At 40.8% G+C, this 254,029-nt stretch overlaps 7 protein-coding genes and 3 long non-coding RNA genes across 12 annotated transcripts; 6 read left to right on the plus strand and 4 right to left on the minus strand.

Moving 5' to 3' along the window:
• The first annotated feature begins 10,670 nt into the window (after positions 1–10,670).
• Positions 10,671–13,711, plus strand: LOC124285604. The gene is made up of 3 exons (XR_006900848.1): positions 10,671–10,741; positions 11,162–11,215; positions 13,534–13,711. It is a non-coding gene; the product is annotated as an uncharacterized LOC124285604 (long non-coding RNA).
• A 3,425-nt stretch (positions 13,712–17,136) lies between these two features.
• LOC124285616 (60S acidic ribosomal protein P1-like) lies at positions 17,137–22,629 on the minus strand. The gene is given in 5 exon segments (XM_046721879.1): positions 17,137–17,249; positions 17,917–18,003; positions 18,006–18,041; positions 22,150–22,210; positions 22,424–22,629. Coding segments are annotated over 5 exon segments (327 nt in total). The 5' UTR covers positions 22,496–22,629; the 3' UTR covers positions 17,137–17,178.
• Positions 22,630–22,809: 180 nt separating this feature from the next.
• Positions 22,810–33,937, plus strand: LOC124285601 (thioredoxin domain-containing protein 5-like). Its single transcript, XM_046721863.1, has 9 exons — positions 22,810–22,977; positions 23,667–23,760; positions 25,851–26,009; positions 27,647–27,850; positions 29,147–29,233; positions 29,765–29,899; positions 30,105–30,187; positions 31,658–31,784; positions 32,675–33,937. The coding sequence occupies exons 1-9, from the start codon at positions 22,817–22,819 to the stop codon at positions 32,801–32,803; spliced, it is 1,179 nt and encodes a 392-aa protein (XP_046577819.1). The 5' UTR covers positions 22,810–22,816; the 3' UTR covers positions 32,804–33,937.
• A 9,434-nt stretch (positions 33,938–43,371) lies between these two features.
• LOC124285598 (WD repeat-containing protein 35-like) lies at positions 43,372–91,475 on the minus strand. 2 transcript variants are annotated; one of them, XM_046721853.1, is made up of 33 exons: positions 91,358–91,475; positions 90,729–90,846; positions 89,669–89,743; positions 88,640–88,732; positions 83,229–83,330; positions 82,422–82,501; positions 81,523–81,603; positions 80,585–80,750; positions 79,841–79,986; positions 79,042–79,167; positions 78,176–78,268; positions 71,431–71,523; positions 70,972–71,168; positions 69,568–69,640; positions 68,748–68,768; positions 65,165–65,218; positions 63,062–63,171; positions 62,022–62,163; positions 60,840–60,908; positions 59,811–59,939; positions 59,298–59,386; positions 58,568–58,685; positions 57,917–58,002; positions 53,916–54,059; positions 52,992–53,124; positions 52,162–52,224; positions 51,258–51,470; positions 50,328–50,477; positions 49,702–49,834; positions 45,783–45,869; positions 45,291–45,420; positions 44,995–45,063; positions 43,372–44,411 (listed from the first exon to the last, which is right to left on the minus strand). In XM_046721853.1, exons 1-33 carry the CDS (start codon positions 91,379–91,381, stop codon positions 44,246–44,248), a joined length of 3,573 nt encoding a protein of 1,190 aa, XP_046577809.1. In that variant the 5' UTR covers positions 91,382–91,475; the 3' UTR covers positions 43,372–44,245. The 2 variants fall into 2 exon arrangements, with proteins under 2 accessions (XP_046577809.1, XP_046577811.1); XM_046721855.1 differs by lacking the exon at positions 68,748–68,768.
• Positions 91,462–94,058, plus strand: LOC124285599 (60S ribosomal protein L30-like). The gene is made up of 5 exons (XM_046721856.1): positions 91,462–91,554; positions 91,682–91,735; positions 92,414–92,559; positions 93,514–93,644; positions 93,969–94,058. Exons 2-5 carry the CDS (start codon positions 91,715–91,717, stop codon positions 94,019–94,021), a joined length of 351 nt encoding a protein of 116 aa, XP_046577812.1. The 5' UTR covers positions 91,462–91,554; positions 91,682–91,714; the 3' UTR covers positions 94,022–94,058.
• A 4,148-nt stretch (positions 94,059–98,206) lies between these two features.
• LOC124285628 (lysine-specific histone demethylase 1B-like) lies at positions 98,207–123,805 on the minus strand. 2 transcript variants are annotated; one of them, XM_046721889.1, is made up of 18 exons: positions 123,729–123,805; positions 119,732–119,853; positions 118,552–118,704; positions 117,391–117,480; positions 116,115–116,340; positions 115,029–115,070; positions 111,946–112,119; positions 110,909–110,980; positions 110,199–110,333; positions 107,684–107,855; positions 107,450–107,508; positions 106,249–106,449; positions 105,489–105,563; positions 104,800–104,916; positions 103,928–104,056; positions 103,487–103,618; positions 102,279–102,431; positions 98,207–101,722 (listed from the first exon to the last, which is right to left on the minus strand). In XM_046721889.1, the coding sequence occupies exons 2-18, from the start codon at positions 119,800–119,802 to the stop codon at positions 101,630–101,632; spliced, it is 2,094 nt and encodes a 697-aa protein (XP_046577845.1). In that variant the 5' UTR covers positions 119,803–119,853; positions 123,729–123,805; the 3' UTR covers positions 98,207–101,629. The 2 variants fall into 2 exon arrangements, with proteins under 2 accessions (XP_046577845.1, XP_046577844.1); XM_046721888.1 differs by lacking the exons at positions 115,029–115,070; positions 116,115–116,340; positions 117,391–117,480; ... (1 more) ...; positions 119,732–119,853; positions 123,729–123,805 and adding exons at positions 112,918–113,107; positions 113,950–114,072.
• Positions 120,860–137,931, plus strand: LOC124285629. Its single transcript, XR_006900854.1, has 3 exons — positions 120,860–120,870; positions 124,602–124,606; positions 137,792–137,931. It is a non-coding gene; the product is annotated as an uncharacterized LOC124285629 (long non-coding RNA).
• Positions 131,791–183,950, minus strand: LOC124285627 (cullin-associated NEDD8-dissociated protein 1-like). The gene is made up of 32 exons (XM_046721887.1): positions 183,781–183,950; positions 182,424–182,593; positions 181,146–181,258; positions 180,067–180,167; positions 179,570–179,636; positions 178,334–178,432; positions 177,476–177,602; positions 173,699–173,861; positions 172,903–173,006; positions 167,969–168,123; positions 166,959–167,067; positions 166,467–166,652; positions 165,779–165,890; positions 162,771–162,864; positions 162,285–162,402; positions 161,360–161,491; positions 161,114–161,147; positions 160,500–160,599; positions 159,042–159,127; positions 148,917–149,117; positions 148,563–148,625; positions 148,055–148,150; positions 147,622–147,689; positions 146,655–146,749; positions 145,795–145,898; positions 144,994–145,061; positions 143,459–143,648; positions 140,137–140,325; positions 139,840–139,911; positions 139,003–139,174; positions 138,408–138,554; positions 131,791–133,531 (listed from the first exon to the last, which is right to left on the minus strand). Exons 1-32 carry the CDS (start codon positions 183,820–183,822, stop codon positions 133,404–133,406), a joined length of 3,705 nt encoding a protein of 1,234 aa, XP_046577843.1. The 5' UTR covers positions 183,823–183,950; the 3' UTR covers positions 131,791–133,403.
• Positions 183,951–197,729: 13,779 nt separating this feature from the next.
• Positions 197,730–200,177, plus strand: LOC124285622 (ankyrin-1-like). Its single transcript, XM_046721884.1, has one exon. It carries the CDS (start codon positions 197,730–197,732, stop codon positions 200,175–200,177), a length of 2,448 nt encoding a protein of 815 aa, XP_046577840.1.
• A 38,157-nt stretch (positions 200,178–238,334) lies between these two features.
• Positions 238,335–250,591, plus strand: LOC124285609. Its single transcript, XR_006900849.1, has 3 exons — positions 238,335–238,434; positions 243,546–243,553; positions 250,578–250,591. It is a non-coding gene; the product is annotated as an uncharacterized LOC124285609 (long non-coding RNA).
• Positions 250,592–254,029: the final 3,438 nt, after the last annotated feature.

The raw sequence follows: 254,029 nt of genomic DNA on the forward strand, positions 1-254,029 counted from the left end.
GTAAAATACCTTTAGGACTTTGCCTTGGGAAGCTATGATTGGTGTTGTGAACTGTCTGAATAAACATGTTGGAATTTAAAGCATCTTGAATGATATACTTGATATCATGAAAATGTCACCCAAAACTGAAAGCTACAAACTCTGAACAAATGTTTACCAAACTGACAATGCATTCATTTGGACTTGAGGTACTCGTAAACCCCAGTCTGAAAGGTACTACCTGGGGTTTGACTTCATCTCAGAAAGGGCGGTGGGGTAGCCTAGTGGTTAAAACGAAGACGGGTTGACATGGGGAATATGGTGTCCCCGCCGTGATATTGCTAATTGCTAAAAGCGGCGTAAAATACTCAGTCATTCAGAAAAAAACGAACTCACGGGCATATGACATAATTTATTTATTTTTTACGTTTTATTTAATTAAATAGCAGAATTCATTTTTATAACCAATATTGCATGCACGTGATCCCTTCCCTGCCATCCCATATAGAGAGCTCTGCACTTTCCGTCGTTGTGAGGAGTTTGCCACCATCGTCATCAAATGTGTCGTTACTACTATGACGTCACAGACAGCGTCACGTGACGCTTTAACAATCATTTGCCTCCTTGAATGCCGTGAAGATGGGCTGGCTTAGTGCTTTACAGAATGCGTGTGCGTTGCCGCTGCAGTGTGTGCGTGGTGGAGATGTCGCTGTTGAAAGAACACTACAAGAAGCAGGGTAAACTACAGTAAAGATGTATAGATGATGCAGATATATTTTAGATTTGTATAAAAATGTGGGGAAACAGTCGCGCTTCTATGAATAACTTATTTGAAAGGCATTTAGAAGTTGGAGCAGTAAGGAAGGATATCAATATATATGGATGAACAACTTCTTTATTACATTCTTTATATATTCCACATATTGGTATCCTCCCTTGCGCTTGTATGAAGTATTACAGAAAGCATTTTAAAAATCGTACAGTTCTTTGTTCATGGCGCAGTTATGCTTCGGTTTATCTTTCCCATTATTGATATCTTTAGAGTCACTGTGCGTGCATGTGTGTGTGTGTGTGTGCGTGCGTGCGTGAATAACATTCACATTTTGAAATACATATGTATAGATAAGTTTCAAGTTTAAAATGTATGTTTCCAGGTCCATACTTTCTACCTTGCCCCACTCTGTGGTTCAAAACGCCGAAGTCGATCTCAGTAAGTTATCTACTCATATCTACATTTGAGTAAATGTCGTCTGTTAAGAGCTGGCATAACTTTCGGGTCTGGTCTAGCGGGGTGTTCTATCACAATAAAGCTTCAAAAATTTAGGCATAATGATACATTTGTGTTTAATCTCTTTAAATGTTCGCGGAAACCATATAACCGAGACTGATGTGCCCGGAAAATTAGCTGAATAGAAGATGTATGTAATTGACATTTGTTTACAACAGTGCAGTGTTTATAACCTCTTATGTGTTTTCTGCAGAACTGAACTCTGGATTTGCCAAAGGTTTCTTCACTGGTGGGGCTACGTTCTTGTGTAAGTAATGTGTCCTGACAAAATGCTTTTGATAATTTCCACCAAATATTCGAATCTATACCTTAGTACCTTGGGTATTACAATATAACGTTAGACGAGTTAGGTTGGAACTTTGAACAGTTTAACAGTTACACCACGACGTATTATGGAGGAAACGTCGAAGTGATGCAGATCTTTGACGTTTACAGTCAGTAGGCCATCATTTGGGTCATACATTCACAGAACATGTCTGACATACATTATGTCATTGTTTGGAGACGTGAAACCGCCTTATATTAGTTGGTTGGTTCAATGTTTAACGCCGGACACAGCAGTATTCCAGCTATATGGCTGTGGTCTGTAAATAATCTACACCAGACAATTCAGTGATGAACAGCATGAGCATCGATCAACGCAATTAAGACACGGTGACATGCGTCAACCAAGTCAGCGAGCCTGACCACCCGATCCTGTTCTCGCCTTTTACGACAAGCTGAAGACCAATTCTAACCCAGATCTTCACGGGTCCGCCTAAAATTAACCCCAGTTACTGTGCCTTGTCGAAGGTCACAAAAATACTATGTAATAACAATGAAGAAAACAAAAAATATTGCATTACAAAATTAGTATTTTTAGTTAAGTCAATGAAAAATTTTCGATATATGACCAACCCTGTTGCGCACTTGTGTTTTTAATGGAAGATAATTGTGAAAACCCAGGCGTCAGTATGATGGCTGGTAGACTCAAAGACAACAAGTGTTTGCCACTAATATTGCAATGTCCCCCGCCGCTAAAGAATGAAATATTCATAACATTATTTACTACTTTATATTTTTAGCTCACATACAAGATGCCTGAAATGGTCTACTCCCATTTGTGAGAACTCCCAGTTGTGAGACTCCCAGGTATGAGACAGTGGAGTAGGTAATTAACAACGAAAACACACCATACTCCCCTGTCTGATATAATGGATTCACCCTAGCTAATTACTGATTTGCTATGTAACTGAATCTTGTGGAGGTAACTTAATGAAACTTTATAAGATAAATTGATTAACATACTCAGGTAAATGTCTTTAATAGTTAAACACTTTGTGTAGGTAACTTCGTGATCAAAAAGAAATTAATTTACCTACTCAGATTTACTCCGTCTCCGAAACTACAAGCTATAGTTTAAGAAATAACTCTGAAATAACTCTGAAATTTACAGTCGAAATGCCCCTTATGCCAAACCCTTTCTACCTGACACAATAAATTTATGGAATGCCCTACCAAATTCCAAAGAGTCATGCAGTCTCAAAGAATTTTAAAACCTAATTACAAAAACCGAAAACAAGATTTATATTGATCTTAATGATGGCTCTTGTTATTATCGTTTATTGCTGCCTCAGGCTCGGATCTAGAGACCTAAACGCCGATAAGTATAACAGACATTTAATAGACAGTGCATGTTGCTCTTGTGGATATTTTTTTGAACGGAAACAAAGAATTTACTCCTTGTGTAAACCAGAAAATAATTGAATCCGTCCACGATTATATCATCAAGACACAACCTTCAAATTTTCACAGGGAAATACTGTGAAATTAACTCAACAACCTTCTCGTGATTGATTTATATTCCTACAATAGCTTGTTAGACACACACAACTGTAACTCTCTAATTATGACTACTTAGAGAATAGTTGTATTTGATGTAATCTGTATATATTTTATATGTACTTAAAATATATTTATGCAATAGTTAATATCGATGACGTCACATCCTCCATTTCATTTTATACTTTATGTTGCATGGGAGCGGTGTTAACATAAGCAGTAATACTTCACCAATCCCAATTCATTTTCATGAATAATAATAAAATATGTTTAAACCAAAATGACTTTCAAACTTCATAATAGTCAATAAAAATGTGTTATCATAATTACATATTCTTCTGAATAAATAAAATATTCAATGAACTATTTCTTCTGTGTAAATATAATCTTTGATAATCTATTTCATTAATCAACTCATCAATGAACTATGCCTCCTGTGGGTACTGGGCTGGGCTGATCCCACTTTCATTGTAGGGATGTGGAAACACCACCTATGTGCACTGAACCATTACTTAATGTGTCTCACAACTGGGAGTTCTCACAAATGGGAGGACACCCCTGAAATCACTGGTGTCTGCATAATCACCCAGCGTAGGCTGTTGACATAATTGAAGACATTGGGTGCAATGTTTTATGAGATATCGCGTTAACATAAGTTTGAAAAGTGGTCGAATCTATACCTTTGTACCTTGGGTATTACAATATAACATTAGATGAGTTAGGTTGGACACTTTGAACAGTTTAACAGTTACGCCACGACGAGTACCCGTGAAGGTCCGGGTTAGAATGAACCTTCAGTAACCCATGCTTGTCGTAAGAGGCGACTAACGGGATCGGGTGGTCAGGCTCACTGACTTGGTTGACACATGTCATCGGTTCCCATTTGCGCAGATCGATGCTCATGCATAACGTGTCATCGTATCCCAACTGCGTAAATCAATGCTCGTGCTGTTGATCACTGGATTGCCTGGTCCAGACTCGATTATTTACAGACCGCCGCCATATAGCTTGAATATCGTTGAGTGTGGCGTAAAACTCAACTTACTCACTCACCACGACGTGTTGTTGAGGAAACGTCGAAGTGATGCAGATCTTACGTTTACAGTCAGTTGGCCATCATTTCGGGTCATGCATTCACAAAACATGTCCTACATGCATTTTGTCATTGTTTGGAGACGTGAAACTGCCTGATATTAGTTTGTTGTTAAACGCCGGACTCTACGCTATATGGCCACGGTCTGTAAATAAACGAGTCCAGACCAGACAATTAAGTGATCAACAACATGAGCAACGATCTACGCAATTAAGACACGATGACATGCATGATCCTGTTAATCGCCTTTTGCGACAAGCATGGATTGCTGAAGACCAATTCTAACCTGGATCTTCACGGGTCCGCCTGAAATTAACCCCAGTTACTGTGCGTTGTCGAAGGTCACAAAGATACTATGTGATAACAATGAAGAAAATAAAATGCATTACAAAATTAGTATTTTTAGTTAAGTCAATGAAAAAGTTTCGATAAATGACTAACACTGTCGCGCACTTGTGTGTTTAATGGAACATAATTGTGAAAACCCTGGAGTCAGTATGATGACTGACGGATTGTACAACAGTAAAGCAAGTCATGGCCAAGGGTGCGGGTTGTGTTTAAGTTGGAGTCAAGGCCAACAATGGGCCTTAAACGCGTGTAACACAGTGGATGCTGTAACAGATAAGGGACACAACTCCTCAGTCGTGTAGCTTACGCATTATAACTCTTGTTTCAGGCGTTGCTGGAATAACATACCATCTCTTGAACGCATTTGGAGGGTCGTCTGTCAGACGGAGATATTTCCGTGGGAAATTGAAATCCAAGGACACACGCCCAGGAGATGTCAAACATGAAGCTCAGGAACCCAAGCTGAGCACTCAGGAGCTTCATCCTGACGCCCAGGATCTGCACCCCACCCCTCTGTACGACCCTGAGTGGTGTCTTCCCCTGGGAGCCTGTGGTGCGAGGTGACAGGGGATGCCTGGTCCCAGAGGGAGGGGGTGCAATATAACCCACTGTACGGGCTACCCCCATGGATGGAAGGAGAAGATGAGAGTGAGATCGATAGCCTCAGCTGGGAGGATGCCTTCAATGTACCAGCAGGTGCCCTGTGGGCCGACATTAGTCCTGTTGGGGATCTGGTACTGGAGGCACCCTACCAGCTGGAGGAGGAGGAATAGTCTGGCAGGGCGTACAGGAGGGGGTGGTCGGTAGAGGGCCAGAAGCTGAGGAAGCCAAGCTGAGCTTCCAGGAGCTTCCCCAAGACGTAGGAGGAAGTGTGAGAGGCACAGGAGGGAGGGCGTGGGAGGAGTGAAGAGGATGTGGTAGAACTAGCCCAATGAACTGGAACTTTACCTTGAAGAAAAACCTTGTTGTTGTTGCTATGTTGCAACCATCTTTATGAACATTTACATGAAACTCATATACCAAAAATATTAGCTATTCTTTGCATTTCGTTGGTGAACATCAACAAAGTTTACAGAAATTTATGAAAAATATGTATTTTGTTTTGTTATTCTTCCAGTGGTGCACACAAAGTTTATACAAATCCATGAAAAAAATATTATTTTGTCTGGTTGCTCTTGCATTATTTTTGTACTGTGTTTAATTGTTCAAAGAATGCCCAAAACATATGTTGTTATGTTAGTATTAGTCAATAAAATATCTTCAATCACGTTTCTGGTGTCTTGATTGTTCCTTGTGGTAGTGCAGATCACTTGTCGCGTTCAGTTAGTTTCATATCATCCAGAGCTATTTATTAACCAATTCAGATTCCGGGAAAGTAATTGAAAAGGTTAAGGGACATCTGGATAGCATACAAACTATAATTCAGCATAACCTGTGTGTTTTGCCTGGAAACACTGACATCAGCAAAGGCTGTATGCTTGGTTCTCCTTTTATCAGAGAATCTATAGAACCTGGGGAGACTCCTTGTCGGTCCGTCAGTGTTTGTCCTGAACAGAATCTTGTCGCACCACATACTACCGTAGATCGTACAAGATTTGTCACCTGGACCAGAACTATCCATTTGGAAATAACCTGGAGTGTCAACTACAATGGGATTCGTTGAAATCTAATAATAACAATAATAACAAATATACCATTTGTCAATAATGGCAAATGTGAATACCATTTGTCAGGAACATTTCCATTTAGATATTCCACTTAAAGTTCGGATCAAGTTTCGGCTTGTTTCGCTACCTTCATTGCTATGGGCAAACAGTGGGTTAGTCATGTTGTTGATGCGCCGGGGGGCGCGATGGGAGAGCTGGCTAAGGCGCCAGGCTAGTGGTTCAGCGAGGCTCAAATGCCGGGATCGAGCCCACCTGTGACCGGGTGTAAAAACCTTGGAGTCAGCTTTGTGTGCAGACGCTTTCTGTGTTGTCACAACCCCTAGTGTACAGTACACAACCCTGTGCACTTAAAGGAACCCACGAATCCGTTGGTATATGACCAGATGGTGGCCACATGAATACGTGCAAACACCTAGTTGCGGGTACATCAACGTGCAGTGAACTTGGACAAAATACTGTGACTATGTGTCCCAGTCCACCCAGCTGTGAATGGGTACCTCGTAAGGGTGGGAAAGCCATAATAGCTCGGTGCGCCTAGTGGCAGCAAGAGTTGTGTACTCCCCAGGAAGTTGAGATTGATAATAAGATGTGCCGTTGAGATTGACATCCAATGATCGAGGGAAAAAATACCAGCGCCTTGAGCATGCACCATTTCTGGTGTCCCCCGCCGTGATGTTGCTGGAATATTGCTAAAAGCGGCGTAAAACCAAATTCAGTCAGTCAGTCAGTTGAGCATGCACCAGTTGTGTGGATATGTGCGCTATATAAATATACTATAATAATGATAAATAATTCCATACTTGCTGATGGCGATGTAGTGCTGGACGGTACAGCAATGGGAGTAAAGCTGCCAGGTGAAGTTATTCACCAAGTCTGTTCAGAGTCGGTCATTTGTGGAGAAGCTTTGTGAGAAACCATTGCATTGTGTGTACATGAAGTGTGTGGAACAGAATAGCAATCCAACCGACCCCTTCACCTGGATGAAGTCGGCTGGTCTTAAATGTGAAACTGAGGGCTTCCTTTTTGCTGCTCAGGACCAGTTACTTCCCATTCGCAATCGCCTAAATGTGATTCTTAAAGAAAATATCAATATGAAATGTCGACTTTGCAATGAATTCACGGAGACTGTCCAACACCTTGTCAGTGGATGCCCTTCCTTGGCACAAACAGCATATCTTAAACGACATGATGGCATGGCTCGTTGCTTTTACTACCGTCTCCGACATGCCTGTGGCTTTGACTCCGAGGTCCATCCATGGTACGACCCTGAACATGTCCAGGGCGTCATGGAAAATGATGCTTTCAAACTTCTCTGGAATAGGCCCATATACAGCCTCAGAAGAATTCCAGCCAACAAACCTGATCTTGTCCTTTTTGATAAAGCCAATGAATTTATTTACATCATTGAATTTTCTGTCCCTTTTGACACCAATGTGATTGGCAAGATTCAGGAAAAGCATGATAAATATGCTGACCTCGCCTTTGAAACGTCTCGCTTGCATCCCAAGTACACTGTCGCCAGGCTCCCCATTGTTCTCGGTGCCCTTGGTTTGGTACCTCCTGATCTCTTGGCGCAGATCAGGAGAGTGCCCGGGTTCTCCACCGGGAGTACAGCCCTTCTAACACTCTGGGTAATGCAGAAGGCTGAAGTGTTGGGGAGCCTTCATATTCTCCAGAAAGTTCTTGGTGGGTTCGACTAGGCAGCGTTTCCTGGGAGAAGTCCCATTCGCTGTCTGGGCTCCTTGTAGAGGGGGGCAAGGGCCCTGAGCTGATGATGAGCCTTACCAGCCTGACTGTGCCAGGATCACCCGAACCCTTTCTGCTGCATACTATCTTTAATCTGTAAAACATAATAATAATAATAATAGTGCATATCTATAACGCGCACATATCCACGCTCGTAAGCATACTCAGAGGGCTTAATAAAAATATATACATAATATATACAGATTTAAGAACTACAATGAATAGATGCATAATGCATAAACAATTTAGGCTATTGATGATAATATTGAGCAAAGAGGTAAGGTTTTTGACATTTTATTTAAAAGAATCCAGAGATTCAGAGTGTTTGAGGTCAAAGGGGAGAGAGCTCCGCATGACAGGGGAAGAGTAGGAGAAAGTTCTGTAGCCAAAGGTTTTAGGTTTGTAGTTAGACACTGTGAGAAAGTTTTGTGCTGTGAGCGAAGTACGCGGGCTGGACTGTAGGGGTTGGTCAGGTCTGCAATGCAAGGTGGAGTCTGGCCATGAAGGGACTTGTATGTGAGGCACAGCGTCTTGAATTGGACCCTGGCTCTCACGGGTAACCAGTGGAGCTGCTTTAGAACTGGAGTAATGCGGCTGTGTTTAGAAGTGCGGCTGACGATGCGGGAGGCTGTATTTTGGACTTTTTGTAGTCTGTCAAGTAGGATGTCAGAGAGGCCAATATAGAGACTGTTGCAGTAATCTAGCCTGCTGAGAATGAGTGCTCGGACAAGGGAATGAGCAGATAGATTATGTGTTGATAAGAGGACGGAAACTGCCAATCACTCTAAGATTAGAGTAGCATGTTCTGCACAGGTTATTTACCTGGGCTTCCATAGACAGGCTGGTGTCTAAGGGTATTCCCAGATCCTTCACTGAGTGTGATAGTGTAATTTCTGAGTTTGAAACAGCAATAGATTCAACATCTGACTTTCTGTGTTGCTGTTTAGTTCCAACTAAGAGAGCCTCTGTTTTATCATCATTAAGTTTTAGTCTATTTGCAGTCATACAAGACTTCAGAACGCCTGTACAGTCTGAGAGTTTGACTAGCGCTTGACCAGAACTCTCCGGATGAAAAGAGGTGTATCATCTGCATAAGAATTTATGCTGTAGACAGTGTTTGGAAATGATGTTAGATATACTGCCAGTGTAGAGGACAAACAGCACAGGACCAAGTACAGACCCATGAGACACTCCATGCTCAAGTGTAATGTTACTTGATCTGGCATCGCCTATCAGTATGAACAGTGTTCTGTCTTGGAGGTACGAGGAGACCCAATGTAAGACCGAGTCCTTGATACCATAGTGATATCGAAATCCCATCAGCAGGAGACCATGGTCTATGGTGTCGAAAGCAGATGAGAGGTCAAGTAACAGCAAAGCTGCTGCATCACCTTCGTCTACCGCACATTGAAGATCGTCTACAACTCTCAAAAGTGTAGTTTCTGTGCTGTGGAACTGGCGATACGCGGACTGAAATGCCCCGAGATGGTTATATGAAAGAAGTGCCTTCAGCCAGATATTGACAGCTTTCTCAATCACTTTAGATAAAAGGAGAGATTTGATACGGGTGGAAAGTTCTTAAAATTATCTGAGTCCATGTTGTCCTCCTTCAAGAGAGGCTTAACCACTGCAGTTCGGAAGATTGTGGGAAATCTTCCAGATTCAAGGCTCTTGTTTACTAAACTTAGTTGATAGTTGGGAGGAGAATATCCACATGATCCAAAACAAGCTGTGTTGGTGCAGGGTCTAAAGCACATGTAGTCGAAGTTATTGTAAATGAAGATATTTTGTTGGCAGGTAAGTTTTGGTCAAGTCTGGCAAGTTTTACATTTAACCAGCCCTGTGGTTTGGCTGAAACTTTTGGGGAGTTTCATACCCCGGCTACAGCAGTGCAGATAAGCACAGTTTCCTAACGCGGTTCTAACGAGAGAACTTTGTGCTTGGGGAACTATGATTGGTGTCGTGAACTGTCTAAATAAACATGTTGGAATTTAAAGCGTCTTGAAAGATATACTTGATATCATGAAAATTTCACAAAAACCTGAAAGTTACAAACTCACACTGAACAATTGTTTACCAAACTGACAATGCATTCATTTGGACTTGAGTTACCCGTAAACCCAGGTCTGAAAGAAACTAGCTGGGGTTTGACTTCATCTTGGAAAGAAACGAACCGACAGGCATATGACATAATTTTAAGATATTGTTTACGTTTTTATCTAAACTAAATAGTAGAATTCATTTTTATCACCACTATTCCATGCACGAAACCCCTTTCCTGATATCCCACATACAGAGAGCTCCGCACTTTCCGTCGTTGTGAGGAGTTTGCCACCATCGTCATCAAATGTGTCGTTGCTACTATGACGTCACAGACAGCGTCACGTGACGCTTTAACAATCATTTGCCTCATTGAATGCCGTGAAGATGGGCTGGCTTAGTGCTTTACAGAATGCGTGTGCGTTGCCGCTGCAGTGTGTGCGTGGTGGAGATGTCGCTGTTGACAGAACACTACAAGAAGCAGGGTAAAATACTGTAAAGATGTATCAGATGATGCAGATATAATTTTAGATTTGTATAAAAATGTGGGGAAACAGTCGCGCTTCTATGAATAACTTATGTATTTATATATATCTCCATTATTTAGTGTGCGTGTGCGTGCGTGCGTGAATAACATTTACGTTTTGAAAAACATATGTACATAAGTATAGATAAGTTTCAAGTTTCAGTTGTATGTTTCCAGGTCCATACTTTCTACCCTGCCCCACTCTGTGGTTCAAAACGCCGAAGTCGATCTCAGTAAGTTATCTACTCATATCTACATTTGAGTGAATGTTGTCTATTAAGAGCTGACATCTGTTTCGGGTCAGGTCTAGCGGGGAGTTTTAGAAATAATAGAACGGCCCTCGTGTGCAGGGAAAGACGATCTACTTCTTCACATGGCAAAAGCCGGTCTCCTACATTGACCTGATTGAAGAGTAGTGAATTAGAATCCTGGCTTGACAGAGGGAATACTACATCCCGGAGAACAGCTCTATCACAATAAAGCTTCAAAACTTTAGACATAATGATACATTCGTGTTTAATCTCTTTAAATGTTCGCGGAAACCATATAACCGAGACTTATGTGCCCGGAAAATTAGCTGAATAGAAGATGTATGTAATTGACATTTGTTTACAACAGTGCAGTGTTTATAAGCTCTTGTGTGTTTTCTGCAGAACTGAACTCTGGATTTGCCAAAGGTTTCTTCACTGGTGGGGCTACGTTCTTGTGTAAGTAATGCGTCCTGTCAAAATGCTTATGATCATCACAGCACAATTTGGAATCTATACCTTAGTACCTTGGGTATTACAATATACCGTTAGACGAGTTAGGTTGGAACTTTAAACAGTTTAACAGTTACACCACGACGTATTATGGAGGAAACGTCGAAGTGATGCAGATCTTTGACGTTTACAGTCAGTAGGCCATCATTTGGGTCATACATTCACAGAACATGTCTGACATACATTATGTCATTGTTTGGAGACGTGAAACCGCCTTATATTAGTTGCTTGGTTTAATGTTTAACGCCGGACACAGCAGTATTCCAGCTATATGGCTGTGGTCTGTAAATAATCTACACCAGACAATTCAGTGATGAACAGCATGAGCATCGATCAACGCAATTAAGACACGGTGTCATGCGTCAACCAAGTCAGCGAGTCTGACTACCCGATCCTGTTCTCGCCTTTTGACGACAAGCTGAAGACCAATTCTAATCCAGATCTTCACGGGTCCGCCTAAAATTAACCCCAGTTACTGTGCCTTGTCAAAGGTCACAAAAATACTATGTAATAACAATGAAGAAAATAAAAAATAATGCATTACAAAATTGGTATTTTTAGTTAAATCAATGAACATTTTTCCATAAATGACCAACCCAGTCGCGCACTTGTGTGTTTAATGGAACATAATTGTGAAAACCCTGGAGTCAGTATGATGGCTGACGGATTATACAACAGTAAAGCAAGTTATGGCCAAGGGTGCGGGTTGTGTTTAAGTTGGAGTCAAAGGCAACAATGGGCCTTAAACGTGTGTAACAGTTAAGTCAATGAAAATTTCTCGATAAATGACCAACCCTGTTGCGCACTTGTGTTTTTAATGGAACATAATTGTGAAAACCCAGGAGTCAGTATGATGGCTGATAGACTCAAAGACAAATGTTTGCCACTAATATGGCAATGTCCCCCGCCGCTAAAGAATGAAATATTCATAACATTATTTACTACTTTTTATTTTTAGCTCACATACAAGATGCCTGAAATCACTGGTGTCTGCATAATCACCCAGTGTAGGCTGTTGACATAATTGAAGACATTGGGTGCAATGTGTTATGAGATATCGCGTTTACATAAGTTTGAAAAGTGGTCAACGTGTCGTGTAATTGTAAGTAAGTAGTGTGTCCATTTACTTATGATCATCACTCCAAAATTTCGAATCTATACCTTTGTACCTTGGGTATTACAATATAACATTAGATGAGTTAGGTTAGACACTTTGAACAGTTTAACAGTTACACCACGACGTGTACCCGTGAAAGTCCGGGTTAGAATGAACCTTCAGTAACCCATGCTTGTCGTAAGAGGCGACTAATGGGATCGGGTGGTCAGGCTCACTGACTTGGTTGACACATTGCGCAGATCGATGCTCATGCATAACGTGTCATCGTATCCCAACTGCGTAAATCAATGCTCGTGCTGTTAATCACTGGATTGCCTGGTCCAGACTCGATTATTTACAGACCGCCGCCATATAGCTGGAATATTGTTGAGTGTGGCGTAAAACTCAACTTACTAACTCACCACGACGTGTTGTTGAGGAAACGTCGAAGTGATGCAGATCTTACGTTTACAGTCAGTTGGCCATCATTTTGGGTCATGCATTCACAAAACATGTCCGACATGCATTTTGTCATTGTTTGGAGACGTGAAACTGCCTGATATTAGTTGGTTGTTTAACGCAGGACTCTACGCTATATGGCCACGGTCTGTAAATAAACGAGTCTAGAACAGACAATTCAGTGATCAACAGCATGAGCAACGATCTACGCAATTAAGACACGATGACATGCGTCAAGCAAGTCAGCGAGCCTGACTACCTGATCCTGTTAATCGCCTTTTGCGACAAGCATAGATTGCTGAAGACCAATTCAAACCTGGATCTTCACGGGTCCGCCTGAAATTAACCCCAGTTACTGTGACTTGTCAAAGGTCACAAAAATACTATGTCATAACAATGAAGACAATATAAACAATGCATTACAAAATTGGTATTTTCAGTTAAATCATAAAACAATTTCCATAAATGACCAACCCAGTCGCGCACTTGTGTGTTTAATAGAACATAATTGTGAAAACCCTGGAGTCGGTATGATGGCTGACGGATTATACAACAGTAAAGCAAGTTATGGCCAAGGGTGCGGGTTGTGTTTAAGTTGGAGTCAAGGCCAACAATGGGCCTTAAACGTGTGTAACACAGTGGATGCTGTAACAGATAAGGGACACAACTCCTCAGTCGTGTAGCTTACGCATTATAACTCTTGTTTCAGGTGTTGCTGGAATAACATACCATCTCTTGAAAGCATTTGGAGGGTCATCTGTCAGACGGAGATATTTCCGTGGGAAATCAAAATCCAAGGACACACGCCCGGGAGATGTCAAACATGAAGCTCAGGAACCCAAGCTGAGCACTCAGAGCCTCGTCCTGACGCCCAAGATCTGCACCCCACCCTTCTGTACGACCCTGAGTGGTGTCTCCCTCCTGGGAGCCTGTGGTGCGAGGCGACAGGAGATGCCTGGTCCCAGGGGGGGGGGTGCAATATAACCCACTGTACGGGCTACCCCCATGGATGGAAGGAGAAGATGAGAGTGAGATTGATAGCCTCAGCTGGGAGGATGCCTTCAATGTACCAGCAGGTGCCCTGTGGGCCGACATTAGTCCTGTTGGGGATCTGGTACTGGAGGCACCCTACCAGCTGGAGGAGGAGGAATAGTCTGGCAGGGCGTACAGGAGGGGGTGGTCGGTAAAGGGCCAGGCTGAGGAAGCCAAGCTGACCACCCAGGAGCCTCCCCCAGACAGGAGGGGGTGGTCGGTAGAGGGCCGGTAAAAAGCTGAGCTTCCAGGAGCTTCCCCAAGACGCAGGAGGAAGTGTGAGAGGCACAGGAGGGAGGGCGTGGGAGGAGTGAAGAGGATGTGGTTGAACTAGCCCAATGAACTGGAACTTTACCTTGAAGAAAAACCTTGTTGTTGTTGCTATGTTGTAACCATCTTTATGAACATTTGCATGAAACTCATATACCATATAATATTAGCTATTCTTTGCATTTCGTTGGTGAACATGCAACAAAGTTTTATCCAGAAAAAATTTATGCATTATTTTTGTAAAATTGTTATGTATTTATGTTAGTTTGTTATTCTTCCAGTCAGTTAGCGCAATTCACGGGAAAGTTTAGGTTAAGGGACACAAATGAACATTTACATGAAAAATATTTATTTTGAACACAAATTCTTGTTGTTCTTGTACTATTTTTTGTACTGTGTTTAATTGTTCAAAGAATGCAAAAACATATGTTATGTCAGTATTAGTCAACAAAATATCTTAAATCATATTTCAGGTGTCCTGGTTGTTCCTTATGATAGTGCAGATCACTTCTCGCGAGCAGTATCATATCATCCAAAGTTAGAGCTATTTATTAACTAAGTCAAATTCGAGGAAAGTCGTTGAAAGGGTTTAAGGACATCTGGATAAGCATACAAACTTGAATTCAGCATCACCTGTGTGGTGTGCTTGGAAACACTGACATCAGCGAAGGCTGTCTGTTATCCGTTTGTCATAGAATCTATAGTACCTGGCTCCTGGGGAGAGAGTCCTGAGTTTCCTTGTCGGTCTGTCAGTGCTTGTCCTTAACAGAATCTTGTCACACCACATACTACCGTAAATCGTACAATACAAGATTTGTCTCCCGGGACCAGAACTATCCATTTGGAAAATATCCATTTATATAAGTAGACTGGGTATGATTCATCCAATCTGGACAGTGAATTGGTGATCAAGTCAACACTTGGTGTTTCCACCCCTCACACAGATAACATCTGCCAGTCTCCTCCTCAAACTGCCAATCAAGCGTCGAATTCTCAGCATTGGAATCCTTTATCATTCCTCATAGAATGGCAGCATGCGTCAAATCCTGCAGAATTTTAACAGGAGGATCTCTAACTCAAACCTGGCGCCCCAGACAGTCCCCAAAATGTTTGATGGGGTTCATGTCGGGGCTCCTTGCGGGCCATCGTAATGTTTGATGGGGTTCATGTCGGGGCTCCTTGCGGGCCATCGTAATGTTTGATGGGGTTCATGTCGGGGCTCCTTGCGGGCCACGGCAATGTTTCAATGGCGGTGATGTTTCAGATATGTTCTAAGACGCATCCAAATCCGATTCACTGTCCAGATTGGAAGAATCATACCCCGTCTACTCCATTTTGTGATTGGGAATTACCTGTGACAATGCGTGGATTTTCCGTTACATCACAAAGACCAAGGACGTATATGTCTTTGCAAAGACCATCCATGGAAATTGATATGTACGCTTTTTTTCGCTGATAAAAGAGCACATACATTATGATGAAGGGTGATTAACACTAATCAGAACTCATTGCATTATTTCAGGGGCGTAGCTAACATCATAAAAAATAGCCTGGGCTTACACAAGTTTTTTTTTCTTAAAAGGTTGGGCAAGCCCTCAATACTATCTAAATATATAGCTTTGCAACCTATTGGGCTTACACGACTGACTGAGTTTGGTTTTACGCCGCTTTTAGCAATATTCCAGCAACATCACGGCAGGGAACACCAGAAATGAGCTTCACACATTGTACCGATGTGGGGATTCGAACCCGGGTCTTCGGCATGACGAGCCAACGCTTTAACCACTAGGCTACCCCACCGCCCCGGGCTTACACCAAAAAAATTGGCTTGTTATGCGCCTGTTATTTCAACACTTCTTTATGGGGTCATTTATCACAATATACAGACTATTTATCAAAAAAGATTAATTTCGTGACAATGGTTTTACATGATTATCGGTCGCCATATGAACATCATATTTACTGGTTACTGATGGAAACCAAATGTAAGTAAATGTGAATTCAACTCTTGTTACATTCATTTTGTATGCATACAGGCCATTTACTGTACCTTACCCTTCCCTTGCTGATGCTAAAATCACAAAGACTGACATATCGCAAAGTTCCCGCCACAAAATTCACACAGACGCCACTCTCACTGTGACCAAGTTCCCTACCAGTGCTTTTACTAACAGGGATGCTACTTTACTCAAAATTGTCAAACTATGGGAACCAGGTCACCTCATGAAGCAGCGGAGTAGTCAGGCTAGGGACTTGGTTGATGGCATGGCCACACTTGTAGATAGCTTTTCACAAAAATCAACAAAAGGCTTATCTGGTCTAGATTCCATAATTTAAAGGCTTTGTCAGAGATTTAATTTTGTTGAATGCAGTGTTAAAACAAGTGTTTGCCACTGATATGCAATGTCCCCCGCCGCTAAAGAATGGAATATCTATATTTACTTTTTATTTTTTGGTCACATATAAGATGCCTGAAATGACTGGTGTCTGCATATTCAGCAAATGTAGGCTGTCAACATAATTGAAAACATTGGGTGCAATGTTTTATGAGATATCGCGTTTAAATAAGTTTGAAAAGCTGTCAAAATGTCGTAGTGACCTTGAAGATAAGGTCAAGGTCACCCAAATAAACTGGTGTCTGCGTAATCCCCCAATGTAGGCTGTCGCCAAATTTGAAGAAATGGGGTACAACAGTTCATGAGATTTAACGTTAACAAGAATTGGGACGTACGGACGCCGCTGAATACAGCCCCCCGTTCCGAAAAAAACACCACAAAGTAAGCAGTATCTCAAGGCAACTTCAATCCTCATACGTTTAAGACAGACCTACAAAGAGTTGTCCAAAGACCATTCCGTGATTGAACCATTAACTATTAATGCAACATCAGATCTGGCCCTTCCACTCTTAACTACCAAACTGCAAAAGTGCCACTTGGAAGACCACAGTGCCTCTCAGTTTGTAACTCATCCAGGCATGTAAATGTTTATAATAAACAAGATGACAAAATTATGTTGTTTAAGACATGGACTTTATTTACAGCACTTGGTGGTTTTAGTCAAAGAGACCAAAGCCCATGTCTTCATCCTCTGACTCGGACTCCTCCTTCTTTGCTTCTTTCTTGTCTGCAACAACAATGGAAATATATCACAAACTTAGAAAAAGACATTTAATTGAATCTTCATTTGATCTGAGTAATAACACGTCGACCTCAGATTAAAACAGCATCCCAAATAAACATTTTACATTACTACTGAATGATTCCTCCTAGGTTAATTTTAATATCAAGACCTAACAACAACAAAAATGATGTGGTTTCGATTACCCACCCGACCCTTGAATTCTGGTGCCAACCCTATTATTTTTAAGCGGTATGAATAACGTAAGCTTTCAGATAACATTGTTTCTCGCTGACAAAGATGGACATTGGTCATTCTGACAGAGAAAGTTGACATAATGGCCAACAGCTTGGTTGAATGTTTATACTTTTCTTTGATTTTTGGGGTTATTTTTCTTTTTAAAAATCCCACCTACCTAGCCTTAATTTTACAGAGGTGTAATAGGAACCACAACCACTTGGCCTAAATTAAAAACGAGTCAGAAAGTTGCTGACGGCACTTCTTCCCCCAACTAAAAAAGTTGGGACCCTTCCACCAATTTACCAAGTCTGAAAGCGAAATCAAGTCCAGTTTAGCTGCTCTCATGACAAGCAATGGACCTTAGCCTAACCCATATCTCCACCCCTCCCCATCCCGTACACACACACAAGACTACATTATCTGTCCCCCTTACCAGCAGCAGCAGGGGCGTCGGCAGCCTCAGGGGCAGCACCTCCAGCAGGGGCAGCACCAGCTGAGCTACCAATGTTGGTGATGAGTTCTTCACATTGACACCATCCAAGGCCTTGGAAAATAGACCTGGAACCAAGCAGAAACATTGAGAGAATATATGGAATTTAGCAGCATGTATGCCAATCAAACTAAAGAGGTGAGGTGAAATTGGGTTTGTCGTGCTTGAGAATATTTCGCTCATATGACGACGTGCATGCATGTGTATGTGCGGCTGCTTGTACTAGCCCAGACTTAAGCTGGTTTTATAGTGCTAGCCCACTGAGATACCATGCCACAATGAAGCATGAATACCCCACTCAGACACATTATACTGACTCCAAGCCGACTAGTCCTTCTCGTACCCATTAATGTGCCAGACCAGTTTTAATGTCGTGAATGTCGAGTCTGGACCAGACAATCCAGTGACCAACAACATGACATCGAAATTTTATGACATGTGTCAACCTTTAGGTTAGCACTCTTCACGACAAGATAATTAAGGTTTTATGGCAAGCACATGGGGATCTGAAGACCATATTCTACCCACGACCTCCATGAACAGGGACCAACAAGTACCAAATTTTCTTTAGGTATGGCGGACGCTCTAACCACTACACCACGGAGGCGGTCTCAAATTAAACAATTAATCCCAAATAAATAACAAAATACATAAGAGTGTGGTTAGATTCTTCACTAATACTAATTAATCCAACATGGTGTAAGTTGTTAGTGCCTAGATTACCTAGGATTAACATGCCAACAGGATATTTTAAGATCTTTCAGCTATGACAATCTAAGTGACCCAACAATTTAGTTACAAGTTAGTTGTATTTTCAAGGCCACTTAGAAAAGTATTCCAAACATATCTGAGCATGTCAGCCTAATCTGTGAGGAAATACAAAACAAGTTATTGTAAATCACTGTATTACTATCCATCTGTATTGAGGCGATTAAAACTGTAATTAGACTAATACTCAGTCTGTGGCCTTCTCTAGTACAGAATACACTACAATAGTGTCACTGTTATCCGATGAGAAAGCAGTAATCTTTGCTCATGGCAAAGCCAGTAACACATTAGTGTTCCGGGAATCGATGAGCAATTGTCAGAGAAGCCAATTAATTAATTGTTCCAAACATTAACCTTCAGGACCATTTTTTAAATATTTACCTACATTTTCATCACCATCACGTTCATGTGGGAGTTTAGGTCATCTATAAATTACATTCATTGTCCAGGTTCAATATGACAATCTTGGTGAACCCACAATTTAGTTACGAGCGAGTTGGGTTCAAAGCCAGTTTGAACAGTATTCCAAATATATCCGAGCATGTCAGCTTCATCTGTGAGGAAATATTAAAATGCTGCATGTCGCAAACAAGAAAATCGGGCAGACATTTATCATTCAGGTGTAACCCATGGGCAATCAATGGGGGGTTAGATGCTCACAAACCCATAAAAAAACTACATCAAATTGTATGGACACAGTTTATTCTTCAATACTTAGTTAATCAATCTAAAATATTTTATCAATTGTTTCTAACTGTTATTGTAATATATATTTTAGTCCTTATGAGCCTCAGCATAATTTTAATGTCGCCACCTTATATTTAAATGTTAAATATGTTATTTATTCATCATTTATCTTACCTCATATATTGGGCATTGTTGCCAGCTTTTTTTAGTGATATTTAACATGTTATGGTGTTTTTGTGGTCTTGTGTATGTGTATCTTTTGTTGTATTGTATGTGTTTTCAATGTTAATGTATAACTGTGCACAGCAAATTTCCGTTGGGATAAGAAAGCATTATCTTATCAATCTTAAGGACTGTCTCAAACAAGTTAATGTAAAATCTCTGCATTATTATCCATCTGTATCGTGGGTAATCAAAAACTTTATTGACCAACGGTTAGCCTGTAGCCTCCTCTAGTACAGATTACACAACAATAGTGTCACTGTTATCCGATGAGAAAGCAGTAATCTTTGCTCATGGCAAAGCCAGTAACACATTAGTGTTCCGGGAATCGATGAGCAATAGTCAGAGAAGTCAATTACATATTGGCAATCGCACACTACACTAGGCAAAGATCCGTGCCAACTGGACCAGGTACCCCACTTTAAAGATATCAAGTGCCTCTTCAAGTCTCTATGGTTAGATCAGTAGGTAAAGGGTTACCATAATTTCTCAGCCCTGGAATGCCCCTTTCTGATCAAACATCCCTTCAAAGTGATTACTGCAGCATTCCTTTACCATCACTAGGATAGGGCATTTATTTATAATCCTCCGGGATTTTCAAGTTCAAAGTTAATGAATTGCAAATTAATCAGAAGTAATTTGAAGCAATTCTGGGCAATTTCTATCAACTTTAGGGGAAAAACAGCCCCCACTTTTTACGTAAAGGTGAACACAAGTGTGACGATCACTCGTGTAAACAAACTAAATAATTGTGGTTTGTTTAATGTGAATGTGTTGGCTTATTGGATTAACTTGATTGCCTAAAGGCAATGCAAGTTCAATCCTTGAAAGGGGTCTGGTAAAAAATTCAAAAACACTAATGCAAGACTGGTGAAAATCCTGACAACTAATTGTTTTCTAACACAATCTCAATATTTTGCTTAAACTATATGTCAGAACTGAACTTTCAACTTGCTGGTTACAACCTGTGGTGCCTATCCATGTTGTGCTACGTTACATGTATTATATACGATTTTTTCAAACACTGGTGGATCCAGGTTGGAACTATCTTCACCGACACATTATTGTCATAAGAATTGAGCACCAGGATCGGATGGTCAGGATCACTGACTTGGCTGAAAAAAGTTATTGGGTCTGAGTTGCGAAGATAGATGCTCATGTTAACCATTAGTGAAGAATCGAGTGAGTGAGTGAGTTTAGTTTCATGCCACACTCAGCAATATTCCAGCTATATGGCAGCGTCTGTAAATAATCGAGTCTGGACCAGACAATCCAGTGATCAAAGGCATGAGCATCGATCTGCGCAATTGGGAACCGATGACATGTGTCAACCAAATCAACGAGGCTGACCACCCAATCCCGTTAGCCAGCCTCTTACAAGGCATGGGTTACTGAAGAGCAATATTCTAACACAGATCTTCACGGGTAATGAAGAATCGAACATTTACTGATCTGTCATATTACTGGTAAATACCGCGTGTCACATTAAACAACGAAGTAAAACACTGATTAGGTCATTATCAGGTCGGGGAGAACCGCAAAACGACCTATAATAGTTAGATGGAGCTATAGTACTTCAAACGAGCTATATGCCTATAGGTCGATCGAGCTATAATAGCACATAAATGGAAGAGGCCCTTTAAGAACAACTTTCCGCACTGCGGTCATGGCATTGCTACACACGACTGGAATCGTCTTACCCATATTTGAAGCGACTTGCACCACAAACCCGAGCGTTTGTGATATATGAGCTGCTAAACTACCTAACCCTATGGACAGTTACACTTGGGAGACAATATAACACACCTGAAAACTGAAAATATACCCAAAACTTGGAGTCCCACTTGCGAACAGCTGAACTTGACGATTGCATGACTTCGGTTTGGAAATAGTACTTTCGTTACACGTGTATTTTTTGTTTTCCACTACCGTTAGGCGAATAAACAAAAACTATGCAAGCCCAGTGTGGGACACATTTATCCGTCGCTCGAATTCTGAATCTGTTGCGTATTGATCAATAAATAAGGTCTATCCTTGTTTTGTATCGCATCTGGATGTGTTGTCGTGAAATTGTTTGTGTATTTAGTCGTATGGTCATTGCAACTCTTCGGAAGTACTTTTGGTCACATTCACTCATTCCATGCAATATGTTATCACCATAATGTGTAATGCACTGACATACGGGTCAATTCTTGCATTTTACCCATTCCCAAGGAGGTAGTGTTCAACAAATTGAGTGCAGATAGTACTTATTGAAAGAATAGACATTCAATTTATTTATGAACATGTTGTGAATGTGTTCTGCAATATAAGTACTATCTGAACTCAATTTGTTGAACACTATTGCCATGGCTTCTAATTCCATTGTGAATGGGTAAATTGCACGAATTTAGCCTTCTGTAAGTGCATTACACATTATGGTGATAACATATTGCATGGAATGAGTGAATGTGACCAAATGACAAGTAATTCGATGATTATGATCAATTATACATTTACCTGGCCAGTAAGGTTCAACAGAAACACTTGCAGACTTCAGGATAGTGGTAATCTTGTCTGCCTGAAAACAAGAAAAGACCTCGGTATAAGACTATTCCTGTTCACGTTATTAACACGCTGTAATTTCATCAGTTACCAAAACGTTTGACAGTTTCCAACCACCATAAGTTCGTTATCAGACTTGTCTTCCTCAGTGGTGGCTTGTTTATCGTGTTAATCCGACGGTTATTTCACGAACCAGCAGAAATTTTCACGTGTCGATATCCGTACTTACAGTGATCGCTACTTGGTCGTCGGCGAGGATAAGGGCGGCATAAACACAGGCAAGTTCATCTTTAGAAGCCATTGTGATTTATATTCGTGTTTTTAGCAATGGATGCTTATTGCGAAGAGTGCAAGTCGCCGGATTGGCCTTAGCTCGTAGAGAACCGTGCACTTTCACAATGTGATGGCGCTGGAAAGGAAGTTGCTCATATCTGGTGCAATAACTTCCGCCTTTACGACATTAATCTTCGTTACAGAATAGAGTTATCATTATAAAACTGTATACACATTTGGAAAATATGATCATTCACAATAAATGTTTTTTGTGTGAAAATTCTGTAGAAACGTTGTCGGAAAAAAATCGAAGTCGTATTTGGTCTTCAGACCACTGTACGACATCAACATGGCGACTTGCATCGTGTACGTGGTGCTATCCTTTTGTGCTGTTTTCCCTGCTGTTGTAGCCGATGCAGAACATGGTGAAGCAGCTCACAGTTACTCGGCAGAGTCATTTAATGACAATGTCATTAAAAACAAACATTTTGTGATGTTTTATGCACCTTGGTAAGTTATCTTTTTGGTTCGAAGTTGACGCCGATCAATGGACCCAGTTGGTTAGGTAAACAAATTGAGATGTGTGTGGCTTGTCATCCTTTCTCCGTATGTAACGTTTATTTTTACAGAAATCATGCCGAGCTTCTTGTTATGATCACTGTGTGTGTATCCTGTGTCAAGTATTCTGTTGTCAGTGTGATGTTTCACACACCGACATCCGGAATGGACGCGTTTGCTATAAAGGGGCGTTACTTTTTAGGACAGGTTCTGTACACACCGAAGTGGGTAAACTCCTCTCTATAGTAGGGGGACGTAATCACCAAGGCAACTGCAATTATTCTCTACAAAATCAAAATTATGTTACTAAGGGATTGTTCATAATTTTTAGAGGTGGGGGTGTGTGTGTGTTAGAGTGGTGGTGTGGATGTGATGGTGACTTTTATGGAGAAGCATGTACAATGGAATTTCAAGCCCAGCAAATCATGACCTATATGTGAAATGTATTCACTTTCGGTCTGAGGGCTAGCAGATGTCATCAGAAATATCTCAAATGTTCATCAATCCATGTTTTATCACAGATGACCCCACCAGGTGGCAATTGATTAATTCGTCTCATGAATATCAATTCACTGAAATGATACAAGATACCACCTGTTTTATCACAAATGTTTACAAAAATCAATATTTGTTATGCACAGGTGTGGCCACTGCAAGAGGCTCGCTCCAACATGGGATGAACTTGCCAAAATCTATAATGTGGACTCAACAGAAAGGCCAGTTGTTGTTGCTAAGGTGAGTTCAAATTGTACAACTTCTACCTGCAGAAACTGAGGAAGAACTGATCCCCAGGAGTCTGGAGTTTACTTCATAGATCAAGCTCAGTGCCATGGTTGATTGTGTGTCATGGTATCAATACAGCATGGAGCATTGCTCACAATATCAATCACTGGTCCAGGGTCCCGAGCCACAAAATGTTCGTAGCCCTACTACATTCGCTAGACTATGATAAATTATAGAGTCACAACAAGACATAACGTTACGAACGCTTTGTGGATCAGAACCCATGCTTTCTTATTTACATACAGCTATCATTATGCTGGAATATTACAGAGTATGGCATTTAAACAACAAACAAATGAATATTCTACAAATGTTTTGAAGAACTGATTTAGGACCAGACCAATGTATTTTCGGGTAGTACAGATCCATGTGTGACTTTGTATTTAACGATAATAAATTCAAAATAACAGAAAGAATACTACAGACAGGCCGCGTTAATCTGAACGCTTCCGTTTTTCATAAAAAACGTTCGGATAGTGAAATGTACGGACTACTGAAACGAACCATTATGTACACCACAACAGTAGAGTTACTTCCCTTTGACATACCAAGACAAGAACGTACGCACGTACATGCATGAAATGACTTTATTACAGTTTGTATAACAATCAAAACTCAGAAACTCACTCGGGTTTATAGAAATCGCCAATGACAGTGGTGTTAGGAGGCACATTGGTCAATTTGACATTGGCACACTTGTGACTGGCGGCCTTGTCACAAAGTAAGATCACGTGTCAACCACGTGATCACATCTGTCTGTCAAAAGATCTCAGCCAATCACCAAACATATCTGATGTCATCGACACTTTGTAGTTGAACCGATAGCGAACATACGTTTCTGCGTTAAAGTCTCTTCCAAAACATCTGGGACGTCTGGATTTGGCGATGACAAACTGCTCAAATTTGTTGGTGCCAGTTGCCTTTGCACAAGTGAGACCTATTAATTGATTAAAATCACAAACTAACGACATGTTCAACTCAGAAATGTCACCTCACTTATCAATTACCATTGAAGTTTACCAATGAAGTTCAGAGCTAATCAATGGTGCTCACGAGGTAAGGGGATTATCCGAACCTTCTTGATGTACCACCGGTGTAATTAGCTAATCCGTTACCGCTAATTAACATCCTGATGCGGAGAGTGAAGCGGCGGATTAATGAATCAACAGTTAATGAGTTTACATAGTAAACAAGATTGGTTACAGCAAGCTACCATTTGGATATCGCGGGAATCGGATTATCGAGGTCCGGACTAATGTGGCCTGACTGTATTCCAAGTAGCAAATGGCCTCGATATATCTCAAGGGTTCTCATTTTGGAAGCCTACACTAACTACTGTATCCATTCTCCTGGCTCTCGCAATCTCAAATTTCCTTCCCTTGCTTTTGTGTATTTGCCAATTTCATTACTATGCTTCTCAGCCAGAGGAACTAATAAAAATTTGATTTACAAATCAATGTCATTGTTGAGTTGGTGATATAAACAACGTAAATAGAGTTGGCAATAATTTCAGCATTGAAAAACTGTATGTCATGTCTGTATGTCACTAAAACACTGGCAGTGTCAAGTCCTCCCTTACCCATTTCGCTTGTCGTAAAAGGCGACTTACGGGATCGGGTGGTCAGGCTCGCTGGCTTGGTTGACACATGTCATCAGTTCCCAATTGCGCAGATCGATGCTCATGCAGTTGATCACTGGATTGTCTGGTCCAGACTCGATTATTTACAGATCGTCGCCATATAGCTGGAATATTGCTGAGTGCGACGTAAAACTAAACTCCCTCACTCACCTTACTCATTTCTCTTTTTGTCTTTATGTCAACCCTTGTTTTGTCGGTAAAGTGTTATGTAAATGATGCACACATAATGTGAGATTCGCAAGAATCATGGATTATTTGATAGCTAAGGTTATGCATCACAAATACTTTGGATATTCACCGTACATAGTTGTGAGTGATGGAGCAGTAGTGTATACAAGTCTCTGAAGGAGTGGCATTGACTGTAGCTCACATTATACGCTGGTGATATGTTGTCTGTGTGCAGGTGGACTGCACTGAGGAGACAGCAGTGTGTGCTGCACAGGGAATTACTGGATATCCAACACTCAAGTTCTTTTATGAGTCTTCCACAGACTTTTCACGCTACAAGGGTCCAAGGGACTTAGACTCTCTCAAAGCTTTTGTTGAGGAACAGTTCAGTCAGGTAAGTTATGTTTGTGTTTTGTAATTGTATCACTTCTCAGAGCTCCAGATAAGCTTTTTGACATGTGGGTATGATACCCATACTTTTGAAACTAAGTGGGTATTTCTAATTTCAAGTGGGTATCTATACTTTTAGATACCCACCATCTTTTTAATATCCGGGTATTCATTTCAAATACAAATAACAGGTGTGACATGTTTTTATTCAATAATAAAATAAGACAAAATCCTCCCAACAATGCTAAATTATAGCTAATTTATAGCTAGACAGCTTTATCCACTTGTGCTGTAAGAAATAATATGTGCCTTAGTTTACATCCGTTTTGGTGTAAAACAAGATATCAAGATGGCTATTAGACGATAATAACAGCCATGTCTTTCTAAACCTTGTCCCCATCATGTTGTTTCACTTCCACGCCGTGAATAGCTAATGTTACAAGTTCATTTAAAATATTACCGGCAATTGATTCTGATTGTGAAACACAGGACTTGCCTATTAATTCATATAGCAGTCCTCTAATGAAGTTGTTTTCGGTTTGTAAAGCGTTAAAAAATAGATATTTTACTTTAAGCATGTGGAAGCTTTCGACAACACTTGCTCACCATTTCGCTTTGTTTACAGAAAGAAAACAGCTATTTGATTGGTTGCTATTTATAGATGGAGCAATCAGTGATGGGTTAACAAACTGCGATTGGTAGTCAATCTCAGTTGCACATTTTAATTGCGTTTAGATCATTATTCAAGACTTTCTTAATCGCGAATATTTAATGATTGAAAAACTTTAAGTTCGATTGGCTTGAATGATACGATGCGCAACATGATTTTGATGTATTGGGTAAATATGCATTGTTATTTTGACATAGCGTAAACGTAAATATTTAGTGTTTTTTCATACGCTGGCAATTATATTTCTTGCGTATTTCAACTTTTCTATAGCATATGTAAACATATTTTACGCAAATACGTAGCTTATCTGGAGCTCTGTCTTCTAGTACAGTCAAGTGCTGTTGTGTCAAAGCAGTGATGACCTATCGAAAGATACTGTAATAGCATGATAAATCTATCCATGTGCTCTTTTTCAGTTTTCAAATAGCATTATTTCGAGTTTGAATTTGTTCAAAAGCGTTACCACTTCCTCTATTGTGGAACCCAACCAGATCAGTTCAAATTCATGCAGATGTGTAAACAGCAATAAGCATACTCAATAAGTTTTTCAACAATCAATATCTGTTAGACTAAACAACTCATCCCTTCATATCTAATATCAATATTACCCTGATAGACTGACTAACTGACTGAGTTTGGTTTTACGCCGCTTTTAGCAATATTCCAGCAACATCACGGCAGGGGACACCAGAAATGGGCTTCACACATTGTACCCATATGGGGATTCGAACCCGGGTCTTCGGCGTGACAAGCCAACGCTTTAACCACTAGGCTACCCCACCGCCCTTACCCTGATAGAGGCGGCTTTTAGTGGTGAAAGTGTTCTCCTCACACTGAAGACCAAAGTTCAGTTTCCCACTTGGATACAATGAGTGAAGCCCATATCTGGTGTCCCCAGCTGTGATATTGCTGGAATATTGCTAAAAGTTGCATAATACTAAACTCACTCACTCACCCACAAATTCACTCAGGGAGAGGAGAGTGACCCACAGCCTCCTGAGCCTCTCCAGAAACTGGTCGAGCTGAAAGAAGATACATTCCAAGACCACATTAAACATGGCCAGCATTTCATCAAGTTCTACGCACCCTGGTGTGGTCACTGTCAGCGTCTCGCACCCACGTGGGAGGACCTGGCCAAAAGCTTCCAGTACAATGAAGATGTCAGCATAGCAAAGGTAGGTGCTGGGTTCATTCTGGCTGTACCACAACGGCACTGTAAATAGTAGCTGCGTGGCTGGTTCATGTTAACTCACGATGACAAGATATCAGAGTATTGTTGCTAAATTGCATCAGCTTGTAAATAATGAATAAGGTCAGTGGTTAATATTGTTAGCATTCTTTGAGCTGTTGTGATTCTGGGTCAGACAAACCAGTGATTAATGTTGTAATCAATGTCCCAGGTGTTGGGATTCTGGGTCAGACAGTGGTTGATATTATGATCAATGTCCCAAGCCATTTGGAATTTGGGTCGGACAAACCAGAGGTTAATATTGTGAGCAATGTCCCAGCCAGTGTGATATTTTTGGGTCAGACAAACCAGTGATTAATGTTGTAAGCAATGTCCCATCCTGGCCATCATATTACATAACAATTGCAAGCTATCACAAAATGTGGCAACTAACTTGCAACAGCTTGTTAAAAACCCATTCTGGTTCAGTCAAACCAGTGGTTAATATAGGGAGAAACATCCTGGCCATTGTGTTACAGCACAAGCTAACTTAACTATGTCAGATTCGACCTGACTGCAGTCCTGCCAGTTCCGTGAGGTGTCAAATACCAATCGTGTCACTTTCTGCTCTCCAGAATGATGACACGCTTTAATGTAAATGCAGTTGAACTCTTTGTTACAGTGAACATATATCATGGTTTCAATACTTTAAACATCAAATAGACTCCCTCCGTGGTGTAGTGGTAAGAGCGTCAGCCCGGAGAGCAGAAGGTCGCGGGTTCGATCCCCGACTGCGTCATACCAAAAGACGTTAAAATATGGTACTTGTTGGTCCCCTGCCTGGCGCTCGGCATTAATGGGTACAACAAGGACTGGTCGGCTCGGAGTCAGTATAATGTGTCTGAGTGGGGTATTCATGCTTCACTGCGGCATAGCACTATAAAACCAGCTTCAGTCTGGGCTAGTACAAGCAGCCGCACATACACATACACACGCATGCACGTCGTCATATGAGCGAAATATTCTCCAGCGCGACGTTAAACCCAATTTCTCCTCACCTCACCTTAAACATCAAATTATTTTGTTGTTCAACAAGTATTGTAATGGCTCTGGCTACAATAGATATGATCAGGAATTCAAACGAGCTTATGTCTTGGCCTCATTGACTTCAAAATAGCAGGCATGTTGTGAAAGACATTTTTGACTATTCAAAACATTTGGCTATATATCAAGGTGACCTACAGTGGCTGATTGTAAACTGCAAAACAGACTAACCTATAAAGATTTCTGGATTCTGTTACAGATAGACTGCACAGCTACTGGTTCAATCTGTGACTTGTATTCTGTGCGAGGCTACCCCACATTGTTGTGGATGAAGGATGGGCAAAAGGTAGAGTCTCCATTAATATAAGATAGAGTACCGGTAACTCAAGGAAAATGTCCGAACTCCTAAACTATTTTGCTACTGTTAAGTTGAAAACTCCAACTTTTATAAATCTGTTCATTGTTAATTAGGGGGCTTAATGCTGACTTTGAATTAGGCCTCAATAAATTAATGATTATGTTCAAGTCTCTGGAAGACACCCCACCTCACATTGTTTTATTGTCCCTATGTATGTTGGGATGAAGATGCTGAATGTGTTGAAGACCCTGGTGTCATGGGTACAATGGTGAAGCGTGATGTTGCTGGAATATTGCTAAAAGCGAAGTAAAACCAAACTCAGTCAGTCAGTCACATGCATTTGATATAACATCCTGTATGGAACAAATATTGTTTGACAATTTAGCATGTTTAGTGACGTAACAGATTTGAGCACATTTCACACTGTGTCACTGTGTTAAGGTGGCTAAATTAATTAGCTCTGAACCCCTTTTTTCTGTTCAGCTTCATGTGGTCAGTTTTGCCTATTATGTTGACCAGGTTGACCAGTACCAGGGAGCCCGCAACTTGGATGACCTGAAACAGTACGTGTCGAGGATGCTTGACCAGGATCAGTCTGAACAACACAGGACAGATGAGAAGATTGTGGAGGGTAGCCTGGATGATGAACCAGAGGTCAGAGGGCAAATGTCAAGGCCTTGTATAACAGAATTATTAAACTGGAAATGGTTCCTTTTTAATTATCTTATGTAAAGAAATAGAAATAAAAGTTGGTAACTCCGTATTAAAAGTGTGTACATGGATGCACAAGTGTAATTAATATTTGTTGGAGGATTGACACAAGTTAGTAAGTATATTTAGATGTGTTTGTGATTTGCAGCCCGAAGTGCTAGACTTAACAGCTGATGACTTTGATGACGTCTTGGCCGAGGGAATGGTATTTGTCAAGTTCTTTGCACCATGGTTAGTAGCTATCTTTAATGTCATCTTAAAACAATGCCTTGTGTCAGTCGTACCCATTCATGGAATTGATATTCGATATATTTACCTCAGATTACATGAGTTTATGTCATGGATATATCTGCGTGATCTGTCATAAGCATCTGCTCCTCATAAACCACTTTACTAATGAAGCTGAAACTTCAACAGTGATGAAATCCTTATTTGATCAAGAAGTTTGAATCTGATTTTCAATATGGTCATCATGACAGCCATATTGAAAAAGGTATGTGTTGCCATTGATGTTACTCAGACATTTTCTTTAAAATGTGATGAAATTTGGGATATTTATAAGTAGTGGACCTAAACATGTGACCAAGTTAATTCCCACTAACTGTGCACTTCACTGTGTAAACTTCAGCTGTGAAAATAAGTTTAATCTTAAGTATTTATGCAGAAAATATTTGAATGTACATACAGAGAGTAACATTTGATAAACTGTTGGTGAGTCCAGACTCAATTACTTACAGACCGCTGCCATATAGCTGGAATATTGCTGAGTGAGGCGCAAAACTAAACTCACTCACTCACTCACTCATGCTTAGGTGAGCTTCAGACGCAGATTTTTGACAGACTTAAGCAATGCCCAATTAAATATAGCCCCTTCATAATGGAAGGTTAGTCCATGAATCCAGGATAAAACATAGCTTAGATGATCAGTTAGAACATTATACTGTGTAAACTGCCTAAGAGATGTCAGAATAATTCACTAACATACAATGCTGTTTTATCCTTTTGAGAGTAGGGACATACCCAGGGTAAATGTTGCAGGGGATATGCACCCCTAGATGTCTTGCTTATAAAAATGCCCTATTATTGTTCACATAAGCAGGGTGGAGTGTGCAAATCCTTATTTTCTAAATCCAGCTTTGCCACTGTTTATGTGAGTCGCTGAAGGTAGCTACTCTTTCCCCACCATTACCCACCTGCTTGTTGTCAACATGGGTATAATGTGTGAAATCCATATCTGGTGTCCCCTGCCGTGATATTCCTGGGATATTGTTTAAAAGCAGCGTAAAACCACTCACTCACTCACTCACTCACTCACTCACTCACTCACTCACTCACTCACTCACTCACTCACTCACTCACTCACTCACTCACTCACTCACTCACTCACTCACTCACTCACTCACTCACTCACTCACTCACTCACTCACTCACTCACTCACTCACTCACTCACTCACTCACTCACTCACTCACTCACTCACTCACCTCACTCACTCACTCACTCACTCACTCACTCACTCACTCACCACCACTCACTCACTCACTCACTCTCACTCACTCACTCACTCACTCACTCACTCACTCACTCACTCACTCACTCACTCACTCACTCACTCACTCACTCACTCACTCACTCACTCACTCACTCACTCACTCACTCACTCACTCACTCACTCACTCACTCACTCACTCTTGTTCTACAGGTGTGGACACTGTAAACGGCTTGCACCAGTATGGGAAGAACTGTCCAAGAAGTTTTTTGATGTTGGAGATGTCAATATTGCTAAGGTTGATTGCACCGTACAAGGGGCACTGTGCAAGAAACATGAGGTATTGTCAGATTGTATTGAGGTGTTATGCTTTCATGTTAACATTTATTTGTTTGTTGTGTTACGTGACTTTCAGGGTGTTTAGTATGTTTAGCTGTACCACTTTGGCCTCTTATCAAATCTGGGCCGCACAAACCAGTGGTCGATATTATGTGCACCATCAGGGTACATTTTGTTGAGAATTAATGGTGAAGCAACTGTTGACACTTGAATTTATTATATTATAGGGGCAGTGGGGTAGCCTAGTGGTTAAAGCATTTGCTTGTCACGGGATGACCCAGGTTCAATTCCCCACATGGGTACAATGTGTGAAGCCCATTTCCACCGTGATATTGCTGGACTATTGCTAAAAGCGGTGTAAAACTAAACTCACTATTACATTGATACCTGTCCAAGTTCATAATTTATTTTTGATGTTTTTACGTTATTAGATTTACCCTAACTTTAGTGACCATAAGTATCATGTCACATGACCCTCGTTATTCCAGGCTAAGCCCTCCACAATCTATACTGGTTGTCAGTTGAAACTAAATAAATCGTGTGGTCAGTTTGGCGAACATGGTTGTTAGTTTGTCCCTTACCCTGATAGTGTGAACTGGCGTTCATAATATCGATCACTGGATTGTGTTCTCCAGCTAAGTTACATGGCACCATCAGCTTGAATAGTACTGGGTGGGACATGAAACTACAAATAAACAAACTAATCTAATCTGTAAACAATCTGTTCAGCAACAATCTGTACCTCAACATGATCAATATACTTGAAAACTTGACTTGCCAGAGATGACATTTTGTCCAGCTTTTAAAGATGGCATTGGATCTTTTCATTGCGATGTTTGCCCAAATGTTCACTGATAGTTACTTATTCTGATCTTTTTTATTTGTTTCTAGGTTCGAGGCTATCCGACACTGATCTTATTCAACAATGGTGTGAAGATCAGTGAATATAATGGTGCTAGAGATATGGAGTCACTCTTCTCATTTGTTGAACAAAATAAAATAAAGAGGGATGAGTTGTAGACTCACCTAAATCTTTGTACAACTTTTAAGTTATTATCCTTACAATGTGTCAGGTAATATCTATGTGAGAGATGCTACTTCAAGTAATGTAATGGGATAGAAAATATTAATTATAAAGTAAATATGTTGAGCATGAGGGACTGTTCATAATATATGGCTAGGGCTGTGGTGATGATTTTCATGGAGAAGCATGAACAATGTGAATGACACTCCCCAAAGATTTTTGTACAAAGTAAGTGACACCCCTCCCACCCCCACCCACCCCTGGCATGTCATGTACAAAATCGATGCCCCGTCCCCCTATCCCATAATGTTTAGGCATAAATTTTAAAATATATTGATGTACATAATTGCTGACCCCCCTAGTACCTTTTTCATTGGTGACTCCTCCACCTCCCCAGAACAAAATGGGTGACCCCCCTTAAAGTCATCATCACCCACCCTAGCCATAAATTATGAATAGTCCCTAAATCTTGACCTTTTAACGATGACTGATGTCAGTGTATGTAGTTGTACGATCAGGGTCATAATGAGGCATCTTTGATGACCCAGTGCTCCACAACTGACACAGATTATGGCTTAACAAGTAAAAGAAAATGCAATGGTAACCTGTCACTTTGGATCTCATGAATCCACTACTTCATATTTACAAAGGAAGATCACCCTTTGTCAGTGTTTCATTATATGGGGAACTGTTAATCCAGATCACTGAGATGGTGCCGTCCATGTGAATGACCTTTCATTGTATCTACCATCAAGTAAAGTACATGTATTTCCTTTCAAAAGTCACGTTGTGGGTCCAGTGAATATTGAAAATACCACTGGTCCTCATGAAATTATGAAATGTATGCTCATCATGCCTGGATCTAGGGTCCGATGAGTTGACCCATTCCCTCAATGTGGTAGTGCTGAAATATTGCTGAAATGTGCTGAAATATTGCAAAAAGGACTGTAAAAACTTTTTCACTGTGACATACAACTGATGTTACACTGACTCGGTGCCACTGACTCAGATCAAATTGATCTGAACATGAGTGTTTGTCAGTTTGGAAAATCTATTTTCTAAATATTTTGTGTAATGTAATGTAATCTCATCATATCATGTTTGCAAATTAATAAAAACAATGAACGAAATTAATATTTTCATATTTTGGCCCAAGATTTGATATTTTTTACTAAATTTCTGTCGGTATTGATGCATCGACAATTTTCCTTGTGCTATGGATGCATCAGCACCCTTCCTTGTTGGTACGAATACTTCAAAACCAATGTTGGTGTGGATACATTAACGTCCCTCTTGTTGGTATGGATGAATCAAAACTAATGATGTTAGTATGAATGCATCATCTTAATGGTATGAATTTATCAACAACCTTCTTGTTTGTATGAATGCATCAACACCCTCTCCTTTTGGTATGGATGCATCATCACCACTCCTGTTGGTATGGATGCATCATCACCACTCCGGTTGGTATGAATGCATCATTACCACTCTCGGTTGGTGTGGATGCATCATCACCGCTCCAGTTGGTATGAATGCATCATTACCACTCCTGTTGGTATGGATGCATCATCACCACTCCTGTTGGTATGGATGCATCATCACCACTCCTGTTGGTATGGATGCATCATCACCACTCCTGTTGGTATGAATGCATCATTACCACTCCTGTTGGTATGGATGCATCATCACCACTCCTGTTGGTATGGATGCATCATCACCACTCCTGTTGGTATAGATGCATCATCACCACTCCTGTTGGTATAGATGCATCATCACCACTCCTGTTGGTATAGATGCATCATCACCACTCCTGTTGGTATGGATATATCAGTACCATTCCTGTTGGTATGAATGGATCTATGTCTCTCTGTTGGTATTGATCACGAGGCTTACAATTCCACAAGCTATGTAAGTTTTTTGGTGGTGAAGAGGAGTCAACTAGAACTGGTTTGGGGTTGAAAGGACTGTGCAGGTATAAAGCATATCATATGATAATTTAATCTTTTGGGTTTGTTTATCACTTGAATTACGGACTGCTTAATCTATATTTTACTTCTGTGCAATGAAAATAAGGGTTGAAGAGCAGTCCTTTGTTTTCGTCAATGTAATATGTCAATAGTAGTACAATGAGTGAACAGAAACATTCTTTTATTTTCGTTTACATGTTGAAGTATTTGATGAAGAAGGTCATCACACATATTTAGTCAAGTATTATGTAGTAAATAGAACAAAGTGGCCTATGGGATGTGAGGCTGCAGCGTAAACTACCAAAAGCCCCAGTGATTGTTAGTTTAGTTTTGACAAATGTATTTCAATTGTGGTATTAACAGTGCTAATACAGGATACAGATACAAGTATATGTACAGTGCCATTGTAGATGCTTCCCAGGAGCAGACCCTGTATTGTGTCAGTGGTCTCTTGTATGTACGCCGACTCCTACATGTACCCAGATACTGCCCATTAACCTGCTCGCATATGTACTGTATACTGAGAGAAACAAATAGAGGAACACAGGAAAATTCAAGTGCTCCTTTAATATTGTCCAGTTTTCATCACCAGCTTTGAATAGCGCTGCGGGAGGGAGTCTGAGAAAAAATAAAGGAACACTGCTATGAAGTGCTGTTCCCTTATTTGTTTCCCTCAGTATATTTATGAATTTAAGATTGATAGTATAGATCTACTGAATGCTTTGTGTTGTCACAGTGTCAGTTCTTGACAGTATTTAGTCAAGACAGAATTAAGTGTCTAGTCTAGGCAGTGTTAACTTGAGACCATGTCGGCAGTGTCAAGAGAGTGTCAAGTACTGACAGAGGCAGAGGCTTATCTCGGCAGTGACAATTGTACACAATGTCCGCCGGATGTTCAATAATAGGATTATGTTAAATCTTAACATGTAGTTACATCATACAGTAGAGTGTATAGCATACATTTGTTACTGTGAAATCCACTTTCACAATTTTCTGTTTCTAATATGATGGCTGGCATGAAATTGATGAACAAAGTTTCACAGCCATCATGTCTGTGTCTTTGGATAACCACATGTGCTGACATCTTTCCATTGACTTTCAGCAGTCGAAATATGACTGTGTCACTGAGTGACCTAACACTCAGAGAATGTGTTTTCTTCTCTATGCAAATATGAAATGTGTTTGTCACAGGACATCATTTTTGGTGTTGGTTGAGCTATAGAGCCTCAACTGAGGTATGCCAATGTTGGGTCTGTGGTCTGTGGTCTGAGGTCTCTGGTCTGAGGTACACCATATTGCTCGTCCAACTATTGCCAGGTTCATCTACTTGTACTCGGATTCCCGGATTCACAGTGGGTATGATCTTTGTCAACACTGTATCAGTGTCAAGGATTCTAAAGTGGTAGGGGCAATGGGGTAGCCTAGTGGTTAAACTGTTCACACGTCACACCGAAAACACGGGTTCGGATTCCCCACATGGGTACAATGTGTGAAGCCCATTTCTGGTGTCCCCAACTGTGATATTGCTGGAATATTGCTAAAAGCAGCGTAAAACTAAACTCACTCACTCAGTCAGTGGGGTCTGGAATTGAAACATTAGGTTTCCTTTACAATAATAAACAGTGAAATCTGATGGCTGCAGACCCATAAAACCATTTCAGCTGAAATTGTATGAAAACTTACCATCCAACCTTACCCAGTTCGAACAAGGTGGTGCCCATTGGGTCTATTTACTTTAAAATAATATCTTGAAATCAGATATTTTATTTGATATATCTTGTTCCTGCTTCAGTTGTTGGTCGTTCCATGTGTGGTCAAACTACATCTTAAATCATTACACATACTGAACTGTATGAGGGCAGAGGTTTTTGGAAAGGTTGACCCAAGTTCCCAGCTTCATCTTGACTGCAGTATTTTCATTTGTTGGGAGTTTTTTGGTTTGGTTTGTTTTACATTTCATTTGAAATTGAATACTTTGAGATTTGTCCGTTAATGAGCCTTGCCTTGTTGTTATGCTACATTGTAGCTAGGAATTGTATCTCGTTACGTTCTATAATGGACACTGGAGGACAATTTATGCCTCATTTCAACTGCGATGTCTATCATCACAGTATTCATAAAGATGTTTTGGCCACGAATATTATTATTTAAAACACATTGGAAACTGAAGCAAAATTAAAAACTAAGACATGTTTGAATATGAGTAACCATGGAAAGTGTAGGACTGGGACACAGCAACCTGTATTAAGGATCTTGTAGTTGAGCCAATGAACAAATTGAGATATTGAGGTGATAGATTCCTCACAACTACTTACATATTAAATATTTTTTTATAGTTTTATTTGATTGTTTTTTTTAGTTTTTTGTAGTCTTTAATAGGATCACACCATTTTTTCTGGATTTAAACATTTGTCACACAATGTTTCTTTGAACCATTTCATTCAGATAGAAAAACTTATCCTTCTCTTCTCTGGAATGGGAACATCCTGAAATGTATTGCATTCAGGGAAGCTTCATATTTAATCAATAAGTGTAAATTACCTGTGTAATAATAATATATTATACATATATACTGTAATATGTAAATCTCCCAACTCATTCAGTATTTATTGCCTGGTTAAATAAGCATAATATGTAAATTGAAATGTGATAGTTCACACTCCTGATTAACTTAGGTTCAGGGTGGCCAGGAATTAAACATGCTGCAGTTCAGAACATTGGTAACATGCTGAGCTGCTGTTTGTGGGTTCAAAGCTGTAGATTCACCACAGTTACATTTAGTTGGTCAGCACCATACCGGTGATGTCATGTGATTTTGCTTCTATTACACTTATCATGTACCCGAGTTACACTTTAAAGCTGGATAGGGTGGCCTATTGTCTGAGGCATTGGATTGTTGTGCAGAGTTGCCTCCCTTAAGTGTGCCAGAATGTTATGATGATTTGTTGGAAATGTCAGTTTGTTGTCACAGGAATGAAATTGGTGTTTGGCATTCCACAAAAAAAAAACATATTTTATAGGAACCAACAAAGTATTTTTTTAAATGTTCAGGTCAAATGGTTAGTCGCCAGTGACCAACGACTTGTTGCACAAAGACGTCTTTGTATTCGACGTTTGACATATAGTGTCTTTTGGTGATGATGAAACTATTAGCTTTATCATATTCCATGCTGGTCACTAGATAGGATGTCGTAAACATTTTCTCTAGCCTCATCACAAATTGTCAATCATTCTGGAGCAGGTATAGTGTTGTAAACTCTGGTAGGGACATCGTGATGCTGGTGTGTGGATAGGCTTTGTCCAGTTTAACACTCCGTAAATCATGTTCATGTGTTGAATGTAGAAATCATTATACACGACTGTCTAACATCATTTGAATGTGTTTCACATTGTGAGAGGTTTGTATGCTTGCATGTTGACTTTGATGGAATAATGAAGGCTGCTTTGATTGTTCATAACAAATTGTATCTGTAACTGTAATGATATACATATAGACAGTATTATGTTAATATGACATTCAATACTGTTGTAAGTTGAACTATAGTCCGTTTGGCTCAAAAGCGAACCGATGAATTGCAATCTAACTCGAAAACTAATAAACATAAAATACTCAATGAAACGCTGATCATAATCGAAACATCATACCAACTCTGTGATTAAAATGCAGAATTTTTGTCCCCAAAATAAAAAAGTTGTTTAACAAACTATCATTAAAATATTGACACAGTTCACTGTTTGTTACGAGGGAGGAGTGCAGAGAAAGGGACAGCCAGGTGTTCGAGAAGCACGTTCACAGACAAAGTTATTTATTCATTAACCTGTGCTGTGCCGTCTCCATCCGTTCTCGAACACCTGGCTGTCCCTTTCTCTGCACTCCTCCCTCAGTAACAAATAGTGAACTGTGTCAATATTTTAATGATAGATTGTTAAACAACTTTTTATTTTAGGACAAAATTCTGCAAAAACCTCACAGAGTTGGTGTGATGTTTTGATTATGATCAGCGTTCATTGAGTATTTTATGTTTATTAGTTTTCGAATTAGATTGCAATTCATCGGTCCGATTTTGAGCCAAACGGACTATAGAGAGGATTAAAGAGTAACAACTCCTTCTGGTCCACAACCACTGCATTATCAAATAACAAAAACTTTTGTCTGGAAGAGTCCTGGAGGTTATTAGAGGTGTCTATATGAATCTAAATTAGACTTTGTTCATGTCAAAGTGTATGTGTTCTTATACCATCAAATGATCAGTTGAGGTAAATGTGATGAATGAAGTAAGTTTAGAGACCTTCAGGAAGTGTTTTCTGATATTTCACCAAGAGCAAGTCTTTGAAAGAAGCAGAACCATGAACTGTAAATACAGCCTTTTTTCTGACATTTCCCATAGTTGATATTGTCTCAAATTTGAAAACATAAAAAGAAAACAGATTGTATTTGCCATATGAACATGTCCATTAACATTCAAAAAATTGTATACCTTTCAATTTTCATCTCCAGTTTGCCAAAAAGAATACTAATTGTAATTCTTGACCTTCCTCAATGTGTCCAGATGGTCAGACAGAGTGTTCACTGTGTGTTTTTCGGCTGTGCATGGACCATCAGGACTTTCCCTGTCTTTAGTGATAGTTTCGAAGTAGCCTGTTTTATCCAGGGTTGTTGTGGTCTCTGTCAACTTGTTTAATGTTACATTGTTTTGAACTCCAACCACATATGATGCGGGTAATTCAATGTGAGAGGAATGATTCACGATTAGTGCTAGTGTGTGCATCGCCATTACTGTGATGATTGATGTGATTCATCAGATTTCTGGACAGTCATATATAAAGGAATAAATATATTTAAAAAGGTCTCCATCAGTATTTGTTTTGTATACTTTAGCTATGTCCAAATGAGACAATGAAAGTGGATCAGATATGAGTGAAGCTTAAAAAGACCATGCCATTTGTTTTTATTTATTTGTTTTTATCAAAGATTACAACATCCCTCATACTTGTGAAGGATGACATTTGTACAACCCCAATATGTAAAATCAAGACAATATGTAAAAACTAACGCAATATGTAAAAACTTAACGCAAAACGTAAAATATAACTCAATATGTAAAAAATGTCTTTAACGCAAAATGTAAACACCTAACGCAAAATGTATAAACAATTTTTAACGCAATTTGTAAAAGATTAACGGAATCTGTAAAATACAGCTTTATTGTTGTTTATTGTGTTGGCGACTGAAATTGATTTTTTTAGAAACTTTACTTTATTGTTTTTCAAAATACCTAAGCTATTGCAATATTTCTGACAAAATTAACCTCATTTCTGACTTAATTGATATCTGATATTTTGGGTCGTTTAACACCAAAGTAAAGCCGATAATTGTGTAATATACATGTATAGCGATACTTGATATCATAATCTATATTCGACAGTATCCAAGGAAATCATTTTATTCTTCATAGTAATTTGTACATAAATGGTCATATGGGTTGTATTGATTATGTCCTAGGAGGTTTTTTACCTTTTGGCCTTTTTTTTATCCCACAACACGCATGTAGCGCAAAGTTGGGGACATAAAATTAGCCTCCGCATTTGGTACGGTAACCAAGGTTCAACTTGGAATTCTGCAGATATAAGTTTATTGTATTGTTTTCTTTTTCTTTTCATTGTTTTTGCTGAGAGACCAGTTTTGTGTTCAAATTTATCCTATTAGTGGTGAATTAATAGCAAAACATTTTCCTTTATGGAATTAATGTATTAGTTATTTCCTGGCAGTGTTTTTTATAATCTCACCTCAAAATACACAAATGAAATGCAACAAATCCTGATAAAAAGTTTGAGCCATCCCATAGAAATTACGAGAGACTTGGGAATTTGTTTCAGAAACACTTTGAATGAATTTTAGAGAAAATATCATATTTATGATGATGTATTTACAAATATTATATTACTCCAAAATGTGAAAATTACTTTAAGTATAAATGTGTCGCTGGACACAAATATCTTTGATTTAGACATGGTAAATCCATCTTGCAGTTTTGGTATAATGGACATGCAAGATGCATCGCAGTGATTCGGGTATTTGCATTCCAATCACATCTGATTTCCTTCAATCAAGTCACAGGTAATATTGCTGCCAATGAAATCGAGTAATACCAGAGACATTTGAGATTGGATCCCGATGTTGATCGCTCAAATTTAATGAAATAAAGTTATTGTATTTGATGCAATTTAAGTAATATGGAATATTGATGTAAATGGGTAACATGAGAGAGAGGGAGAGAGAATAGCTTCTTTCATATTCTCAGTTGGTTTACTTGAAGCTATGGCGGTTCAAGATGCACGTATCTAGGAACTATTCCAGTATTCCCTTTAATCGCCCATCGCTGTTTCATGTACACAGTCAAATCATAACTATTGGCGCTCTCTCCTAGATCAGTTGCTTGGCCGAAGTCCAATGGTCAGAGCTACCATCTCGATGCCAAGTACCTATTGCAATTAATTCGAACCCCCATACACAATGAATTAAAATTGAAAACATTGCTACAACATGCATGTTATTTCAAACCAAATTAAGAAGGATCAATAAGTGGTTTTCTTTAAAAGCCCAGTTCGGTAATCACAGATTATCAACAACGGAATGGACAGTTTGAAGGAAAGGTCAAACCTTCTTGAATGAGACATAATGAATATAACCTAAAATACCATTTATGAAAACACGTTTGAAGAATAAAATTATTCCTTTAAAACTTTCGAAAATAGACTATAAGATCGATTAAAATATATCTATATACAAGGAAATTATATGTTTATCAACTCTGCTTTCATGTATACTGAACGTGGTAGAATTTTGTAAAAAATTGTAATATGAAGTTTATTTTGTAAGAAACACTGCGATATCTTAGTTTTTGTAAATAAAGTCAATTTTTGCCAAATTTGTGACAAAAATGGATTTCAATCGCCACCCCTAATATTCAAACCTAAAAGTGGATTTTACATATTGCGTTAATTTTTTTACATATTACGTTAAAAAAGGGTTTTACATTTTGCGTTAGGTGTTGTACTTTTTGCGTTAAAGACGTCTTTTACATATTGCGTTAATATTTTACATATTGCGTTAATTTTTACGTTTTGCGTTAAGTTGTTACATATTGCGTTAGTTTTTACATATTGTCTTGATTTTACATATTGGGGTTGTACAACATTTCCAAATGCCTGCAGCCACATCACAATCTGTTTATTTCACTTGTTTGTCTCATAAATTCTTAATTCCAATGCTTCTTGTGTTAAAATGTTACATGCACTTTAGAACCTGTGAAGATCCGGGTTAGAATGGATCTTCAGTAACCCCTGCTCGTCGTAAGTGGCGACTAATGGGATCGGGTTCTCAGGTTTGCTGACTTGGTTGTCACATGTCATTGTATCCCAATTGCATAGGGGGCGGTGGGGCAGCCTAAAACATTCGATTGTCACGCTGAAGACCTGGGGTCAATTCCCCACATGGGTACAATGTGTGAAGCCCATTTCTGGTGTCCTCCGCCGTGATACTGCTGGAATATTGCTAAATGTGGCGTTCAACCAAAGTCACTCACTAACCAATTGCGTAGATCAATGCTCATGATTTTGATCATTTGATTGTCTGGTCCAGATTCGATTATTTACAGACTGCCGTCATATAGCTTGATTATTGCTGAGTTCGGCCTAAAACTAAACTCACTCACTCACATGCACTTTAGGACTAATGCTTGCACCATTGAAATATTTGTGTGAAGGATAACCTTGGCCTTTGATCTTACCTAAACATTTCCAAAGAAGGGTGACAACAGAGAAGACATAAAGCTAAGGATACTAAAGTGTCAATTCCTCTTGGAGAAAAAACTCATAAATGTCTCGAGCTGACAATCTGGAAATAAATTACATACTGTTCAAATCAGTATTAAACCATACTTGCCCTCAGTGTTTGTGTTGTCAAATTCGATGAAACCTATGACATGCCAGTTCAAAGCAGGAGTAGCACTACAAGTTCTAGTAACATTACCTTCCATCTGGAGAGCTTAGCTAAGCCAATATATTATGTTTATACTGTTCATCATACACATGAGTATAGGCAGTCACACGTGTTTGGCACTGACTATTATTGCAATCCAAATACACATAGGGTGCGTTGCAAGCCGGGAATCGCTTAGAGTAAGCAAATGAATCACTTAACCCGGGCGTGCAACAGCTAGAAGCGTTTCACACGTTTGCTGGCCTGGCCCTAATGAAGAACGTGTTAGAAGAGTCTCGATGACGAGTGATACATTTATTATTGTTGATGACTACATTGAAGATGTGGTACAAACTGAGGATGCTTGGATGTAAGCTGTCTTTGCCAATTTCCCAGCTGATTAAGTCAAACAATTCTTGTTCAGCCGTCGAATTCAAATTTCCCTAAGCCGCCATTTTGGTTTGAGAACGAAGCAACCTCATCCAGCGATTTGTGCGATTGCAAGCGGCTGAAAGTTAGCACTCCGTTGTCAGGCCAATCGCTGTACATTGCTTGCAAGCAATTAGTATGGGTGCGTTGAAAACAACCGACTATAAAAGATTTTAACAAACAGCAGTGATATGAATGATATTTATTCATTAACTAGATATTTAGGTTGGAATGTTTCATGTATATTGATACATTGCATGAGAGGTTATTTCTACATGATTTTCATACTGGACGGAGAAAGAAGCAATAAGACAAACAACAAGCATAACACTGTACAATTCACTGCATAGATAGCATGTGCCAATAAACCTGAACATGTCCATGGGTATCTGCAGCTTTCACTCAACTCAAACATCTAGACATACACATTTTGGTTTGTAGTTTTGATTTCCATGACAACTTATCCCTTAAATAACTAATATTTCTTATTAAGATTAAATCAGTTTGGTCTGTCCATTGATAAAGAACTATTTCAAAGGACAGTTATCTGAAAGATCTGGTGCTCCTACCAACAAATGTGTGATCTCTTGCACAAAGTAAAACAAGGAATAGTCAACAGTTTTAGAGCAGAATTATCCGAAACCAGCTGTAAAGTACTGAAGTAAGTTTATGTATGGGCCATGACCAAGGGATTCTTATGCTGGGCATCTTAACACATTCCATAAGCAGAGGTACGGACATGGGAGCAACAAGGATGACGCATGTGTTACACAATGATTGTGATTCAAAATTTATCACAGTTGGTACACAGCATGGGGCATTCATATAAGACTTATGTTGTAGAACATTCTGCAGAAATCTATACTTCCACACTTCATAAGAAGATACTACACTCGCAGTATATCGTTTGAATTAAGTAACACCAATTGTTGGGGCATCATTTTCAGCTGTCATAGAGTCTGGACTCTGCATCTTATATATCACACATAGCAGTATGGCATGTCAGTTAATCTGTACATATTAGGAACTATACATGTTACAGCTTCAACCTTGACCTTGACCTAGACCTTGACATGACAGAGAGGGCACGTGGACTTCTGGCTGATCTCCGTCTGTATAGCTCTGTGCTTGCAGCTGCTACACAGCCAGTACTCGTACTCCATGATAGGTCGACCTGTCACTATACAGGTGGGGAACTTGGTGTCACAGCTTGGACAGGAGGTCGACCTGACAAAATATATATATATCTCCAAATGTATGTTCTTTTTGTGTTTCAGATTATTCAACATACTATCCAAGAAAATTGGATTCGTTTCACAGAAAACACTTCATCCAAAGTATCTGTGAAGTGTCTGTGCAAAATGTCGTTCATTAGAAGATTGGCATATTTCTAGAGATTGAGAAATTTCAAATGTTTTTAGAACCTAATCAGGTAATAATGGAAACTGACAAAACTAACACTAGCAATGCATATTATTTTACTTCTTCAAGTATTGGACTGTACAAAACATTTTTATAGATAGCTTACATAATATTTGGGTTGTAGATTCTATCACAGACATTTCATTAAAAAAATGTCACTTTCTCAAAAGCTTGAAAAAAAAATAAACCCAGACTTTTTCGTTTATGTCAGCTATAATTCTGAGTTTTGTTGGACACTGAGGATTTCAGTTAAATAAAGTCAGCTGAGTATCACCAATAGGATTCCCCAACTTAATAATTAAGGGGCCAAAGAGACCCTCGCCACACCTTGAAGCACATTACAGTAGCAAGATAACTATGACCTCAAAAACAGAAGGTCCCAACTTACCAGTCCGGGATCTGTGAGGCACAACTGTTACACTCTATGCGATTCACTCGATTGTCTTTTGGAGAATGTCTGGAATATAATGGAAACAATGGGATAGCTGTCATCAACACAAAAAAAATACATTTGGAGGTCTAGTTTAATCTCCAGATCAAAACATGCATCCCATATTTTTGTCTTCTTTTTTTGGGTACTGATCAGTATTTCTGCATAGGTATTATAGAGCTTGTCAGACAAAACACTGCAAGCATGCACTATGGTTGATAAATCCATGAAGATTTGTGTACAGTCCAACTTACTTTGTGAATATCTCCAGAGCGAGCTCCTCATATGGTTGTCGTTGTTCTGGTGTGAGGACATCGATGGACTCCAGCTTGATAAAAGCTTTAGAGCATGTCCCAAATGCCTTGTTAGCACATGCACACAGAGCTGGAAAACAAAGGGAATGTTTCAAACTGACCGATAAGGTAATATTTATAATGCATATCATATAATGATTCTTGCTAATCCATGTTCTCATGTTGACATCAGTATTTCTATCTTGCACCTCTGATCCTGAATGATTGGGACCACAGAGAAAACTGCAGAATTCATGTCAGCAGAATTGTGTTTGTTTGCAGAACAACTGCATGCCTGTGATATGTCATCTCTATGTAATCAGTAAAATACACACTCGTTTTTGTGTAATAATCTTCACCATATTTACCTGTATGTATGATAGAAATATTGGTGATTTCTAGAGATTCACTGATTATCTAAGAGAATCTTACTGTCTTGACAGTAAGACTCACCCAACAAAGAGTAGATGTCAACAGGACTGATGATGTCCTCGTACTCTCTCAGATGTAGGGCTGTCCTCATAGCAGCATCCACATAGCCTGCAATAAACAATCATGGCATTACTCATCTACATAGCCTACAATAAACAATCATGGCATTACTCATCAACATAGCCTACAATAAACAATCATGGCATTACTCATCTACATAGCCTACAATAAACAATCATGGCATTACTCATCAACATAGCCTACAATAAACAATCATGGCATTACTCATCTACATAGCCTACAATAAACAATCATGGCATTACTCATCAACATAGCCTACAATAAACAATCATGGCATTACTCATCTACATAGCCTACAATAAACAATCATGGCATTACTCATCCACATAGCCTGCAATAAACAATCATGGCATTACTCATCTACATAGCCTACAATAAACAATCATGGCATTACTCATCAACATAGCCTACAATAAACAATCATGGCATTACTCATCTACATAGCCTCCAATAAACAATCATGGCATTACTCATCCACATAGCCTGCAATAAACAATCATGGCATTACTCATCTACATAGCCTACAATAAACAATCATGGCATTACTCATCTACATAGCCTACAATAAACAATCATGGCATTACTCATCTACATAGCCTACAATAAACAATCATGGCATTACTCATCCACATAGCCTGCAATAAACAATCATGGCATTACTCATCCACATAGCCTGCAATAAACAATCATGGCATTACTCATCCACATAGCCTGCAATAAACAATCATGGCATTACTCATCCACATAGCCTACAATAAACAATCATGGCATTACTCATCAACATAGCCTACAATAAACAATCATGGCATTACTCATCTACATAGCCTACAATAAACAATCATGGCATTACTCATCCACATAGCCTACAATAAACAATCATGGCATTACTCATCCACATAGCCTGCAATAAACAATCATGGCATTACTCATCTACATAGCCTACAATAAACAATCATGGCATTACTCATCAACATAGCCTACAATAAACAATCATGGCATTACTCATCTACATAGCCTACAATAAACAATCATGGCATTACTCATCCACATAGCCTGCAATAAACAATCATGGCATTACTCATCTACATAGCCTGCAATAAACAATCATGGCATTACTCATCCACATAGCCTGCAATAAACAATCATGGCATTACTCATCTACATAGCCTACAATAAACAATCATGGCATTACTCATCCACATAGCCTGCAATAAACAATCATGGCATTACTCATCCACATAGCCTGCAATAAACAATCATGGCATTACTCATCCACATAGCCTGCAATAAACAATCATGGCATTACTCATCCACATAGCCTGCAATAAACAATCATGGCATTACTCATCCACATAGCCTGCAATAAACAATCATGGCATTACTCATCTACATAGCCTGCAATAAACAATCATGGCATTACTCATCCACATAGCCTACAATAAACAATCATGGCATTACTCATCCACATAGCCTACAATAAACAATCATGGCATTACTCATCCACATAGCCTGCAATAAACAATCATGGCATTACTCATCCACATAGCCTGCAATAAACAATCATGGCATTACTCATCCACATAGCCTGCAATAAACAATCATGGCATTACTCATCTACATAGCCTCCAATAAACAATCATGGCATTACTCATCTACATAGCCTCCAATAAACAATCATGGCATTACTCATCTACATAGCCTCCAATAAACAATCATGGCATTACTCATCTACATAGCCTCCAATAAACAATCATGGCATTACTCATCCACATAGCCTACAATAAACAATCATGGCATTACTCATCCACATAGCCTACACCATACACAATAGTAGAATTACTTCTCAACACAGCCAACAGCATACACAATTGTAGAATTACTTCTCAACACAGCCAACAGCATACACAATTGTAGAATTACTTCTCAACACAGCCAACAGCATACACAATTGTAGAATTACTTCTCAACACAGCCAACAGCATACACAATTGTACAATTACTTCTCAACACAGCCAACAGCATACACAATTGTAGAATTACTTCTCAACACAGCCAACAGCATACACAATTGTACAATTACTTCTCAACACAGCCAACAGCATACACAATCGTAGAATTACTTCTCAACACAGCCAACAGCATACACAATTGTACAATTACTTCTCAACACAGCCAACAGCATACACAATTGTAGAATTACTTCTCAACACAGCCAACAGCATACACAATTGTAGAATTACTTCTCAACACAGCCAACAGCATACACAATGTGTACAGCATACACAATTACTTCTCAACACAGCCAACAGCATACACAATTGTAGAATTACTTCTCAACACAGCCAACAGCATACACAATTGTAGAATTACTTCTCAACACAGCCAACAGCATACACAATTGTAGAACTTCTTATTGTGAATTACTTCTCAACACAGCCAACAGCATACACAATTGTAGAATTACTTCTCAACACAGCCAACAGCATACACAATTGTAGAATTACTTCTCAACACAGCCAACAGCATACACAATTGTACAATTACTTCTCAACACAGCCAACAGCATACACAATTGTACAATTACTTCTCAACACAGCCAACAGCATACACAATCGTAGAATTACTTCTCAACACAGCCAACAACATACACAATTGTAGAATTACTCATCAACACAGCCAACAACATCAGAGATGCCAACACTATTTTGGGCCTAAGTGTAATACTAGAGGTCAAAAAGTGTAATTTGGACCTAAAAAGTGTAATACTTGTCTGCCGATCGCTTCAACATGGTACATGTTTTAACGAAAGGACGATTCTAGACAGAAACACATGTGACCAATCCTTATGAAGCTCCATACATTGAAAATTGTTGGTCATGTTATTCAAAATACTTTAATTCCTTGCAAGTTTATTGGAATGAGTGCGATGCTAAGAGTAAGCGATTCCTATCGATGCAAGGCCATTTCTGCACCCCTGCACCTGTGCGTTACGAAACACTTTCCTGTGAAATTTTACCAACTTTATTGATTTTCGTAAAACGAGTAGAAAAGTGTAATTTTCGCAGATTAAGTGTAATGCCGTCATTTACTGGTCAAAATCGTAATAATTACGCCTAAAGCGTAAGGGTTGGCATCTCTGCAGCATACACAATCGTAGAATTACTCATCCATATATCCTACAGCATACACAATTGTAGAATTACTCATCCACATAGCCTACACCATACACAATTGTAGAATTACTCATCAACACCGCCAACAGCATACACAATCGTAGAATTACTCATCCACACAGCCAACAGCATACACAATCGTAGAATTACTCATCCACACAGCCAACAGCATACACAATCATAGAATTATTCATCCACATAGCCAACAGCATACACTATCAGAGAATTATTCCTCAACACAGCCTACAGCATACACAATCGTAGAATTACTCATCCATATAGCCTACACCATACACAATCGTAGAACTACTCATCAACACAGCCTACAGCATACACAATTTATACAAACCTGTAGAGGTTATGAATTCTTTGAAGAAAGTCCTCCTTGGGGTACATATAAGCATTTAAATGTCCATTTTAAATCCTACGACAGTTGTAACTATATTTTTTGATAAAATATTTACAAAACAAAAACTCGTTTTTGTCTTGTGAGACCACCCCTACAGGGCCCCACCGACCCCCTACAGCCAAGAGCAGGTAACTCTCGCCGTCTATCCTACAGCATACACAATCATAGAATTACTCATCCACACAGCCAACAGAATGCACAATCATGGCATTACACATTGACATAACCTACATTATTTACATAGGTGTGTCTCTAGTTCCTCAGTTTCCCACCCTACCTTCATGCAACTGCCTCTGAGCCATGATGTAGAAGTGGTAGGCCTCGGCTCCCCGCCAGGCACTGTCTATCAGCTTTGTGTCGGACATAGCTGCTGAGTCCTCTTCCAGGAATCCAGCGAGAGCTGAGGTAGCCTGACATGTATTCACACAGAGGGGCTTTACTATGAGATTCAGAAATTCATGTTTCATAGTGGGAGCAGAGTTCATAATAGGAAATGGCTGGGGCTCCTAAAGATTTGCTGATACAGTATCCTTACCCCCTACATCTTAACTGGTTTTGTTATTTCATTGGGAGGGAGGGTGGGGGTGGGGCAATTTGCAGTCAGATATCTTCCAGCTATATTACATTAGCAGTAAATAATGTAACTGGTTATTTCAGTTAATTATTTACAGGCCACCAAGACATATTATGTTTCTGTGCTGACTGCATTTTAATGTGGATTTCTGTGCAATCAGTGCAATTCCTAACAAACTACAGACAATACTTTAATGTAGCTATGTCCATAAAAGGCGTGCATCTTTTCAACGCATAACATAAGTTTTCACAAATGAAGCACTATTTACATCTCACTACTCATCTTAATAGTTTAGGGATAAATTGTCTTGCACATCTCATAATATTCACCTCTACAGCTTTCTTGCCGGCATTCTTGCCTTTATTCCTGGATGTGAGTTTCATCATCTCATGGTACTGCTCGATGAGCAGGCCTCCCAGGACATACAGCTTCTTCAGATACAGAGGCTTGCTCCCCTGCTTCATCTGCTCGTCTGCTATCTGAGTGATAATGACAACATATTTGTGCATGCTGCACGGCACACCCAGAGATGCCAACCCCACATTAAGGCAATTAGAAACATTTAGGAAATAGTTTATTCATCACCATCAGCATCATTGTCTGTATTGCATCTACTGATCAGCATTTCATTGACAGACAATTCAGAAAGCGTTTATCATCCTCATTATATGCTAGGAAAAGTGAGTATCAATTGGCTGCATGCATGTGACAATGCCCGCAGCAAAGTCAATAATTGTTCGAAATTTCTGCTGTTATTCTTTTCACAAAATATGCAATGTGTTTAAATGCATAATAATAGTGAGTGAGTGAGCATGGTTTTACAAGGTTTTTAGCAATATTCCAGCACTATCACGACGGGGAACACCAGAAATGGGCTTCACATATTGTACCCATGTGGGGAATCGAACCTGGGTCTTCAGCGTGAAGAGCCGACGCTTTAACCACTAGGCTACCCCACCACCCAATGTATAATAATAACATTTGAATTTGGTTAAAAATATAATAATGATTCCACCTAAACTGTAATGGTTGACATCTCTGGAGGCTGAAAACCATATGCTGCGTGGTAGCAAAATTCAAATACAAACATGATTTTTTTAAAATCTGAATAACTATGACAAATGTCTGTTACATCTGAATGCCACCAACAAATGTCTTTTACTCCCAAAGAATTGAAACATTATCTGTGATCTGAACTCTATCACTGTCCCCAAATCAGGGATTTAAACTTTCACAGACCATGCACACTGACCACTCACCTTAAAGAGAAGTTTAGCAGCATCGAAGTAGTGTCCAGCTTTGCGGTACAACTCAATAGCATTGATGATCTTGTTCTTCTCTAATAGATGGCTAGCGTACTTAGCCAGGAGAGAGTCGATCTCTCGTACGTTGTGACTCTTGGCTAAGTCTATAGCTGTGTTCCACTGGTTCAAATGGACACAGCTGTCAATGGCGGCCTTCACTCGGTTACACTGTAATCAGGATGAATACCTGTACTAGCTTACCTATGTATCATGATGAGACACATAAAACACTGAATTTGTCATCAGTTTCAGAAAGGCCTATGATGTCTTCATATATCAAATGGGTGTGAGAGGTTTTGTCATTGACAGATTACAAGAATTGAAAATTAAAACAACAATGTCTTAATTGTTTTAACTAGCACCAGACAAGAACAACTAGTCAATCTTCATTGACTAGAGATTCCCATAAGGAAAGGGAGGTAACTCATAATCTACCACAGACAATTGTTATGAAGCATGTTTATACACAATCATAGATTAATCAAGATAAATTCAACTGGTAATCTGGATAATTTCTTTGGGAGCATTGTACAGTTAGGTTAGCCTAGGCTTGGAAACTGCTCAGACTAGATGGAACTTATCATTAAACATATTATTGCCATATGTTTTTAAATAGCAAACTCTTAACACTAGGGAAACATGTTCTAATACATATTTTCCAAAACAGTAATTTGTTCAATCAAATAATACAATGCGGTTTTACCTACACATGGAAAACAATGTGTACAAATAATCTTGTGTGATCTGTCAAATTTAGAAATTGAGCAGTTCTGGACCATAGGATTAAAATTAGAGTTTAACAAAAGTAAGCCTGTCTTCCATAACAATGCGTATCAGTGATTAAATACTACTATCTTACCCTTATATAGGCTTCCACAGCTTGCTTGCACATGCCCACACTGACAAACATCCCGGCAATATCCTGGCAACACAACAAACACGATACAGGCATACAGTCGTATAAATATGTCTTCTTGAAGCAAAATAAATAACCTAAACAGTGGGATAAGACGTAGGTGCTTACATGCCATATTTAGCAGTACTCTTGTTGTATTGTGGCAGCCATTAAAACAATGAAATTGTTGAAAGCATGGTAATTGTAACAAGCCACTTTACCATCCAGGTCAAAACATGGTGACCACCAAGTCCTCATAATTGAGGTCTATCATAACAAGCATAGGTTCTTGGGTTCTATTCCATCCAAACAACCATGTGGGGAGCAGAGCCACTGAAATGTTTTTTAGACTTGGCGGAAAACATAATTCCTGTGGTATTCTACGATAGTTGTGAGGTGAGGTGAAATTGGGTTTAACGTTGCGCTGGAGAATATTTCACTCATATGATGACGTGCATGCATGTGTATGTGTATGTGTATGTGCAGCAGTTTGTACTAGCCCAGACTTAAGCTGGTTTTATAGTGCTAGCCCACTGAGATACCATGCCGCAGAGAAGCATGAATACCCCACTCAGACACATTATACTGACTCCGAGCCGGCCAGTCCTTGTACCCATTAATGCCGAGAGCCAGGCAGGGACCAACAAGTACCATATTTTAACGTCTTTTGGTATGATGCGGTCGGGGATCAAACCCGCGACCTTCCGCTCTCCGGGCGGACGCTCTAACCACTACACCACGGAGGCGATGTACTATAGTTATGAACTGAAGAAGACATGTGTGTGACCACATACCGGTAACAGCTTGTGGTTCTCTGGCAGAGCCTGCACCATCTTCTCCAGCCCTGAGTAGTCCTCCAGCATGTAGTAACACTCCGACAGACGCTCCTGGTTGCGTCCCTGCACATAGTACGTTACTGCCTGCTGCCTGGAATCACACACCAATCTACTGTCACTATCTACAGATATGTAACCAACTTTCCACAATCAGCTGGGTAAACACTGACTGGAAATCTTGTATGAAGCATCAAATGATTTGGACCCATCACTTTCCAATAAGAAACTGAAGTTAACCATACACTTTTCTGTATTCCAGTTTCAAGCCAGTTCCTTTCCTGTTTTACAGGTGTGAACATATACATAATAATACAGAGGTAAAAGAAAATACATCAAAATGCAATCTTTGATTATCATAAATATTTATTGAAATAAATAACCTCAACCACAAAGCAGCAATTTTCCTATTTTGTCTCCAACTTTTGGCATTTAAGCCAAGAATTCTTTTCAACAAAAAACATAATAAATCATGGCCAACCAAAAGATAAAACAAGGGCCAGTAACGTGTAGACTGTTCTCATGTTTACATCTGTTTTAAAGGCAATATTGTATGCAAAACTTCATCCTCATATCCATGGTGCTTTTAAATTTTTTTTGGTCTCATTTGGATATAAAGTGCACCATTATCAAATACTTAAGGCAAGGGCCATAACTGTCCCTTAGATCAAATACCAATTCTTAATACTGGTTTTTACATTTTGTCTAATTATGATCCTTATGATATACACTATTTATCACTGCATTCAAAGTGTTTACCAAGAAAATCTGTCCCCATTGAGATCTGACAAAACATTATCAGATGCACCTGGGCTAAAAGCTGTTTTAAAATATTGAGCAGGGAAATCCCTATAACACAGTAACTGAACGTGTGATTCAACCTACCATTTCTGCCTGTCAGCGTAGTAGTCCCCTATAGCGTTCCAGGCCTCCTCCAGCTGTAGATCATCCCCTCCAGACCCGGTCTTCAGCAGCTGTACCACCCGGAACCAGTCACCCAGCTTCTTCCGCAGGTTCACTGCCAGGTCTCTGTCCAACACCAGTCACAACTCTCATCAACACCTCCAACAACATGCTATAGCAAACCAGTCACCCAGCTTCTTACGCAGGTTCACTGCCAGGTCTCTGTCCAACACCAGTCACAACTCTCATCAACACCTCCAACAACATATGCTACAGCAAACCAGTCACCCAGCTTCTTCCGCAGGTTCACTGCCAGGTCTCTGTCCAACACCAGTCACAACTCTCATCAACACCTCCAACAACATGCTATAGCATACCAGTCACCTAGCTTCTTACGCAGGTTCACTGTCAGGTCTCTGTCCAACACCAGTCACAACTCTCATCAACACCTCCAACAACATGCTATAGCATACCAGTCACCCAGCTTCTAACGCAGGTTCACTGCCAGGTCTCTGTCCAACACCAGTCACAACTCTCATCAACACCTCCAACAATACGTCTACAGCAAACCAGTCACCCAGCTTCTTACGCGGGTTCACTGCCAGGTCTCTGTCCAACACCAGTCACAACTCTCATCATCAACACCTCCAACAACATGCTATAGCATACCAGTCAGCAAACCAGTCACCCAGCTTCTTACACAGGTTCACTGCCAGGTCTCTGTCCAACACCAGTCACAACTCTCATCAACACCTCCAACAACATGCTATAGCAAACCAGTCACCCAGCTTCTTACACAGGTTCACTGCCAGGTCTCTGTCCAACACCAGTCACAACTCTCATCAACACCTCCAATAACATGCTATAGCATACCAGTCACCCAGCTTCTTACGCAGGTTCACTGCCAGGTCTCTGTCCAACACCAGTCACAACTCTCATCAACACCTCCAATAACATGCTATAGCATACCAGTCACCAGCTTTTACGCAGGTTCACTGCCAGGTCTCTGTCCAACACCAGTCACAACTCTCATCAACACCTCCAACAACATGCTATAGCATACCAGTCACCTAGCTTCTTACGCAGGTTCACTGCCAGGTCTCTGTCCAACACCAGTCACAACTCTCATCAACACCTCCAACAACATGCTATAGCATACCAGTCACCTAGCTTCTTACACAGGTTCACTGCCAGGTCTCTGTCCAACACCAGTCACAACTCTCATCAACACCTCCAACAACATGCTATAGCATACCAGTCACCTAGCTTCTTACGCAGGTTCACTGCCAGGTCTCTGTCCAACACCAGTCACAACTCTCATCAACACCTCCAACAACATGCTATAGCAAACCAGTCACCCAGCTTCTTACACAGGTTCACTGCCAGGTCTCTGTCCAACACCAGTCACAACTCTCATCAACACCTCCAACAACATGCTATAGCATACCAGTCACCTAGCTTCTTACGCAGGTTCACTGTCAGGTCTCTGTCCAACACCAGTCACAACTCTCATCAACACCTCCAACAACATGCTATAGCATACCAGTCACCTAGCTTCTTACGCAGGTTCACTGCCAGGTCTCTGTCCAACACCAGTCACAACTCTCATCAACACCTCCAACAACATGCTATAGCAAACCAGCCACATGGTATTTTCAATGAAATGTAGTAATGTCCTAATGACATGTTCTAGTCCTCAGCATCAGGCACAGGAACTGGATGCTGAGTGAACTATTTAGCATCCAGCTACAACAAGTGTTTGCCACTAACATGGTAATGTCCCCCTCCGCTAAAGAAGAATGAAATATAAAATATTAACTAGTTTTTATCTTTTGGTCACATAGAAGATTACGTTTAGTGTAATGTAGTTTTAAATCATGGTCACTTCTCAGAATCTTCTGCTAACTCTGAAGATATTTCAGGAATATAGTAGATTTGAATGTATAGATGCAGATGCACATATCCACTGTCAGTATCAGTGTGTGTTACGGCTGGGACGGGTCCAAATTTTCTACCTGGGTACCCCATTACCCTACCCTACCCTGATACCATTTATGTTAATTCCTGACATCAAATTTGTAAGAAATGACAATATATTCTTCAGCTCAGAGGATAAAATTGGGTGCAATGTTTTATGAGTTATCGCGTTTACATAAGTTTGAAAAATCGTCAAAGTGTCACGGTGACATTGAAGATAAGGTCAAGGTCACCCAAATCGACTGGTGTCTGCATAATCCCCAAATGTAAGCTGTCACCAAATTTGAAGACATTGGGTACAACAGTGCATGAGATATCGAGTTCACAAGAAACAGGATGTACGTACAGACATACGGACACTGCTGAATACATAGTCCCCCAGTCCATGTGGCATCAGGGAACAATAAGCAAACATGTCTAAACTATAGTGGGGTTTACTCAAGGCTGACTCTCTCAAGCTGATGAATGCTTGAAAAATCTGGGTATAAAATTGACATGCACTGGTTAATTCAAGACCCGTAAGATTCGTCTTAACTATTGACAATGAGGACTATTACTGTAAATATTAACCAGAAGGTAATCTGATATTGTGGACTAGTATAAACAAATAATTATTCCCATGACAATTACCAACTGTTTTGAATTACATATAAAGGTGAGGTGAAATTGGGTTTAACGTCGTACTTGAGAATATTTCACTCATATGACGACGTGCATGTGTGTGTATGTGTATGTGCGGCTGCTTGTACTAGCCCAGACTTAAGCTGGTTTTATAGTGCGAGCCCACTGAGATACCACGCCGCAGTGAAGCATGAACACCCCACTCAGACAAATTATGCGGACTCCGAGCCGACCAGTCCTTGTTGTAACCATTAATGCCGAGCGCCAGGCAGAGACTAACAAGTACCATATTTTAACGACCTTTGGTACGTAACGGCCGGGGATAGAACCCACGACCTTCCGCTCTCCGGGCGGACGCTCTAACCACTACACCACGGAGGCGGTTTACATATAAAGGAGGTAACACACCACAACAATAGTGAGCTCAGGTCTGTGACCGACATTGAGAAAAACAAAGGGAAATGAAACCCTAATGGATAGCAACCACTTTATAGTCTGTATAGTGAATTGTGTATCACTGTGAGGTGTGAGTCAGTGATGCTTCTGACAATATTTCAGCTACCATAAAAGCAACATCAGGTGAATGTGTAAGGAAATCTGACAAAGATACAGGTCTTACATGCATGACTATCCTGAAACCCACAAGGAAGGTATGGTACAATCTCCTACCCAGAGTTCCATGCGGCAAGCCAGCATAGTACCTCTGCCACAGGCCAGAAAGATGTGACGATTCGTCACATCTTGCACCGTCCATTCAACATAATCGACATATTTCTTAACTCTTTTATTTCTTACGAGTCTTCACATCTAATTAAACATCTTTGATAGAATGATTTAGTTTCACTGAGAAAATATCCTAGAACATGTAACACTATTTCGATTTGCGTAGCGATCCTTTGTTTACATATGTTGTACGGTTCCACGTGCTGTCATCGAAGCCAACAGAGAGCAAACGATGAATCCAGTTTGATATCTAAATATGTACTGTCATAAATGTTACTGTCGCAGTTTCGGAAGAATATATAGGTAACAATGTAAAACATTGTGAAGAGCGCACCCAAAAGATTGCCTAAGACCAGTCTCTTCTTATTATGAAAATGCACGCTTGTTAAACAAACAAGAGAAAAGTCCTGTCACGTGATATGCAAATTAGCCTGTGGCAGTGATGTTATGCTAAGTCATCACTGCTCCGGAGTGTGGGTATGGTACTGACAAACCAATGTTGATAATCTGTGGAGACAGACATCTAGAACAAACAACCAGTCACACCCTATATACTAAGACACAGCTCCTTAGATCACTAAGCCACCCATGCCCTCATATCATAACAATAAAGATATGATCAATTTTGTTAATTGCTTGATAGTAAATGACTTTCACACTACCTTCTGTCCATCTCGACATATATTTTCTCAGCTTCCTCAAAGCGTCGGAAATAGGCTGCTACCTCAGCCTGCTTCATTGTTTCGTTCTGAAAGGAAAATGTATGCTGGTCAATTCTCTGGTCTTCAACTTTAGCTCCATGTCCAAACCTCATGTCTACTAACTGACTGACTGACTGAGTTTGGTTTTACGCCGCTTTAGCAATATTCCAGCAACATCATGCATGGGGACACCAGAAATGGGCTTCACACATGGTACCCATGTGGGGATTCGAACCCAGGTCTTGGCGTGGCGAGCCAACGCTTTAACCACTAGGCTACCCCACCCCCACATGTCTACTAAACGTTATAGTGGTTAAACAGGACGAACATATAAGAGTAGGTTCAGACAAACATTTACTGAAACTGACTCTGCTGGACATAGGCAGGCAGATGTAAGTGTTTTTGACCTACTACAAATCATGACATTGGCAGCATTTGTAGAGACTTGAAGTATGCTGTGACAATAAAATCAAGTCTGAGCCAGGTTAAACAGTGTTCGATAATCTGTCATTTAATAAAACGCAAATACATTGTAGTACTGTCATAACATATTTATGTCCTCGACAGAACAGTTTTTGAATTCGGAAGATATATAGGACTGAAAGAAGCTACCTGTAGGTTTCCCAGTCGCTTGACAAACTCGATACCCTGGAAGTCCTTACACTTGACAAATGCTGTCTCCGCCACCTTCAGGTTGAGCTGCTCCAGAGAACTCTCTGCCAACAGCCGCCTGGGAAAAGAATTTTTGGAATATTCCTCATATCAGTATTTCTCACATTAACTTCTTTGAGAGGCATTTAGAAGTTGGAGTAGTAAGGAAGGATAACAATATATGGATGAACAACTTGTTTATTACAGTAGGTCCTAACATCATTATGAAGAAAGTGATGTCATATTGTTTGCTTCATGCTGATTGGCTAGTTTATGCCAAATGTTCAACTGTCTGGAAATAGTCCATTGCAACAGGTTGTCACATCAATTGTTCGTAAAACCTAAAATGGTCTTCTGTGACGTCATTCCAAAATCAAACTGGCTAAATGTGCAACAAATTGTTATTGGGAAGACCAAGATTTTGTAAATTTTATCAGAAAAAAAACCCAATGAATAATATAGAGTATAATCATTTCATTAAATAATAATACGCCCATCATTAACAGCAAAAAGATATCAAAATTCAAAAACCTGATTAAAGGAAAGCTGTTGGATTAATGAATGAAACTAGGACAAGATTTTGTACAGATCCTGCCACCCATTGCAAATGAAGAGTCATAAGGGACATAACTCTGCACACTTGCACCTAGTACAAACATGTCCCTACAGATGGGCATTAGCTGCTACCTACCACAGCCTGGGATGAGGATTGTCTTCTATAAACTGCTGTGCATCAGCTATGCCCACTTTGTCCAGCAAGTCACGGGTGTCTCGGAGTGACTGCAAACAACATCATTCATACATACTGGCTCACTTTCACTTACAGAATCTTTCAGAAATATCAACCATGTGATTCAAAATGACTGAAAATTTTGTTACAAGTATTTTGAAAGGCAGTGAGAATGGCACCAGAGTCAATGAGTGTTCGGGTTAACATTGCTGTGATCAATATGTATAGTGGTTTCAGTCACAGATTTACGGCTAGCCAAACGATTCCAACCCTACAACAGTGAATTGTGGTATAAGATGCAGATAAGTGTTGAAAATCCTGCAGTGAAAACATCTCTAACAGATCGATCTGTAGACCCAGAAGTGAAATGGGAAACAGATGGAGGAAATACATTAGCCACAACTAACTATCAGCAGTGCTACCCAACTGAGTGTAAATTAGCATCTTCAGCACGTCCACAAGCTGTCTTCCTACCTTGATCTCCATCTCAACAATTTCCTCCTTGGTGGGGTTCTCAGGGTCCTTCATGATCTCATCGAGCAGCACTGATTTGATCTGGAGGTCATTGAACTGGCAAATGTAGCCACTGCACAAGATGGGCTCCTGGAATCAATATCAACGCAGTCACAAAAATGGCAATGTGTTAAGTTGTATTTCCTAGTGGTATGCACTTTGAATGACTACTGAGTTATCTCCTTTTCTTAAAGTTGATGTTTCACAAAGATTGTCATTCGTAACTACTCGTCCCTTTCCGTAACCTGAAAGAAGACTCGTTCCCCTCTCATAGCCATGTCCGAGAGAAATATTCCCCCAGCCAATCAGAATGTGTGTATGTAGAGAAGAAATTGGGTCAAAATAGTTAGTTGAAATAATTTTCATTTCGGCTTGCATAAATTTTCCCAGACACTTCAAGTACATTTTAATTATTGCATAGTCCTCCTGGGTTTCCTGAATTTTTATAACCAGGATATAATAACATTATGGCGTAGGAAAGTATTTAAGCATGTTAAACATACCCTTTTAGGTAATTTCCTTGGCGTGGGTGCCATGTTTGTTTTCCAAGTAAACTAGAGTTACATGCCCTTGAAAATTGTTCGGCAACTAGACTATTTCTTTCTCTCTGCGCTTTTGCGCACAGGCAGAGTCAAGTACAGTAAAATGGCTACAAGAGGGGTACGAGTCTTCTTTCAGGTTACAGGAAGGGATGAGTAGTTACGAATGAAAGATTGTATTTCTGTTTTCTTGCTCAGATTCAGTGGGATCCCTACACTCATGATTGTGCACGTTTTTACATTTCACTGAATCTTGATGTCATTGTGTGACAATGGGTTGTTATAAAGAGTGTCTAGTACATTACAAGGCACATTAAGCCCTTCCTTTTTCAACTGGAAAGTTTGATATAACCAACAAGATGTAAAGACTCTGTAAAGAGACCTTTGGACATCCTAACAACAACAATATTTAAACTTTCTAACTCTTGGTATCCAACAGTAGGGTACTCACTTCTGGGTCCAGGTTCCTGAAGATGTACATCCTTGTCTTCTCCATCATAGAAAACAGCTCGGAGTTGTCCTGGACATGACAAGATGATGATCAGTATATCTTACATAATGATGATCAGTATATCTTACATAATGATGATCAGTGTATCTTACATAATGATGATCAGTATATCTTACATAATGATGATCAGTGTATCTTACATAATGATGATCAGTATATCTAACATAATGATGATCAGTGATCAGTATATCTTACATAATGATGATCAGTATATCTTATAATAATTGATCATATATGATGATCATGATCAGTATATCTTACATAATGATGATCAGTATATCTTACATAATGATGATCAGTATATCTTACATAATGATGATCAGTATATCTTACATAATGATGATCAGTATATCTTACATAATGATATCTTACATAATGATGATCAGTATATCTTACATAATGATGATCAGTATATCTTACATAATGATGAACAGTATATCTTACATAATGATGATCAGTGTATCTTACATAATGGTGATCAGTGTATCTTACATAATGATGATCAGTATATCTTACATAATGATGATCAGTATATCTTACATAATGATGATCAGTATATCTTACATAATGATGATCAGTGATCAGTATATCTTACATAATGATGATCAGTATATCTTACATAATGATGATCAGTATATCTTACATAATGATGATCAGTATATCTTACATAATGATGATCAGTATATCTTACATAATGATGATCAGTATATCTTACATAATGATGATCAGTATATCTTACATAATGATGATCAGTATATCTTACATAATGATGATCAGTATATCTTACATAATGATGATCAGTATATCTTACATAAAACACAGTTGTTTGTTTAACAGATGACATAAATGGAAACAACTGAGCACCTGTTTATGTTATCAAAAGTAACTTAACTCCTAAACACAAAACGGAAAGACATGGTGTTCTCAAACCCACATCATCTCATCATCCTTCCTCAAAATCAAATGGTTACTCCCTCTAAGTATAACTCTGAAAAATGATTGAAACAATATACCCATGAAATGATTGATGTTTTTTCAAAGTGTCCTTTGAAATGGAATGATTAGACATATTTAAGATACTATTAATACAGATGCTATGGAACACTCCAGTAAAGACATCACCTCTGCCCATCTCATGTCCCAAACATCCTTCCTCTCAAACTTGAGATGTTCTCCAACAACTTCCCGCCCATCTTCATCCGTCACCCGTGTGTCTGGGTCAAAGAAGGTCAGCACACCAGCAATGTCGATGATGGCAAGCCGACTGCAGGAGCAACAAGGAATAACTCTCAGCGTGACACATAGTCAGGATATAGGAAGTAGTTCTGAAGGTGTTATTTTTAGTATTTAGGGTATCTTGATTATCCAGGGTAATATACATGTATCTCCCTTTTGTTAAGATAAATACCCACAATGTTATTGCCAACAATAATAGAGGCCAACAATAATAATAACAATAGCTTCTTTTGATGCAAGAAATATGAGACTATATAGAGAATACTAAACGATGTCCCGTGTAATACCATATGTATGAAACGAGTGAATGGTTTGGTATCTAACGAGCGAAAGCGGGTTAGATACCAATACCATTCACAAGTTTCATACATATGGTATTACATGGGACATAGTTTAGTATTTTATTTATTACTCACCCAACATTAGCAAAATAATATCGAGCAAAGTAATTCTTTCCTAAGAATTCAACAAGTGTGATGACTCTGAGCTTTCCACAAGTCAAGCAAGGTCTAATACTATTGTGACAGAGGTATTAGCATTGTGACGTCATAACTGTAAACCAGTTTTACGTCATACGTACGGCACCATGATGTTATTACACAATGTGTAATAACATTGTAAAATTTTAAACAGTGTAATAACATTGTAAAATTATTAAACAGTGATATCTTCAATGGGTGAGTAATAAATCTAGCTATCTATTCTAGCTATATGACGGTGGCCTGCAAATCATCTAATCCTGATCAGATAAACCAGTGATTGATATTATGAGCAATCATCCACAATGTTAGTACTTCATCAAGCAAGTCACTGGGTCTTCCTCTCTGATCCATAAAGTCGACCGGTAATACAAAAAAGTATATACAGCTATACTGATGATATATTCCAAACCAGAATTCCCCCGGGGATGACATGAACCTACTAACCTGGAGGTGCAGTTGAGGGCCAGCTGGTGGGGTCGGCAGTTCAAGGCGTACTTGTGTGTGAGTGCCAGCATCGGCATGGAGTAGCGGTTCAGCGTCCCAGATTCCCTCCCCTGGCAACACAAAGTTCAAGATGACAAACCTGCTGACACATCTCAAACATTCAGTATCAAAGTTGTAACACAGTTACAGGTGTATTTCTTGCATCTGATAAGTAAAGTTAAATATTTTCTTAGTTACATGCCTCAGAGGCTGGGCCTTCTACAAGTCATATGACAGAATAACAACTGTCTCAGTCACACTTGGAGTCATATTATTATAACAGAAAACTTCTCTTAAACATTACACTATTAGAAACAACCATTATATCAATCATGCTTACTACATTGGAATCTTGCTAATTGTAACCCAAAAGTCACTGTTCTTTAATTTGATTGGTTGAAATACATGAGCGAATGGTATTCGATTCCCTGAAATTGCAAGACTATATTACGTATTAATACGTACAAATATCGCACACAATTGTATTTTCTCGTATTCAGCGGTGGTGACATCATTTAAATGAATGACTAACACCGTTGGTTCCAAATGAATTCCTGTCTTTAAAAACTCAATAATACCTGGCAATTGGCCAACACATAATGTATATCTCCTAATTCATACTTGGTTCACTGCTTTCCACTCACAATAACTCTCCCTCCTCTTTTCAAGTCTGTTAAATTTGGATCCTTGATCATATTCCAAGACATAACTAGTATTAAGAGTGTGGTGTGAAGGTCCCAGGTTGGAAGGAGGCAAGAGATGAAGACTGTCTGAGATTGACTGGGAGAGTGCTCCCCATTGCCACACTGAAAGCAAAGGAACGTTGTCCATAGTTCACAGATTTGACAGTTGGAACTGCAACAGGAGTTTGTTTTCTGGTGATCGTTTTGTACTCTGTGATCAAATCACACAGATATTGTGGAGCATCTTCAGACAGGCATCGATACACATGACACAAGATCTTATAGCTGATTTCTGTCGGATGGGCAGCCAGTTAAGTCATGTAACATGGGGTGATATGGTCGCATTACTTCCTGCAGCTGGAGACTATCCGAGCAGCTGTATTCTGATGTGCTGTAGTTTGTTGGTAACAGACAATAACTCTCTCCTCTTTCAACATAACTAGTGTGTGGTGTGAACCCAGACCCATACTCAAGAGCCCCATTCCACACAGTAAATGATAAAGTATAGGAGTTACAACTGTCTAAACACGAGGATCACTTTGCATAACAATGCCTGGGCCCGGAATCATCACCACCTGGGATGAGTGAGTGAGTGAGTTTACCTGGGATGAAATATATATTACCGTAGATAAACCGATCTTATAGATAAGCCAATCCCCTAACTCAACCCTTAAAATCGGTATCAAAATGGTATGTTTTGTACATAAGCCAAACCCCGCAGATGGGGTCCTAATCGCAGTATTTCACAATCACAAAAGTATCTTTCCTCATATGTATCTCAGACACAGTCCTGTTACATTATAAGTTGTTCACTGGTCACGAGGGGGGGCATGGGTTGATGTATCCTTGATGTTTGTTTATGTTTCCTGAGCCCGAAGGGCGAGGGGAACATAAACAAACATCGAGGGTACATCAACCCATGGGCCCCGAGGGACCAGTGAACAACGTATTTATCTTACCGAACACCTTAATGTTAATTTTGAATTGTTTGAAGCACTGGTACAATTTTTTGGTAGCCATCGCTAGATTTTGCTAACCAGTAAAACAGATTTAGAGTTATCTCCCTTTCATCAATTAGCATTCGCAAAACATCGGTAATTTCCAAACATCATACGTGATTCAATGCTATTAGAGATAAAGAATTACTACCACAAAGTACCAAATGAGTTGCCATTGACAGCGGCGTACATTGAAATGTTAATCGCTTGTAAGCGGGGTACATTGAAAATAATAGAAGAGCGCTCAGCCAATCAGAAAGCGACATTTATGTGTGAGGTAAGATAAATGTATAGAAATAACCCAACAACTATTTACGGTCATATTTTTTCAAATCCTTAATTACTGATAAATATTGGAAAGTATTATCATGGTTAGTACTCACAACAAACAGGGTTTTGTCCGAGGCACATATACAGCAGACTGGATCCTCCGTACCCTGGAATATAAACACCATGTCACATTACTTCATACAAGACTGGACCTCTTCATACTTACCTACATCAATCAAAGAAGGTATTGCTCTTATAAAAGCATCAAATATATTATCTTACTGTTTAGACATGTTAAAAATAAAGAGAATTTATTGAGTAAGTGATTTAAAATTTTACGCCACATCAGCAATATTTCAGTCACATCGTGATGGCAGAAATTCATAAATTAAGACTGACTGACTGAGTTTAGTTTTACACCACTTTTAGCAATATTCCAGCAACATCACGGCAGGGGACACCAGAAATGGGCTTCACACAATGTACCCATGTGGGGATTCGAACCCGGGTCTTCGGCGTGATGAGCCAACGCTTTAACCACTAGGCTACCCCACCGCCCCTCATAAATTAAGAATAAATCTGAGAATACTTATCTGTTGAGAATCAAAGCTGTTGAGAAATTATTAGTGGTGATGTTCCTGATTACCATTTTGTGGATAAAAATCAGTATGCATTACTAGTATATGTAAGTTTAATAAAGATTTGAAAAATACAAATTTGTTGTAAAAAGTGTTCCCAAACCCTGATTTATTGCTCCAAGGTATAACTTAGGTCTTAACTATTACTAGTAATTAAAACCAGCAGAATTTGAAACATCTGTCTCATTCCATCAATGTCATGCAGGCAACCAGCAATCAGTGCTCCAGTCATATCTTGTACATGCATATGAGATTCACATGCTGTGGTAAACTGCCTGATCGCCAGGCCTCATTCATGACTCTACAACTTTCGTATCTTCAATCCTTGAGTGGGTGGGTGTTTTATGCTGCTGTTAACAGTATTCCAGATATGTCACAGTGTGTCAGCTTAATGTGGGAGGAAAACCCAAAGTAATGCTGGTTTCAGATGTTGAAACATTTGTTGAAACACAAGGCATGGTGCTGAGAAAACTAGAAACAGAATCACTGGGGATCTGGATTCAAACTCAAAATCATCGGCTTCTGATAAGGGAGGCAACTCTGCACAATGATTTGTTGTGCTTCATACGACTGGGCCACCAATCCTTGTATTTGTGATTAAAGACTTTGGTTACTCATAGTGAGTCATTTTACAGGTGATTTTTTCAGTTATCCCAACAGTCAACCAGGAATATATTGTAAATAATATCACTGTTATCATTATTACATTATTATTATATGGGTATTTATATAGCGCTATAGTCCGTCCCATTTACATGCATGCTCAAAGCGCTTTGTTTCCCTCAATCATTGGACGTCAATCTCACGGCACATCAGATTTTCAATCTCAACTCCCTGGGGAGCATACAACTGTTCAGAGACAATACTTCATTTTATTGTTTGTTTGTTTTGTTTGTTTGTTATTGCACTCAGCAATATTCCAGCTATATGGTGGCGGTCTGTAAAATAATCGAGTCTGGACCAGACAATCCAGTGATTAACAGCATAAGCATCGATCTATGCAATTGGGATACGATGACATGTGTTCATTGTATTGAATTCAAAACACTGATTGTTGCTTTTCAATGGTTCCAAACAGATGTGATTTACAGGAAAACACCACTAGAATATTACTAATTACCTTTATTGATAACTGTGTAAGAATGCTATTGTATATTACTATTCTCATTGTAAATTGATTGTTAACCTTTTTCTAACCAATGACGATTCCAACCAAAACCCAACACTAGCTATCATCAGCGTTCGAAATACCTCCCTGCCCGACCGCCCAGGACAGGTTATTTTCAACACGGACTGCGAGAATCTCAAATTCACCTGCCCAACGGTCGGGTTAAAATGTAGACATGTATTCCAACACGAGCTGAAGTCGACATTCTGCTGTTTTCGATGATTGCGTTGCTGGCGCTATATCGGGGGAGTACGTGCGCGATCGGTGAGCACAAGCAATTTCATCGGCAGGGCGGATGCCCAGTCACTGTCGTGAGAAGTTGTATTGACAATTGAAAACCGGAAGTTAAGTTGTTTAAAAAAGCAAACAAGCATCAATATTATTTACCCGAGATCGTTAATACCACTTCAGATGCAAAATCAATTGCCTTTATAACAAAAAATAGCAAGCGAAAATTCAGTAAGATCATTCGTCTGCTGGTGACAGGCAATATTTAAATAGAAAGACACGTTATCACAACACTCCCTCGCAGTGCGGAGCGAAAAGTATGGCTCGTCGTCGAAAACCCATACAAAATCCATGGATGTGGCGAATGGCAACAGTTTCCCCGATACGATGTCATCAACCTTATTTTTGTAGGAAACACTTAATATTTTTGTGTGAAATAGATGAATATATCCTTTATCACCCAAGGTTAGTAAAATTAAACATCAACTGATATTACAGATAAAAATTACGGTTTTGTCTTACATCGTCGAAAACCCCTGATACCGGGATATATTAAGATATTCATCATATTTCAGGATAATAGATCATTATTAATTCACTTGTAAAAATAAATGATGAATTGCTAAACTACGTTGCTTGTCAAACCTAAATTATTTGCGGGCAGGTAAGTTTTGGTTACGGCTGGCAAGTTTTACATCTAACCAGCTCTGTGGTCTGGCTGAAATTTTTGGGAGTTTCATACCCTGCTATCATGCTAGTTGGTTTGGTGAAAATATGCGACATTTCCATGAGACCAAAGAGACTTGTCCAACTTAATTTGTGTCCCGACTGATCCTTAGAACCAGATGATTTTTCAACCATAAAGGGTGAATCAACTTGTCTTAAAGTCTACAGAAATACTTACAGTGAGTGAGTTTTGTTTTACGCCTCACTCAGCAATATTACAGCTATATGGTGGCGGTCTGTAAATAATTGAGCCTGGACAAAACAATCCTGTGATCAACAGCATGAGCATCGATCTGCACAATTGGAATAGGATGACATGTGTCAACCAAGTCAGCGGCCTGACCACCCGATCACATTTGTCACCCAAAACATACAGGGTCAAAAACTTTCAGTAAAAGACACTGACTCATCCTAGCTGAACATAGGAAGAACTGGTATACTGCATAAACAATAATCTATGTATAATGTTAAATAACAACCATTATACAACATTGAAGGATTCTATTTAAATATTATCAATAACAGTGTAACACTATTTCACTGACACTCTTTCTATTTTATTATTGCAAATATCTGATTCATATTAACATATGGATGTCAACACCAAATAAAAGCAACTAAGAATATAGCTACATTTGCATAATCTATTTGCTAAAAGGCTTAAAGCTAATTGTTTCTTCATGATAAACTGATCTGTAGAGATGATTTTAAACATGTTACATGCTTGATAACTTATGCATATTACAAATGAAAGCATACTTATAAAATGAAAATGTGATAAAAAATCTGAAAGTGTTAAGAGCATGCACGCTTTCTTGCTCCACCACATTAGCTGAAAATAAATTATTCTGTGTGATGTGAAACTACTCTACCCAACAAGACAAAAACCACTAAGTCCACAAAAATATAACAAAACAAAAAGTATTAAGAGTATACCTGGAGTTTTCCTTTCAGCATCTTCAGTGCAAATAAAAGACATGCGGATTTTTAATGAAGACTAAGAAAACTATCGTATGACTAAAAATTCAGAAACATCACTGTGATGGCAAACAAAGTACCTTAAAAAAGTGGAGTGAATGAATGTTGTTTTATACCATGGTCAGCATGATTCTAGTAAATTTCATGGTGACATGTAAACCCTGATTTAATAGAATAGAATCTCTGCTGAACATGTTAGATTTTAGTAGACTGTTTTAGATTTAGTGTTGTAGTGAGCCATTTTTAGCAATATTCCAGCAAAATCATGTCTAGGGACTAAGAAATGTGTGAACCAAATTATACTCAAAGGTGGAATTGAACCTGTGTCTTCAGCACGCTAAGTGAACACATTATCCACTTTGCTACCCTACTGGCCCTGTTACTAAAAAGACATTTGAGATAATTTATCAAATAACCATGGTTAAAAATGAATCTGAGTTAACACATGTGAGTTGGCTGTAATGCCTCTTTGAACAATATCTCATATTACAGTATAGCAGCTTGGGTTTGGAAGAAATCCACAAGAGCTACAAGTCGTATGTCATTCCCACTTTGGTGAAATTATCATAACTCACGATAAACTGCAGCACGTTAGACAAGATAGCTACCTGTGTCACCTGAGATGTCTAAGAAGACATCGTTTTACTACAGGACTCATATAATCAGTGTAATCAAGCCTGATCAGTTGCCAAAAATATAGTATAATTCATCAAGTTGTGATAAATGTTCCAATGAAATGACAGAATCAGACAGATCAACACATGGTCATGACACTCACAGTGAAAGCCTTGCTGAAATCCACATCTTCTTGTGGAGCTGTTCCTGATGGCATATCATCAATGTGGTACAATCTGAAATTGATAGGATGTGTGAAGAACAAAGATTCACAATACATTTAAAACTAAAAAAATATTTGTCAAAAAGAAAATTGGCAGTTTCTGTTTTATTGTGGATTTTCTCGGTGATCAGTTGACAACTGATAAACACATGATGAATGCTTAACAAGGTGCATGGAAACAATAAAAGAACAATGGTTTATTTCCCTACATATGTAACCATGGTAACAACATAAAGTGTGATGTGTCCTATATGAAATAATCTGGCATGAGAGAAAAGAGCTGGGTGCCGTTCCACTAACTGATCTTATATCTATGCCAATCATGTTCCCTAAAATCCCAATTTTAGCGTGACGCTACGATCGGCATACTGTTACACTAACCAATCTTTCCCAAGTCAATCGTAAAGTTAAGATCTAAAGTTAAGTCTACGTTGCTCATGACCAACTTAGGATTGCTAAAATCAAAATAGAGAAACCAAAATGGCGGCTTTCATGATTCTATGTGAAGAAGAAGAGCGAGCACTACACTGTGAGCGTGTTTTTTGAGACTGCTCACAAATTATCAGAAACATTATCAGATGGTGGAGGTGCAGGATGCTTCGGCACGCGTTGTTTATGCTGATTAACAAGGTTCAACCACGTATTATGCCAGATACCCAGCATTCAATTGTCCCCTGAAACTAAGGTGCTCACTACCTTAAGCTTTCGCTCAAGGTATCTTGGTTCCAAAACTACTTCCCTCGTCTGCTAGACTATACAAAGGGAGATAACCTGTGCCTCACATTTTTCTATCTCTATCTCTCGTAAGAAAGAGTCTTGATTTTAGCTAGTATCAGATCGTAATAGATCGGGACCGGCTACTATCAACCTAAGATCGGTTTGTGGAACAGGCGTAACCTTTAGCTAAAACAATTGTAAAATTGGCGTAACTTGCTAAGACTGATCTTAGATAAGATCGGTTAGTGGAACGGCACCCAGGTCTTTGACATTGAAATTCACAAGCATGGACAAACCAATATTCATAATCCAGATGAAATTTGGATTGACACAAGGTGAAAAGATTCAGGCAAGAAGTGATGCATCTCTGCATTAGTAGCTCCTCAGAGGGGTTACCCACCTGTGCCCTTCAAATGCTCTCAAAGCAACTACTGATTATACTGGTACCAATAATACCTGTATGGAATATCAGGGCACATAATGATTCATGATATTTGTCAACATAGTTTTAATTACATTCCAATCCATGCAAGTGCCACATATTTGGTGTAAAGAGCAATCATCTTCATAATTTGTATCTCTGCAAGCAGCCTTCTACGTTATTGTTATTCTGAGGACCTTCCTCACCTCTCCGAGCCAGCCTTCCTCTTGGTTGCCATCTCCAGGGTGGCCAGTTTCTTGGGGTTCTTGAACTGCCAGGTATAGAAGGCCTCCTTTGATGCTGTGATAATGTGAGTCTTGGTCATTGTCAGGTACATGGGGTCCATCTCGATGTACTTGGAGTCAAGTGGGGTGCCGATAGAGTTGCACAGAACCAACACATACTGAGGGTAGAAGAGAGCTGACAGTTCATCTACTACTTAATAAGTCAATATACTGCACATGTCTTTTCATGTAAGACAGAGATCTGTTATGAAACAAATAATACATTCTTTGTCAAGGGGAGATAAGTAAAGATTACCGGTATGTCATTTTATGTTGCATGTCGGATTTTGAATGAGCATAAAACATATTTTTTAGTATCAGAAATTATATCAAACAATAAAACATTCTTTATTTGTAATAAGTTAATAACAGTCTACATACCTGGCCTGCTATCTCGTCAGCTTTAGTTGCCAGGCAACAATAATCTCCATAAGCTGTGACAGCGATGAGATTTTTAACATACTTCACATATTTCTGAAAACACAGGTCACAATAAAACCAAATACTCCATCATTATTCAGGCAAATAGGTAATTAAGTAAGTTAAGTATTTGTAAGGGGAGTCTAGTTATTTTTAAGGTCAACATACCAAGAGGAGAGTGAGTGAGTGAGTGAGTGAGTTTAGTTTTTCGTCGCACTCAGCAATATTCCTGTTATATGGCAGCATCTATAAATAATCGAGTCTGGACCAGACAATCCTGTGATCAACAGCACCAAGAGGAGAGACACAAAATGTAATTTTTAGAGTAAAATTGATATTTTATACTTATCCTGACTCATGCTCTTTTTGCTTGTCTTCTTCTTCTTGAGAACATAGTGGAACACTTGTATCTCCCTAATTGAAGCTCCCTTCAATGTAAAATCACTAATTAGTACTCAGCACGAGTTACCTCCCTTCCACAAGCGCGGGAACGAGGGCGCCACCTCCACCCATGTGCCTCACTCTCTCCTCATATACTGAGCCCAACATTTGAATTTACAGGGAAATCCAAAGTGTTATGTGGGGAGGATGGGAGGGCTTACCTCATGAGTCAGGATAAGTATAAAATATCAATTTTACTCTAAAAATTACATATTTTTCCTTATCCTGACTCATGCTCTTTTGCTTGTAGACTCCGGACGGAAAGGGAGGTGGGAAATATATAATAATTTTGGATTTTAATAATTAGTGATTTGAACTGTGATGATTGTAATAACCCTATGGGAACTTCATAAAGGTACTGAACTGATGAATTCCTGCTGCTAACTTATCAGCTGCCATATAAAGGTTATTACAAAGTACTTATTATGATAAAGTATATATAACATTAATACAATGCTTAAGACTAATAGACTTAAGCTTGTTAATATCTTAGTATAAACTCCTTAGAGTTTGTTAGCTAAAAATACTTTAAGATATAAACATAGTACTAAGCTTAAGATATGATTAAACTTAAGCTAATTATATAATAGCAAAACTCTTTAGAGTTTGTTAGTTAATATACTTATATGATATAGATATAATGCTGAGCTTTAGATATGAATAAGCTTTTAGCTACATATATAATAGCAAAACTCTGTAGAGTTTGTTAGCTAATATATTTTTACAATATGAGTATAGTACTGTGCTTAAGATATAATTAACTTAAGCTACATATATAATAGCCAAAACTCTGTAGAGTTTATTAGCTTATAGATTAATAATGTAACCATAGTACCAAGCTTAAGATAAGATTAGACTTAAGCTAAATGTATATAGCAAAAAACTCCTTAGAGTTTATTAACTAATATACTTTTATGTTATAACCATAGTACTGAGCTTTTAGCTAATACATTTTATAATGTAACCATACTGCTTAAGATATGATGAAACTTAAGCTAATTGTATAATAGCAAAAAACCCTTTAGAGTTTGTTAGCTAAAATACTTATATGATATAAACCTAGTATTGAGTTTATGAAGGAAACCTTAAGCTACATATATAATAGCAAAAACTCCGTAGAGTTTGTTAGCTAATATACTTATATGATATAAACATAGTATTGAGCTTTGAAGGAAACTTTAAGCTACATATATAATAGCAAAACTCCGTAGAGTTTGTTAGCTAATATACTTATATGATATAAACATAGTATTGAGCTTAAGATTTGAAGGAAACTTAAGCTACATATATAATAGCAAAACTCCGTGAGAGTTTGTTAGCTAATACAAATTATAATGTAACCATAAAGCTTAAATTATGATGAAACTTAAGCCAAATATATAATAGCAAAAACTCTTTTAGAGTTTTGATAGCTAAAATACCTATATGATATAAACATAGTACTGCTTAAGATATGAATAAGCTTTTAAGTTACATATAGCAAAACTCCGTGAGAGTTTGTTAGCTAATACATGTTATAATGTAACCATATTGCTTAAGATATGATGAGACTTAAGCCAAATAGCAAAAACTCTTTAGAGTTTGTTAGCTAATATACTTATATGATATAAACATAGTACTGAGCTTAAGATATGAATAAGCTTAAGCTACCTATATAATAGCCCAAACTCTGTAGAGTTTGTTAGCTTATATATATTTTACAATCTGAGTATAGTACTATGCTTAAGATATAATTAAGTTAAGGTAAATATATAATAACCAACTCTGTAGAGTTGTTAAGTTATATATTGTATGATGTAATAATCATAGTACTGTGATGATAAAAGAACTTAAGCAAATTACATATAGCATGTAGCTATTTAGTACTGTTATAAGATAAGTAGAAATCTGTAAGATTGACTTATCTTCTCCGAGAACTGTCAACTGTTGTCAGCGAGGACCATGGGATCGAATTGGTGGATACCTGAGACGCCCCTCGGTGATGATATCTCTCAGATAATGGTTGGCAATCACCATATCGGATCTCCAGAAAATAAACCCTCCATTATTACAAATAACATTGTGTAGATCAATGCAGAAGTTAAGCTCTAATATCATGAGTATTAAAAGCTCATGGAGGGTCGGATTGGGTCCATCCGTCTTGTATGCACGTAGTATGACAGTTCTGATCCAAACGGAGATATAGCACGTGAGATTTCATTCTGCGTGAAGTTGATGATAGAGGAAATAATCTGTTGTATTATTCCCTTCTGTTTGGTTCGGTGGAGATAAATTTACAGTGCTCTTGCTGGCCATCGTGATAGAATCATCGTATCATGAAGTCCAAATATGTCATCCAGGCGTGTTCATAAACCTCACTTGTGAGGTGTTGGAGCACTATATTCAGATCCCAAGTTGGAGGGTGAAACTTCCGCTTTAATTCTCCAATCAGAAAGTTTAAGTAGGTTTACTAACCATCTAGTTGTGTTAGTAGCTTGATTATGAAATTCAGCTGTAGTCTGAGACGCTGTGGATTTAGATCCACTTGTATCCCGTCGTCTAGGTTATTCGCTCTGAAGTCCTTGACGATGTAGGTGCACAACCAGGTGTGTCTGTCCTCGTTGAAGTTTATGTAAAATTGCCTGACTGCCGTGCCCTCGTCCTAACTTGACAGGGGAGGTCTATAACCCTGAAGAAAGCAGCCCAATCATGAAGGTTCAGATTAACTGGACTGTAAGGAGGCTTGCTCGTTCACTGATATATAGTTGTCACTTGTAACGTAAGTGTTGACCCTGTGAACTAAGATCGACCTCGTGCGAGGTCGCTGTCCAACGCGGTCCAATCAGAACAAGGCATTTTGATTCTGTAGAATACCAGCTGTGATGTCACCGTGTAGCAGGAAAAAACCTTGTATAAAAATCTTGTCGCCGTTGATATTAGCATAATCGCCGGTCTTCACCGTAGCTTCGAAGTTACCCGAAAGTGACCACGTGTTTGAGGGTTAAAGGTAAAGCTTAGCGAAACCTCCGGGCGCCAAATACCTCGCTGTGTAATATTAATGCTGGGTAGGTTATTTTTCCTGGCTGTCGTGAAAGTAAGTTCAGTTTTGAATATAATTCTGACTTTCTTATATAAAGGTACAATAAACTTGCAAGTTGTCAGCTTGTAGACTGTATACATGAATGTATTGTCATAATTGTAGAATTAAAGCTGAACTTGTTGTACATATTTCTTCTCAGAAACTTTGACGATTATGAGTTATACTGCGCTGTAACAAGGCTGCTGTTCAATTTCGATATTGAATTGTCTGCAGATCTCGCGTAATGGTCACGCATGTAGATAATCGTGATCATCGTAGTCGGGATTGCATATTCTAGCAATCTATACGGAAAGGTTGATTTCTGTGAAGATCTATGCAACGCCGTTGATTAATTAATATAGCGACGTTCTGTGTTGTAAATAGCCTGTGCAATTGTCTTCGCGTAGGCTTATAGGCGGCATATGGCATACAGTTGATAGACAACTTATGCGATGTCTTGAATGGACTGACGAAAGTAGCTATATATGACGAAAGTGGCTAATATATGGAGACCTTGGAGGAGAATTCCTCGGTGGGCCGCCGGAGATTTCGCTAAGCTCTCAAGTATCCAATCTAGATTTCCTGTGTGAGGTAGACTTGGAGCCACTTAGCCTTAGCGACCTTCGCGAAGGTATTGAGTCAGAGCCCGATCAGTATATATATTATATATGGCTTGCTTCGCTGAACGACCTCTGTGTTCAACAGGAGTGAGTGAGTGAGTGTATTGTTTTCGCCGCGACTCAGCAATATGTGGGTCGGTGAAGCGCTACTCCTCCGTGACGTCCCTTGTAACTGGTGAGGCTGTAGCTCCTTGGCGGAGGTGGCCTGGGACTTCCTTAGCGAAGTGTCTAGAAACCGATCAATATATGAGCCGTTAGCTTCATACAGGGTGTGGTTCTTGCTGGTTCTGCATAAGTAGAGCCGCAGTAGATCATCCTATCATCTTCAGAAGTCGGTGTCACGAAATCTGGTGATAAGAATCTCATTGATCGTTCTAGATCTATTAATGCCAATAACATACGCCTCTGGCGTTTGAACTGTTATGGCTTTATGGTAGGCTGTGTCTACATACTGTGGCACCGCAGCAATCGAAGTCGATTGGAGGTAAGGTGATGGCGCCTGCCTCGTCTTCCTTTATCAGGTATGTCTGCGCCGAAGTTGCCACTCTTGGGAGGTGAAGAGATCTAGGTTGTTTACCATCCAATATCGTGATCTCAGCGTCTGAGAAAATGATGCCTCCATCATTTTCTATCCCAGCATCACTGATGAGAGGTTGATGCTCTTCTGATGGTGGACTGTGTATTTCTATCTCTATGTCGGGTGGCTTCGGGGAGACCTGACTGTAGACTTGTGTGCAGACTTGTGTGGTGATGTACGAGGAGATCGGGCGCGGTAACGGGCGCCGGAGATCGTGTTGGTGAACTGGCGCGTCTATGGGTTGACCTTCGGAGACCTGTGAGGAGAATGTTGATAGCCCGCCGAAGCTCGTGTAGTCAGGTGTCCTTCGAAGGCCTTCGCGAAGGCCTTCGCCAGCTTTCTGCGTCCGGTCCTGGGGAACGGCGATTTGACCTTCGCGAAGGCTTTCGTGAGGTCTGACGGTCTGAGTCCGCATCTAGGATGAAGCCGAGGAAGGTGATGATCTATCCCGCCGCGAAGGCCTTCGCCGAAGGCTGTACATCTGGGTCCTTAGTGGAGGTGGTCTGCGACTTCCTTCGCGAAGGTGGCCGTCGTGGCTGCTACGCTGATGGGGGTGCCTCTGGGGTGTCGTCTGCGTTGGAACCTTCGCAAGGCTCGGGCCTTAGGCTGGCTGCTTCCCAGTCTGTGGTGGCCCTCCATCATGATCATGATTTGCCGCAACAGTTCATCTGGGATGGTCTGCGGCAATTAGTCGGTGCCCTCTCTGCGATGTTAGCGGCGGACCCTCAGGGAAGTCGTCTGACGTCAGTGTAGAGACATCAGGCTGCATGGCGATCTCTGCTGATGTCACTGTAGATGTCTCCCGGTCGCTTCTGTGGCGACGCCGGGGATGATGATCAGCTGATCATCGTAGAGGCCCAGTTCAGCGGCTGGAACAATCTCGGTTGAGAAAGTCCTAGTAGACTTCGTTGATTTCCCCTCAGAGGTCGACGCTGCCCTGGGGTGTGAAGTCTGCGTTGAGTGTTGGTAGCGCACGGACCCTCAGGAAGATCATAGAATATCATCGTTGGTACATCAGGCTGCATGTTGATCTGCGCTGACATCACTGTTGCCGACATCGGTCATTCTTTTGATGTACATCAGGTATGATGATCGGCTGATCATCATACAGGCCCAAAATCTCGCGACGGGAACAATCTCGGCTGAGAAAGTTCAAGTAGACTTCGTTGATTTCCTCAGAGGTGGCGTTGAGATGCAGTAGAAAAACTCTAGTCTTCGGCTGCGACGATGGGATGTCTGGGGAAGCAGGACGCTTCTTGGAGGCGGACGGATCACGCCCCCTCTCCAGCACTCTAGCGGAACACCAGACGGGGGCGGGGCTTCGACCAACAGCAGTAGACTGGCGAGGGTTCAGGTGTATCAGTCATGGCTAGACTCTGCATCTCGCGACCTATCTGCTGCGGCGTCTCAAAGCGCAAAGTAATTATTTATTAAAGGCAGAAATGGATAAATTAGTACCTTAACTGCAAGCGTGAATAAAATGAACATGGCGCAGTACAACTAGGGCATATTAAATGCAGATCAGCAGCAGAATAAAAACGTAATCTGCAACAGAACAGAATTTTATCAACGTAATCCACTGAAACAAACACACGGCGGCCCCGTGAATAAACAGTAGAAACACGACTAAATATCAATATATAATTGTTGAAGGATACTAGCTAAACCTCTATAGATGTCTATACGAGGTAACTAACTAAATATAATCAAAGGATATAGTGTGTCGGGAGACACAGGTGCTCTCACGTCCAGCTCACTGGGCGAAGAAGGAGAGAGTGAGGCACATGGGTGGAGGTGGCGCCCTCGTTCCCGAGCTTGTGGAAGGGAGGTAACTCGTGCTGAGTACTAATTAGTGATTTTACATTGAAGGGAGCTTCAATTAGGGAGATACAAGTGTTCCACTATGTTCGCAAGAAGAAGAAGACAAGCAAAAAGAGCATGAGTCAGGATAAGGAAAAATATACATTGTACTGTACATAGCAAAAAAAGAGTTGCAGCTATAGGTTTTACCTCATTGTTCTTTGTGTCCCAGAAGATGACGCAGTGCTCGGGTCTGTCGGGCTTGGTGAAGGAGTACACCACGGTGCTGGAGCAGTACCCCCACTGTAACATATATATACACTCAGTAATACACCTCCATCATCCATAACACAAGTCACATGATGGGATGAAGAATGTTAATAAACACAGCATATATGTGTATAACACTCATAACCCAATTGTGAGTCATTTGCATGTAAATATGTCTGGTAAATACAAATAAACAATAAGATGATAACACAGTGAGTAATTACACAATGTAACCTTACAGTTTGGGCATATGTTTTTCAGATCTTTATTCACTGGTTGAATGCAGGCATCTACACTGAATAATGCACAAAAGCCAGTGCAAATTAGACAATTATACCTAACACTGACTGAGTTTGGTTTTACGCCGCTTTTAGCAATATTCCAGCAACATCACGGGGGGGACACCAGAAATGGGCTTCACACATTGTACCCATGTGGGGATTCGAACCCGGTCTTTGGCTTGACGAGACAACGCTTTAACCATTAGGCAACCCCACCGCCCCTTATACCTGAGAGTGCAAATTAGACAATTATACCTAATGATACAATCATGTATAGCTTCCTCATTATTTACTTTGTACATCTAAAGATAAGGATGATTTTCTAAATTGTTTTCATTGGCCATTGTAAATTGGTGACTGCCCTTCCACCCTTCAGTTTAGACAGTAAGTAGGTAGTAGAAAATCTTGTTCTCAGAATGTCAACTGTTTCAACATATGTGAATTTTGGTGCAACTTATCAAAAGTATAATTAACATAACATATTAAAATCAGGTTCCAGATGGGGAAAAGAGCAGATTGAGTGACCTTGTAGTCGGGTCTGATGTTGGCGAAGTAGATAAAGGAGTCGACAGCCAGTGCTATCCTCAAACTGCCTCCCTCCCAGGAACAGGCGTACATTTGCTTGCCCGGAACCTTCAGTGTCCGCAGGTGCTGCAAATATCCATTAACGGCATATCATTTTCTTTGTGATTACAAGTAAAACACATGTGAATGAGGGAGTGAGTATGGTTTTATGCCGCTTTTAGCCATATACCAGCAATATCACGGGGAGGGACACCAGAAATGGGCTTTAGAAATGATATGATAGTGAGTGAGTGAGTTTAGTTTTACGCCACTTTTAGCAATATTCCAGCAATACCATGACAGGGGACACCAGAAATTGGCTTCACACATTGTACGTATATGGGGAATCAAACCTGGATCTTTGGTGTGACAAGCAAACACTTTAACCACTACGTCACCCCACCGCCCAAACGCCTGAAGTAAAGCAGCTGAGAATCAAAGCAACAGAAGCAGCCCAAATGTGGGATTCACACATAAGATCAGGGGTATCTGTGACATTCTAGGGTCTCAATTCTGCAAAATGAGTAGCGGCTACTTGGACATATCTCCCCTGGATGTCTGTTGGCAGTGACTTCACAATTCGACACAAAAACACAAATGTGAAATTTGTATGAAAAAAGCAACTGCATCAAAGTTAAAAAAACATGCTCAAAATGTTACAACAGAAACAGAATAAATGTGAATAAGTACAATGTCAGTCCCAGTGTTAATGAATATGTACTTCTATCGACACAGTGGATTGTAATGACATGTTATCTACCTCTCCAAATGGTGTGTAGAACTGGACAACATTGACTTCCTTATCCTGTCCCATTGCATGCTGGGAGCCAGCCACAGCCAGCACATTCCCCGAGTGGTTCCAGCCTATCTGGGCTACGTGCATACCAGTGTCGATCAGGATGGGATCTGCAGCACAGAAACATTATCAGCTATCCTTGGCACAGGTGAGACCACAGGCACAGGCTGACATCCTGAATTATATGACACAAAAATGGATGTCCACTGGAATACTAATGTGTAAGTAACTATAATGAAGACTGCGACATCACTTCCCAAATGAAGCTTTAGTAACAAATGTGTCCAGGAAATCTATCTCAATAGCATGATGACATAACTGGATGGAAGAGCGTATGCTTAAGAAGAAATTGATGGATGAATTTGGATGTCATAATCAATACCCTTATTCCAGTTCAACAGAATGAAATGGCTGAATTTGTCCACAGATTTACAGAACATGGAGTATACAGGGTCATGCTTAAAATATTTTCTTCGCAGTAGAAACAATTACAAGATATCCAAGATTCATGGTAACTACCCCTGACTCCTGAATCTTACATGAAGACAACATGGCAACTCCATATTGAAAAACACAAGCAAATCCAACAATTTCAACTTGCAGCAACAAACATCATTCGGTCTATCTTCTTTCTTCAGTATCCATAATGTAGTCATTATTACTATTCAATATTTTAGACTTTACTGTGAGTGACAGATTTGTACTTACTTTCATCTACCTCATGTCTCATTATCTGACAACGGCCATTGTCAAAACAGAGTGCAAAACAAGGGCAGTTTGCCTCCACATATCCATTGAGTCCATTATACCACTGCAGCCCAGCGATGTGGATAGCGCCAGTCACATTTGACAGACAATGTACCTGGAGCTTGGTCTGAAACATTGACAGGGGGTGATGTACGACAGTTCATGGATGCATTTACAACCAATTACTGCAGTATGGGCATGATCTTCTGATTCATAAAACATTTCTCTAGCTTTGTTTCCAGGCTATCAATAGCATCTGAAATGAGTTTCCCTTTAGAGATGCCAATGTTGTCAGTATTGCTGTCAGTTACAATCATGAGACCGACTTACTGAGTGAGTGAATTGTATTTTTTTACACTGTTCATAACAGTATTTCAGTTATATCACAACATTTCAGCTTGATTTGTGAGGAGAGCCCAAAGCTATGCAGGTTCTGCATATTTACCATTTTGGTGAAACAAGAGCAAAGGTTGGTGCTGACAAACCATAATCCGAGTGAACTGGGACTCAAACCCATGATCATAAGTTTCTGCAGTGCTTTAGACAACTAGGCCATCATTACTGTGAGTGAGTTTAGTTTTACACCGCACTCAGCAATATTTCAGCTATATGGCAATGGTCTGTAATTAATCGAATCTGGACCAGACAATCCAGTGATCAACAGCATGAGCATTGATCTACGCAATTGGGATAACATGTGTCAACCAAGTCAGCAAGCCTGACCACCCGATCCTGTTATCGCCTCTTGCGGCATGCATGCTATACTGAAGATCGGATCTTCACGGGTCTCATCATTACAGAAATGCTACCACAGTTCCTGCTTTGACATAATACATTGCAAGAGAAATTATTCTTTTTACAATGGTTGATAGTTCTCCTTTCTCAGACTATAGACTCACAATGAAGTTGCCAGTGTTGTCAAATATATGAACTTCTCCATTCAACATTCCAAATAAGATCTTCTTGCCATCAGGGGACCACTGAAACAAGATTACATGTGAATTTCAATACAAAGCATTACCATATGATAAATATTGTAATCAGTGCTATATGCCAATCTGAAACTTGGCACCACGATCCATATGGAAATATAGTCACCAAGCAGGAACTACCATTAAGCTCCATACATGGATGCAATGCCAATATGGTCAAAAAGGGCCCATGTGCATGTTTCTGTCAACATGTTGCAACACTTCATAATGAAACTGGCATTGTACTCCTACACAAGTACATTACAAAATGAAACCATATCAAACTTTGATAGATGTATGAATGACATATGGTATGAAAATTATTACCCTTGTGTGTTTCAAGATGATTAAAAATACATATACTGGAATAACAAATGTTAACACTCAGCAAGGGCTTGCATGAGAGGCATGATAATGTAATTTTCTGATTAAAACTGATATTTTATACTTATCCTGAGGTTTAGTTTATTCACCCAATGGTACTTTGTAATTTAGCAATGATTGTGTTAAAACTTTTTATTACATATACCGTAATTGTAATGTTCTTAACCAGTTGTAAAAGAGTCAAGATCTGAGGTACATTTGTTTGATAGTGCTGTTTCTGCTGTATTATTATCAGTGTTTAGTTGAGTGTTTGAATGGACTGATTTTTCCTTATCCTGATTCATGCTAATTATGCTTGTCTCCTTCCTCTTGCAAATGATAGTGGAACACTTGAAATCCCTTGCAGTTCCCTTTAAAAAATTACAAAAAACTGACAACAGATCAACCCCAGCACTTGGACTGATATGTCTCCAAGGTGACCTGTAGCACAATGACCATCTCACCTCAACACAAGCCAGCTGCAGACCTCTCAGTTCTTTCCCCCAGATGCGGTTACCATCCACAGACCCAACAATCACAGCACCTGAAACAGACCACTGTCTTGACACCACACTTTCTCACGTGTATTCACAGAGTATAATTAAACTTTGCAATTAAAGTACTGGACCAATTTTCTAGCAGTCACTTGGACCAATTCATCATAGAGTTTGGGGTAAAATATAGCAATTGTAGGGTCAATTTTATAGCTTGTCAGCTTCACTGCAATGCTGTATATGACTTCCTTTTAACATGTTTTAAGAACTTGTTGTATTTCACAAAACAATAAAAAGCTTTGGCTGAATTCAACAAACAATGCAATGAAATGGATTGGAGTCCTGGGCCCTTATTCTCCAAACGTTCATAGCCCTAAGAATTCTTAACTTTGATCGTAGCCAATGTTTTAAGAATGGGCTTAAGAAGTCCATAAGGCTATGAACGTTTCGAGAATAGCTAGCCTGGGTAGGTAAAGATTACTATTATAGCACTTGCATCTGGGGACACCTTAAATATTTAACTTTAAACATGAGATAAATGACAAGGACTGAAGCTTCAGTTTCATGCTTAATTCCAAGCCTTCCTTAAACTAGGTCAAGACATCTAATGTTTAAGGACTTATCATCATCATCATCATGTTTCAATGTTGTCATCAACAACAACAATAAACTTACCATCTTCATAAACAATGCAGATCTTTTGTCCATCATCATTCCATCATCATCATCATCATCATCATGTTTCAATGTTGTCATCAACAACAACAATAAACTTACCATCTTCATAAACAATGCAGATCTTTTGTCCATCAGCATTCCACTTCATTCCCCTGACCACAGACTTGTTCCTGTTGTTAATCATCTCCTCGTACCAGGAACCTGCCAACATCAGTGTCAAACCAGATGTTCACATACCATTGTGACTACCACCACCACAAGTCTGCCTATTGGTAAAGCTGTACTCATGCTAATAGGATTTCAGGTGTTCAGGGAATGTTCTTCTATTACCACATATACGAAATCTGTGAATACACAATGCCATTTAGAAAGTGGTCAGATGTAAAATATGGTATATTTGGGATTACACTTTCTCCGTAAAGTACAGATTCTAGTACTTTCGTTGGGTTGAATCCCATCCAGGATTCGAACTCACACCATCAGAGTCAGGCATCTAATCACCAATGTTATACGAAATCTGCTTCTGATGTTGTGATACAGTGGTGCGTTGTGACAGTGTCAGAGAGAGATAACTATCTAGACATCAGATCATTTACTGTCATGGGAGACAAAATCAAGGGAACTTTCCAATCAGCCAAACAATTTGGCAGATTCTAAATTCTCCATGTACCAATAAGCTGATCACAACATCAGGGATTGGGATAGAGAACTTTGACAATGGGCCATTTTCAGGATTATTAGCCATTTTCTGAATTTTGAATGGGCCACTGCCCTTGTATCAACAATAAACTTCAAATTTTAATGGGCCATTTTTTTATTCTAATGTGCAAAATGACCCATGGCCCCTGCCTTTCCCAATCCCTGCAGCATAAATCAGAATTCTGTATCTCAAAAAAACAAATGCCAATAGGAGTTCGTACTGGGGAATAAATAAGCATGTGAGTGCTATTTTAGATACCCTGCCATTCACAATCACCATGGCATCATACAAGGTGAGGTGAAATTGGGTTTAACGTCGTGCTTGAGAATATTTCGCTCATATGACAATGTGCATGCGTGTGTATGTGTATGTGCGGCAGCTTGTACTAGCCCAGACTTAAAGATCACATATACCCTACGGGGTACAAATACATAAATCACTAACTGGCATCGTTATAAATGAAACCCCGTCATTAAAACTACTCATTTCGACCTTTAATTGACTTAAATCGACCTTTTTGACAACAGTGCACAATTCTCACCCGCGAACGAAATTTCAACCAATCAGAGCGGCGCGTCTCTGTGACGTCATATGAGGAATAGCTTTGAGGGCCGATGCAGAATTCATCTACATTTTAGGGGGTAAATTATCTTGTTTACAGGCTTTTATAAACCTGAAATCGTGACAATTGTTGTGGAAAATGAAAGCTATATGTTCTCACAATCTACTGTCATTTAATTTTGTCTCCTGCTTTGCCTAGTTTCCGAGTTACAACTTGTTTTCATAGACGATTCTGTCAAAATCGATTGGTGTCGTTAGGCCCTATTTGTATAATGACTGATCCAAATTGATCCCATTTCTGTGTTTTTTTACCTCGATATTTAATCATGTCATGTAAAGATCTGTTTGTATTCTCAAAACAGTGTCGGCCCATAAGTTTTCACATGCAATACAACAATTAATACTCCCTTGTTGTAACCCGTGTTAGGTGTTATAAACCTACACGTGTTATTTGTCATCATTCACTTGATGGTCAGTAAATGAATTTATAACATGTATAATTAGTGGTAACATTTTTTGTTCCTGTAAATAGTCAACAGTGTCGTGATATCTACCTCCAGCATGCATCGGGGTGCAACGGCTGGCATGTATGACAGCCTCAGCTTCCGTCCAATATAGATGGTAGACGTTGCACCCCCTTTTTGCCATATTAATAAATTCTATTGCCTAACTTCTCTTAGTTGTTTTTGCGGACATAAAATGTTATTTGTTTGTTTATGAACAAATTTGGTTTATGTGGCAAAACAACGAGCGCACTACTTTGCTCAGGCTCGGGTTTCACACTGCAGGGTACTCACTTTAAAGCATGTGCGTAGTAATACCTATCCTTTGTTTTAAAGTGCACTATTTGGCATTGCACGAGTCAGCAGCATACCCTCTGGCAGGTTTCACAAGTCATACCCACCACCACCCCTTTCACCTCCAAAACTTTTTCCACCGGGTAAGCTAAATCATATTAGCTTGCCACCCACAAACGTTTTTGTATGTAGGTGGTATATTACATTATATATATATATATGTTTTTCATGTGTACCAAAATGCGGTACCATTGGTGTACTTAAGTTCTCTATTTTATATGTAGGCTTTCATGTATAGCGAAATGCTGTTACGGGTTATTTTCATATAGGTATACCTAGCACGTTTTACTATGCTCCGTCCGACAATGCAACAGTAGGGGTAACACCTACCTGGTCTACTCTACTGGCTGCATGCAATAGGGCTTCGCCCATAAGTACTTACTTATTCTCATGTTATTGGAAGGGCCAGTAATGGGCAGTCAAAATCAGCCTGGCTTACTGCGCTCTCTCCAGTTTGAGTATGTTTTTAGCATGTATCACAGCTAGTGTCTACTAGCTGTAGTGGTAGCCTTAATATAATAAGTAACTGGGGCATCGCCCCTGGCTTGCTTATTATGGGGATAGTGGATGGGCCAGTAATGGGCGAGTTACTCTGCCTGTCTTACTGTGCCCACTCCATCTGTAGTACGCAGTATTCATGTATCTACTTCTTTTTGTTCCTGTAAATAGTCAACAGTGTCGTGATATCTACCTCCAGCATGCATCGGGGTGCAACGGCTGGCATGTATGACAGCCTCAGCTTCCGTCCAGTATAGATGGTAGACGTTGCACCCCCTTTTTGCCATATTAATAAATTCTATTGCCTAACTACTCTTAGTTGTTTTTGCGGACATAAAAACAGGTATAATTAGTGGTAACACACTTAGATTACCCGACAAAGGTTCCCATTTGGCATTTCTTGTGTCTGGAGTAAACATTCAACATTATAAACATCGATCAAAGGATTAACCGATAACACGCTGATTGATTAATTACTTTTATCTTACACAGCGGAATTGTCAAAAGGTAGTGTTTATGTATGTAGATTTACTAATCTATACTGAATACACTCTGCCGTGTCGGTGTCTGCGTAAAAACAACGTCCTTCTTTCAAAGGATTAACCGGCAATACATTGATTGATTGCCCATTATTGGCTAACTAAATTACTGTTTTTAAAGAAAGGCGGACATTATGCAATTAGTTGCCAGGTGTGCTATCTTGGGTGACCAATGAGACTATACACCAATACCTGAAAAGATTTATCACTTTTTCGTATATTAAACTTTTAAAAGACACATCATTTGGAACAGTTTTGTGGATATTAATGGATACATTCCTAGAACAAGGTAATGGCCTGATATTGTTCCTATAACTTTAATCTGTTTTAATTTTAATATTTGCATTTTGTTTTTTATTCATTTGTCGTAGCATTCAACAGAATCATTGTTTTCGCCGTGAAGTGTAATGAGACAGACAACATACACTAGGGTGTGTGTGCGAATTATGATTCACATTGGCAAACTATAAAATGTCTAGATATTACAGTTCTGTTATAAATTCACAATAAGTAGCAGCAGATCGTCTGCTTTGTATTTAGTTTCAAAATGCATACAAGTATGATAATAAACTAATTATGATTATAAGCCAAATATAAAGACGCTCATTGACTAGTATCTACATACTGGTGAGTGGACATTAACCATGTGAATGTAGTAAGAAATTTATCGCGCAGTATTGTGACTTGAACCCACCTCACTTCCGTGGAAGAAATCGTTATGTTATAAGTTGTGTCATGCAAAATCCCTTTGGTTATGATTCCAATACATATTTAACTACGAGTAGAAAGTAGTTTTGATTTTCTAACTTGATGAAAACAAACTATAATCTCATTAATTCTAACAGACTTTACGATTTTCAAAATGATGGCGCTCTGTCGGGAACATCCGCCAGTCTGAGGATAAATGCTATTTAGGTTTGTTTTCACCGAAAGTTATAAAATCAAAACTACTTTCTACTGGTAGTAAAATATGTATTTTATTGATGGCCAATAGGATTTTGCATGACATAGCGTATAACATAACAATTTCTCTCGTGGCAGCGAGGTGGGTGTCAATATAATACTACTTACAATATTATTGTTACTTCGACCACAACCTCACTTCCGAGGAAGAAATCGCGTTATGTTACAAGTTGTGTCATGGAAAATCTTTATGGTCATCAATCATATACATATTTTACTACAACTAGTAAGTAGTTTTGATTCTTTAACTTCCGTGAAGCGATCTGAACACAAGTAAGATATCGCGTTTCAGGCTTCCACAACGCCGCCGCATTCACAAACATAACCCATTTAGCACGAACTGCGGGTCCTGTGGAAATCTGTGCATGGTGACACCATCGCCCGACCCTAGGAGCAATTGACGACAAAGCAACGATTCGGCATGTCGTCGTTGATGTCGAGAAATCATCAAAATCATGAGCGTGCTACACACTTTCTATACAACTAACTGAAAATCGTTCCTCATATGACGTCACTGCAGTGCTCTGGCGACAGAGTTACGTAACCTGTCTGTGGTTTCGTTGGCGGGTGAGAGGGAAGCAGGCGACTTTTTGGCCACTTTTAATCGCTCGGTATTAATTAACCACAAGTTTTTAAAGAATAAATTTGGTGTTCCGCATAAGACTAACCACAAATCTTTCATATGTAATGGTTAAAAGAGTAACAAAAAACAAAGTTTATTGGTTCTTTAAGCTGGTTTTATAGTGCTAGCCACTGAGATACCATGCCGCAGTGAAGCATGAATACCCCACTCAGACACAGTATACTGACTCCGAGCCGACCAGTCCTTATTGTACCCATTAATGCCGAGAGCCAGGCAGGGACCAACAAGTACCACATTTTAACGTCTTTTGGTATGGCACGGTCGGGATCGAACCCAGGACATTCCGCTCTCGGGGACGCTCTAACCACTACACCACGGAGGCGGTCTGGCATCATACAACAAGAAGTCTACACAATCAAGAGTATGTCTGTGTTCAGAGTGCATTTTCCTCTAGTTCCGATAAAAAATTGAAATAAAAGTTGTAATAAAAGGAAGCCAAATTGTTTTAGAATGTTGACATCTGACTGGCTCAAGATCCGATGAATCCTTCATTTTGACAGGACAGTCAAAGTCATCTTTATGTACTTTAATCACTATCATCATTGGGGAGATTATCAGACTTTGACTAACAGATATCTAATCAGAGTAATGATTAGATTTCAATTAGATAAGCCAAATGACCATATCTCACTTGTTACGGTAGTCTATGCTAGTTGTTGCCATTGTATAAAAGAAATGCATTTATCTAAATATGATGATAATGTTACACAGATTGCTGATAAAGAGGGAGGAGCAGAAAGTTAACTTACCCTTGTAGAGCATCCATACAATGATGAGGCCATACTGGTCACTTGTGGTCAGCTTCTGGTAATGTTCATTCCATGTCACACACTGAACAGCACCTGTCATAAAAATGCAAATGCTGGGCTTCAGACTGCCATCCCAAAGTACCTGTACAATAGTTTTCAAATGTTGTTATGTCACAAAGTCAGTGTGTGCATAGGCTGAGTTCAATGTATCTTTCACAGTATTCAAGTTATGCAATGGTGTTTCAACTTGATCATGTGAGAGAAAAGCCTTAACTGTTGCAGGTCTTGGATGTTTACCATTTTGGTGAAACCCACGGACATGAGTATCTTGTTGAAAAGCCTAGAAACATAATCAGGACAAAACAGGACTCTGGTCCACAATCAAAAGGTCTTGACATCCTCAAGGGAAGCAACTCTGCACAGTATATTGTGGCCCCAAAGAAGAATGATCTCAAAAGATGAAAAATATGTCATCAAGTAATACGTTTCTAGAAAATCACAGAAGGTGTGTCAGTTACCTAGAATAATAATATATATTAAATATATAACAATAATAGAGATCAACAATTCCTTGTAGCAATGTGAAATCATTGTGCGTGTGTGCGTAGCGTGCGTGCGTGCGAGTGTGTTTGTGTGTCAATGAATTCTTTAATTAATTCTTTTATAAGATGGGCAAGAGAATCATAGTTTAAGGTGACTTGATTAAAAAGGTTTATTTTGTTTTGTGTTTTTAAATGCAAATCTCTTGAATTTTTGGGTCTGTTTAATTTGCACTTGCAAAGAAATCAAAATCTGTGACGTACAACATGTAGTTCAAACTGTATCTTTCTTTCAAAATGTTAACAGTATTTATTATGTGAAAACGTCAAGACTGTTAGCTAAACATTTAAGAGGAACATACTTCTACATTAAAAAAAACATTCAATAAGCAATCATACCACAAAATAACCAATAAATAATGAATGCTTGTTTTCAGTTTTATGCAACGAGTCTGCCTAAGTTTATGCAACACCAATGATTTCTACATACCACTGTGTCCCTCAAGTGACTGGTTCATTGACAAATTGCTTGGAGCTGCCAGGCCTTTCACTTTCATGTCCTTCCCTAGATAAGAGAAAATAGTGATAACCATAAAATCTGAAACTGATGCTTGGTGTTAGTTCCAAGGAAAATTACATCCACAAAGTGTTATTTACAATTATGTGAATAAATACAAACTATAATATTATGCATAAATATGATAATACAATAAAAACAGAATTACACTTACTATTACTACATTATTCTCCTTACAACTAATTACTATAACAAATTCATGGGTTTCAGGAGCCTGTAAAGATCTTGGCTATGGTAAACAAGCAGTTACTATAATGAACTACAGTGGGTAATATTTGTAAATAACATCAAATATTATGATACATATAATGTGGAATAAGAAGAACAATTTTTCAATGATTAGTTTGACTTCTAATCTGAACAAATACAGAACCGGAACCTAAATTCGTGGATAACCTTGATTCGTGGATTGCGGAAATTATTATGCTAGCTCATAAATTAAGTCTCGACTGACGTTTCGAAGCGGTACTTTTAAAGTACATACAATGCCATGCCTTGCTGACAAAAAAGTTCCGAATCTCTGCATTACATCATGCAAGTACACTAAATGCAATTGTCCAGCATTGAGATAAATAGCCCCAGATCACTAATACCACCATTGCCAAATTTTATTTTTACAAAATGTCAAGTAATAAAGGTACCGTTAGCTCCAACCTTCTCACTTCTCGTTGTCTGCTTTCCTTGGTGTCAATACTTACTGCAGTGGGATGTGGTATAAAGTAACCGACTACATAATCCACAAAACAAGGTGACGTCACATTTTGTGGGCACATGAATGGGTGATGATTGCAAATGGCTTCCGTAAACAAACATTTCATTCACTAGTGGAATATTAGGCATTTTCAATTTGCTGAATCAATGAATAAAATAATCAGTGCATATACAAAATGAAATCATGCATTTAAAATATGAATTCCGCCGCACTTCCCTTATATCCACTAATCAAGGTTACGCGAGTGTTTACATTATTTACCTGTCTGAGTTTCCAATTTGAGCACTTTGAGGAGACCATCTTCTCCTCCGCAAGCAATGTAGCCATGCTCCTTGTTCCATGAGACACACCGCAGTCGGGTGTTGTTAGGTATAGCTATCTGTAATCATGGTAGTATAATACATAAAAGACATTTAATCATAGGTCATTAGGTGTGAGTCAATGAGACAATAAACAGCAGAAAACAGATGTGATGTTACAGATAAGCGACAAAGCAAAAACTTACTCAACTCAAAAATACACCAGTGAATAATGATATCCATTATTGATTTGAAACAATGTGCTCATGGTACGTTATAGCATAAAAAGAGATATGTAAGAGATTCATTTCAATATGTGATTTGTTGTTTAAATATGAAAACCTGCTGCTGCATTCGATCTTTCTTTAATTGTTCATGCAACCCATTGTAAACGTATTCCCATGTTCTAATAATTTGTAACTGAATAACTTGCAGTTCAAACACTGTAAAACAAGAAAGTAGGCAATAGTAATGTCAGTTGCCAAGAGAATCATGTTAGCTTCATTGGCAACGGATTCTGGACTCAAACAGAAATGTCAATGACAATAAACATTTATTGACATTACTTACTCTGCTATATATAAAACTTACCTTTTTGCTGAGATAAACAAACATATTGCTGATAGTCAAGTCTTATTTCTCCAAAGGCACAGAATGAATCAAACAGACTACACAGAAATGTTGCAGGACGCCGCCATACTTCTCAGGAATGTATAGGCGATCTCGCGAGAGTTGCGCAGTGCATGCTGGGTAATCTTCCTTTTTGCGCAAGGTGCTCGTCGAGGAAGGTAGTGATTATCACTGGCTGTACTTTTGAATAAATTTAGAGAGCTCGGTGCTCCTATTTGAAACAGAATCCAGATAAAACATGTACTCTTAAGCAAGTTGGCTTATATTCGTTGTCATATTTTGCAGGGTTAGCCGCCAAACAGAAGAAAATCCGCGAAAATGGTTGCCCAAAAGAAATCGGTAAGCATGATGACCACGTGGTGTGTTTCACAACGCCATGTGTGAAAACACCCGAACTGTAGATGGGTCAGTTAGTTAATTTTAGACAAATAACCTTTTGATTAGTTCATTTTGGTTGCTTGACACTTGTAATAAACCTTTGGAAAATAAATTGACGTCTTTGAGTCAGTGTTCGAAATAGTTTCCATATTTTCTATGCCTCAAAGTTAAAGCCCACAAAATAATTCACTAGCCCGAAATTTGATTGTAAAAACTAAGCAAAAAATTGCAAAAATAGATGAGAATAAGATGTTGTCCGCATGACAAGAGTTTCATTATTAAGCTGCTAATATGATAAACATTTTTATCAGGCCATTATCTTGAATTATTTAAAAGTGTCTTATAACTTAACAAGTCGGAGAGAGTGATATATTTACAAAATAACCCAATGAAAATTCACTAGCCAGTCGGGCCAGCGACTCTGGAGATTTACTGTCCAGAGCGAATTTTTACTAGCCATGGGCGAGCGGGCCAGTGGGTCTTTAGCACACTGCTTTGAGTAATAGATTACGTTTGTATCTGGGGTGCGTTGACATTGACAGTTGGCTATAGTCGTGGCGGGATCCGAATGTTGCGGGGGGAGGGTCGAAGGCAAACATCTTTCAGTAGTAATCATGAATTTTATTCCATCAATGACAGAAAAAGAGTGCGGAGAATATCAATGCCCGTCTGGCCCTGGTGATGAAAAGTGGGAAGTATGTGTTGGGCTACAAGCAGACTTTGAAAACCTTGAGAGGTGGCAAGGCCAAGCTGGTTATCATTGCCAACAACACTCCTCCTCTCAGGTAAGTGAACAAGGGCTGGATATACATTTGATAGAACTCGTGTGGTTCAATTCATATCTTCTAAACTGTAAGATCATCTAAACATTGAACACAATTTAAGAACTCTTACATGGTGATAGATGCTAAGGCGAAAAAGCTTTGTTTGAAAGAATGTTCCAGTATGGAGGTAGAATTTAAATACCAAATTTAATGTTAATGTAGGTTTTGTATTTGACTTCGGAGCCTGCTCTGGTGAAGATGGAGTCGCACCATATTAACACTTGTCTTCTTTCTATCTGAAGTTTGCTCCAGTGTGTTGGGTAAACAGGTTTGTAAGACACGAGACTAAACATGTCCAGGTGCATTTCACAGTTGATTCTGCATTGGGCAACCTTTGGTGTAAGTGGAACTTGTATTGTTGAAATGGATATTTCAATTTCCATAGAGAAACCAGGGTTCTTTTCAGATTGATTTGGAGGGATAGATTCTTGGCCCTGTATCAGAGGAACCATTACTTGTTAGAAACTGCAAAATGGATTGTGTTGTCATGCATGGGTTATTGCACCCACGATCAGAAGGTGTGGTGGGTTAAAGCAGGTGAAGTCACTTACGAAATAGCAAAACAGTTTGACTAAACAGTATATTTAGTACCTCTATTTTGCTGGTAGTTATACAGTGTATGAAATAAGGCCCGTCCGACAGGCTAGATTTCTGACGGATGGTCTAAATTTACAGCTAGCCAGCCCGATGGTCTGGTAAAAGTTTTAGATGTTCCACACATCTGGGTAAATTCACCATATCTTGGTGTCTCACTGTCTGGTTAAAACCATTTTGGGCTGGTAACATTTTGAAGTTACCAGCTTTGATGTCTGGCTGGGTTTTGGGTTTATTTCATACACTAGTTATTACATTCTCATGTATCTGATCTGCAGGGTCACTGTTAATTATATTAATAGCAACATGTTTCCTTTGTAGGAAAAGTGAGATTGAGTACTATGCCATGTTGGCAAAGACAGGCGTTCACCACTACTCTGGCAACAACATTGAGCTCGGAACTGCCTGTGGAAAGTACTTCAGAGTCTGCACCCTCAGTATCACAGATCCAGGTAGGATCATTTGACAACTGGTGGACTGACATGTTCTTTTTCAGGAAAGATCTGCCTGTAACCCCCATTTTGTTTTTATCATTCTATGCCTAAGAATAGATCTTTTTGTGTACAAAGCCTAACACTAAACCCTCGAAATAATCCTAATAAATAAAATACATTTCAAGTGGGGGTTACGGGTGGAACTCTTACCATTTTTCATAGCTAAAATACTGCTGAAAGCAATTTGACTTTACTTTTCGACATGTCCATGTCTGAACTGAAAATGTCTTGCTCATCATTACTTCACTTCGATTACTTGACAAAATGTGTTTTCTATTTCAGGTGATTCTGACATCATTAGAAGCATGCCAACAGAGCAGCAACAGGCTTCATAAATATGTAAGATCGTAATAAAGAGTGAAGCAAATCAAAGTGTTTTTTGTTATGATTGGTTGAATTAGTGCTTCCATATTTGCGAAACTTGTTTCGCTTCTGTTAAGACGTCAAGTGAGACTGAATGTGAGGGCATATAACTGCCTGCAGATTCTACTTTCTTCTCTACGAGAACCCAGGTTAGACTTGGTCTTCAGCACCCCATGCTTCTTGTAAAAGGCAATGGACAGGATCTGGTTTCGCTAAATTGGTTGAGACTAGATGCGAAGTCAAGAGTCTGAATGGACTGCAAACGTTCATGTAATGTCTTAGAATTGTGTCGAGATATTCATTGATGTCAGGATATTGTACACAAAAAATGTTTTTTTGATCTGCTTATGACCACACCTGATTATTCATGACCACACCTGCCAAAATGACCACAAAAGAAACTTTATTCTAAGCTAGTTATGAGGCTGTTGCATGCTAAAGGGATCCGGTGGTTGCCCTCGCTGACTTGATTGATGGATGTCCTTTGTATCTCAGTTGCCCAGATCAATACTCATGATGTCAGTCTCTGGATTGTCTTGTCGAGAAATTATGCCATGAATAATGCTGAGCAGCGATAAACATACACAATCTTCACTATCTACATGAAAACTAGACATTGGTTCGGGGTGGCTCTCTTTGGAACGGGCCGTTAACATAGAACTCGCAGACACCTAGGTTACTTTATGTGAAGGTCCGGGTTAGAATGAACCTTCAGTAACCCATGCTTGTAAGATCGTGTGGTCAGGCTCACTGGCTTGGTTGACACATGTCATTGGTTCCCAATTGCGCAGATCGATGCTCATGCTGTTAATCGCTGGATTGTCTGGTCCAGACTCGATTATTTACAGACCGTCGCCATATAGCTGGAATATTGCTGAGTGTGGCGTAACACTAAACTCACTCACTACTTAATGTGATGATGAGAATATGGTGTGAGACTTATAATCCAATTCAGGGGATTTCTTTTTAGGAGTCACAACCCTCAAACCAGTGGTCAGTGTTGTGAGCACCTACTTATATTGGTACTTATCAGGTTTGGGGTGGTCGGGTAGCCTAGTGGTTAAAGCATTGGCTCGTCACGCCGAAGACCCGGGTTCGATTCCCCACATGGGTGCAATGTGTTAAGCCCATTCCTGGTGTCCCCCGCCGCCGAGATATTGCTGGAATATTGCTAAAAGCGGCGTAAAACTAAACACACTCACTTATGAGGTTTACGATAATGCTCACTCTGACCACTAAATCTCGATTATTTTTGGCTCTGCAAGGTTAGAAATCACACAAAGCCTGTTCAGACAATCATCTGAAATAACATGTATTTTGAAGACACATGAAGGACCAGAGAATACAAACACAATGCTTCAGTTATTTATTCACAGTGGATTTAAAAGAAAATCTACTGATATTTGCATATAGAAAATATGGTAAATGAATTTACAATGAAGTAATAAATGATAACAAAATATTGCAGCTTTGTTCTTTGAAGAACACGGGCCAGAAAAGATTTAATTCCAAAAGTTGTTAATTGTATTGGTATTTCATCTTAAATGAATTTGAACAATTTTATATCGTACATTAAGGAAATGTCAGATCAGCTAGTTTTCAGTATGATGAAATGCTAGGATGTTATTATGACTTTATGTACATAAGTGAGAATGAATAAAAAAGCTCATTACAACCTCCAAGTTCTAGTAAATCTTGAAATCGTACATCATTGTAAAGATGATGTGGGATATTTTATATTACCACTGATACAAGTTCACCAAACCTGTACATCATTTCATAAAAAATGAAACTTCATTAGATGATTGCTGAACAAAAGCTGAAACCAGACATCTATTACTCTTTGCACAGAACACATCAGGACATGGTTGAAGGAATACAGGGAGAAACACAAATAGAATCCATTTAGCCATTATTTCATTTCAAATACTTGTCAAATGTAATGACCAGAAGAATACATAGGTGTGAGAGAGTTTTAACCCTGCTTTGAACAGAATACCAGTCATAGCATGGTGAGGCAGCTTAAGGTGGAGGAACACCAGAAGGACCAGATGTCATCCATGAACAACTTCAGCATGACAATACATAGTGAGTGAGTGAGAGTTGGGTTTTACGCCGCTTTTAGCAATATCACAGCGGGGACACTAGAAATTTTCACAACAATACATAGGAATTAGCACTGAAATAAGGCCTGTTTTATTCTAGCTCCTCTAACCACTGGCAAAGCCATTAATTTCAGGATGATGCAGGATTTTGAAGTGTTGCTCAAGTCAAACCTGGATGGGTGACCACAGCACACTATCCATTGCCATTTTGTAGTCATGGAGACGGGGGAGATATGGAAGTGACTTCTCTCACTTTGTTTCTGGAGTTGTGTCAACCAATTATTAAAACATTTCATAATGAATTTAGGTACTAAGGGACCGTTCATAATTTATGGTGGGACCACATGCCCTCGTGTCTTTGCGAAGATAGAAGATTAAACAAACTATTGTTTAAGATGACCCCCGATCCGAAAAGCTTCACAGTACAAAACATTCGGACAAGGTCATAGTGTATTGTACTGTGAAGCTTTTCGAGTTGGGGGTCAACTCAAATGATATATGTTTTTTTAACATCTTTAATCCTCGCAAAGACACGAAGGCCTGTGTTGGGGGTTGGGGTGTTTTTGGGAGAAGCATATGAATGACCCCCACTCCCAAATTTATGTACAAAATAAGTGTCTCTCACCCCACCAAAATCATCATGTACAAAATCACCCACCCACCCCTTCCCCATAATTTCTAAGCATAATTTTATGTACAAAATGTACATGTTTATGTACAAAATTGGTGACACCCCTAACCGTGTGTAAAAATTGGTGACACCCCCTTAAAATTACCAAATAATAAATTATGAACGGTCCCTAATACACTGGCTCAGAAAAATATAATGCAATACATATCGGATGGAAAGTGTTTTGCAATATACCTGTACACCATGAAATTTGCAGTCCTACTGATCACAGGCAAATTGTAGCGCAAAATGGGGCTGCACAACAAAGAGAACATGACCAGTCTTCCTACATGCGAGCGAAGCGAGGAAGACTGGTCATTTTCTCTTTGTTGCACAAAGAAGACTGGTCATTTTCTTTGTTGTTGCGCAAACCATAGCTCGCTTCGATCGCATGTATGAAGACTGGTCATTTTCTCTTTGTTGCACAACCCATAGCTCGCTTCGATCGCATGTATGAAGACTGGTCATTTTCTCTTTGTTGCGCAACCATAGCTCGCTTTGATCGCATGTATGAAGACTGGTCATTTTCTCTTTGTTGCACAACCATAGCTCGCTTCGATCGCATGTATGAAGACTGGTCATTTTCTCTTTGTTGCGCAACCATAGCTCCCTTCGATCGCATGTATGAAGACTGGTCATTTTCTCTTTGTTGCGCAACCATAGCTCGCTTCGATCGCATGTATGAAGACTGGTCATTTTCTCTTTGTTGCGCAACCATAGCTCGCCTTCGATCGCATGTATGAAGACTGGTCATTTTCTCTTTGTTGCACAACCATAGCTCCCTTCGATCACATGTATGAAGACTGGTCATTTTCTCTTTGTTGCGCAACCATAGCTCCCTTCGACCGCATGTATGAAGACTGGTCATTTTCTCTTTGTTGCACAACCCTAGCTAGCTTCGATCGCATGTATGAAGACTGGTCATTTTCTCTTTGTTGCGCAACCATAGCTCCCTTCGATCGCATGTATGAAGACTGGTCATTTTCTCTTTGTTGCACAACCATAGCTCGCTTTGATCGCATGTATGAAGACTGGTCATTTTCTCTTTGTTGCACAACCATAGCTCGCCTTCGTCATTTTTCTCTTTGTTGCACAACCCTAGCTCGCTCGATCGCATGTATGAAGACTGGTCATTTTCTCTTTGTTGCACAACCCTACTAGCGCTACAATTTGCCTGTGTACTGATACAGTGCCCCTCACCACATAACCTATGTGTTGCTGTGCAAATGTATACACATGGATTCATACATTGACATCATATGGACTAAAAGGAAGTCTTAAGAGAACAGTTGAGACGGACGTTTGAACAAGCCTAACATGACAGAAACGATTCAGCATGTCACATGACATTTAGGAATGTCCAGAAAAAAAACATCCTTTGGTGAAAGCTAGACATATTTTATCATGTGCCACACTAATTGATTCCTGACACTGTACAGCTAAGGCATAAAGACTGATGCCTTGACGGGTCTGAAGACAAATATAATCCTTTGATGGACACTTCAGGAAGTTCATTACTATCAACACACAATAGGGAGAACCAAACTTTACAATCATTTCTTTTCCGCTTTTCAAAACACAAACCTCTGGCATTTTGTTCTGAATAACAAACTGGCTAGCTATTCTCGAAACGTTCGTAACACTACAAACTTCTTAAGCCCATTCTTAACACACTGGCTACGATAAAAGTTAAGAATTCTTAGGGCTACGAACGTTTCGAGAATAAGGGTTCTGATTTCATTTTTCATATGATGAAATAAACAAAATTCTATAATAAATGGTAATGTAACGGACATAGCACATTATTGCTTATCATATTGCTTTTGCAACTCTTTCAGTTAAAATACTCTCACCATTATATTTTTGTGCAAGAACAAAATGTATACAATGTAAATGCAGCAAATGTTGGATACAATCCACAATGTAGACAAAATGTCACCCACTTGGTGCCAACTTGGACAAAACAGTAAACTGAATTGATTCAGTTACAATATACAATCCTTTGAAGTTTAAAATGAATATATTTTGAGACTCAAAATGCATGTTCTTTCCACTGAAATCATTTCAACTTTCAAGGATACTGACATACATATCCTTCTGTTTGAGTTTTAGAAAGATTAACACTTTAAAATGAAACAGTTCAAAGCCCCAGTCCTTGATCAGACATGACAGCAACAATCTTGTTCAGATTTCTTGATACTACAAGAAATTAAAGAGATTTTGTTCTAATAATGGGAGATACTAAACAACATCAGCTACTGTTCTACTGACTCTAATCAAATGTCAACAGCATCTAATGCCATTTAATCTCAATGATTTACACTAATATATTCTAACTATGCATACTAGAGGTAAAATGGAGTACGACTCTTTATCAATAGGGATAATAAAAGAAGGCCTATGTACACTAGTGATGTTCATAAAACCTCAAAACATGTTCAAAAAGTGGCAAAGTCAAAATATTGAAACTAAATCCAGCTTAGTTCAGCTACAACAATTAGTCTTCGCTATATTAAAACTAAGAAAGTTATGCTTAAATGTTAGTTCAAGGTGGACTTTGGGTTGACTTGTCAACTAAGGGAGGCTACTCTGCATGTTATTTGTTTAAATTAATACACATCACCTTCGTATTGTAGTTTGTACATGTGAAGAGGGTTTCAAGTAGCACTCAATGACTAGTGACTAGTCACTGACAAACAAAATATATACCACACACTCTAACTGATATGATTATGATGCTGTTACAAGTTCTAATGAAATATATCGAGGTTAAAACTAGTAGCAGCAGTTTAAAGGAAAATGAATTTAATGCTGGTCCTTTGACCTAAGGAAGGCAGACAAAAGCTAAGCACCTGCTGGTGGTTAAATGCAAGGCCCTAGAGGGTGAATCAATACCTACATCACACAATGATAGGTCTGGTATGTAGTGAGATGTATTTTTAATGGGCCATTCTTTTCACCATTAGCTGGTTCAATAAAAATAATAATTTTAATGAAATATATCACTGGACAACAAACATAATTTTCTAACATGATGGTACAGTCAACTGGGTTTGATTTCCAAAATCCACCTTGTCAAATTTCAGCAGTCATCACACTGTTTCTCAACTCTGAAAGGTGTTGACAACTTCTAAGAACCAGCAGCCAAAATACTTCCCAAGAGTGCCCATTAAAGGTACCCTCATACGTATGTCAGGGTGAGTTGGTATAACACTGTTCGCATATAGGAAGGTTTTTCAGCTTGACGTGATGTCCAAAGTGACACGATTTGGACAATCACTTCAATGAAACCCATGAATATGGTGCTGAGTATCTACAAGCAAGTCTTTAAGGCAAATCTGTGATTTAAAGCTGTGATTATAGGTTTCTGGCAAACTAAAGGGACACAACTCTACATGCTAAACTGAAGCACTTTGGTCAAGTGCTGTGTCCGCCATACTTTCTGGTGAATACACCATAGTAACCAATATTCCAGCCATATCATGGAAGAAGCAAATTTTAACGGTACATTCAACAGTTTGACAGGGCCATGAGATTAAGACTGATTAAGCAAGCATGAAGAGCCACAGACAAAAGATATCCTACATATTGCACTGAAATGTTTTAAAGATCAGCCATGCTGAAATTATCCTGAGGGGATCATACAAAGAAAAATGTACGGTAATTAAATTCAGTAGACAAGAAATATGATACATGGATAAAAATCTGGATTACCCATAGAATGATAATAAATAGGACTGGGCTCTGGAAACTTCATCAATAGGGACTTGAAACACTGACTCACTTGGCAAAATCTTCCATCCAGTTTCACAAAGGAATTGTAGCACAATTGTTATGAAACAGTTTTGTGATAGTAGGCGTACCATTATCACTTGTTGCTAAAGGGCCCCATTGTCAGTGTGCGAAGGTGATAGCAATAACTGCCATACATTATCCTAGACTTACCTGTTGTATCGCTACGATTCCTTTGTGCATCAGGCCCTGGACCTAAGTGTAACCACTTTATTGGTTATAATTTATTCCTGTTGTTTTCATAATGATATGTTCAAAACCTATTGCCTGTTAGTAGGTATCACTTCACATTCTGCAACAAATGATTCATATTCGATTTGTCTTCTGTTGCACAGCGTCACAAGATATTTCTGTACATGTATTTGTACACAGTACAAATATAGCCATACTCCCAGTAGACATTCAGGTTGTTGGCATCTTCTATTATTCTTCCTGTCCATGTCTCGAACAATGGAATTGTGTTGTCCAACACTCTGATTTCCATGTGCATTGTATCAATCTACATTACACGCATTTAGAACTAAAGAATATTGACCCATTCACGTATTGGATCGCTGACTGTGATCAGCAATTCTGTTGAGTCAGCTGTTTCTCCAAACAATGGTCTTTTTCGGCACTAAGTTAAGTCCATCTGCCACCTATGCAGCTCACAACATTTCACTTTAGCACTTCATTCAGATCTACCACTTCACATCAACTCTGCATTACAAAAATAAACTGACTGGTATATGGATACATCTGTATACAATGTCCATCTTGCAGGCAATACCCTAGCATGTTGTGACCAGCGAACAAATATCCACACTAGATATGTACCAATTGCTATACTGATGTTCCTACTAAACTAAATATACATCATCCTCAGCAACACATCTGACTGGTCATCCAGATCAGCTGATCATCAAGTTCTGATCTGTGATTGGTTAATGGAGATCATGACATACACTTGAAAATCGGATTGGATGATAAAGTCACATGACCAACATATTCATCATAACTGGTCACTATTGATGTCATGAGATCATCTGCATGAGAACTTTTTCTGCTTCCCTGATTCCACTCAAATAGGCTCCTGTCACGGTTTGTGGGAACTGGCGGTTTGTTGCCTGAAAAATAACAGTTCAGTTCTCAGATTCTGATTCGATCATACCTATGAAAGGAAACAACTTCACTACCTAATGATCAACAGCATGAACTTCAATATAAACAGACTCAATACAATTTAAACAATGATTTTGGGGGTGATGCTTGGTGTTATAATTCTTCACTCTATATTAAGAAATGTCTTAATGTCTTGTGTTCACTATCAGATTGCAATCTTTCACAGAAAGAAAGAGCACAATCATTAAAAGAAACACTCCCAGAAAGACAATATAGTGAAGGGGTGGTGGGGTAGCCTCATGGTTAAAGCGTTCGCTTGTCACGCCAATGACCTGGGTTTGATTCCCCACATGGGTACAATGTGTGAAGCCCATTTTCTTGTGTCCCCCTGACATTGCTGGGATATTGCTAAAAGCAGCGCAAAACTAAACTCACCCAATATAGTGAAACAACAGAGGCTTATTTCATAAACCCACCTATTTTCCACCATATACTTTCTATGAAAAAATGTCCAAAGTCACTCCTTTATTAACCACTGTTAATATGTACAAAGAAGCATACCTCCCCACAGAAGAATATCTTCTTCTCCACATCCTCTGCAAGAGCATCATAGACAGCGCCTTCTCTTCCAACAGGCAGATAACTATACACCATGCCTGTGTTGGACGGGTCCCTCCAGTGTGTCACAAACCACTGGCTCGGCTCTGGGACATTCTAGAATGGTTTATACAAGGTCAGCCTTGGAGCATGATTATCTACTGGAGCACTATCGTGCAAGCATGAGCCACACAGCAACACAAAAATGAGGATCGGAAGCATGGCAACTTGTTCTTCACTCCTTACAAGAAGCTTACTACATAGACACGGCATTTCTCAATCATTAAGTCACATTTCTCAGTCCTACAACTAAATAACATACCTCCACGCCTCTTCACAAACTTACAACTTAAGCACATACTTAAAATTAAAACACATCATTTCTTACCTCATTACATACATGCACTCATCCACAACTTAAGCATATAATTTCTCACCTCATTACATACCTGTACTCATCCACAACTTAAGCACACCATTTCTCACCTCATTACATACCTGCACTCATCCACAACTTAAGCATATCATTTCTCACCTCATTACATACCTGCACTCATCCACAACTTAAGAATATCATTTCTCACCTCATTACATATGTGCACTCATCCACAACTTAAGCATATCATTTCTCACCTCATTACATATGTGCACTCATCCACAACTTAAGCATATCATTTCTCACCTCATTACATACATGCACTCATCCACAACTTAAGCACACCATTTCTCACCTCATTACATACATGCACTCATCCACAACTTAAGCATATCATTTCTCACCTCATTACATATGTGCACTCATCCACAACTTAAGCATATCATTTCTCACCTCATTACATACATGCACTCATCCACAACTTAAGCATATCATTTCTCACCTGATTACATATGTGCACTCATCCACAATTCAAGCACACCATTTCTCACCTCATTACATACATGCACTCATCCACAACTTAAGCATATCATTTCTCACCTCATTACATGCCTGCACTCATCCACAACTTAAGCATATCATTTCTCACCTCATTACATACATGCACTCATCCACAACTTAAGCATATCATTTCTCACCTCACTACATACCTGCACTCATCCACAACTTAAGCATATCATTTCTCACCTCATTACATACCTACACTCATCCACAACTTAGGCATATCATTTCTCACCTCTTCAGGAAAGAGTTTCCTCAGCACTGCTACACACATTGTGACAATTTCGGCATCTGTTTTCCCCTCTATCAACGTGAGAGCATCCCCTGTGATGTGTGTCACCAGGATGTTAGTTTTACAATCTGGGGTCTGCAACCGAGGGGGAATCACAATGATCAGAAGTCAGTTATATCGCCCAGTACCAAACAGTATGAATGCATTTGTCTGCAGTAATCCACAATGTTCACAAGCATTTGTGTACTTTGCATACAAATCGTAAATATGAATTTGTGAGTAGCTAGGGTGTAATTCAAGGTCTTTTCAAGGCAAATCAATAAGTCTAAAATTCAAAACGTTTTGAAACCCTTGTGCGCCCTTTGTTTGAATACACGGTAGTGCCAGCTGACAACGTGATAACATCAGTTATCTCCTTAACAGGTCTGTATTATTCAGGCTCACCTTTGAGGTAGACAGGTCGTAGAAGGTGCTGAACAGTCCTCGCTTTGACTCATGGGGAGGAACATGGCCAAAGAAATCTTCACCTTTGGTTTTCTTGATCCAGAATTTCTTGTCAAATTTCAACGCAACCTAGTAATCAGTTAAAGAAAACTGCTATCACAAAGAAATCTTAGGGATTTTTATCTTTCCATCACAAATATATATTACCTCCATTGTCCTATGCCCCTGCTTATAATATGGTCTTGTTGGAACCCAGTTGACGGAAACATCTTTGGACCTTTGGTCAGTTGTCATAATATCAGCTTAGTCCATGAAAATATTTGAGAAAAGGAGAGGAAACAAAATGCAAAATCATCATTACACAAATGCAGATTGTCAGTCTGTCATGGGGACTACCTTTCGTTTGATTACCGCAGCTCATGTTTTATCAAGACATTGACTTGTCTCGTTATGTCATTAGAACTAGTTATTTTCCAATTTTAAAAGATTTTGGCACAATTACTTCAAACAATTCAGGTGTACCTAAGCAGTTTGTATAGGCAATTTTACATCAATCTGTTATGAAACAAATCTTATTAAATGTTTACCAGGGTGTCTTTTTAGGCTACTGATGAATTTTGACTGTGTATTGTTAAACTTGAGATCAGTACTGGAATTTCTTAGCAAAACATGTGAAGGTTTGTCATGTTGTAAGAGGGTCCTGAATGTGTGTATAGTTGGACTTAAAATACACCATGTTACCCAGGCAAAGCCTTTTTAAAAGGTTTTGTGGGCAGGGGATCATTTTTGCATAGAAAAATGTTCACTACCCATATGTCATTTTTAAGTTTCTGTCCCAAAGTAAATTATTGTTGTTTTCATTATGACCGTACCTTCTCTACTAGCCCAGCTCCCAGGGCAATGACAGCCTTCAGCTTACGCTCGGGCAGGTGTGGCTGGAACTGTATCTTATGATTCTTCAGAGTAGACAGGGGGACTGACATTATCACCTGCAGACAAATACAAATGGGAAACTAACTTCAAGAACATCAACAATGCTCTGTGTCAAAGAGCCCTCTCTGGCCCCATAAATTATCAAAGCCACCAGTTTATTACATAAAACTGGACTGAAAAACTTTATAACACATACCTTTTACAAACATTCTCTTTCTTCAAACATACTGAAATGTTCCTCAAATGATAAATACAAGAAAGAGTTTGAAAACAAGAAAATGAGGAAATTGAAATTTCAAGGAAACTTCTCCTCCGAATCACAACCCTCTCCTTCATCTTGTTTCAACTTTGACAAGTTCCCATGTTCAGATTAAAACTAGAAAATGAAAGCCTGCCATTGATATTTTGGCCTTTGCACTCATAGATATGCTTGGGGCACAACTACATTCTCTACTCTACATGAAATCCCTATTACCAAAAACACTTTTTGACATACAAGACAAACATAATTACTTCCATTTCTTGAACATCTATGACTGGAAGACCTGAGAAAGAAGACCTATTGTTTGAAGTGAAAACCTTGCTACAGACCTGACACTCCAGTCAATACGAGACATGAGGTACTCACTGCTTTAGACTGGAAGACCTGACCTGAGGTAGTGGTCACAACAACTGGATCGGAACTGAAGTCAATCTTAGATACCTGAAAAAGTCATCATAGATTTCAAAAATTCAAGTAAGGTGAGTGAATTTAGTTTTACGCCACACTCAGCAATACTCAGCAATATTCCAGCTACATGGTGGTGGTCTGTAAATAATCGAGTCGTGATCAGACAATCCAGTGATCAACAGCATGAGCATCAATCCATGAAATTGGGATACGATGACATGTGTCAACCAAGTCAGCGAGTCTGACCTCCCGATCCTGTTAGTCACCTATTACAACAAGCATGGGTTACTGAAGATCAATTCTAACAAGGATCTTCACATAAGCAGATAAGCAGAGTAACCAATAACATCATATCATTAATGCATCACAAATGTTCATAAAATAATCGCAGTATATCAATAGTTGTTGTTTAACACATCACTAAGCAATATTCCAGCAATATAGCGGCAGTCTGTAAATAATCAAGTCTGGGCCAGACAATCTAGTGATCAACATCAGGAGCATCTATCTAATCAGTTGAGATATGTCAACCAAATCAGTGAGTCATCCAATCGTGTTAGTCGCCTCTTACGAAGAGCATGGGTTGCTGAAGACCAATTCTAACCCAGATTTTCACGGTTTTGTTAAAATATCAACGGCTGACACTAATGACAACTCACATTTCATGAAATATATGAACAGTTAATCAACATTTAGACTACTTTCTGTTTGTACTCACATGATGGTTTAACCGGACATCAAGCCCTTCTGCCATCTTATTCAGCACTTGAGAGTAACCTCCCTTGACAAAGACATGAGATCCAGCAAACTGGGGCAGAGCCTCATTCTGATCCCAGGAGAGAGCAGATACATTCTTAAGAGAACCACCACAGGCATACTCCAGGTTACTGATGTGGAACTGAAGAACCTGCTCTTCTTGCTGAGGAGGGAAGTTAATCAACATTCATGATATGTTATCTATAAAAGACACGCGGACAAGATATAATGACAGACACAGTCAGTGGGTGAAAGGGATTCATATACCTGCCCTCATTGTTCATAGAACTTATATAACTAACATGACTATACATGTCACTTTCAAGAAGTCAGAGGTATTTAAAAAATGTGTTCTGAGAATGCAATCAATGCAATAAGGACAATCTAAGCATTAAAGCTTCTTCATTGTACGCTCCTGTGATCAGTGAAATACAGATCACCTCCATAAACTACAGGGCTTGTAAGTCTCATGAGGCACTACTTCCGGTACTGAGCAGGTTCCCGGCACTGTTTGCGAGTGCCAACTTGAGATATGCGAGACAGGGCCCAGCTTTCTTCCGTTATCATACTTCCGATGACGAGCCAATATTCACGAACCACTTCATGGCGACCGCCAAATACGACTTTACGAGACCGGACAAAGTGTACAACCATGCTTGACTGTCACAACTGTTGACAGTCATAATAGTTGGCTAATTTGGGGATGGTTAGATCGTAAATTTGTTATTCCTGCAAGGCTAATCGGTTCCTTACTGTCAACTGACAACCATGAGACCATTCGAAAAGGCATGAAACGTTGTTTGTGACCGGAATGAAATAAGGTGTGACGAAGTGTCATGACCTACTTACGGACCCTATGACCATATAAACCATGAATGGAAAATATTTCATTCTAATTTGGGACTCGGCACTGACTTTTGCTGCAGACACTGGGAGAAAAACATCCTGATGAACGCCCGAGTGAATGTACCTGTGTCTGGTCTTTTCACTGTGTGTCAACTGACACTGATATATCTAAATAGACTTTAATTCATTAAAACCTTATGGTAATGTAAGAATATCTTAAAACCTTTGCTTCAGAGCCCTTGAGAAAACATGTCATCAGTTGCAACATTACACAACAGAATGGCATTTGTTGTGGAATCTCCTATGTCGATACTCACCTTTGTGAACATAATCTGGGACTCATCCACAAATTGTTGATGCATCTCATAGAATTTTTCTGAAAGCATGAAGTTGTGTGTGATGACATGGTATCATATGGCAGCACTGGAAGACATAGTATCAACACCTTTACTTGCAACTCAATGCATGGTATCTAAAATATTAGAATATTATATCTTATACATTTGTGGTGAATGTTTATTTGACGATGTACTCCTCGTCAACAAACTCACCGAACAGGCTGACATCAGCTGTGATGTCTTTGTTCTTTCTCCACTCAGCAATGATATCCAGCATTGCATTGAAGTGGAAGTCAATTCTGCGATCAACATCCTCTGTAACAACATGCCCCTCCTCTGTGATGAGAGGACAGTGTTCCCTTACCGGAGTCAGCTCCAGTCCAGCCTGTGAGTGAGACAAAGTAAACGTCAGCAACAGAAAATATATGTCAGCAACAGACAGTACACGTCAGCAACAGACAGTACATGTCAGCAACAGACAGTACACGTCAGCAACAGACAGTACATGTCAGCAACAGACAGTACACATCATCAACAGACAGTACATGTCAGCAACAGACAGTACACATCAGCAACAGACAGTACATGTCAGCAACAGACTGTACATGTCAGCAACAGACAGGTACATGTCAGCAACAGACAGTACACATCAGCAACAGACAGTACACGTCAGCAACAGACAGTACATGTCAGCAACAGACAGTACATGTCAGCAACAGACAGTACACATCAGCAACAGACAGTACACATCAGCAACAGACAGTACATGTCAGCAACAGACAGTACACATCAGCAACAGACAGTACACGTCAGCAACAGACAGTACATGTCAGCAACAGACAGTACATGTCAGCAACAGACAGTACACATCAGCAACAGACAGTACATATCAGCAACAGACAGTATCAGCAACAGACAGTACATGTCAGCAACAGACAGTACACGTCAGCAACAGACAGTACACATCAGCAACAGACAGTACACATCAGCAACAGACAGTACACATCAGCAACAGACAGTACACATCAGCAACAGACAGTACATGTCAGCAACAGACAGTACACGTCAGCAACAGACAGTACACATCAGCAACAGACAGTACATGTCAGCAACAGACAGTACATGTCAGCAACAGACAGTACATGTCAGCAACAGACAGTACGTCAGCAACAGACAGTACATGTCAGCAACAGACAGTACATGTCAGCAACAGACAGACAGTCAGCAACAGACAGTACATGTCAGCAACAGACAGTACATGTCAGCAACAGACAGCAACAGACAGTACGTCAGCAACAGACAGTACATGTCAGCAACAGACAGTACACATCATCAACAGACAGTACATGTCAGCAACAGACAGTACATCAGCAACAGACAGTACATGTCAGCAACAGACAGTACATGTCAGCAACAGACAGTACATGTCAGCAACAGACAGTACATGTCAGCAACAGACAGTACATGTCAGCAACAGACAGTACATGTCAGCAACAGACAGTACATCAGCAACAGACAGTACATGTCAGCAACAGACAGTACACATCAGCAACAGACAGTACACATCAGCAACAGACAGTACACATCAGCAACAGACAGTACACATCAGCAACAGACAGTACACGTCAGCAACAGACAGTACACATCAGCAACAGACAGTACATGTCAGCAACAGACAGTACACATCAGCAACAGACAGTACACATCAGCAACATACATCAGCAACAGACAGTACACATCAGCAACAGACAGTACATGTCAGCAACAGAGAGCACATATCAGCAACAGACAGTACACATCAGCAACAGACAGGACATATCAGCAACAGACAGGACATATCAGCAACAGACAGGACATATCAGCAACAGACAGGACATATCAGCAACAGACAGTAGATGTCAGCAACAGAGAGCACATATCAGCAACAGACAGTACACATCAGCACCAGACAGTACAAGTAAGCTACATAGAGTACAAGTCAGCATGGCAAGGATATCTCCTAGTCATGGTTAGCAGCATAAGCTACTGATAGATCAGCAAAAGTCATGGATAGTAATAGTCAGCAACAGTCATGCACAGTCTGGCCTCCATGTTATATAAGAGTCAAAGGTCCTGTAATGGCTAATGTACACATATTGAGACAAACTTGAACATGGGATGCTTCTCATGTAACGCTACACTGGACAATATTCCAGCTATATGGTGGCTTGAACAATATGCAGTTGTTTTCTGGGGAACACAGGTGGTGAGGTGAAATGGGGTTTAACATTGTGATTGAGAATATTTCGCTCATATGACGATGTGCATGCATGTGTGTGTATGTGCTGCAGCTTGTATAGCAGATGTCGCGGCAGCTTGTACTAGCCCAGACTTAAGCTGGTTTTATAGTGCTAGCCCACTGAGATACCATGCCGCAGTGAAGCATGAATACCCCACTCAGACACAATATACTGACTCCGAGCCGACCAGTCCTTGTTGTACCCATTAATGCTGGGCGCCAGGCAGGGACCAACAAGTACCATATTTTAACGTCTTTTGGTATGACGCGGTCGGGGATCGAACCCGCGACCTTCCGCTCTCCGGGCGGACGCTCTAACCACTACACCACGGAGGAGGTCGGGGAACACAAAGTACATGGTGCCATCAAATATATGCCTCAGGTCTGTCAAGTACAATAGTTCCCAATTCTTTTTATTGAACTTTTCACTTGATGGATAATTTCACTTACCTGACTGCACATTATGGCAACAGGGTTGTTATAGCATCCTGCCAAGAGTTGTGCCCCTTGACCGACCACTGCTCCGAAACTCGTGTCATCATGGACCCTCCCTCCAAGCCGGTTCTGCGATTCCAACACCACCGCCTACAACAACAGTATAACAGGTTACTGGATTCCCCTAAATGATGAAATTTCCTAATCTACCTAACTGGTGGTTGTGACATTTGCTGCATGGAGAAAGATTAATTCCACTGTGATGTATTATGGTCATGTGACACTTTAGGTCTTCAAGCCTTTGGGTAGAGTTTGATTGTTTCCTCTAATGGAGTGAACAGTGAAACATCACGAAACTTCATGTGACATCAGGGTTTTGAATCGCAAACATGGGGGCTCCAGGCATCCCCAATTACTAGTTCTAGGAGTCCTTGCAGGCAATATGAGGGTCCTGTGAAGTGACGGTGTAGAGAACTGTATGTTTTGATAATTTCTTTAGAGCATGGAATGAATCATTGATCATATGCACTGCTGGATGAAATGCTGCACATAACTGCTCTGAAAGAAATAACCAAACACTCAGCAAAGTCATGGATGTGTTGTGAATGAATAATATTGTGCGTCAGTCAGGACGCAGTGAATATTTTTTCTGCGTCCATCCTCCACATTACTGGACCACATTTGCCTGTCGCATAAAACCCTGGCCATGTATTTGTCCTACTGACCTTACAACCATAGTTCTTGAGAGCTCTTGCTGCTGAGAGGCCACTCATCCCACCTCCAATGATTAACACCTCCTGATGAAGGAATCATTACAATGTCAGGAATTCAACAAAAACAAATTCTTAATTCAGTTTGCATGATTAGAAGCAGTTTTTGGACTGCACTGTCAAAAGCTTCATTCATAAACAGTTCCAAAGCATCCTCAGACTAAAGGCCAGTTATAATGGCCTTAGCTCAATAGAAATGTCAAATCTGAAGCAAAAGCAAACAACTGTTCCGGAAATCCCCTGGATCTAATAAAAGACATCTAGCATTGGTTTTAAAAATCCAGAATGTTAAATTCACATGATATCCAGTGGTACAACAAGAGCGGAGAAAACATTCAGTCTGAGATGTTTGGAGAGTGCATTTTCAATTCTTTCTCACAATTCCTGTTTGCATACAAAGACCACCACTTCAACAAATATTTCATATTTAAATTTTAATAATGTTTCAACCAGAAAACGTCTTGTTAGGCAAAACCACATGTCCTACCACATGTCCTACCACATCTTTTTCCTACTTTATCAAGTCTATGTACAGCTTTAGGTTATTACTTTAGCAAAGAATTTCCTGTGTAAGTCTTGAACTGGTCATGTACAATTTTTGTATAAACTCCACTATTCTTTTTCAAAAGAGATCATCCTTTGGGTACTTATAAGCATTAAAATGTCCATTTTAAAATCCTACGACAGTTATAACTATATTTTTCAATATAATATTTACAAAACAAAAATTCATTTTTGTCTTGTTCAGCCACCCCTACAGGGCCCCTGGGGGGCCCCAACAGCCAAGAGCAGGTAACTCTAAGCATAAACAACGCACCTCCCTTTTCATGCTGTCATTCTTGCTGGCAAGACATGTACATATGTTCAGTGGATTTAATTTCCTTCTGTGCGACTATGAGTGACTTGATGCTTTAGGGTTATCACTTTATCAAAGAAGTTCCTGCATAAGTCTTGAACCAGTCATGTACAATTTTTGTATCAACTCCACTAACCTTCTGCAGCTTGGTCTGTGGTCTGAGGTCTGTTGGAGGTGACAGAAGACCAGTGTTAATGTAACCTTTCCGTGTTAGAAACCAGATGATACGATCCAGATCCTCCACACACCGGATACGCGTAATGCCACGACAAATAAGGTCAGGAACAATTTTATCCACTGTCAGCCATTCCTGCAAATCAAACATCATAGCAACCAATCAAACGCCTGTTATTACATCTCAATAATTGCTGACAAGATTCAATGACAGTGTTATACTGTAATTCCAGTAATGTGATGACTGCAAACGTATTCTTGAAATAGAAAGTAAATTTGTAAATAATTGGCAGATGAGTTACTGACACGATATGATCACAGGCCCTTCGTGTCTTGGCGAGGATTAAAGATTTTAAAAACATTTTAAAAATTGAGATGACCCCCGACTTGAAATGCTTCACAGTACCATACATTATGACAAGGCCGGACACTTGGGTATACCCTACGCTTGCTTTGCTGATCGCTACGCTACCAACGCATGCAATCGATTAAAGCTTAATGTGAACATAATCATGGATAATTGGCCTATCGATCACCTATCATGACATCTACCAATTCTTTATTGTTATTTCTGCAAGTCGATTGAAACCCGATTTTGACTCTCAACTAAACGATCTTGACACAAATAGATGACGATATCTCTGCACAAAACAGTGGTGTGGTCGAAGCAAGCCCTCTGATTGGTCAACGCTTGCAAATCTGCAAGTCTTTATAACTTCGCGGGATGTTTTTCTTTCATCGACTGCTTAATGTAAGAATATTTTTCGAGCAATGGCTTCTCAAAAGAAAGCATCAGTTGTAAATGTCTCCTAAACAAGGATCAACCAATCAGAGGGTTTGTTTTATTTTTTTAACATCTTTAATCCCCGCAAAGACACAAGGGCCTGTGGATATGATGGGATGCTTGTTATCAGAAGCATCTTGGACAGTTTACCTTGGTGTTGCGGGCCCACTGACCCATGACAAAGTTTCTGAGAGCCAGGTAGAGGATGGAGTGTTCGTTTGCCATAACCGGGAATTCATCAATCTCATCATTCTCCATAATACTGGCATGGAAACTCAGGGCATGCTGAGGTTCCTCTGGGTGAGAGAATGGTCTTGCATACTCGAACATTCAGCAAAATCTGGAAACAGAAACAAACACCACACATGGGATATCTCTTAGTGAACTGCACTGTGTTATTTCTGTGAGGATACATTGGAGTGTTTTCTGCCAGCTCATACAACATGGACATGATTATTCATCATATAACAAACTGTAGCAGAACAGATTTGAACTTGAATGAGAGAGTGAGTTTGGTTTAATGTCGCTTTGAACAGTATATTTCAATCACATAAATGGCCTGTGGAAGGAACGCCAGAAGTGATTTCCACTTTGATAAGACCCCAGATGTAAAGGTTTGGTGCTGATATAACCATGAAGACTATGGTATGCATAACCTGCAAACATTCAGACAACCTAGGGGATGCAACTCTGCACAGCAAATTTTAGGGCCATAGAGGTCAAGGCTATGACCCAACACAGCTCTCAGGGTAGAACTGCTCTATGCTAAGCTTCCTAACACTACACATCCATCATGAGGTGAATGTAACAGTTCTTGTTCTGCTTAGACTTTGTTCAGAAGTGCCTCTGCTCATCCGGAAGAATGACTACACAAATGTCGACCCTCAACTTGGCCTCAAGAGTCTAAAAGGAAGTCTTGGTTGTATAACCCCAACTGTGTTGACAATGAAATGAGTGAATGAGTCTAGTTTTATGCCACTTCTAGCAATATTCCAGGTGAGGGACACCTGAAATGGGCTTCACACACGCACCCACTTGGGGAATCGAACCCAGGTCTTCGGCTTGACAAGCCTACGCCTTAACCACTTGGCTACCCCAACACCCCTTGACAATGAAAACTGATCAACTGAGTTCACACTGATCCTCCTACTGGGGTAATAATGTAGCACAACAACCACTTACCGACTGGTTTGGCCTTGAGTTGTTTGATGACAGGGTCTGTACAGCTGAGCCCCACACTGTCGGGGAACATGTCTGCCAGGAGCCCCACCCCTGGGTAGCTGTGCAGGTACACCTGGTAGGTCAGCTGGCAGTACCATGACTGGTTCCCGCAATAACTGCACCCGCTACAACACACAGGGAACCAAACTAGAGTTATTCCAAACACAACATATACTGAGGGAACGACAAAAGGGAACACCACTTTATGGCAGTGTTCCTTTATTTTTTCTCAGATTTCCCCCCATAATGCTGTTCAAAGCTGGTAATGAAAAGTGGAAAATATGAAAGCAACACTTGAATTTTCGTGTGTTCCTCTATTTGTTTCTCTCAGTATATTACATCTTGACACTCACTTCCTAACAGGCGCTTCGTATTCATAACACTACTAGACAAAGGAAAAACATTATGAATAAATGTATCAATGTGAATGATTCAATACTATTTATTCTACTACAATTAAGATTCTTTAAATTGTAATGGTCAATCAATATCGTTTGACAAGAAACCCCATTTCAGTGCTGACTTAACAATTGGAGTCTGCTTGCAAAAGTTTAACATGTATTGAGTGGAATATTTGAGAGATCACAACATAAGTATTGACCTGTCACATGATTAATGTTGATTTTGTGTGCTATAAAGCAACAGGGTGTTTGTGAGTTGCAGACATGGTTTGACCATCTTTCTGAAGGAGATCTTGAAAATGTTTGACACGTGTGATGACAAATGCAAAATCAAGCAATTTTCAGTACAACAGTTAATTACTGTTAGCCAAATCACATCATGACAAGTTCAAAACGAATGGTGCTTAATTCTTCATCCAGTAAATAAGTGCGCTGATAAGAGCAAGACCTATCAAGTGTAAATCTAAAACAGTGTATGTCACTTTTAGCTACACCACCTTCCTGCAATATTAAACTGAATCACCAAGGATCACATCTGCATACACCACTAGAGGGAGTTTTACCTCTCAACTACACACTGACCCAGCCCCTTTCATAAAGCACCACAAGAAAATGCTGATAGATAAAATGTTGTCTTACCTCATCTTCAGGTACTGAACAAGCTTGGTACTGCTTTTCTTTCTGGAAAACACAAAGTTAAGGTACATGAAGTACAATTATCAAGAAATCAAACAGTATCAAGTGAGTGAGTTTAGTTTTACGCCGCACTCAGCAATATTCCAGCTACTGTAAATCATGAAATTAATGCAAGCATTTTATTAATGGGAAAAATGCGTCTGTGCTCTTCTCGCATTATTATAATCACGCATTTCAGTCTGACCATGTCTACTTTTGAGAACTTAATAAAAGACAGAAAGCGTATATCTGTTGACACTACACATTACACCAATACAGGTCACTTCCTCATTACAGGTATCTCAAACTACATGTAATTATCACTGGTTACAATCACTGGTTATTGTATAAAGTCACTCAAACACATCAGCCAGACCGGACATTCTTCAGCCAATTGTTTGTTGTACCTTGGTAGATGACTTATGTCTTTCAAGTCAGATTACGTTTATAAATGTTGTCATAAGACAAGTAGTAGTAAGCAATCACATGATCAAACATGGCAGCGAAATCAAAACATCGTCAGCTCATTTCCATTCATTGCTTAACAAGCTCAATTCAGGTTATTTGGTAAATAACAAGTGTGAAAAGAAAAAGAACAACACCAAAGATTCAGGGTTTAACATTGTATCATCAACACAGATTCCCGAGCTCGCATTAAATTCTTGACGCATTTTAGACTAGACCCTCGCACTCACATGAAATTTGTGACATTAACTTCATGATTTACAGTATATGGCGGCGACTGTAGATAATTGAATCTGGAACAGACAATCCAGTGATCAACAGCACGAGCACTGATCTGCGCAATTGGGATACAATGATAAGTGTCAGCCAAGTCAGCGAGCCTGACCACCCGATCCCGTTAGTCGACAAGTCGACACGCCTCTTACGACAAGCATGGGTTACTGAAGATGGTAAAACTAAACTAATTCACTCAGTCACTCAAATCCTGCACTTAAATCCAGTCCATGCTCAGGAATCATGGAAACAATTTCAACTTTAATGAAAGCATTGATGAACCTACACTGACAAATACCTCTCCACACTCACCTTCACACCAAGAGGCGACATGCCACACACATAGTTGTGCACCAATTCTGATGTTACATGGGCATCACGTGTCATTTGGCGCCACCGTCGACACGGAGGCTTATTACACTGTAACCAATATGGCAGCATCTTGTCACTCATGAACGCCTTGGTGGAGGGTTCTGATCGACCATAGGTTGACCAGTCCACCTTCCACTCAGCAAATGCATTGTACCCATCTTTGTGGCTGCAACAGAGATGAAACATTTACTGTTACTTTGGTTACTGAAGGTTACAAAAAATATCTCAACAATGGTAATTCTGAACAAAAAGGAACTGATATCAATATTAATGAACATAGCAAGGTCACATGTATGCCTCACAGAAAAACAGTGACCTGTTCCACAAAGAGAGGTGAAATGGGGTTTAATGTCGTTCTTAAGACTATTTCATTCATATGACAATGTGCATGAGTGTGTATGTATGGCTGCTTGTAGTTGTACTAGCCCAGACTTAAGCTGGCTTAATAATGGTAGCTCACTGAGATACCATGTCACAGTGAAGCATGAATACCCCACACAGACACATTATACTGACTCCGAGCCAACCAGTCCTTGTTGTACCCATTACTGCCGAGAGCCAACCAGTCCTTGTTGTACCCATTACTGCCGAGCCAGTCAGGGACCAACAAGTACCATATTTTAATGTCTTTTGGTATGATGCGCCTGGGGATCGAACCCACAACCATCCGCTCTCCGGGCGGACGCTCTAACCACTACACCGCGGAGGCAGTTTGTTCCACAAAACATTGCTTGGACAATGACAAACCAAAGATAATAACTGAAGCATGATCTGTGACTTGAACAATTATGTTTGTTTGCTGTCGAACACCGCACTCTGCCCTATTCCAGTTATATGACTGCGGTCAAATATGATTTGCTGAAGGTCAATTCTAACCAGGATCTTAATGACTGACTGACAGAGTTTGGGTTTACGCCGCTTTTAGCAATATTCCAGCAACATCATGGCGGGGACACCAGAAATGGGCTTCACACATTGTGCCCATGTGGGGATTCGAACCCGGGTCTTCGGCTTGACGAGCCAACGCTTTAACCATTAGGCTACCCCACCGCCCTGGATCTTCATGGGTCTTCAGGAATCATAAGCATGATGAATAGAGCATTTACAGTTGCAGTTAATGAGACTGAACATGGTGAAAAATATTAGCACATAAAATGTGACTGCAGATATGGAGGCTAGATTTTATAGGCAAAAACATTGTGAAGAAGATATTTACCCTCTGTAGAAATGTTCAAAGCACTCATTACAGAAGTGTTCCCCTGAAGACATGTGGTACCACCGGGATGTGTAGCCACTTCCACAACACCTGCAGACACAAATACATACCACTAGTATTAAAAAGACAGTATGGACCAGTGTGCAAAATAGCCACTGGCCCGTGGCTAGTAAAACTCCAGTCGGGCCAGTAAATCTCTACAGTCATTGTCCTGACTGGCTAGTGAATTTTCATGGGGTCATTTTGTAATTATATCACTCTCTCCGACTTGATAAGATATAATACACTTTTAAATCATGCAAGATTATGGCCTGATAAAAATGATCACCATAAAAGCAGCTTAATGATGAAACCTGTGTCTTCATTCAAACTTCAGGCTAGTGAAATATTTTGTGGGCTAGTAACTTTCAGGCATAGCCAGCCCGACTGGCTAGCAAAATTTGGAAACTATTCCGCACACTGGTATGGACACACTTATATTATTGGTTTGATAGTTTGTAAATGACACAATCATCATCATCATCATCATCATCATCATCATCATCATCATCATCATCATCAGGAGCAGGTGAGGTGAAATTGGGTTTAACGTCGCGCTGGAGAATATTTTGCTCATATGACGATGTGCATGCGTGTGTATGTGTAGGTGCGGCTGCTTGTACTAGCAGAGACTGAAGCTGGTTTTATAGTGCTAGCCCACTGAGATACCATCAGGAGCAGCCTGGGAGCAAAGTCCCATAACACACACTGCCATCATGATCTAATTTGTACAAACATGTCCTCACAAGTTTGCCTTTATAACCACGAAATCAGCATCATGATAACAAACATGTGAAAGAGAATACAAACAACTGTTGATATAAGTTAGGATGATGCCATTGTAAATGAAATACTGATGGTTCTGAAGTCATTACACAGACTTCTAATCATGCAGCATACAACAAGGGGCTTATATTTACTGACTGATTTCAACTCTCAAGTATTTAATTATAAGCATGTTAAGATAAAACCAGGGATGAGAATGGGTACAAGTGAAAAAAGAGGAAACTGAGACGGGAGTTCTTGGGGGCCACAGCTTTAGACGATTCACAAGAATGACCCCAAAATCCACGGAATTCCACGAAAAATTCTCATCCCTGAAAACCATATGCAATTACTTACTTTTCCGTGGATTTGGCAAAACATATTGGAGTTATTGCTGCACATCCTTTAGTTGGGCATCTCTTTATTGGCTTGAAATTCACAGCAGCCTTCTCCAGAGGTTCACAATCATCAGAATCATATTTTGCACTGCGTTTGATACAGCGGCCTGATCTAAAAAAGGTCAAGCATTTCAACATTATGAACACATAAGTATAAAACTTTCAATTCTCAACAGATCTTCATTATTATACCCATATCTGATTTGTGCACATATCCTAAACATAGGACTTAAGTCGCTGCTTTTAGCAATATTCCAGTAATATCATGGTTGGGGACACGAGAAATCGGCTTCACACATTGTACCCATGTGGGAAATCAAACCTCGGTCTTCAGTGTGATGAGCAAACGCTTTAACCACTAGGCTACCTCACCGGCCCCTAAGCTGTAGTGAATGTTGTAAATAATGGCTAGCAGCATTATACTATACTATAAGCTGCACTGATGGCAATTTCTTGACCTTGCAGTAGTTGCCATGGTATTCATCCACTAAAATGTTTAATATTTGTGATTAACATCAGTCTGCTCTTCTTAAACACGTGTAAGGATTGTTCCAGATTTGATTACATAAGGCCAAACCCAAAAAATGTTGTGGTTCTGATTACACTTCTTTAAGATCTAGGGTAGGTAGGTAGTTAGGAATTTTTTTTTGTAACCTATTGACATTTAAATGTTTTTTTAGAAGGAAGGTACAAAATAATAACCCATGTATCAATGTGTAATTGTTATTCAATCAACCTTGCAGCCATCATATCGACTTTCTCCCTCTGAATGACTGATATCTGTCAGTGCCGGGAAAAAACAATGGTATCTGAAAGCCTTTTTTATTCAGTCCGCTTAAAAGAAATAGGGTCAGCACCAGAATTCAAGGGTCCGTCAGGTAATCGGAACCACGACATATTTTTGGGGCCTAAAGACCTTCTTTGTGTACCTGGAATATTGCAGAGTGTCCTCCCAAACAAGAAACAAAACAACAATGTGTAAACTCAGTGCATTATTTACAAATACAGTATCCACTCAGTCTCTATGACAAGTCTTAGTTTGGATTGATCCTAAAGGTTGTAAACACTAACATGACTTGTAGAAAGTTACAGTTTGAATAGGAAGCTATGAGTTTGTACAATGTTGTGTGCATATTTACCGTTTTACTGCAACATCGGCATCATGACCATTATTTTTACTTCCTTCCCCAGGCATTTTGCCTGATTCCATGACTTGTATCAGTTCACAGATAACAGCTGATATAGCACTCTCTAGGGTTTACTGCAAAAAACATGACAAGTTGGACAAGTAAATATATGTTTCATAAATGGATAAATGGTTTGTCGATAATAATGATGAAAAAATATGACCAGAATTGTCTTCAGCAGCTGTTTGTGGAAACCAGTCAGTAATGTTAGTTCAGATTGCAACATTAGCAATGTCAGGGATATCTACATGATCCTGTAGACTTAATACATGTACCTTGAAATGTCATCAGATAATACATTTCATTCCAAGCGTACTGATATAGTTTTCAAAGAATTCAAAACCTTGAATTTGAAAACATCAAACATGCAACATTTATCTCTAGTATTGTCTGAACAGCATTACCCACCACAGACAAGGAGTGAGTGAGTTTAGTGACAAGCAATCGCTTTAATCACTAGGGTACCCCACATTCCCCAGACAGGGAAGACCATCACAGGATATATTTGTGGTGTTAGCAAATGTCTTTTACTTACGGTGCGACCCATGAAGGTCCGGGTTAGAATATTGATCTTCAGTAACCCATGCTTGTCGTAAGAGGCGACTAACAGGATCAGGCTCGCTGGCTTGGGTTGACACATGTCATTGGTTCCCAATTGCGCAGATCAATGCTCATGCTGTTGATCACTGGATTGTCTGGTCCAGACTCATTTATTTACAGACTGTCGCCATATAGCTGGAATATTGCTGAGTGTGGCGTAAAACTAAACTCACTAGCTCACTCATGATGTGGCTGGTGTACAGTGTAGAATGTATTGCAACAATCACCACAAAAGCATTTTTATATTCAAGCATCCATAGCACAAGTGCAATGTGTATTTGGTTAAATGGTTATTTGAAACTGGCCAAGAGTCGGCTTGTGAAAGATGATCGCATCAAGTAATATGTTCCTTCAGTGTGATTGGGTGATTAGTGAATCCAAGGTCTGATACTGATTTCATTCTGCTAACTTACCAATGAGAATGCAGAATGTTATGGTGAAATACTATACATTTGTAGCTTGATATTGAGAAGACAATCACTTTTATCATAGTACTGGAAAATTTCACTGAGAATGGTAAGAAATAATCTGGGCCACACCGTTGCAATGACAAATTTACAAAATTTCAGCAAATACAGTGGACTCTGTATAATCCGACATTTGAATTATCCGACAATCTGCGAATTCCAACATATTTTTGGGCCCCGGCAGTGTTCTTCTATGTTATCATCATTTAAACATTGAATTATCCGACATCAGTACATTCCGAATTCGACACTATTTTGGGGTTCCAATGACACTATTAATCTGTACAATACGACATCTCAATGGCCGGTTGACAACTAACATCCTGTTACTGGTAATCTCTTTGGTCCCAGCACTTGCTAATAGAGAGGTAATTAGCAGTGTGGGAACGCCTGTACCTTTGTTTTCACAAGCTGAGTGGCCACTGTGAGGACCTAGGTATGTTTTGTCAAGCATAGGATGAATGGGCTGAGAGTGGCACCCAGATCATCACCTGACTGCAGAAGACAACGAAGAAGATGAAGAAAGAGATGATGAAGAAGATGAAGAAGAAAGTCCAGATTTGAATTATCCACAAGTGTTTCAACATGTGTGAATATGATTGTGATAGTAGTACATGTATATTGTATCGAAGAAATACAGAATTTATAAGATACAGATCTTTTTCCCTTTATTTACGAAGAAAATAGCTATTAAGCATTAATTTCATGATATAAGGCAGTTACAATGTACAGTATATTACTGTAGATATGAAGAGTTTGAGGACTAGAAACAACAACACTGTTGAAAAGAGTCTGCCTTTGTAAAAAGTAGAGGACACAACATGCATTTGAGATGGGTCCCTGTTAAGTGTACAAATGTCTACCTGTGAGGAGTTACTCAAACATTTGACTACCTGACAACAGCAGTCTGCGTGACACACAAAAACAAGTGCAAGTGGTATTTATAATGAGACAAACTTAAATAGCCAGTAATAGTTGTACAGGTTACTGAATGACATGACTGATAAAGCAAAAATTGAAATCAAGTGGTTTAATCTGAACAAAAATTACAAAATTTGAATAACACTGATCGATGATTATTGACAGTGAAAAATACAACCAAACACTTAAAAAAGTCATAGATGTGTTGTGGGTACAGTTAATAATATTGTGTGTCCCTCTGGACGCAATGAATTTTTTTTCTGCATCCATTCTCTACATTTGTGCGTACTGGACGCACATTTGAGCATCTCGTAAAACCCTGCCACTAATCCAGTTGTGATAAATTATCACACTTTTAGAAATACTCAAACCATCTACACATTCTACATGACCAAAACAACACTAAATAAGATCAATGACACATTTTAAAATGCACACATTGCAGTTACAAAAGCAAATAATTGCTGAACACATTTCTTCACCACATTATAATAACATGACCAATAACCATGGCAACGTTTAACAATCTTGTACTGGCATTGCAAACACAGTTACGAAGACAAAATAGGTACTATGAACCAGCTAGAATGTTTCGCACAAGATCAAAATAAGCATTTGGCTTTAAAATGATGTAGCTTATGATAGAGGGCACCTGATAATGAACGCATGAACTTGACAGAGATGAATATTTTCTGATTTAATTAAAAGTGATAAAAGACATATTTGTTATGATTCATGATGCAGTGACAAAATGTATGTTTTGAAGGAAACATTTATGCATTCCAGAATGGGTCATTCTTAGAGCAAATGGTTTACCGGTAACTCACCTGTGGTGAGACCACAAGTCAATCATTTTTTCAGCATTAATCAAGACATTATATGAAAGAAAGATTTCAACATTAAAAGTATAGCACTCAAAAAATTATATTCAGTCAAAATTTACTTCCACACATTTGGTGCAAGATAAATAGAAGATCAACAAAGTTTTCCCATATTTCATATCCCATCATATCTGCAAATTGACATTTTCTTATACTTAATATGATTAGTAATACCACGCGACTTCACAACAAAACTGATTTACAAGTAGCATGAGTAAGGACATCAATGCATTAAAAGTGAAATCAACCCAATGCAAACACAAACATATTTGTCCTTGAAATACTTTTCTATCCATCAATTCTATTTCTTTGGCACCTCTATGATTAGGTTTTAGTTTCAACATAAACAAGATATAGACATCTATTTGCAGATGTAACTCAGTCTGAATAAAGTTTCAAACTGTCAAATGTGAAGGCTGATATTTCAATTTTGCAATAATGTAAACTAAAAGGAGAAAGGTGGTGTATTATCTGATTGCAAAAGTGGGATTATTGAAGGCAATGTATCATTTTGCATCCAGTATACGTGCATGCATGACGTAAGTCACGTAGAGAATGGTGTTACTATTTAATGGAAATAACGAAATGGAATAGCATATGAAAGTATTTGTCATATTGCCTCAAAATGTGACTTCAATTTTTGTATGCTTACGATTGCACTGCATATGTGTGTAAAATGTAAGTGAGTAGTTAGCAGTAACTGTTAACTTTAAAATGTTTTAAACTAGCGTATTTCGGCCGTGAAGTTTGAATCCACAACCTTACTGGTCAATGTAGATGAAAAGCCATTAAACAAAATAATCGTGTTTTATTCCGATCTGTAAATATCAGTTTTTCAACGAAAATCGTTAAATTAATTCAACCGTTAAGAACAAACGAAGAAAACACGTGTATTCATGGCATGCATCTTGACAGACATTTGGTGATTGTTTTGACAATAAATCCTGCGTTGAAAATCGCATGAAAAGCCAGATTCATTTGAATATCCAATGTCATGCAAACATCTGATCTCAAAATATGATAAACAACATATAAAATTGATAATTTCGCCAGTGCAATTAATTAATAGCAAATATTTACCATAATATTAGCAGAAAATGTGTGTCAACCTCGCACATTTTCAATCTGCAAACAATGTCCCGGAAGTGCTTGACTTTTCGATCTTCATATTCAAAGGGGCATAACTCGGCAGAACTCTAAGCCTCCCGTTAAACAAAATATAGGACAATTAGTGCGTTTTTATTCCACACGATTCCTGAATGAAATTAGTCATGATCAAGTTATTTTGCTATTAACAATTTCAATCATTTTTGTAGTTATCTCATGTGTCGAAAGTTGGTCAGGGAAATGGTTGGTATACCTTAGTTACAGATACATACAGCAGGATTAAAACACACTATGTTGTTTCCATCTGTTTCATATAGGCATTTCTAGGCATAACAATAATGGTAGCAATATGTAGGTTATAATTTCTAAACAACAACACCAAAAAGAATAGATGTTAGAATGGATTAAAATACCGAAGGGAGTGTATTTCCTTCGATGCCAAATCTACACAAACGCTCATTTTTGTATTTGGCGAATATATGTTATTTCATTGGGAAACATGTTCTTAAAAACGTATATGGATCAAGATCCATGCTGCTTATGCGCGTGGTCTCTCACCATATAATGTCACTTTCTTAATATTTCAAAATTCCTAAAATACGCGCCAATATAGTTTGACTTCTTATCCATGAAATCTTTTATCACACAACGATGTCTTATAACTCTGGACTGTTACGTGGAATATAATTCATTAGGCTTGAATATATTTACCCCCATTACGTTTTTAAATGTTTTTAATGAAATGCAGATATTCTCATGTGATTGCGAATGATTATATATAACAAACGATAGCTAGTAGTGCGGTTTCTTCCCACCGCCATCCCTCTGTCGTGTATATATTTAGAGAGGGAGTATGTCTTCCCACTGACCGAAAAGGCGGGAAGCCTAACCACGCCGTCTCACCCCAGTGGTCCATGCATTATCTCCCTTGTCGAGCCTGACCCACACTATGTTCTTATATATATCCACACATCTCAGCAGCGCCTTTTTTAAAGGCTATTCTCTTCTTTGACTACCCCACTCCATGTTTAAACTCCTATCGGTATTTTTTATTCAAAGTTATCTCTGAAAGAAATAAATGCTATTATTTGTTCTTTTTCTGTAAACTGTCTTTGGATACATCAAATATCTGTCTCTCAGACTAGAAGGGAGTCCACCTCAAGTCTATAACGACAGGCCATAACCAGATTCGTTTGTTCGTTCGTTCATTCATTCATTCTGGTAGGACTTAAATGCCAGCCATAGAGGAGACCATGGGTGTCCCTTCATTTTTAAGAAACCCAAGCACTTGCAGTATTGTGTAGTTGATCGATGTTTTTGTTTCAGGGTCTGCATGAGAGGCAAACATAATCCCTTTTCAATCCAATAGCCTACGCATCCCAATATCATAAAACCAGTATAATTGCAATCAGTGAATATTTTCTCTTATAGTGTGATTTTCGAGCACGATCGTCATGCTCCTGGTCAAGGTCCGCTGATTATGACCTTTCAGGTCATGCAAGGCCTGTGGCATGCCTTTGATGTAAATCCCCGCACAACCCCTCTGGATCCGCCCCTGGATGTAACAATGTGTAACACCGCTAATCCAGCGGTCGGTCAGCCCACAGTTTATTTAGTTAACCGACGTGTACGTTTGAACAGGAACTATTTTTATGGATTGACAACTTCCTTATTGCAATAAATGCGACATTTCGGTGTAGATGTTACACCGTTATCAAACGAGTGATACTATGGAATATTTTGCAAAATCTATTTAAGAACAGTTGGCTGAAGTAAGTGGCTACACTTACACTAGTGAGTCTAAACCTTTGATGGGTAGTAATATGAGCATGAAAGATATTTCAGTTTATACGATTAAAGAGGTTCATGTACAGTGTGATGTCATATCTAATAGACTGACTGAGTTTGGTTTTACGCCGCTTTTAGCAATATTCCAGCAACATCACGGCGGGGGACACCAGAAATGGGCCTCACACATTGTACCCATGTGGGGATTCGAACCCGGGTCTTCGGCGTGACGAGCCAACGCTTTAACCATTAGGCTACCCCACCGCCCCTCATATCTAATAGATAAGAAACCAGATGGGCAAAGGGTAGGGGCCGCTTGATCTTGATTGGCCTTGGTTAGATGATGGTAAGCCGTAGGGATGTAATAACCTTGGTCTCTGTAGAATGTCGGTTTGAGTAGTTTGATGTTGACTGCCTCTAAGAATTTTCTTATCTTGTAGTCTGACCGATTGACTTAAAGGATGGTGATGTTGTTCCAAAGGATGGTATGATTCGGGTGGGTTTGGGTGTAGTCGGAGATGGTTCTTTGGAGTCTCGTTTCTTCACATATGCCTGCTGTTCCTTGCAACAGAGAGACACGTCGCCGAAATACCTTAGTTGTGTTGAAGCAAATAACAACAGCAATAAAGAGTGAGCGAGTTAAATTTTACGCTGATATTAGCAATATTCCAGCAACATCACGGCGGGGGACACCAGAAATGGACTTGCCACAGTGTATACATGTGGGGAATCGAACCCGGCTCTTCAAGCGACGAACGAACGCCCTACTCACCAGGCTGCCCCACCGTCCCTGCAATAAAGAAGTTGTCTATCCATAAGAAGTCGTTCCTGTGTATCATACCAGCTTCTAAATGCCACTCAAACAAATGGGTACGTTTATTATTATGACAGTAATTGTGACTCTTTGCTTGAATTATGTTCGAAAAGCTACATGGGTAAATGTGATAAGACACAAATGACTTCACTTGCACTCAGACAATAAATAGTGATCACCTTTTGAGATTTTAAAATTGTGTCTCATGGATTCTCATCATATGTATGGATAAAAGACACATTCCTGTCTAAATGTAGAATCTACCTATGGATGAATAGCGAAACAGTTCGGGATTAATAACAATTATGTGTGTTTGTTGTATTTATGTTGTAATATGGTTGTGCTGTCCTGCGGTGTCTGGCATTGACTGAGTATGGTTTTACGCCGCTTTTAGCAATATCCCAGCAATATCACGGTGGGGGACACCAGAAATGGGCTTCACACATTGTACCCATGTAGGCAATCGAACCCAGGTCTTCGGCATGACGAGCGAACGCTTCAACCACTAGGCTACGCCATCGCCCCTTGACTGGCATAGATGTATGTATAAACTGGGACGGAAGATGTTGTATTTTAATTATACGTGTTCATTAGAATGGCGATTTTACTTTAAGTACAATGTTTTAAAAGTGTCTCGTAAGCCAAACTGGCTGAGCTTTCAGATTCTTTATTGTTTGTTGACATTATGAAATGACCACAGATTTAAGCTACAAGTGACAGCATGACAACTCTTCATCTCCATTTTATAATGAAGGCGTTCAGTTTATTTACCCAATTAGCATGGATATCATACCTTAGATAATAAAAGCTGGCTAATGATAAAATCAACACCCGAACAACATCAACCTTAACGTGAAACTGGAAGGCTTTTATAGTGTATGAATTTCTTTCCGATTTATCTGTTGTTAATATTTGGGTGGTAAGTGTTTAATATCTTTAAAGATGACATCGCCTTATTGGTTGTTCTGGTTGTTCTTTGTGAGCTGGGGCGGTGCGGGTAGCCTAGTGGTTAAAGCGTTCGCTCGTCACGCCGAAGACTCGGGTTCGATTCCCCAAATGGGTTCAATGTGTGAAGCCCGTTTCTGGTGTTCCCAGACATGATATTGCTGGAATATTGCTAAAAAACCCGACGTAAAATCATACTCACTCACTCTGGGTGAACACTAGTGTGAACCTGGCACTAACGGTTAATGATTATCCAAACGGCACAAACAAGTAGGTGTTACTATGTGAGAACCCAACCTCCACCGTGGTGTAGTGGTTAGAGCGTCCGCCCAGAGAGCGGAAGGTTTTTGGTTCGATCGCCGACCGCGTCATACCAAAAGACGTTAACATGTGGTACTTGTTGGTCCTTTCCTGACGCTCGGCATTAATGGGTACAGCAAGGACTGGTCGGCTCGGAGTCAGTATACTGTGTCTGAGTGGGGTATTCATGCTTCACTGCGGCATGGTATCTCAGTGGGCTATCACTGTAAAACCAGCTTAAGTCTGGGCTAGTACAAGCAGCCACATGTAACACACACATGCACGTCGTGATATGAGCGAAATATTCTTAAGTACGTTAACCCCTGGATGCCGAGTTTTTTCAGGCGCACATTTTCATACCGTTTGAAAAGTGATCGTTGTGCAAGAATTGCGCTGGCGTGGTCCTGGATCCAATACGGCTAGATTCTACGTACCGATTCTAGATTCATCGGCAACGTTTCAGAATTATCATTAGCGATTTCATGTAAAACTGATATCAGTGATCATGAATATGTTATTTTTGAAATTCAATACTCCCAGTAATTATCTGATTTTCACATTTCAAAACATACAGCAAATAACACTGTGAATCGCGATTTCGTACTGTGTATACAATGGCGACATTTTCGAGGAAAGCCTATTTTGAAAAGTCACTTTCAGCACTTGAGCTTTGTCTAAAATAATAGTGGATGGTATCACGAAACAGGAAATTTCCCGCAGAATTCGAAACTGTGAAGTGTATTTGTGTGCGTGGGATATTTTGATTTTTATTGGACTTTAAATTGAGAGTTGAAGGGGAAGGACATATATGTCCCTGTGGCACCCAGGGGGTTAAACCCCATTTCACTTCACCTATGTGAGGACCCGGGCGGAAAATGATGAGTAAACATGTTGCTGCATTTCTGTCACACACGCACCCGCTAGCACACTGGGTTCCAAGTCCTGACCTGAATGGTTCCAGGATCATCATCTCTCGTTTTGGAACAGACCCAGCTGAGCTAACGTCACACGCGGCATATCTGGGAATGTCTGCCTGTCTCTCCTCCATGTCCTTGCATAACGGTGCATGTATCAATTGTCGAGACAGAGTTGACATGATTGCTAATTTCCGCTTCGTCTGTATATGCCCCGGGAAATCGAAACCAAATGTTCCCAACATGTATAACTCGTTGTTCTTTCGAGCTGTGGAGGCGGTGAGGTAGCCTAGTGGTTAAAGCGTTTGCTCGTCACGCCGAAAACCTGAGTTCGATTCTCCACTTGGGTACAACGTGTGAAGCCCATTTCTGAGATCTTCCCGCCGTGATATTGCTGGAATATTGCTAAAAGCGGCATAAAACCATACTCACTCATGCACTCACTCTTTCGAATTGTCACAGGTACCCTACGGTTTCCTAGCGTAGATACCGACCTTTGTTGCCACAACGAAGGAATTATATCACCATTACCATAAGACTATTTACAGATTGCCACATTTTCAACTTCTGGGCAAACTTGATGCTGAACTTGCCCGTACGGAGGGAGGCGACTTACTCTGATCTTCTCAACTGAGAAGAATTAAGTACCTGTGTGCCAAGCCAAGATTGTGTATGTCGGCACATTTTTCTCATCCCCCACCGTTTGATCTGTTGAACACGCTGCATGCCAAGTTCAAAGGATATGTGTTCTTTAGTTTGCTGTTTGTGGCGTAAAAGGCCTGACGACATCCAAGAGTCTACCCACAAGTTGGCTTCCTCAATGCTCTTCAGGCTTTCTAGATGGACTTTGGAAGTGGTGGTGCCTACAACACCGTATGCTATCTGTTTTTCCAACAAGTACAAACACTCGTGTCTGCTTTTCTGTTGCTACACATAGTGTATATTAGCGCTGTGGAAGGTCTTGCAGCAGACTACACAACCAATCCCGAAGTCAGTGAAAAGAGAGTGGTGTTGGTGTACTAACTCTATTGCCTCAAGACAAGGTGGAAAATATATGGGCTGATTCCGTAGCTGACAGTCCCTAAGGACCACAGGTTACAAGCTTCGTGGACTATGAAACAAGGAAGGACCAAAGACACGTGGATGCATTCTGGAAATTCTGACCATCGAACTAACCAACCAATGTTTTTGATAGGATGGTATCACATGGATAGATCTGCTATCTGACAAGATGAGAATGCAACAGTTAGGTCAACCATGAGACTCGCCCTACACGGGAATTTATAAAGACAATGGCTCCAGAGTACATGCCCAAAGCAGTTAATTCATCAAGCTGCCCCTAAATGATAGCCAGTATGTACATCAAGTGGCAGATTTTCTTCACTATAATAATTTGGCCTTGGAAAAAATACAAGGGGTGTAAAATAGGTAAACGAAAATTACTTCTTGTTAATGTTCATCTCCTTACTTTGATTTGTATTTAACAAGTACCAATAATGAACAATTCCATGGGGTATCAAGCGTTAACCACTCTTCAGGTGTTTGGGAAATATTTTCGCTGGGTCTGTTATTTCTGGATTAGGCAGACTACGCAGGTTCGAAAGCTTAAAGTCACTTTAACCGTGCACTGCAGCCATAGAGCCGACGAATATTTGTTTAACATTTTCCCCATAATGATATTTAAACCGATATGCAATAAATTATGGCCTGCGACGACCTGGCAGTGAGAACGCCGAGTCGTCCCCACTCGATGCAATGTGTTTCCCCCATTTTCTGTTTGTCGACTCGGACCAACTTGTATTATGTGTAAGTTCAATGAAACATAACGTTTAAAGGACAAATATCCCCGTTCACAAACAGACGATTAATCTCGATGGAAATTCTTCACAGCACAGAAAACCAATTTCATTACCATTCTTCACGGTTCCAAATCCTGCTTGTAAGTCCAATGAATCGGTCATCTGTGTCTGTGACGGAAATGGAAGGTCTGCTCTTCTGACGTACCATTCTGTAGATGAATACCTTATACCCAAGGTTGTATCCATTGCTAAATGGTAAGACAATGTGTATCAGGTGTATTCATCAAGACATATCTGAACTTCCTAAAATTGCCATTGGAAAAAAATCAAACTTGACTACCTGGTCACTTGAGATCAAAAGTCCCCTGAATAAAACCGCTATTTGGGCATATCCTTTGTGTTCCCCTGCCTGAGACATGCCCTTTGTGGTGACTGAAGTTGATATCATTCTTGTAAAGTGTCACCTTCATTTGGGTCAGATGAATAGTCTTGGCAGAAGATACACTGTCGAAGAATGAGGCACTAACAGCTTCCATGTATGTCAGCCCAAGAAGTAGGTGCAACTTCTCCTGGAGTAACTTCTTTGAATAGCATTTAGAAGTTGGCGTGATGAATAGCGAGGAGAGGTCGATGGATATACATGTAACTTTGTTAATATTGATATGAGCGACGTTTCGATGTAGCTACCTACACTGTTATCAAATAACTATGTTTTATATCACTTCCTTGATAACGGTGTTAGTAGCTACACCAAAACGTCGCTCATATCAATATTAACGAACTTGTATATCCATAGACCTTTCCTCGTTGTTCTGGAGAGTTGATGTCGAAAATGAGAACGCCTTTCTACTTTGTTTTTTAGCATGACTATCCCAGCTATGTGAGGGCTGTGTGTAAATAATAGAGTCTGGGCACATTTCAGAGATTGAAATCATGGTATACATTTTAGCTGCTGTATGATTTCATCCTGGGAAGAACCATGTCTGTAGCCGACTTCGGTGTATGCATGTGCGAGAGAATTAGGTTAAAGGCTGCTTTGAACCTATCTTATATTCCAGAAGGTTTCAGCTTAATATGGAAGTCAAGTCACAGGGGTTGCTGTTTGTCAAGATTTTCCACTTTCGTAAAAGTCCCAAACCTGAAAGGCTAACTGACTTTGAAGACAGGACATCTGTTAGCGTGAATCTTTGATCCTGACCAATACAGCTTGCTCAGTCCAAAAGCCTATGGAGACAGTTACGTCTGGGCCAGTCAAAACAGTGGTTCATGGTTTGACCCTAGTATCATGAAACTGGTGAAAGACATTACTAGATCCTGAAACCGACATTTTTTCCAATATTAACAATTAGTTTTCAGAAGATATTTGTATAGTCTTATGGCCATCTCAGCTAACAAATGCATAAATGTCAGCAATTTTGGTAGGAAATATTCCAGTGCACAGATATGTACCATTACACACAACACCAAAGACTTGATGTAGATAAACATTGTATTTATTAATTGCAGGTTTGCCACACTGATAGTACAAACTAAGTGAAGATAACCAGTCACAGGGACTCAATATATACACTGCAAGATGGCCGTCTTTAATGCCTGTCCATTACATCTGTGAAAAGAGCACATAGGCATGTTACAGCTGTGGGCATCCACCGGAGCAAGCACAAAAGTGAGGGGACAAACTTGCTAAAAGCTTGTATCATCAAATAATCTGATCAAGAAAGCCACTTATCCGGGGCTATTTACAGAAGGAAACACATCATTTGAACATGAACAAGATGTGGCTTCAATACCGTTTTAATTAACACTGTTCTAGAATACTGATTATATCTTCTCAAAAATATTATTGACTTCCATCTGAATTTTGACATGATCTGCTACAGTTCATGATTTTATTGTGTTATAATAAACTATTGATATCTGGGAATTTGGTTTCATATCCTTTAATCAATTTCAGATATAGATGAATGCTACACTTGTGTAAGGAATATAAACATATTGTGATTCAATGTGCAACACATTCTCCATTAGCTATGTAATGGGCTTGTTACTTTTAACAACAATTCTGCAAGGGCTACACTGATCATCATAAAACATTAAGGATTTGACTTAAGCATTGATACACAAAAGTATTAGCATCAATGTGCCACTCTCTGTCGACTTTCGTAGTCTGTAACCTTAACAAGTAAAACAACCCAAACCATAACACTCAGTTCAGTCAGACTTCACATAATTTTCAATGATAACCAACTGTCCCTTAGAGTAGATTCAAGTCATCGTCTGAGCAGTGGCTCATTGTGTTCAGGACCCTGCTTCACAAAGTGGTCATAGCCCAAAGATGATCACAACTCCTTTACTTAAGCACTAGCTTAGTCACTTGGCACAAACATTGTTTTGTGGAACAGGTTGCTGGTTCGTGGAAGTGACAACGAAGACATCGGAGGAAGTTGTGTGTGCTCGTGCACATATCAAAGGCCTTTACATACTACCAGATGTAGGTATTATACAATATCTACCAATTGAGCATCAAAGCAGATATGTCTGCAACAAACCAGAACATGACATAATCTTGACAAAGTCAAGTCTCGCCGCGTGAAAGGAGCTCTTATGAAGTGCTTGATGAAGTATCAGCTTAATAAACATTTCAATCCATCATGAGACTTATGCGGAAACAGCATGTTTAACATGGATTCTCATCGCATTATTTTTTACATTTTCTGAACAGAAACAAATAGGGACAGTACTTTTTATAGAATCATTCAGGGTGTGGGATTGTTGTATTAAAGTATGTTGGCTACTAAAATGAAGTTACAGAACACCCAATTCTTTCATAATACTACAGTAAAATCTGCCATGATGACGGATTAACTATAGCAGCCTGAAATAAATGGGCTTCTCAAACTAATTTGGAATAGTATACTTGTACAAAACTATTTGTACTTATTCATTAAACACTGATTTCGAGCATTGTCAGTTGTTGAGGCATTTCTAACGATCTTAAGATATCTTCCTCATACAGATACATGTATCCAGCAAAGCCACACCCCGACTTAAAAGAGCACTTGATTACAACGCTAGAGGAAGGAGGTTTTCAGCTTGTGTCCATCGTGGTTGAGTCCGACGTGGAGATGGCATCTTTCTGAATGTTTTCATACATAGAAGAGAGTTCGGAACTTGATTTGATCTGGGTAAGGAACTCATTCATCTGTGGACTCTTGTCTGAAAACAGAAAGGCTGCGTATTTCAAGGGCAACAAAAACACAAAGGAGTAAGGCAGGCAAATAGAGGTAATGAGATAGTTGTTACAGCAGGTGATAACCTTGCTCAGGCACACTAAGTAATTATCGCTCTATGCCACATCAGCAACTGCTTGACCAGCATGTCCTGTGCTTTGCAACACCGCTTTTATTTACTGGAGAAGACAAGGACTTATTTACCATAATTTCGTTGAGCAGTCATAGTGAGCTCATACAATGAAGTTTAATCCTTGAAAACGGGTCAGGTTACATCTAAATTTGCTTAAGATATCTATTGCTGATATGTTTAAAGATTGTTTAAAAAATTCAAACCAGTGAACAGAAAGAACTTGTCATTTAACATTTTACAAAGTACTATCTTAAAGATTTAGACAAAAACAACCTAAACCTTTGAATGATTAAACAAAACTCCACATAATCCATATACATGTGATGAATTTGTCATGACCCAAAAGAGTAGTGTTATCAAATTGACAAATTCAAGGCATGTAAGAGCAAGGACTATCAATTTGATCTCAACATAACGTCTGATGTAGCATCTAATATTGTTGATGACTTTCAACAATTGGTAAACGTAAATATTAATGCTGCAGCGGACAAGCTGGTAGAACTAATGCAGCATGTAGGAAGCCATTTACGTGTAACTGACGTGCCTAAAGTAGCTAAACAAAAGCCTGTACAACCCAAGTGGGTTGACCAAGACTGTGAGCGTGATAAGAGAAAAAAATTCTTTCACTTAAACACGTTTCGGAGGTGTCGGTCCAGAGAAACTCTCAATTGCTAAATTGATGCAAAGAGGAATTTCAAAAGTGTATGCCGGGATAAATCTCGAAGATTAAATAACATGATTGCTGATGAAATACGTGCAGCAGCCGCAGATGGTGATTGTAAGAAGTTTTGGTCTAAGGTAAAATCCCTTACAACTGGTTCGGGAGGGAACAATTGTATTCCCATTTGTAAATGGGTTACATATTTCAAGGAATTACTTAATCCTGCAACCAATGTAAATGACAAAGGTTTTGATGAAACCGCTCGTGAATATATATCAAGTCATGACTGTTCAGACTGTGACAACGAAGACTTCTTATCAGACCCAATAACTAAAAATGAAATAGAACAGGCTATCAAATCCCTTAAGACCGGAAAATCCCCGGGCACTGACGGAATACCACCTGAGTTTAAAAAAAAGCAAATTTCATTATTCCATACTTAGAATTACTGTTTAACGCTGTATTAGACACTGGTGTATTTCCAGACACCTGGAACATCGGTATGATTATACCATTGTATAAGAGAGGTAGTAAGCATGACCCGAATAATTATCGTGGCATATCATTGTTGAATGTGATGGGTAAAATTTTCACTTCTATCCTTGACTCCAGAATTCGTATCTGGATGGAATTGCATGAGATTTTTACATGAGTGTCAAGCAGGATTTAGAGCTGACTATTCAACAGTCGATAACATATTTGTCCTTCAATCTCTATGCCAAAAATATCTAAGAAAACCCAAACATCGATTTTATGCAGCTTTTATTGACTTTAGAAAAGCCTTTGATTTTGTAAATAGAAATAAGCTTTTATATGTACTCCTCACCAAAGGTGTCCATGGTAAAATGTTCAAGTTGCTGAAAGATATGTATGACAAGGTATCAGCTTGTGTTAAAGTTGGAAATAAGAGATCTGAAATCTTTAACACATCATCTGGAGTAAAGCAAGGTTGCATGCTTAGCCCAGCTCTGTTTATACTTTTTATCAACGAGCTTGTGGATGAAATGAATAACTGTGGATTAAGAGGAATATTTGTCAAAGATGGTTTAAATGATATTCTATTACTGCTTTTTGCAGATGACGTTACCTTACTTGATGACACTGTTATTGGTTTACAAAGAAAACTTGATACATTGTATCGTTTTTGCTCAAAATGGGGTTTAGAAGTTAATCTTGACAAATCTTGTATAGTAGTATTTAGAAATGGTGGATATCTTAAGAAATCAGAAAAATGGTTCTATAATGCAAACCAAATGAATGTTGTATCACACTATAAATATCTAGGTGTTGTTTTTACCACAAAATTGATATGGTCGACGACATGTGAAACACTAAGTCTTCAAGCCAAAAAAGCCTCGTTCCCTATATTTAAAATGTTTAAAGATCTTCCACATATATCTTTGAAAGTTGCTTCAGCAATATTTGATAGTAAGATATCCCCAATATTATTGTACGGTAGTGAAATCTGGGGGCATTCATATCGTCCTCACATTGAGAAAACCCAATGTTTCTTTTTCAAACGTTTTCTGTGTGTTAATAAAAATGTTTCTTCCAATGCTGTACTTGGTGAAATTGGCAGGACCCAATTATGCGTTAAATATTACGCAGATGTATCAAATATTGGTGCAGAATATTACATATGGACAATAATCGACATCCCAAATCATGTTATGAAATGTTAAAGTTGCAAGACGATAGTGGCAGCTGCAACTGGGTTATGCATGTGCGCTCTACTTTTATTCGAACTGGATTTTCTTACGTTTGGATTACACAGGAATGTGGGAATATAGAAACGTTTATAAATGAATTTAGACAAAGATGTCAAGATATTGAAATTCAAAATTGGCACTCTAGGATATGTAAAAACTCTGTAGAGTTTATTAGCTAATATATGAACATATGGTAACCATAGTACTAAGCTTAAGATAAGGTTAGACTTAAGCTAAATGTATATGTAAAAGATAAACTCCTTAGGAGCTTTTATGTGTTAAAACATAGTACTGAGCTTAAGTTATGATGAAACTTAAGCTATATATATATAATAACAAAACTCAGTCGGGTCTGTTAGCTAATACCTTTATAGTAAACATGCTGCTTAAAGATATGATGAAGCTTGAAGCTAATTGTATTTGGCATGGTAACAACCCTTTAGGGGACATTATTGCTATGATATAAACCTAGTATTGAGCTTATGAAGGAAAAGCTTAGCTACATATATAATACTTAAGAACTCATTAGAGTTTGTTAGCTAATACATGTTATAATGTAACTATAAAGCTTAAAATATGATGAAATTAGTAGAATATATAATAGCAAAAGCACCTCTTTTAGAGTTTTGATAGCTAATTAATATACCTATATGATATAAACATAGTATAAGCAAGATATGTGAATAAGCTTAAGTTACATGTATAATAGCTAAAAACTCTGTAAGAGTTTGTTAGCTAGCCACATGTTATAATATAACCATATTGCTTAGAAATATGATGCTACTTAAGCCAAAATAGCAAAAACTCTTTAGAGTTTGTTAGCTAATCTACTTATATGAGTATAAACATGAGTACTAAGCTTGAGATATGAATAAGCTTAGAAGCTGCACTATATCAATAAGCAAAACTCCTTAGAGTTTGTTAGCCAATATATTTTAATAATATGAGTATAGTACTATGCTTAAAAGGTATAATTAGCTTAAGTTACCTATATAATGATGGTAAAAATCCATTAGGAGTTTGTTGCTTAATGAATGGCAAGCTGTGTATAAAATAATAAAAACTCTGTAGAGTTTGTTAGCTAATGCATTTATCATGTAACCATAGTATTACTCTTAAGATATGAATAACTTAAGGGTAAATATACCATAATAACAAACTCTGTAGGAGTTGTTGCTTATATATTGTATGATCTTAATAATCATAGTACTGTGGTAATTATAAAGAAGAGACTTAAGTAAATTATATATGGCATGGAGCTATTTGAGTGTTGTTATAAGATAGAGTAAAAGATCTGTTAGATTGACTTATCTTCTCGAGGAACTGTCAGCTGGCTGTCTGTCGCGAGGACCATGGGGATCCGAATGGTGTTGCTTATACCTGGGGGCGTCCGCCGGTGGTGATATCCTCTCCGAATAAATGGTTTTATTCCACCATGTCAGTTCAGAAATAAACCCTCCATTTTTGAAATCACATTTGTAGAACAATTATAAGTTGGCTATAATATCATGAGTATTAAGCTCATGGAGAGGGTGGAATAAGGTCCATCCATATGCATTGCGTAGTATGACAGTTCTGATCAAATGGAGATATGAGTACATGAGACTTCCTCTAAAGTAAGTTGATGATGAAATAATCTATTTGCATTTTTTCCTCCCTGTTTGATTTAATTGGAGATGGAATTTACGAGTGCTCTTGCTGGCCCATCTTGATGAGAGATCAGCCGTATCGCGAGGGTCCAAGTATATATATGAACATCATCTTTTCTAAAAGACTATGGAGCAATCAAGTCTGCCCTCGAACCTGAAAAATACATATTGGAACTTTGTCATAACAAGGACCTTATACGCATTTTATGCAAATTCCGCTGTTTAAGCCATAAGTTAAATTTCAACAACAACGTTATAATAATAATTTAAATTTCAATGTATTGATATGTGACAAATGTGATTTTAATGTTACACAGGATGAATTTCATTTTTTACTTGTGTGTCCATTCTATTCTGTACAAAGAAAACTGTACTTACCTAGTTATTACCATATGTTCCCATCAAGATTAAAATTTAAACAACTTTTAACAACAACAAATGCACATCTATTGAAGTCAATAGCATTATTTCTAAAGCGTAACTTGCCTGTATGAAAATGAACTAATTACATTGTGTTTGTACTCTTGGCCACGTGGCCTCAAATACTGAATAAACTTCTTCTTCTTCTTCTACACCCATGTCTACTACAGAGGACAGGGGGACAAAGAAAATCCAGTGAATCAACTTCTCTCACCCTGAGTAGGCCCCCAAGACAAGGACGAGACACAATGACTAGGTCAGCATTATCTGACAAGGAAAGCCACACAAACCTGCATCAGTGATGTTGAGCAATGCAGCAACGGCTCGAAGAGCTGATCTCTTCAACTCATCCTGCTTTTCAAACTCCTGCTTCACAGAATGGGCCTTCACCTTGGTTGTACAAGTAGCCCTGAGTGGTTCCACAAGTCGGTCCAGTCCTGAAACCAATCACAAGTTGAAGCAAACAGTCAGCATGGAGGGGACTTTAGTGAGTGAGTTTGTGTTACTTCATGCCTAGATCTAGGCAAGGCTAACCAGTGGTTGAACCTTCAGGGCACAATGATCCTCAGTCTGTCAGGTCAACCATCACAAGTATATCGTTCTTATTAAGGCACCCTTAAAGTTGAGTATTAAGATGTTGCATACATATAATTTGGACCCTCATACACAACTTACAAGCAATTCCATGGAATTTGATAGGATGATGGAGCAATATTATCTCCAATTTATCGTGGAACGAATGAAATAATTAAGACATTCATAAGAAATATGTGACAATTCTAATTAAACTTTCTGTCCTGTGATACTAAAGGTAGGTTCATATCTGAAATCCTCCTGAAGATATAGTTGTAAACATTACGGCTAAAGGACAAAGTTTTAACTTACTTTGAAGAACAGCATTTGGACAGAGATGTGAAAGACGGACCAGCATCAGGTAAGTCAACATCTTAATGTCATAGTGGTCCTTAAGCCCATCTTCCACATGGTTGAGGAACTCAAATATGTCCAGCCGATCAAGGCAGGAGTCCAGCAGGGTGTACATACACTCGAAGGCTGCCTGTCATTGAGATGAATGTTTCTGAATACATGGTTAATAACACACAAATGCTGGCACTATGCGAACACACAAAAAGATCAAAATCTTGATTACATGGAAGGAAGCAATCAAGATCCTGTTTCATGAGCAGATTCAGTGAGTGAGTGAGTTTATCTTTACGCCACACTCAGCAATATTCCAGGTATATGGCGGTGGTCTGTAGATAATAGAGTCTGGACCAGACAATGCAGTGATCAACATCATGAGCATCGATCTACACAACTGGGATATGATGACACGTGTCAACCAAGTCAGCAAGCCTGACCACCGAAACCCGTTAGTCTCTGTTTACGACAAGCATGGGTTATTGAAGATCAATTCTAACCCGGATCTTCATGGGCAGCAGACGTGTAGAATAAAAGTCATGCTCAGAGAACCATCACTATAAACATTGGACTGCCTTCTTTACACACAGCAGCAAAGTCTCATATCAAACTGGCTTCACATTCTGGTTGGGTATTTCACAAGAAATCTGGTTACTTCACTGTTTACTTGGAAGTTTGAGCGATAAATTCAGTCCAGATTTACTTCTAGTTATTACACTGTAAATGTATCCAGGGAATACAGCTACAATCTTATCACCATTGCTTTATGGACTGGGCATAGGATGAGAATCAGAAACATACCTTTCTAATGTCCAGACCATCATCTAGTGTGTGTTTGAAAGGTCCCATTTCCACTTCCCGGATCAACTCTTTCTTTTGGCCATCAAGGAAGAAAATGACAGATACTCAACCATGTGACAGCTTATAACAAATGAATATTTGTATATGAAAATAACTGAAATCACATTTTTCCTTGTCAAAAGGCTTGTGGAAAGTAATATCTTTAACAAAAATCTCGAAGGTCACTGAAGATAACAGATATAACTACAAAGATCTCGTAAGTCACTGAAGATGACAGATGTAACAGATCTTACTTACCCTTATCTTTGTTTCATTATAAAGATGGGGAAGAACTGAATCCAAAAGATCTCTAATTAGAGAGGGTTTGTTGTGAGCGGCAGAGTTGAATGTTACCAAGGCAACTCGCCTCACGTTCAGGTCAGGGTCTTGTAATGTTCGCAGGAAATCTCCAATACAACCTCGCAGCAATGTGTCAATACCTTGTGGCTGAAAGCAGTTGTATTATTCCATGTAAAAATGCTAATAAGCCAAAAGTATGTAATTTTTATGATAAAATTAATATTTTATACTTATCCTGACTCATGCTTGTTTGCTTTCTCATCCTCTCTTCCGAACGGTCAAGTGTGAAACTTGAATCCCTTCAATTCCCTTGAAGCGAACATACAATCACTCACCCTGAGTTTCCTCCCTTTTCCCGCCAAAACTGGCATGTGACCTGCCATGCCTTGCTCCTCACTCTCTCCGATATAAGCCCCACGCAGGTTTACAGGGAAACCCGTGTGGTGAGAGGGGACGGTTGGGAGGGCTTCATGTCATGAGTCAGGATAAGTATAAAATATTAATTTTATCATAAAAATTACATATTATTCCTTATCCTGACTCATGCTTATTTGCTTACTGAATCCGACGGAATCGGTGGTGGGTCAACCACCTAACATGATTCCCTGTATGACTGTATTCACGTCAGCGTTCGCTTCATATATATACCCCCTAGGAATTTTCTTCTTCTGCGGCTAACTTCAATATTTCTTGATGCTTGTCGGGGGACTACCTTCTTATACATTCGTATTAGAAGTAAACTTCTTAAGTTTTGTGGATTTAGTATACTAGACGCCTGGTTGTCTAGATATCTGCAACGACCCAATATGTTACGGTCAGAACTTTACTGAAACTGGAATCGCGACCCATCTGTTAAGGCAAGAACAATACCATAACTGAGTCTATGTATCACTCATGCCCTGACTTATCTCGTAAGTCAGGGGAACATGGACTCTCAGCCGGTGGCAATGGACAGTTGCCTGGCATCAACGAATCTGCGTGACAAGGGTGAGTTTCTTCAAAGTCTGGCCGCTGTATCCCTGATACGTCTTCTGTGGAGATGTCTCTCAGGTAGTGATTAGCGAAGACAGTGTCTGACTTCCAAAAGCAGCCTTCCATTATAGATGATATAGAGCAGTTTCCATGTAGGGCGAGTGTCGAGGTCAAAGCTCTAACTTCATGTGGGTTTGATGCTCTTTGAGACTCTAACCCTGCTGCTTTATAGGCTCTGATCAAGGAGGAGATACTTCTACAGTCGTAGCGGTTGATAGCGGGATGAATAGACGCTTGAACTTCCTTCTTCTCGTAGCAGATTTCTGCAAGTAGATTCTCAGCGCTCTGACCGGGCATAAAGATAAATATTGAGTGTCGTCTGGACCCAGGATTGTTTATAATGCCGGAAAACGTAGAACTGACGATCCGGTTGGCCCGGTAGCTGGTTCTTGGTTATAAAGTCCCATCTAAGGCCTAGAAGGACTGCTTCCCTTCTTCCCGTGTCGAATCTTGTATGGCTGAAGTCAAGGGCGTGTATTTCTGACATCCGAGCAGCAGTAGCCAAGGCGAGGAGAAATATCGTCTTTTGAGTTAATAACTCAAATGTCGTCTGCGTCAGCGGTTCGTATACATCACTGATGAGGTGCTGCAACACTATGTTGAGGTCCCATGCTGGTGCTCTGAACTTCTGTTGTTGATCTTCCAACTTTAAAGATCTCAGCAGGGCCACTAGTTCAGGCACCTTGGTTAACTTCATCCCTATCTTCATGGTGTGACTGAGCTGATTGCCACAAGGTATGTAGACAGCGTAGAGCCCTTCATATGTCTAGTGGACCTCAGATGACACAAGTAGTCTGCTACTTATGGATGTGTCGCCTTTCTGGTTGTGAACCCCTGTTGAACAGCATACTGGTCAAAACTTCTCCACTTGTCATCGTACAGGTTACGTGTAGATCTTCGTAGGGCCAAGGTCACAGCCTTGGCTGCTCTAGTGGAGTAACCTCGATTCTTCAAGCAGTATGTAATATGCTCCATACGTGTAACTGGAACGCTTCTGGGTTGCCGTGACACTGTTTGGTGTGAGGATGGACGAGTATGTTCGGCCAATCTGGTAATCGTAGAACTGGTTCGCCGTGAAGATCTATGAGGTCTGGGAACCATAGTCTCGCTGGCCAATAAGGTGCTACCAAAATCAGTTGTAGCACCCTCGTCTGGTTGATCTTGCGTAATACTTGAGGTAGCAGGATCGGTGGAGGGAAGGCGTAGGCCTTCATTCCCTCCCAGGATATGGCTAAGTCGTCGACAGCCCATGCCAGCGGGTTTTCAATCACATACAATGTACAAATTTTGTTATAAACATGATAAACAACATATTTAGAAACACAATCACGGCAGAATTTGTGCTATATATCCAAAATATTTGAAGTTATAAGCCGCAAAGGGACCCTGAAATGACTGCCCAACCGTCCGCTTGGGCGATAGAGGAGAGAGTGAGGAGCAAGGCATGGCAGGTCACGTGCCAGTTTTAGCGGGAAAAGGGAGGTAATTCAGGGTGAGTGATTGTACCTTAACTTCAAGGGAATTGAAGGGATTCAAGTTTCCACTTGACCGTTCGGAAGAGAGGATGAGAAAGCAAATAAGCATGAGTCAGGATAAGGAAAAATAATGAAATACTTACATATACAACATGTAAAATGGTTGAGATCTTTAGGCTTCTTTGACATGTATTTTAAGTGAAAACGTGAGGTCTATCAGTAAAGCCCAATGTTACACAGATTGTGGTCATTTACCACTCTGGTGATGAACACAAGTTTCTCAATGTGTCATAATATTAGTTCAGATCTGGGTATCAACTGCATGACCGGCAAAACCTGGCAAGAAAAAGGAGAAAATTCGGCCATCCTTCTGTAGCAACTCCTAACAGTGCCATTTTTGTGCTGGAATCTATCACTATTTTGGAAAATATTACTTTGATGAAACCATAATTGCTTCCAGGGGTGGAAATAACCCATTGCCCGACGTCCTAGTCCAGTGTTTTTTTCTTTCGGGCAAGCAAATTTGTATATCACGCTGTACCTGTGTCCAGTTGACTTTCCACTGTTAATTATGTTGTTTATTTAAAAAAATCAACAAGAAAACGGCCGGTATAGTGGAAAATTGATCAGGGCAAGTGATTTTACATGTGCCACTGTACCAGAGTACACTAGCAATTTTAAAGTTATTTCCACCCCTGGTTTCTCTAGCTCTCTTCTGCATGAAAGCAAGACTATTTCAGTTTAGAACTTAGAAGTTCTCTTGAAGGACCTACCTGGTCTGATATTGTGAACTTGATTGCTGTGACAACCGTGCTACGTGTCAAAGCAGATTGGTGATTGAGGTGTTGTCTCAGATTACTCAGGAGGTTCCCAGGGTCGATGAGGGTCAGTTTTCCCAGACATTCTGACACAACGTTCCGCGTTCCTTCCTCAGGACACTCACAGTGGTTGAACAACATTGTCCTGGAACAACATGTCCCGTTAAGACACTATATCCGACACTGTGTATTCTCAAGATTAAAAAATTAGGAAAGAATGGCAGAATTTATAAAAAATAAATATGGCACCATAAAACTCACATTTTATAACTGTCTTTTTGATAAGCATGTAATTTCAGTAGTATCTCAGAAAACATGGCCCGATTACATGAAGCATACACCAAGCTAAAAAGCACTGGGCAAGGGCCACAACTCTGTAAAGAATTCATTCAAGTCACTGTGTGAAATTTGAATTGTCTGACCTAAATAGTTTTTGAGGAAAGTTGTTCCCATTTCACAGAGTGTGCAACAGGCTTAAGAGCATGGAGCATAGGTCAAAACTTTGTACAAAAAGTAGGAATGATCTGTGCCAAATGGAGAACAGGAACTGGCAAAACATATTTTGTGAATGTTTGTAACATAAAATGCCAACTAAACCTAGAACTGAATACTTTGTTACGTGAGCAAAATACAACCTATATTTATCAAAGAAACAGAACTTGGTTAATAAAGTGTTGGATAAAAAGGATGAACGTCAAGGACTTTGCCATTCCCCATGTTCAAAAGATAACAAATATTTGAATTCAAATAATAGTGTACACTCATAAGCTAATCTGAAAAGTCGTCTTTAGTAAAGATTTAAAATTAGAAAGTTCTGTACAATCACGTGAGATATTGAGGTAGTTGATTCCAGGCTGTAGAGGCTGCATCACGAAAAGGACCTTTCACCATCATGAAGTCCTAACAGTGGGGATAACGAGGGAAAGCGTTTATCCTGTGAACGGAGAGCGACATGGGCGGTGCTGTGTGAGGGACTGGGCCGAGATCTGAAGGGGGCAGATCCAGACAGACAGCGGAAAGTGAGGCACAGAAGCTTGAATTGAATCCTACAGTGAATGGGCAGCCAGTGTAAAGAATGTAGGAGTTTCAGAGGCGTCATCAGATTTACGTGACTGGGTCACTATACTTGCAGCAGCGTTTTGCACACGCTGAAGTTTCCTTATCTGTGTCTTAGTGGCACCAGCGAGAAGGGAGTTACAGTAATCAATCCTGCTCATAACTAGAGACAGGACAAGAGTGGTGGCAGATTCGGTGGTGAGATATGGTCGGATATGTCCAATAGTACGCAACTGAGCAAAGCAGCTCTGGACTAGATGGGAAACGTGATCATCCAGTGACACATCTGAGTCGATAATCACACCAAGGTCTTTGAAAATGCGACGTCTTTGAAATACCAAATTTCTTATCTTGAAATACTCCAGATCACTTCTTAACATTTCAAATGAATATGCATGATGTAGGTAAATACCTTACAGTATCAGCTCACTCACCATACTGTCTGTACATAGGGGCTGAGGGTTTCCACACCAGATGGCGAGCTAGATTCACAGCTGATGATCTGAGAAAAACAGCACCACACCATTTTAACAAAATCTTGTTACTTGATAGCTTTGATGTTAAGTATCATCAATGTACATATAAAGTAATAGGTTTCAAAACGAAAAGAGACATAAATATGACAAAACAGACAAAGAAAGGTGAGGTGAGGTGAAATTGGGTTTAACGTCATGCTTGAGAATATTTCGCTCATATGACGACGTGCATGCGTGTGTATGTGTATGTGCGGCTGCTTGTACTAGCCCAGACTTAAGCTGGTTTTATAGTGCTAGCTCACTGAGATATCTTGCCGCAGTGAAGCATGAATACCCCACTCAGACACAGTATACTGACTCCGAGCCGACCAGTCCTTGTTGTACCCATTAATGCCGAGCGCCAGGCAGGGACCAACAAGTACCATATTTTAACGTCTTTTGGTATGACGCGGTCAGGGATCGAACCCGCGACCTTCCGCTCTCTGGGCAGACGCTCTAACCACTACACCACGGAGGCGCCGACAAAGAAAGTCTATGACAGATTAACTATAGCATGCACAGATCTTTAACTTGGTTTTCTCTCTATAATTAATAAGATTATCAATAATTGCAAATGTAAGAGTGATATTCAGAATTACTCATGCTTATATCTTTTGGCTCATCATACAATCCCTACTCTTCTCATTACCTTTAGGGTCTAGTTGGGAATCTTAAACCATCAAGTCTATGAACACTACATAGAACAAGTGTTATACTTACCTCTTTCAGAGAGTGTAGTAACAGATACTGTCTTTTAGGCTGATTTTCTATTTCTTGTAATACAAATGGAAGGAATTTTGGTAGATTTCCAACACTGACATTGCCTGAAAATGAAGAATGTGTAAAAGATAACTCAAAAAAAAAAACACAGCTTAAACACCCGAATTACACACAGTCAGCAAAGAAACTCATTTGCAGCTGGCAAAACAGACAAGTAGCTCTTTGATAGTTCATGGTGGGGGACACCAGAAATCGGCTTCACACATTGTGCCCATGTGGGGAATCGAACCCAGGTCTTCAGTGTGACGAGCCGACACTTTAACCATCAGGCTACCCCACCACCCCTTGACAGGAAAGAAACTAATATTTGTACCCATGGAAAAGCAGGCTGGCAGCTACTTTCAAACACTGGTACCACAGGAAAACTGTATGAAGTTGGTCTGTGAAAGATCAAGATTTGACCAGACAATCCAGTGACTAACATCCTTAACATAAACCTTTGCAGTTGGGTGAGTGAGTTTAGTTTTACGCTGCGTTTAGCAATATTCCAGCAATATCACGGCAGGGGATACCACAAATGGGTTTCACACATTTTACCCATGTGGTGAATCGAACCTGCGTGACGAGCGAACGCTTGAACCACTAGGCTACCTCGTCGCCCCCTTTGCAATTGGGATACAATGACATGCATTGACCAAGTCAGGGAGTCTGACCTTTACATCTTGCGACAATAATGCATTGCTGAAGACATATTCTACGCCATATCTTCACAGGTGACACATGTAAAAGCATCACTGTTACAGCAGCTCTTAATGCAAATACAGCATTTTGTAGCTACCCAGCATGTTCCTTCTACTCACCTAAAGCATATGATGCTGCTGATTTTACTTCTTCGTTGGGAGATGAAAAAGACTCTAGGATTACATTCTGAATCTCTCCTTGGCTACTTAAATCACTGCAAGAGAAAGTCATTAGTACAGTTTGAGCATTCGTAAAAGCATTTCCAAATTTTCTGTGGCATGAACGTATTATGCCAAAATCACACATATACAGAACAATAAATATTTCACACTTGCTTGCAATCTATAGTAAATATGACACTTAATCAGCCATTAAGCGCAGTAGTGCAGTGTTAAGGCGTCTGCCTATCACGCTGAAGACCCGGGTTCGATCCCTGGTGGAGGCACCTAGGTTCGGGTCCCGAGGTGGGCACATTTGCGTAGTATCCTTGGACAAGATACTTAGATCCACATTGTCTTAGTTCACCCAGCTGTAAAATGGGTACCCGTGAGGATGTGCTGGCAATGTGAGTGTTTAGTTCGTTGCGCCTAACAGGCAGCATGGCTGTATAATCCCCAGGGAGTTGACGATGTATCGGAAAGTACGATAGTGTCCTATGACCGGGGATAGTAATGTACGGTAGCGCCGTGAGCAGGCAATGTGCCTGGATATGAGCCATATAAGCGGACTATTACTATTACTATATCACAAATTCTAACATAGGTTTCAAGCGGTGGGTCTATTTACAAAAATAAGGTTCTAAGACCTGACTAAACATTGGAATAAGGTGAGTGAGTTTAGTTTTATGCCACACTCAGCAATATTCCAGCTATATGGCAGTGGTCTGTAAATAATCGAGTCTGGACCAGACAATCCAGTGATCAACAGCATGAGCATTGATCTGCGCAATTGGGAACCAAGTCAGTGAGCCTGACCACCCGATCCCGTTAGTCGCCTCTTACAACAAGCATAGGTTACTGAAGATTAATATTCTAACCCGGACCTTCACGGGTCATTGGAATAAGGACTGTAGGACAATATGCTTACACATGTTTTCCTATTTCGCCGAGGGCTAATAATGAGAATAGAACTATTGAATCTGTTGACTTTGCATTCTGAAACAAACAAAAAGTCCACAGTTAATTGCAATCATGAAATTGTTTAATACCTATTGGAGTGGGACCTACAAAGTGATTGGACCAAAAACATTGTTAAATAAGACTGCATCCCAGAAATCTTTACAATATTACCATTTCAGAGTGAGACATCATCTCATCACTGATTTCTACAGATAACTGTTAAATTCTAATTTTAGGTTAAGATTTATGGGTGTTGAGCATTTGATTAATGGTTATTACAAATTAGAAGCCTCAAGCAGAGGAATCAATTCCACATGAAACCTCTGGGCATCAACTGACACAGCAAATCTGAATGTACATATTGTTAATATCCTAATGGATTTATGAAACTCTTCATTTACCTTAACATCGCTAACAAACTGGTTGACCACATTGCCTGCCTCTTCAGGGCTCATTACAGTTAGTGCTGCTACAGATTTGGCAATGGAATGAAAGGCCTGGAACAAACAACCACATGAGAATGATCACACCATGTTCTGCCATTCTTAGGTAATTCTCTGAACTATATTCACTCTTCTCGTCAAGATTTACATTGCTGGATTTACACAACTTGTATGAAATAATACTCACTCACATAATTTTGAGTGAGTCAAGATTTTACACCATTTTCAGCAATATTCCAGCAAAGACAGTTGGGAAAATTAGACAAAAACAACATCATTAAAATGTCTCTATAGTATGCCAACTGGCACTGTTCAAGTAATACAACTTATGTATACTGCAATTACTCTGTGAAACGTGGGCCTCATCATTACTTGATGTGCAATGCAAGGAGTCTAATTCTCAGCTAACCAATGTAAACATGGTAAATGAGCTTTCACCACTTCACTGACTTAAACAGAGACTGACCTGTTTATGTACAGCAAATCCAGTTCCTGTCTGTTGAGGACTGTAAATTGGCATGATCAAGAGCTGAAACAAGATAATTCCAGATTATGTACTGCAAAACAGAGTATGACAATTACTTGGTACATCAATATAAGATACCAAGATTCAGTTGTCAGTTTCGATTGAAGCCAAGCCTACCATGAAGTAAAGCAGCAGAAATTACCCTGAAACTAACTTGAATAGTGTATCCACAAAGAGACATCCCTTGAAACCTCCTACACTGCTTTATATTTTGCTAGTCCTCAGGATAACTCTAGATAAACCGATTCAAGACAGAGGTTTAGTCCCAAACACCTATCAGTATAGGAACCTTACCTGCAAGAGATCTTTGAAGCCTAGTTTGGCTAAGCCAAGTTTCACTACAGCCTGGAAGAATTCTAAGAGAGCTTTGAGTGCTCCGCCTTGTAGTAGGGGAGACTGTATCAAAACCAGGATCTGTGGCAGAATCTCAGACTGTATGTTGGAGATGGAGGATTTCTGTATCCGGGAGATGGACGTCAGGAGGTTCAGTGTTAACTGCAAGTATAACACATCAGTATGGATTGTGATCAATATGGATTGAAACAAATGGAGTAATCCTTAAAACATTTCAGTGTTCATTTGCCACCATAAAAACACACAGGCATAACCATGTCAAGAACTGGCTGGTTGACAGATATTGATGTGACAAGCAAAGAAACTAGTCACAAATCTATCCACATCCTGGACAATTTCTCAATGCTGACTTTGATGAAACAAACAAGTGCCTGCAATTATGGGACAAGTGCCTGCAATTATGGGACAAATGTTTGTATGTACTTAATCCGAAATTTGAAAAACATCCAATATAGCTTGACAAAATAGATATAACATTGTTCTGAACAAACATTTCTATCAAAATTTAAAAGAAATTCGATTTAGTTTCTCTTACCACGCCCTATATAATGCTGTGTTCAGTTTTCACAGAAGCATTTTATGTGTATATGGCATGTCAATGCATTCATGGCATTCAAGAGTATCTGTTTATTCTTGCATTGTTAAAGTGTTTGCCGCTGATATGGCAATGTCCCCCGCCGCTAAAGAATGGAATATTTATATTTACTACTTTTTATTTTTTGGTCACATACAAGATGCCTGAAATGACTGGTGTCTGCATAATCACCCAATGTAGGCTGTCAACATACTTGAAAACATTGGGTGCCATGTTTTATGAGATATCGCCTTTAAAAAGTGGTCAAAGTATCGTGGTGACCTTGAAGATAAGGTCCAGGTCACCCAAATAAACTGGTGTCTGTGTAATACCCCAATGTAAACTGTCAACAAATTTGAAGACATTGGGTACAACAGTCCATGAGATATCGCGTTATCAAGAGTTAAGTGTGAAATGTGTCGTGGTGACCTTGAAGATAAGGTCAAGGTCACCCAAAATCAACTGGTGTCTGCGTAAGCCCCCAATGTATGCTGTCACCAAATTTGAAGAGTAGTATATATATAATAATAATAATAATAATAATAATAATAATAATACTTTATTGCCCAAGAAGGGAATTTGTCTTGCGTTATGGACGCTGGAATTACAATGAATACATATATCCATTACACACACATTACAACACGAACAACATCAGTCACACGATCTGAGGAGCTCTCACAGATCACAGTGAGCAATCAACAGTGGTTAAAATGATTTAAAGTACGTTATAACATGACCAAATGTTGTTGTTTTCACAGATTAAACGAATGTAAAGGGGAAGGATAAAACTGGACATTAAGAAAATAAATAAATAAACTACAATGTATAACACTTTAAGACTAGCACTGGATACAGAACAGATACATAAAACACAGAAGAATAAATAAAACTACTTCTGTTTGTTTAAAATAACAACACTGTATGGGATAAATGAGTCGGTGGCTCTCTTTGTCCTGAGGCATGGAGGGGAGTTTGATAGCTTAATGCCTGAAGGAAGAAGTTTATATTCGATGATGAAGAAAGTGGTTCGAATCTGTACAAAAATTTTGAGTGCTAGATTTCTGACTTGCCGCTGACCTAGACATGTGATGTCCTCGAAGGTTGTACCTGAAATTTTGCCTGCTTGAGTTATTGTTTTGGAGAATTTGTTTCTTTGTTTTATTGTGAGAGAGCAGTTTTAGATATAATTCCGACCACGCTTCAATGGAAAAACAAAGAACACTTTGGATAAACGTTTTGTAGAATAAAACAAAGCGTGGGTGTGCATTGAAACATTGAATGATCTAAGTTTTCTCAGGAAGTACTGAAGAGATCTATCCGCCTTGAGCTACAGCCGCATCTAGGTCCAGCCATTGGAAGTGGTCTACGACTTCCAGCGCCAGCGAGGTGGCTAAATGATGGCTGCTTTCTGATAGAGTGCCTCTGGGGTGTCGTCCTGCGTTTGGAGACCTTGAAGACCTTAGGCTGGCTGCTTCCCAGTCTGTGGTGGCCCTCCATCCCCTTGATCCCTTGATTTGCCGCAACTTCATCTGGGATGGTCTGCGACCGAATTAGTGATGAAGTTGCTCTCTTTGATATTAGCGGACCGCAGGGAAGTGATCTGGCGTCAGTGTAAGACATCGGAGCTGCATAAGCGTCTGATGTCACACAGATGTCTCGTTCTTCTTGTGGCGATGCGTGGGGATGATGATCAGCTGATCATCGTGGGGAGAATCGGATTCAGCGGCTGGAGACAATCTCGGTTGAAAGTCCCTAGTAGACTTAGTTGATTTCCCCTCAGAGTCGGCCGCTGCCCTGGAGTCTGAAGTCTTCGTTGAGTGTTGGTAGCCAGGGACCCTCAGGAAGATCATAGAATTTGTCGTTGTGCATCAGGCTGCATGTTGATCTACGCCCCAATGACATCACTGTTACCGACATCGGTCATTCTTTTGATGTATCGGGTATGACGTGGTCGGCTGATCATCATACAGGCTAAATCTCGGCGGGGAACAATCTGGCTGAGAAAGTTCAAAACAGACTTAGTTGATTTCCCCCTCAGAGGTCAGCGTTGAGATGCAGTAGAAAACTCTAGTCTTCGGCTGCGTGATGGGATGTCTGGGGAAACGGGGCAGCTTCTTGGAGGCGGACTCGTCCATCAGCACTCTAGCGGAACACCAGGCGGAAGCGGGAATTGATCCAACTGGCAGTAGACTGGCGGGGTTCAGGTGTATCAGTCCAGCAAGCTGGAACTCTACATGACCCTATCTGCTGCAGCGTCTCAAAGCATAGAAGTAATTATTTATTAAAGGCAGAAATGGATAAATTAGGTACCGCAGCTGCAAGCGTGAATAAAATGAACATGGCTGTAGAAGACATAATATTAAATGCAAGTCAGCGGCAAATGCTTGTCTGCAACAGAACAGAATTTTATCCAGCGTATCCACTGAAACAAACCACAGTCCGTGAATAAACAGGCACTTAGCATAGATTCTGTCCGATATATTCCTTGTTCCAGTTGAGTTCTACATTGTCTATAACAGTACCCAAATATTTATAGTCTGACACATTTCCATTTCTATATCACAGCCATGAATAGTCACAGGCAGTAAATCTTCCTTCTTAGTCCGGAAGTCTATTATCATTTTCCAGTTGAGCTCATTTTTTTTAGTATTCAGGACAAGAAAATTATCGCCACACCAGCTTCACTGGGGGTAACGAGGATCAAGTCCAACAAAGCTCTCTGTAAAGCTTCATTTATGAAATAAAGCTTTTGTCAGGCCCTTATCTCTCTCCGCTATTGTATATACCACTGTTTGAACCCCCAGTTAACTTCTTGGTCACTATGACCGCGAACCAACACTTTCCTGATCACGTGATGCTATTGTCGCCCTATATCATGTTGACCTCGAGGAAACAGTTTAATGTGAATGAGCTGGTTACAGGATACTATTGGGATTACTCGACAAGGTAAGTGTTAAATATTTTGCTTGGGGGGTAACATTGTGCCGTGATTCCTTCTCTGACGGCCGCCAGTGGCTGCCTACATGATGTTGATCTCAGCAAAACAGTTTAACGTGAATCTCCTATGATTTCTTTGGTTTTCGTGAATGAAGGCTTGCCGGGCTTGTTGTATCCCTTTGTTCTAATGTGACTTTTTTCCAGCTGCTGATGACAGTGCTTTTTTGAGACTTGTTTGAATCTCTTGTTTCATTTCATGATATTTTATGAGTTCAGAGAGGACTGCAAACGAAAACTCCTCCTCGGAGACTTTACTGTCAGTGAGTGCGGTGGAGATGTGATCGCCACCGCGGTTCAGCTTTGCTTCGCCAGAACCTGATCCGTGGAGTGCTTCAACGCTTTACGATGCAGTCTGTGGATGCAAACTTAAAACACCAACCCCACCAACCCTGACACCCCAGCTGTTATTTCGATGCCTGTAGCACTATGGGTGCGGCTACTTATGGTGGCAAACAACTCGACACCCACCGCCTCTAGTTCCATGCTGGTTGTCATAAGGGCTGTATCAACCCCATCCACGCATTGAAAGCTCTATGGTACCTCTTGTACAATGCCGCCCGTGCGGTGTCGGGTCTTGATCTAGTTGGCGCTTTATCGCCACATAACTGTTTAAACCGAAACCCGCTTCACGGTTTCCAGTGTCTTCGCCATCTCTTCATTGACTGGGTACAGCCCCCATCCCAGCGTGTATAACATATACTACAAAGATATTTTTAATTGGGCTTTTATTTAATATCGATCAATGTACTTGAGGGTTTATAAGGCCTCACGGCTCGTGGTAGGCTTAATAGTGGAAAGGTCAATAGGTAACTCTTGTTCTATACTAACTATATGGTTGCTTTATTAATGGAAGGCAGCAACCCCAGTGAGGGGTCCGAGTCTGGCTTGTAGGACAATACGACAATGTGGGTCCCTAAATGGATATGAATGTGACCATCTTATTTCCACCCCAGGTAAAAGGTGCTAGGAGGTAACCACCCCTCATCAATATCGCTCTCTGAAAAAGAATTCTATGATGAATGTGGAGCCTGGGGTATAACCATAGAAATATAGTAGGCCAGCGTGATAATCGAAATGATAAATGTGTATAACTGGATATATTTAACATGTAGCCCAGGTGCATTTGGTGTTTGGAAAACCTTATACTCTGAAAGTTGGGGGAGGGGTGGGGTGTGTGGGTGTGTGTGAAACGCCCGAGCAAGATACCGCTTTTGTTCTTACTCTCGTGATAGTTCAGGGAGGTGCACCTCACCCCATGAGGTGGTATGTTGGTCGGGTAGGAAGATCTTGGTGAGGGATATCGGTCTTCCACGGGTCACGGTGACCCTCTGCAGACTGGTGTGGGAGTCGACTCCACCCGCATCGTGAAACAGTGCAAACGCGATACTGGCGCCATTTGGGCCACCGGAGTTTGATTCCCTTCACTACATCTACTGGCCCCAGCGCGATGGTTCCCTAGGGCAGACTTGGATGGCCAGTGCGGAATTTTCTGGTCGATCTTCCAGGATTTTGACCACACTGGCGAATTCCAGACACCAACCTGTAATGCTACCGCCTTGCACTCCGGTTTACTCGATAGCATGTGGGCCATACTACGAGGAGTGGGCTGATGATTATGCCCGGACGAAGTTTTCACGAAGCAGGGTTCCGCTTTGTTCACTCGACTTTGTTTAGGCAGTTGTCTTTGTTCTCCGTGAACACGAGGGGAAGCTTTGGCAGACTAACGTTGAGAAAACCAGTCGACTTGATTTGGGTGCAACAACACCCACTTTGTCAAGGCCGGTGAAGATGAGGGTATACTTCTTTGTTTCTAACAACGCCGTTTCCTCTCAACATCTTCTAAGTAAGTCAACAGTTTGCCTCCGAACGCATGGGTATACCGCCCATCTATCATCACCGACGCGGACTAGGGTCAAACCGAAAGTGTTGAGGGTCAGCTTCCTCCTGAGGTATGTAATTATATCCCCAGGGTTCTACCGATGGAGGGACTTCAACGCGCTTTGTAAATACTACTTTAAGCTGCAAGGCGTATAGTTTACCATCTACTCCGGTCAGTAATCCGTAGGTTCCCTAAGCAAGGTCGGAGATCCCAACATTGACGCATTGTTTCAACTTCATCTCGACCTCCAGCGCTAGTCATTTTATGTGCAGCGCTATGCTGAGGTATCCTATATTCACAGGATTATGCTTTTATATCTAAAACCCGAGCATTACCAACTCAGGGATGGTGCCCCGGAGTTAACCCTCGGCTGAACGGACTCACCGCCGTTATTCCTGTTAAGTGTTACGAACATGTTAGAGTATATATACCCATTATATAATACTTTAAAAATGTACAAACCGGGGAGTGTTTTACCCCTAAACTGGACATAGATTTCCGCATTACGAAGATCGTGGTCGCTGCTGGGTTGTATTTCAGGAGCCCAGTTCTATAGATGTATTTGACTGGTATAGGTTTTCGGGTGACTAACGCCAAGGTAGTCCACGCCTGGTTCAACAACCCTATGCAGTTCTGGCAGAGTCAACTCAACTACCGTAGTCTGTGGTTAATGCGACTAACTGAATGTGGCTTGACGCTAATCGTATACCGGGCGGGGACCGCTGAGTCAAGTTCTGTGTTCACGCTTCACGGTACTACCAGGTCAGGCGGCATATCCTCAAAGATCAGCAGCCCATTCCCACAGGACAAAGCATGGGACGAAAGTAAACAACCTGTAATGACAGATCGCCTCACGAACGCCGCTGGTAACGAATTCAACTAGACCAAGACGGATTACGCTTACCGGGCCCGAACCATGGTTGGGTATCCCCATCGCTCACAATATGCCCTCGTGGAAGCCAGCTTAAAAGATGAAAGAATGGGGTACAAGTCGCATATCATCACATCACAACAAACGAAGTGGATGACCGCTACATGGCTATTTCGACAACAGCAAGGATTACCGAAGTCTAGAGGTTCGAGCAGCCAGCCGCGGATGACTGGAAAAGTTCATGCTGGACACGCCGAGAGGGTTCACCTGCGTACGGGTGTAACCAGATTGAACGATTTGATTCGGAACGACGCGGGGCTGCCAGAAGCAAACGCTTCCAACATCCCCATTATGGGGACTTCGCTTTTACGACGCCAGAAACAGTTCGTTGTTAACGCCGAGGATGCCATCAATAATGCTCCAGTTGATCTGCCGAAGCGTCCGGACGCTTAACAAGACGGCTGGTGATAAACGCGGAGCCTCGTGATTCAAGCTTCCAAATGGACTACAGCAAAGTTCGTATGCGACGCTGAACAGTGATGAAGGCGAAAGCCACTTCTTAATCGACAACATCTCTCTGAGTTCGACATGGTCACTTCAGTCCGAGCTGGCGCAAGGCAAAGTTCGACCAGGAATTTCGGGATCGTATGCGCCATCCTTCTACTTTATAGGTTCCTGCGCATAGAGCCATCATACAGGATAAGATGCTACACGCTGTGGAACATCAACCTTAAACGCGTCGGGCGCCGACGATGAAAGGTAATTTGATCGCCCCCTGAAGGATTGCTAAGTCAGTTCCGGCGCGGGAGAGTGAAGTTTTTCAACCCCGATTGAAAAAGGGAAGCGACTATCGAGGTATTGCCTTAACCAGCTGTTCAGCTCGCATGAGGGGCACACCAGCAGTGGACAAGATAACTAAAACTACCGAATTAATACACCAACACGCTCATCAAGAGACCTGACCTATCCTCCGCGCAGATCGGTGAATACCTGACCACCAAAGTATCGCCACATTATGGTTGGACATGCGATCCACGGACGATGATCAATTACATGGCAGCGTCTCCTCGCATCGACAAACAATTAAAGCCAGGGATAACCATCCAGATTTCACATTAAGAAGGCTCAACCCGCTGGCAAGTTGAAATTATATCTGTATCGATTATGGACGCGCAACTTTAATATAGAGAATGGGAGATTCGTGGCAAGCCATCTATTGATTCACCTCCGCGACCGCGACTGCCTGAGTGAAGGCGGAGCGGAGCGGGCTTTAATGGGAAGACCCGTTTTTGGGAAGTGGATATCGCTGGTACTACCAGGATGTGTTCTGGATAATATCATTATCATGTGACCTACTGTGCACATGAATAGAAGCGATGCCACGGAAAGACGCTTTGTGATGACCGACCGACGTACGCAGGGTACCTACCGGGAACACGTCTGCGGGACTGGCTTCGAAGGTACTATCACCGGAAATTAAAGGGGAACGGCTGTTTATCCTGGACGACTGCGCAGCGTAATGAGATAACAAAAGAGAACGTATTCATATCTCGGCTCTCCCGGCGACGCATAAAAGCATAGCATCTGGGTGCAACGCGAAGTTCAGCTCGTGTTGAAAGATATCAGGGAAAGAATCAAAGCATTAATGGTTCACTACCGCAACCTGCAGCTGTACCTGTCGCTGGGTATGAGGCTGACTAAAATTCATAGGGTGCTCAAGTTCAACCAAAGACCCTGGATGGAACCCTACATCAGAATGATCACAGACCTGCGAAAGCTGGCCACCAGTGACTTCAAGAAGAACCTCTACAAGCTCATGAACAACTCAGTGTTCGGTAAGACGATGGAGAATTTACTTAAACACGCTGCGTGACCGTGAAGCTGGTTCGGTCGAAGAAGAAGACAAGCTCAGGAAACTGATAGCCAGCCCGACATTCAACCGGAGCAAGATATTCACCAACGACCTGGTGGCCCTGCACATGAGGAAAAGCCACATCAAATTCAACCGGCCCGTCTACATGGGGATGAGCATCCTCGACCTCTCCAAGCACCTGATGTACGACTTTTACTACAACGAGCTCAAGAAGCAGTACGGAGACAGGTGTGAAGTGCTGTACACGGACACGGACTCCCTGCTGATGGAGATTCGAACCGAAGACGTGTACGAGGACATGACAAAACACATCCATTTATACGACACCAGTGACTACCCCAAGGACCATGCCATGCACAGCACGGTTAACAAAATGGTCCTCGGTAAGATGATGGATGAGTGTGCCGGCACGCCGATCGCCGAGTACATAGGCTTGAGGCCTAAGATGTACTCTATCCTGAAGGCCGACAATAACAAGATCCGAAAGGCGAAGGGTGTCAAGAAGTACATGGTGAAACAACACATCAAACACGCCAGATTCAAGGAAGCCCTGTTCAAGACCCGCACCTTCAGGCATCAGATGAACACGCTCAGAAGCGATGGACACAAGATATACGGACTGACGATAAACAAGACGTCCCTATCACGGATGGACACGAAACCGGCAAGAAACCGGCCGACGCTATCAAACTGAAATCAGTGATAGCCGAACCGGCTGCACCATCGTGTGGGAAGGAGAAACAGATACCCGACCGGGTCCTCGTGAGGTACCTCTACCAGCCGGAGAACATGAAGGGGACACTCGGAAACGAGCCACCGACCCGACATGGTCAGTCAAAACTTACAACATAGATAAAGTGGACATCAAAACCGACGAGACGAACTTGTACTACTTGAAAGATGGGCCAGGGAGGTTTCGTCAGAGAGGAATTATTGGTCATACCATACGACACAATGTTACCCCCCAAGCAAAATATTTAACACTTACCTTACCAAGTAATCCCAATAGTATCCTGTAACCAGCTCATTCACATTAAACTGTTTCCTCGAGGTCAACATGATATAGGGCGACAATAGCATCACGTGATCAGGAAAGTGTTGGTTCGCGGTCATAGTGACCAAGAAGTTAACTGGGGGTTCAAACAGTGGTATATACAATAGCGGAGAGAGATAAGGGCCTGACAAAAGCTTTATTTCATAAATGAAGCTTTTACAGAGGCTTTTGTTGGACTTGATCTCGTACCCCCAGTGTATATACTACTTGAAGACATTTGGTACAACAGTCCATGAGATGCCGTGTTAAGAAGAGTTTGAAAAGTGTTCAAAGTGTCATGGTGACCTTGAAAATAAGGTCAAGGTCACCAACATAAACTGGTGTCTGCGTAATCCCCCAATGTAGGCTGTCACCAAATTTCAAGACATTGGGTACAACACTTCATGAGATATCACGCTAACAAGAGTTTGAAAAGTGGTCACAGTGTCGTGGTGACCTTGAAAATAAGGTCAAGGTCACCCAAATCGACTGGTGTCTGTGTAATCCCCCAATGTAGGCTGTCACCAAATTTGAAGACATTGGGTACAACAGTTCATCAGATATCGCGTTAACAAGAATCGGGACGTACGGGCGCCGCTGAATACATAGTCCCCCGTTCCGCGTTACGGCGGGGGACAATAATCTCTCTGTGTACCAAATTAAATGTCCAGGCATTAAATACTCATATAAAACACCAAACAGAAAATCTCATACAGATTATCTCGTAATTTAAACTGACTCTGGACAGTAAATAAAGTCGCCTAGGAAGCAGCTGACAACTTTATTCCACTTGAATGTGATCAATGAGTCTATACAAGAATGGTTCCTGACCTACCTGGGACACGTGAAGGTCATTCTCATTGATGAGTGATGGCATCTCCTTCATCATGTCCGCGATCATCCCAGGTGTCAAGGCTGGACCTGAGACAGGATAAAGGAAATGTGACTGGTTCCTAGTGTTCGGAATTGGTTAAAATCTCATAATTGATGATTGGTTAATTACCACTGATCAATCATCCAAAATAATTGGTTAGCGTCATTTATGAAATTTGTTAATGCACAAAAAAATAAGGAAAAAACATGTAGTTATTTTGGGTGTTTGGGCAAAATTTCACATCTTTAAAGGATGACTAGTATGTTAGGAACATAAATTTTTTGGTGTCTTTAAGATAAATTCAATCATGACTTGGAACGAGCTTATTATAGTGCTTATAAAATGTAACAGACAAAACCAACCTTATGAAAACTATTGTTGACGAAAACAAGTGTTCCAGAATTGTTTGTGTTCGCTTATGAGAAAACATGATCGATTGCTTGGTCGTTTAGTCCCTGTGACCAATCTTCGATTATTTCAATTAATGGGATCACCACTACTGGTTCCCACCAATGTTTCAACTGTCACTGTATCCTACTGTGTACAAAGTCATTTGTTTTAAGCTTAACGCCCAATCAGCAATATTTCAGCAATATGACGGCGATCTGCAAATAAGCTTTTGGACCAGACAATCCGGTGATACACATCATGAGCACTGACCTACACAATTGGAAATTTGTGACATGGATCCACCAAATTGCCAAGCCTGACCACCACCTCTTACAACAAGCATGGGTTGTTAAAGACCAATTCTAATCAGCATCTTCATGGGTACTGATGTTGAGAGCTCATCAATCACAGAGATCTATATCAATATCATAGCCTCACCATCAGTGCCTTCTCAACAAACCAATGGATAGGTGTTTATCCAGTGATAGATTTATCTCATCAAGTATGCCATATGGAACATGAGTGTGACAACTAGAAAACTTTGGAAACATCTGATGAATGTCATTTGCCATGAGATAAACATGTATGATAAGCAGTTGCTGTGTTGAAAATCCCAAACTTCCTTGCCACAAAAACAGATCATCACACCCTTCTCATTTTTCAGATTCCCATGGACTATGTTGAGAAGCATTGTGTGCATTAAGTGTGTCATAGTTTCTTTGCCATCTGTTTGTCTAGTCAGAAATTGCATTGTCATATTTATCATCCATTTTTTAACTTGTGTGAATCCTTTGGTAGGATCTGACACACATGTATCAGTCCTGAAGACGATTCAGTGTCAGTTTTCCACCATAAAAACAGGTCTGATCAAATAGACACAGCCATGTCAAGAACTGGTGGGTTGACAGATACTTATGTCATTCACCAATTCTAAAAACAAAAGTCAGCGCTGTCTCAATTCTTACTCAGCTAACATTCATCACGCAATGTCATCGCGAGTACATGTGAGATCTACAATAATATACCCACCATAGTTTTTCACAAGGACATCTAGACACAGCAGTGTGCACAGTTTCAAAGCTCTTTGGTTTTTCCTCAAGAAAGATGCCAAAATAGGAACGCCTTCAGTCTGCAAAAAAGACAGGTGAATATTATGAAAATAGCATGTGTTCCGTCCTGATCTAGGACTGTGAGTATGGTTTTACGTTGCTTTCAGCAATATTGGAGCAATCGTACACCAGAAAGGGGCTTTGTGCATTGTACCCATGGGGGTGGGTCTTGAGAATGACAAGCAAACACATTAACCCCTAGGCTACCCCACTGCCTTCAACCTGATCTAGACTCTAATTACTGTAGAATACACTGTTTTTTTTAGTTCAAAACCATATCACTACCTTGTTGAATTTAGATCATCACGTTGTGATATACTGATATACTGGGAGCACCTCCAACAAAAATACAAAAACATCATCATCTACCATAAGACAGACAATACAATGTGTGTGCAAAATCAAACATAATCACTATCAAACATATAAGATCCAAATATCTTGCAAAACACTATTTCAGCAATTACACAGCCCCAATCTGATCAGGGAGTAAGTCTTCTGTATGGTAGAATATGAGCATTGGCAGATACTTACAAGGATCGGCCTTATGTCAATCTTTAGGGGGGAACTGAAATGAGAGATTAACAGGTTGTTATAAACATCACAAGGACTTTTACTCATTTCAGAAAATTGACCATAGTTTACCATTTGTCTTTAAAGAATAAATGCTAAAAATGAACATAACCTATCAGACACTTGATTATGTCAAGTTGAGCACTACTAGCTGGTTAAGAACATAAATAGCAGGAAATCTATTCACGCATTCATTTCAACACTCACCTTGCTATCATGGTCAGAGCTCTCACTGTTGTCAGTCGTGTGATTTCATTTTTTAATCTCTCCAAGAAGATTGGTAAACATTCTCTAAGCTCAGCTGCTAAAGAGTCTCCAAGATTGCAAATAATCTGACCCCTGAAATCAAACAGTAAATCTAATAATACACATTGTGATACTAAACATGTTGTCTTTGAAAGAAGTATACAAGAAAAAACAAGACCCATAAATACAAGAGCAAAACACAGGATTATGAATGTGACTTGATATCACAGGTTAAAGAAAAGAAAACCTCAACATTACTGACAGGCTCTCAGCTTGTTTGAACCTTTTGGTAGGATTTGACGCACATGCATCAGTCCTGAAGACGATTCAATGTTAATTTTCCACCATAAAAACATGTCTGGCCACACAGACACAACCATGTCAAGAACTGGTGGGCTGACAGATACTGATCGGTTGATATTGTAGTAAAGTCATTAGCACCAAAACATTGTAAGTATTGAAATTTATTCTCAGGTCAAATTAACATGTATTCACCACAGGGTAACTCAAGACTTGGCCCATTTTAATACTTTAGGGAATACTGTCACAACTGCTTCAGTGTTCCATTTAGTGGGATTAAAACAGATTGGCAGTGTTTAATGAGCTGTGAAGTTTCACCGATTGGAGAGTATGCCCAGCCTGACTACCTTTGCCTAAAATCCTGTAACCACTTCTTTGGCTTTTCTTTAATTTCACATGTAAAATGACTAGCTTGCACATCAACTCTGGTAATAGTTAGATTATCCACAGTGGTTGTCATGGTACTGAACATGAGCTAGATTTCACCATGTTCACTATGAGATGATCAGAGATATTTACCATAAGGTGACAAGAAGGAAACAGGTTAAACTCACAGATTTGACAGCCCTACATTTCATCAACTCACATGCATGAAATGGCTCTCTCCTTCACTTCCTGATCAATGTCTGCAGCCTTGAGCCTCTTCAGCGTGCAGCCATAGAGGTCCTTAACATATGGCTTGTAGTCAAATGATACCTGGGTTTCTGAAACAGACATTGTCAGATACAAACTACTGGCAACAGCTGAACCTAGACACAAAGGATGAGAGTAAGTTGAGAGCTTGTCCTGGCACATTGTGAACAATACTTTATACCCCTGTCCCAAAAATGTTTCATGTGGCTGATAAGACATTCTTACCCTCAATATATGTGCTGTCAAATGCAGAGCAACGTTGTCCTTAGCTTTTTAAAATATACATATGTGGCAGCTGTCAACTTCAGCTAACCTCAATACATCGATTGTTTCTTGCACTGTGTCACAAACAGAATTAATCCAGCTATATGAAATTTGTCATAGTCTAGCTAAGCTGCTCTGAATCATAACATGTGAGAAACCAGTACAGCACACATACCTAGTGGCCGGAGGACCTTGACCAGCTGTTGGGTGACCAGAAGGGCCTCTGAAGTGATCTTGTAGAAGGGATCCCCAACAGCATGAACTATTGGCTGGAACAAAACCAGTTGTGTCACGACTACTGAATGCTTCTTATGATTTCTTTTACAAGATGGTGTTTGCTGGGAAGGATTAGACATATATACATTTACTTATTTCATATAGTCATTTGGTTGGTTTGTTGCTTAACATTGCACTCAGCAATATTCCAGCTATGAGGTGGCGGTCTGTAAATAATCAAGTCTGGACCACACTATCCAGTGATCAATAGCATGAGCATCAAACTATGCAACTGGGATACGTTGACATGTTTCAACCAAGTCAGAGAATCTGACCACCCGATCCCATTAGTCACCTCTTACGACAAGCATGGGTTACTGAAAACTCGAACAAACCTGTAGAGGTTTCTGATTCTTTGAAGAAAGTCCTCCTTGGGGTACGTATAAGCATGTCCATATTAAATTCCTACGACAGTTGTAACAATATTTTAATAAAAAACTTGTTTTTGTCTTGTGAGACCACCCCTACAGGGCCCTCCAGGGCCTCTACAGCCAAAAGCAGGTAACTCTCGCCGTCTACCTCGTGATCAGACAGAATGTGGGGAGGCGGGTGGCCGTACCCCAAGGAGGACTTTCTTCAAAGAATCAGAAACCTCTACAGGTTTGTTCGATTCTTTTTAAGAAGAAGTCCTCCTTGGGTACATATAAGCATAAGACAGACTCCCATAGATAGTGAGTTACACCTCCGCCCTCTGTGTGGAGAACAGTCTGCCCAAATTACGAAAGTGAAGCGATGTGACGCGTTAAAGCCAATTTGAAGTGTTTGTCCAGCTAAAAGGTATGGATGAACGTGCTCGGACGGCTCTAAATAGTCGCTGAGCAGATCTCCACAATGGGCAGTGCCACGGCATACCTTTGGTGTGGTCACTGCCCTAACCGAATGAGTTTACAACCCATCTGGAGAATAAAACCCATGGTGAATATAGCCCAAACAATGGCAGAGACCTTGAAATGGTTTGCTTGTTCGCTGAAATGCCAGCCGTACCACTGCCATAACAGTAGAACAGTTGAACATGTGTTACATTTGACCACTTTCTAAATGGCATTGTGTAACCATAGCAGAACAGTTGTTTATCCTTACGGATAGACACCGTTCTTGTGATATAAGCCTTGAGATTCGTATGGACATCTAAGACATGTACCACGTCGTAGAGAGGTACTGGACAAAGGAGGCTGAGTAAAAGCCGGAGATCCATAGATGCCGTTACTTGAAAGGAGCCTTCGAACCTTGGGCTGACCCTGTGAAAGACGGTCAAGTTCAGGATCCGCTGACATTGCGTGAATGTCGCCGACCCATCTGCCAGACATTACCGTCACAGGGAAAGCTGCCTTCAAACTTAACAGCTTGAGAAAGAGCCGACAAATTGAAAAAGAGAGGACTGGACATCCAATCAAGTCAACGATTGACAAGTCCCACGGGGGACTAATCCGCCTGATGGATTCTGACGCTGCACAATGGGGGTGGTGGCCCAAGAGTACACCATCGGCAGGAGTAGTATCTGATAGAAGAAGCGGCAAAGCTGGCTTCTCATCTAGATTGCAAAAACCCCAATACTCTGACTAAATCTGTAGAAAAAGGGATTGAGAATCACCAGCGCGCACAACAGGCCCATCTGCCCCCACACTGAACGCTTGTCGAATCCCTCCGCAAAGCCAGAATTTGTCTGCAACTAGTGCAGGAAATCCGCTCGCTTGGAAGCGATTCCGGACAGTGGCCAAGCCACCTGCTGAATCCTGGGATTCAGTTGGGGCGCTCCACTTGGGATAGCAGATTCGATTGAAAGGGTAATGGAACAGGAGGCTGAGTCAGCTTGTGAGGGAGGCCCCTGTTTGACTCAAGATTGATGGCGTCAGGGTCTCCCGTGAAACCCCCTGGGTAGATTTCCGGCATCTGTCCACTTCAAGTGAGGAACCAACCACTCTGAAAGTGGAAAACAATCTCGCAACTCTCCGATTGAGACCACAGCTCTGCTAAAGCCTGCTGTAAAGGTCGCATCCTCGGACGCGCACGCCAGATAATGACCACTGTCGCCATGTTGCTTAGCAACTGGAGCCATGTCCGTGTCGATGCCACGGGGAACTCGAGAGATTGCAAAGCAACCCTTCTGAACCCTGGTAAGGCGGTTTGGAGACGGGGATACCACGCTACGCCGTGTCCCGAATCTCTCTCCCCAGAAAACCAGTCTGTGTAGACACCAGTTCTGATTTCTTGTGTTTGATAATCCAATCCCGCTTGTGGAGAACATACATGTACCCCAAGGAGGACTTCTTCTGGAAAAGCATAATTCTGATCTTCACGGGTTTATTTCATCATGAGAATATGTCTCTGATGACTAAAATAAGATGAAAAAAGCACTAAAAGAATGTACATACATGATATGAGAGTGAACAATAGTTTACGGCTGTTAACTTCGTCGCTATGACAAACAGGATATTTTGAAGGGGGAAGAGAGAGAACATGAGTGGAATGTTGTCAGTGTTGCAGGTTGAAATAATCCAGCCATTTATAAGATAGCAACCAGATAGTAATCATGTCCAGGAAGAAAACGAGTTGATAGTCTGGAAATCATCAGTATACCATGACACACTTTACATCTGGAATCACACTGTAACTCTCTAAAATGTATGCAATACACACCTATAAACGGACATGTTTACAGAGCCAGCATGGCAGTTAAGAGCCCATCGGTGTTTAACCAAGTGCTTTGTTTGTTTAGAGTTCAACACCATACTCAGCAAAATTCCAGCTAAGATGTCAGGGCTGTAAATAATTGAGTCTAGGCCAGACAGACCTGTGATGTATGAACAACAATACCCATCCATCAGTGTTTGATTATACCACTCAACCAACACTACTAGCATATCTCTAATTCATCCCAGATTGCTACAGATCTAAGCATATACATACTGGCACAACAACTCGGATGTGTGGGTGGAACACGGCAGGTGGGTGGTGAAGGAGGATCGTATTCAGGAAAGACAGTGTGTCAATCTTCATGTTGGAACTTGTATTCTTGTCACTGAAAAGCAACAAGTTCAAATATTCTTAATATTAAAGCAACAAATCATCCATACACTCTCATGTCTTACTGGCATTCTATCACTTAACAAAGATGTTCAGAGCCCAGTGTTTCACTTACAAGGCAAGATTTGCATGTCTGAAACAAAAACTCAGACACTTATTGTTTGACTTTATATTCCTCTGCACATTGATTATGTTCTCATGCAATATATATCTCAAGCAGGACTGACTGACTGACTGAGTATGTTTTTACGCCGTTTTTAGCAATATTCCAGCAATATCACGGCAGGGGACACCAGAAATGGGCTGCACAAATTGTACCCATGTGGGGAATCGAACCCAGGCCTTCAGCGTGACGAGCGAACGCTTTAACCACTAGGCTACCCCATCGCCCCTTCTCAAGCAGGAATATTCTACAGATTATCCCTGAGGAGAGGTACTTTCTACAGCATATTCCAGAGCCTGGGGAATACTCTGGAGTAAATCCATGAGGAGAGGTTTTTCTTCAAAATGAAGGACCCATACTAACAAAACAATGGTACCACTAGAAGTATATATAAATGATTGCACCTACCCAAGTGAATACTGAATGCCTGGTATTAAAGCAGTAAGGTGGTCTGTGAGAGCTCCAGGGAGAACCAGAACCAGCTCTGTGAGGAGGCTGAAGCAGCCCTGGCGAGTCTTGATACTCTTTTCTTTCAACTGTTTGTGGATAGCTCTGATAACATCTGGGACCTGAGTCTGTAGCATTGTCAATGGGCTGGAAAACAACAGGACTGACTGACTGACTGACTGAGTGAGTTTGGCTTTACGCCGCTTTTAGCAATATTCCACCAACATCACGGCGGGGGACACCAGAAATGGGCTTCACACGTTGTACCCATGTGGGGATTCGAACCCGAGTCTTCGGCGTGACGAGCCAACGCTTTAACCACTAGACTACCCCACCGTCCCCAAAACAACAGGAATTCATTAGGCTGATCAAACATATATGGTTCCTTACCACTGGAACGACACAAGCTTTACACATTACAACTCTCAGAAGAAGAATAGGAGCTATTCTTACCCATCTTCCTGTTCCATAGAGTCAGGGTTGGCGGAGGCCTGAGGGCGAGTCTGGCGCAACAGTGTAATGTAAGCATGGAAGATGTCAGCCTTCACGTTCTCTTCTCTTTCTGTAAAAGATACAGGGTATCACTACATAATCAGTGACAAAGAAAAGGTCAACAAACAATCATGCAAACACAAAAAATCTATCAAAGAGGGAGTGAGTGAGTGAGTGAGTGAGTGAATGAGTGAATGAATGAATGAATGAATGAATGAATGAATGAATGAATGAATGAATGAATGAATGAATGGTTTTATGTTGCTTTTAGCAACATTCCAGCAATATAACAGCTGGGGACACCAGGAATGGGCTCCATACATTGTACCCATGTGGGAAACGAACCCGAGTCTTTGCCCCTGGCATATGAATGATCTAGCCCAACAAAAGGTGCTTGACAGCATGAGCAATGATCCATGCCAGTGAGGAATATAGACACTATATCAGTCAGGTCACACAATGTAACAACCCATCCTCATTAGATGACAGACTCTGGCATGAAAGGAGCCCTTGATACCTTTTCTGTAATGGACTCAATATGGGTGAGGTGAGGTGAAATGGGGTTTAACGTCATGCTTGAGAATATTTCGCTCATATGACGACGTGCATGCGTGTGTATGTGTATGTGCGGTTGCTTGTACTAGCCCAGACTTAAGCTGGTTTTATAGTGCTAGCCCACTGATATACCATGCCGCAGTGAAGCATGAATACCCCACTCAGAAACATTATACTGACTCGGGAGCCGACCAGTCCTTGTTGTACCCATTAATGCCGAGCGCCAGGCAGGGACCAACAAGTACCATATTTTAACGTCTTTTGGTATGATGCGGTCGGGGATCGAACTCGCGATCTTCCGCTCTCGAGGCGGACGCTCTAACCACTACACCACGGAGGCGGTCACTCCATATGGGGGACACTTTGAAACATTCTCATAGTGAAAAATACTAAACAAGGCTCTGACAATACTTCACCTTTGAATCTGAGTATGAGAGCTGGGGACACAGTTTTGTAGAAGTCGATCAACATCTCATGCCGAGTGCCCATGATAGCATCAAGACATTTTGCAGCCGCCCTGCGCACCTTCCAACTCATGTCATCATCATCACTGTATTCCTCCTCTGAACCTCTGAAACAAGATGCAGGAATATAACCAGAAAAGTATAAACATAATGCACAAACAGAAGCAGCCCCATTCCCTCCTTACCTTACTGCACCCCACCCCACCCCACTTCCAATTGTGCCTCTAACCACCAAAATACCAAAGATACTGTAAGTGGCTAAATGCAGTGCACTTGTGAAACAGTAAGTCTAACTACAAGGTTATCAGCACTTTAAGTATCTCCCGTGTAATGATATCACTTCCAGTTTGGAAAAGCATGTCTCATACACAACAACTGCAAAACTGAAAGTCACCATAAAAATGTAATCAAATACAGAAAGTAGGTTACAGTTATGTAACAGAGACAAACGCAACAAGCTGTCATAAACAAATATTTAAATAAAATAAACCTTCCCACTTAAGACTTTCAAGTATCAGAATTCTAGTTAAAATTGCAAAATGTAATTTTCTGACTAAAACTGATATTTTATACTTATCCTGACTCATGCTAATTATGCTTGTCTCCTTCCTCTTGCGAATGATAGTGGAACACTTGAAATCCCTTGAAGTTCCCTTTAAAAAAGCGGACGTAAAATCACTCACCCAAGAGTAGCATCCCTTTCCTCCCTTTGGCGCCCAAATGGTCACATGATCGGCCATATTTGTCACTCTCTCCGTATGTAAGCCCGACACCCGGGATTTACAGGGAAATCCAGAGTGCCATAAGAGGGGAGGTTGGGAGGGCTAACCTCTTGAGTCAGAATAAGTATAAAATATCAATTTTAGTCAGAAATTTACATATTTTTCCTTATCCTGACTCATACTAATTATGCTTGCAGAATCTGCCGGAAACGGTGGTGGGTCAAGCCACGTTCTGGATTCACTGATCACTCATGCTTGTCTGTCCTAGACGCGTGCATGGACTTATAGCCATTGCCCCAAGAGCGTTGGTTTTCACAAGTCACGTGATAAAAGGGGTGAGATTTACTCAGCGCCTTTGTGGAACCGTTAGTTGTTGTGCTACAACAAGTGGCCCAAACTGGTGAATGCCTGAGACGTCTTCAGTGGCAATGTCGCTGAGGTAGTGGTTGGCAAACACCGTGTTCGATCTCCAAAAGCAGCCCTCCATTATAGTTGTAATCGAGCAGTTTCTATGTAGAGCAAGTGTTGACGCCAGGGGTCAGACTTTGTGTGGATTGGAGGCTCGTGGAGGCTCAAGTCCTGCTGCTTTATAGGCCCTTAGTATAACGGCTCTCATCCATATCGATATTGTTGTCCATGGACTTCAGTGGGCGTCTCAGTGGATAAGGGGATGAATAGGCGCTTGAATTTTCGTCTGCTTGTTTTGGTTCTTTGTAAGTAGACTTTAAGTGCTCTGACTGGGCATATGGATAGATCCTGTGTATCCTGTGGCCCAAGGACTGTAGATAGTGCTGGGATGTGGAACTGTCTGTCAGGCTGACCAGGCAGTTGGTTCTTGGCGATAAAATCCCATCTCAGTCACAGATGTACGATGTCACAATGTCTTGATTCAAATCGTGTTCATTCAAAATCCAGAGCATGTATTTCAGACATCCTTGCAGCTGTTGCAAGGGCGATCAGGAACAGCGTTTTCTCTGAGTTAGTAGTTCAAAGGATGTCCGTTCTAGAGGCTCGTAGGCATCACTGGTGAGACGTTGTAAAACTACATTGAGATCCCAGGCAGGAGCCTTAAATTTCTTTTGTTGGTCTTCCAACTTGAACGAGCGTAATAGTGCCAGAATCTCTGGTACTTTGGTCAGCTTGATACCCGTTTTCATGGTGATAACTGTACTGAGGGCCGCTAAGTACGTTGAAAGTGTTGAACCTTTTAAGTGTCTCCTCTGTCGTAGATGACATAAGTATTCCGCCACTTGAGGATGTGTTGCTTTCACCGCTGTAAAGCCTTTCCTCTTTGCATATTGTTCAAATCTCTGCCACTTGTCGTTGTACAAGTTGCGCATTGATCTGTGTAGAGCTAGTGTAACTGCTTCCGCTGCTCTGGCGGAGTACCCTCTAGTCTTCAGGCAAGCTTTACTACGTTCCACGCGTGTAGTTGGAACAGTGTCGGGTTCCCGTGAGCTTGCTTGGTGTGAGGATGGACGAGTAGGTTCGACCACTCTGGTAGTTTCAGGGTTGAACTTCCCAGTTCTTGTATGAGGATGGGAAACCATTCCCTCGCTGGCCAGTAGGGCGCGACCAATATCAGTTGCAACGTAGTCGTCTGCTTGATTTTCTGTAGTACTTGTGGTAGTAGTGCAGGAGGCGGAAACGCGTAAGCGTTTAGTCCTTCCCATGAGATGCTTAGAGCATCTGTTGCCCATGCCTGAGGATCTGGAATCGGTGAGACGAACGTTGGTAGTTGTTTGTTGAACTTTGTTGCAAACAGGTCTATAAGTGGGGATCAGCAAACTTAGATTTGTTGGAGTAGCGTTGGGACGTCTGACGAATCACGTTAGCCAAAGTGTCGATGGATTTAATCATCATTACTTCCCTGGAGTCGTGAGAAACTTCTCTGGCGACTTCTTCAATTCCTCCTCCGAAGATGTAAGATGATGACCATGGTGTTCTGTATAGAGCCTTGGTGAAACGTTCACTCCAAGTACATGCTGACAATAACCCTTGTCTTCTCAGGAGAGTCAAACCCGCTGAGGTGGATGCTAGGTGCTCCGACATAAATTGATGGTCTCTCTTCTGCATAAGTAAAGCGGAGTATATCATCCGGTCTTCTTCGGCCGAGGAATTCTTGAACTTCAAGATGAGAGTTTCGTTGATAGCCCTCGATCTGGCTAATCCGAAGAAAGTACGTCTGGTGGTTGTATCCAGCTGCGCTAACTCCTTATGCTAAATCTTGTAAGTTCTTTGACGTGAATCGGTGATAATCTCATAGTCATCATCAACCTCTGGAGCCTTCAGAATGGGTTCCATCCTATGTAGAGGGAATTTTTCTGGCACTGAATGTCGAGGTGTGTTGACTCTGCGACTTGCTGGCTTTATCAAAAGCTGCATTGAGGTTGTCTGGTACTTGAGAGATCGGGATGGTTGGTAGAAAGGTGAGTGTGTCAAAATTATCTTTGGACATCTTGTAGGTAAACGCCTCATCTGTGTCCTTAGAAGGTGATGATAAGTCCATTGGTGTTCCAGGAGTTAATTTCCGAATCAGAGAAGACGCCTTCACCTTCATCCTCTGATTTAGACATTTCTCGCTCCAAGGATGCACGACGACTTGAGTCTCTATAGGATGATCTATAAGATGAGCTTCGCGCAGCTGAACGATCCCGATGTCCTGGAGATTTGAGATATTTCTCTAGATCTTCACGAAGGTGGATTCTTTGACGTAGTTTCCCCTCTGTAGGAGTGTCTTCGCGCAGGCTCTTGATGGGCGTCAGAGTCCGATGGAGATGACGACTCATATCTGCAACATTTGTAGGGTTCGGGAGAACATCTAGATTCCTTCCTACGTGGAGACTTCTTAGCAACACTCTCTGGGGCGTCTACTTCAGACGGGGAAGATCGTCAGTGCAGGCTTCCCTCTTCATCTTGATGTGGTGGGGAGCCTTCACGCAGGCTAGTAGACATTGTAGTGGTCTTTATAGCAGCCTTTTCTTGAGCAAAAACGACGTTCCATCATCGACATCATCTGGTCTGTAAACTGTTGCTTGAACAGTCCCGGGTTGAAGTTCTGCGTTGTCTGAAGAGACTGCTGCAGGGATGATGCATCTGATACTGAAGAGACGCTCATCTAAGGCTCGCTGCCCTCGTGAAGAGTTGACGCTGCTGCTATCTCTGCTACCCGATGTCTGCGTTGATAGTAGGTCTTCTGTCAATGTCTGCGCTGATACCAATGTCGATGTAGCTGTAAAAGCAGGCTTCATCTTCTTACTGGCGATGGCGACTTCAGGTCTGAGGATGGGTGGATCATCATAAGCATCTGCTTCTTGAGGAGGAACAATCTTGGCTGAGAAAGGCCTCGTCTTCTGAGCAGAGCTGATCTTAGACTTCGCTGAAGTCTTCACAGTAGTAGCCTTCTTCTTCTGCTTGAAGCTGAAGATTTGGCCTTCTTTATCTGCGATGAGGTCAGCTCAGTAGACGATGATCTCTTATGGCCTCCGGCGTTCACCTCTGGTACATCGACCTGCTCCTGAGAAATGTTCAGTAATTCACTCAAATTATGAATATCTGCAGCAGTTGTTAACACAAAGTTATCAGTGCAATCACTCGATTTAGACATGAATTGTGAATACGTACGTACCCAGTCCTTAGCACGTCTATGGATGGAAAAAAGGTAATTAGTAAATTCAACCGAATTTAAATTTACACAATACTTACAGCGAGAGCTGAAAGAACATGAAACAGTGCAATTAGGACATAATAAATGCGGGTCTGCCGCAGACACTGGGTACCTACAATGTGCCATATAGGGACCCAGGTGCTCTCACAACCGTCCTCAAGGGTGAAGAAGGAGAGAGTGACAAATATGGCCGATCATCTGACCATTTGGGCCCCAAAGGGACGCTACTCTTGGGTGAGTGATTTTACGTCCGCTTTTTTAAAGGGAACTTCAAGGGATTTCAAGTGTTCCACTATCATTCGCAAGAGGAAGGAGACAAGCATAATTAGCATGAATCAGGATATGGAAAAATCACACTTTATAAATGTGGGTTGGGCAGGCGGGCAGGCAGGCAGGCGGGCGGGCAGGCAAGTGAGAGTCGAAGAGGTTTTAAATCGATTTTAGCAATATTCCAGTAACATTTTCATGAGACAGGACCAACGACAATAACAACTTACTCTTCATCCTCTTCTTCAGCTTCAGTGTCCATGGCTTCTTCATCATCATCATCATAGTTGTAGTTGGGATCATGGCAGATATACTGCAGGCAGATTGTGATGATCTGGGGATTGACAGAATTCAACATTTGTCAATGTACTAAAGAACTAAGTCTTATTCAAATATTCATCACAAAATGTTAGCTTGGCAACTTGACTTTTTGAATCGGGACATAGGTGGTCCCATCATCTGCAGGTCACTGTACAGAGATGCTCCCTCATGTAGCACAGGAGTGAGTGAGTGGAGTTGTACGCCACATTCAGCAATATTCCAGCTATATGGTGGCAGTCTGTAAATAATCGAGTCTGGATCAGACAATCCAGGGATCAACAGCATGAGCATCGATCTGGGATAAAATGGCATGTGTCAACCCAGTCAGCGAGCCTGACCACCCAATCCTTTTAGTCGCTTCTTACGACAAGCATGGGTTACTGAAGACCAATTCTAACCCGGATCTTCACGGGTATGTGGCACAGGAACCAGCTGCAGTGGGGTTGAATTCCAATCACCCTCATTATGAGCACTGCACATGACATTGTGGGTTTCACCTATGGAACAAATTTCTAAGACCTGCATCCCTGCTAGTTTTCATCAACATCAAGGTGATAACTCAAATACTGCTTATGTTTCAAACACTATAAAACCTACCCAGGAATATATAAACAGTCACACTTACAACAAAATATTACAGTAAATCAGTTAAAAAACTATTTCCGGGTTCAAATGTTACTTGTAAAAACTATTTTGTAAAAATACCTCTGCAATAAAAGGTGAAACTTCTTTTGGGCATCTTCTCACAAATGACTCAAATGCCTGTAAGCAATATTCTCTTAGTTCATCATCATCTTCTTTACAGAACCTCACAATCAGAGGAATAATCTTCTCAAGATGCTCTCCAAACCGGTGGCCAGCTTGTCGACTGGAAGTTCAAATGATAAAAATATCATTACAAAACACAAACAGAATGAAAGTTTCCTTCAAAAGCCATACTAGTAGTTGGCACATGTTCTAACATCTGCATAACAAATAAAGCTAACAAAAAATTAGTATAATATTCACTTACAAAATCTCAATGGGTTTCTACGAGAAATAGGCTCTTCATGCAAGTACACGTTGGTATAAAAATTAAAAGTCAACAAGCATTGTCACTAAGGTGACATAATCCCCAACCGCAAATTATCAAATCAAACTTAAAAAGTAATGAAGTTAAATGTCAACAAAAACATGACCAGTCAACCTTTCTGGATATCTTGCTCTTTAGTTGTTCAAACACACAAATATTTTCAAGACTGACTTTGACCTTGACATGAATGTCATGGTGTATGAAACATGCAACAAGAAGACAAAGTCATCAATATCCCCCGCAATGGCAAAATACTCTTCATGATTATGTCTACGAGTTATGATTATATCAAATATTTAGGTGTGTATATAGAAAAGTGGAAGGAGAGTATTGAACGGTTTTTAGAGTTCTGATCCAGAAAGGAGCACTATCACTAATTTCAGTCTAAGTCGAACTTGTTGCCATGGAAATGCCAAAAATATTTTATTCAGAAATCCAAAACTACCAAAAGGCACCAGTACACCACCAGACCAATCTATGTGCCAAGTTTGGTGAAGAAATATTGAACGGTTTTAGAGTTCTGCTCCAGAAAAGAGCACTACCACTAATTTCATTCTAAGTCGAACTTGTTGCCATGGAAACGCCAAAAATATTTTATTCAGAATTCTAAAACTACCAAAAGGTACCAGTACACCACCAGCTCTATCTATGTGCCAAGTTTGGTGAAGAAATAGTCAACGGTTTTAGAGTTCTGCTCCAGAAAAGAGCACTACCACTAATTTCAGTCAAAGTCAAACTTGTTGCCATGGAAACGCCAAAAATATTTTATTCAGAATTCCAAAACTACCAAAAGGCAACAGTACACCACCAGCTCTATCTATGTGCCAAGTTTGGTAAAGAAAAATTGAACGGTTTTAGAGTTCTGCTCCAGAAAAGAGCACTACCACTAATTTCCGTCTAAGTCGAACTTGTTGCCATGGAAACGCCAAAAATATTTTATTCAGAATTCCAAAACTACAAAAAGGCACAAGTACACCACCAGATCCATGGCACGTCTATAGATACAAGACAAATATTGATTAAATTGTAGATTTGATAAATCAACACAATAAGTACAACGCAAGCTGGAAGAGTGAGTGAGTGAGTTTGGTTTTATGCCGCTTTTAGCAATATTCCAGCAATATCACGGCGGGGGACACCAGAAATGGGCTTCACACATTGTACCCATGTGAAATTATGACACAAATACAAATACTTTTTACACATAATACATAGTAGTTATTGCCAAATCCATACAAAGCGTAATTTTGAAGAATAGGACCTAAATAAAAAAGGATATAGTGCCGTATACGGGACTCCAGTGGCTCGCCCAACCATCCACTTGGACAAAAAGGGAGAAAGTGACAAGTAAGGCTGGTCACATCACTTTTTAAGTGGGAAAAGGGAGGTAACTTGTGGGCGAGTGTATTTTTACGTCCGCTTCGGGAACTTCAAGGGATTCAAGTGTTCCACTACCATTCACAAGGAAAAAGGAGATAAGCAAAAGATCATGAGTCAGGATAAGAAAAAATTGACAATATTCGAATATATTTCTCTTTATATAAAACAATAGTTTCAGATACTATCTTTTTAAGATCACTGCATCAGAATTCATATCGGGTACGTTTTAACTAAATCACCGGTAGGGGAACCTGTGCACTGCACAGCTGATTGCTATTTCCGGCGCTGTACACGAGACAATTACGCATGGTAATCTTAATCCCTTCATATAGGACAATGCCTAACAAAAACAAATGGGAACTGAATAGGTAAATAATCCTTAAAAGGGATGTTTAATTGCAAAGTTGACGTCTTTGGTCTTCTCTTGTATGTTCGTTTACGCGAAGCGATACGATTGATACGATGTATTGTCAACAATTTGACTTGTTTTTACAAGAGGAGGACTCGCAAAACAAACACGACGTAGAACTGGCTGGGTTGTTGATCACGCAAAACATTGATGGGGAACTTTGTCGATTTACAGTATCTTGCTAACAAGGGTAAAACGTTAAAGTCCTTGAAATTAAGGTCAAGGTCACCAAACCTGACTGGGACCTTTCTTATACTGTGATGAACCTAGGTACCAAATATGAAAAGAATCTAGTTAACGGTTCTTAAGATATTCCAATTCGTATATACGGACAGACGGACGGAGCCTATTACTATATCCCCCGCTTCATGCTAAACGAGCAGCGGGGGATAATTAACAGAAGAAACCTTGATAATAGTGCGGTCAGTTAATATGTAAAGACATAAGGATGAGATAATATTTATTTTCCAATACACTTCTTAATCCTTATCGTTATCAACAAAAATATCATTAGGTCTCAATAACAGTGAGTGAGTACGGTCTTACGCTGCTTTTAGCAATATTCCATCAATATCACACATTGAACCCATGTGGGGAATCGAACCTGGGTCTTCAGCATGACGAGCGGACACTTTAACCATTAGGCTACCCAAATGCCCTGTCTCCATAACCACACAAGTGTTCTCTACTGTAGGAGTCAGAACTGGATAATACTATCCAAACCCTAATCTAAGTCTGTAAAATGACAGCAAGTGTCAATCAGAGTTAGGAATCAATCATGAGCTGACAGGATGCTCCAATGGTATGGCGACTGTGTTTAGCAATCACAGGTACTTATCAATAAAGAAGTATTTGTCAGTGAAGTTAACAATCAGTGACTAAAAGACCAGTCCAAACAAGTACTTTTCCTGCTTCATTTTCAGTATACTGTAATGTACTATCATAAGCTGTGAATAGACAATGCCTTTTGGAAAGTGCTCAAATGTAGTGAGTGAATGACTTTAGTTTTACGCCGCACTCAGCAATATTCCAGCTCTATGGCGGCGGTCTGTAAATAATTGAGTCTGGACCAGACAATCCAGTGATCAACAGCATGAGCATTGATCTACACAATTAGGGAACCGATGACATGTGTCAAACCAAGTCAGCGAGCCTGACCACCTGATCCCATTAGTCGCCTCTTACGACAAGCATGGGTTACTGAAGATCATATTCTAACCCAAATCTTCACGGGTTACTCAAATGTAACATGTTATATACTTTTTCTCAGTAAAGAACTTTTAGGAGTGAATCTCTGGATAAGTGGATCACTGGCTGTACTTTTTGGACCCCTCTGACAAACATAAATTGGCTTGGAGTTCATATCCTGGATGGGATTTCACACAAACTGACAAAGTGCTAGAATTTGTACTTTACTAAGAAAGTGTAATCCCAAATAGAACATACTACACTGTAACACAGGCAAATTATACCAGAATCTGACTTTGGACAAGCAGCTAAAGTTGCAGACAGATAAGGATGAAAACTCTGGCTGAGTCAGCATGCATTACTTGATCCACCTCTAAACATCCACCCATTTACATGACATATTAGGCTAATACAACATTTCTGAATGACTTGCCTAATGGCTCCAATACACTGAATGTATGTTCTGGTGGTGGAGGTGGAGGTGTTCTTAGACAGCTCGGTGAGGAGGAACTCGATCAGCTCCAGGAACAGCTGGTTGTTACAACTCATTACCAGATGACCTGGAAATAACAAACTATAGTTACACATCACCAACAAGAAAACAGTGTCACATCCGAGATGTTCTCACTAACATCATACACATGAAAACAAATTCCGTCAATAATAGACCAATCAAAATGTCGGATTGCTAAAGAAATGTCTTCTCGGTAACCAGGTTTATCATGTAATAAATTATGTATTCAGCACAATTTTAACAAATTCCTTTCAACTTTTATTTTACATGCATACAAAGTGTCACAATTTCACAAATCAGAGTAGCCTACGCTATTATGCAGCCATACAGTGACACACTTCTGCCACATAAAAGTGACATCTCAAGAACCAGTCAATCAACCAGTTGTTGATCACATGATCAATGTCTCAGGCCAGTGGTTGATAGCAAGAGCAACAATCCAGTGTCTGAGAAGATAGCACAGTCAGAACATTCAGTGTTACACCTGCTGTTCAGTCTAGTTATCTTTCATCAAGAACCAGGTCCTATCAATTTGTATAGTGATACACATCATATTCTTTCTGTATCATTTCACCTTAAGTATGGGTGAGTAAGTTTAGTTTTATGCTGCTTTTTAGCATTATTCCTACAAAATCATGGCGGGAGACACCAGAAATGGTCTTCACACATTGAGCCCATGTGGGGAATCAATCCAGGGTCTTTGGTGTGATGAGTGAACGCCTTAACCACTAGGCTACCCCACTGCTCCACCGTAAGTATGAAGAAAACCAGAAGTACCTATAGCAATGATGGCTCGCTTCCTGACTGCCAGTCGAGGGCTTGACAGCTGAGGCAGCAGGGCTTGTAGTATGGAGCTGTGGAATGTCACGAGCAAACCTGAAACGCAGTTACAGATAAATGCACTTCCTTGTGTGGCATTTTAGAAGTTGGGAAGTACAATATTGACAAACTTAATGGTTAACAACTTCTTTGCACTCACGAAATAAAAGAAGTTGTTATCCATAAAGTTTGTCAATAAGATGGAACATGCTGATTATGATAAAAACTAAGGTATAACAACACAACTGGCACACAACATATGCACAATAGTTCATAAATTGTGTCTTAAGATACTTTATGTCTACTGCAGTTGAATATGGGTAAACATGGTAAATAGTGTGTTTCCAAATGATACTGTTAACAAACATGATGGGTAAACATGGTAAATAGTGTGTTTCCAAATGATACTGTTAACAAACATGATGGGTAAACATGGTAAATGATGGGTAAACATGGTAAATAGTGTGTTTCCAAATGATACTGTTAACAAACATGATGGGTAAACATGGTAAATAGTGTTTCCAAATGATACTGTTAACAAACATGATGGGTAAACATGGTAAATAGCGTGTACCCAAATGATACTGTTAACAAACATGATGGGTAAACATAGTAAATAGTGTGTTTCCAAATGATACTGTTAACAAACATGATGGGTAAACATGGTAAATAGTGTGTTTCCAAATGATACTGTTAACAAACATGATGGGTAAACATGGTAAATAGTGTGTTTCCAAATGATACTGTTAACAAACATGATGGGTAAACATGGTAAATAGTGTGTTTCCAAATGATACTGTTAACAAACATGATGGGTAAACATGGTAAATAGTGTGTTTCCAAATGATACTGTTAACAAACATGATGGGTAAACATGGTAAATAGTGTGTTTCCAAATGATACTGTTAACAAACATGATGGGTAAACATGGTAAATAGTGTGTTTCCAAATGATACTGTTAACAAACATGATGGGTAAACATAGTAAATAGTGTGTTTCCAAATGATACTGTTAACAAACATGATGGGTAAACATGGTAAATAGTGTGTTTCCAAATGATACTGTTAACAAACATGATGGGTAAACATGGTAAATAGTGTGTATCCAAATGATACTGTTAACAAACATGATGGGTAAACATGGTAAATAGTGTGTTTCCAAATGATACTGTTAACAAACATGATCAGTACTAACCTCCAAATCGACTAAGTAGATCTCCAAGTATGTCCAGGGCTTCTAGTTGTACAGAAACATCTTCTTGCTGGAATAAGACACTTGTTTATTCACACATAACCAACTTTTTTTGTCAAACTCTTCTTACAATACTGTCACATAGTCATTCTATTATAGAATATTCATGGTTAGCAATGGTTAATATTAATAAACATCTGCTACAAAGATGTTCTTGACATATCAGAAATGTCATCCATCCTTTTGAATATTACAATTTACATTTCAGACTAGTGCATTTATCTTAGTTTGGAATTCTGTTAACTATAATGTACATCTTCAACACAATGCTTTTGGAGAGTGATTGCCTCCTGTTCAAGATTGCAACAGTCATGTCTAAACAGAAGACAGGAATTTCCAGTTTCATGCTTGAAAAGAAAAATCAGTTGGTTTCAGAATGCTTATGTTGAGTCAAGAATCATACATTTAACACCATAAAAACAATCTGCAAAATCTCTTACTTTGGCAATAGCACTTGTCAATCTACTGGTGATTTTCTTGCAGATACTAGCTGCTAGGGCTGTTGATGATGGTGGCAATTCACTGATCACAGTCTTAAGTCCTGTAGAACATTTTTACTCATAACAAAAACTGTTGATTACTATACACACACCCAACAAACACTTGAGCCCCTAAAGGGTAAAGTGTTGATCTGCCCTAACACCTAGCCTTGTGATAGGTACTAAATCACATTTTCACAAATGATGTTGTTGCACTCAGCAATATTCCAGCTATATGGCGGCAGTCTGTAAATAATCAAGTCTTGACCAGACAATCCAGTGATCAACTGCATGAGCACTGATCTATGCATTTGGGATACAATGACGTGTCAACCAAGTCAGCGAGCCTGACCACCCGATACTGTTAGTCGCCTCTTACGACAAGCATGGGTTACTGAAGATCAATATTCTAAACCGGACCTGCACGGGTCACAACTACCTTTAGATACAAACAAACTGACAAGAAAGAACTTAGAATGGGTATCCTTATTATATCTGCCTGTGGTGATTTATCTTTTCCAGCTTGAGTAGTCAGAGGTAATAATAGTGAGGTGTAGATAGATCTAAAGCCACAAGGCTTGCTTATGGTCTTCTACTTTCATTGTTTATTACATATGGGAGTAAAATTTAATGATGCTAAACAATCAACATTTGATAATATACACCTCAATATTTTGGATAAGTGAGTAAGTTATATTTTTATGCCACTTTTAGCAATATCCCAGCAATATCACGACAGGGGACACCAGAAATGGGCGCGAATCGAACCTGGAACTTCGGCGTGACAAGCAAAAGCTTTAACCACTAGGCTAACCTCCCCAACCCCTTTCTGGATAAAGGCTGACAAGGTGATTATGAGCATTTCATCAATTCAGATTGACAACACAATCTAAACATGCTACTTCTTCGCCTACAAAGCTTGCAATTATTGTCATGGTAGAAATTAGAACGCAGCTTAACACACTGTAATTTCGTTGAAGACAGAACAAGTCTACTTCCTTAGCAAATCTGACTTCTTTGTTCTTTGATTAACTGCATACCTATGCTTGAGATATCCCTCAGCTGCTCCTTGTCAGACAGCATGTTGCTACAGAGTGTGTCCACGATAGTCTCCACCTGAAACTCCTTCACTTTGTTTACAAGGGGACCCAGACTGAAAGCAAACCCCAAGAAACTGCCATGTATCCAAGGTCAAATCTACAGGAAAGCAACTACGTTTCTTAGTCTGTAATAGGGCAGATGTTCGGGTGACAATATGAATATTTCTTTTTATCCATTTCTGAACTCAATGGATGCCATTTCAAAATGAGCCAGATAATATATAGCTTTATTACTCGCCCGTGAAAGATACTGCAGTGTAATATTTTTACGGTAATATTACACTAGTGTAATACCGCTAGATGTATGACGTCATAACGATTTATGGTTATGACGTCACAATGCTAATACCTCTGTCACAATGGTATGACACCTTGCTTGACTCGCAGAAAGCTGAGAGTCATCACACTGTAGGCAGTTTCTATCAATTTATGTTGGAGAGTAATAAACAGAATACTAAACTCGCCTCCATGAAATCATATTTAACTATTACATTTCCAACAATCAGACTGGATTAATTTTGTAAAAGAAACAGCTACTATATATTAGCTTACCCTAAGGATCATAAAGGGTGTCTCACCATAAAGATCACAAAGGGGTGACTGATTGCTATGGGGTGCCCAACCCTAAGGACTATCACAGGAATCCAAGGGCTGAGGATAGAATAGGGTTATTCCACCATAATCCTAATACCAACAACCCATTTTAGCATTTTCAGCTGCCCCAAGTAGTTTTGGGAATTGGTTAAAATCTCATAATTAATGATTGGTTCATTACAACCGATCAATCATTGAAAATAATTGGTTAGCGTCATTTATCAAATTTTCCTGGTTATGTTTCTTAATGCACAAACAATAATAAAGAAAACACATGTAGTTCTTTCGGTTATTTTTTTTGTAAATATCACACAATGTATTTGCAAATTTCACATCTTTACAGGATGACTAGTATGTTAGGAACATAACTTTCATTGAGTCTGTAAGATAAATTCAATCATGACAAGGAACGAGCTTGTAGTGCTTCTGAAATGTAACAGACAAAATCAACCTTGTGGAAAATATTGTTAATGCCAACAAGTGTTGCAAAATTGTTTGTGTCCGATTATGAGAAAACATTATCGATTGCTTGGTCATTTAGTCATTGCGACCAATCTTTGATTATTACAATTAATCGGACCACCATTAGCCCAAGGCAAATATTATTGTAAAGGCAGGACATACCACTTGACTGCAAGGTTTTGGACTTCACCATTCTTATCCTCTAACAATTTCAGCAGCATCTTGACCACTTTCCTCTCACTGTCATCATCAAGCTTGATTGAATCCTTTTGAAGCTCAGCCATCAAGTCATTTGTTGCCATAAATCGGAAATCTTTGTCACTTGATGTCATCTGAAAAGTGAGAAGAGTTTGTTGGATCATGCATAAGCGATGTAACAACGGCAATGATATCTGCTAGTCTGAATTTGAGTATGAGTTACAATGTCTGATCGTAATCACAACTATGTTACACATGCTCAACAAGCTATTGTAGACTTTGTGTGATCTTATAAAACTATTTGGTCCTGCAAAGCCCTTATTGTAATCATGCATAAAACACTTTGTAATCATACATCTGTCTATTTCTGACGATGATTTGTGGTCCCATGAAGTTTAGTTTTATGCTGCACTCAGCAATATTCCAGCTATATGGCGGTTGTGGTCCCATGACTTTTGTGTCTCGGGGATAGAATTAAATTTTTCAAATGGCACCAGACTGATAATTTAGGCCTACCAGAGATTTACGTGGACGCGAATTCCTGCATCCTACACACACAAAAATTGACAATGGACCCAACGAAATTTATTAGCGCATCCACAGGGACGCAGAAAAAGTCAAAATACTTTTTGTAAAGATTTCGATCAAGTAACAATAATATTCGTATATTCTTACTGTTACAGTTCGCATGATCAAGTTGCTATTGCAAGAAATTGTTGTTTCGTTTTGATTTGGAATTTTGAGTACCAGAAACACTAGTCAGTGTTATTCAGCATGAAACATTTCAGTGTAATTGTTTATGTGGTTCTATTCAGATTGTAATAAATCTGTCTATCATTAAACATCTGTGTTTAACAATCCAGTGATCAACAGTATGAGCACTTATCTACACAAATTGGGACACGATGACATGTGTCAACCAAGTCAGCGAACCAGACTATTGTTAAATATTGCAATGTGCACTATAACCCAGTCACAGAGCAGTTGATTGAGCTCTTTCATGATATGAAAGTGTGACAGATAGAAAAAATACATTCAAGACTTCGAAATGAGTATGTATTTAAACTTTTTTTCGTTTTTTCTGCTTAGCCTGGACATGTCACATGTTTGCTCGGTTCAGATGTTACACTCGCTGTACCATTAGAAACGTATGAAATAGCAATAAAAGGAAGCACAGGTTTCAGGCCAGGTAATGCTTAGCTGGCACCAACATGCTCGGTATGATTTTGTGGTAAGTGTTCATGACAAACGTATAAATAACGAGACAGCCTTCGGAAAAAATGGCAGCGACCATGATGACCGGCAAGTTAGGCGTTCTCACCTTCTCAAGAAGATTTGCGATATGATACGACACGCTAGCCATTTTGGAAGAATCTTACAATATGTGGCAACAACGCATACACAGTAGTTAGCTTAAATCACACTCCAGTGAGTAAATATCTCATGTATCGTTTCTAAATCAGTACATCCATCGAACGGAAGTGTAAGAATTCTCGCGCATGCGTACATGTACCTCACGTGAGCGCCATCTTCGACGAGAAACGAACAGTCGTGAGATAACTCTCTTCTTGGCAAAATAGTGGGATCATTCAGCTGTCATGAGAGTGGAAGATTTACGTCGCATCGGCATTGATTCAGTTATACAGCGACGAGACCAAGTCTGCATACATAATATTTTAATTACAAGATTCAAAGGGGTTTCTTAAAATGCGTACATCTTCATTAGGGACTGTTCATAATTTATGGCTCGGGGGTGATGGTGATTTTAAGGGGGGGTCACCCATTTTGTTCTTTGGAGGTGGGGGGGGTCACCAATTTGTACACAGCTATTTAGTGTAGCATGAATAATTTTCATTAATTTAATTTCCGTAAGATCCAAGTCAAATTTTGCACAGTTGTGAGGAATCATCTTACCTACAATCACATAATTTCTGTTTAACTTTCCGTTGCTTATTTATCGAATGGCAACAATTTAATAAACCATGTACAGTGCCATGCACTCCTTTAACATGGCGGCCTATGGGATTGTGCATTGTGGAACCATATGTAAGTTGATAAATGTGATGTCATTAGTTAAATAGTGGTTGGAAAATTGAACTGAAATTATGTGCGCAGAGATGATTTCAAATTTGCCTGTCAAATTTTACAAAGATCCATCCTAAACTCACTTCATGAAAATTATTAATGCTACACTGAAATAACATGTAAGTCTATATGGAAATTGCGTCAAGTGTCGAATACTTTTTGCACGACTCTGTACGTAAGTGTGTAAGAGTCAACCTGTAAGGAATCCAAATAAATTTCGCCAAACTAAACATGGCATGTGACAGAAAACAAATGAAATATAAAAAAAATATATATACTGAAGAATTCAGTGTCTTATATGCTTGACTGCAGATCCATGCGCACTGATATTACTTGTATTTAGTATAACATAATTTATTATTATATTCTTAAGGGTGAAATACTGTAAATATTGGTGAAAATAAAAATGGTATTTATACTGAGTAGAATAACATGTTATTTCACTGAGTAGAATATCACTTTTGCTTGGAACTACGAAATGCCATGGACTATGTTTTTGCCATTAACGAAATGATCGATGTCTCGATCATTTATAAACAATGATAAAAAAATATAATGAATATAATATTTTGTTAATGTTGTCAAACAACATGTATACTTCATCGAGTGGTCTGACAAAGACTCTTTGTCAGACCACTCGATGAAATATACATGTTATTTGACAACATTAACAAAATATCCTCTGTGCCTTCTCCTCATTACATTTGAATACTATTAAAGCTTACAACTCAGATTGTTTCGCGGGATTTACGATCACTTATGCATTGAAATCACTTTGGATGTATGTGGAAGTATGTCTAAATGCAGTATAATATTACTCTTATCTTTGAAAGTAAGGGGAAACAACATGAACTGGCCGGTTCATCATAATGTTATGGAGTTTGGCACCCTTGTTAAATATCGCCTGAGGGTGATGGACCGTACGTCGTCCCCCCCAACCCCCCACACACGCACGCACGCATGCATGCACACACACACACACACATATCATTAAATCAATAAAATTATAAGTCAGTATTTGTTGTCTCCTGTCTCTCTGTATTACAGAGGCAAAACGGGAGTCCTGATAGGTCAGAATGGGGCATCCAGTGTTACGTGCTGATTTCAAAGTTAAAACTAAAAGTTAACTGGGAATCATTCAGTAAAGGAACTATGTGTGAAACTAACAAACTACAAAGCAATGTAATGAAATTGACACTAAAATCGACCAAGTTCACAAATCAGTAAAAATGCATTACTATATGGCTGTGGGGCGGTGGGGTAGCCTTGTGGTTAAAGCGTTTGCTCATCACCCCGAAGCGATTTTTGATTCCCGACATGGATTCAATGTATGAAACCCATTTCTGGTGTCACGCGTCGTGATATTGTTGGAATATTGCTAAAAGCGGCTTAAAATCATACTCAGTCACTCACTATATGACAGTACCAAATAGAGTGGCAGTACAAACTCAAAGAGTAGTGATTATAGCAATAAAGACAGTAATGGTAATGCTCAGTTCTGTGCAACAGTAATCCAAAAAGGAACTAGGCAGAGTATCCGGGGTATAATGATCATAAAACACAATGCTGGTCTTCTAGTAACTTGAGAACCCGCGAGGATCATGGTTAGAATTGATCTTTAGTAACCCATGCTTTTCGTAAGAGGCAACTAATGGGATCGGGTGGTCAGGCCCGCTGACTTGGTTGACACATGTCATCGTATCCCAATTGCGTAGATTGATGCTCATGCTGTTGATGACTGGATTGTCTGGTCCAGACTCGATTATTTACAGACCGCCGCCATATAGCTGAAGGAGCCAGAATCTCGTCCTGATAACGCTGTTCGGTAAGAGTACCGTCGATCATGTGCAGTGGAGTGCGTCCAGTAGGGGTTATCCTGCCCAAACCATGGCCGATCCCCGCCAAATCGATTATATATGCGTGGTCACAGTTGCATCTGTGATTCACCCTCCTTTGCGACGATAAATCCTATGCCGACCACCATGGAAGGACAAATTGAATCTGCTTTCATCTGTGAAGAGCACACGAGACCATTGACGTTGATTCCGGCGGCCATGATGTCTACTCCATCTCAAACGTGCCTGCCTGTGACGTAGTGTTAGTGGTGAACGCAGTTTTAATCATATGTGCCTATCATCTCGGACTGTTGTGACTCTGGGGAGACCTGGTCGACGTACATATTCCATGGACCCACTGGCTTGAAATCTCTGCCACAGTCTACCAATAACACTCTGACTCTCATTAACGCGGACAGCAACCTGCCGCTGAGTTTGACCAGATTAGAAAAAGCATATAGCCTGACTCCTTTCAGCAAGTGTAAAAAACGTCTCGTTTTAAGCTGCGATTTCAAACAGGTAACTGATCAGTGAATGGCAGTGAAAAAGCATCAATGCATGAGCAGTTTCCTCCTATTTCCATTGATAGAGCGATTTGCACGTGTAAATCATTGACATTAAGTGGCAGGTGGATTTCATGGATATTCCATAAATAATGTGTTTTTGTAACAGAATGTATCGGACGTTAAAGGAGAATACGAGTGAATTGCAATAATTTGCTGGGTGAAAGATAAAGTCATCAGAAACATATTCCCAAATTTTCAATTAAAAATTATGTATAATTATGTTTTAATCGCGAAAACAGTTTCTGTAAATCTCAGCTTCGGTCATTATGCATATTTCGCTGGAACCCATGTGACCTTTCCGCTCGTGACGTCAAATGTGCCTGGAGTCCGCCATATTGCCAAAGACCAAACGCTACAGTAGTACAAATCGTGTTGTTTCTGTCGTTCTTTTAAATGGTACGATGGTGTATTGCGTTGCCTGGAGATGCACGGCATCATCGAACATGGGAAAGAACCACCATTTCTTCCGTTTTCCAAGTGAAATGACAGATTTCGGCAGGAGAAATGCGCCGATTATTCCGAGTCGGACGCATATGAAAGAAACATGCACGCATGGGGTATGGAAATGCCCAAGCTAGGCTGAAGAAGGAAAAAGTATCTACGAGATTCATTTATACTCCATCATTCCCTGTAACAACTTACTGTCAGTGGTATTTTAACATAAATTTAATAAAGTCCGGTTGCCAGTCGAATTGCCCCCGCTACAAAATGCCCCAGCAAATTTGGTCAAATTGCCCGTCGGCATCAGACTCGGTATTTGTCAGTAGTGTGTGCCGTGAAAGTTGTTCTGTATTCTCATTGGCTGACAAGATGCCATTCTAAGGCTATGACCGAGTATCATAACTATTTCCATAACCAAACAATGGGGAAACATACGTTGTCCTGATTAGTATTTTATAATTCACCAGTTTTCGGGGAATAACTTATCTGCGTCGCAAATATTATCTCTGCTCGACCAGGCTGGGATCTTGTATCGAGACTTGATACGTTATTAATGAGAACAAGGTTCCTAATTTTTTTCAACAAAATAATTCCAGTGTAATTTTTGAAGCAGATAATTTTTATTTTCCCTCGTCTGAAGCATAATTATTTTGTTTTTAAATCCCAGACACCCTACAGTCACCCATTTGACACAAAATGAACTGTAATCACATTTTTAAAGAATAATTCTTAGTGACTGGTCATATATTTATAGGGGTGAGTTTGCTGGCTGGAACTGTATGACATTTTGCTGACAAATAGTAATCTTGTTAAATGATATGGTCTATTTTAAAATTTATTTTGACCTCAAGCGGTGCCTCCATTTCGCTTGATTCTTCTTCTTCATCTTCAGTGGAAGATTGTTTTGCAAGATGTAAAATCGGATCGTATTGATATGGTCTAACATCCATTTCAGAAATGACACCAGGAACAGCTTTTACTGCTTCAGAATCCCCGGACACTGTTAAATCGAAGAGAAAGCCATCAGCAACAGGCACTTGTGACGTCATGTCACGTGATACCCCCCTCTGCTCATTAACTGTCGGGTGTTTCCGTAATAGGCGGAAATACGAGTACGTTTGTGTGTTTTTATTGCTATTTTACAAACTTTTTGTTCAATATTAATCACGGAATGTGAAAGTTAGAATATTCTTTACAATATATCAAAAGTTTTGTTTTCGTTCGTATTCTCCTTTAAAGAAAGTAATAATGGCATTTCAACGGCCATACCATGTGTTTTTCCCTACTGCTATTCAAAATGAGCAGTAAATATATTATTGTTAAACAAGGAAGCCACAGGGAGTAATGAACATTCTTAATTAATGTTTAAGCCAGTTAACTGTCAGGATCCAATATATAACACACAGTCAGAAATACATGTATCACCATGCAACACAAGTCATGTCAGTACAATATATTTAATGTATAAACTATACAAAGTTCCTGTCTACATATCAATGGTTTGATTTGTTGGTGCTTGCGAGGTATGTAAATGGTATATAGTATACATACATCCTGTCCACATGGCAGAGCTTTCATTTGTCAGTGTGCCGAAGTAAGAAAGATGCATAAATTGTATCATATGATCTAAAACTGATAATAATGAGCCTTTCTGACTGTGCAAACATCACCGCAATCCTCTTGGCTGCATTATTTATGTTAATCTATAATTTTAAGCACAGAGGTCCATCAATGGTACCACCCAGAATATGTAGCGCGTCATGGGAAGTGAAAACTGTAACATTCTTTGGAATATGCCGTCACCCACAGACGGATTCAAGCCATCAAATCTGACCTTGTCCTTTTTCATAAAACCAATGAAACTATTTAGACCATTGCATTTTCTGTTCCTTTTGACAGTAATTGGATTGTCCACATATTTCTTGGTGCCTTAGGTGCGGTACTTCCCAATCTCTTGACTGAAACTAGAAGCTGACAGGAAAACAGCCCTTCCCACTTTCTGGGTAATGCAGAAGGCGGCAGTGTTGGGGAATCTTCATATCCTTGGGAAAGTTCTTGGTGGTACTTTCCAATCTCTTGACTGAAACTAGAAGCTGACAGGAAAACAGCCCTTCCCACTTTCTGGGTAATGCAGAAGGCGGCAGTGTTGGGGAATCTTCATATCCTTGGGAAAGTTCTTGGTGGTACTTTCCAATCTCTTGACTGAAACTAGAAGCTGACAGGAAAACAGCCCTTCCCACTTTCTGGGTAATGCAGAAGGCGGCAGTGTTGGGGAATCTTCATATCCTTGGGAAAGTTCTTGGTGGTACTTCCCAATCTCTTGACTGAAACTAGAAGCTGACAGGAAAACAGCTCTTCCCACTTTCTGGGTAATGCAGAAGGCGGCAGTGTTGGGGAATCTTCATATCCTTGGGAAAGTTCTTGGTGGTACTTTCCAATCTCTTGACTGAAACTAGAAGCTGACAGGAAAACAGCCCTTCCCACTTTCTGGGTAATGCAGAAGGCGGCAGTGTTGGGGAATCTTCATATCCTTGGGAAAGTTCTTGGTGGTACTTCCCAATCTCTTGACTGAAACTAGAAGCTGACAGGAAAACAGCCCTTCCCACTTTCTGGGTAATGCAGAAGGCGGCAGTGTTGGGGAATCTTCATATCCTTGGGAAAGTTCTTGGTGGTACTTTCCAATCTCTTGACTGAAACTAGAAGCTGACAGGAAAACAGCCCTTCCCACTTTCTGGGTAATGCAGAAGGCGGCAGTGTTGGGGAATCTTCATATCCTTGGGAAAGTTCTTGGTGGTACTTTCCAATCTCTTGACTGAAACTAGAAGCTGACAGGAAAACAGCCCTTCCCACTTTCTGGGTAATGCAGAAGGCGGCAGTGTTGGGGAAATCTTCATATCCTTGGGAAAGTTCTTGGTGGTACTTCCCAATCTCTTGACTGAAACTAGAAGCTGACAGGAAAACAGCCCTTCCCACTTTCTGGGTAATGCAGAAGGCGGCAGTGTTGGGGAAATCTTCATATCCTTGGGAAAGTTCTTGGTGGTACTTCCCAATCTCTTGACTGAAACTAGAAGCTGACAGGAAAACAGCCCTTCCCACTTTCTGGGCAATGCAGAAGGCGGCAGTGTTGGGGATCTTCATATCCTTGGGAAAGTTCTTGGTGGTACTTCCCAATCTCTTGACTGAAACTAGAAGCTGACAGGAAAACAGCCCTTCCCACTTTCTGGGTAATGCAGAAGGCGGCAGTGTTGGGGAATCTTCATATCCTTGGGAAAGTTCTTGGTGGTACTTTCCAATCTCTTGACTGAAACTAGAAGCTGACAGGAAAACAGCTCTTCCCACTTTCTGGGTAATGCAGAAGGTGGCAGTGTTGGGGAATCTTCATATCCTTGGGAAAGTTCTTGGTGGGTTGGAATAGGCAGTCCTTCCTAGGAACCATTCGCTGTCTGTAAGGGGACGAGGGCCCTGATGTGATGAGTCAGGATCACCCGAACTCGCTTTGCTTCATTCTATTTCATTCTGTAAAAGATAACAATGATAATGGTTCCAGTCATACTAAGCATGCAGTTTCCGTGATGTCTGTGTTCTGTTAGTGCCATATTCGAGATAATTGAAATGCTCGACGACGATGATATGCTGGCACTGTTTCTCGGCGCAGATATACACGACTTAACTGAAATAATTGACTATGATACATGGGAATACATAATACTTTCATTTTCTCACTTCGTATGGAATCTAAAGAAACATCCTATGTACATCTATTAAACACATCCCTACTGCTCACAAATTGTACATTGTGAATTATCTATTAATGAGCAGTCGAACATACGCTTCCATTTTGTTACAAATGTTGTTCCATTTTGTTTAATGTATGTGATGTATTGTAAATAATGTATTGGCCTTTGTACGATCTTCGGATTCAACTCTGGAGGAAATAAAGACATTCATTCATTCATTCATTCATTAACAATAGAAAAGAAGATCAGTCATTATGGACATGTATACTTCAAATTGATCTCCAAGCTTCTGTCTGCAGTCTTGCACATCGTCAGTACATGAGCAACGTTTTGGGAAAGTAACGGCTTGAATCCTAGATAAAAACGTATTTTTCTCAAGATAACAAGTCAAGCGGTTGATACATTTTCTTTCCATACTTTTACATAAATTCTACAAAAGAAAAAAATGTCTATTCGATGCTAATAGAAAGGGGTATTTTCCTGGCTTTAGTACAGGTGTGATTATAGTATGTCTCCAAGTCTGGAACACATACAGCACACATTCAGTTACTACAAGAACAATATTAGGTATCGGTTTAGACACACTCATAACACAGATTATCTGCTCTGGGTGAAGAGTAGTGAGCTTTAGAAATTGCCCCTTGAGCTAATCATATGGAAGATAGCAAAACGAGAGCTCCATCCATTGTTCTTTGTCAAATGTCCATGTTTCAAGATATCTAAGCTTAATACCGACTCTTTTCCCCTGGAAGGACTTCATTTTGGCGTATGAACATCCGAACTACTTCATACGAGAACTCTGGTTCTATTTATTTCCAACAGTAATAACCATTACTGAAGCAGTCGAATATTGTCCCTAAAATAGGCACTTAACATAATATTTTTCTCAGCTATAATAAGTCCCAAACCAGAATGACTTTAAACATTATCTCCAACTGAAAACTTCGTGGAGAGTCCTATCATGATTTAGAGATTGCAGTGTCTACCAGTTGTGTAAACTTGCATGTAACTTTGGTGGGGTGGGGTGGGGATGGGGTAGACCAGTGATTAAAGTGATTGTCAAGCCGAGGACCCAGGTTCGATTTCCCATATGGGGACAATGTGTGAAGCCCATTTCTAGTGTGGCCCCAGCCGTGATATTGCTGGAATAATGCTAAACACAGCGTAAAACTAGAAAAACAATATTGATCGTAAAACTGTGCTCGAAATATGTATCGTGTCGGAAAGCGCACATAAATCACCAAAGCATGCACACAAGTTTGTCAGAGGACTCACCCGATCGGGAGCCAATATTTAAACAGAATGTTTTTGAATTTTACGCTGCTCATTACCCTATTCGTATTAAACACTTCAAATTATGTAACTCAATTCTGTTAAATATGTTCTTTTAACGACAAAATGACGATTTTTAAACAATCACATACTGCCATAAGCGATTTATGCCATAAGTTTTGTCAACGCGTACCTATGGTCTACAGGTATAGAATTAGCTCATGTTTAAGATGAAGTGTACATACAAGGAATACGTTGAGTTCAAACGTCTTTAGTTACATGACAAACAATTCATACAAGACATAAATGAGGTGAGCGGAGTACCTGCTCAACCCCAGGGCGTTTCCTACGAGCGGCATTATCCTGCTCGCGGACGTCCTACACAGGCAGTCAGAATACCGGAATCGTACTACCGGTATTTTTCAATATACATGCAGATGTGAGCATATATACACTAGACGCCAAAAGAAACGTTACCATCCTACCTTTATGAATTACTTAAAAACTATCAAAGATATCTTAGAAGGTATTAGTTTACAAGAAAGCTGAAAAACACAGCTTTATGTAAATCACGAATACAAATTCTAAAATGCATTCATATTTAAGTGAAATGCATCTTTTTCAGAAGAGTTAAATTGTCCTATTTTCGTCCATGCCGAAATAATCCAATAACAGTGATTTAGATGTCCAAAAGAAAGGTTGAAATGAAATTCTGCTCTGAGACAAAGACAAACCATTTAAAGTCACCATTTTTCAACTATTAAAACAAGAAACAACTGTTGAAGTGTGTGTACAATTGTAAGATAACCATTCCTGTGATTTCAGTCTTTTAAAACATATTCTGCTGATTTGCATTAGTGAAAAACGAAGTAAAACGTGTCTTTGATATTGTGAAACCATGTTTAGGAACATGTAATATTATTTTTGTTCTCTTTTTTGCTGTCAAAGTAACAATTTTCCATTTTTTGTGTTTAAACATAGAAATACCAATCGTCAAAACGCAGCAATATTCAAGCAGTATTTGCGTCCATTTCACATGTAGACTGATTCTACAGGGTATGAATAGAGCCTAGAATACATGATATGATGCGCAAGTACGAGAAATATGCCACGATTAACAGTTGAAGAGAGAGAAAGAGCCATTGGGATGTTGCAGATGGGATCGACATACAATGCTGTTGCCAACGCCCTCGGATGCCACCGGATCACGGTTATTAGACTTAATCAGGGCTTCAGACAGACGATGGTCACCGTAGACAGACCAAGAATAGGACGTCCACGCATCACAACACCAGCTGAAGATAGGTACCTCCTCCATTAAGGAACGAGGGTAACGTGTCTTTGGCGTTTAGTGTATATATACAGTTTTTGACAACAATGGAAAGGTGACGACTCAACAATGGACAGATAGAAAAACAATAGCACTTCCTTGACCAGTTGATATGATGGCAGACACGGGCAAGGGGGATGACCAACAAGGGCAATAAATGTCATATACAATAATTAATGACAAAGTCAGAGTGGTTAAGGGTGGCTGACAAGACAATGTACACTGTGGTAGTGCTAAGAATTAAGATTGCAGATTGAATAATTACAATTAAGTCTCACATGCTTGGCTACATAGTTTTTGGTCTTTAGAAATATTTTGACGATGTCTGTCCTGAATTACTAACTTTAACAACCTCCCTCTGCTCCGTAAAGCTTGGACCCCAGGCTTTAATAGATGGAGTTCAAACTGATAGGAGTGAAGCTATATAAATACCAAAGGTTCAGATCAGTAAATAATCACTAACGAACAATTGTTGATGTTGTTGAAATCTCGTGCAACAAATATATCTATGCAATGACAGTATAGGAGTGATCATCTTGCCAGTCTTACTTATCGGAAAAATAATCAAATGATCGTTGTAATGTACATTTCACATGGCTTGGCTACATAGTTTTTGTCTTTAGAAATATTTGGACGATGCCTGTCCTGAATTAGTCAGTATAACAGTTTTCTTGTAGGTTACAGAAAGGGGCGAGCGGTGGCGGAAGTTGATACATAAAGAAATATTCTCATCGTCAAAAGTCATTTTCTCATTGGTAATCTCACAAATGATTTTTATATATTTGAACCAGAGTAAGAGTGTGTTCCAATGGTCGAAGAAACGTAACAAGCACTTTTTCGAGAAATATGTTCGAGATCGGGATGCCCCACAATATTCATGCAATAACTGCGGGGGACACCAGAAAAGGGGTTCACACTCAGGCCTCGGGAGAAAATAACAGATGGAGAGCAACAATAATGCTTCAGCCAGGTTCCATAGAAGTAAGGAACTTGAACAGTGGATTACGAAAGTATCCAAGCACTTAATTTGACAAAAGCTTTGATCTAGTTTGGCTTTTTTAGGTAAAAACCCATTACTGAATCACATAATTTTTATCTGCTAAGAGGTATATTTACACTTGTTGATCCAAACGTTGATCATTACTGAAGGATATTGGAAGACATATTTACCACTGAAAAATTCATTTCCAGAAGAAATAATAATGTTGGAAGCTTTTTAGCCAAATGGTTTCCTCTCATTCCAGAATTTAATCCTGAATGACTATTTAACCAAAACATCTTACTGATATTGATATTTAATGTACTGTATCTCATATGAGCCCACACGCTGTTTTGTACAGACATTCCTCTATATGCTTGAATTCATAGAGAACAATTAAAAAAGGTTCCATAGAAACACCATTTGATACTTGTGGCGACGTTTTCAACACATCAATCTTTGCCATACACTTTGTGTGTTTGCTGGATTAGGTGCCTGACTGAGGGTGTGGGTTCAAGTCAACAAAAGTGCTAATATCGGTACTTTGCTGAGAAAGTGTAATTCCAAATATAACATGTGTTACATTTGACCACTTTCTAAATGGCATTGTGAATAGATAATCTATAGACGCCGCCCACAAGTCACACCGATGATCGAGTTCGAACTAAACACCTCTGACACAGGTTGACTATTTTAATAAACATTAATATGCACTCAGTATATAAGTGACAAGTGTTAGTGCTACCAGCTGCAGTTCTGTGACTTTGAGAAGTGTATACTTTTATATTATTCCCAAGTGACTAAAAGGAAGAAATGTGCCCAGACTGCAATGTAACAGTCGTAACCCAATATGTTTACATATCAAGAGTACTATGAACCCTTACAATGAAGAGTTATACAATGACTGCAGAATTCATCGGTGTAATACCGTGAATCTTTAGCTGTATGGTTTTAGAATTTTGAAACTGAATTTTCTATGTAAATACCTAAAAAGTATTGTAATTTTCATTAAAATTGTGTGCAATTTGGTGAATTAGTACAAACATCATTCCTGAGATAAAGAGATGTGTATGTTTCCATTTTCGAGAACGTACGTTGCTTTATTGATCTCGCTTCGCCCCTGTACAATGAGAGTATGTTACGTGGCATCTCCATTCCAACTGCTTCATACGTCATCCTTGGTTGTCTGATCAGCAGTCGTGTATTTGTCTTCAGTTGCCTGTAGTCGGCAGTTGTGTATCCAGTGATCCTCTGTGAACACTTGATCATGAAATCTGTGTGCTCAGGGGTCTTCCGGGAACTGCTCCTGTTCTCGACAGTTGTATTATCAGATGTTGCACAGCCCGTGTCCAGCTTGAAGGAATGCAAAGAACAAAAGGCACAGGAGGAGAGTCCTGTTGTTATCAAGAACATTGGCATCAAGATGTGCCAAGTGAGATGTATTGAAACTGGTGGCTGCTTGAGATTCGAATTCGATATTGAGACTTTAACTTGTCGTCTAAGACTCGGTGATTCGAATGGACTGGAAGAGAAGGAAGGATTCAAAGCTCATCTGAAGACACATTCAGACGTAAGTTGGAGGTATCTGTTAGTATGTATATGTAACCCTATCAAAATACATAGGTGATTGTACGATTTTGTTTGCATTCCAATTAGGGATTTTGTTAAAGCATAATCATTTATTGAATCATATCCTGTGAGCCTTCCACATAATCTGTGAACGTGAGGCAATTACTGGCAATATATGCCGTTAGACGAAAATGAATTTGAAGGCAAATTCATATGGTAATGCTTATGACCAAGTCGAAGCACTACCCATACCAATGAATGGACGTGTATAAGTTCTCGAGCTGTTCCACTATTCACATCGAGTGAGTTGATATTAACAGCTCTTTGGGCGATATTTCATTCTTAAAACAATTATACCCAAATGTGTTGTGGTGACCAACCACCCCACCCCCATATGAGAAATTTTGGATGTGTCTTTGATTCCTTCAAAGTACAAAAATGGAAGATTTTAAACATTGGGCATCGAGAATGTAGTTAGGCCGACTACTTTTTGATTGACCCTCGTATCACCAAGTGAGAGTACAAGAAATGAGCTTCATGCGTTGAACCCTAGTGAATTCGAAATTCATACTTACTGTCGACAGTACATATAAAAGCAAGACATGCTTAAAACTGAATGTTCAGTAGAGAGCTCACAATGAATTCATGGGAGGGGGGATAAATGGCCACGCGCAGTCGTTCAAGGTTTTTCACTTCTGTCTGAAGGTAACCCTTGGTCCCTGCAGTAGCACGTCATGCAGTCTCGGTGATAGATGTTTGGAGAGCCGATATGGAAAGCCTGTCTGTGTGAAAGGTAACTGCCTCCTGGATACTTTCCGATTGGTTACCATATGCTTGTTTTTATTTTAGAGTAGGAGTCTTACCATGTTACAGACTCATGTATAGAAGTTTGGCTAGTGTATATCATGGGTATATGATAGGACTGGGCCAAATTATGATTTATTGTCTCGGGACTGTCTGACTGAGTTTGTTTTTTTACGCCGCTTTTAGCAAAAATCCAGGAACATTACGGCGGGGAACACCAGAAATGGGCTTCACACATTGTACCCATGTGGGGATTCGAACCCGGGTCTTCGGCGTGACGAGCCAACGCTTTAACCACTAGGCTACCCCACCGCCCCTGTTGTCTTGGGAACACATGGTTCTGGTCTAGAATAGGATCTAGAATAGGATTTCACAAGAAATACTCCCGATCCACGAATAGAAGTTTATACATTGTAAAAGGGGTTTAAGATATCCCTTGACGTCAGATTTCTTCACCAATTTTATTAATTATGTTGGGGATTTATTTTTAATTGTTTCGTCATTTCGGTATATATTCAAGCATATCTAAACATATATACTTACTGTTCAGTATCTGTCGGGAAAAATATCTAGCCACAGATTACATAAGAAAAACGATGCTATAAACAAAGCTATGCCCTCCCTTATGTCCTTTCATTAACCTACAGGTGGAATGACGCTTTATCCTTGGAGATCCCAACAACAGAGAAGAGATAAGAAGAGCGGACCCGGAGACAACCTACTTCATGAAGCCTGTAGAGAGGGTGACTTAAGTCGGGTGCGGACAATCATGTCTAAGGGTCAAGTCGACATTGACAGCAGAGAGGGAGAGCACGGGAGGACGCCAGTGATGTTGGCAGCACGAGGGGGACATAGAGGTGTGTTTGAGATTCTAGTCAGAAAAAGATGTAATATGTCCCTTCTTGATAATAACGACAACAACATTCTTCATATGGCCTGCTATGGAGGACAAATTGCGATCGTGAAACGTGTTCTCTCGCTTGACATTGTGGACATCAACAGTAGTGGTTATATTGGGAGCACGTGTGTGATGGTAGCGGCACACCGGGGGAAAATAGATCTCTTAAAATACCTTGTCAATGAGGGAGGCGATGTGTCCCTGATAGATAAAGCCAATGACAACATTCTTCATATAGCCTGTAGAGGAGGAAACGTGGAGATGGTGAAGTATATTATCTCACAGGACATTGTGGACGTAAATAGCAAAGGACGTGGCGCTAGAACAGTCGGGATGGTCGCAGCACATTTGGGATACACAAACATATTTGACTTATGTGCATGTGCAGGTTGTAATTTGTCGGCAGTTGATGCTCAAGGCAACAACGTTCTTCACGTGGCCATTCTTGGAGGACATATTAGGATGGTGAAGCATGTACTCGCACAGAGACTTGTGAATATCAATAGCAGAGGAATGAATGGGAAGACACCATTAATGTTTGCAGCATTCGAGGGACATACAGAGGTGATTGACTTAATACTGAGTGAAGGAGGTGATGCTTCACTTGTTGACAAGAATGATGACAACATCCTACATTGGGTGTGTCGTGGAGGACACGTAGAGATGGTGAAGTATGTCATCTCACTGAACTTTGTCGATATCAACAGCAGAGGAGAGTACGGAAGGACACCATTGATGGTAGCAGCAGCTAAAGGACATAGAAAGGTGTTTGACTTAGTAATGAGTAAAGGAGGTAATGCTTCACTTGTGGACAAGAATGGTGACAACATCCTTCATGGTGTGTGTTATGGAGGACACGTAGAGATGGTGAAGTATGTCATCTCACAGGACTTTACCGACATCAACAGCAGAGGACAGTACGGACGGACACCAATGATGGCTGCAGCAACTAATGGACACAGAGAGGTGTTTGACTTAATACTGAGTAAAGGAGGTGATGCTTCACTTGTGGACAAGAATGGTGACAACATCCTTCATGGTGTGTGTTATGGAGGACACGTAGAGATGGTGAAGTATGTCATCTCACAGAACTTTACCGACATCAACAGCAGAGGACAGTACGGACGGACACCAATGATGGCTGCGGCAAATAATGGACACAGAGAGGTGTTTGACTTAATACTGAGTAAAGGAGGTGATGCTTCACTTGTGGACAATAATGGTTACAACATCCTTCATTGTGCGTGTCTTGGAGAACACGTAGAGATGGTGAAGTATGTCATCTCACTGAACTTTGTCGATATCAACAGCAGAGGAGAGTACGGAAGGACACCGATGATGGTTGCAGCAGATAAGGGACACAGACAGGTGTTTGACTTAATACTGAGTAAAGGAGGCGATGCTTCACTTGTGGACAAGAGTGGTGACAACATCCTTCATTGTGTGTGTCGTAGAGGACACGTAGAGATGGTGAAGTATGTAATCTCACTTAACTTTGTCGATATCAACAGCAGAGGATATAACGGACGGACACCAATGATGGTTGCAGCAGTTAAGGGACAAAGAGAGGTGTTTGACATGGTAATGAGTAAAGGAGGTGATGCTTCAATTGTGGACAAGAGTGGTGACAACATCTTACATTGGGTGTGTCGTGAAGGACACGTAGAGATGGTGAAGTATGTCATCTCACTGAACTCTGTCGACATCAACAGCAGAGGAGCTTACGGACGGACACCAATGTTTCCTGCAGCAGCTAATGGACACAGAGAGGTGTTTGACATAATACTGAGTAAAGGAGGTGATGCTTCACTTGTGGCCAAGAGTGGTGAGAACATCCTTCATTGTGTGTGTCGTGGAGGACACGTAGAGATGGTGAAGTATGTCATCTCACTGAACTTTGTCGATATCAACAGCAGAAGATATAACGGATGGACACCAATGATGGTTGCAGCAGTTAAGGGACACATAGAGGTGTTCGACTTGGTAATGAGTAAAGGAGGTGATGCTTCACTTGTGGACAAGGATGGTCAAAACATCCTACATCTCGCCAGTTGGCAAGGACATGTGATGATGGTGAAGCATATTCTTTCTAAAACTATTGTTGATCTTAATGCTAAAGATAAGTTTGGAGCTACAGCGGCAATGATTGTAAACAGAACAAAACACAAGGCAATGTATGACCTCCTCAAATTGTTAGGCTAATTGGGGCATTAACTGCCATATGTCATTTAAACACGTTGCAAAGTGATATTCTAATACTGATAAACAAATATCTTCCTCAGATGATTTGTTTTGTCTCAAAAATTAAAACATCCTCTTTTGTAATAAATGGATTCCAGTAAATGCCGTCAGTATTTACATAACTATGCAAACAAAGACTCATGCACTAGTCACTATCACTCAGCACTCTCATTTTCTATGCAAGCGGCATGATGAAAAGGCAAGTACACTATCCCCACAGTTTGTCTCCAGTCTCCTAAACCATAAAGAACTAACAATGTTGGATATCTCTCGCATCATTTTTGAAGCAGACATCCATGCACCACACTTGCCAAATACATCATGCTGCATCTGACAACATATCACAAACAGCAAACGATAGGGCGACGGAGGATCCTATTCTCATGGAGATGCACACCTCGTTTCAAACCCAAGAAACCACCATTCCCGCCAGATTCCCCGTCCCCTCAACACACCCACACAATCTTTGCCTTTTTTTTCTTCTTCACCGTTATTACCGCAGTCTACTCGGCTAGCAAAACCTCCGAAAATTCCTTATTCAAACATCCAACTGCAAAATAAAGGGCCTACCCTGGAAGCATTTAATGTTCCCAAATCCATAAGACATATATACTGAGTCAAAAAAGAAACTTCACAAAATGTAATTTGAAAAATAATGTATTTTTTCTCTGCTGATACATCTATGTATCCGAAATGGGATCCCTATCTTTCGACTCTAGAAAAGCGTTAGCAAAACCCACTCAAACCCATCCATTCGTCGTGCAAATGACGTCAGTGCCAAATCAGATTTTGCACGTGCAGTCGATCACGTGATCTTCGCTTCGAAGTTTTCTTCATATGCACGTGTTTGCATTGGCCTCAAGAATTGAAAAAACACTTTTAAACCACGGTTCCAACGGTTCTTGAAATGCCACGATTGTCAAATGTGCAACGTGAACGTACCGTTGGCATGTTGCAAGCGGGAAGATCAGTTATTGACGTCGCAAGAGTAATGGGATGCAGCCGTCGTACTGTGTTTGACTTGCGAGGTCGTCTACAACAAACTGGCACCACTTCTGATCGCCCAAGGTCGGGCCGTCCACGTGTGACGTCACGAGCAGAAGACCGTCAAATCGTCCTACGTCACCTACGTGACAGATTTCTGCCGGCTACACGAAACAGGGCTGAGATGTTTAGAGGTCGACTGTCCTCACAGACCATTTGAAATCGGCTGCGGGCTGCCAATCTCCATTCTCGACGTCCATATCGTGGGCCAATATTGACGCCGTTTCATCAACGTCAACGTCTGCTGTGGGCCCACCGTCACCTCCGATGGACCCAGAGAGACTGGAATCGAGTCGTCTTTAGCGATGAATCCAGGTTTACCCTCAGATTCGTGGACGGCAGGCATAGAGTCTGGAGACGACGTCGTGAACGGTATGCCCAATATTGTGTACAGGAAGTCGACAGATTCGGGGGCGGAAGTTGCATGGTGTGGGGTGCTTTCTGTGGGAACAACCGTTCCCGACTGCTGGTCATCCGTGGAAACCTCACAGCTGCTGCTTACCGCGACCAGGTGCTCACCCCTGAACTCGTTCCTTTCATGGCGGCTCATGGCCCAGGTCTACAGTTCCAGCATGATAATGCTCGGCCGCATACCGCGATGTTGACACGAAATTTCCTTCAAAACGCTGGAATCAACGTCATGGACTGGCCACCGAGGTCCCCTGACCTTAATCCAATAGACCACGTTTGGGATGCACTTGGGAGAAGGCTTCGTGGTCTTAGGAACCAACCTCAGAATTTGCAGGAACTTGGCGCTGCCTTGCAAGAGCAATGGCGCAGAATCCCCAACCACGTGTTCACAAGCATCAGGCAGTCGATGAGGAGACGGTGTTTGGCAGTGCTGAATGCGCGGGGCGGCCATACACGTTATTGAACTGAGAAATTTCGCATTTTTATTCTTGTGACTTGACATTCTGTATACCCATGTTTTGGAACGGCGGTGTAGCCTAATGGAACTGATTATGGCACTGTCAGTGTATCGAGTACATCACACAGATCTCAGCAATGAAATAATAACAATTTAACCATCTTACCATCTCTTGTTCTTTTATAGTGCCCTGAAGAAAGAATGTGAAGTTTCTTTTTTGACTCAGTATATATAAGAAGTCAACGTCTCATGTGATACACCGAACTGGCTAAGGTACACACGAGGCGCAATTCGCGTAAGAACGCGCGAATCGCACCATTCCTACGAGCATTTTTCCAAGGTGGCAAACGCGGATCGCGACCTATATTTTTCCTACCTCAAATCGTTAGTACCAAACGAATCACATCAAGACAAAACGGAAAGTCCCATCCAACATAAAATGTAATCATAATATTTGAAAAACAAAAGCCACACACCCCAATCTCGTAGATACCATGGTGTATGGCACTTCCAATTACCTAGTAGTAAAACCATTAATTAAACCTGTTGCCAAATGTCTGAAATATCACCGCACAGCAACATCCCATATTTGACTTGCAAACAACTGTCCACACACAACAAATATGCATATAAATATTGACACAGCCAATATCCAAACACACCCCACACACACCCCTCAAAAACAAACCACATCACATGTCCACACGACAAAATCGGTTTCGGAGATTCCTTCCGATAATGCTCCCACGTGGACTTCCCCCAAGCCTCAACATCCAGAAGATCTCTGGCCACAAAATTCTTCAGCACCACCAACACGGCAACCTCAACACCAACACGCAAAACAGCCCCAAACAACCTAAACTTAGCCAAACTTTCACAGAACACCAAACAGAGCCCCAGGAGCTTGAAACATTCTGGATTTCACTTCAACGTCATGCATTTTAAGAACTGTGTTCTGAAAATATACCAGGCGTCAATAATAAAGGGTCAAATGATATATGGCACATGAGAGGAAATAATAGAACTAGGAGTGTCATCATAATGTTTAATGTGTTGACAAACGTGAGACATTGTGACATACAGAGGAAATTTCAAACAGCACTAGGAAACATCAGTTTTGACCGACTCGCATGGAACATCATATTTACAGTTCTCGCAAACACCTGGTGTTATCCGTACATTTCAGTAACACTTCCTTATTTTGACTTTTCACCAAATGGAATCTATTTTGTCTGGAGGTAAATACATGTTATGCATAAACACGCACGCACGGCATCATCGACCGCGAGCTATCCAAACTCAACATTGACATCGCCGCCCTCCAGGAAACACGTCTCTCTTCCAGTGGCAGTCTCAAGGAGAAGGGCTACACGATCTTCTGGCAAGCACTGGAGCCAGAGGAGCACCGACTTCACGGGGTCTGCTCCTACCATCAGTAGAGCCTCATTCTCAAGGGACCGCATGCATCCTCTCACTCCGCCTCACGACCTCCTCGGGACCCACAAACATCTTTAGCATCTACGCCCCTACACTCTACTCCAAAGCTGAGGCCAAAGACGCGTTCTACAACGAGCTGAGGCCAGGGTCAGGGAGATTCCACAAAAAGAAGACCTGATCCTGCTCGGAGACTTCAATGCCCAGGTGGGCGCAGACTACACGCTGCATTGGTCACTTTGGCGTTGGCAGGCTCAACGAGAACGGACAGTGGCTACTTGAGCTCTGCTCCTACCATAACCTGTGTATCACCAACACCTCCTTTCCCACCAAGCCCCACCACAGAGTGTCTTGGAGGCACCCCAGATCCAAACACTGGCACCAACTGGACTTCGTCATCACCAGGAGATCCATGCTCAACCACGTGCTTGTCACTCGCACTTACCATAGTGCCGACTGTGACACAGATCACTCCCTGGTCAGCAGCAAGGTGCACCTCCGCCCCAGACGAATCCATCGCTCCAAGCAAAAAGGGCCGCCCTCGCATCGACACTGCAAGAACACTGATGCCAGAACTGCGTGAGTGCTTTGCTCAAGCCATCAATGAGGCACTGGAGGACTGCCCTACAGAGAGTGCTACGGCGCGATTGGAGTTCATCCGCGACACCATGTACAAGACTGCCTCCGGAAGAATGCAAGGAAGAGCGAGGACTGTCCCGAGGCTGGGATCGAGGAGATGGAGCCTGCCATCACCGCCAAGAGTGCCGCGCACCTCGAGTACTAAAGACAGCCCTCCGAGTCAACACTAGCTGCCTTTAGGGAAGCCCACAACAACGCCAAGAGGATCGCCCGCAAGTGCGCTAATGACTACTGGCTGAAGCTATTCAGCGACATCCAGTTCTCTGCGGACTGTGCAAACATCCGTACCATGTACGAGGGTATGAAGGGATCATTTGGTCCCTGCACCATCAAGACCTCTCTCCTTAAATCCACATCTGGTGACATCATCACGGACCGTGGCAAGCGATTGTAACAACTATCGCGGGATCTCCCTCCTCAGCATCACGGGGAAAGCTTTCGCCCGAGTCATCCTCAACCACCTCCAGCTGCTAGGCGACCAAGTGTACCCTGAGTTACAATGTGGATTTCGAGCGAAACGGTCAACGATCGACATGGTGTTCTCCCTCAGGCAGCAACAGGAGAAATGCCATGAACAGAGATGCCATGAACAGAGATGCCATGAACAGAGATGACCCTTGTTCCTCGCCTTCATCGATCTGACCAAGGCATTCGACCTAGTCAGTCGAACAGGCCTCTTCACCCTCCTACACAAGATTGGATGTCCCCACAAGCTCCTGAAGATGATCACATCCTTCCATGATGACATGGGAGGCACAGTCCAGTATGACGGATCATCCTCGGATCCCTTCCCAATCTAGAGTGGAGTGAAACAAGGGTGTGTCCTGGCCCCGACACTCTTTGGCGTGTTCTTCTCCCTACTCTTGCGTTATGCCTTCCGCGAGTCTGAAGATGGCATCTTCCTCCACACGAGGAGTGACGGAAACCTTGTAAACCTCTCCCGCCTCAGAGCAAAGACAAAGGTTCGCAGGGTCCTCATATGAGAGATGCCCTTTGCAGATGATGCGGCCCTCAGTGCACACTCTAAGGAGGCCCTCCAGCGAGTCATCACCTGCTTCGCAGAGGCATGCACAGAGTTCGGCCTCACCATCAGCCTCAAGAAGACCAACATCATGGGCCAAGATGTCAGCACCACCCCTGCAATCACCATCGGCGACCACACCCTGGAGGTGGTGGATAATTTCACCTACCTCGGCTCAACCATCTCCAACAACCTATCCTTAGCTGCTGAGATCTATGTGAGGATAGGCAAAGTAACCAACGCCATGGCCCGCCTAGCGAAGAGGGTGTGGGACAACACCATGCTGACGCTCAACACAAAGATGAAAGTATACCAAGTTTGTGTGTTGAGTACCCTTCTCTACTGCAGCGAAGCTTGGACTCTTTACTCCCTCCAAGAGCAAAGGCTGAACGTCTTCCACATGCGCTGCCTGAGGCGACTCCTGGGCATCAGTTGGCAGGATCGTGCCACAAACGCAAACGTCCCAGGCAGGTTAACCAAGCATGTTCGCCATTCTTGCCCAGAGACGCCTGCGCTGTCGCAGCCCAAAGGACATTCTTTTCGGTGGGCTCGCCACTGGAACGCACCCGTGTGGACGCCACTCACTGCGCTACAAGGACGCCTGCAAGCGTGACTAGAAGGCTTGCAGGATCAGCCCAGCAGACCTGGAAGCACCGTCCGACCGCACCAGCGAGCGAACCACCGTCAAGGCTGGCATCCAGCTAGCTGAGGACAGGAGGGAGACCCAGTGGGAGGAAAAAAGGACCCATAGGCGACAGAGGCTACAGTCCTTCCCCGCCGCTCCCAACAAAGACTACACCTGCAGGAAGTGTCAGCGGACCTGCCGATCTCGCATCGGACTCTACAGCTACAGCCGGCCTTGCAACACGGCCACAGATTGACCTGGGTGCAGATTCACCGTTGTCTCACGAGACAGAAGGTTGCCAACAACAGAAAGAAAAAGACTGACTGACTGAGTTTGCTTTTACGCCGCTTTTAGCAATATTCCAGCAACATCAAGGCAAGGGACACCAGAGATGGGCTTCACACATTTTACCCATGTGGGGATTCGAACCCGGGTCTTCAGCGTGACGAACCAACGCTTGAACCACCAGGCTACCCCACCGACACACAAAGAAAAAGAAACAGAGCTAGCACAAATATACTAACTATGCAATGACGCTAAACAATATTCATGGTTGTTATCTGCCCTTGGGGTTAGAAGTGTAAATCTTTGGCTTCTTAGTGGATTAAGGTCTTAAATGTAAAATATACATTCAGCCCTCCGTGGCAACTCATAATGAACAGTAAAAATGTTAACGTTAAACAATGAAGCAAGTGGGAGTACTGAAACGTCTAAATTCATGTTGGATGGTATACAATATTCATACCTCCCATCAACAAAACAATTGTTTGATTTGCTACTGTGGTGAAGTGAGATAGATGTATGGATGGTATACAGTATTCATACTTCCCATCAACAAAACAATGGTTTGACTTATTACTGTGGTGAAGTGAAATAGATGTATGGATGGTATACAGTATTCATACCTCCCATCAACAAAACAATGGTTTGATTTGTTACTGTGGTGAAGTGAGATAGATGTATGGATGGTGTGCAATATTCATACCTCCCATCAAGAAAACAATGATTTGATTTGTTACTGTGGTGAAGTGAGATAGATGTATGGATGGTGTGCAATATTCATACCTCCCATCAAGAAAACAATGATTTGATTTGTTACTGTGGTGAAGTGAGATAGATGTATGGATGGTGTGCAATATTCATACCTCCCATCAACAAAACAATGGTTTGATTTGTTACTGTGGTGAAGTGAGATAGATGTATGGATGGTGTGCAATATTCATACCTCCCATCAACAAAACAATGGTTTGATTTGTTACTGTGGTGAAGTGAGATAGATGTATGGATGGTGTGCAATATTCATACCTCCCATCAACAAAACAATGATTTGATTTGTTACTGTGGTGAAGTGAGATAGATGTATGGATGGTGTGCAATATTCATTCCTCCCATCAACAAAACAATGGTTTGATTTGTTACTGTGGTGAAGTGAGATAGATGTATGGATGGTGTGCAATATTCATACCTCCCATCAACAAAACAATGGTTTGATTTGTTACTGTGGTGAAGTGAGATAGATGTATGGATGGTGTGCAATATTCATACCTCCCATCAACAAAACAATGGTTTGATTTGTTACTGTGGTGAAGTGAGATAGATGTATGGATGGTGTGCAATATTCATACCTCCCATCAACAAAACAATGGTTTGATTTGTTACTGTGGTGAAGTGAGATAGATGTATGGATGGTGTGCAATATTCATACCTCCCATCAACAAAACAATGATTTGATTTGTTACTGTGGTGAAGTGAGATAGATGTATGGATAGTGTGCAATATTAATTCCTCCCATCAACAAAACAAAGATTTGATTTGTTACTGTGGTGAAGTGAGATAGATGTATGGATGGTGTGCAATATTCATACCTCCCATCAACAAAACAATGGTTTGATTTGTTACTGTGGTGAAGTGAGATAGATGTATGGATGGTGTGCAATATTCATTCCTCCCATCAACAAAACAATGATTTGATTTGTTACTGTGGTGAAGTGAGATAGATGTATGGATAGTGTTCAGTATTCATTCCTCCCATCAACAAAACAATGATTTGATGTGTTACTGTGGTGAAGTGAGATAGATGTATGGATGGTGTGCAATATTCATACCTCCAATCAACAAAACAATGGTTTGATTTGTTACTGTGGTGAAGTGAGATAGATGTATGGATGGTGTGCAATATTCATACCTCCCATCAACAAAACAATGATTTGATTTGTTACTGTGGTGAAGTGAGATAGATGTATGGATGGTGTGCAATATTCATACCTCCAATCAACAAAACAATGGTTTGATTTGTTACTGTGGTGAAGTGAGATAGATGTATGGATGGTGTGCAATATTTATACCTCCCATCAACAAAACAATGGTTTGATTTGTTACTGTGGTGAAGTGAGATAGATGTATGGATGGTGTGCAATATTCATACCTCCCATCAACAAAACAATGGTTTGATTTGTTACTGTGGTGAAGTGAGATAGATGTATGGATGGTGTGCAATATTCATACCTCCCATCAAGAAAACAATGGTTTGATTTGTTACAGTGGTGAAGTGAGATAGATGTATGGATGGTGTGAAATATTCATACCTCCCATCAACAAAACAATGATTTGATGTGTTACTGTGGTGAAGTGAGATAGATGGATGGCTGCGAACAATACTCTTACCTCTCATCAACACATCATTGGTTTGTTTGCATACATACATACAAACTGATACTCGACAGACAGCCAAGTTGTGGATTGCCATAACCTTTTGAAGTACGAGCAAAACGAGCAGAAATAATATTATTGTTAAACAAGGAAGCCACTGGGAGCAATGAACATTCTAAATTAATGTTTAAGCCAGTCGACTGTCTGGATCCAATATATATAACGCAGTCAGAAATACATGTATCATCCATACAATGCAAGCCATGGAAATACAACATATCTTAAGTATAAACTATGTGTTCAAGGTTGACTGGGTAAACATCTCCATAATTCTATTGGCTGCATTATCCATCTTAATGTATATACTCGGCATCATTAATGAACGGTCAAGCTATTGGTGACACTATTTCTTTAAAGTGGTAAAATCTTCGTATCTGTTTGAAATATATACAGCTGAATGTTCTACAAACTGTCTTAACAGTATGGAAAACACACCAGGCCGTCGAAATGTCATTATTACGTTCTTTAACGTCCGATACATTCTTTTACAAATGGCCCATTTTTTATTCAAATTGTCAATATGGAAATCCACCTGCCACTCAAAGGAGAATACTAACGAAAAGAAAACTTTTCATAGGGCTAAAGGCATTCTAAAAGTCACCTTCTGTGCTTTAACTTGAACAAAAGCTTTGTAAAATCGCAATAAACACACGAAAAACGTACTCGTATTTCTGCGTATTACGGAAACACCCGACAGCTAATGACAGTGGGGGTATCACGTGACATGACGCCATGTGCCTGTTGCTGATAGCTTCCTCTTTGATTTTACCTTACAACCTACTCTTAGTCCATGGATTCTGAAGCAATAAAAGATGTTCCTGATGCCATTTCTGAAATGGATGTTAGACAGTATCAATGTGATCCGATTTTACATCTTGCATGACAATATTCCCGTGAAGATGTAGAAAAGAATCAAGCGAAACAGATGCACCGCTTGATGTCAAAATATTTTTTATAATAGACCATATAATTTATCAGGAATATTATTTGTCAGCAAAATATGATACAGTCCAACCAACTCACACACCCCCATAAATAAATGACCAGTCCCTAAGAAAATATTTTTTGAAAAGTGATTGCAGTTTCTTTTGTGTCAAATCGGTGACTGCAGGGTGTCTGGGATTTAAATTTTTTTTATTATGCTTCAGAGAGGGGAAAATAGAAATTATCTGCTACAAAAATTACACTGGAATTATTGTGTTGATAAAATTTAGGATCCTAGTCCTCATTAATAACGTATCAAGTCTCCATACAAGATCCCAGTCTGGTCGAGCAGATATGTTATTCCCCGAAAACTTGTGAATTATATTAATACTAGTCAGGACAATGTATATTTCCCTAGTTTTTGCTTATGTGTTATGGTGCTCGGTCATAACCTTAGAATGTGAGTCAATAAAAATATACAACAACTTGCACGGCACACACTTCTGAAAAATAGCGAGTATGATGTCGGTGTGGGTAATTGGACAAAATGGAAAACAATTTGGAAGAACTTCATGATTTGCCGTTGTATTCGGCAACTTTTCGGTTAGACTGCAGCATTTAGGACTTCAAACTAGAACGAGCGTCATGTAGCGAAACATTTTCAAGCCAATGTGAAATCTCTGACTGATTTTTATAATATATATCTCTTGGGTACCAGTGGAACTGCCCCAACTACAAAATGCCCCAGCAAATTTGGTCATTGATCCTAATTTGGCTAAATGTACTTAAAATGATTAAATATACACCATAAATGCATATTTTTTGTCAACTTTGATATTATGTTCTTCATATAAAGGTTATTAGGAAGTAATATTTCTGATAAATGTTCAATTAGTAAATATATATATGTATATATATATATATACTGAACATCATTAAACACGCATCACCTGTATTAGTTTGGATTTCCAAGAGCATAAATGAGCAATCGGTGTAAATGTTGCATACTTTTGTAGTCCAATGATTGGTAAAGAAAAGAAACAATAACCAATCCAGCAAAACAGTGAAGTTTAAATTCAGCTGACCATGAAAGAAAGATGGAGTCAAACTGGAAAGTCAGTAACGTGTATGACCACCGTTAGCAGCAACACAAGCTGTGCAACGTCTCCTCATTGAACTGATAAGTCTCTGAATAATGTTTTAAGGCAATGCATTCCACTCTTGGTGCAAGGCATTCTCAAGTTCCCCAAGGTTGTTGATCTGTGGGCGACGTGAGAGGCGTTGGCCGATGTAATCCCACAAGTGTTCAATGGGAGACAAATCTGGTGACAATGCAGACCATGGAAGTAGAGGAATGTTGTTGTTTTCCAGAAACTGTGTTGCAACACGTGCAGTGTGCGCTCGAGCATTGTCCTGCTGGAATGTGTGCAGATCTTGATGTTGGTGAAAGAAGGGAATGACGTTGTTCTGAATAATAGTGTCACGGTAGTAACGGGCATTCACTCTGCCACGACAAACTACCAGAGCGGTTTTGTGATGATAACTGATCCCTCCCCACACCATAATGCTTTCTCCACCCCACCGATCTGTTTGAACAACACTGTCCTGATGGTAACGTTCTCCCCTCGACGCCATACCCGTAGATGCCCGTCAGCATTTCGCAAGTGAAAACGTGACTCGTCGGAGAACACAACAACATGCCAACGTCGTAACATCCTCAAACGATGCTGTTCAGCCCATCGTCGGCGTTCACGTCGATGTCTATCAGTCAGGATGGGTCCAACATAAGGGCGTCGACACTGTAATCCTGCCGCACGGAGTCGGCGTCGGACGGTGGAAGCATTGATCAACACGTGCCTGGCCAGGACGTTGGCGGTCCCTGGTGGTTCCTGTTTGTTGGTACCTGTTGGCAAGTCTTATGATGGTGGAATGATGGCAACCAAATCGTCTGGCAATAATCCTGCTTGATGTACCAACCTGCAAAATGCCCAACGCCCGTGCTCGTTCCTCTGGTGACAATCTTGGCATTGCAAAATATACTTTACTTGCGGAGGTACAGCTAAAATGAGAACGGTTTATTGCGACGGTCATTTATACCCCTAATCAGCATGTTTTACGCATGCAATTTGTGCTTTTCGTGTGTGTTGTGAATCACGTTTATATGAAGAACATTATATCAGAGTTGACGTATAATATGCTTTGATGGCATATATTTAATCATTCGTAATCATTTAAAATAAATTGCGGCATTTTGACTTCCCCCTGGAGCAATTTGACCAGAAATCCGGAACAATTTGACGAAATTTGCTAGGGGGAATTTTGTAGCTGGGGCAATTCGACTGGTACCCTATTTCATCACAATCGGACTTGATTTAATGTTACAAATACCACTGACAGTAAGTTGTAACATTGAATGATGTAGTTTAAATGAATATCGTGGGTACTGCTTTCTCCTTCAGGCTAGCTTTTGGATTTTCATACCCCATGTGTGCATGTCTCTTTCATATGCGCCCGATTCGAAATGATCGGAAGATTTCTCCTGCTTAAATCTGGCTTTTTACAAAGAAAACAGAAGAAACGGTGGCTCTTTCCGTTGTTCGATGATGCCGTGCATCCCCAGGCAACCATACAGTATCGTGGAACTTACAAAAACGACAGAAACAACACGATTTGTATTACTGTACATAAGCGCTTGGTCTTTGACAATATGGCGGACTCTAGTCACATATGACGTCACGAACGGAAAGGTCACGTGAATTCCAGCGGAATATGCATAATGTCCGAAGCTCAGATAACAGAAACTGTTTTCGCGATTAAAACATAAATAACCATATTTTTAAATAAAAAATTGGGGTATATGTTTCTGATGACTTTATCTTTCACCCAGGAAATCATTGAAATTGTCTAGCATTCTCCTTTAATGTCAATGATTTACACATGAAAATCGCTCTATCCATGGAAAGTGGAGGAAAAATACATATGCACCTGTTTGAAATCGCAGATTAAAATGAGACGGTTTTTGACACTTGCTGAAAGGGGTCAGGCTATTGGCCTTTTGGAATCTGGTCAAACCTAGCGGCAGGTTGCTGTCCGCTTTAATGTGAACCAGAGTGCTATCGGCAGAGTTCAAGCCAATGGGTCCGTGGAATATGCACGTCGACCAGGTCGCCCCAGAGTCACAACAGTCCGAAATGATAGGCACATGATTAACACTGCGTTACATAACAAATTCCTTAAAGCATCAGATCTTCAGACAGAACACTTCAGTGTTACAGAACGAATAAACTTTTGTATGGTGTACTCTTTTACATATGAAAAACGTGTGGTTAGTCTTAAGCAGGACACCAAATTCATACTTAAAAACTTGTGGTTAATTAATACCGAGCGATTAAAAGTTGCCAAAAAGTCGTCTGCTTCACTCTCGCCCCTCAACGAAACCCCAGACAGGTTACGTAACTCTGTCGCCAGAGGCACTGCAGCGAACCGGAAGTGACGTTAAGTGAGGAAGGATTTTCATTTGGTGGATAAAAGTGTGTAATAAGCTCGTCATTTTCATCGAGTTAAAAAATCAAAACTACTTACTAGTTGTAGTAAAATATGTATATGATTGATGACCAAAAGGATTTTGCATGACACAACTTGTAACATAACGATTTCTTCCTCAGAAGTGAGGTTGTGGTCGAAGTGACAATAATATTGTAGTATTATATTGACACACACCTCGCTTCCAAGAGAGAAATTGTTATGTTATAAGCTACGTAAAGCAAAATGCTATTGGCCATCAATCAAATACATATTTAGTACCAGTGGAAAGTAGTTTTGATTTTGTAACTCGATGAAAACGCCGAGAAATCAGCGGAAAGGAAAACAAACCTAAATAGCGTTTATTCTCACTGGCGGATATTCGCGACAGGGCGCCGTAAGTTTTAAAAATTGTGACGTCACAGGCTGTTCGGGAATCATTGAGATTATGGTTTGTTTTCATCAAGTTAAAGGCACCCTTGAAGAGCAACCTCCTCTTGGTTGGTGCTGGGTAACGCTAATGGCTCTTCGACCCCGTACGAGGCGACCAAATTGGACAACCTGTTAGCCGTGTGCTGCGTCCCTGTGTCGGCAGAGAAAGGGATTCTCGTGGTTGAGAATGACGGAACCGGCAATAGTGTCCCTTAATCCAACACACCACTTCGACCCTAACTGTGCCTAGACGGGTGGTAGAATAGGCCCGATTCTACCAATCGGCTGGTCACGCCAATCCCTGTGCAAGAAATATACATTACAAAATTTTGATATTGAAAAATGCCCTTCCGTATGTTCAGAATATGCATTTCTGTCAAAATGCAAATCAGTTTAGATCTCTATGCAAAGAAGGCGGTGGCTCATGTGCCAATCTGGTGACGATGACCTCCGATTTCTGTCTCCAATTGATTGTCATGGGCCGAACCATCCTGACCTTTAATCTGGTAGACAGCTACAGCTTTTGGTGTCAACTTTGCTGGAGTATAACACCCCGTTATCCCCGGTCTTTGTAGCCTGGAGATCCGCTGCAGTATAAGATCGTACCTGTTGGCACTCCATGGTGGGTGGGGAGGGGAGGTGAGGTGCTGAACCATATTCCAAACGACATGGCTTCCCTCTCGTCTGACGAGAGTACGCCCTTCCGACCTGACTACTGGCCACGCTTCCTGACCATTGAAGCTTGTGACAAGCAACCTATGCAACTGAATCCATTTGCAATCTCCAAAGGTATCCATTGTATCGGCGGAGAGGTCGCCAATGTCACAAAGCTCGGATCCGGTTCACTCCTGATAGAATGTACTCGGAGACAACAATCCTTGAATCTGCTCAAAATCCAAGAATTTGTCAATATCAAGGTCGCTGTCTCAGCGCACAAAATACATAACTCGTGTAGAGGCATTGTACGTTTCAGAGCCCGATGCCTGTCTGACATGACTGAGGAACAAATTGTCCAGGAACTCTGCCAGCAGTCTCTTACAGCCGTAAAACGATTCACTTTCAAGAAGGACGGTGTTGTTCAACCAACAAACACCCATCTCTTTACGTTCGCGCGAACAAAGATTCCTGACGCGATTAGAGCTGGTTATTGCAGCATTGGTGTGGAGGTGTATGTCCCCAATCCACTCCGGTGCTCCAAGTGCCAAAAGTTTGGACATGGATCCAAGTCCTGTCGTTCCTCTGCTGTTTGTTACCGCTGTGGTGACAAATATGAGGGCAATGAATGTACTAAGGAAGTGAAGTGCACAAACTGTGGTAACCATGTGGCCTTTTCCAAGTCTTGTCCATTGTGGCAACACGAATCAGAGATCCTAAAGATAAAACACACATGAAGCTAAGAAGAGGGTTGCAAGTTTAACTGTATCCCCCTTCAACAATCTCTTACTCTTCTGCTGTCTCCCGTCCTTCTATCACTACTGCAACTACCTCGTGTCAGACCGATCTGACATGGGCCACATCTTCTCAGCCCATCTCAGCCATTCCATCTCCAAAGCCAAAAGTCAAAACTTCAGAATCACAAACTCCAGAACCAATGCCAAAGCCAGAAACAGAGACCGTGCACCAAAAGAGGAAAGGAAAGAAACTACAGAGACTAAAGCAGCTTGAGCAACTGCTAAACCCCAAACCAAAAGCCACCTCTCCTTTAGAGGTCCCCGTCGAGGTCCATAACTCCTTTGGCCCTCTGGATATGGAGGTCACTCCATCTCCACCTGACACCAATAGGAGTACTTCAAACGCTTCCTCACGGTCAAGTGACATGTCACCAGTGGAAGCACCATGAATCCACAAAACATGATTCAATGGAATTGCAGAGGACTTAAGAATAATTTTAATGAACTACAGTTATTGATCCAGGACCTTAAACCATCCGCGTTTTGTCTCCAAGAAACCTACCTAAAAAGAACTGATAAATTTGACATCCATCGTTACAGTTCTTACCACTCCTTTTCTCCTCCCGGTGTTAAAGCTACAGGAGGCACTTCTATCCTGGTCAGACAGGGCATCCTCCATAGCCCTGTCCCGCTTAACACCAACCTACAATCTGTTGCTGTCCGCATGACTCTGAATATAGGCTTTACACTATGTACAGTGATGTCTGTAGATGACACAAGATATTAAATGAAAACCTCCCACCAACATCCAACAGTCTAAAACATCACATTGAGCGAGTAAACTACCAAGTCCATGTTTGGAAACAGTCTCTGCAACCAATCATGAACATTCCTTCACCAGCTGACCATGGTTGGAGCCTTTGTGATGGTCAGCTTATCCCTATTCTGATGTCGAGAGATCCGGCTCCCCATGGATTGGTTGAACTGACATCAAGTAAATGCAAAAGGTCAGCATGCCAGCAGAAAGAATGATATAGTGTGCACATAGGCTTTTTGTATGGCAGGTGATTGTTGCCCGAACACCTTTGACTTGTTGCCAGTAGATGACTCCGATTCTGACATGAGTGAGTGAGTGAGTTTAGTTTTACACCGCACTCGGTACTATTTCAGCTATATGGCGGCAGTCTGTAAATAATCGTGTCTGGACCAGACAATCCAGGGATCAACAGCATGAACATCAATCTACCCATTGGGATACGTTGACATGTGTCAACCCAGTCAGCGAGCCTGACAACCAGATCCCGTTAGTCGCCTCTTACGACAAGCATGGGTTATTGAAGATCAATTCTAGCCCGGATCTTTACAGGTCCGATTCTGACATGAATTAACATATGAAATGAAAGAAAGTGTAAGGGGGGTTAATTGCAAGCTTGTGGATGTATCAAAAGTCAAAAGTGATTAAGAGTTTTCTGATGAAGCAGAAGCATGAAGCATAGTTTCAAACACTTTTGGATAATGTTATTCCATCAAATATTTAAGGAGTGTGAAGCTTTGATTGACCATATCATTGAAATTTAGCTCTATTCCTATACTGCATTAAACATTAGACACCAAATGAGTTGTTTGGATTTCATATCAGTACAAATTTAGTCCTCCACTAAGTATATGTAGTTAAACTACAATGGCGGCCATTTTGAATTCTGGGTAATATGTAAAAATTCCTAATAACATGCCGTCACTCTAGAAGTAAAGAGAAAACAAAAACAACTTGTTTTAGTAACAAATATAATGTTAACTACCATTAAATAAATCACCCTCACACATTTCCATGAAAAGTCGGAGAATCACTAAAATACCCCTGTCTCAAAGAATAAGCTGTAAAACATTAAATTACCCGGATATGACCATTTCTAGGAGAAATATGTGTCAAAACACATCAAAAGTATCAACTTTGGATGTAAATGGAAACATTCGGTGTTCATATTTATGTAAATTTAAGTGCTGAGAAGGCAAAACACGACAAAAAAACAACATGGCGCCCATTTTGATTTTTTTTTCAAAACAAAATTATGTCAAATAATTTCTACATCCTTTAGCAGTACACAGAAGTCAAAATGAAACTGATCAGATTGATAGTAGTAAAACTATCAATAATTAACTTTGAGGTGTCGTCGGGCAGCAAACCAAATGCTCGCAGACCCCCACCCCATATAATGGCCTGTAAAAAAAAATGATACCACAATCTTGAGAGTATAACAGGCCTTTTCATGAGCCCAAGACATCATACTAACTGAAAATAGTGTCAAACAAAATCAGTACTGGGCCCTTTTTGAGATTCTCCTCCTGGACTATATCAGATCTTCAGAACTTGTATGATCAACTCCCGAAACCCTGCATAATCATGGGCGACCTGAACGGCCATAACCCCCTATGGGGAAGTACCGATACAAACAACAAGGGAAAGGTCCTTGAGGATTTTCTCTCAAATAATGATCTATGCATCTTCAACGATGGATCAAACACCTACCTCCGTCCTGCCACTGGAACATACTCTGCTCTTGATCTATCACTTACGGATTCTAATCTCTTAAACGAGTTTGAATGGTCGGTCCATGATGACCTTTGTGGAAGTGACCACTTCCCAACAATTCTTACTGCTATCAATCCCGCAGATGAACCACCTTCAACAAGATGGAATTTTACTAAGACCAATTGGCCGTTATTCCAAACCTTATGTTCTGAAAAGCTTAAACCTGACAATTCAGGAATGTTCCTGATCCCATGGAACTATTTTCAGACGTCCTAAATGCCACTGGAGACCAAACCATTCCTAAATCCTCTGCAAACCCGCACATACGCAAACCATGGTTTGATACAAATTGCAAACAAGCTAGAAAAAAAAGGAAGGAAAATATTTCCGACAACATCCTACTGTGCATAACATGAATGCCGTTAAAATGACAAATGCCAGAGTAAGACGTACCTTTTAGCAAACTAAACGCTCGTCATGGAGGAAATTTGTATCCAAAATCAACTCCCGCACACCCATGTCCAAGGTGTGGAACATGATTCAAAAGATTAAGGGCAAAGGATGCAAATCTGGTGTTCGCCATCTTAAAGATGGTGACTCTCTTTTAACAAATAAATATGAAATTGCAAACAAACTTGGCGAAACTTTGGCAAACTACTCCTCTTCATCAAACTATAACCCCAAGTTCCAGAAATACCAAACCCAACAAGAAAAGAAATAAGTTAATTTTAACTCTGATAATGGAGAGGATTACAATGAAACGTTTTCTCTTCATGACACATACTGCTCTGGGGCAGGCTCACGACACTGCGGCAGGACCTGATGATATTCATTATCAGCTTCTCAAACACCTCCCTGATTCAAGATTGGAAACTCTACTCAATATATTTGATGACATTTGGACAACTGGAAACTTTCCTCCTTCGTGGCACAACGCCATTATCATCCCTATACCAAACACTGGCCGGGATTATACGGATCCCTCAAACTACCATCCTATATCACTAACTAGCTGTGTCTGTAAAACCATGGAGCGCATGGTCAACAATCGATTAATCTGGTACTTGGAGACCAATAACCTCCTTAGTGACCTCCAATGTGGTTTCCGAAAGAACCGAAGTACTACAGACCAAGTGGGGCGTCTGGAATCATTCAACAAACACCATACAGTATATATCTTTTTTGACTTGGAAAAGGCATATGATACACCGTGGAAACGTGGTATCTTAAGAGATTTACATGAATTTGGATTGAGGGGCAGATTACCTCAGTTCATATCCCAACTTTTAAACAACAGACAATTTCAAGTACGGGTAGGTTCCATATTGTCTGATTATTTCCAGCAAGATCAGGGCATCCCTCAAGGCCGCATCCTGTCTGTCACCCTTTTTAGCATAAAAATTAATAGCCTCACTAACGTTTTGAACAGTTGTGTTGATGGGCCCCTTTTCGTGGATGATTTCAATATTTCATGTCGTGGTAGCTACAACTCTGCCTTCACACAATCCAAAAATAGGCAAATGAAAATGGCTTTAAGTTTTCAAAATCCCAAACAAATTGCATTCATTTTTGTCGTAAATACAAACCGCACAAGGATCCAGACCTATCTTTAGATGGTAGCCCATCAAGGTTGTAGAAGAAGCCAAATTCCTGGGACTCATATTCGACCGTCGCTTGACATTCTTACCACACATAAAATATTTGAAAACAAAGTGCTTGAAGGCCCTTGACTTGCTAAAAGTCGTTTCAAATACTGAATGGGGAGGGGATCAGACTACCCCCCTCCACCTGTACAGATCATTGGTTCGCTCTAAACTAGATTACAGCTCCATTGTCTATGGCTGAGCCTGCAAAAAGATTTTAGAAAAATTAGATTCTATCCACCACCAAGGCCTTAGGCTCTTTCTTGGAGCTTTTAGGACCTCTCCGGTAGACAGTCTATATGCAGAGGCTAACGAACCTCCCCTTGAACAACGCCGCATTAAACTTTCACTGCAGTATATCACTAAGTTACGTTTAAATGAGTCCAATCCAGTCAAATATAATTGTGTCTTCAACCCTCTCTATGAAAACCTGTATCCGAATCTACCAAGCCTGGTTCCACCACTTGGAATGAGAATTCAACCACACATATCTGCAGCTGACATTGATCTCGATATCATAGCACCTTACCAGCTCCTGTCTTCCCCACCCTGGCAGATGGTGAAACCACAAGTGGATCTTACCCTCACCAAACTCAAAAGTCTGAAACAAACTCTTTGGTGTTCCAACAGGAATACAACCAGCTACGTTCTTAGTATAACACCCATAGATCCATTTTCACAGACGGATCCAAGGATGATGGCCAAGTTGCCAGTGCCACAGTCATTGGATCCAAGACTGTCTCCACTAGAATTCCCGACAATAGCTCCATTTTCACCGCTGAGGCCAAAGCTATCTTCACAGCTCTGACCTATATCAAACAACAGAACCAGTAGTATAGGGAATGGGGGTTTTGGACCAGGTCCAACAAAAGCCTCTGCAAAGCCTTATTTCCCAAATAAGGCTTTTGTTCAGGCCCTTAGATCTCGCCCCATTCCCCCTACTATAAAAATGTTTGAGACGCTAGCGGGATACCAACTCCACATGTATACCTCACAGCCGCCCCACTCAACCGACTGAGCTACCGGGGACATGTCTGAAGCGTGTCGGTTTAACGGGTCTATCCTGGGATAGCGAACTAGCACTTTCCTGATCATGTGACATGTCGTGTTGACAGGATACTATATTGGGATTACTTGGTAAGTGTTAAATATTTTGCTTTGGGGGTAACATTGTGCCGTACGGTATGACTAATAATTCCTGTCTAACAAACCCTCTCCCTGGCCCATCTCTCAAGTAGTACAAGTTCGGCTTGTCGGCTTTCAGGTCCACTTTATCTATGTTGTAAGTTTTGACTGACAATATAGGATCGATGGCTCGCTTACGGCTATCACCCTCGTGTTCCCCCGGCTGGTATAGATACCTCACTAGGGCCCTATCTGGTATCTGTTTCTCTTTCCCACGCAATGGAGCAGCCGACTCTGCCACTATTGATTTTAGTTTGATAGCGTCTGCCGGTTTCTTGCCGGTGAGACGGGTGGCTTCATGGTTGATTGCCGACACCACCTTAGGTAACCTCGCGACCCATTCAGTCGATCGCTTCCCCGGGTTGGCCATCTCCCTCGCATAAAGATGCCTGAATAAGAGCTCAGCCAAAGTCCTATTGAATCTCTCAACTATGGCTTGGCTGCGATGGGCTCCTGCCGTGCCACGCCTGCCCTTTGTATCGTGTTCGTCTAACAGGTGTGACACGACACCCATGAACTCCTGCCCGGGGTCAACTTGCAGCTCTGTTGGCCACGTCAGCGGACTGCATTTGTATATGCGTTCGAATCCGCGGGCTACCTGGGCTGAATCTTTCACGGTCAAGGGTTCGGCTTCCTTGTAGCGACTGGCCACATCCACGACGGTTAAGGCATACTTGTACCTCTTGTCGTGGGGTAGGAACAGTAGGTCTGCCTGGTGAACGCTATTGGGTATGTTAATACCAAACTTCCTTCTAGGCACGTAGCGTGGTGGCGGCAAATAGATCTGCCAAAGTGCTTGTTTTTCAAGCCACGCTTTGGCCTCCTCCGGGGGATACTCGCGACATTTTAGCCAGCTTATGTACAGCGCTAGCTCCTTTCCAGTACCCACGTGGGCTGTAGTAAATAGCCTCAAACTTTCTCTGGTTCCGTGACATGTCACCTAGTTTGAATCTGGTGCGATGCTCATAACATCGAAATCGGACGATACCCGGCCGATCTCATGTGACGCCCATTCGAATCCCCCTGTGGGTAGATACTGGCTCATAGCCCAGCCGTACAGGTTGTTGGCGTCGAGGTAGAGAATATGATTGGTTGGCTTGCTCGGGTCGTAGCCCTTCACGTATTGATTATTTGCTTTCGCGTATCGTTTGGTTGCCATGGAGATCCCGCCTCGCAAGCCTTTCTCAATGAATAGGTGCATGTCATAATCTGTAAGCAATTCCAACTTAACTCCGGTCTTTTTAAGCAAGGCATCCCACGACAGACCTGGGCTGGTGTAATACCATGCAGGGTCGAGTTTATACTGCTTGAAACATGTCCGCCTAAACGTCTCAAATACGTCGGCTAACAGCAGTACATCTGTCCTCAAGTACAGGTCGTGGTAGTCACCCAGATTCTTACTGCCCAGTTTATTCCATACATTAATAGCGTGTGAGTAATCATCTTGGGATATTTCCGAGTCGGTCAGATTGCTGTAAAATTCTCTGATGGGGGGTAGTCTGGTCTCGGCGAACTTGGCCCAGCCATCCATGTACTCATAGGGGTACACACCCTTCCTCATCAGCAGGGGTCTAGTCTCGGCGTCTGTGTATCGATCGGTGATAGGGAAGGTATCGTTGGCCTTGACCAGACTGTCGAGTGACGACAGTAGGAACTGAACCGAGTCAATGAACCTAAGGCCGTTTAAGCTGAAGGAGATGTATCTCTCCATGTTGTTGGGGATGCACGTCAGGTTGCCGTCGATTTTCGCGATGGCCTGCATGATTAACTGAGAGTCGTACCCTCTCAAGTTGTGAAAGACCACGGGGATGTTTATTGTCTTAGGGATGATTCTAAGCTTGAGGTTACACGCGCTGTGAGCGGCGCCTCTATACTTACCGGTTACGTGGCAGTGATCTCTTACCGAATCGCCGTTCAGTGGTGAGTCACACACGTGACAAGTAGTGCTACAGGCGTGGGCTAGACAGTCGGCTTTGGTCATACGCATGGGAGCGACTGTATACAGTGCATTCCTAATAATTTTTTCTTCCTCCTGCAAACACTTTAGAAACCTTTCAGCCGCGTCGGGGCCCCTATACACTACGGGAGCTTTCGTTTTCCCATCACAACGGACGACCACGTATCCAAACCCACAGGCCTCATGCTCTTGTGTTTTCTGTGTGAAGCTCTCACCTGTGGGTATACCCCCAACAGCCTCAACAGGTTTGACCAAGGCTTCAAAGTCGGCGTATATGATATAAGGCACAGACATTTGGTTCTTGTGGTTACCGAATTTTAGGATATTGTCACCTTCCTTAGGCATGTCGACTCGTATAGCCGTCTGCCCCACACCTTGGCAATCCTCCCGGTGGGATTCTAATAAATCAGCTCGTGTGAAGCCATGTAGGCACCGTTCGCAGAAGTGGCTCTTTTCTCTGTGTGCCGATTGGTCATACAACAGCCTGCTAAAGTGTTTCATCCACGCGTAGTGGTACTTGTCCCCTCGCTGGATCATGAATATATTGATAACGCAAGGGGGGTTCCCCCCCTGTCCCCCCAACCCCAACGGACTGACTCTGTGCACTATTGTTGTGTTACCTTCGTGCCCAAAGACATTTATAGCTAGATTATTCTGTTTTTCTATTTTAGTTATCTGGGATATGGGGGTGGGTTCATCTATACCATCCCAGTTGAGCCCATCGTCTTGGGGATAGCTAGAAAGCCTGTCTGAATGAGTGTCAGCTGGAAACAAGGCTGACCTGATAGCTACCCTCAGGCAATCGTCTCCTCTATTCTTGACATTGACAATGGCATGTTTTTTCCTATAGTAGGGGGGCAAGTCTAGGTATGACCCGCCTCTGAACGGCACGTAGTTAGCTATGTCTAGATAGATATTATCGATTTTATCTACAGCCCACCCGGACCCCAAGTGTGTGTAGCATTCTAGGTATTCTCGTATCTGCTGAAAACTAGTATCGATTGATGCGTCTATGGTCTCTATATGGGTCACGATTTCTTGTTTACCTCGGAAGTAAGGCTGAACGTACTCAGTGACCCCATTTCCCTGTTTATCGAGTGACATTTTCACTGTGATTTGAAATTTTATACTTCCCAGATCGTTTAGTTCCTGGTTTATTTTATCAGCTATCAGAGGCTTGATATCTGTGATGTCTATGTTCCTATCAACATGCATACGCCAGCCTCTCAAATAGTTACCTACAGTGCGCTCAGTGCGCACGAACTGTAGGTCAATAGCTCTATTCTGCCGTAATAGTTCTACAAGCTGTGGTTTCCTCATACGGGAATATCCCCCTAAACCCAAATTGTGTACCTCGGCTTTTAATTGTTTTACAGTGGGAGGTTGCGCTACGGGGACATGTGATAACAATCCGATTAACCCGGCTCTCCCCAGGTTTGAATAACCCGTGAATCCAAGGTTTTTTGCTTGAGCTTTTAATTGTTTTACCGTAGGAGGGGCTTGTATGTTAAGTAATCTCAACAATGCTGGTTTGGTCATTCGAGAATAACCAATTACACCTCTCTGTCTCGCGATCTGCTTAAGCTCGCGAATAGTAGTCATAGTTGCACACACCTAAGAATATCAATCTCTAATTGGGCTGCCATAAAGGTAAAAAATAGTGAGGCGCTCATAAAATCACTAGATGGGCCGTTTCAATCCAGTACTTACACTGTTGGATATAGTATTCCTTGAAGTTGTACATGTATTCCTGTATACTTGTAAAACAATTTATCTGGTATTGAGTCGTGATGTCCCGCCCACATGTGAAGGGGCGAGTATACTTAACACCCTCCTTAATCCGTGCCACTTCCAATATGACCTGAAATCTGAAGCGTCCCCATAAGTTCAGTTCATCTTTGAGTATGTTTTTGACCAGAGATTCGATGACGGGTATACTTTCCCTGGGGTCAATTTCCACAAACATAGTTATCCTTAGGTGTGCACAGTCTCTAATTGTGGGTCTATTCGTTCTTTTATGTAGGCCTTTTTATTCTCGTAGATGAGGTGATGTCTGACTACGTTCGCCCCGTGAGCTTTACATAGGCAGTAGTGCCCTTTAACCCCTATACCACACACAGAACACGAGTAGTTAGGGCTTCCCATGTGGAAACAACAGTACCCCTCAGTCCTGCATCTCCTACCACAGGCTTCTTTCTTCCCCATAAGTATGTATTCGCATCGGTATGGAGCAGGTCTCATGTTTAGCATACTTATATGAGTATTTAGTCTAATTGTTTTGCAACCAACGCAGTCGCTGCTATACCCAGCAAGATAAAGACCAGTTCACGGTCCATTTGCCCCTTGGATGGTGTGTAATACTGAGCGAGTGTGGGCTTATGTAGGGGGCCCAGCTGTTTACCTGTTAGTAGGTAGTATTCTCTCGCTGCGTCATCAACATCATGGAATGTTTTAACGGCATGTTCGTTAATGTAATCGATCCTCTGGAGGCGCTTTTTAGCGTACTCGGCCTGTGCCGTCTGAAATTTTTCAATAGCGAGGTCATGTTGCTTCCTTTCTGCCTGTATTTCAGCCGCGTGTGACTCTCGTAGTTTCGAGAAGAGGAAATTACTCCCGGAAAATGCCAGGGCATTTACTAACGCCCCACCGACCATCATGGCAATCCTATATTTACTTCATAATATTTTCAGGTAGTATCCCTTGTTTTACTAGGATGTCTTTTGTAACCATCGCCATACCAAGGTTCATTATGAGCATACCCATATCCTGCAGGTTGAAATCTAGCTTGATAGTTGGTTGTTTAAGCACCATTTTAGTCAACCGAGCGTATCCTACGGCTAGACTGGCGACCACGGTGGCGTGGTATGCGTCGTTGACGAACGTTTTCCCCTCAGACATTATGTATATGATATAAAAATATTAAAGGTCACATGCAACGTAAAACACAACTTTGCAGATTCTGATACCTTTCGGTATGGACATAGCGAAACAAATCGTCAAAAATGCAAATTCAACTTATAAAGTTGAAAAATAACGCAATGAAAAAAAACGCGCGAAATCGGAGTTCAAACGTTTCACTAATTTTCCCCAGACTTTTCTGGGGAATACGGGTTTCAACAGCTGGGCTGCGCTCATAGCACGTGCGCAAGTAAATAGGTTCGCGCAGCTTGGAAGCGGGTTGTCGGGTGAATACTCGGTGAAGGCTTTGGTGTGAGCTATTTTTCTAATGTTTTGTTGATATCTCACAGGCGCGAGCTTTTTATGTTATGACAGTAAATAAAATGTTTATATAATTTCAATTGTCTATTTCACCACACGTTCTTCTTACCGCGTCACTTTCTCAGTTCGATACTTAAAAGCAATGTCATTATTTAGAGTTGACACAATTTCTAACTGTGATATAGATATGTCGTTGTCACAGACAAAACTCAATGTCTTGTTTTATTGACACCTGTGTGTCTGCCTGCCTGTCTGCTAATGACAATATTCAATACACAACTGCGATCACTGACCACATGCAATTTGAACTTAACACCAATCGGGCTATACACCATAAACAAAACGCATTGATTTATGGCCCGAGTTCGGTCTCTGTCACATTATGTAATTACACAGACAGGCAGGTGTGATACTTGAACACATGACATGTTATGATGTCTGTTGATTGCAAAATGTTATACACAAAAAATGAGCATGTATTTACAAAACCCAACATCTCTACACACACACCATGAGCCAGCCATGAAGGCGGCATTTGCTAATGAACCAGCCGTTACACTTGAGTGCACACCCACCCGCTCTGACTGGGTTCGGTATCCCGGCTGCTTCGTTTCGAGGGAGGTAAACCCAAGTACACAATATTGCACTTTTGATTTGCGATTATACGCTTATAATTTTGTTTATTTGTTTTTTCATAATCAGCAATGCATATTATATGTAATTGTGTTTTAATTATGTTTGATTTTTTGGTTGCATGTGACCTTTAAATTATAACATGATATGAGGGTTGACCTCTAATTGTGGGGGTTTCTCCGGGGGAGGGTTTCCCTCCCCGGGATCCCTGTGAGGGTTTCCCTCCCTGTGTCGTGTGTATAACCATGACATAGCCACGGCAGCAGTTACACCTACAACCAACAAGAGTCGAGTCGGGTGAGTCACCGTGATAATTTTATGTTGGTTACACCACCTTTTTTTACCGGCAGCTACTCTCTTAGGGTTCTTCTGCCTTGTTACTGTAGGGGTTTGGGGTGGGTTCACCGTGGGAGGGTTCACCTCCAGTTGGTGTGGGGTTTCCTCCAGTTGCGGGGTCTCCTCCTGTGCAGCATCCATCTATACGATTATTATTATTTTTCCTCTCAAATTGGCAATGCTTTGCCGTGATAATCGCCGCCGTCACAGGGGCTAACAACATACCATATTTGTGGTACAGCTTGCAGCTGATAGAGCTCAAGGCGTGTTCGATAAAAGGGTCTTTCTCGAGGTCTTCCCACAGGTAAAGTCGGCGCTCCGGGGGGATGGGAAGGAAGTATGACGCAATACCAGTTTATATCTGGGTCATAGCCGATCCTTTGGTCTTCGTCATCTCTGCCCCGAGTCTAGACTCGTATCTAGCGTACAGCTTATCGATTTCTTCGGCTGACATTTTGTGAATTTTATCGGGAGTATAGTCTCCAAAGTAATGTTTGGCTTTGCCACCAACATCCAACGCCACCAGTTTCTCTCGCTTATCATCGTCCACTGGCACAAACAATTGTTCGAACAGTTCATCACTCTCCATTTTATAATGTGATAAGTAAGTTTTAGTTTTAACTATATAATATACGATATAGGCGAAACACAGAGAAATGAAGGTTAAGTTGCACACGACGAACACTTCAAATACCATAGCTATAACTATAACTGATAAGTGCTAAACACTAAGAGCTAAGCTTTGCTAAGCATTTGCTAAGCTTTGCTAAGCTAAAACACCCTATAGGCCACGGGTTGGTCGGTCTTGAGCACGAGCTTAGCATGTTTAGTTTCAGCGAGTTGTTTCTTCACCCGTTCCCGTTCTAATTTACTCATCACATCGTTGTCTCTCAAACACTCCTCGAACGAATCCCTGTCCTTGCAGTGAAATAAGGCCACCCAATGCGTCTGCTCCCTGAGGTCTTTCAACACCGAGTTGAACTTCTGCGTTAGCACCCAGACGCTGTGATTTGCGTGTCGGCCAGAGAAAGCCAGGTACGATAGCATGTCTCTCTTTTTTGTTATCTCGCGATTAGCGCTGCAGTCGTCCAGTATGAACAGTGTCGACTCCCCTTTAAATTTCTCGTGAAGAGCTTTCAACCAGTCCTGCAGACGTGTTCCCGGGTCGACTTTGTGTACGTCCGGATCCGTCATCACCCAAGGTCTTTCCGTGTACGTTCTATTCATGCTCAGAGTAGGGCACATGATAACGATGTTGTCGAATACACCCCTCCAACATATCTAACACGAAAACGGTCTTACCACAGCCAGTCTGCCCGCACACTATGGCGCAGTGTGTCGCGGGGTAAATCAGTAGGCAGTGGCCTACTAGATGGCTCGCCACTGCCTGCCGGTGGCTTGCCGCCATCAGTAGATGGCCTGCACGAATCTCCCATTGTCTATATTAAGTTGTGCGTCCATAATAACGTACAGATATAATTTCAACTTGCCCGCGGATTGAGCCTTCTTGGTAATCTGGATTGTTATCCCCTCGCTGCCGTTGTCTATGCGGCGACCGCTACCGTGCAGTTTATCGTCATCCGTGGATCGCATGTCCAACCATAGGGCGTACTTGGTGGTCAGGTATTCACCGATCTGCACGGAGGATAGGTCCAGGTCCTTGGTTATGTATGGGTGTTGTTTGATGGCTGGTAGCTTTTTTATCTCATCCCACTGCTGGTATGGCCTCATACCATGACTGAACAGCTGGTTGGGCACGCCCTCGATGGTCACTTCCACCTTTTCAATCTCGGGGTTGAAAAACTTCTCGCTGTCCCTCCGGAACGGCTCGTAATCCTCCACTGGGACGACCAGGATGCCTTTCATCGATCGCGCCGGCATGTTCAGGTTGATATTCCACACAGTGTCGCTCTTATCATGCATGACTGATCTATGCCTCAGTATGCGGTCGTACAGGATGGCCATCTTCCCCGAGTACTGGCTTTGAACCTGCCTGGCCAGCTCCGGGCTAGTGACCATGTCGAACTCCAGAGAGATGTTGTCGATGGTGTAACTGGCCTCATAACCGTTCGGCGTACGCACTACTTTGTTGTAGTCATTAAACGTGAGCTCGTATTCAAGCCTATCACCCAGCGCGGCCTGGTAAAATGGCTGGCGTGCCCGTGAAAGCAACTTCGAAGTCGAGCGACGCAGAACCTGTTCCCGTGTACGCTTGAGCCGACGCGTTCCGATGGCCTTTTCACCATCCGTGATCTTGGCTAACTGGTCTGCCGTGAAGCCATACCCTATGCGCAACCGAGTTGATTTGCTGATACCTTGATACACGTCATTGACGCGGTCTACCTCGCTTTTCCAGAGGTCCCCGTAGCAGTGAAACACGTCGCTGTCGTCGATGCTCAGCACCTCGTTACCGCTGATCTTGATGGTGGTTTTCTTGATGATGGCTCGACCTACGTTCCGCACTAGCTCGCGTTTGTCATTGTCGGAGGTCAGCGTGAAATTGAACGCCAGTCGAACCGTGCCTGGTACAATGAGGTCATTCTCGCCAAGGTTTGGGAATCTAACCAGCAGCGTTTGGTTTTGGTCTATCTTGCTGGGATTGTTGGTGATGGTCACCGACTGGCGCACGGCTCTGACACCTAGAGGCTCTCTTGATCTTCGAAAAGGATCTAGTTTTCTACCATACATTGTTATATAAATGAAATATATAAGTTTTAATACTAAATAATGGCTGAGTACATACCTATGGATGATATGTGGGATGATAGTGCCCAGGCATTCGATGAGGATGAAACCCCATTCACGCAAGGCAACGAACTCGTGAAGCTGGCCGTTAACGGGTTTTATGATGGCTTAAAAGGGGATAAAAATTACGTAGAGCCGTGGGGGCGAGACTATTCCAAGTTTCTTGTTGATGGCAATGGCACGCTGCGACTGAGGGGTCACCCGGAGATCGATCTCATGAATAAGCGCACGAGAGAACCGCTTGCCTTATCAACACTCGACAGTCGCCATGGGGGTGACTTTATCCGCGATGAACTAGGCTTCATAGATTACGGGGGCGCACGGCCTAAAGCCCTTCCCAAGGAGGCCGTTCAAGATCTGCAAGACGTCAGGGGCACCACATCGGATCAAGACATGACTGATAACATTGAAAAGCTGTTGGCCACCTACCATAACAAACCCTTACCTGGGTTTGAATTTACCGTTCGGGAACTACGGGGGCTGGACAAGGCCATGCAAACCATTCGCGGGCATCTCGTGAACAACACGGCCAAACTGGACGCGATAGACGACCACATCGCCCATGAAAAGGCCAAACTCGGTGAAAAGGAGGACGAGTCTCTGAAAGCCACCATCGAGGAACGAATACGTAATTTGGAAGAGGAAAGGAAGACCCGGCTGGAAACGGCATCCTCCTTCCGAGACCAGCTTCGATCCCAGGTCAGCCGTGCGCGGGAAACCGTTGATCGAGTCCTCTACCAGGACACCACGCTAGCTGACAGGATTCGGATACTGTTCCGGGAGCAAGGGATCACCATCGCCAGCATTCTGACTGCATTGGGCTTCATCATATCAACCCTGGTGGTGTCATTGAGTGGGGGTACCCCCAAGCCTGCCGGCGGCAGTGGCACACCAAGTGGTGGGGGCGTCAAAGCCTGGATAAAAAAACTTGGGGAGGCCCTGGCTAAACTGGCATCCTGGGTAGCATCGCCTCGTGGTTGCTGGGTGCTTTGGCTAAAACTGCCATGTGGTTTAGTCAAAACCTGTGGGCAGCCATCGTCGCAGTGGTGGGGTTGGTGTACGTAGTGGCTAAGGAATTTTTAACCAAATAAGTCCCAAAGCTACCCCACCAACCACCAGGGCTGTTTTACGGTCGATGTGCTGCTGCTGTGGGGGTGACACCACAGGGGGTGTATGTTGAACCCTGGGTTCCGGGGGTGGCGCCACTGTACCCGTTTCACCAGTCGTGGGTGGTGGGACGTGGGGGGTGTTAACAATCGAGGTTGACGCCCAACTTTTGGTCCGCTGTGGCTATGACTATTTTGTTGTTGTAGCCCACCACTTTTTTAACTCTCAGTTGCATATCGCTTGAAGCCATGTACAGCCCCACGTCGAAGACGTAGTCGACTTTCGACCTGGCATATTCCAACACGTCTTGGTAGCGTTTGATGGCACTCGGGAGATCAACTGGAGAATTGATAGCATCCTCAACGTTAACAACGAACTGTTTCTGAGCGTCGTAAGCAGTCCCCTTACCGAGGATGTTGGAACGTGCATCTGCGCACCCAACAGCACACACACGTACGTTCGAATCGAGTCGTTCAACCTGATTACCCCAGCACGAGTAAACCCTTTCGACGTGTCCAACATAAACTTTTTCCAGTCATCCGCTGCCCCCTGCTCGAACCTCCAGACTCGGTAATCCTTGCTGTTGTTGAAAGCCATGTAATGGTCATCCCACTCGTTTGTTGTTAGGTGATGATACGACTTGTAACCCCATTCTTTCATCTTCTCGCTGGCATCCACGAGGGGCATGTTGTGAACGATGGGGATACCCAACCTGTGGTTCGGTCCCGGCAAACGCCAATCCGTCTTCGGGTTTAGTTCGAATTCGTTGCAAATACGTTCATAGGCCCGTCTATCGTACTTGTTGTTTACTGCGTTCCATGCGTTGTCTGTGGGACCGGAGTGGGGATCTCTTTAAGGATACGCCTGACTTGGTAGTACACGTGGAACGTGAACACAGACTGACTCAGCGGTCCACGCCGAGTGTCAGTCAATGTCACACCACACCCCGTTGTAGCGCACCACACGGCGAAGTTAAGTTGATTCTGCCAGAACTGCATCGGGTTGTTGAACCAAGTATGAACTAACTTAGCGTTAGTCACCGAAAATTTATACAGGCTGAACACATCTAAAAGCTGGGCGTTGAAATACATCCCATCAGCGACCGCGATCTTCATGGGTGAGAAATCTACGCCCAGTTTAGGGTAAAACACTCCAGGGGAGTAAGACACTCCTTGCGAGGATGCTCCTCCTTGGGAGTACATTTTAAAACTATCATATAATGAGTATATATACTCTAACATGTACATAACACTTCCAGGAATAACGAGCGGCGAGGCCGTTCAGCTGACGCACGCGATCGATAACACGTCGGATCAACTCAAAGTCGCACTCTGCGATATCACCTACCTACCGCAATGGACTAACATCAACGCCAGCAACAATAAGCTGTTCGTCAGTGGAGCTCGCAGCCAGATAACTGACGGCTACTACAGCCTGTGCTCGCTAAGCGACGAGGTCTTCAAGCCCCTGGGAGCCGAACTCAAGATGAACGACTCAAACGGTACAGTGGTGTTAATCAACAACGGAAGAAACTCCTTGAGACTCCGTCGACCATTGGAGAGGACACTAGGTATGTCGCCTGACGAGATAAAACCAACAACTACCGTCACAGGCATGAAGTTACCCGACCTAGTACCGTACCGAGAGTTGCACATTCATCTCGGTCAGGTGAGCACAACGTACAACATTCAAGGGGGTCACCCTTCCACTATACTGAGAGCAGTGCCGGTTAAAACGGAGAAATACAACGACGGTAGAACCGAGTCGTTTTCACCGCGGCAGTATAAGAGGTTGGCTCAACATACCTGAGCTGATAATATCGGTGTTAGATATAAATCATAATCCCGTCAATATAGGATACGTCAGCTTAACGCTTCACATAAAATGACCAACGCACAAGGGCCCGGGGTGAAAAAATGCATCAATGTGGGGATCTCCGACCTTGGGGACACACGCGGTTTCGACGCTCCCGGAGTAGATGGTAAATTGTAGGCCTTGCAACTGAAAAACAACATTTACAAACGCGTTGAAGTCCCCTCCGGTGGAGCCCTAGGTGATATAGTAGATACCTCAAGAGCGACGGTCAACACTCGGTACACCCTAGTCAACACCGGTGATGATAAATGGATGATATACCCATCGTTCGGGGGCAAACTGTTCGACTTAGACTATGTTGAGAGCACTACCGTCGCCCGAAACAAACCATATACGCTCGTCTTCACCGAAGATGACAAGTGGGTCTTGTTACCCGATAAAGACGACTGGTTTCTCAATATTAGGCTCAGCTCCCCCTACGTGTTCACGGATAACAAAGACAACCACCTAAACAAAGTCGTGAACAACGGAACCCTGCTAGTGGCTTACGTCCCGACTCAGAGACGTAGCGTAATCATCAGCCCAGTCGCCAGTATGGCAGCCCACATGCTATCGAGTAAACCGGGAATGCAAAACGTGACATTGCAGTTGGTGTCTGAATTCGAAGGCGTGGTCAACATCCTGACGAGCCTACCGGCGAACTCAACATTGGTCATCCAAGTCTACCTAGGGGAACCATTGCGGAATGATGTCGAAATCGTGAAGGGGGTCAAACTCGGGTGGGCGAAACGACACCAGTATCACGTTTGCACAGTTTACGTGCAGGTGGGTGTCGACTCCAAAACCAGTCTGCAGGGAGTCACAGTGATCGTGGAAAACACGATATCACTAACCAAGATCTTCCTACCTGACAACATACACTTCATGGGGGTGAAATTAACCCCTGAACTATTATCAGAAAACCAGTTGGAAACTATATTGTAGTAGTATTATAGCAATGACCAGTCATCGTCCCAACGCTACGCTTAACGACCTAGGGGACACGGAGGGATTCGATCAGCCTGGTGAGGAAGACACCTTGTACGCCCTGCACTTGAAAGACGTGTATAGGCGGGCGGCAATAGTTGATAATCTACCTAAAATCACACTCGGGGACCTAGAGGAATTCGACCAGCCCGGTGAGGAAGGCTCACACGTCCTACACTTGAAAGGCAACGTGTATAGGCGGGTGCCCCAAGCAGACTATAAAGAACCCAAATGGTTGATCAACATAACCCTCACCGCACCTTATATTTCATTAAACAAAGATGGCTTTGTCTCTGAAATTAATAACAATGGCTTCATCCTCACATCTTTCCTTCCAATTCACAAAATGATAGTTTCTAAAATACCATTTTACTCGGGCAACATGTTAGTTTCATCCAGGCAGTCACAGTTCATAGCCAGCAGATCCGATGCCATAGAAGGGTTTAGGACTATGGCCCCAGGCTCCACACTCATCATTGAAGTCGCTTATAAGGGTGAGCTTGGTGCTGGTTTATACCTGGAACTTTTACCTGGGGTGAAAATAAATTGGGGTATCCACAAAGACACCTACACACGTTGCCGTATCGTTATACGATTGGGGAACTATCCACTGAGATTACTACCCCCCTTAATAGACTGCAATAGTGTTGATATATTTCAGAGTTTACCTATTGACCCTTCCTATATCTCCACATACGAGAATATAAGCCTTATAAGCCTCAAGTACATTGATCGGTTATTAACTGAAGCCCAATTAAAAAATATCTAATAAGATATATTATAGGCACACAGGATGGGTCTGTACCCAGTCGTAGAGGAAGTAGCGAAGACCCTGGAAACCATAGACGGGTTCCGTTTGAGACAGTTATGTGATGTAAAACGGCAACTAGAACAAGACCGCGACACGCGTAAAGCACTATGCAAGAAGTACCATAGAGCTTTCAATATCGTGGACGGGGCTGATACTGCCCTTATGACAACCAGCATGGGGCTGGGGGCGGCAGGTGTTGGGTTGTTAGCTACCATCGTGGCTACCCCCGTAGTGCTAGGCATTGAAATAACAGCTGGGGTGGTAGGGGTGTTAGGGTTGGCGCTTAAGTTTGCATCACGCAGACTGCATCGTAAAGCGTTGAAACATGACGAGATCAGGGTTCTGGCTGAAGCAAAGCTGAACACAGTAAGTGAGCGTATTTCCACGGCACTCACTGACAGTAAGATCTCAGAGGAGGAGTTTCGTTCAATCCTCTCTGAACTCACAAAATATAATAAAATGAAACAAGAGATTCGATCCAAGTCTCATAAGTCTGCTATCAGTGAAGACAAGAAAAAAAAGTACATAGAAGAAGGGGTGAAAAAATCCCAGCAAGCCTTTATCACAAACACCAAAGCGATTATAGGCGATTCACATTAAACTGTTTCATCGAGGTCAACACGGCATAGCGGCACAATAGTGCCATAGCGGCACGTTAGACGCAGCCCAGCATTGGATGATACAATCCCAGGATAGACCCGTTAAACCGACATTCCTCAGCCATGTCCCGGTAGCTCAGTCAGTTAAGTGGTGCGGCTGTGCGATATAACATTAGGCGTTCGTATCCCGCTGGCGTCTCAACTTTTTATAAGATCGGGAAAGCAGTAGGGGTAATGATAGCTGGATCAAGGGTCCGACCAAAGCCTTATTTCACAAACAAGGCTTTGCAGAGGCTTTTGTTGGACCTGGTCCAAAACCCCCATTCCCTATACTACTGAACCATTTCAGAAACTTCATCGTTTTTACAGATTCACTGTCTTGCCTTCAAGCACTTCATAATGTTACTTCAAGCAGGGATACTCTACAACAGGGATAGGTCACTCGCTTGCTTTCTTTACCATTTGTACTAATTAACGTGTGCCTCGTCATACTCCAACGCACACAGTGACTTGGTTCGGTCCCAGCGCAACTTCGGCTGCGTTTAACAGTACTTCAGCCAGTGTATTGTATCAGTCGGAATTTTACAATGAATGAATGAATGAATGAATGAATGAATGAATTAAGAGCAAGAAGTTTATGTGAATGAATGAAAGAATAAATGATACACCACGGCCATCCCTCCCCAAACATGTTAAAGAACGCAAAACTATCGGTAGAACACATATATAACATCAGCTGTCCTTTTTAAAAAATAAATTACTTTGAGACATGTTTTTACATAAGTAACTAATTCAGATATCTCATTGCATGTGTGGAATGACATGGGCATTGACAGAATGTTAACTGACACTGTCACAGACCCCTTAAGAACAGAAAGTTTAGAACTATCACAAAGCGTTGTAAACACCTTTCCAGTTTTGTCAAATACTAAGATCAACAAGAAAGAAAGAAGTTTTAGAACTATAACACTCAAGCATCACAAGCACCAATGGCGATATGTCATATTTTTCACACACCTCAAATACACACTAACAAAAACCAAAAAAAATAAAAAGTATCACTATTACTTGCAAACACCTTTCACCTGATGGTATATTCCCCTCATAAAAATTAAAGGAGTATGTGAAAGATGTTTTTGAACACTAACTAGAAACACTCAAACAACGCCCTGTAGTATTTCAATGGCAGATCGGCGATATGTCATATTTTTCACACACCTCAAATACACACTAACAATTTTTTTAAAATTATAAAACTATCACTATTACTTGCAAACACCTTTCACCTGATGGTATATTCCCCTCATAAAAATGAAAGGTGTATGTGAAAGATGTTTTTGAACACTAACTAGAAACACTCAAACAACGCCCTGTAGTATTTCAATGGCAGATCGGCGATATGTCATATTTTTCACACACCTCAAATACACACTAACAATTTTTTTTAAATTATAAAACTATCACTATTACTTGCAAACACCTTTCACCTGATAGTATATTCCACTCATAAAAATTGAAGGTGTATGTGAAAGATGTTTTTGAACACTAACTAGAAACACTCAAACAACGCCCTGTAGTATTTCAATGGCAGATCGGCGATATGTCATATTTTTCACACACTTCAAATACACACTAACAATTTTTTTTAAATTATAAAACTATCACTATTACTTGCAAACACCTTTCACCTGATAGTATATTCCCCTCATAAAAATTAAAGGTGTATGTGAAAGATGTTTTTGAACACTAACTAGAAACACTCAAACAACGCCCTGTAGTATTTCAATGGCAGATCGGCGATATGTCATATTTTTCACACACCTCAAATACACCCTAACAAATTTTTTAGTTATAAAACTATCACTATTACTTGCAAACACCTTTCAACTAAAGGTATATTTCCCTTCTAAAAATTAAACGAATATGTGAAAGAAGTTTTTAGCGATATAATTTAGTCTTTCTTCGCTGTGTACTGAGAATTGAAGCCAGTGAGCTACAACATGCCCACTTGAAACTTTACTACAAAGCTACTGTACTTATACTGACACTAATAACAATTATTTGACTTGAAATGAAGTGACAGAATAGGTAACTTATCTTCTACATGTAGGTTTTCAGTTGTCACAACACTCAGCGTATGTAATCAGCTGTTGAAAATAAACCGGGCTCAATCTTAAAAACTACGCTGTCGCCATATTGGCTACACTGGTCACGTGACGAGCAGAGGCATAGCTTAGGAGCTTTCCGAGGAGTGACCACTCCCCCTTATAGAGTCTCCCTGCTTCAAGTCACCCTATCATCCTGGACATTTTAGAACTTTACAGCGACCTCTCTACTGGCCAATGTGACAACGTCCTCTGCTGGTTGCCGGGTCACGTCGGCATAGCAGGTAACACAAAGGCCGATGCTGAAGCTAAAGCAGCTGTTGAAAAGCCATTATCTCCACTGCTGATCCCGTACAGTGACTTCAAACCCACTATCAAAAGTTATACTCGGGGCCTGATGCAAATAAGGTGGGACACCCAATGTGGAAGAAATAAACTTCATGAATTGAAACCAACAATTGATTATACCTACTTGGGTTGTCAGTCAAGACGTGATGAGGTAATTTTACGACGATGTCGATGTCGTATTGGCCACAGTCGGTTTACTCATGACTTTCTGTTGAAAACGGATGGGGATGGACCTCCCATGTGTGTCTCTTGTGATGAAGTGTTCACCATCAAGCATATTCTGCTTGACTGTGTGCACTTTTCGACTGCAGGGGATGCACATTATGATGCAACGAATCTGAAAGATCTGTTTTCCCGCGTGAGCGGGCATCTGATTGTAAACCACCTGAGGGAAGTTGATCTGTATCATAAATTGTAACTTTGTAAGAGAATAACGAATTGCTTGCTTTTGTATTTGGTGTTATGACATTTTCTGTTTTTAAATAGAAATGTAATGAATATATATGTTTTTAAAATATAACTCTTTTGGATCTTGGACTTAAAATGATAATGAATGGAAACTTGATCTCGTCACTATATGGCTGGAATAATGCCGATGTGACGTAAAGCCGAACTCAACTCAAGTCAACTCAACCCATCAAGTTAAAAAATCAAAACTACTTTCTACTCGTAGTTAAATATTTATTTGAATCATGACCAAAAGGAATTTGCATGACACAACTTGTAACATAACGATTTCTTCCACAGAAGCGAGGGTTGTGGGGTGTGTGTGTGTGTGTGTGTGTCGAAGTGACAATATTGCGAGATAAATTTCTTGCTATATTCACGTGGTTAACGTCCACTCACCACTATGTAGATACTTGTCGATCTTCTTCCTGTAACTGTGATGAGCGTGGCTGATCATCATTTTCACTATCACTAGCGTCTGGCTGAACAAATAAGGCCTAGCGATTGTTTCTTTGTTGAAGATTGAATGGAAAGATTGTCTCTCTCTGAATTACTTCCGGACATATCAGAGTCTGCTATATACCGAAATGCCAACCCACAGAATTAACCATATTTATATCACTTGACATAAATGGTTTAACACCCGAGTAATTTGTGGAACAAAAGCCAGACCTATACAGGTAACCGTTATGACAACACGCGATTTAAACAGAATAGACTATGTAACTCGTAAGCTAGGCATAACAGATGAGAAGATTAAATGACAGTAGATTGTGAAAACATAAAGCTTTCATTTTTCCCAACAATTGTCAGGATTTCAGGTTTATGCAAACCTGTAAACAAGATAATTTAGCCCCGGAAATGTGCATGAATTCTACAGCACCCCTCACATGCATACCTCATATTATGTCATGGCGGCGCGCTCCTCTGATTGGTTGAAATTTCGTTCGCGGGAGAGAATTGTGCACTGTTGTCAAAAAGGTTGACTTGAGTAAATTAAATGTCGAAATGAGTAGTTTTAGTGACGGGGTTTCATTTATAACGATGCCAATAAATGATTTAGGTATTTGTACCCCTCTTGAGTGTATGTGATCTTTAATAATGTAAAGAAATCCAGGAGCAAACCCCAGACCTCAACCCAATTAAGCATGCCTGGGATGAACTCGATCGACGTGTGTACACACGTCATCCAACACCAGTGGTTCTCCCAGAACTCCGCAGAGCTCTAGTAGAGGAATGGAATGCGATTCCGCAAGTTTTCTTCATGAACTTGGTAAGGAGCATGAGAACAAGGGGTACCTGCATCTTGGACGCGCGAGGAGGGTACACAAGATGTTGAATGACCGAGTGGTACATGTTTGTCAGTTTCATTTTGGAGGTTGGTCTATATACCTGATGTTTGCTAGTGCTGTTTGAAATCTTTCTCTGTCACGATGAGTCAACACATTAAACCTTATGATGGCACTCTTAGTTCTATTATTTCTGAGAAACCTTTGTTTACATGTGCCATTTGACCCTTCAATAATGACGCCTAGTATATTTTCAGAACACAGTTCTTAAAATGCATGACAGTACCTTGCAGTACCTTGTGGACATTTCACATGCAATGAACAGTACCATCGTTATTCAAACAAACCGGTGCTTGCTGTGTGAGACAAGAGGACAAATACATTTGCAAATTTCTTTGAAAGGGGTCCACAAGAGAACATAGCTTAGTTTGAAGGTGAGTCGGCGAGAGTAAATAATATTCGAGTAATTGTGATCTTGAGGAATAGTTTCAAACAACACTTGTGACACTTTTATGGTGAGGAGCAGCTGATACATTCACTTTTACGGAATCACCTAAGTTGTTCACAACGATACCACCATACACGTGTGAGGTTCAGGTTTGTACGTGACAGAAAGCAGTTGAAGAAAACTCGGAGAACAATAGCTAGTTTAGGTCATTAACTGCAGAGGCTTGTAATGATTAGGATGGTTATGCTGATACTTTTCAAGAGTTGAATCCGTTCGTTACTTAAATATGGCCAACCGAGACGATAATAATATTTGTCTCCTACAGGCATAGGGCATAAATAACAAATTCTGTTACTGGCTGGATTTCACCTCACTTTTATATACTGGGTACAAAAATAGCTTGTGGCGAGGATTTTATACAATGGAGCAAATATAGAAGCATCATGGATTAAGTATTAATTTACACAGAAGATGCATGTGTTACATTATAAAATACACCTTTGGATGCAGTTATACTGAAGATAACTAAAAATGTTCTTCGTATCTTGATCTAATTACGGATCTCTCAAACTACCGTATGCAAGACAAAGCTGATCACAGTCAAACATTCATCGGTTTTGGTCACTCTCAGTTGAAGCGGAATACTGCAAGTCACGGCTAGTCACTACCAGGTGAAGCTGATTACTGACGGTCACGGCTAGTCACTACCAGGTGAAGCTGGTCACTGCCAGTCACGGCTAGTCACTACCAGGTGAAGCTGATTACTGCCAGTAACGGCTAGTCACTACCAGGTGTAGCTGATTACTGCCAGTAACGGCTAGTCACTACCAGGCGAAGCTGATCACTGCCAGTGACGGCTAGTCACTACCAGGCGAAGCTGATCACTGCCAGTGACGGCTAGTCACTACCAGACGAAGCTGATTACTGCCAGTCACGCCTAGTCACTCAGTTGAAGCTGATTACTGCCAGTCACGGCTAGTAACTAACAGGTGACATTGTTTACTGCCAGTCACGGCTAGTCACTACCAGGTGAAGCTGATTACTGCCAGTCACGGCTAGTCACTACCAGGTGAAGCTGATTACTATCAGTCACGGCTAGTCACTAACAGGTGAAACTGTTTACTGCCAGTCACGGCTTGTTACTACCAGGTGAAACTAATTACTGCCAGTCACGGCTAGTCATTACCAGGTTAAACTGATTACTGCCTGTCACGGCTAGTCACTACCAGGTGAAACTGATTACTGCCAGTCACGGCTAGTCACTACCAGGTGAAACTGATTATTGCTAGTCACGGCTAGTCACTACCAGGAGAAATTGATTACTACGAGTCACAGCTAGTCACTACCAGGTGAAACTGATTACTGCCAGTCACGGCTAGTAACTAACAGGTGAAACTGTTTACTGCCTGTCACGGCTTGTGACTACCAGGTGAAGCTGATTACTACCAGTCACGGCTAGTCACTAACAGGTGAAACTGTTTACTGCCTGTCACGGCTTGTGACTACCAGGTGAAGCTGATTACTGCCAGTCGCGGCTAGTCACTACCAGGTGAAGCTGATTACTGCCAGTCACGGCTTGTCACTACCAGGTGAAGTTGATTACTGCCAGTCACGACTAGTCACTCTCAGTTGAAGCGGAAAAGTGCAAGTAACGGCTTGTCACTACCAGGTGAAACTGATTACTGCCTGTCGCGGCTAGTCACTCTCAGCTAAAGCTGATTATTGCCAGTCACGGCAAGTCACTTCTAGGTGAAGCTGATTACTGCCAGTCACGGCTTGTCACTACCAGGTTAAACTGATTACTGCCAGTCACGGCTAGTCACTACCAGGAGAAACTGATTACTGCCAGTGACGGCTAGTCACTACCAGGTGAAGCTGATTACTGTCAGTCATGGCTTGTCACTACTAGGTGAAGCTGATTACTGCCAGTAACGGGTAGTCACTACCAGGTGAAGGTGAATACTGCCAGTCACGGCTTGTCACTACCAGGTGGAGCTGATTACTGCCAGTCACGGCTTGTCACTACCAGGTGGAGCTGATTACTGCCAGTCACGGCTAGTCACTACCAGGTGAAGCTGATTACTGCCAGTCACGGCTAGTCACTCTCAGTTGAAGCTGATTACTGCCAGTCACGGCTTGTCACTACCAGGTGAAACTGATTACTGCCAGTCACGGCTAGTCACTCTCAGTTGAAGCTGATTACTGCCAGTCACGGCTAGTCACTACCAGGTGAAACTGATTACGTTAAATGTTAACTCACTCACCCACTCGTAATATATGTTGCCTCCTGTTACATGGCTATGAAAGTGATCGTTGCCCAAGGGATCCTCATGAACTTCCCTCTGAGTACAATGTGCGTGGTCCGGGATGCAGATTATAGATCGATAGATCGACTTTGGTACTGACTAGCGTACCTAGTTGGTTGCTTGTTATTTAGGAGTATTAGGTTATTTTGTCGATACAGTCGGCTATGAGTTATCCGTTTTGATCTTGCTTGTCGTTTACACCCCAGGAGGGACGGTGGGTGTTGAAATCCTCAAGTAGATAGTGGAATATGTCCCTAGCCACTTGATGATCTCCATGTCCTCATGCTTTGTGGGTTTATTTTCACCATATTGACAAATTATATCATTGGTATGTTGATGGGAGGCATGAATATTGTATATCATCCATCCATCTTTCTCACTTCACCACACTGACAAATCAAACCATGGCTTTGTCTCTGGGACGTATGAATACTGTATACCATCCATAGGTTGAACAAGTAAATGAGAGCGATGTCAGCTTTAATTTGTATGCCACCCTGAGGAGTGTTTTTATACTGGAGCTGGGGTATGTTTGCATGTGGTTGTATGGCAGGAGGGGATACGGAGAAAACGGACCCCAGCGAAAACGGACCCGAAAATATCGAGAAAAACGGCCACCGCGCGCGCTGGAGAGAACGGCCTCCGGACCAAGACAAAACGGCCTCTGTGCCTAGAGAAAACGGCCAACATAGTTGCACCAAGATCAACGGATTTTATATGATTATATATATCCTAAATAATAAAGATTTACGTCATTGCGGATAAGATTTTAAAAAGTGATTGGTTGTTTTTTTTTAGTTTCGATATCCATAGCGGTTTAACCTATGAAGATTGATTGATTGTCTCGATAGTTCCGCTGAACAAACCAATTTGACTGATTGTACAGTTTACATGTAAGATTAGTTGATAAGGTAGTGTTTATATTGACTAGCGGATTAGTAGTAATAATTCCAAATTTTGTACTTGTAGATCTGCCATGGTCCCTAGTATTGTGATCTACCTTCAGCTGTTGGTAATCTATCTGTTTTTTATATTGTATTGTCATCTAATTTTAAATTTATATCTGCGATAAACTAGTTGTTTTACTGTCCTTCGGTGACAGGTGTTTAATTATCACGAAAATATAATTTGTTTTTAGTCACGAGGCTGATCTCCTTGTCTTGATACTAAATCTGAAGTGTAAGTCAACCTGAACGTTTGCCATGGTGAATAAATGCACTAGACCACAGTACAACATTATATACATGTACAGATTGTGTCGAAGACGAGTTTCATGTACATGTGTCTGTCCGTCTGTAGTTCACTTAAAGTGATGTCACAACAAAATTAAAATTAATGTCTATCGGTGTCATGGTAGACTCAGCAGGCTAATTAGGTGAGCTAATTCTCCAGCTTGTTGGACCATATCTCACAGGGATGAACAGTATTTGCACAATCAAGCAAGCATAACTGTTTATCCCCCTAAGCTGCTGGGTGAACGAGAAGACCCCGATCAAGATATCCAATCACCCCACTACTTCCTGTGTACCGACTGACGTGAGAGTGAGAAAACAGGTTAATAAAAGAATTGATAGACCATCTTATCTAATACTTTCACCGCCAGCCTGAGGGTTGTATCCCATAACCCCTACATGCCACTACCCCTACAGCCCAGTACCCCCTACAATTAGTTAAAACAACACACGGCATTTACCTGTCTGGCATAATGAACTGACCCAAAGAGAGATTAGTGCATAGAGTATACAGATGAGATCAAGGGAGGGATTAAACTGTTCTTTAGTCTTTGTGTCAAGGAAATTTGGGATTAGCTAAAAGTTGTTTTAGTTTCATGATGAAAGATAAACCTCTAGTGAGTAGAACAATTTTACAAATTGGATAATGTGTAGGTTGTTAAATGTTGAAATTAAGTTGTTTTAGTGCCATGATAAAAGATACACAGTATTATTGAGAAGTGGAGGGAAATGAGAAGGTGAGACGAGAAAGTAAATTGAGATAGTTCGGTATAGTATATAGCTGTTGACAACAAACTAACATGGCATCAACATGGCATCAACATGGCTGGTCTGCGTAATGTTGAGTTAGTTATGTCACGGAGAGGTAGCCCCCAAGTCCTATTTGACGGTTATCTTCACACTAAGAATGTCGAGAGACAGTCTTGTGTACACTGGAAGTGTGTTCAGTCAACATGCAGAGGAAGAGTCACAACTGTTGGCAATGTTGTAAGGAATACGACAGAACATAAGCACCCACCAGAGGATAGTCAGAAGGTCCGGTTTGTCAGCAACCTGAGGAAGAGAGCCAGGGAGGAGTCAACACAGATGCGCACCATCTACAACGACGAGCTCACCAACCTGACCAATGATGAGACACGCACGATGCCATCCTTTCCATCCATGTGCAGCGCCCTGTACCGCCACCGCCAGAAGACGATTCCTGTTTTACCACAGACGAGATCAGAAGTCGACCTTCAAGATCCCTGGACGCAGACAGCGGATGGTCGACCATTCCTCCTGTTTGCTGACGGCGATGATGACAAGATCCTGGCATTTGGCACCCAAGAGAGTATTCAGGCCTTGCAGTCAGCCGAGAACATCTACATGGATGGAACATTCACTGCCTGCCCTGCACTATGGAATCAAGTCTACATCATACATGCCAGACGTGGGACCACCACATATCCCTCATCTTCGCCTTACTTCCCGACCGCCAACAAATGATGATCATTTTTCATTAAAATCATTCTCTCAACCTTTTAGTTGTGTTGTTATGTCTCTTAAGTGGATTAGTCCATTGTGTGGAATAGGTAACAGGCAGTGGATTAACAGTGCAACAGGCCGTAAACTATGTTGTTATTAGCTGTAGGGGTAGTGGCATGTAGGGGTAATGGGGGGTTACCAGCCTGAGTAATGATAACATTTTCTCGTGTTTATTCAATAATTAAAGGGCCACTGATCCAGAGCGATTATTGTTTCCAGCCAACAGTCTAATTACGAAACTTAGCTGCAAACTGGTCAGCCTCTGCTCCCTCGACCGTGACGGACACGGGGACTGGGCTACTGTCCACCCTGGCAGAATTTCTTCAACCTAATCAGTGGGACATTAGGAAGGGTGGATGCCCATCAGATGCCGTTATTTGAAAATATCCCCGGTAGTTCTTGTCTGATTGTAATAAAGTATCCCAGCAGTGTAGGCTTTTACAGATTTTCAAACGTTTCGATGGTATAGTGACTGGTCCAATTTGATCCTATTTCTGTGTTTTTTACCTCGATATTTAATCATGTAAAAATATGATGTCTATTACGTATGCTATGATATCAAAAAGACACATTCGATATATTTGAATCCATAAACTAAACAACCCCACTTTGCCATTGCAAAAACAATCTGAAATTTTACTTAGGTACATAGGTATATAGTTTTTAACTAAGTACACATCAAATGCTTATATATATTTCTTATGTAACAATGAAGTTTTGTTCGTATCCACAAAACAGTGTCTGCCCATAAGTGTTTTTTTTCAGGCAATCAAACTTGCATGCAATACAGCGATTACTACTCTCTTGCTGTAACCCTTGTTTGGTGGTAAACCTACACATGTTATTTGTCATCATTCACTTGATGGTCAGTTAATGAATTTATAACAGGTATAATTAGATTACCCGACAAAAGTTCCCATTTTGCATTTCTTGTGTCTGGAGTATATACTCATCATTATAAATTGAGGTCTCATGTGGCAAATGTATTACATCTTATGTAATATTCGCAGGGAAGTGCAGTAAGAGGAATTATCAGCTGAGTTACAAAACATCGATCAAAGGATTGACGGCTGAAGGGTTGGTGTAAATCCAGCTAGGACCCACGCAGGAGGAAAATGTACTGTAAGTCCCCATGGTCCCTAGTATGGTGATCTACCTTCAGTTGTTGGCAATCTATAGCCTGTTTTTATATTGTATTGTCCACATAGTGCTATTACTTTTAACTTTCCACACTAGTTTTAATTGTAATTGTCATATACTAGTTGATTTACTGTCCTTTGACGACAGGTTCTTTATAATATACACATATTCCATTTCAATGTAAAACATGTTCTCGTCCCGATATGGCTGAAATATTGCCGATGTGACGTTAAATATTAACTCACTCACTCACTCCTGGCTATCAGGGAATGCTTTGTGCTCTAGAGGTGTTGATGCAAATGCAACTGGATGTGCCAGTCGGAGCTGGTCACAACCAACTGAAACTGATTAGTGTCAATAGAAGCTGATTTCTGCAAATTAGGGTCGAACGCTTTCTCTCGGTGTTACATCACTGTCAAGCGGGTAAACTATGGGTATAGTGTACTTGTCTTTTCATCATGCCCAGTTGCATCGAAAGTGAAATTGCTTCGTGATAGTGACTAGAGCTTGCGTTTTTGTTTGCAGTTATTTAAACACTGGTTGTATTTACTGGAATCCATTTATTACAAAAGAGCATGTTTTCACTTTGGGTGAGGTGAAATTGGGTTTAACGTCGAACTTGAGAATATTTCGCTCATATGACGACGTGCATGCGTGTGTATGTGTATGCGGCTGCTTGTACTAGCCCAGACTGAAGCTGGTTTTATAGTGCTAGCCCACTGAGATACCATGCGGCAGTGAAACATGAATATCCCACTCAGACACATTATACTGACTCCGAGCCGACCAGTCCTTGTTATACCCATTAATGCCGAGCGCCAGACAGGGACCAACAAGTACCATATTTTAACGTCTTTTGGTATGACGCGGTCGGGCATTGAACCCGCGACCTTCCGCTCTCCGGGCGGACGCTCTAACCACTACACCACGAAGGCGGTTTTCACTTTGGAGACAAAATATTTATAATAGGAAGATAATTGTTTAACAGTTATAGACCATCACTTTGCACTATGTTTAAATGACACAGGACTGTTAATGCCCCCATTAGCCTAACAATGGAAGGAGATCATACATTTCTTTGATTTTTGTTTTCTTTGCTATCATTGCCGCTGTATCTCCATACTTGTCTTTAGCATTAACATCAACAATAGTTTTAGAAAGAATATGCTTCACCATCATCACATTTCCTTTCAAACTGGCGAGATGTAGGATGTTGTCACCTTCCACAAGTAAAGCATCACCTCCTTCACTCATTACTAAGTCAAACACTTTTCTGTGTCCCCTAACTGCTGCTACCATCATTGGTGTTTTTCCACAATGTGCTTTGCTGTTGATATCAGTAATGTTCAGTGAAATGACACACTTAGCCATCTCTACGTGTCCTCCATGACACACCGAATTACTGTAGGATGTTGGCACCATTCTTGTCCACAAGTGAAGCATCACCTCCTTCACTCATTACAAAGTCAAACACTTTTCTGTGTCCCTCGGTTGCTGCTACCATCATTGGTGTTTTTCCACAATGTGCTTTGCTGTTGATATCAGTAACGTTCAGTGAGGTGACATACTTCGCCATCTCTACGTGTCCTCCATGACACACCCAATGTAGGATGTTGTCACCATCCTTGTCCACAAGTGAAGCATCACCTCCTTCACTCATTACTAAGTCAAACACTTTTCTGTGTCCCTCGGTTGCTGCTACCATCAATGGTGTCCTTCCGTAATGTCCTCTGCTGTTGATATTGGCAAAGTTCTGTGAGATGACATACTTCACCATCTCTACGTGTCCTCCATGACACAACCAATGATGTTGTCATCATTCTTGCAAGGGAAGTTCACTTTTCTGAGATGCTACCATCATTGGTTCACCATGTGTTTTCTTTAACGTTCCATACTTCACCATCTCTACGTGTCCTCCATGACACGACCAATGTAAGATCTTGTCATCATTCTTGTCTTCAAGGGAAACATCACCTCCTTCACTCAGTATTAAGTCAAACACCTTTCTATGTCCCTTGGTTGCTGCTACCATCAATGGTGTCCTTCCGTAATGTCCTCTGCTGTTGATATCGGCAAAGTTCAGTGAGATGACATACTTTACCATCTGTACGTGTCCTCCACGACACACCCAATGTAGGATGTTGTCACCATACTTGTCAACAAGTGAAGCATCACCTCCTTCACTCAGTATTAAGTCAAACATCTCTGTATGTCCCTCGAATGCTGCAAACATTAAACATTCCTCTGCTGTTGATATTCACAAGTCTCTGTGCGAGTACATGCTTCACCATCCTAATAAGTCCTCCAAGAATGGCCACGTGAAGAACGTTGTTGCCTTGAGAATCAACTGCCGACAAATTACAACCTGCACATGCACATAAGTCAAATATGTTTGTGTATCCCAAATGTGCTGCGACCATCCCGACTGTTCTAGCGTCACGTCCTTTGCTATTTACGTCCACAATGTCCTGTGAGATAATATACTTCACCATCTCCACGTTTCCTCCTCTACAGGCTATATGAAGAATGTTGTCACCGGCTTTATCTAACAGGGACTCATCACCTTCCTTATTGACAAGGTATTTTAAGAGGTCCATTTTCCCCCGGTGTGCCACTACCATCACGCTCGTCCTCCCGTAATGTTCTCTACTGTTGATGTCCACAATGTCAAGCGAGAGAACAAGTTCACAGTCGCAATTTGTCCTCCATAGCAGGCCATATGAATGTTGTTGTCGTTATTATCAAGAATGGACATGTTACATGGTTTTCTTACTAGAATCTCAAACACACCTCTATGTCCCCCTCGTGCTGCCAACATCACTGGCGTCCTCCCGTGCTCTCCCTCTCTGCTGTCAATGTCGACTTGACCCTTAGACATGATTGTCCGCACTCGACTTAAGTCACCCTCTCTACAATCTTCATGAAGTAGGTTGTCTCCGGATCCGCTCTTCTTATCTCTTCTCTGTTGTTGGAATCTCCAAGGATAAAGCGTCCTTCCACCTGTAGTTTAATGAAATGACATAAGGGAGGGCACATCTTTGTTTAAAGCATCGTTTTGATTATGTAATCTGTGGTTAGACATTTTTCAGGACAGTTATTGAACAGTAAATATGCATGTTTAAATATGCTTGTAAACTTTAATTCCAAATATATATACTAGGCACAAGAAATATGGGAACCCCCAAGTGAAATTTATAGTTGAAACAATGCTACATAAAAGTTGCAAGCTGATTGCATTCGAACCAAAATCGGAAATCACTTACGGCTGACACGACAGTCAGCACCATGTTACCTTTTACATGATACACGTGCATCATGCACCACACGTGCGTTCTAGCCTATAAAACTGACAGTAAGCGTTCCCCAATATCTCTTGTGAAAATGCCACCTCGACAGTACCTGACAAACGCACAGAAATGGTAGGCCATTGGCATGATAAAGGGTGGACAATCTCAGAATAGTGTTGCCCGGTTCTTCAGGAAGTCCAAAAGTGTCATTTCCTGTCTCATCAACCTTTACCGTCAGACAAGGGGCGTTAAAATGAGGACCGGTCGAGGAAGACGCCCTAAAACCACCCCCAGGCAAAGCAACATCCTGAGAGCTATAGCTCTGAGGAATCGATTTGTCACAGCCCCGGATTTGAAGATGGAATTCTTCAGTGTCACAGGAACACGGATTTCGAACTCTACTGTACGAAACAGGCTCTGTAGCAGAGTTCTTAAGTCAAGACGTCCATTCAAAGGCGTGACGATGACAGCTAACCGCAGACGTCTTTGTTATCGGTGGGCTCAGCAACGTCAGAGGTGGGGGAACCGACAATGGCGACATGTGATGTTTAGTGATGAATCCTGCCTTTGTTTGCGATTCACGGATGGACGATTGCGTGTGTGGCGACGCCTAGGAGAGCGTTATGGGAGACCCACGGTGCAGGAACACGATTCTTATAGAGGCGGCTCTATCATGGTCCGGGGAGGAATTTCTTTCAATAGGGGGACTGATTTGATTCTTGTACGGGGTAATTTGACAGGCCAGCGGTATATGGACGAGGTCTTACGGCCACACGTGGTTCCAATGGCTCACAGGGCTGGTCGAAGATTTGTGTTTCAGGACGATAATGCACGTCCTCACAGAGCTCGTGTTGCCGTGAACTTCTTGCAACAACAAGGTGTTACAACTTTACCCTGGCCGGCTAAAACACCAGATCTATCCCCTATCAAACATCTGTGGGATGTGTTAGGGCATCGAGTGCGTCTCAGGGAGCCTGCACCATCACATCTTGATGTGTTAGGCAGAGCACTGCAGCAAGACTGGCACGTGATTCCAAGGGCGACAATTCAGCGGTTGGTGTCCAGCATGCCTGCAAGGTGTCGTGCATGCATTGCTGCTCATGGTGGACACAATCGTTATGAAGTATATCTGACATACTTACCGTACGGTTGTGCTGATTAAATTATACATGCTTCACAAAGTCAAGGGGTTCCTTTATTTTTGTGCCTAGTATATTTCTAAATACGGTATAAGAATCGCAAATTTCGTGAATATGCACTTTCCAGCTACAATAATTCCCAAAACAGAATGACCTTAAAATATATCTCAAACGGTGTCGTGCCGGGAAGGCTAAAAATTTATTTTCAGATGTCCCGGGAAGGCTAAAATGTATATTTCGGATTTCCCGGGAGAGCTAATTTCCAAGGGAGTATGGGAGTACCGCCAAAGCTAAAGATACGGTGCCGGGAAGCATAATCCATGTCGGGAGTAGATTTGGGGGGTTTAACGTTGGCTTCTGGCTAAGCCAATATCGCGATTTATTTTTGAAACATTAGAATCTTTACATAAGTGGCGATTGTATTTCAGATGTATTTCATGTCACTAGGCATAATCCATGGGTAGATAGATTTCTTTTCAAATCATTGTTATAATCTTCGCTTGTTTACGGTTCGGGTTCCCGAAAGGGGTACGTACTCTACTTTAGATAATATTTTTGTTTTTAATGGATTAATTGATATGCTTAGATCTAAGAAGAAAAAGTTATATAGTGTTTTTATAGACTTTCAAAAAGCCTTTGATAATGTCTGGCGTCTGAGACTTTGGTAAAAAAATGTTAAACACGGAATTACTGGAGTAAGTTTTAAAGGCTATTCATAATAATTATGATAATACCAAGTGTTTCAACAGGTGGAAATGACTCTACCTATTTTGACTGTTGTTAAGGCGTACGCCAGGGAGAAAATTTATCACCTCTCCTTTTTGCACTGTTTATTAATGACGTTAAATCATATCTAGCGACTAATGCCTGTGATGATGTAGAAATTGATGATATATTTTGATTTTTTGAGATTTTTGTACTGATGTATGCTGATGACATGGTCTCAATTGCTGAAAGTCCGGATGAGTTACAGCATAGTATTAATATTGTGTGAAGTGGAAGTTAATGGTTCGATCTGTTCGTGTAGCGAAGTAAGATAGATGTATGGATGGCATACTGTATTCATACCTCCCATCAACAAGGCAATATATGGTTTGATCTGTTCGTGTGGCGAAGTAAGATAGATGTATGGACAGTATACAGTATTCGTTCCTGCCATCAACATAGCAATGGCTTTGACTTGTCAGTGTTGCGAAGTCAGATAGATGTGTGGATTGTATACAATATTTATACCTCCCATCAACAAGCAATGGTTTGATTTTGTAGAGTGGTGAAGTGAGAAATAAGGATGGATTGCATACAGTATTCATGCTTCCTGTAGAACATTCAGTCAGAAGATGGAGTATTTTCCCGATGGTCTGGATATGATGATAACAGGAATTTCAGTATACAGTATTCATGCCCCCATAAACATAGCAATGGTTTGATCTGTTCGTGTGGCGAAGTGACAAAGATGTATAGATTGTATATAGTATTCATGCCTCCCATCAACATAGTGATGGTTTGATTTTCCAGTGTTGTGAAGTGAGGAGAAATATGTTTGGATGTATACAGTATTCATGCCTCCCGTCAACATTGCAGTGGTTTGATTTTTCAGTGTGGGGAAGTGAGATAAATGGATGGATGGCAGACAGTATTCATACCTCCAATCAACATAGCAATCGTTCACTCCCAAAGTAATATTCCCCCTACCTTATAAGACATCAGTAAGACTCGACCGAGTCAAATTGTCACGGTATTGCCAGCCGAGGCTTGATTATATATGTCAAGGAGGACAGCCGCCACAAAGCGATTATATATGTCAAGGAGGAGTGGTATCCAAATACAAAGCGATAAAATTGTGATTACCATTGGAAACTAACCTAGAAACCCGAGTGAGATATCCAGCGGCTAACAAACCAAAATAAATCATTATGGGTGTAAACGACAGCGGTCACTTTACAACCAACCAAATATCCGTATAACAGTAGGCAAAAGATAAATTACATGCGGAACCCAGAGTCAGGATTCATCACTAAACATAACATGTCGCCATTGCCGGTTTCCCCCTCTTCTAACATTGCAGAGCCCACTGAAAACGAAGACGTCTGCGGTTAGCTGTCATCGTCACGCCTTTGAATGGACGTCTTGACTTAAGACCTCTGCTACAGAGCCTGTTTCGTACAATAGAGTTCGAAATCCGTGTTCCTGTGACACTGAAGAATTCCATCTTCAAATCCGGGGCTGTGACAAATCGATTCCTCAGAGCTATAGCTCTCAGGATGTTGCTTTGCCTGGGGGTGTTTTTTTCAGGTACTGTCGAGGTGGCATTTTCACAAGAGATATTGGGGAACGCTTACTGTCAGCTTTATAGGCTAGAATGCACTTGTGGTGCATGATGCACGTGTTTCATGTAAAGGTAACATGGTGCTGACTGTCGTGTCAGCCGTAAGTGATTTCCGATTTTGGTTCGAATGCAATCAGCTTGCAACTTTTATGTAGCATTGTTTCAACTATACATTCCACTTGGGGTTCCCTTATTTCTTGTGCCTAGTATATATATTTGGAATTAAAGTTTAGCTGCTGGTTATAATTAAGATAGAATATGTTTGGTTTTTTTACAAATCACCATCATCATTACTGTCATAGGTATTTAAAACAGCTTAAAATCTTTCAGAAACGACAATTTTCTTAAACGGAAAATTGTTTTAATGTTTGAGCTATTTCTCGGGAACCCTTTCCATGATGTTGAATCTAAGTTCAAATTGAGAGATTTACATGGTCAAGACAGATATCCCTTCCGTGCCGTCGATATAACAGTGTTATTATTCTGTTGAAGTGTGTGCTGTGGTAACAAATGTGGTGAGTGCAATTTTTGAGGATTTTATACAGGAAGGTTACGCAACATTTACACAATACGCTGACGCCTCCAATGATTCTTCTATTGTTCGACATTATCAGCAATATTCCAGCAATATGGCGGAGGTCTGGACCAAGACAATCCGGTGATCAACAACATGAGCATGGATCTATGCAATACATGTCATTGTACCCAAATTGCGTAGATCAATGTCAATGCTGTTGGTAACAAGCATCGAGACGGAGACGAGGTCTTCTTGGAGGTTACGTAAAGGGGATTCTAGTGTAAACGAAATGCCAACATGATCTATATCCCTTGTATTTACCTCGAAGAGTCAAATCAATATGCAATATGTGCACGTGTGTCGTTTATACTATGTCTCTGCGTCGATCTTTGGCCATCGTATGACAAATGGGTGGATCCTGGAAACACGTGTGATTGAAGCGTATATAAAAGAATAATTTCGAGATTACCCAAATCCATTTGGTTGTGTTAATGTTTAACTTCGCACAGCGTTGCACCCATCGATATTTCAGATTTATGACGTTGGTCTGTATCATAAGCTGAATATGGACCAGAAATATCACCCCACGCGATTACGATCTCATAAACCCATGCAAAACACTCACAGCCGTAACCCAACAACATGGCATCAGGATTGACAGGATAGCGGAGTCCACTGGTTGTGATAGGCCGCCTCCGGAAGTTCGCGGGTTCGATCCCCGGCGGCCTTATATCAAAAGACGTTAAAATATGGTACCTGTTGGTCCCTGTCCGTCGCTCGGCATTAATGGGTACAAGGACTGGTCGTCTCGGAGTTAGTGAGTCAGTGAGTTAAGATTTAAAATCACATCGGCAATGTTTGAGCCATATCGTGACTAAAACTAGTTCTTAATGCAGAATACATACATATAATATATAAAACCCTGTCAACGAAGGACAGTAAAAGTACTAGATTATCACAAAATGATTTAAAACTAGCTAGATAATATCTTTAAAAGTAGAAAACTATTTTAAGACAATACAATGTGAAAATGGGCTATTTATCGCAAGCATCTGAAGGTAGATCACCATACTAGGAACCATGGGGACTTACGTTACTTTTGCTACCTGCATGGACCCTAGCTGGATTTACACCATCCCTTCAGCCGCTGGCGATTGTAGGACAATTTAGCCGAAATTTAAAAGAACACAAATACTACGTTTAAAAACTTGGTACGTGAAAATTTACTTTGTAAGTTTTTGGGACTTACGTACCCTCTCAGGAGGACAATACTTTACGCTACTTCAACCCCCTTTGAGGATCGGAGTTAGTATAATGTGTCTGAGTGGGGTATTCATGCTTAACTGTGGCATGGTATCTCAGTGAGCTAGCTCTATAATCTGGGCTAGTACAAGCAGCCACACATACACATGTCATATGAGCGAAATATTCTTAAGTGCGACGTTAAACCCCATTTCACCTTACCTCACTGGTTCAAACCGAAGACCCGG

The sequence above is a fragment of the Haliotis rubra genome, unplaced genomic scaffold, assembly GCF_003918875.1.
Source record: "Haliotis rubra isolate DU_JTF1 unplaced genomic scaffold, ASM391887v1 Scf364, whole genome shotgun sequence".
NCBI lineage: Eukaryota > Metazoa > Mollusca > Gastropoda > Lepetellida > Haliotidae > Haliotis > Haliotis rubra.

Bases quoted from the DNA above. Each gene is read 5' to 3' on its own strand.
- LOC124285601 (XM_046721863.1), top strand. From the start codon at position 22,817: ATGGCGACTTGCATCGTGTACGTGGTGCTATCCTTTTGTGCTGTTTTC. The intron at 29,900-30,104 runs GTCAGAGGGCAA...TGTGATTTGCAG, and splicing joins GCCTGGATGATGAACCAGAG to CCCGAAGTGCTAGACTTAAC. The intron at 31,785-32,674 runs GTATTGTCAGAT...ATTTGTTTCTAG, and splicing joins CACTGTGCAAGAAACATGAG to GTTCGAGGCTATCCGACACT.
- LOC124285599 (XM_046721856.1), top strand. From the start codon at position 91,715: ATGGTTGCCCAAAAGAAATCG. The intron at 92,560-93,513 runs GTAAGTGAACAA...TTTCCTTTGTAG, and splicing joins AACAACACTCCTCCTCTCAG to GAAAAGTGAGATTGAGTACT. The intron at 93,645-93,968 runs GTAGGATCATTT...TTTCTATTTCAG, and splicing joins CCTCAGTATCACAGATCCAG to GTGATTCTGACATCATTAGA.
- LOC124285622 (XM_046721884.1), top strand. From the start codon at position 197,730: ATGACGCTTTATCCTTGGAGATCCCAACAACAGAGAAGAGATAAGAAG.
- LOC124285628 (XM_046721889.1), bottom strand. From the start codon at position 119,802: ATGGAATCAGGCAAAATGCCTGGGGAAGGAAGTAAAAATAATGGTCAT. The intron at 117,481-118,551 runs GTAAGTAATTGC...TTGTGTCTGCAG, and splicing joins TTTGCCAAATCCACGGAAAA to GTGTTGTGGAAGTGGCTACA. The intron at 104,057-104,799 runs GTACGGTCATAA...ACTGATTACTAG, and splicing joins GAGCTGGGCTAGTAGAGAAG to GTTGCGTTGAAATTTGACAA.
- LOC124285598 (XM_046721853.1), bottom strand. From the start codon at position 91,381: ATGTTTGTTTATCTCAGCAAAAAG. The intron at 79,168-79,840 runs GTAGATAACATG...GGATATTTGCAG, and splicing joins TCTACACACCATTTGGAGAG to CACCTGCGGACACTGAAGGT. The intron at 58,686-59,297 runs GTAGGTAGCAGC...TTCTTTTCCCAG, and splicing joins AATCCTCATCCCAGGCTGTG to GCGGCTGTTGGCAGAGAGTT.
- LOC124285627 (XM_046721887.1), bottom strand. From the start codon at position 183,822: ATGGCTAGCGTGTCGTATCATATCGCAAATCTTCTTGAGAAG. The intron at 177,603-178,333 runs GTACTTCTGGTT...TGTTATTTCCAG, and splicing joins GCGAGCCATCATTGCTATAG to GTCATCTGGTAATGAGTTGT. The intron at 165,891-166,466 runs GTAGGTGCAATC...GTTGCTTTTCAG, and splicing joins GGCATTCAGTATTCACTTGG to TGACAAGAATACAAGTTCCA.